The sequence below is a fragment of the Homo sapiens genome, chromosome X, assembly GCF_000001405.40.
Source record: "Homo sapiens chromosome X, GRCh38.p14 Primary Assembly".
Taxonomy (NCBI): domain Eukaryota; kingdom Metazoa; phylum Chordata; class Mammalia; order Primates; family Hominidae; genus Homo; species Homo sapiens.
Window position 1 is genome coordinate 129418720 of NC_000023.11, and position 288358 is coordinate 129707077.

The 288358-nt window shown below is 42.0% G+C and overlaps 3 protein-coding genes, 1 long non-coding RNA gene, 1 other non-coding gene and 1 pseudogene across 13 annotated transcripts, besides 19 other annotated features; 2 read left to right on the forward strand and 4 right to left on the reverse strand.

Moving 5' to 3' along the window:
• RNA5SP513 (RNA, 5S ribosomal pseudogene 513) lies at window positions 17811-17928 on the reverse strand (annotated as a pseudogene).
• SMARCA1 (SNF2 related chromatin remodeling ATPase 1) lies at window positions 27787-104771 on the reverse strand. 7 transcript variants are annotated; one of them, NM_001282874.2, is made up of 25 exons: window positions 104478-104771; window positions 99642-99728; window positions 97612-97778; window positions 97175-97275; window positions 96968-97068; window positions 93085-93264; window positions 89222-89377; window positions 87361-87492; window positions 86015-86083; window positions 81013-81122; window positions 79126-79352; window positions 78031-78152; window positions 74321-74356; window positions 73222-73374; window positions 71341-71473; window positions 70218-70366; window positions 68299-68418; window positions 62356-62466; window positions 61982-62095; window positions 52485-52607; window positions 50054-50186; window positions 47125-47243; window positions 46801-47013; window positions 29614-29724; window positions 27787-28514 (listed from the first exon to the last, which is right to left on the reverse strand). In NM_001282874.2, exons 1-25 carry the CDS (start codon window positions 104649-104651, stop codon window positions 28443-28445), a joined length of 3213 nt encoding a protein of 1070 aa, NP_001269803.1. In that variant the 5' UTR covers window positions 104652-104771; the 3' UTR covers window positions 27787-28442. The 7 variants fall into 7 exon arrangements, with proteins under 7 accessions (NP_001269803.1, NP_001365190.1, NP_003060.2 ...); NM_001378261.1 differs by having other exon boundaries at window positions 27787-28582; NM_003069.5 differs by having other exon boundaries at window positions 27787-28582; window positions 29583-29724.
• LOC124900503 (small nucleolar RNA SNORD112) lies at window positions 99857-99928 on the forward strand. The gene has a single exon (XR_007068432.1). It is a non-coding gene; the product is annotated as a small nucleolar RNA SNORD112 (small nucleolar RNA).
• Window positions 121373-121667: an enhancer, noted in NCBI's record as "tiled region #13828; HepG2 Activating DNase unmatched - State 1:Tss, and K562 Activating DNase unmatched - State 1:Tss". NCBI's record gives its function as "activates a minimal TATA promoter and a strong SV40 promoter by Sharpr-MPRA in HepG2 and K562 cells {active_cell/tissue: HepG2 | K562}" and the evidence as "EXISTENCE:reporter gene assay evidence [ECO:0000049][PMID:27701403]".
• Window positions 121373-121753: a biological region, named in NCBI's record as "Sharpr-MPRA regulatory region 13828".
• Window positions 121384-121443: a silencer, noted in NCBI's record as "silent region_20973". NCBI's record gives its function as "represses an Ori minimal core promoter by ATAC-STARR-seq in GM12878 lymphoblastoid cells {active_cell/tissue: GM12878}" and the evidence as "EXISTENCE:reporter gene assay evidence [ECO:0000049][PMID:35858748]".
• OCRL (OCRL inositol polyphosphate-5-phosphatase) lies at window positions 121540-173837 on the forward strand. 3 transcript variants are annotated; one of them, NM_001318784.2, is made up of 24 exons: window positions 121540-121759; window positions 122022-122104; window positions 126239-126318; window positions 129844-129882; window positions 138606-138716; window positions 139142-139231; window positions 139914-140034; window positions 140121-140282; window positions 141831-141932; window positions 142460-142574; window positions 143665-143781; window positions 143880-144067; window positions 147053-147164; window positions 148535-148644; window positions 150545-150680; window positions 156421-156531; window positions 157178-157343; window positions 157598-157833; window positions 165625-165648; window positions 168283-168399; window positions 169460-169544; window positions 170167-170294; window positions 171126-171237; window positions 171427-173837. In NM_001318784.2, exons 1-24 carry the CDS (start codon window positions 121721-121723, stop codon window positions 171549-171551), a joined length of 2709 nt encoding a protein of 902 aa, NP_001305713.1. In that variant the 5' UTR covers window positions 121540-121720; the 3' UTR covers window positions 171552-173837. The 3 variants fall into 3 exon arrangements, with proteins under 3 accessions (NP_001305713.1, NP_000267.2, NP_001578.2); NM_000276.4 differs by having other exon boundaries at window positions 122025-122104; NM_001587.4 differs by lacking the exon at window positions 165625-165648 and having other exon boundaries at window positions 122025-122104.
• Window positions 121554-121753: a silencer, noted in NCBI's record as "silent region_20974". NCBI's record gives its function as "represses an Ori minimal core promoter by ATAC-STARR-seq in GM12878 lymphoblastoid cells {active_cell/tissue: GM12878}" and the evidence as "EXISTENCE:reporter gene assay evidence [ECO:0000049][PMID:35858748]".
• Window positions 146187-146688: an enhancer, noted in NCBI's record as "NANOG hESC enhancer chrX:128698883-128699384 (GRCh37/hg19 assembly coordinates)". NCBI's record gives its function as "activates a minimal SCP1, AML or CMV promoter by ChIP-STARR-seq in naive H9 embryonic stem cells {active_cell/tissue: H9 hESC(naive)}" and the evidence as "EXISTENCE:reporter gene assay evidence [ECO:0000049][PMID:30033119]".
• Window positions 181872-182372: an enhancer, noted in NCBI's record as "H3K4me1 hESC enhancer chrX:128734568-128735068 (GRCh37/hg19 assembly coordinates)". NCBI's record gives its function as "activates a minimal SCP1, AML or CMV promoter by ChIP-STARR-seq in primed H9 embryonic stem cells {active_cell/tissue: H9 hESC(primed)}" and the evidence as "EXISTENCE:reporter gene assay evidence [ECO:0000049][PMID:30033119]".
• Window positions 182373-182873: an enhancer, noted in NCBI's record as "H3K4me1 hESC enhancer chrX:128735069-128735569 (GRCh37/hg19 assembly coordinates)". NCBI's record gives its function as "activates a minimal SCP1, AML or CMV promoter by ChIP-STARR-seq in primed H9 embryonic stem cells {active_cell/tissue: H9 hESC(primed)}" and the evidence as "EXISTENCE:reporter gene assay evidence [ECO:0000049][PMID:30033119]".
• Window positions 218883-219052: a silencer, noted in NCBI's record as "silent region_20975". NCBI's record gives its function as "represses an Ori minimal core promoter by ATAC-STARR-seq in GM12878 lymphoblastoid cells {active_cell/tissue: GM12878}" and the evidence as "EXISTENCE:reporter gene assay evidence [ECO:0000049][PMID:35858748]".
• On the reverse strand, window positions 226540-236237 carry APLN (apelin). Its single transcript, NM_017413.5, has 3 exons — window positions 235845-236237; window positions 229902-230073; window positions 226540-229198 (listed from the first exon to the last, which is right to left on the reverse strand). The coding sequence occupies exons 1-2, from the start codon at window positions 235909-235911 to the stop codon at window positions 229907-229909; spliced, it is 234 nt and encodes a 77-aa protein (NP_059109.3). The 5' UTR covers window positions 235912-236237; the 3' UTR covers window positions 226540-229198; window positions 229902-229906.
• Window positions 230733-231234: an enhancer, noted in NCBI's record as "H3K4me1 hESC enhancer chrX:128783429-128783930 (GRCh37/hg19 assembly coordinates)". NCBI's record gives its function as "activates a minimal SCP1, AML or CMV promoter by ChIP-STARR-seq in primed H9 embryonic stem cells {active_cell/tissue: H9 hESC(primed)}" and the evidence as "EXISTENCE:reporter gene assay evidence [ECO:0000049][PMID:30033119]".
• Window positions 231235-231734: an enhancer, noted in NCBI's record as "H3K4me1 hESC enhancer chrX:128783931-128784430 (GRCh37/hg19 assembly coordinates)". NCBI's record gives its function as "activates a minimal SCP1, AML or CMV promoter by ChIP-STARR-seq in primed H9 embryonic stem cells {active_cell/tissue: H9 hESC(primed)}" and the evidence as "EXISTENCE:reporter gene assay evidence [ECO:0000049][PMID:30033119]".
• Window positions 235509-235568: an enhancer, noted in NCBI's record as "active region_29915". NCBI's record gives its function as "activates an Ori minimal core promoter by ATAC-STARR-seq in GM12878 lymphoblastoid cells {active_cell/tissue: GM12878}" and the evidence as "EXISTENCE:reporter gene assay evidence [ECO:0000049][PMID:35858748]".
• Window positions 235859-235908: a silencer, noted in NCBI's record as "silent region_20976". NCBI's record gives its function as "represses an Ori minimal core promoter by ATAC-STARR-seq in GM12878 lymphoblastoid cells {active_cell/tissue: GM12878}" and the evidence as "EXISTENCE:reporter gene assay evidence [ECO:0000049][PMID:35858748]".
• Window positions 235999-236078: a silencer, noted in NCBI's record as "silent region_20977". NCBI's record gives its function as "represses an Ori minimal core promoter by ATAC-STARR-seq in GM12878 lymphoblastoid cells {active_cell/tissue: GM12878}" and the evidence as "EXISTENCE:reporter gene assay evidence [ECO:0000049][PMID:35858748]".
• Window positions 237261-237350: an enhancer, noted in NCBI's record as "active region_29916". NCBI's record gives its function as "activates an Ori minimal core promoter by ATAC-STARR-seq in GM12878 lymphoblastoid cells {active_cell/tissue: GM12878}" and the evidence as "EXISTENCE:reporter gene assay evidence [ECO:0000049][PMID:35858748]".
• Window positions 237361-237420: an enhancer, noted in NCBI's record as "active region_29917". NCBI's record gives its function as "activates an Ori minimal core promoter by ATAC-STARR-seq in GM12878 lymphoblastoid cells {active_cell/tissue: GM12878}" and the evidence as "EXISTENCE:reporter gene assay evidence [ECO:0000049][PMID:35858748]".
• Window positions 247613-247907: an enhancer, noted in NCBI's record as "tiled region #14523; HepG2 Activating non-DNase unmatched - State 24:Quies". NCBI's record gives its function as "activates a minimal TATA promoter and a strong SV40 promoter by Sharpr-MPRA in HepG2 cells {active_cell/tissue: HepG2}" and the evidence as "EXISTENCE:reporter gene assay evidence [ECO:0000049][PMID:27701403]".
• Window positions 247613-247907: a silencer, noted in NCBI's record as "tiled region #14523; K562 Repressive non-DNase unmatched - State 24:Quies". NCBI's record gives its function as "represses a minimal TATA promoter and a strong SV40 promoter by Sharpr-MPRA in K562 cells {active_cell/tissue: K562}" and the evidence as "EXISTENCE:reporter gene assay evidence [ECO:0000049][PMID:27701403]".
• On the reverse strand, window positions 257169-259751 carry LOC105373334 (uncharacterized). The gene is made up of 2 exons (XR_938580.4): window positions 259410-259751; window positions 257169-257299 (listed from the first exon to the last, which is right to left on the reverse strand). It is a non-coding gene; the product is annotated as an uncharacterized LOC105373334 (long non-coding RNA).
• Window positions 259256-259425: an enhancer, noted in NCBI's record as "active region_29918". NCBI's record gives its function as "activates an Ori minimal core promoter by ATAC-STARR-seq in GM12878 lymphoblastoid cells {active_cell/tissue: GM12878}" and the evidence as "EXISTENCE:reporter gene assay evidence [ECO:0000049][PMID:35858748]".
• Window positions 259656-259835: a silencer, noted in NCBI's record as "silent region_20978". NCBI's record gives its function as "represses an Ori minimal core promoter by ATAC-STARR-seq in GM12878 lymphoblastoid cells {active_cell/tissue: GM12878}" and the evidence as "EXISTENCE:reporter gene assay evidence [ECO:0000049][PMID:35858748]".

Below are 288358 nucleotides of genomic sequence, written 5' to 3' on the forward strand. Positions count from 1 at the left end.
ACATTTATTGAGGAATTTCTATGCACCAAGCCAATCAACTTTCAAAGTAACCCTCTGGGATAAATATTGTTATTTAGCCCATTTTTTAGATGGAAAAACAAGGCTCAGAGAACTTGAGTAACTAACAGCTAGTGAGAATCTGATAGCAAACCCTGAGTGCCTCTACTTTAGCTGTTCCTATCAAAAGTCTCTACCCAGGGATGTGTTATAACATTAACCACAAGGATCTAGTGGAAGGAGAGTGTTGTCCAGAGTCCTTGTCAATGTTGTCAGAGCAAAACTTTCTGCTTTGAGTTTATTCAGTGACTTCAGGTAATTTTAACACATGGAGTTGCAGAGAATTCAGATGTTTTTGCAAGAGTTTTTCAGATTGTCTTTTTTATTGATACACAATGTTTGTACATATTTATGAGATACATTTGATATTTTATTATACGCATAGCATGCATAATTATCAAGTCAGGGTATTTAAAGTATCCATCACCTAGAATATTTATCATTTCTATGAGTTGGAAACATTTCAAGTCCTCTTTTCTAGCTGTTTTGAAATATACGATGCATTGTTGTTAACTACAGTCACTCTACCCTGTTTTGAACATTAGAACTTATTCCTTCCATCTAACTGTATATTTGTACCCATTAACCAACCTCTCTTCATTGACTCCCCTACACAACCCACACATTCTTCTCAGATTTCTAGTATACATCATTCTTCTCTCTACCTCCATGAGATCAATTTTTTTTCTCCTATATGAAAACATGCGATATTTGTCTTCCTGTGCCTGGCTGTCTTGTAACAGAATGACATTCAGTTTCATCCATGTTGCTGAAATGACATTATTTCATTCTTTTATATGGCCAAATAGTATTTAATTCTATACATATATGCTATTATATATATATATATATATATCGCTTTTTTTATTATACCTTAAGTGCTGGGATACATGTGCAGAATGTGCAGGTTTGTTACATAGGTATACATGCGCCATGGTGGTTTGCTGTGCCCATTAACCTGTCATCTACATTAGGTATTTCTCATAATGCTATCACTCCCCTAGCCCCCCAACCCCGACAGGCACCAGTGTGTGATGTTCCCCTCTCTGTGTCCATGTGTTCTCATTATTCAACTCCCACTTATGAGTGAGAACATGCGGTGTTTGGTTTTCTGTCCTTGGGTTAGTTTGCTGAGAATGATGGTTTCCAGCTTCATCCACGTTCCTGCAAAGGACATGAACTCATCCTTTTTATGGCTGCATAGTATTCCATGGTGTATATGTGCCACATTTTCTTTATCCAGTCTATCACTGATGGGCATTTGGGTTGGTTCCAAGTCTTTGCTATTGTGAACAGTGTTGCAATAAACATACATGTGCATGTGTCTTTATAGTAGAATGATTTACAATCCTTTGGATATATATCCAGTAATGGGATTGCTGGGTCAAATGTTATTTCTGGTTCTAGATCCTTGAGGGATCGCCACACTGTCTTCCACAATGGTTTAACTAATTTACACTTCCACCAACAGTGTAAAAACGTTCCTATTTCTCCACATCTTCTCCAGCATCTGTTGTTTCCTGACTTTTTAATGATCACCAAACTAACTGGCATGAGATGGTATCTCATTGTGATTTGCATTTCTCTAATGACCAGTGATGTTGAGCTTTTTCTCATGTTTGTGGACCACATAAATGTCTTCTTTTGAGAAGTGTCTGTTCACACTCTTTGCCTACTTTTTGATGGGGTTGTTTGTTTTTTTTCTTGTAAATTTAAGTTCCTTGTAGATTCTGGATATTAGCCCTTTGTCAGATGGATAGATTGCAAAAATTTTCTCCCATTCTGTAGGTTGCCTGTTCACTCTGATTATAGTTTCTTTTGCTGTGCAGAAGCTCTTTAGTTTAATTAGATCCCATTTGTCAATTTTGGCTTTTGTTGCCATTGCTTTTGGTGTTTTACTCATGAAGTCTTTGCCCAGGCCTATATCCTGAATGGTATTGCCTAGGTTTTCTTCTACAGTTTTTATGGTTTTAGGTCTTTCGTTTAAGTCTTTCATCCATCTTGAGTTAATTTTTGTATAAGGTGTAAGGAAGGGGTCCAGTTTCAGTTTTCTGCATATGGCTAGCCAGTTTTCCCAACACCATTTATTAAATAGGGAATCTTTTTCCCATTGCTTGTTTTTGTCAGGTTTGTCAAAGATCAGATGGTTGTAGATGTGTGGCATTATTTCTGAGGGCTCTGTTCTGTTCCATTGGTCTATATCTCTGTTTTGGTACCAGTACCATGCTGTTTTGGTTACTGTAGACTTGTAGTATAGTTTGAAGTCAGGTGGTGTGAGGCCTCCAGCTTTGTTCTTTTTGCCTAGGATTGTCTTGGCTATATGGGCTCTTTTTTGGTTCCAAATGAAATTTAAAGTAGTTTTTTCTAATTCTGTGAAGAAAGCCAATGGTAGCTTGATAGGGATAGCATTGCATCTTTAAATTACTTTGGGCAGTATGGCCATTTTCACGATATTGATTCTTACTATCCATGAGCATGGAATTTTTTTCCATTTGTTTGTGTCCTCTCTTATTTCTTTGAGCAGTGGTTTGTTGTGCTCCTTGAAGAGGTCCTTGATATCCCTTGTAAGTTGGATTCCTAGGTATTTTATTCTCTTGGTAGCAATTGTGAATGGGAGTTCACTCATGATTTGGCTCTCTGTTTGGCTATTATTGGTGTATAGGAATGCTTGTGATTTTTGCAGTCATTGATTTTATATCCTGAGAATTTGCTGAAGTTGCTTATCAGCTTAAAGAGATTTTGGGCTGAGACGATGGGGTTTTCTAAATATACAATCATGTCATCTGCAAAGAGAGACAATTTGACTTCCTCTCTTCCTATTTGAGGTCCCTTTATTACCTTCTCTTGTTCAATTGCCCTGGCCAGAACTTCCAATACTATGTTGAATAGGAGTGGTGAGAGAGGGCATCCTTGTCTTGTGCCGGTTTTCAAAGGGAATGCTTCCAACTTTTGCCCACTCATTATGATCTTGGCTGTGGGTTTGTCATAAATAGCTCTTATTATTTTGAGATACGTTCCATCAATACCTAGTTTATTGAGGGTTTTTAGCATGAAGGAGTGTTGAATTTTATCCAAGGCCTTTTCTGCATCTATTGAAATAATCATGTGGTTTTTGTCATTGGTTCTGTTTATGTGATGGATTACGTTTATTGATTTGCGTATGTTGAACCAGCCTTGCATCCCAGGGATGAAGCCAACTTGCTCATGGTGGATAAGCTTTTTGATGTGCTCCTGGATTCGGTTTGCCAGTATTTTATTGAGGATTTTCGCACTGATGTTCATCAGGGATATTGGCCTGAAATTTTCTTTTTTTTTGTTGTGTCTCTGCCAGGTTTTGGTATCAGGATGATGCTGGCCTCATAAAATGAGTTAGGGAGGAGTCCCTCTTTTTCTATTGCTTGGAATAGTTTCAGAAGGAATGGTAGAAGTTCCTCTCTGTATCTCTGGTAGAATTTGGCTGTGAATCCGTCTGGTCCTGGGCTTTTTTTGGTTGGTAGGCTATTAATTGCTGCCTCAATTTCAGAACTTGTTATTGGTCTATTCAAGGATTCGACTTCTTCCTGGTTTAGCCTTGGGAGGGTGTATGTGTCCAGGAATTTATCCTTTTCTTCTAGATTTTCTAGTTTATTTGCATAGAGGTGTTTATAGTATTCTCCGATGGTAGTTTGTATTTCTGTGGGATCAGTGGTGATATCCCCTTTATCATTTTTTATTGTGTCTACTTGATTCTTCTCTCTTTTCTTCTTTATTAGTCGGGCTAGCGGTCTATTTTGTTAATCTTTTCAAAAAACCAGCTCCTGGATTCCTTGATTTTTGAAGGGTTTTTCGTATCTCTTATCTCCTTCAGTCCTGTTCTGATCTTAGTTATTTCTTGCCTTCTGCTAGCTTTTGAATTTGTTTGCTCTTGCTTCTCTAGTTCTTTTAATTGTGATGTTAGGGTGTTCATTTTAGATGGTTCCCGCTTTCTCCCATGGGAATTTAGTGCTAGAAATTTCCCTCTAAACACTGCTTTAGCTGTGTCCCAGAGATTCTGGTACGTTGTGTCTTTCTTCTCATTGGTTTCAAAGAACTTATTTATTTCTGCCTTAATTTCGTTATTTACTCAGTAGTCATTCAGGAGCAGGTTGTTCAGTTTCCATGTAGTTATGCAGTTTTGAGTGAGTTTCTTAATCCTGAGTTCTAATTTGATTTCACTGTGGTCTGAGTGACTTTGTTATGATTTCCATTCTTTTGCATTTGCTTAGGAGTGTTTTACCTCCAATTTTGTGGTCAATTTTAGAATAAGTGCAATGTGGTGCTGAGAAGAATATATATTCTGTTGATTTGGAGTGGAGAGTTCTGTAGATGTCTATTAGGTCTGCTTGGTACAGAGCTGAGTTCAAGTCCTGAATATCCCTGTTAATTTTCTGTCTCATTGATCTAATATTGACAGCGAATACCACAGTTTTTAATCATTCATCCATTGATGGACACTTAGGTTGCTTCCATATCTTGACTGTCGTGAATAGTGCTGCAATAAAAATGGCAGTGCAAATATCTTTTTGATATACTGATTTATTTTCTTTTGGATAAATACCCAGTAGTGGGATTGCTGGATCATAAGGCAGTTCTATTTTTAGTTTTCTGAGAAATCTCCATACTATTTTCCATAGTGGTTGTCTTAATTTACATTCCCACCAATAGTGTATAAGACTTCCCTTTTTTCTACATCCTCGCCACCATCTGCTATTTACTATATTTTTAGTAATAGCGATTCTAACTGAGGATGATATCTCATTGTGGTTTTGATTTGCATTTTCCTAATGATTAGTGATGTTGAGCATTTTTAATATGCCTATTTACCATTTGAATGTCTTCTTTTGAGAAATGTCTATTCATGTCATATGCCCACTGCTTAATGAGACTATTAGGTGTTTTACTGTTGAGTTCCTTGTATATTCTAAATATTAGTCCCTTGTCACATAAGTAGTTGATAAATATTTTCTTCCAGTCAACAGGTGGTCTCTTCACTCTGTTGATTGTTTCCTTTGCTGTTCAAAACCTTTTTTGTTTATTACAGTCTAGTTTGTCTAGTTTTGTTTTTGTTGCTGCCTGTGCTTTTGAGCTCTTGGCCATAAAATCTTTGCCTAGATCAATGTCCTAAGATGTTTTCCCTATGTTTTCTTTTAGTAGTTTTATACTTTGGAGTCTTGTGTTTAAATCTTTAATCCATCTTGAGGTGATATTTGAGATAAGGGTCCAGGTTAATTCTTCTGCATATGGATATCCAATTTCCTCAGCACCATTTATTGAAAAGTGTTCTTTCCCCAGTGTATGTTCTTGGTACCTTTGTAAAAATCAGTTGGCTACAAATAAGTCCATTTATTTCTGGGTTCTCTGTTCTGTTCCATTGGTCTATGTGTCTATTTTTATACCAATACCATGCTGTCTTGGTAACCATAGTTTTGTAATATATTTTGAAATCAGGTAGTGTGATGCCTCCAGTTTTGTTATTTTTGTTCAGGATTGCTGGCTATTTGGGTCCTTTTTTGTTTCCATATAAATTTTAGGACTGTTTTCTCTATTTATGTAAAAAATGAAATTGGTATTTTGATAGGGATTGCATTAAATCTGTAGCTTTCTTTAGGTACTATGGTCATTTTAATAATGGTAATTCTTCTAATCCATGAGCATGTAATGCCTTTGCATTTGTCTGTGTCCCCTTTAATTTCTTTCATCAGAGTTTTGTAGATTTCCTCGTAGAGGTCTTTCATCTCCTTTATTAAACCTATTCCTAGGTATTTTAATTTTTATACCTATTATAAATGGGATTGCCTTCTTGATTTTTTCTTTAGCTAGCTCATTATCGATGTAAAGAAACACTACTGATTTCTGTGTTTTGATTTTGTATCCTGCAACTTTACTGAATTTATTTATCAGGTCTCAAAAATTTTTTTGGTGGAGTCTTTAAGTTTTCTATTTATAAGATCATGTCATCTCCAAAGAGGGACAATTTGTCCTCCTCTTCTTCAGTTTGGATGCCTTTTTTTTTTCTCTTGCCTGATTGCTCTGGCTAGAATTTCCAGTACTATGTTGAATAGGAGTGGTGAAAGTGGGCATCCTTGTCTTATTCCAGTTCTTAGAGGAAAGGCTTTCAGCTTTTTGCCATTTAGTATAATGTTGGCTGTGGATTTAACATATATGGCCTTTATTATATTGAGGTATGTTTCTTCTATGCCTAGTATGTTGGGAGTTTTTATCATGAAGGGATGTTGAATTTTGTCAAGTGCTTTTTCTGCATCTATTGAGATGATCATATGGTTTTTGTTCTTTCTGTTGATCTGATGTATCACACCTATTGATTTGCATATGTTGAACCATCCTTGCATCTCTGGGATAAATCCCACTTAATCATGGTGTGCTATATTTTTCTTGTGCTGTTAGATTCAGTTTACTAGTATTTTGTTTAGGCTTTTTGCATCTGTGTTCATCAGGGATATTGGCCTGTAGTTTTCTTTTTTATTGTTGTGTCCTTATCTGGTTTTGGTATCAGGATGTAATGCTGGCCTCATATAATGAGCTAGAGAGAATTCTCTTGTCTTCAAGTTTTTCAAAATATTTTGAGGAAAACTGGTGTTAGTTCTTCTTTGTGAGTTTTGTAGAATTCAGCAGTGAAGCCATTCAGTCCTGGGCTTTTATCTGTTGGGAGACATTTTATTACTGCTTCAATCTCATTACTCATTAATGGTCTGTTCAGGTTTTCTGTTTCTTCTTGGTTCAATCTTGGTAGGTTGTATGTGTCCAGGAATTTATCCATTTCCTCTTAAGTTTTCCAGTTTGTTGATGTATAGTTGTTAATAACAGTGTCTGATGATCTTCTATGTTTCTGTGGTATTAGTTATAATGTCTCCTTTTTCATTTCTTTCACTTATTTATTTATTTATTGAGATGGAGTTTTGCTTGTATCGCCGAGGCTGGAGTGCAATGGCACAATCTCGGCTCACTGCAAACTCTGCCTCCCGGGTTCAAGTGATTCTCCTGCCTCAGCCTCCTGAGTAGCTGGGATTACAGGTGTCCACCACCACACTCAGCTAATTTTCGTATTTTTAGTTGAGACAGGGTTTCACCATGTTGGCCAGGCTGGTCTTGAACTCCTGACCTCAGGTGATCCACAAGCCCACCCCAGCCTCTCAAAGTGCTGGGATTACAGGAGGTGCCCGCCCTCCTTTTTCATTTCCGATTTTGTTTATTTGGACTGTCTCTCTTTTATTCTTGGTTAGTCTAGCTAGTGGTTTATCAATTTTGTTTATCTTTTCACAAAACCAATTTTTTATTTTGTTGATCTTTTGTATTTTTTTAAGTCTATTTTATTTAGTTCTGCTCAGATCCTTGTTATTTCTTTCCTTCTACTAATTTTAGGTTTTGGTTCTTCTTGCTTTTCTAATTCCTTGAGATGCATTGTTATATTGTTCCTTTGAAGTTTTTCTACTTTTTGATATAGGCATTCATTGCTATCAACATCCCTTGTTAGCACTGCTTTTGCTGTATCTCATACATTTTGGTAGGTTGTGTTTCAATTCTTGTTTCAAGACTCTTTTTTAATTTCCTCCTTAATTTCTTCCTTGACCCAATGGTCATTCAGGCTCATATTGTTTAATTTCTACATATTTTTAAAGTTCCTAAAGTTATTCTTATTATTAATTTCTAGTTTTATTCCATTGTGGTCTGAGAAGATACTTGATATGATTTCAATTTTTAAAAATGTGTTGACACTTGTTTTCTGTCCTAGCAAATGATCTACCCTGTAGAATGTTCCATGTGCTGATGAAAAGAATGTGTTTTCTATAACTGTTGGAGAAAATGTTCTGTAAATGTCTGTTAGGTCCATTTGGTCTAAAGTGCAGTTTAAATCCAATGTTTCTTTGTTAATTTCCTTTCCAGATAATTTGTCTAATGCTGAGAGCAGGGTGTCACTTCTTCCACTTTTTTGAATTTGCTTTCATAGGGGAGGACTTATTCCTGAAGATGCATTTATGGTGTTGGTTGGTAGGGCACTTTGGCTTTGATTCTGAGCATGTGCAGTAGTGTAATCTCGGCATAATTTCTTCAGATGTAAAGAGTGTCAGTAGTGTCTGTGGTTTCCTCAGTGGCTTAGGGTGTGGTTTTTAGTGGTGGCTTTGGTGAAGTTTCACTGGGGATAGGTTTGTCAGGTGGGCCAGTCCTTGGACCCCTGTGGTGGCAGTGGTGGACTGCGCATACCTTTCCTTGGGCCCCAGTGTGACATATGCTGGCACTAGTATTAGTAGGTCGATGCAGGCCAATCATTTGGCCTCCAGGCAGCTTGCTTAAGTGTCAGCAGTGGCAGTGATAGACCAGGTGGGAGGGTGGGTCCTTGGGCCCTTGGGCAGTGGGTGTGTTGTGACCGACAGCGGTAGCAATGGTATGAAAATTTACTGGCTCCCAAGTATCTGCACAGGTGGTGGTGGTGGCTACAACAGACTGAGTGGGCCAGTTCCCAGGCCCACAGGTGATGCATGCTGATGGGTTCCAGCTGTGGTTATAGCATCATGTTGGGTGGGCCTGTCCTCAGGCCCCTAGGAGGAGTGCTCAGATGCCAATGATGGTGGATCAGGTAGGGCGATCCTCAAGCCTATAGATGGCATGCTTGTGCACCAGGGGAAGTGAAGCCAGGCTGAGTGGACATGTCCTCAGGCCCCCTACTGGTGCATACAGGTGCTGGCTGTGATAGGCAGGAGCAGGGAGATCCCCATGCTCCCAGCAGAATGCTCAGGTTGGGGTGGCAGCTGCTGGGGAGGGTGGTGTTATTTTCAGTGGCAGCAGCCATGAACAAGTGGTTGAGGAGCACACACTTCAGCCCCAGGTGGTGGCTGCAAGCAGGATAGCCTTTCCTCAGGGCACGTGTAAATGCAGTGGCCCTGCTACTGGTGCCAGCAGGTTTGCTGCCAATGGTTTGCACTTCAGCCCTGGAAGTGGCATCTGGCTGTGGGTGGAGATGTCAATGGGGCTCTAGGAATGTGAAGATGCAGGGGCTGTTGGGCCTGAGGGCAGGATGCACTCTGGTGGGAGCTGGGCTCTCAAAATGACACTATGCTGCAGTTTCTTGGGACTGGAAGGGGGTGGGGCACAGCAAGGTTGAACTCAGTGTGAGCTCCCTCTCTGTAACAATGCTGTTGCACAATCTCCAGACAGTTCCCTGGGTTAGTCTCAGGGCCCACATGGATCCAGGGCTCTCCTGTGGCTAGGACTGTGGGAGTCTACAGTAGGAACGTGAACCACAGGAATCACTCACTTACCCTTTCCCACATTGGGGAGCCTCTTCAGGCTCCCTGCCAATCCTGATGAGCAGAGCAGGCTGCCTCTTTCCCTCTTTTTCCTTGCCTTAGGTGTTTCCTGTCACTTATCTGTTGAATTCCAGCATTCTCTCTTAGGTGATCTATTTGAAGTATGATTATCTACTCACTATTTTGGTTCTTCTTTGTGGAGGAGGCAAGTACCCAATCCCTAGTCAGCCACCTTGAAGCCCCCTCCAGACTGTCTTTTTAGGAAGGTTCCAAATTTACTAAATCATGAATAATTTCCTGGGTGCTTCAGCTCCATAGGTGACCTGGGAGTGTTGGCTGACTCAATGACCAGGAAGCAGGATGGCTGATGCTGTGGCAGCAATGGAATTTTTTTTAAAAAAAGGTATAAACTCCCAAATGAGGACAACAGTAAAGAGACCATCAGTATACCAGAGAAATCGGTGAATTTCTGACGATAGAAAGCAGATGCAGGCATGGTAACTGATGAAGAAGCAATAACCTAAAGAATGCATAGAGAAGTACAGCCAAGAAAAGAGTCAGCATTTCCTTTAGGATCCCAGAAAAGCTCAGAGTTCAGAAGCACCAGGTATAGCAAAAAGTAGAAGTGAAGCGTGGAACTGACAACACTGAGATTAATTAAAAGTCTGTATATGGAACAGTTGTCTCTCCTCACCCTCCAATTCCCCACACAAAAGAATATAATTACCAGGCTTCTATTCCAGGCAAGAGAAAGGAGGATTACTCTCTGGAGGAATTAAATAGTCCTAGAGCAAACGCCTCTGCCTTATGTTCCTTGAGGGATCCCTACCAGATCAGCCTAAAGTGACCCACTAGTTGACAAGCTTTACCCAAGCACAGAGCTCTCAAGCAGTTGTTTATATTTTATTGCATTATTGTTATATATGAAGACACATAGGGATCACCAGGCATTTGAAAAAAAATTTGTAATGAAAAAGAGATCAATAATAAACAGAAAAATGACCCCAAGAGCAACTGCAATAGTTCAGGGAATAAAGAGAACTTAAACAGCAGTAAAACAAAACAATTTTAAGTAGTGTTATCAGAGAGATTCAACATATTGCATCCCCAAAACATGGACGAAATGCTATGATAAAGGACCAATCAGAGAACAAGAAAGAGGTTGTGTAAATTTAAAATGTGATTTTCAAAATAAAATTTAGTAACAAGTTTGAGCATAAGGGTGGGGACATTTCCCAGAAAATAGAAGGAAAAGACAAAGAGATGGGAAATCTGAGCAAAAAGATAAAAGACATGGAGGGTCAATCCAAAAATTCCAAATCTAATTAACAGCAGTTTCAGAAAAGAGACAGAGAAAGCAGAGAGGGAGAAATTATTGGAACAAATTATACAAGATAATTTTATAGAATTGCATGAAGAATAGAGTTTCTACATCAAAGGGATCCCCCTCAGTGCTCAATGCCACAAATCAAAAACACCCAACAAGCCACATCACTATGAATTCCAGGACACCAAAAAATAAAGCAGTGTTAAAAGCTTCCAAAAAGAAAAAACAATGGTGATCTATAAAGGTACAATAATCAGATTGGCATCATATTTCTCATTTGCAACATTGGATGCTAGATGACAATTGAGCCATTCCTTCAAGTTCTGAAAGAAAAGTATTTTCAAATGAAAATTTTGCGCCCACAAACTTATCAATCAAGCGTGAGAACAGAATCAAAACATTTTCAGAAACTTAAAACTCAGGAAGTTTATCTCACATATTCTTTCTTATGAAATTACTTGAGGCTCTATTCCAGCCAGAAAAAGTAGTAAACCAAAAAAGAAAACAATAAGATCCAAGAAACAGTGGTTCCAACCAAGTACTGCAGTTAAGAGAAGTCCTAGGATGACTAGCATCCATTAGGACTAGAGTGCAATCAGGCCAGATTGCAGCAAGATGATGGAGGGTTCCAGGAGTAAGGTACCCATAGAAAACAATAGGAATCAAGAGCGTTTACACTATCCTTTAAAAACTGGAACAACCTAAGGAGATGATAAAGGCAGACAATTCCTGTGAATTAGGAAAGCAACCAAGCAAGCAATAATTTGGGTAATATAGTTCCCATGGAACCCTCTGGAAAGAACTGCCTAAGGATAAAATCCATCCAGGAAAGAGATAAGCAAAATAAAAAATTTATAAACAAAGATTCTTGGGTAAAATGGATTGCTTTTCCAGGCATTAAATCTATGCAAATATAAAATGAGAACTAAGCAACTTCGGAATTTGAGGTCACAGGAGCTGCTCACCTTCGGCAATGTGCTCAGTGGAAAAACCATATTCTTCAATCTACCCTACAGATGAGGGATGTAATGAAATACAAATAGCAGTTGGGGCTGCTGGAAGTCTTTCTGACCTTCTCCCCCTTCCTTCTGTTTCTTGCCTAGAATGTAGACATGATGAGTAGAACTCCAGCAGCCACCTCATAACCTTTAAAATCAAAGTCACACACTTAGCCTGGGAAATAAGGAAACCAGAGGAAGCTGGATCCCTATTGAGTTCATGGAACCTTCACCATGACTGACTCCCACCTCCAGTCTTCCTTCAGGTGAGAGACTAGATCCTTAAGTGTTTGTCATTATTGTCAGGTCTCTATTAACTGCCAGTCAAACACAATTTCTAACTGATTCCTGAACAGAAAGTACATGTTATTGACCTTGACAATGTAAGATAGGGAAAACATGTATGATTTCCTCATCTTTCATAGCAAAGTCAATCAATATTACTTAAAATTGGAAAAAGAAGAAAAAATACAATAACACCACCTCAATGTTTTTTTCATCAATTTTTTCCCCTCAACCTTAGAAGGATCTGTTAGAAACTGATATTTTTATGAGGAATAAATATTTTTCCAAAGTTTACCATTCCTTCCACTTTACCTCATTTTCTCCTTATTTTGTGAAATTCTACTAAACATAAATTGAATAATTTTGATTAAAAATAAAGAAAAAAATTAGCCGGGCATGGTGGCGGGCGCCTGTAGTCCCAGCTACTCAGGAGGCTGAGGCAGGAGAATGGCATGAACCCGGGAGGCAGAGCTTGCAGTGAGCCGAGATAGCAGAACTGCACTCCAGCCTAAGCGAAAGAGGGAGACTCTGTCTCAAAAAATATATATATGTATATGTATATATATGTATATATGTATATGTATATATGTATATGTATATATGTATATATGTATATGTATATATGTATATATGTATATGTATATATGTATATATGTATATGTATGTATATGTATGTGTATGTATATGTGTATATGTATATATGTATATGTATATGTATATGTATATATGTATATATGTATATGTATATATGTATATGTATATATGTATATATGTATATGTATATATGTATATGTGTATATGTATATATGTATATGTGTATATGTATATGTGTATATATGTATGTGTATATGTATATATGTATATGTGTATATGTATGTGTATATATGTATGTGTATATGTATATATGTATATGTGTATATGTATATGTGTATATGTGTATGTATATAAGTATATATGTATATATGTATATGTATATATGTATATATGTATATGTATGTATGTATATATGTATATGAATGTATATGTATACATGTATATATGTATATGTATACATGTATATATGTATACATGTATATATGTATATGTATATATGTATACATGTATATATGTATACATGTATATATGTATATGTATATATGTATACATGTATATGTATATATGTATATGTATATATGTATACATGTATATATGTATATGTATACATGTATATATGTATACATGTGTATATGTATATATGTGTATGTATATATGTATATACGTATATACGCATGTATATGTATATACACATGTATATGTATATATAATATTGCCAGGTGCAGTGGCTCATGCCTGTAATCCCAGCACTTTGGGAGGCTGAGGCAGGTGGATCACTTGAGGTCAGGAGTTCGAGACCAGCCTGGCCAGCATGGTGAAACCCCATCTCTACTAAAAATACAAAAATTCACCAGGTATGGTGGTGGGCACATCTAATCCCAGCTACTCAGGAGGCTGAGGCAGGAGAATCACTTGAAGCTGGGAAGCAGAGGTTACAGTGAGCTGAGATCACACCATTGCACTCCAGCCTGGGCGTCAGAGTGAGACTCCATCTCAAAAATATATATATATATATATATATATATATATATATATATTCATCTATCACGTGTGTGTACATATATATACACATATGCATGCAATGAGATATCTGGAACACTACGAATCTCATGCTAATGGACATTTATCAGGGTGGTGAGATTTGAGACGGTTTTAGCTCCCAACTTCTTACTTTGAATCACTAGAATTTTTGGTAATGAGCTTGTATCATTTTTAGAAGAACAATTAAAGTCCTTTTGAAATAAGATGTATAGAGTCAAACATCTCCAAAGATCTTCAAGCTCTAATACTTTATGATTTAATATTCTACGAAGCAAATGCATATCCATAATTCAGTAACAAAAGGCTCCACATTCTTTTTTTAAAAACAATAATATCTCACTAAGTCATCTGAGTCTCCTTTGATCACTGACCTTTGTTGAGGCTCAAGGCCTGGTGGAAAAATACTAGATGACTTCAAATAACCTTAGAGGACAGTGTGTTCTCATTAACCAGAAGCAATTTTTTTAACACAAATGAAAATTTTAAAATGGGAAGCATGCTAGCTAATCTAAGAAAAATGAAAAAACATTAACTTACACATAAAGTAGTTTTTTGTTTGTTTGGGATTTTTTTGAGACAGGGTCTCGCACTGTCGCCCCCCTGGGCTGGAGTGCAACGGCGCAATTTTGGCTCACCGCAACCTCTGCCTCCTGGGTTCAAGCGATTCTCCTGCCTCAGCCTCCCGAGTAGCTGGGATTACAGGCTCCCGCGACCACAACTGGCTATTTTTTGTATTTTTAGTAGAGACGAGGTTTCACTAACTTGACTAGGCTCATCTGGAACTCCTGACCTTGTGACCCACCGCCTCGCTAATATTTTTTGTATTTTTAGTAGAGACGAGGTTTCACTATGTTGGCCAGGCTGGTCTCGAACTCCTAACCTTGTGATCCACTGCGCCCGGCCCACATAAAGTGGTTTTAATATTTAGATGTAATTATGGTAAACTGTATACTTAAAGAGTCTATAAATATAACTTACATTGTCATCACTTTCTTCAATACCAAGAGTCCAAATATATTGTCTGGTTGGAAAACCCACTATTCCTCTAATCTCTCCCAGTTCTTTCATACCTCTCTGTCTTTGCACACATGCTAAGGCTTTCTCCTTCATCTCTATTTGGCCAAATGCCATTTATCCTTCAAAACTCAGTACCTCCTACCACTACAGGCCTATAGCACCTGGGGTATACATCAGTTATAACGTTCTCAGGGCCTTGTGTAATTGTGTAGGTTGTGCACTGCACAGGGCACACAGATGAGGGAGTAAGGGGGAGTTAAAATCCACCCTGAGCTCAGCTGCTAAGCAAGCTGTACCTGCCTAGAGGAGAACTCTACTAAATCTGCACAAATGTTGACCTTACAGGTTCATGTTGACTCTCAGGGTTGTTTGGATTGAAATCAGAAGTTTACTGCTCCTCCTAGACTGTGAATGCATACAAGGTAGGGACAGTGCCATCTTCACCCTTTTACGCCCAGCATCCTCAATGCCTAGCATAAAGTAGTAACTTCATATTTGTTTAATAGATCCTGAATAAATATAAGATATAAACAGTTCCTTAACCTCTTAACATCACAGTGATAACAAGTGCCAGAAATTTTTCTCTCACCTTTAGGTTGAAAAACAATTTTTTAAAGTCATACAGGAAAATAAATAAAACTAATATTAAGTCAGTCGCATTTGTATGCCAGGAATTCCACATATATCATTTCATTTTATGCTTCCAATAACCCTACCCATTAAGTCCTATTAATAGTGATAATCAACATACTTAACAACCAGTACAACATAGGCACCCACCAATCAGAGTGGACTCTGATAGAGCTCAGCTATAAACAACTGTTCCACCCACGCTGGTATCAACTCAGTGTCAGCCCTGAGTATGTCATCCTCACGTCAGAGTTAGGCAAATGCATGCTCAGGAAAGTTAGATAATGTGTCAAGCTCACCTAGCTAGTTAAGTGGAGAAACCAGGCCTACAACCTGGTTGATTCCCAAAACCTATGCTCTTTCCCCCATACCATGATACCACTACATCATCTGTATATAGCCTAGCAGGAGTGTGGCAACTTCACCTGTTTCCTGACATCTGGTGCAATGTCTATTCACCAGACTACTTCACCTCCCCAAAGAGGTATAATCATAGTTTATAACGCTAAAGTAATTACCTTGATTCCACAAGTCACACACAACTACTCATGTGGCTTTATAGTCATGCTTCATATCTTAATAAATCTGAGTGGTACATTTTTATTGCTTCATACATTGAAGGGGTTAGGAACAGGAGACAATTCTTGATTAAGGCTCCTGGCTCCCTCTGAATTTTCTAAAGTTAATTTTCTTTAAACTTGGACTACATAATGTAGTTCCTTTCCACAATTATACCTCAACTGCTTAAGATTATACCCAATGTAATTTTGTTCTGTGAAAGTTCGGGGCAATACTTTGCATCCTACACATTTTATTATTGGTTAATGAATTTTAGCTTGTTTCAAGACATCATAGGTTCTATGAACATACGTTCATTTGGGGACCCTGTTATTTACTCAATTCTTGGATCATCCACCGTATAGCCCTATGGCCAGACATGATACATAATGCCAAATCCCTACTAGGAATTAAAACATTGAACAGTGCTTGGTTTGTTTTGAGTTTGTTTTCCATTACAGCCCTGCAGGGGATTCTAATACATTAGTGTATACTATTAAATCAGTTCTTCTCTGTAAAGTAAAGGGGATTTTTTTTTCCTTAGCTTAGTTTTACTGGAATGTAGTACTAACCTACAGGCAATCTAATCATTCTGATTTGTGACCAAAATTTATTTTACTTGCAGGAAGACAGTGAACCTAAGGAAAGATTATCAGTTTTAAAATGCTTTTTAAAAGACATGCTTTCCTTTTCTTTTTTAAGCAAGACATGTTGAAATTGCTTTAGAACAAATCAACCAAACTATGAAATGTTTTATTTACAACTACATTGATGCAAGTACACATAGAAAATATTGTACACATGCCTTCTGTAATATAAGTTTTGGATCCTCTTTCCATCCAAGTCATGGGGTGGCATTCAAAATAATTAGCAACCAGAATGGCACAGACATAAGCCAATCAAAATGGAGGAGGCCAACCCTAGCCCTGAAGCAGAAGCCTGGAGTTCTCTGCTATGCCACAAAATAACCCTTTAGTTGTTGGGTAGTAAGAAGGTGTTGGGGGTCTCAGGAAGGGATCAAGTCAGTTGGGGTAAGAGAAGGCATTCGAAAGGTTCAGGGAAGGAACTATTTACCAATAACTAAGAAGTATTCGGTATTCTAATAAAATCAACTTTACCTGGTTATTAAATAATTGCCAGTATTGTTATATTCTAATTTATATTATATTTTAATATTATAGTAATAGCAGTATAATTTAAAATAAACAGTATGGTGAGTACCATCTAAAAATCAATCTGCTAGTCAATACACTGTACTCAAAATGTCCATCAACGCCTGCCAGACCCCAGGCCCTTTGTCTACCTACTCTACTCTTAGCCCCTACTGTCTAGCAGCCATGTTATGTATTATATTAGTCTGCCCTTCATTGGACACAGCCAGTGAGACTTAGGATGAATTCACAACTCAAGGGCTGAAAATCCACAAGCCAGCCAACCTTTGACATGGCTGGCACAAAAATAAACTGGCCAGCCAATCAGATTCCCAGTCTTGGGAATTTGAGTTGGGAAGCATGGAAAGATTCACGCATGGGGCATTAGTCCTTCCTGGCAGGAAATGAGAATGCAAGAGGTGATCATAGAAGTATCACTATATAAAAAGAAGATGGGAGGAGCTAGCATTGGACACAAATGGCAACAGTTAATCCCAGGTGAGTATGGACATCACAATCAGCATATGAGGAACAGTGGCAATCCAGGTGCCAGGAGGGACAACACAGGGAGACCTCTGTTTTGAGTTTACAAATCAAGGGCTGCTAAGGATCACAACTGTCAGATGACCTAGTGAAATTCTCCTGGACTGAAACTACCATACAGCGATACAACAAAGCCCACTTCAGCTCAACCACCAAACGCCTGGATTCAAATTGGCACCCTAGAAACAGCAGTTTTCAAAGTGTGATTCCTGGACCAAAAGCATCAGCGTCACCTGGGAACTTGTTAGAAATGCAAGTACCTACTGAATCAGAAGCTCTGGAGATGGAGCTCAGCATTCTGGATTTTTTTTAAATTAAATTTAAATAATGCCTACAGCACCCGTATTCCCAGGGGGTCTTCCATCCAAGTACTAACCAGGCCCAACCCTGCTTAGCTTCCAAGATCAGGCAAGATTGGGCACGTTCAGGGTGGTATGGCCATAGACCAGTTTGAGTTTTAACAAGTCTTCCAAGTGATTCCAATCCAAGTTCGAGTTTGAGAACCAACCCCTCAAGTTGGCTTTTCCCAGAGTACCAACATTACCTAGAAGTGGACTGTTGCTGCCCTTAGATCATCTCAGGGATAATCCTCCCAGAGGCAGATTCCCCAGTTGGTCAGATTTGCTGATGAAAGAACTCCTCTGCAATAGTTTATGCTTACTGGTTTCAGTATATAATTCATCATTCCCAAGCAGCTGCAAGGATGCAATATATACTCTGAACCAAAGACCATAAGCAGGCCCAGGAACTGAAAAATTTAAGGATGTCCCCTAAAGGTTGCAGACAGAGACTGACAGGCAGCTTTTAATATGATCCTTTCATATGGCTTCTAGATGAAACTGAGTTGTGTCTCTCCTGGAAGCACGTGTTTGTGGTTGAGGTGTAATAGGTAGGTGGTTTTAGGCAGAGACATCTTTAGTATTGTATATAGGAGAAAGGTTAGTGTACTAATGGGCAAGAAACAGACTATATGAAGATGTCAATTACTGCCTGTTAGTCCACTGCCTGCTTGCAACCTCTGCTGCTCTTGCTGCCAAGTTTTATATCACATGACCTCACCCTTTAGCCACAGGGTGTACCCGACCCAGTTGTAGCCAAGTCAGTCGAGTCACTTACCTACAATGTGACCCGATGCAGAAGATGATCTATGCCCATATGATTCTCCCATTCAAAAACGTGAAGGCGGCAGCAGTTAGAAATGAGAGTTAGAGTTTACCAAAAATGTCCTGAGGAAGAGAGGGATCTACGAAGGATCATGGCAAGAAAAAGTAACAATAAAAGCAGAACTCGTGCACAAAATCAGTAGGCCATTGATTAGGGCTATGGACACATACAGAGAGAAGCAGGGATGCTGAGAGAGAGAATGACAATGACAGAGACGTTGAGAGAGACATCATGTAGCCCCAGAGAGAGATGAAGAGCATTAACTGCCTCGATTCCTGCTTGCTGATGTCCTTATAATACCCACCTGTTCTTATTTAAGGTTCTTATTTAAGTAGTCAGCGAGTTACCAGAGTGCCTGAGGAGCTATTTATATTGTTTGAGTGTAAGAGCAAGTGAAAGCAAGTAACAAGATGATAGAGACACAGAGCCAATGAGAGAAGCAAGGGCAATAAAAGAAAGAAAAAGAGACAGACTGTCCCTATGGATACAAAGCTTGAAGGGTATTCTGTAAGAGAAGGGGTCACGGCCACAACCCCTTCTCCCTGGGGTTTAACCTGAGGTGCAATTAAAAATAAAGAATGTTAATAAACAAATGAATGCATGAATATACAAATGAGTAAATAATAAACAGACAAGTACAATTTAAATGAATACAGAAAGTTAATGACATTTGTCAGGATGGACAGAGATGACTATGGCCAAGGTCCAGTGGCAGAAAGAGCAACAAAGCTTCTGAGATCAAACCACTATGAGACCAGAAAGATGACTCAAGCATTTGAATTTCAAACCATTTTTGCTGGAACATCTTTGCCCAACGGTGGACTGAGTGGGGATCTCACTTAGGGACCAGTGAGATGGGAGTTGAGACATTTTGCCCCAGATACATTAATTTAGTCATAACAAGTAACAGGGCACAGTCCAGCCCCATCCACGGAAATAACGGCAATTATGGGATTACAAATCTTGACAACTTTGGTGGCAGCAAAAGTGACAGGAAAGCCTGTTCTGAAGCAAACAGCTTAGGTAGCAAAGGTAAAGGTCTCCTGCCTCAAAAAAGCTTGTCTGAGTTCTGGCCCAGTGACAGAAAAGGGATGGTAGGACCATCCCTGGACCTCAATAAATATGTTGAACCTCAGGGTATTCTCAAACAACACAGGGCATTTTGATCTCACTGCCCAGTTTTGGCCCTACTATTTTGACCTCAAGGCCATTTTTTTTTCTGCATATTGCTTTCTTCTTCTCAGACTATGAACCATTCTGGTTATAAGAATTCAACTTTACTAGGAGTTTAATACCCCTATGTCAACTTATAAGGATTTCTTTGAATGTATAAATAGGAATTTGACACCTTGAAAGAAGCTGAGCCCATGAGGTGCTGAGCCCAACCCAAATTGCTAACCCACAGAATTGTGAGTTGCAACTGGTTGTTTTAAGCCACTGAGTTTTAGGGTAGATTTTTATGCAGCAAAAGGTAACTGACATGGAGCCTAAAAATAAAGCCAAAACAAGTGTAGTTGTCTTCAAAGCCTAAAGCTGAAAATTCTGAATATGACTGAATGTTTTCCTTCAGCAGAGTAAATCCATATCCCTGCATCCTGAGAGATGCAATCACTAGTTCCAGTTCTATGAGGCTTAAGCAGTGCAGCTTGGCATACCACAGCACCTACCTAGCATTGCAGAAGATCTCCACGTGAGGAAAATTATGGCATGCGAACTATTCACATATAGTCTACATTGCTTTTTTAAAAACTACAAAATAAAAACAAATCATTTAAAAACACAGTCCATCCATATTCAAATTTCAGTATATGTGCATTTATAACAGCATATGAAAGTGTCACATTTTCTCCCAGTATCGTAAACAACAGCAAGTTGCCATTTCCCAGAAGACTCAAAATACTGTGACACCATGGTATAGTAAACCATTGTCTCAAGGATTCAAGTTCGCTCATAAAGAATCTCACCAATAATCAAAAAATGTGTTAGAAAATAAGAAATCCCACATAGATGATGTGATTCTCACAGGTTATTGAGTTTGCATTCTATCATGGTACCTCTTTTGATACCTTCTGTATTAGTCAATGCTCCAGCCACATATAAACACAGAATCAAGCACACACTAAAGAATGTACCTGGTTGCCATAGCTAAGCATCTAAGCAAGATAAGCACAGTGTCCATATTGACTTCCAGGCAAAGGAGTTAAAAGTTCCTCTCTAGTCTGCTCCCTAGCCTCCTACCCAAGTAGTGGAGGAGTACTGAATTGATGGGCAAGATTCCTGGGCACTGTAGAACCACAGTTTCTAGTGGGTGGAGCCCTGAGAATATAAACAATCCCATACAGGTAGAAAGCCCCTTTCTGGGTTCATTCTCTCTGAAGCTGGTGGCTGTAACATTTTTTTCTCATTTGAATGGTAAATTTGGAAATTTGACTTTGGCTTAAGAGAAATGTTAAGCTATTCATCCTGTTTTGGTTCTGAGTTCCACACTGTCTCTACTCTAAGCTTCCTTGTGGTCAGCTTAGTACAGTGCTGAAATAGAGTCTGGGGGCTAATGCCCCCAATGTTATTTTGCTTCCTTTGCCACTCTTTAGTCACATGCGTCTCTTGTGGAACATACCAGGGTGACAGGGCCAAGGCAGAATTTAAATATTCCCAAGTCACCTGGCCAATCACTACCATAACTCATCCCTTAATGGTGCCTGGATCTCACCTCTGTCCCTGACACTGACATGATCTCAGAAAACAGGGCAACTGTCTTCCCCAGGGACATTTGGGGAATAAAGTCCCACAAAAGAGATTGAGGTTTAGTCCTCAAACTTGAAGCACTGCTGCTGTAGGGCCAGTATATACTCTCCCATGTGTAACAGGCAGGTGCTGGTATTGGTGTAAACATTCATTTTAGGAGCTGGGATAACCTTGTCCATGACTTCAAACTGCAGGAGCCACAAGGTTCTGCAGCTAGGTCTCCCTGAAATAAACAGAATTCTAGTGTGTAACATTTTTGGCCTAATGGATCATTAGATCCAAATACTCATACACCCAACTTAGATGACAGACCTAGATTCTGTTCCTCTGGACTTTGTTTTAACTTGTATCCGGAGATAGAGAATGATGGTCACATAAAATTCTGAGGTGTCATGGCCTCCTGTAAAGTTTTCTGAGTCCCTTCCCTACCATATGTTCTCATGTTGACTCTGATTTGGACACTGCATAAACGCTAATATAAGAATTTGTGGAGAAAAGATAGAGTTAAAAAAAAATAACCCTTAGTGATTTGCAAGTCCTAATCAAAAGACAAGACACACCTTGCAGTTGCTTTCCTGATCAGGAATCTTCAATAAATATCAGCCAAGAGTCTAATTATGGCTGTGGACTTCAGAGACCTCAGAGTGTGGGTGCAATCACTGAAGGAAGGTAGAGTTCACTCATAAAAAGAGATTAAGACCTTCACTACATGGACACAGTAGCTTATTCTTGGACTGAGGTGAAGAGTAAAAGTTAATGAAAGAAAAAAGATCAAAGGTCAAAAAGGCATTAAATAATAACCATATCCAGAATGCTGTAGGGCATTAAATAATAACTATATCCAGAATGTCGTGGCTTTGAGAATTGGGTCGGCCTGGAAATAAAGGCCCTTGGTTAGGTTAGGTTACATTATAGGATAGGTTAGACTACAGGATAGGATAGGTTAGATTACAGGGTACTTTAAATGAACTAAAAACTCTTGCCCGGGAGATAGTTATTGCTTTGGAAGTGGTGGCAAGCAAGCTAGGAAAGAATTAGGAAAAGAGGCCGGGTGCGGCGCCTCACACCCGTAATCCCATCACTTTTGGAGGACCAAGGCGGGAGGATCGTTTGAACCCAGGAGTTCGAGACCCACCTGGGCAGCATGGCGAAACCCTGCCTCTACAAAAAATACAAAAAATTAGCCCGTCGTGGCAGTGCACACCTGTAGTCCCAGCTACTCGGGAGGCTGAGGTGGGAGAATCCCCTAAGCCAGGGAAGTCAAGGCTGCAGTGAGCCATAATTGCAAAACTGCACTCCAGTCTCAGGGACAGAATGAGACCGTGTCTCAATAAACAAAACTAGGAAAGGGAGAAAGCTTGAGATCTTAGAAACCAGGATAGACATATATGAAAGGAGAAAAGGATATACCTACATAGATACAGCACCCAGATCTCAGACCCAATTGCAATCATTTCTCATGAAGGCAAGGGAAACCATCTACCTAACTGTAAACAGTGTAGCTAACATACATTAGGAAACAGTAGATGAAATACCACGACAATCTTAGTAGAAAGGGGTAAGTTATCATATTTCAGCAGTGATCTTATTGCCAGTACAAAACTAAATGCCAGTACAAAAACAAATGGCATTTGGAAACTTACAGTTGATTTCAGGAGAGGGCTGAATAAGGTATCAATCCTAAATGATGATGATGATGGTCACATAATAAATATTCTAGCAAAGGTGAGACCTTATGCAAAGATCTTTTTTATCTTGGATTAGCAAATAGGCTTTGAGCTCCACCACTGAAGGAGATATGTTAATTCAAAACTATTCATGATGAGAGGTAGACAGTTGGGAGATGAATAGTGCTCACCATCAACCTCCCATAGATATATGGAGACTCTTGAAGACAGCCCACATAATTTGGTAATCCAATATATTGATGAATTCTAGTATCTATATCACAGAAAGATCAGAAATTAACCAAGCATATCTTGGGGGCAATACAGACAGGGAAGAAAGTCAACGGAAAGATACAGCTTGGATCTGACTACAGTGGCCTAGATGAAAGTTTCCTTAGCAGGAGAGCAATGTATCAGGAAAGGGACAAACGATAAAGTCACTAGGCCAACAAATGAAAAGAGCCTGGTATCAACAAGCTTTTGTAATGGTTGCATTACAGTAAGAAAGGCCGATGCTTGGTCCAATTATCTAAATGAAACACTGGTACAGGGAAGGGATACCAGCTAGCATGGAGAACACTTAAAAAGACAATAGCTTGGGCACCAGCTTTGGCCTTACCAAACACTTGAGAACCTTGGAACCTCTGCCTAATAATACTACCCAATACTGGCCGGGCGTGGTGGCTCACGCCTGTAATCCCAGAACTTTGGGAGGCCGAGGAGGGCAGATCACGAGGTCAGGAGATCGAGACCAATCCTGGCTAACACGGTGAAACCCCGTCTCTACTAAAAATACAAAAAATTAGCCGGGCGTGGTGGCGGGCGCCTGTAGTCCCAGTTACTCGGGAGGCTGAGGCAGGAGAATGGCGTGAACCCGGGAGGCGGAGCTTGCAGTTAGCCGAGATGGCGCCACTGCACTCCAGCCTGGGCGACGGAGAGAGACTCTGTCTCAAATAATAATAATAATAATAATAACACCCAATACCATAGCTATTGGTGATACAAGAAAATTTATTTTGTTATTTAGCTTCCAGAGGTCTGGAAGGCTTCTCTAGCCTCTGTAAGGTAGCCTAGAAGAGCTAGGGGTTCCCAGTGCAAAATACCCTGATTCAGTCACACCACCCCCTAACTGTTCACGGAGGGAATAGAATTTATAAGAACAGATTAATAATATGCTATCCAGTCATTACTCTTATTAAACACCCTACGCTTTCTAAATGAATTACTAAGGGGTAAGAAGAGCTATGCACACAAGGTGAGTATCTTAATTTGAGTTCCCTCAGAAGCAAATGCTGATACGAAGATTCTAATGCAAGTAGTTTATTCAGGAGCTGACCTAAGGAAATACCTACAGGGGAGTAGGGAAGTGATACAGGGGAAAAAAAGCAGTTAATAGAGTGTGTTATCAAGACAGCCACTACTGTGGGTGGCTGGAGCTTAATCCGGTGGGTAAACTCTGGGGAACCATAAATCACATACCTTAGTTACCTTGCTCAAGAGGTAAGAGAGTTGGGGCATTCATACACCAACTCCCATCAGTTTTTTTATTCAGAGCCACTTCCAGATGCGTTAATCCCTAGCTCTTCCAGCCTACCATGTGGAGGGTAGAGAAGCCTTCTAAGTCTCTGAAAAAGCCTTCAGAAAGAGATAGTGGCAGGCAAAAATCAGTTGGAGCACACAGAAATAATAAGGCTGAGGGATAGGTGACAGGATAGTATAAGCTATGTGTATTTCAACCACAGAAAAATATTACTCCTTGTCTATTAGGCAGGATGGCTTAGGAAGATGAAGGAAACATGAGATGGAATACTCAGAGAAGTCTGAAATTTGGTAACAACTTGAGGATTTCAGGAATTGGTAAGAACACCTGGAGAGAAAGACGTGGTGGCCTTGAAGCTGACCTGGGACTCTTAGCTGCACTGGCTACTGCACCATAGAGGGGGAACAATAGACCACAGAGGGGACCTTTGCCAATAATTAGGAAATAACAGCATTTTATTTTGATGACAGTAGATAGATTCACCAGTTAGGTAGAGGCTTTTCAAACCAAACAGCCAGCAACTAAGATAGCTGCAAATATTTTAGTTCAAAAACTTCTCTTAACTGGGAGTCTTAGACGAAGAACCAAATTTGGAAACATATTTCACGAGAAAACTGTGTAATCTGAAAAGTATCCAAGTATAGCATAACACCTGTAGGCCAGGTAGCCAGAGAAAAAGATAGAACTATACAATAAAGCCATACCAACGGCTACGATGAAAACAAGAGATTACTGAGCTCACCACCTGCCTTCTTTTGATTCTAAGGAAATTAGAGCCTGATTAGCCAATGAATCAAGACAGAGCTTTACAAGGACCTCTGTGGAAGATCTAGGGTTGTTGGGAAATCCCATTCACCCCTTATCTTTTACAGATAGAGGCCTTGAGTGAAGGAAGCCACTCAGGGTCTCTGTTTCTCTGCTCACTTTCCTCCTTGTACATTTTCCAAACAAGGAATCAGGTTGGGTCAGATTCCAATGTAATCCACTGGACCATTTTTGCTGGTGGGCAGAGTCATTATGCTTTATAAGACTGCATTCACATATATAGCACTCTCTTCTGCTTCCTCTGGCCTCCACGGAGCTGATACAGTAAACTGACAATCCAGGTTTCTCTCCCCAACATAGCAGCCATGTCTAGACCACTTGTTTGAAATGGTATTTCCTTCTTGGGATTTTTACATTTTCAATGGGAGTTTAATTTCTCTGTAGAAATTTAACAATAAGAGGGGTTTCATATTCAGACTTGAGGCATTTTTGTACTTCCAAGATGCTATTATTTGGACTAAGCTATCATCTGGTATTCACTGTATGGGTCTGTTTGGTAGGCTAGGTTCAACAGTGTAGCTATACATACTTTAAGATGAGAAGTAGAATAGGTGAATTTTTCACTAAATATATAGTGTGGTCTTTAAGTTAAGTCCTGAATAAAACTATTTCACAAGTTTCTAAGGATGACATCAGAAGCATCCATTGAAGGCCTTGGGGAGCTGAATTTCACATCACTTTGGTCCAAGAAAGACTCATAACAGCCATGATATGGAACAGGGAAATGACTCCATGAAAAGGCTACAAGAACTTACCTGCAGATTTTCTCCCCTAAGGTAGAGAATCACATATTAGCTCAGCTACTGAACCCTTTGGATTACCAGAGAAAGAATGAGAAGTAGAGATTGTTAAATGTCCATGCTGGGGTTCAAAGACCGTAACTGTGCCCACTCCCACCTGCCATCTTCTCTGCTCCCTAGGAAAAGAAAGGCTGAATTGACTGATCAGAGTCCAGACCCTCATTAGGCTGTTTTCTACTGCACAGAACTTGGGGTTATCAGTAAAACTCCCTGGTATCATTTTCTCCAGCGCAGATGACTAACTATAGCTATTCATATCATTGGAGTGGAAAATTCCAAGGTTAGATTTTGGGCTGAAGAGCTCTGGAGTTTGCAGCCAAAGCACCAGCTAGTGAAGTATTACTTTGCTCACCTTAGCCTCCCTTTCTTACAGAAAAGGCAGCTAAGCCAAGGACAGATTTGGGTATCCCTGGGTCCCCTGATATAATATCGTCCCAACCTTGTCTCTTAATAGAACCCCAATTTTACCCCAACCCCCAACAGGGTACAAGAGTCTAAGTGCTAATAGTGGAAACAGAAAAAATAATCCAACCAGAAACATGGCAGTAAGAGATATAAAATCTGGACAATGAATGGAGACTTAGAAGAGTCCAACAGACAGTGGGTTGTTGTTCTAGAAGATCTATTCCTCTGTTGGAGAACTTCTATGAAAAGATTGAGGATGTGAAGAATGCTGACTAACACTCAGGGGCTACCCAGAATTTGCTAGTAGTGCACTAAAAAGAGTCTGATAGGAAATGCAAAAGATCTTGGAAGGGGGAAGAGACAACTCTTTAGTGGTCCAGACCTTGTTTTGGTAACTAACATCATTATCCTGCATTCTCAGCTTTACTTATTGGTTGTGTATTTCACACTAGATTTTGATCCATTTTCCCTGCTGTCTTACAACCTGACCCAGATTCTGATTAATTCCACACTAAAAGTTTCATGTAATAGACCCAGTTTCGTTCCTGAACTGACAGTCTCTGTGACAGAGGCAGTAATGTAAGACGTTCCATTTATTCCCCTACATCTGCCAGCCCTCTTTCAGGTATATAGGACCACATGACTACTTTGGTGGCAATGAAATATAAGTGGATGTGACATGTGTCACTTCTAGGCCGAGGCAGTAAAGAGCCTAAGTGCCACATGTTCCAGATGTTGCAGCCACAAAATAGCAGAGCCTTAGTCATCCTGGAACCTTGAGTTACCGTGTGGAGCAGATCCCTTCCCATTCCCACATCCCTCTGACCTGCATGAGATATGTAGTGTGAGCAAGAAAAAAAAACTCTTGGTGTGTAAAACCTCTGACACTTTGAGATTGTTACCTGAGCATAACTGTATTCCTGACAAACACAGCCCCCCTTCTTCTGCATACATAGTGCTTATTTCATACTCTAAACTTAATTGTTAATAATTCTACATGTTACACCCAGGCCCTTCTGAACTGGCTCTATGGGACAGAAGATCACACACAAGTCAGCAAGCAAAGCTTTAACTTTGAACCAAATACACAGTAGTAAGCAATACAATTCAGTAAACACAACTACTTTCTACTGCACAAAAAAACAGGAAATAATTAAATTTCTTATAGACATTTCTTTATTATATTTTCCCACTTGAATAGAGAATAATTTAAATGTAATGCATACTGACAGCAAGCACAGTATCAAATATTAGCTTTTTTAATATTTTTCTTTCCTCACCCTTTATTCCTTTAGGAAAAAAATATTTAGATGACCTCAAAGAAACAATTATTATGCTAATCACAGTATGCAGTAACACAAACAAGCCCAGACTCAATAGAAAAGAAAGCAACAAAGAAGTGAAAAAGTCTTTCTCCTCAAAACATTTTAATTCGTTTTTCCACAGCCATATAAATTTAAAGTATGAAACAACAATAATACAACTATAGAATCTAGGTTCTCTTTCAAAGCAGCGGCATATAAAACATAGAAAAGCTAAAACCTCAGCACAAGCTTCAAAAGAACAAGGACTGAGAGGATTTTGATGAAGACATGAAATGCACAAAATACAGTACACAAAAATACTAGAATGCCATAAAATATAAAGCTACACATTTCAGGTAGAAAGCATTGTAAAATATATAAAATATGCAAGAAATCAAAACCAAAGAGATTTTTCTTAGAGTACCATGAATACACTGGAACTGGCAATTAGCATTTGAAGATGGGAACAAGAAAATAGCAGTTTCCCATTTAAAACTTTATTTCTAGGCTTTAGGATTTCACCTTCTTGACATCCTTCTTTCCAGAGCTCTCAGTAGCTGACTCTGCTTTTCTTTTCTGTGACTAAAATGGAAACAGATTTAATGTTCTGCTCCAATATGCACATTTTAAATGGCCCAACAATGTTAAATCTAGGATGTAAATGCATTAAAAAAAAATTTTAACATGAATATTCACTTAAATGTTATATTCACAGTTAATGTTCTATATAGCCCAACAAACTATATAACCCAATGTAAAATAACCTTCAAAGATGTTTCTTTTTATGAAAAGACATAAAATACCCATCAAAAATAGTCATCAAGTATCTACTTACACATGGTATTATAAATGTACTCTTATCTTAAAGAACTACTTAATGTTTTCTGGGCAAAATTTTGTTTATGAGTATATATTTTTTAAAAAACTTATGATAGGTTTTAACATACCATATTTCATATCTTCTATGATACACATTTCTTTCACATTTTAGCATCTCTGAAATCAGGATGCAACTTACAACTGATGACAAATTACACCTGGCAGCATTTTCCCTCAGTGGTACATAAAATAATGCTGTGTCTTACAATGGAAGGCATCTTAGATTCGATGAAATATGGCAGTTTACTTAACCACACTCAAATAATACGATCTATTAAAGAATATTTTAAATTACAGCTGTACAAAGCAACCTGACTGGATTAAAATCAAGTTATCCTATCAATTCAACAGTTCACTTATTACCAAGCAAAGCTTTGTTGTCTGCTCAGAGTTCCCATTTGTACTCATAATTCCACAAACATCAGAAAACTTACTTGATCAAATCAGAACTCCTAGTTTCAACTTCAGCCCCATCCCATCCCACCCCTACCCCTCTGCTACCCCCATGATAGCTCTAGTCTCAATTCAAAAGATTTCACTTGCATTATACTTCTGTTTAGATTCATGAGGAATTTTTTAAAATACTGAGCCTAGTTACTAGGGAGTTCCTAACCATATGTTCTACAAACAAATAAGAAACATGGTTGTGAAGCAATTCTTCTTCTGTCCAAAACAAATTAGCATTTCATAAAACCAGCTTTTATTAATAGCTATCACTATGGCATTAAACATAATATAGGCATTTTAATTATGTAAAAAAATGGGATCTACCTAAAAGTTAGGAAAATGCTGAAAATTTTACCATTGGAGTTTTAGTTGCCCGTTTCTTCTTTTCTGCTCTCTCTCTTTCCTCAATTTCCATATTTTCTTTCTCAATCAATGAAATCAGAGTGTTACAGCGTCTCTGGAATTCCTAAATGAAGTAATAAAGATTTTTAATTTCTGCAACCCAATCATTATCTTTAAAACGCTGACAACTATTTAACTGTATGATTTCTGTGGTATAGAATTTCCAAAACTGCTATTTTTCAGGACAATATTCACACAGGGTATTAATAGATTCCACCAGAATTAGGAGTGGGGGTAAATGTCATTTATGGATGACTGGTTAAACAAACCATGATACATCCATATCATATAATATTACTCAGCAATAAAAAGGAAAGAACTATTAATACAGTTAACAATCTGAATGAACCTCAAGGGAATTATGCTAAGTAAAAAAAAAAAGCTAATTTCGAAAGGTTACATACCATATTATTCCATTTATATAACATCCTTAAATGACAAAATTATAGAAAGAGAGAACAGATCAATGGTTGCCGGGAGCTAGGGAGAGGAGAGAGGGTAGGTGTGACTGTAAAGAGATAGCACAATGGAGTCTTATGGTGGTGGAGGTTACACAACTCTACACATGACAAAACTGCATTGAACTGCACACACACACACACACACACACACGAGCGCATGTATAACTGATGAAATCTGAACAAGCTCTATAGATTACACGAATGTCAATTTCCTGGTTGTGATATTTTACTATAGTTTTGCAAAATGTTACTATTGGGGAAAACTGGGTGAAGGGTGCATGAGACCTCCCTGTACATTTTCTTTACAACTTTTTGTGAATTTTCTTATTTCAAAATAAAAAGTTAACATAAATCACATAAACAAAAAAAAATAAGGGGATGTTCTATGGTCAAAATAAGTTTTGGAAGTACCCAGTTTACAAAAGTTAAACAGATTTACTTATTACATGGCTTCTCAGAGCCTTTCAGTTCCCTATGTGCACTGTGAACCACTAGGTGGGGCGTACAGGATGCAGCAGTTGTCAAAAATATTTAACCAACAGACTTTCTTCTCACCGGACATCTTGTGGGATCAGAGTTCTGGGGACCACATCACAGGAAACACTGCTGTATTTGTTAATTCAGAGCAAATAATATCTGAAAAGATTTCTACATTAACCTTGCCACTACCTATATTTCACTGTCAGCAAATCAATGCATGCAAACTATAAATACTTTTTACGAATGTATGGTGAACATTAAACATGATTCATTAATACGGAATATCATATATTATTAACCCTGTATACTTTGCTATATTTTAAAGGTAAATAATGGTTTAATATCAAAGGATAAATAATATTTTAAAATATGATTCCTTTTCTGTATAAGCAAAAATGCCTGCCAGAATAGCTAAACACTCAAGTGAAAATGTAGGTTTACTGGCAATTAAGAACAACCCCAACACACACACACACAAATGGTCAAAGTACAGGAATAGAAAACTCACCAAAAAAAAAAAAGTCCAAACATTATAATCAAGTTTCACTGCAACTAATGACCAAAGAAATGCAAAGTAAAACAATGCCATCTTCATCAAATTAGCAATATGTACATGCTTGTGTGCATGTGCACATATATGGTATACATATCTGACATTGACAATAAGATGCTGAAACGGGAACTTTCATTCACTGATGATGAAATGTCAATGCTACTATCTGCTATGGACTGAGGTATGTCTCCGCAAAATTCATCTGAAGCCCTAACCTTCAATGTGACTGTATTTGAAGATGGGGACTTGTGACTGTATTTGAAGATGGGGACTTTAAGGAGGTAATTAAGGTTAAATGAGGTCCTATGGATGGAGCCCTAATCCAATAGGACTGGTGTCCTTGTAAGAAGTGGAAGAGACATCAAAGCTCTCCCTTTCTCTGCACGCACTCCAACAATGGGCCATATGAGAATGCCACGTGCAGAAGGTGGCCATCTGCAAGCCAGGAGGAGAAGCCACACCAGAAACCAGCCCTGCTGGCACCTTGATCTTGAACTTTCAGTCTCCATAATGGTGAGAAAATAAATTCCTGTTGCTTAAGCCACTCAGTCTGTGGCATTCTGTTATGGCAGCCCAAGCTGACTAATACACTACCTTTCTTGAAAGCAAATTTGACATTTCAACGACGGATCTTAAAATTTTCACACCCTTTGACCTAGCAATTCCATTTCCAGAAATGTATTGTAAGGAAATAAGATGTATACAAATATTTACAAAACAATGTTTAGAGCAGTGTTAAACTGGGAACTAACTAAAATTTTGGTAATCTGGAAACAGAATACACAGACACGTATTATTATTATTATATATATACACAGAAATAGCTAAAAGAATATTAACAATAATGTTACTAGTGGTTAACATCGGCTATCCCTAAGAGTAGGACTACTGATAACTTTTATTTTTCTCTTGATACTAGCCTGAATTCTCCAAATTTTCTGCAATGAACATTTAAGTGTTGGGCAATCTGTAACTTTTTAAGAATGGAAAATTGTTTAAAATTCAGTTTTATCTTTCCAAATAAAATCCAAAAAAAATGGCATACAACATAGGAAATGTAAGATACAAAATAAGATCAACTATCCAGGCAAATGAATTTTAGGCTCTAAATGAAACCCAAAAGGAGGCAGAAAACCAGAGTCTAGCCAGAAAAAAATTGCTCATTAATGAATTATTGTTTACCTATTAAAAATACTCTAATGTAACACTGGCATGTTCAAGTTTCTTGTGTATCTTCAATCACCCAGGGTTAAATAATTTAGAAACAATAACTCTGAAATTTTCCTTACTTACCAAAACAATAGTGATATCTTTAGTATGCAGACCAAATATTCTCCATAGCTTCATTCAATAACACACATACAAATTAAACAGCATGTTATTCAATTTACCTATTATAGAAAAGGCTAAGTTGACCCTGATGAGATTTGATCGTTGGTTTCTAGGGAGACTAAATAGAGTCTTTATGTAAAGCTGACTCGTGAATCATTAAGCTATATCCTCTGGCTATTATTATTCTCAATAAGTAATAGTTGCTTGTGACTGGAGATATCTTTAGATATATATTCATGGTTCATGTGGGTGATTCAGAAAAAAAAACTAATACTTTTGAGACAGCCTCCTAAGCAGGGAAGTAGAATACCTCAAAATGAGTATAAATGGACTGTGTAATTAGTTCATACCTTCATTCCTTTTAACCTGTCAATAACTACTCCAGACAGAAAAATAATCTAAGACGCTACAGAAAGACATCAAGGAATGGACAAGTATGGGTGTTACCTTCCTATCACACAGGTCATGTCATGTTCTCTATAGATACCAGCTCCATTTTTTTTTTTTTTTTTTTTTGAGACGGAGTCTCACTCTGTCACCCAGGCTGGAGTGCAGTGGCACGATCTCGGCTCACTGCAAGCTCCATCTCCCGGGTTCACACCATTCTCCTGCCTCAGCCTCCCGAGTAGCTGGGACTACAGGCGCCCGCCACCACACCCGGCTAATTTTTTGTATTTTTAGTAGAGACAGGGTTTCACCATGTTAGCCAGGATGGTCTCGATCTCCTGATCTTGTGATCCACCCACCTTGGCCTCCCAAAGTGCTGGGATTACAGGCGTGAGCCACCACGCCCAGCCTCCATTTTTTTATTCTCATGCTTCATGACTGCCTAACGCAACATAAGTTATCACAAACAGAACACTAGCTAAAACTAGAAGTTAAAAGGAGAAAGGCTAGATTACCAATAAAAAATGACTCATTTATTGAATAAGTGACTATGAAATGACTATGAGAAATTTCATGATGTCAAAAGCACATTCTTTTTCTATAATTTCTCCTTTCATATATTCTCCTAGATTCTTGTACATCTTTATCTTCCTATTTTGTGGGGGATTACAGGGAATTGTTCATAGGACCTCAAACTGTTTCCACAATTGTATAGTCTAGTTATCTCTTTCTCTCACCATTTCCCCACACTGGATTTAAAAATGAAGTTGGAGAAAAACAGCACACAAGAGGAAAAGAGGAGATGCAAAAACAATAAAGACAACAGAAGAGAATAGGAAAATAACAAACGGAAAACTGCTCTGTAGTGTTAATAGCTGTGGCAAAAAATTCCTATGTTCAAATGTGTATGGGAAATGTTGGTTTTTTAAAATGTTACACAAATTTCTTTATGATAGGACTTCTCAGAGCTTTTAGCATTCTAATGCAGAGTGGAAATGTGAATGGCAGGATTCAGTATAATCAGCACGTCCCAACTCTATCTGAACACAGAACTCTTGTTCTGCATATCATCGATTTGCACACCCTGGAACAACGTTTGGTAGAAATCAACTTGGGAAATGTTGCACAGCATGAGTGATGAATACAGCTAAGTTAGGATCAAAGTACAGGCGTATCTCGTTTTACTGCACTTCACTTTACTGAGCTTCATAGATATTGTGCTTTTACAAATTGCACGTCTGTAGCAATCCTACATTGAACAAGTCTATTGGTGCCATTTTTCCAAGAGGATATGTTTACTTCATGTCTCTGTGTCACATGTTGGTAATTCTCACAATATTTCAAAGATCATTATTATTATATCTGTTACGGTGACCTGTGGTCAGTGAGCTTTTATGTTACTATCATAATCATTGTGAGGTACCACGAATCACAACCATATTAGATGGCTAACTTTATTTATAAATGTTGTGTGTATTCTGACCACTCTACCAACCAGCCATTCCCCCAACTCTCTCCCTCCCTCACGCTTCTATTCCCTGAGACAAAATGATATAGAAATTGGGCTAATTATAACTCTAAAATGGCCCCTAGGTGTTCAAATAAAAGGAAACGACTTACTTTAAATCAAAAGCTAGAAATGATTAAGCTTAGTGAGGAAGTTGAGACAGGCCAAAAGCTAGGCCTCTTGAGCTAAACAACTAGCCAAGTTGTGAATGCAAAGGAAACACTCTTGGAGGAAGTTAAAACTGCTACTCCACTGGAAGCATTCCCTATGAAAACCAGCACAAGAGAGAGACAAGGATGCCCTCTCTCCCCACTCCTATTCAACACAGTATTGGAAGTTCTGGCCAGGGCAATCAGGCAAGAGAAAGAAATAAACGGTATTCAAATAGGAAGAAAGGAAGTCAAATTGTCTGTTTGCAGATGACATGATTGTACATTTATAAAACTCCATCGTCTCAGCCCAAAATCTCCTTAAGCTGATAAGCAACTTCAGCAAAGTCTCAGGATACAAAATCTATGTGCAAAAATCACAAGCATTCCTATAAACCAATAATAGACAGAGAGCCAAATCATGAGTGAACTCCAACTCACAATTGCTACCAGGAGAATAAAACACCTAGGAATGCAACTTACAAGGGATGTGAAGGACCTCTTCAAGAAGAACTACAAACCACTCCTCAAGAAAATAAGAGAGGACACAAACAAATAGAAAAACATTCCATGCTCATGGATAGGAAGAATCTATATCGTGAAAATGGCCATACTGCCCAAAGTAATTTATAGATTAAATGCTATCCCCATCAAGCTACCATTGACTTTCTTCACAGAATTAGAAAAAACTACTTTAAATTTCATATGGAACCAAAAAAGAGCCCGTATAGCCAAGACAATCCTAAACAAAAAGAACAAAGCTGGAGGCATCACGCTACCTGACTTCAAACTATACTACAAGGCTACAGTAACCAAAACAGCATGATATTGGTACCAAAACAGATATATAGACCAATGGAACAGAACAGAAGCCTCAGAAATAACACCACACATCTACAACCATCTGATCTTTGACAAACCTGACAAAAACAAGCAATGGGGAAAGGATTCCCTATTTAATAAATGGTGCTGGGAAAACTGGCTAGCCATATGCAGAAAACTGAAACTGGACCCCTTCCTTACACCTTATACAAAAATTAATTCAAGATGGATTAAAGACTTACACGTAAGACCTAAAACCATAAAAACCTTACAAGAAAACCTAGGCAATACCATTCAGGACACAGGCTTGGGCAAAGACTTCGTGAGTAAAACACCAAAAGCAATGGCAACAAAAGCCAAAATTGACAAATGAGATCTAATTAAACTAAAGAGCTTCTACACAGCAAAAGAAACTATCATCAGAGTAAACAGGCAACCTACAGAATGGGAGAAAATCTTTGCAATCTATCCATCTGACAAAGGGCTAATATCCAGAATCTACAACTTAAACAAATTTACAAGAAAAAAACCCAAACAACCCCATTAAAAAGTGGGCGAAGGATATGAACAGACACTTTTTATTATTATTATTATACTTTAAGTTCTAGGGTACATGTGCACAACATGCAGATTTGTTACATATGTATACATGTGCCATGTTGGTGTGCTGCACCCATTAACTCGTCATTTACATTAGGTATATCTCCTAATGCTATCCCTCCCCCCATGAACAGACACTTTTCAAAAGAAGACATTTATGCGGCTAACAAACATAATGAAAAAGAGCTCATCATCACTGGTCATTACAGAAATGCAAATCAAAACCACAATGAAACACCATCTCACACCAGTTAGGGTGGCGATCATTAAAAAGTCAGGAAACAACAGATGCTGGAGAGGATGTGGAGAAATAGGAACGCTTTTACACTGTTGGTGGGAGTGTAAATTAGTTCAACCATTGTGGAAGACAGTGTGGCAATTCCTCAAAGATCTAGAACCAGAAATACCATTGAACCCAGCAATCCCATTACTGAGTATGTACCCAAAGGATTATAAATCATTCTACTCTAAAGACACATGCACATGTATGTTTATTGCAGCACTTTTCACAATAGCAAAGACTTGGAACCAACCCAAATGCCCATCAATGATAGACTGGATAAAGAAAATGTGGCACATATACCCCCATGGAATACTACGCAGTCATAAAAAGGATGAGTTCATGGCCTTTGCAGGGACATAGATGAAGCTGGAAACCATCATTCTCAGCAAACTAACACAGGAACAGAAAACCAAACACTGCATGTTCTCACTCATAAGTGGGAGTTGAACAATGAGAACACATGGACACAAGGAAGGGAACATCACACACTGGGGCCTGTTGGGGGGGTGGGGGACTAGGGGAGGGATAGCATTAGGAGAAATACCTAATGTAGATGCTGGATTGATGGGTGCAGCAAACCACCATGGCACGTGTATACCTATGTAACAAACCTGCACATTCTGCACATGTATCCCAGAACTTAAAGTATAATTTAAAAAAAAAAAGTGCTACTCCACTGAACACACAAGTGATAAGAAAGCCAAACAGCCTTATTGCTGATATGGAGAAAGTTTTAGTGGTCTGGACAGATCAAACCAGCCACAACATTCCCTTAAGCCAAAGCCTCATCCAGAGCAAGATCCTAACTCTTCAATTCTATGAAGGCTGAGAGAGGTAAGGAAGGTGCAGAAGAAAAGTTTAAAGTTGGTGGAGGTTGGTTCATGAAGTTTATAGAAAGATGCTGTTTCCATAACATAAAAGTGCAAGGTGAAACAGCAAGTGCTGATGGAGAAGCTGCAGCAAGTTATCCAGAAAAATCTAGCTAAGATAATTGATGAGGGTGGCCACACTAACCAACGAATTTTCAATGGAGACAAAATACCCTAATATTAGAAGAAGATGCCATCTAGGACTTTCATAACTAGAGAGGAAAAGCGGATGCCCAGCTTCAAAGCTTCAAATGACAGGTTTATTCATTAGGGGCTAAAGCAGCTGGTGACTTTAAATTGAAACCAACGCTCATTTATTATTCTGAAAATCCTAGGGCTCTTAAAAATTATGCTAAATCCACTCTACCTTAGCTCTAGAACTGGAACAACAAAGGCTGGGGTGACAGCACTATTTATAGTATGAAGTATTTATACTTTAAGCCCATGTTGAGACCCTACTCCTCAAAAAAAGATTCCTTTTAAAATATTATTGCTCTTTGACAATGCACCTGGCCACCCAAGAGTTCTGATGGAGATAATGTATAAGGATATTGAGGTTTTTCATGCCTGTTAACACAACATTCATTTACAGCCCATGGATCAAAGAGTAATTCTGACTTTCAAGTCATATTATTTAAGAAATACATTTCATAAGACTATAGCTGCCATAAATAGTGATTACTCTGATGGATCTGGGCAAAGTCAATTGAAAACCTTCTGGAAAGGATTCATCGTTCTAGATGCCATTAAGAACATTCGTGATTTATGGAAGGAAGTCAAAATGCCAATATTAACAAGAGTTTAGAAGAAGGTGATTCCAGTCCTCATGGATGACTTTGAGGGATTCAAGACTTTAGTGGAGGAAGTCACTGCAGATGTGGTGGAAATAGCAAGAGAACTAGAATTAGAAGTGGAGCCTGAAGATGTGACTGAAATGCTGCAATTTCATGATAAAACTTGAGTGGATGAGGAGTTGCTTCTTATGGATGAACAAAGAAAGTGGTTACTTGGGAAGGCATCTACTCCTGGTGAAGATGCTGTGAACATTGTTGAGATGACAACAAAGGATTCAGAATTATACATAAAATTAGTTAATAAAGCTTTGGCAAGATTTGAGGGGACTGACTCCAATTTTGAAAGAAGCTCTACTGTAACATGCTATCAAACAGCATCACATGCCAAAGATAAATCTTTTGTGAAAGGAGGAGTCAATCAATGTGGCACACTTCATTGTTGTCTTCTCTGAAGAAATTGCCACAGCCACCCCAACCTTCAGCAACAACCACCCTGATCAGTCAGCAGCAATTCACACTGAGGCAAGACCATCCACCAGCAAAAAGATTACAACTTGCTAAAGGCTCAGATGACTGTTAACCTTTTTAAGCAATAAAGTATTTTTTAATTAAAGTAAGTACTTTTTCAGACATAATGCTATTGCTCGCCTTATAGACAAAACTTTTATATGCACTGAGAAACCAACAAATTCATGTGACTTGCTTTATTGTGATATTTGCTTTATTGTAGTGTTCTGGAACTGAACCTGAAATATGTCCAGTGTGTGACTGTGTAAAGAAACTGGGAACTAACAACAAAGAACTTAAAAATTTTACTTAATTCCATTGACAAAAGGATCTTATAAACAATTTTTGAGCAGGAGGAGTGATGTAATCAAAAGTGTACTTTGTACTCAGAAATCTTTTCTTGACACAGAGTTCATAAAATCATAAACTCGCAAGATGAGAAAGGAACTTTTAAGTCATTCAGGTTGATGCTTGAATCCCTACTACTAGGTCCTTGCTAATTAGTTGTACAGCCTGTCTGAATTCTTCCAATGATGGAGTACCCACTACCTCACAAGGCTGGCTATTCCAACTTCAGACAAGTTAAAAATGTTCCTCTATGCAAAGCTACAATTTGCTACCTCATGGTTTCCAAAAATTGGTTGTAGGTCTAACTTTTGTAGACATTAGAGAACAAGCTGATTTCCTATTCCATATGACAATCTTTCACATGTTTCAAGGAAGTTCCCATGCCTCAATCACAGTCACCCCTAGGTCCCCAAATACCCCTCTTTAAGGCTAAATATCCTCTCCCTTTATACACCCATCCTTCACTTAACCCTTTTCTTAAAGAATTGCATAACACTTATATCAACCCTTGGTTATAATTCTTTCCACCTTTCTTACACATACTTTTAAGCCAGGTGTTGGTATATTGTTTCAATAAAGAGCCTGATAGCAAATATTTTTGACTTTTGCAGACCACACAATCTCTGTCACAACTATTTAGCTCTGCCATTGTAGCACGAAAACAGCCAAAGACAATACATAAACAAATGTGTGTCCATTTTCCAAGAAAATGTTACTTATGAACCCTAGAATGTGAATTTTGTATCATTTTCACATGTTGCAAAATATCCTTCTTCTTTTGATGTTTTTAGCCACTAAAAAATATAAAAGTCATTCTTTGCTTTCAGGCCACACAAAAACAGGTGGGGGGCCACAGTTTCCAAGTCCTGTTTTAAGCTACAGACTTAGCTTCACTTTAAACAAAATTGTGTTGCCTTGGTTCTCCATACTTTTTTAATGGTTTATGATTCTATTCAATGCAAAGTCACTCAAGTTTCAATTTTTGAATACTAGGATATGTATCTCTACCTTTAATAAATGATGTAATGTTTGCAGTGAGCAGCACTGCCCCTTAGTGTGTGGTGAATATCAATCATCCTGGGCACTAAGTTCAAATATCCTTTGCTCCAATACTCAGCTTCAAAGCTTCAATTCAAAAGGCAGAGAAAGCATCAGTAGACTTGAAGTGACTTATTGAAAGAGATTAAAGAGACTCCACATTACATTTCCTATGTACTAAAATCCTAGACACTAAGCCTACCTAAGTCTGAATGACAGGTCTGCGCCTGTTATGGTTGAAAGTCAAAAGCAGCTGAATGAGCAAGGGCACACAAAAAACTCCACTCCGCATTTGTGCCTCTGAATTTGTAGGTAAAGTTCTATGAGGTCAGAATTTTCTTCTACAGCTCTTAGTAAAACAAAATGGACATTGCTTCACCTTTGCTCTTTTTTAATCGATGTCTTCACCTATACATTCTGCAGTATATTTCCCAGGTTCCTAGTCACTTTTGAATCTCTATCATACTAACGAAAAGCAATGGCAGTCTATACTAGAATGCACACAGGCAGTTATATGAGAGTTAATATTCAAATAAACATATCCTACATTTCACAAACAAGTATTAAATGTTATGATGCTTTTACGTAACTGCTGCTGCTTAAGCATTGCTATTTAGAAAATACTGTATCACTGGGCACAGTGGCTCACACCTGTAATCCCAGCACTTTAGGAGGCTGAGGCGGGCAGATCATGAGGTCAAGAAATCGAGATCATCCGGGCCAACATGGTGAAACCTCATCTCTACTAATAATACAAAAATCAGCTGGGCGTGGTGACACATGCCTGTAGTCCCACCTACTGGGGAGGCTGAGGCAGGAGAATCACTTGATCCCAGGAGGCAGAGGTTGCAGTGAACCGAGATTATGCCACTGCACTCCAGCCTGGCAACAGAGCAAGACTCCGTCTCAAAAAAAGAAAAAAAGAAAATGTTGTTATCACTTCCTCACAAGATAACGCATAAGAATAAATACCTTAAATGAACTCCTGTTAGTGCATTAATTGTATTTCATGTCAGATTGTTACAACAGTTCAAGGTACCAAATCGAACACTATTGCTGCATAATAAAACATATGACATTTATAACTGGCTATTCAAGCTTATGAATAAATAAAAGCTGCAGGGATGATAGCCAAATAAAGTCTAACCTTAGAAAAAGGTAGATTAAAGGAAAAGTAAAATGAACTCCAACCCACTGGCATAATTTGCTCGCATTCTATCCAAATCTGGTCCAACTGTAGGAGTCTATGGGATAGAAGCAAACTTAAATACAACAGTTCTATGCCCATTTATTCACTGAACGCCTACTCTGGGTCACGTGCTATGCTGGTCTCTTTAAATACAACTATTAATAATTGTGGCCGGGCACAGTGGCTCATGCCTGTGATCCTGATACTTTGGGAGGCCGAGGCAGGAGGATTGCTTGAGCCCAGGTGTTCAAGACCAGCCTGGGCAACACAGTGAGACCCCGTCTTCACAAAAACTAAAAAAGCCAGCTGCGTGCAGTGGCACGCACCTGTAGTCCTAGCTACTCAGGAGGCTGAGGTGGGAGGTTCGCTTGAGTCCAGGAATTTGAGGCTTCAGTGACCCATGATCATGCCACTGCACTCCAGCTGGGCAAGAAAAAGACCCTGTTTCAAAAAAAAAATTTAATAAGAAAAGAACATTTTAGTCTTTTAAGTGCATGAGGAGGTAATAAACTCCTAAGTGCATAAATACGTGGTTTTAAATATTTTAATTCTATAGTCAAGAAGAACCCATCAGTACATTTTACAGTTTATTAATTTTACCAATGATGTATTAATTCATATTTTTCATATTCTACTAAGAATGTAATGCTCTAAAATATCAATATTAGGCCGGGCACGGTGTCTCATGCCTGTTATCCCAGCACTTTGGGAGACCGCGAGGTGGGAGGATCACTTGAGGTCAGGAGTTCAAGACCAGCCTGGCCAATATGGTGAAATCCCATCTCTACCAAAAATATTAAAAATTAGCCGGTCGTAGTGATGCGCAACTGTAATCCCTGCTACTCGGGAGGTTGAGGCACGAGAATCACTTGAACCTGGGAGGCGGAGGTTGCAGTGAGCCAAGAAAAAAAAAATTAGCTGTTATCACACAATTAAGTACTAACATGGAAATTAAAAATCATGAGTAGCTGTCTTTCCTTATGAAATTTCCTAGACTACACTCCATAAGCAGCAAATAGAAGTGTTACTGTGACTATAGAACAAGTTGGCAATTTTTTAATTTGACTGTCATTTTTCTAAAGTATCTGTAAAGAAAATCCATTTCTGACTGGACTGATAATTTATAAAATATCCTGTGCTGAACCAATACTAATTAACATTTAATACCTCCTGATAAGCCAAAAACAGGGAAGTTAATAAAGAGCTAAAGCAATATTTTCTAAAAAGTATTTTTTTCCTACAATTCTAATGGAGAATGTCATTTTCTTACCTTTTAAATAGAAAACACTTTCATTTATAATAAAGCTGTGATTTGAAAACAAGCAGTAATAACACAATTTTCATTACATTGTATACCACAGTATGTGATTCTCTTTCTGAGATGCTATCAGAAAAATGCATTGAAACTACTACAAAAGATATGGTAATTGTAATGACTAATTACTAATACTCGGATTCAACTCTAATATATACAAGGCCACAAGCAATGCACACACAGGCTCTTGAGCTGGCTGGAAAAGGAAAAATCTCCCCAGAGGTTAAAAGGTAAGAATTTTTTTTTTAACTAAAATTAAGAGTCAAAGCAGCCCTGCAAATAATGCAATAAATGGTTCTATCAAGAAATGTTCCTTATTTCAGAGAGTTAAATTCTGCTTTTTCTACTTTAAGTACTTAGAAGGACCTAAGAAGGTACAAGGAATTACTGATTGAATTTTGGGTACTCTTTCCACATGTCCTTTGCAGTAAACTGACTAATGTGCTAGATCTTTTGGACTTCTTAGATTCTTCCAGAATCTCCCAGTCACATTTAGTCGTCACTCAATGAACAGAGATACTCTCCTGACATTCATTTCCTAAAAGGAGTGGCAAGAAAATTAAGCTAATGTTGGTAAAGGGATTGGCAAGCATTATATAAAAGGTACTACATAAATACAAAGTATTACTTCCTCTTATGGTTATTTGATAAGGGTCCTTTTAACTCTGATAAGTTTTTGACTATCCTAAGACTATGACCTCATTCTAAGATGGTTTTCTTAGAAAGAAAATGGTAGGGCAATTCATATGCTCTGAGCTTAAAAAGCTAAGTTGATCATATCCTTCCTACTTGTTTATGTAGTTCAATAGAGACTGATTACTTACTTAAAGACCACACAAATTCTCAGAGAAAGAAATCACAATCCTTTTAGCACAGAGAAATTGAACTGAAACTCATTTTCTCTTTTGTATAGCTAGCATTTTTTAATGAAAAAGAGCCTCAAAGAAATCTGCAACCTTTAGCTGAAGGCTTTCAAAGTGAGGCATATTTAGAAGCGGAAGTTCGTGCCTTTATGACTGTTAGTTAAGTCAGGAGCCATGAATTCAGTACTTTGAGATCTCTGAATCAAATATAACTATTAAGGTTTCTACTTTTTATAAGATGCATTTCACACTATTCATGTCTCTGAGAAAGAAAAGAGTCATCTTTAAGCCAGATCGTTTTTAAAGGTATCTTTAGTAAGCTAAGTTCAATCATTAGTAAGATTTTCATTTGAACACAGTGACACACTCACATAATGAATCAAATTACATTCTCTGTAGTTCTAAGATGGGATTTTTCAATGAAACAACTTCTTTGTATTTCAGAAATCACAAGTGCCTCTTTCAAATGGGGCAGTTTCTCTTCCTAGATTGTGAATGTGATTCACTATACAGAAGAGTTACTAAAAATGAAAGGGGGAAAGAAGATCATCAAGAACCATCAATCCATTTCTATAATTTCCTAATTGTTGAAATTATCATGAAATATTCTAAAAAGTTCCAAATGTATGTGTGTTTTAAAATACATTATTTATACTCTAAATCCAGAATTATAAGCAAAAATTATTATAAGCAAAAATTATCCATTAACTAGAAGGGAAATAAAAATTTAATACGATAGAAAAAGTAATAAATAAAACTTTTCAATTAAAATATTTAAATATAAAATAAACTACTGCATGTTTCTGAAGATTGTTCAGAAATAATAAATTCCACTTTCTAGAAGGTAATTGAAGACAGAAATGTCTTCATTTTTAACAGAAAAAGATTTCATTTTATGATCATTTAAATAGTTAATATGTGCTTTTTGGAAAACATAATTGAGATTTACATTTCTCGGTAAAGAAAGAGTACAGAGGTAAATGTTTTGTAAAAAGAAGATGGAAGAAAAACAGATTTTTTACAAGGGAGTTCAGAGACATCTAGTGGTTGATAATATTATACTGGATTTTTTTCTTAGAAAATAAAATAAGGTTATGTAGTTCCACAGTCGTGTTCATATTATAAATAGTGTTAAGATTTTCCTTGCACTTTGAATGTGTTTCGTCCTACTGGTTTAATGATTCCAGAAACTGAAAACAGCATTAAGCTCTCAACCTTTTAAAAAATTAGCAAAATATCACTGAAATAAAAACTCAAAATTCAATAACTGTTCTATCACAGAAAAGGGTATGTATATTCTAAAACATGATTAACTGACAAATGCAGGTAGGCATTTGTCTTCTACAAGCTGTTAGTGGTGCTCTAAATTAAATCATTACATGTATAAAACCCCAAATGGCTAAAAGATTTATCCTGCATGGCTTTTAAAAGGAGTTCTCTGCTAAACATAGTCATAGATTCACTGTGCTAAAGGGGACCTTAAAAGGCCAAGTAACTTACTGCCAATGTCTTCAGAGAGTCAAAATAGAATTCCACTTTCAAAGGCTAATGAAAAGCTATTCTACATTGTTCTTCAATAATCTATTTCAATGATCCAAAGAACTCTATAAAACAACTCTTCCCTATATCCAACCTCAGTCCTTCAAGCTACAGATTACCTCTTTATCTTTTTTATTCTTTTCTTAATTCTTCCTACTGTACCTTGCTAACATATATATCTTTTCATATTCTTTTGTACAAGTATAGCACTTTACATTTATCCCTATTAAATGTCATGTTTGCTGGGCGCGGTGGTTCACGCCTATAATCCCAGCACTTTGGGAGGCTGAGGCAGGTGGATCACATGAGATCAGGAGTTCGAGACCAGCCTGGCCAACATGGTGAAACCCCATCTCTACTAAAAATACAAAAGTTAGCCGGGCGTGGTGCAGGTGCCTGTAATACCAGCTACTCGGGAGGCTGAGACATGAGAATTGCTTGAACCCGGGAGGTGGAGGTTGCAGTGAGCCAAGACTGCACCACTGCACTCCAGCCTGGGTGACAAAGAGTGAAACTCCATCTCAAAATAAATAAATACCTACATACATACAAAAATAAATAAAATAAATAAATGTTGTGTTGCTGGATTCAACTGATCCATCATTCCAACTACTCTAGCTCCTTCTGGATCATGGCTTGGTCTAAAATATTTGCTAGCTCTCCAAGCATACGCCATTCATAAATTTGATGGACATACTCCACACACTCTAAATTTGTGTTAAAGTTTTAACAAATATGTGATCTTCTAAAGCATCTGCCAAAATTAATGTCTTCACTACAGTAACCCAGATTTTTCCTTTCCTTTTATTCAACTTGAACTGAAAATATAAAGTGAGTCAAGCAAAATATTAAGCATTGTTTCACACTCAGTCAACTTTTGGACAAAAAGATATTTATGATAGGTAGCAGCTAAGAAAAATGTATCCTATTTTATGACTAGTCACAAAAACATTGTTTGCATTGTTAGTTTCTGGTTGCTTTTAATTTTTAGGCTGCATAAATCTATTTTGTCTTAATTACCTTGGCTGACAAAAGATTAACAATGCCAACATTAAAAATGTGTTGCATGTATTTCAAAATCATCATGAACACCACTGCTAAGTAGGACTAGAATAGGAACACAATTCACATTAGAAAGTAATGGAGGAAATCACATAAGCTAAAATAAAATATCTCTTCAACTTAAATATTCTGTTTCCTAATAAAAAACTCAACTTAGGCAACAACTCCTTTTCATTAAAAGTCCATCTTTAAGTCATTCGCATAGTCTCAAGCATAACCTGCTTAATTACAAAGGGGAAAACATAACTCTAAAGCGGAGAGCTCTGAAGATCATCACATTAACAAGTGACCAAACTTAGCATCACCAACAGTGTGACAACATGACATAATGTGCCTTCTGATGGGATGCAATAAAAAATACATAACATCACTTCCACAGCACTCTTGCCAAATACGTTGAACCTGAATCTTACAATGAGTAATGAGGTAAATCCACAATGTGGGACATTCTACAAGACAACTAGCCTGGACACCTTTAAAAAGTCATGATCACGAAAACCAAAAGGTTGTGGATTAAAAGAGATTAAAGAGACCCAACAACGAAATGTAATGTGTGAAACTTGCAGGATCATCAATTTTAAAAAAAACAGCTATAAAGGGGGCATTTTGGGGGCAACTGGAAAAGCTTATACATAGACTGTATACTAAATGACATTACTGAATCAATGTTTTCAGGTGGGATTGTGGTTATGTAAGAAAATGTCATTATTCTTAGGAGATACATGCTTAAGTATTTAGAGATGAACACTCACATTGTCTGTAATTTTCAAATGGTTCATAAATATAGTTAAGTATACTTATAAAATATAGATACGCATTTCAGAATATAGAATATAGATGTCCCCGTATTTTTTAATACAAAATATAGATTCTGCACGTATATATAGGTGCTACGTATGTATACACATACACACAGAGAGAGAGAAAGAGAGAGCGCCAATGTGTCAAAATGTTAATTGGAGAATCTAGGTGAAGGATATATGGCATCTGAAATTTTTCAAAATAAAAAGTTGGAGGAAATCGGTAAGAAAGGAATACATACCATGGCAGTCCTAGACTTGATAAACCAGTCAAATCTAAACTGGGGAGCATTTCGTACACACTGTCTTAATTCTTCATATACATTTTCTCTATCAAAGCCCATTTTGTGTAACATACAAATCAAGAATCTATCTTCTTCCTCAGTATAGTTCTTTCCTTTGCTGGTTCCATACTGAATGCGCAACTGATGAAATGGAGCCTTGTATCTTGCAATCTGTGTATTTAAACAAAATAGTGCTTTTAATTGAATGTGCAGTAAGAAGTCAAAGCTGACCACTATTTCAATTAAAACGATCTAATAATAATTTGACATAAAACATAGTACTTTGGCATCCAGGGCTTTCTTGATACTGATCCTTCGTTGAATTCTTGCTTCTCCACGTTCAATTTGAGCCATAATTTTCTCAATGTCCTGTAATTCATTGCAACGTTCCCAAAATACAGCTGAAAAACAGAGTTATTTCTTTAAAATCCTATCATTTAAGCAAATAAATCCAAGGAATTGTAGAATAAGGAATTAATAGGAAAGAATACAATGAGCTTGTACTTCTTAAAATTAAGATTCAGATTAATCTTATATATATAATATGTTAAATTATTAAATACTACTAACTTTTCACTTAAAAATAAGACCTCAAAACAAGGTTTTAGGTTAGCAATTTTCCTTCATGAAATAGTACGGAGTCTTACGATCCATCCCAAATGACTAGGATTTCAAAAGATGATGCAGATACTGATTTAAGCTAGGCTTTTTACTCAAACATGATAGAAAAGGGACCAAACACATAAAGTGACACAGGAGAGAGTAATATATAAACAGTGAATATAGCTTCCTAGCATGCGAAAACAATTATGGGCCAGGCACAGTGGCTCACACTGTAATCCCAGCACTTTGGGAGGCTGAGGTGGGCAGATTGCCTGAGGTTGGGAGTTTGAGACCAGCCTGGCCAACATGGTGAAACCTCATCTCTACTAAAAATACAAAAATTAGCTGCACATGGTGGTGCGTGCCTGTAATCGCAGCTACTCGGGAAGCTGAGGCGGGAGAATTGCTTGAACCCGGAAAGTGGAGGTTGCAGTGAGCCGAGATCGCGCCACTGCACTCCAGCCTGGGCGATTAAGTGAGACTCCATCTCAAAAACAAACAAATAAACAAAAAACCCAAGCTATTATGAACAGGTTGTTCAAATTTTTTTCTATGGAGCAGCCATTTCTCTTGAAATTGTCATTTGCTTTTGGAATCACTCACTAATCATCTTACGGTATTTCCAATGACCAGTAGTGTGTTTTTAAACTTACTTGGAATACCCTTTTCTCATAAAAAAAAAAAAAAAAACCTCATTGGGATTTTAATTGCATACACACTGAAAAACATTCCAAGTCACTCAACCAAATTTTATAGATGAGCCAAATAATCTGGCTGTATTAATATGTCACATGACTTCAATGAAAGGCCTTTTAATGACATACTCCACATCCTCAAGCTTTTCATTTTTAGAGCCTATCAAGAAAGGTATGTGAGCACTCTGATTTTTATAAGCACCTGTGTTCATTTACTCATTCACTCACATATTCATTCAACAAATATTTAAACACTTGCTATGTACAGGATACTGTATATTCATGGGTGGTCAATTGTACACATTTCTTCTCTTACTGTAACCAACTACAACAAACTCATTGCAATCTCCTCACCCTGTGACATGGCCCCCAACCTGGCAGGCAGCAATTAAATAGTCCTGAGCTAGTCATGCCACCTGGCTTGGTGTCAAATTTGAAAGAAAGTCTGACAGGATCATCTTTTTAAATCACATTTTTTTCTTGCAACTTCACATACACCGATGTTATCTCCCTGCCTATCTTCTGAAAAAAATTCTTCTTAAAAATCTCTCTGCACATACCCTTTTACATTCTTTTCATTCAACTCTTGATGCTAAAATTTCTCTCTTCAATCTATTTTTTCCCCTAAGCCTCCAAATGCCCTAAATTTATGTGCTAAATGTTCAGAGTAATAGTAATATCATGCTGGTATGAAGGAAAAGGAAGTTCATATACTTAATGTTATATTATATGTAATAAAAACTCAATACAACTGACCTCTGAAGTCCCCCAGAAGACTCTTTTAGATTTCCAGAAGAAAAAAAAATCTCTCTAATTAAATCTGGATTTCTTCAAGCACTAGCATGCTAGATAAATTAAAAGCTGTTCCTAGCTATTATTAATCTTTAGTATATTTATTGGTACTGTAATGTTTCTTTCCTACTATTGCAAAAACAGAATTTCAGTGGTAGGGTTAAATAGATTTGGGGCAGGGGCTATCATAGAAACTTAAACCTACTTTGTAAACTTAAACCTACTTTGCCATTGTTTCAATGACAAAAAATGCTCTAGATTCTAAACATCTTGTTTCAAATGATAAGTTTAAGAGCTGAACCTATTTGGAAGTTAGAAAAGTCCCATGTACTACATATAGAAAACTTGCTAGACATATTTACCTATTTTTAATAAGATTTCTGGATAGCTAAACACGAAGAGGTTTCGCCCAGGGAGGGCACCAAAGCGCTGCGCCCTCTTGGCCCATACTTTGCCCTACACGCTTCATCTGTATCCTTTACAATACCCTTTATAATAAACCAGTAAGTGTAAAAAAAATCCATATGCTTCAGCAGCTAAACTGATTCTGGTCGAGCTCAACAACACAGGTGAGTAAGAGAGGGAGAGGATTTGAGGACCAGTTAACAGATTGATTAAAGCAATCTTTTCAGCTCTACGCCCGCTAGCCCCAAGTTAATGGGACCCACAGGAACTCTCTGGAATAGGGTGGAACTCTGAGGGTGTTTGAGCATCTAAATGGGCCTGACAGGAACTCTCTACTTTAAGGACGACCTAGAAAGAAAGGCACGAATTCAATCCACTGAATGTGAATCTCAGAACTGAACCAGAAGACCAAATTCCAGAGGTGGGAAGGTGGGAAACTAATTTTGTCAATGCTTATCCAAGAGCCACCCTTGTTTTATCAGAGCTTTATTTGCCTCTTTTAGCTAGGTGATAGAGACAATAGCAGTCAGTTTGTTAGGATAAATCTTATAACCTTTCTTATAACCTTTTCATAGAAATACAATTATAGTTTATACTCTCATCTATGTCTTATTCATAAAAGTTTAAAACATCTCTGAACAAAGGTACAATTAAATTGATGCTAAATAAATGAATAACGTTAAAATACAACACCATGTTTCAAATTATATACAAACCTGAATACTCCATGACCTCCTCAGGGGATTTGCCCTCTACCTCTCGAGCTATGTTATCAATGTCATCTCTTCCATATTTCTCATTAGCTTTAATAAACTGGTTAAAATCTCGTTTAGTCCAGTTTGTGAAACCCTGTGAACAAAAAGTTAAGCATTATCAATAGAGGTTAAATTAATAAATCCATTTATTGCCCTATTTACTTCTATACAATGATACATTAAAAAACACTTTAAAAGACTTAAAATGTTTCTCCTTATAAAATTGCACATATTTTATGTTGGAATCAAAAGTTGAGTGAGAGTTGTTATAGAAATAACTGCTTTTCTATTACAAAGAGAATGTTGATACATAGTTCGAAGATCTGTAGTTTTTAATTTCATATTTTATAGATGCCTACATTAAAATACAAATGCATGAAAATAAAAATGCTAATATAAATGCTGAAGTCGTGATATTCTAGTACTTCAATGATTTTTTTCACAGATCTGTTCCTACATAAATTAAAAGAGAGAAATGTGGATGCACTAAATCAAAAGAACACTGAGGAATAACCAAAAGATAATGCAAAAAAAAATTGTAGCTCTTTACATCATTCTGAACTAGTGTGAATAAATAATTTCTGTTCTAAATTATGTTCATAAATAGAACTTCTACAAGCAGAACGTTATTGGAGCCACTCAATTTCTTTACTAAAACATAAAACACTTTAGCCAGTGTTTTAAATTCCCTTGGCATTATTAGCATGTCTGTGAAGTCACAAGACCAAGAATTTGTCTTCCACTCCTCGAGCCCCAACTCACATAAATGTGATACTCCAGACACTGCAAAACTCTATCCCTGGCTTTTAGTTGATAAAGATTTCAGATGACCCCACATTTTGTTCCTACGTACTGCCATGGTTTTTTGAAAAAGATTAATTATTTAAGGCAGCAGAGAAGGACAAAAATGAATTCATATACTAGGAGAAGCAGAAAACTGATTATATTTCTAATTACAAACTAAAATATTATCTCAGTTGAGACTGTATATTCATGTTATACCGTACATTCACAATATACTCCAAGTCATGTAGCATTCTAAAGCCATAACTTTACTTTTACATTCAGGAAATACATTTTGAAAATAGAACATGAATATTTAAATGTTTTATTTTATTCTGTGGTAAGTTCTAATATTCAGCCATCTGCCATTATATTTTCAAACTAAACTTTATTACTTCCAGGCATTTGGCTCAAAAACTTATGAATGTAATTTGTGAAAATCCATACAATAAAATTACGTTATAGCAAAAAAAACCTATATAATAAATAATATACAAATATAAAAACTATCTTTCAATAATTAACGTGGAGAATTACCTACTACTATGCATCGCACATTGTTCAAAATTTGTTGAATAAATAAATCTTGCTGGCAACCCTCTATACTAAAGTAATGTCCTACGGTACACATTTTGTTTATTTTGCAAGCCTTCTATGCTGAAATTTTTATCTTCTATAGTTTATTTTAGAAGTAGAACACTCGTAAAACTCATGATAGCAATAATGACTTAAAAGCATTAATATTTTGTTCAAATGGAAACCTTCCTAATTTAATAATTGTTATACAATGATCACCTTAAATAATAATAATAATAATAAAAGCTTCAGAAATCTCTCATCATTGTATGAAAATTATAAAAAAAGATAAAAAGAATTTTGAAAATTATGAAATTATTCCATTAATAAAAAATTAGTAGAATATAACTTCAGGAGACAATTCACATCTATAAACAAAAGAAATTTAAATTTTCAAGAATATGTTAATAACAGGCTTGGCACGGTGACTCACACCTGTAGTATCAGTTGCACTTTGGGAGGCCGAGGTGGGTGGATCACTTGAGGTCAGGAGTTTGAGACCAGCCTGGCCAACATGGCAAAACCCCATCTCTACTAAAAACACAAAAATTAGCCAGGCACGGTGGTGGGTGCCTGTAATCCCAGCTACTCGGGAGGCTTGGGCAGGAGAATCACTTGAACCTGGGAGGTGGAGGATACAGTGAGCTCAGATCGCACCACTGCACTCCGGCCTGGGTGACAGAGCGAGACTGTCTCAAAAAACAAAAAAGAATATGTTAATAACTACTGTCTATCAGAATTCAAATGTGGATTCACTGACCTTATTATAATTGGCAAAATGTATGTCAAATTGCTAATACTTGACACTTATATTTTGCATATACATACTATCCACTATTTCCAAAAGGGCATATTCTATAAGATCAATTTTTAAAAATAAGGAGATTTGGTCTAAACATGTTTACAAAATAGCCCTGAGTTTTGTTGGTGTGTCACACTAGGATACTAGGCCCATACAATAAAAAGTGTGATCTATATTTTCTTTTTTTCTATTGATTGACTGTAAGTATTACAGCCATTGAAAATATTTTACTTGTGTGAGAAGTTTTTCCTTTTCTTCAGTCTCTTCTGGTGTAAGAGGTTCAGCTCCATCAATCTTTTTTTGCTCTTCTCTTTGAGCCAGAGCTGGATTTGGGATATCAGGATTCCTTGGAACCTATAAATCAAGAGATAAACTAAGAGTAAACTGATGAGAAAAATTAATTACTAAGGCTGTATATACACATATCAATCTTTAGAGTTATTTCAAGAGTAAACAATATAAAATCATAGCCAGAATGACACACGGTCCTCTCCACATTTCTGCTACCATGATCCTATTGAAGTAAAAACCATTCTTGTGCCACATGATATTCCATAGTTAAAACTCACTGGCAAATGCCACATTAGATTTCAGATATGATTATACCCTGGAACAAAGTCTACCCTTATACTATTGTAATATACAGAACAAACAAAAAGTTTAGTGGTAAAAAACAAAAAAGAATCCATATTCCCCTGGCAACACAGAGCAGAATGGAGAAGTGGCAACGCACCTGAACATTACATCCAACAGTCTGATCAGTTCAACATGCAAAAAGAAAGGAGTGCTTTTATTGCCTGCCAAGGTATGTAAGGGGAGAGAGCATTTTTACATAAAATGGAAAGTTTGGAAAAAGTTAACAGGATAATGAAGAAAAAAGAGGAAACAGAGAATATAAGAGGGAAGGGTATAGTAGAGCACACAAATAGCTATGATAGGACCAGTGGTCAAGGAGGAAAAGACTACAACAGCAGTGACCAACAGAAATCATATATGGTGTTTTGGGTACAGAACTGCAAATACAGTGAAAACTGAGAAGAGAACTTGAGTTCAAAAGATAAGGACAGAAGCTCAGCTCTCCAAGAAAGCAAGTTGTCACCTGTATCTCAAAACTGTAGCCTGCAGAGCCTCAGTGTATCACAGTGAGCATATATAACCAATGTGGTTCAGCAGTATGGGGCTGAACTATACTGTGTGTATGGAGGAACAAATGAAGTCTCTCAGCCTAAAGCCTGATACCATCGCTATGTGCATCTGCAGCTACAAGGAAGCACATTGATTTAAGAGGGCAAGTACATAACATGTGTACTACACTTTATAGCATTCCATTAAACATGAAAATAAAAGGGCTGGCAGTAAGCCTTCCACTGCTTGAAATGCACACATGACTCATTCCCTAGGGGCATCAGGTAGTCATGGTTTTACTACCCTGTAATTATAATACACATTAGAGTGCATTTTTCTCATTGTTATATGTATTTCATAGAGTTTGGAACTATATCATTGTAACTTAAAAGTAACTTAAAAATTAACTATTAAGTACAATAGTTCTTCAGGTATAAAACCTAACTGAGCATTAAAAAGAAATACTGAGAAATTAGATTCACTTGTAATCATCAGTATCAGGCAATCAAATTAGCAGGTATTGACTAAATGTCTATTATGTTTGTAGAACTATGATAAGTATTGATTGGAATATAAGCATAGGTTTTATCCCTTATCCCAAATGTTTCAGACCAGAAGTGTTTCAGATTTCAGATTTTTGGGGGTTTTGGAATATTTGCATTATACTTATCTGTTGAGCATTTCTAACTTGAGAATCCGAAATCCAAAAAATGCTCCAATGAGCAGCATTTCCTTTGGACGCAATGTCAGAGCTCAAAAAGTTTTGGATTTTGGAACATGTCAGATTTCAGATTTTTGAATGAGGGAAACTCTACCTATATTAGATATGGTCCTTGCCCACAAGGAGCTCACAAACTAGTTGTGGAATTATGAGCTGTACCTTAAGAACTCTAAGGATCTAGGGAGATGGAGAAGGAAGAAAGAATATTCTAGGCTAGGGGTATGAGCAAAAGCATGAAGGCAGAAATGTGCAGGAAGGCGCATATGGGGTTTATGTTGAAAAGAGATAAGAAACAAGGAAGGGTAGAGACAGATTTACAGGGTCTTGACACTACACAGAAGGTGCTGCAGACTTTTGAACAAGGGAGTAAAGTGTCAAAATGTAGTGTTTTCACCCGGAAGCCTTTTGCTGAATGGACTGAAGTGGGGCAGCGACTAACAGGTAAGAGAACCTGCTCTACTATCATAATCTAGAAATGACGCATGATCATCTGGACTAGGATGGTGGCAAATGGAAATGGAAAAGGTGTACATTTAAAATGAAATGTAGCCCAGTCATAGCATGATTAAAAACAACTTCTCTTCAGTAGCTAAACCCAATGTTAAAATTACAGGCATACCAGCAATTCCATTCCTAAGTATTTACCCAAAGAAAGGAAAATGTATCTATACAAAGACTTTGACAAGATTGTTCACAGCAGCTTTACTCATCATAGCCAAAAGCCAGAAAACAGCCCAGATGACCATCAAGAGAATGAATAAGCAAACTGTGGCCTATCCATACAATGGAATAGGTGTTCCACAATCAAAAGGAAGGAGCCACATAGATACATGGGACAACATGGCTGAATCTCTAAAACATTATGCTAAGTGAAACAAGCCTTATACATATTGTATGATTCCATTTATGTGAAATTCTAGAACAAAAATTTAAAAACCTAATCTATGGAGGGAAAGATCAGAACAGTGGTTGCCTCTGAGGAGTGCATATGGTCACTGGGAAAAGGCACTTTCTGGGGTGACAGAAATGGTCTATATCTTTATAGGAGGAGTTCGAGTTACATAAGTGTATGCACTTGTGAAAAAACATTGAATGGTACACTTAAGGTTTATATATTTCACTCTATGTAAATGTTACTTTAAAAAATCATAAACAAAATATGACTCTGGATAATGACATGCATGTTGAAGTGTTTCTGGGTAAAATGTACTTATGTCTGCAACTTTGAGATGCATAATAATAAGATAAATATCCGTATGATAGAGGGCCAGAGAAATGGAAAAATCGGTGAAAAAGCAAATACCATAAGATGTAAATTGTCAAACATATGTGGGGTATATATGGGTGTTCACTGTACAATTATTTCAACATTTTTGTATTTTTAAAAATCCTTCATAATGTTTTTTTAAAAGTACAGATACAGTTTTAAAAGTTAATAGACCCCTTAAATTGCTGGTATGTGAAATTACTTTGGTTTCAAATTTTAATTTTAATTGAAAGAAACCTCTTTGATCTTAAGATATCCTTCTCTTAAACATTTTCAAAATTTCCATGTCCAACAAACCATATTTTTAACAAAATGAAAATATTTTATAAACATCCAATTCATGACAGAAAATAAATATACCCACATAAAATAAAATAAAACTGTTTATTCCCATGCAGACATCCCCATACTAAAAACTTCCCCTTTCAACTTCTAATAAAAGCAAAATCAGAATATTTTATAAAACCATTAGATTTTAGAATCCACTGCAATTTATTCTATATCCAGTGGTCATATTAATTAACATAGCAAAACAAGAATGACTTCATGAAAGCTATGTTTGCTATTTTAATTCTAGAAATTACTCAAATAGCTGCTAAAATGTTTAGAATTAGAAAAGGCTCAAAGTTTCTAAATTCCTGTATCTCCCTCCTGATATGGTTTGGCTGTGTCCCCACCCAAATTTCATCTTAAATTGTAGCTCCCACAATTCCCATGTGTCATGGGAAGGACCCAGTGAGAGGTAATTGAATCATGGGGGCAGGTCTTTCCCATGCTGTTCTCGTGATAGTGAATAATTCTCATGAGATCTGATGGTGTTACAAAGAGGAATTCCCCTGCACAAGTTCTCTCTTCCCTTCTAACATGGAGGACCTGACTTGCTCCTCCTTGCCTTCCACCATGATTGTGAGGCCCCCGAGTCATGTGGAACTGTGAGTCAATTAAATCTCTTTTCTTTATAAATTACCCAGTCCCGGGTATGTCCTCATCAGCAGTGTGAAAACAGACTAATACACCTCCTATAAAAAAAAACCTTAATAGTCATCATTTTAATAAGACATACATTTTTTTTTTTTTACCTCATGAGGTTCGTATCAGCATTAAGCTTCCTGGAATGATTTCAAAGTACTACATTATGAATTAAGCAGATAGGCCAGGCACGGTGGCTCACACTTGTAATCCCAGCACTTTGGGAGGTCAAGGCGGGTGGATCACCTGAGGTCAGGAGTTCAAGACCAGCCTGGCCAACATGATGAAACCCCGTCTCTCCTAAAAATATAAAAACTAGCCGGGCGTGGTAATGGGTACCTGTAATCCCAGCTACTCGGGAGGCTAAGGAAGGAGAATTGCTTGAACCCAGGAGATGGAGGTTGCAGTGAGCTGACACAGTGCCACTGCACTCCAGCCTCAGCAAGAGAGTGAGACTCCGTCTCAAAAGAAAAAAAAAGAATTAAGCAGACAAATTACAGACCAATAGTACTGAACAGATACCCAGGAGGTATTTAAAGTCCTCATACTCTATGTCTCATTATGATCTCCAGCAACACAATATATAAAATGTTATCTTTCTAAAGTAAAAATCTCAATTATTATTTGGATTTCTACTCAGATGCTAAGGAATTTGTGATTAAGAAATGTATTCCATGAAGTAGTGAAAAACTTTTTTTGGCCTTGTTTCTTAGGAGGAGTTTAGCAAGCATTGCATAGGAAATATGGAGTACTGAATTAAATGTGACACCACACAAAATAAAAGCAGTAACCTGAAATCAGCTCACCATTATTTTAGTTCTACCACTGAAAAAGTAGGTGGCCCACAATGACACATTACCAAAACTCACAAAGATTATGGAACTTCCTCCATTTGTCAAATGTTTATATTTGTCCCTAAAGAATTTTTTATTGGGGATAAATGTTAGAATGTTCTATAGCTTTCTTTAGCTTCGAATGTGGCAAAACTCTTGCATTCCAGGTTTTAGACTCAATGGAACGTCCAGATATTCTGGATTTTTTATGCTGTAATTGAAATTTCAATTAAGTCGTCCTCTTCCAATATAAAGGTTTTAGTGACCAAGTGATTGCATGCATTAAATAACAACTCCTTTAAGTCGAAAGAGCAATGCAGCTTTTGAATATGCCTAAGGTCAAAGCTTAGATAGCAGCAAGAATGGGCACATTATGTACTGCTGTCCACCACGTGGTTAGGGCGAAACAAATACTTCTCTCACCTTCAAATAAAACAAAACTCTTTAACTCCAGATCTTATTATCAGCAATATTGCTGTGACCTTGTGCTGAATATGAGGGAGGGAAAGGGGGAGAAAAACAGAAAATAAAAATGCAAATAACCAGGAAGTACAAGGAAACCACTCTCTACCAACTGCTTCAAAACTTGTGGGCCCTTCACTAGCCCCACTCCAAATCACAACAGAATAAGCCTTTGGAGACTCAACATAGATAAAACGTAACCATGAACCACAGTGCCCCCAGCTATGGGCATCACCTATCTCCCCTTGGCTAACAATCCTTTAGGCAGAAAAGGGGGAAAGAGTCCCTTTTTGAGAATCTGTGTACACAGAATACCAGGTAACTCCACTAAAGCAATTTTGTTTTGTTCATTTGAGGATAAACTAGTGCTCTATTTACTTTGTGGCCCTGATGAGTTTTCTGAAGGTGCAAGGGGGAAATAAAGCAATGCTAGCTATGCCTTGAGAAGATATGTCTAACGGTTATATATCACATCATCCTTAAAAGGGAGCTTTTTAAGATGATTAACATGCCTGCTGATCTGTCTATTCTCTGAACTCAAACAAAAAACCACCCAATTAAAGAACCCACCTTAGCTCAGGTCCATAGTTCCTAGTAAAGAATGGAAGAGACAAGGTCCAGAAAGAACAAATATCCAGAATGTATTCTTATTTGTCACCTAAATCCTCAGCTAAGCATGCATAAGGAGGATCAAGGCAAGTCTTAAGACAATACAGAAGCAATCTAGGATACGGCTGAAGAGAGTCCAAGGCTAGGAGTAGAGTAGTAGGGGATTGGTTCTCCTTCCACCACCACCACTGCAGTCCAAGTGGCCACCATCTTCTCTCATTTTGATACTTCAACAGCCTCCTGGCTGGTTTCCCTAGATAAACCTGCCATTCTCTGCATCGCAGCCAAAGTGATCTTTTAAAAATGTAAATCTGGGCTGGGCGTGGCGGCTCACACCTGTAATCCCAGCACTTTGGGAGGCCAAGGCAGGTAGGTCAAGAGATCAAGAAATCCAGACCATCCTGGCCAACATGGTAAAACCCCATCTCTACTAAAAATACAAAAATTAGCTGGGCGTAGTGGCATGCACCTGTAGTCCCAGCTACTTGGGAGGCTGAGGCAGGAGAATCAATCCCTTGAACCCGGGAGGCAGAGGTTACAGTGAGCCAAGATCACGCCACTGCACTCCAGCCTGGTGACAAAGTGAGACTCTGTCTCAAAAAAAAATTGTAAATCTGATCATAATTTACCATTTATAAGTTGTATGACCCTGAGCAAATTATTCAGGGCAAATGACTCAACCTCTCTATGCTTCAGTTTCCTCATCTGTAAAATAAGGATGTAGTTCAAAGGCTGTTAGGAGGATAATGAGCTAACATTTACAAATAACTTGAACAATAAGTAACACATGTAAGGACTAAGTATCTGCTATTAGTATTACTTTACCACCCACCCACCCACCTCCCTGCCTTAAAAACATCTCAGTGGGTTTCCTTTACTCTAAAGCTAAAGTTCAACCTCATTAATATGACCTACAAAGCCCTCCATATGATTTGACTCTACCCACTCACCAGCCTCATCTCAAGTCACCCTGTGTCTCACCAGTCCCTAACAACACTGGCTTTCTTAAAGCTCCCAAAAGGAGTCATCCTCCTTCCCACCTCAAGACCTTTGCATATGAGGTGCCACCTGCCTCAGCTTTTCTCTCCCACACTTCACTTAGCTCATTCACATCTCTGGAAACTCAGCTTAAATGACATTTCCTTAGGGAACACTTCCCTGATCTCCCAGTCCACATGAGATACCCATGTTATACTCCCTCATTAGCACCCCTTGTAAGCACAGAACCACACAAATGCCACCACCATTACATTGTAGTATCTAATGCCTATCTCCTCTATTAGAATGTAAGCTCCATGAGATGAAAGACTTTGTCTTATTCACTGCTTTATCCCAAGTACTTGGCCCAGTACCTGGCACAAAGGATTGCTCAATAAATAGGTATTACACTTTAAAAAAAGGTCCTCCTTTTACTCTTTTTCCCTCTCCTCTTGCTTCTTTCAGGGAAGTGAGGAAGAGCAAACAATAAGGTGCAATAGCACGAATTCCATGCCATCTCCCCTCTCCCTATTCATCCCTTTCCTCTATTCTTATACCTCTCCTCCTCCCCTTCCTTTCTACCACCCTTAACAGCTGTCCCTTCATTCCTCCATCTTCTGAGGTTTCCTCTCTTCTCCATCTCCTTCCAGCTGGCCACCACCCAAAGAGTCACTGTAAGACTTCACCCCTAACCACAAACTGCCTGTAATGAAAGGCACTGTTTATATTCAAACCAGACCGGTGGCCAGAATGTGGTGGTCACTGTAAATTATCATGGGGAACAAAATTTCAGTATCTCCAAAGAAGGAGCATAAAGTTATATCAGAGATGATTTTTTTAATTGTTGCTACTTGACTACCACTTGGCCCAACTCCCAAATGTCATGCCACACCATTGTAAACACAGTCCTTATTTAGGACTGCAGAAAGAAGCAGGGTTACATCGCATGCAGAAAGAGCCCAGAACGTCTGAGCGGAACGAATAGAACATCTGAATACTGAGAAACTGGTTGTGAGACCAGGACCCATGGCAACCCTGTTAGTTCCATGATCTTGAACAAGGTCATTTAACCTCTCTGAACTTCAGTTTCCTCACCTATTAAATGGAGATGATAATAACACCTACTTCATGAGGTTGTTAGGAATCAACGACCTCAGTATGTGTTAAAGCACTTTGTAAATTATAAAATGTTCTATGCAAATATTTGATTTATTACTGAGGTCTAACATTTCAATTAATTCTCCTTTCAAGTCTCACTAACAACAGTTAATGAACGTAACAGAAAATAATATTCTAAACCTCAAATTATTATAAACCTTAATGAGATGATATGTATTTGTTTACCTCACAAGATAACTACTTCATTATTAAACAATTAATAATTATTGTTAATAATTATCATTAATTTTCCTATTTTTATTTTATATTTGAACCTATAACTTACCTGTTTCTTCTGGTGTATCACTGTTTTCACTTTCTTTGAAACTAGTTTTATGTCTTATATGAATGTTCACCCTAGAGATCTACTCTAGTTCCAAAATATAATGAGTTAAGATATAAGTATCTTATATACATGGAGCTTTTCTAGGCACATTCCAGCTACTAATTAAAATAATGGGTCACAGTTCCAGTTGTGACAAAGGTTTACAAAATAAAATTTAAAACACAGCTGTTAATTCATAAAACAGAACACTTCATAAAATTAAAATAGTGTTAATATTTTATTTTATTTTATTTTATTTTATTTTATTTTATTTTATTTTATTTTATTTTATTTTTGGGACAGAGTCTCCCTCTGTCGCCCAGGCTGGAGTGCAGTGGCGCGATCTCAGCTCACTGCAACCTTCACCTCCCAGGATCAAGCGATTCTCCTGCCTCAGCCTCCCGAGTAGCTGGGATTATAGGCGCTTGCCACCGCACCCAGCTAATTTTTGCATTTTTAGTAGAGACGGGGTTTTGCCATGTTGGCAAGGCTGGTCTCATACTCCTGACCTCAACTGATCCTTCTGCCTCGGCCTCCCAAAGTGCTGGGATTACAGGCATGAGCCACTGCACCCGGCCAGTATTTTATAATTTTTTAATGTTAGTGATTATTATACCTTTGGTCATCTCTCTCCATTCACTAGGAAGTCAATTTCAACATACAGAAATTACCTGGTATGCTTACTCTCCCAATATGACAGATTTAGTGTGACAAATATTAAATTTCACTCATGAAAACTAGGATTCTATCTACCTATATAAATAAGAATTCCAAATACCAAAAGATCATTTTAAAATTGTATAATTCACTATCATGTTTATCATTATCTTTAACACCTAAGTGACTACAATCTACTAACCACCAGCAAGGCTTTCAGCAACGTATAGGCAATAAAGACAGAAATACTATTTCTTGGACCTATTAAGGAAATGATCAAAAATTTCCTATCATATATTAACATTCGCTTTTAACCGCATACCTATTGTTCTCTCTACATATTCTTTAACTATTCAAACACTGGCATTATAAAAATAATGTTATTACTATTTCAAAATATTGCATAATTCTTCATTAATCTCATTTAGTGATGACTGTACTGGTGATTCAGTGGTTAGATGTTTTACATCTAGTTAAACTTCCTCTTTGGTTTTAAAAACATCACTGTTGTGATTTGCTGTCACATTCTCTCAAATTAAAATGCAACACCTTCTAGTCTAGATTAACAGATTAAATTATTTTTAAAGATTATATTATATTAATCTTAAAAAATGGAAAAAATACCTTATAGCCTATTGTCTTCCGATAATAAAGAATTTCCTTTTCCAGGAGCTCAAATAAGCGTGGTGGGAAAAATTGAAAATCCTGAACATTTGGCTGTTTTGGAGGCCGTGGAGCCTATGAGGGAGGAAAATGTATTATATATACTTCTTTTCAGTACATGAAGTAAACTTACTTATCTTTTACTATTTCTGTGATATATGGAACAATAAATACAATAAAATCCATTTATATGGCTGGGCCAAATCAGATACTTTTTTGTACTGTTATATTTTAGAGACTATGATTTGGCAATGATACAAGTAAATCTGACCCATAGATCATGTTGCAACAGAAATCTACTTTAGGACATAAAAACTGGCCTTGTACAGTTTTACCTTTGGAATCTTTGGCTCGCTGACACGCAAAGCCTCTCTAAAGTAGGCATCCACTGCGTAGTTTGCTTTGCGTTCTCGTTTAGGAGGTTCAATCCATTCCACCATGCCAAGCTATACACAACAAACAACAACAAGGGGTTTAATGACTCCAAACAACAGTTTTATCAAAATCAAGTACATCGAGGCTGCAGAAACATAAGGAAGCAAAAGCCATCAGGAAGAATCAAAACTTGCCTTATAAATCACAATTTACCTCCAAAGTTCCAAAACATAGTGGTACACCAAGTTTAGATGCAAAGACAGTTTTCTTTATTTTTATTTGAAAGTAGCTTTTAAAGTTAGTTCTTCCTTGGTGATTGAGAAGAATCTGTACAATCTGGTTTTTTTTGGTCAAATTAAATAAATAAAAGGTAGCTAATATAGACGGAAGAGTAACATTGACTGTGGTAACTGTAATACGTGCATGAATTAGAAGACATTTATGCAGCCAAAAAACACATGAAAAAATGCTCATCATCACTGGCCATCAGAGAAATGCAAATCAAAACCACAATGAGATACCATCTCACACCAGTTAGAATGGCAATCATTGAAAAGTCAGGAAACAACAGGTGCTGGAGAGGATGTGGGGAAATAGGAACACTTTTACACTGTTGGTGGGACTGTAACTAGTTCAACCCTTGTGGAAGTCAGTGTGGCGATTCCTCAGGGATCTAGAACTAGAAATACCATTTGACCCAGCCATCCCATTACTAGGTATATACCCAAAGGAATATAAATCTTGCTGCTATGAAGACACATGCACACATATGTTTATTGTGGCATTATTCACAATAGCAAAGACTTGGAACCAACCCAAATGTCCAACAATGATAGACTGGATTAAGAAAATGTGGCACATATACACCATGGAATACTATGCAGCCATAAAAAATGATGAGTTCATGTCCTTTGTAGGGACATGGATGAAATTGGAAATCATCATTCTCAGTAAACTATCGCAAGAACAAAAAACCAAACACCGCATATTCTCACTCATAGGTGGGAATTGAACAATGAGATCACATGGACACAGGAAGGGGAATATCACACTCTGGGGACTGTTGTGGGGTGGGGGGAGGGGGGAGGGATAGCATTGGGAGATATACCTAATGCTAAATGACGAGTTAGTGGGTGCAGCGCACCAGCATGGCACATGTATACATATGTAACTAACCTGCACAATGTGCACATGTACCCTAAAACTTAAAGTATAATTTAAAAAAATTTAAAAAAGAAGAAAAAAAAGAAAGAAACAGATGAAAGGGGTAAATAATAAATGTCAACATGATAAGCATATATCCCTTCAAATCAAGAGAAATATTCAAATGAGACCTTCTGGAAACACAGGTATGGCAGAGTTGGAAAAGTGGTGGAAACAGAAAGACCAGGATTCTGCTACTTCACTAGTTATATAACTTTGGGGAAATTATTTTTTTCCACCTGCAAAATGAGAATAATAATACTTACCTTGAGGATTACATATGATCATATATGTGAAAGCATTAAGTAAACTGCCAAGAGTTAAATGCAAGATATTATTAAACATCCAAAGTAGCATCAACCATGATTTGGCAGCATTACCAATTTTACCCTATTATCAGCTAGAAAATATAATTTAACAGTCAACAGACAAAACTGACACTACAATGTTCTGGAGTCTGAGAAATGGCTTCCTAATTCATATTTTTCTTTATTTCTGTCCTTAGCCTAGTATCTTTACATAAAAGGGGGCATTAATCCACCATTAGTTGTCTCACTCTACTTGATCTAATCTAAGGGCTGAATTCCAACCTTGGCATCGTATTTTAAGAGTGGATAATAAACCAAGATGACCAGTATGGTTAGAGATCTACAAATTCTCACAGTGTCTAGAGAAGTAATGACTAAAGACAGACACAACGGTGACATTCGCATATGAAAGTCTATCAAATAGAAAAGAACACAGTCCTTCATTGATCCATAAGATTAAAATCAATGTGGAAAGTTAGAGAAAGTAGATGGCTACTCAATATAATTTAACTATTCATTAATTACCTACTGTATTATGTGCAAGTCAGTGTCAGTGATATACACATGAATAAAATAATCTCTTTCATCAAGGAACTTGTAACTCAAATAAAAAGTTTTCTGAGAACCAGAGAATATAAAACAGTGAAACAAACTACCCTGAGAGGGATAAGATTCCCAACACTACAGTGTTCAGAGGCTGCATATCTGTCTTGGATGCTAAAGATGAGATTTCTTAATTACAAGAAACTTAACATAAATGACCTTCTAACTCTAAGAGCCTGAGATACCGATATTATAATGAGATTATTAAGTAAAATGAGAAATTCCCACAGCAATGAAACAAATTTCGCTTTTCCTTCAGATGGATTAATGTGAAGCGACAGTAATGAAAGAGATATTTTATAAATAACCAATATTTTATCTTTCTCAATTGGAGTAAAAATAAATTAATAATAATTTAAACCAACATTCTACAAGTGATGTATTTAGCTATTTAACCTATACTTGTTTGATGGTCTAGGCATTCAAATTTGAAACAAACATTGAAGGCCAATTCCTCAACTTTCAAAAAAAAGAATAAATCATACCGAATTAGTTTACTTTACATAAGAGTACATTAATGCTAACTTATCTGGGTTAATTTATTCAGGATCACAGCCATCATGATTTAATTTACCAGGTATGGTTGTAAAAGTAATGCAACTGATTCAACAAACCATATATGAAAATCTACCTCAATGTATAGTTTCCATGATTTAAAAATGATATTCTTTCAAGTTTTCACTTCTCCTCAAAAGATAATTTAAACCTATTTTAAGAACCTATCTAGAAAACACAAAGAGGCAGAAATAAAATATAATCTCAGCTCAGAATATTCAGAAAAAAATGTGATTCTGGACACCACTGTTACTGTCAGACATTTAATTATAAAAATACAAGTCATCATGGTTATTAAAATTCTCTTTACGCATCATTACTTTGCTAAAATTAGAAGCACAAGGAAACCAGTTACAGATAGCCAAGTATTTTACTAATTTTTCTCTAAAAATGTGGATAAGAAGCTCCACTGGTATTTAGACTTCATTGTTTAAAATTTTTCCACTTCATAAAACACTCCTATTATCCATAAGTCTGCAGGAATAATTGTAAAATTAATAAAACTTATATCACATAATGAGATCTCAAAAGCATATTAGAAAGGCAATTTCCACCCTGTGCAGATAGGCCATCACCTCCATCTCAGCAGGATAAAATATAAGCCGTCTAAGTGAAGATTAGAGATAGGACAACCTGACAAATACAAATCAAGAAACTAAAAGCTATCAGAAGCAGTAACAGAAACAAAGCATTATCAGCATACTAGCTACAGTGCAAAACCAAAATGTCTCACCTCTCATTTTTCAGTAAAATAAGTACCTAAGAATGAGCTTTTTTATTTTAAGAAAATTCATTTCTGTCAGTTCAAAAATATAACAGCTTTATAGAGCAATTTGAGCAACAAAATATATAAAGATAGAACTGGATTATAACTCAAAACATCCATGAGTCCATACTGATATAAATAAATAACTGAAGACACAAATAAATTGGGGAGAAGGGGTAGATCTTCCACACAGAAAAATATCAATTAATAAATACATATAGATGGAATGAAGAAAATACAAAATTACCATTAGGCAAACACCACAATAATAACTACTGCAGGCAAGCTCCACCAGTACATGCTAAAATCAGTGAGTAAAAGTCTGAGAAAGATCTCCCCACAAGGTATTTATCAATTACAGAGGGAAAAATGGCAGACAATGTATTGGAAAGCCTGGATTACCAGGCAGAAGCCTGCCACAGGGGCGCTGCCCTGTGGAGCGACTCTACTAAGGCAATGCTGAGTGGAAATGTGAGGTTGGAACTCCTACACAAAGTCCCCAACAAGGGCACTGCCTAGTGGAATTGGGGGTGTTGCAGGGACCCTAGAATTACAGAGCCACCAGCATCAAGCAACTCCTATCTGGAAAAGCTGCAGGCACCATACTCTAATTCATGAGAACAGCCACGTGGGCTGTACCCAGCAAAGCCCTGGAGGCAGGGCTGCCCAAGGGCTCGGGACCCCATTTCTCACACTAGTGTGCCCAGGATGGGGGAAACAGAGTCAAGGGAGATCATTTTGGAGCTTTAATGCTGGGTTTTGGACTTGCATGGGGCTTGGTACCCCTCTCATTAGGCTGATTTATCCCTTTCAGAATGGAAATGTTTACCCAATGCCTATATAACCATTGTATCTTAGAAATAAATATCTTGTTTTTGGTTTTATAGGCTCACAGCTGTAAGGAACTTGCATTGAGACTGAGATGAGACTTTGGACTTTTTAGCTGATGCTGGAACAAATTAAGACTTTTGAGGACCATTGGGATGGAATGATTATAATCTGCAATGTGAGAAGGGCATGAGATTTGGGAGGCCAGGGGCAGAATGCTATAGTTTGGATATGTTTGTCCTCCAAATCTCACATGGAAATTTGATCCCCAGTGTTGGAGGTGGGGCCCAATAGGAAGTGTTTGGGTCATAGGGGCAGATCTCTCATGAAGGGCTTGGTGTAGTCCTCGAGGTAATGAGTGAGTTCTCTCATTCTATTAGTTCCTGACAAAGAGCCTAGCATTTCCCTCCTCTCTCTGGTACTGTCTCTCTCTCTCTGTCTCTGCCATGTGGTCTCTGCACACACCAGCTCTCCTTTGCCTTCTGCCATAAGTGAAAGCAGGCTGAGGCCCTCACCAGAAGCAGATGTTGATACCATGCTTCTCTTACAGCCTGTAGAACCATGAGCCAAATAAACCTCTTTTCTTTATAAACTACCAAGCCTCAGGTATCCCTTTACAGCAACACAAATGTGCTAAGACAGTAGATATACCAGTTACCCTGATTTGATCATTACACATTGTATATATGTAACAAAATATCACTCTGTATCCCATAAATATGTACAATTAGTATGTGTCAACTAAAAATAGAAGGAAAAAATAATAAAGTCTATTTTTTTAAAAATGCACTGTGGGATACTAGATTAGATCCCCTGGAATCTAACACCAGTTAATTAGATAATTAACCAATGTCCTTTTCCTGGCACAGGAAAGGACATTAGGAGAAAAACTGGTGTTAATTTCCTGGTTGTGATCATTATACTAACATGTAAATTGTTAATATTAGGGGAAGCTGAGTGAAGGCTATAGGTTAGCTCTGTACTATTTTTACAACTATTTTGTAAGTCTAAAGTAATTTAAAAATAAAAAGTTTTAAAATCTCAGCCTTAATTTCAGTTTAAAAAACAAGATAAATAAAACCCCCATTTCTTCAACAGACCACATGTAACAAAGTCCTTCTGCATTTAAGTAACTAAATGTTACTAATATTATTATTCATACAGTTAACATTAAGTGTCAGGCATTATTCTAATAACTTTATGAGTATTAACTCATTTCATCATCAGAATCCCTCTATGATGTAACTATTATAACCTCCATTTGATAAATGAGAAAATTGAGAATACCCAGAGTCACTTAATTAGTGACAAGAGTTGAGATTTCAGCTCCAGAATTCAGGAATTCAACCTCAATCCTACACTGCTTCTCAATAACAAAAGTAGTACTAAGCAGTAGTAGTAGTAGTAGCAGCAGCAGCAGCAACAGCAAAAATTGATGATGATGATGATGATGATGATGACGACGACGACGATAAACCAATAAAATAAACGAAAGATATACCTTGCATGAGATATTTAGACCTATATCAAATTTCACTCTAGAGCAGGGTATTATAATAGGTAAGTGCCAGTGTTATTTTATAATTGTTATGGGGAGAAATGCTCATTTGAGGGTCTAATGGTTGAGAGTAAAAAGTTACCTTCTGTTTTTCTCTATAATCTTCTCCCTCAAATTTGTATAAACTTTGTTCAATGTCCATTCTAAAATTTCTTAGAGAAGACTCTCCCATTTTTTGCAGGCGTTCATTCATCTCTGCAGTCTAAAGGTGAAAACATTGAAATGAGAAAATTATCACTGAATTACTTGTAAAAGTCTGTGGATTCTCTACCTTTTTAATAGTCAGGTTTTGACATGAAATATCCAGTCTGCTAATTTACAAGGTATGAATGCAATGCTAACATCAAACCTGAAGTGCAAATTTTACTTGCCCAAGTATTTCAAATATTTAAATGGTGCTTCCCAAGTACTCTCACTTAGGCTTTCTTTAAAATCTTTTGTCAGTGAAGTTGTACCCACATTATAATTGCTCTTGCATAATTTAAATGGGACAAATAGCTAAAGCTAAGAGAAAGGCAAAGATGGACTAAAAATACACATTTTGCATACTGGTATGAAACATATTAACACAAGATCATTTAAAATGCAGGTTATTACCTGAACTACAAAATTCTTCTGAAAAGCAAATTCAACCAGTTTACAAGATATGCAACAAACATAGTAAAATACACCATGGAGATGAAATCAGCAAAATCCACACTGTGATTAACTCAAAAGGCAAACAACCTAGTCTTTTCATCAAATAAATTACAAGGAATACAATACATGGCAGGAGAGGGGGCCTATAGATTTTAAAAGATAGAGATGAAATCTCAACCATGGCAATTTGTATTTTGATTTGCATTCTGATTTAAAAATGAAAAGAAAACTTTTTAAGTATAAATATTTACGACACAATTGTAAATTTGAATACTAACTGGATATTTGGTGTTATTAAAGAATTATTGGGGTTTTTCAGGTGAGACAATGTTATAATGATTATCTTTAAAGAGTCCTTCTATTTTAGAAATACACAGTGAACTATTTACAGCTGAAGTATGTCTGAGATTTGCTTCAAAATAATCCAAGGAGGGGAAAGATAACTGGGGATATAGACAGAACAGGACTGGTTGATGGTTGTTAGAAACAGGTGATAAGTACTTCGGGGCTCATTATACTACTCTGTCTACTTTTACTTATGTTTAAAATTATCCATAATTTGTGGAGAGGGGAAGGTGAACTAAACACAAAATTACAATATTCTGAAACAACTTATTATGCTTTAACAAATAGTGATTTAGCATTTCATGAAATGTTTTATAAAAGATTTTCAATTAACCAATGTATCAGTAGATGATTTCTAGTCCAGTGCAAAAAAAAAAAAAAAAAAAAGATTATAAAAATACAGTCCTGGTCAGGCATGGTGGCTCATGCCTATAATCTCAGTGCTTTGGGAGGCAGAGGTGGGAGGCTCACTTGGGGCCAGAGGTTCAAGATCAGTCTGGGCAACACAGCAAGGCCCTGTCTCTAAAAAAGAAAATTAATTAGATGTGCATGTTGGTACATGCCTGTGGTCCCAGCTACTCAGGAGGCTGAGGTGGGAGGATCACTTCAGCCCAGGAGGTGGAGACTACAGTGAGTTATCATTGCACCACTGCACTCCAGCCTGGGTGACAGAGCAAAACCCTGTCTCTTTAAAAAAAAAAAAAAAAAAAAAAAGCATTCCTTATACATGTGATTAAACACAAAATTTACTTGGCTTTTAGATATAGTATTTTCAATAAAGCATTAGATATAAGGTCACTCAATTTTAAACTCTGGTTCTTAGTCTTTCTCACCAAAAAAAAGTTTTAAAGCCTTAATCTACCCCTGGAAATAGATCTACAAGTTGTTGGAGAGAATATGAGCTACCTGAAACATGTAGATAATGCAGATAAACATGTACAATGAAAATATAAGTATGCTGAAGTATGTTGATATTAAAACAATCCAGCATGAAAATAAAATGCTATTTTAACTAACCTTCTTTTCCCCTCTTTCCAGAATAGTTGTAATGTCTTCATCTGTCAACTCACTCTCTTTAGAAGCAAAAACATGGGTGGCTCCATGCCGTATCATTTGTAACATTTCCTCTTTTGCCAGCTTGTTAGACTGTTGGTCAATGAGTCTTCCTAATGATAAAAATTGAAATTGTACATATTCAATCAATCATATTCCAAAGAAGGCATAATCATTCTAATCAGACATTATCACATTTAACCACACATAAAGCTTTAAAGAACAAAAAATTAGTGAGCATTAAGGTTATTTGTTTAATAAACCCTACAAGTTTTTCTTCTAGCATACTTTCTATTTCTATATAAATTCCCTTCTGTAAAACTCAGTTAAAACCCAGAAGGACAGAAACTTTTTTTCATGTTCAAACTCTGTTTTCAGATCAAACTTCTCTATATGAAAAGGTACCCTCTAATATGTTTTCAAAAATTTAAAAGTAGCCATTTTATCTGCTAAATAATCTCAGGTACTTCAAAAAGCATGCTACTGACATTCAAGAATAAGCTAGTGATGTTCAACTACTCCATATATCAAATGCCAGGGTTTCAATTCAGAAGATTTCAATTAGCATTTTTTGTTCGTTTGTTTGTTTGTTTGTTTGTTTTTGAGACAGTGTCTTGCTCTGTCGCCCAAGGCGGAGTGCAGTGGCGCGATCTCGGCTCACTGCAACCTCCACCTCCCAGGTTCAAGCAATTCTCCTGCCTCAGCCTCCTGAGTAGCTGGGACTACTGGTGCACGCCACCACACCCGGCTAATTTTTTGTATTTTTAGTAGAGACAGGGATTCACCATGTTGGCCAGGCTGGTCTCAAACTCCTGATCTCAGGTGATCCACCCGCCTCGGCCTCCCAAAGTGCTGGGATTACAGGCATGACCTACCTCACCCAGCCTCAATTAGCATTTTTAAATTTTTTCCTTTTATTTTTAGGTGATACATAACAATTGTACAGACTCATGGGATACACAGTGATGTTTCAATTTTTCCTCTAAGTTTTCAAATTTTGGTCAACTTTTATTAAAAGTAATCTCCTTTGAAGAAAACTACATGTGTTTTACAAAAAACACCTAATTAAGTTTCTATGTATAAATACCTTGTTGTATAACAATTGAATCGAGTCTCAGTTTTATCTCAGCTCTTTCTACAATCCTCTCTTCAACAGTGTTGTCAGTGATGAGACGGAATACACGTACTGGTTTCTTCTGACCAATACGATGTGCTCGATCCTAGTAGAAAGAGTTCTAATGTAAGATATTGGATATTCTGGATAAAATTTAGAGCCATCATATGCTATAAAATTCTAAAAATAAAATTAGTTATTTTTCTCTAGATCTGACACTTTGGAAAAGAGCATGATGAATATTGAGAATATCTAAAGACCACTGGGAACAAAGAAATCTGCAAATATTATATTGTACCATTAATGGGAAACTTCCAGGACAAAGGGCAAAGCACCTGTAAGATGAATAAAAGAGGGAGCTGAAAGTTTCTGGATTGAGTTACTAAGTAACTTTAAGCCACTAAATATAAACATCTTCGAAACTAGCAAGGAATTTTATTAAGTAGTTAGGGTTGCTATGGTGGCAAAAGTCTGCTTTATTTCATCATCAGGCACTTCTTTCTGCTTACTGAGGGATATGCAGTAAAGAGTTATAAAAATTAATGGGATATTACTATCCTTACTATTCAGTAGCCTAGGACTGGTCCTATGGTTTATAGTTGGTACAGGTGACAGGTGGCGAACTTCTAGTGGTATAAAACCATCTAGGGAGAGTATTTTTAAAACACAGAAGCTGCTAGAGCAAATAGGTAAAGGGAGGAGGGTGGTAGAGAAAAAAAAAATGTAAGTTCAAAACAGGCCTTGTACTAAATATAAAAACACTAGAGCCTAGTAACAAAGTTTCAACACAGCACATTTTTCAAACAGAATGCAATCCCCTGCACATATTTACATTAAACCTGAACCAGCAAATCCTGAAAGATGGGATGCACACTAAGACTTCTACGGAAATGAAGTGCTATCACTATTAGATTTTCCAGTTCAGTAACACTGTAACTTACTGGGGCTTACTCCTAGTTAGTCATATCAAACAGGTAGTTCAATACCATCGTAATGCAATAATAATTACGCCAAAGCATATTGATTTTGGAATGTCCCAGTGGTCAATCCCTTTCAATTCTCTATTATAAAAGGAAAGCCTTCTAAGTTATACCTCATTGGCATATGACTTTTCATTGCTCCCAAAAAGACACTTATCCATAGCTATATATTCAAAACCTAAGAAGTTATTTTGCATCTTTTTACTTCTAAATTATATTTCTTTATCTGAAAATGTGAGTCACATTGAGAGAAGTTGTAGCTCTAGTTCAATAAATGACACCAAAATATCAAAGGGGTTACCTGTAGTGTCATGATGAAAGGTCAGAGAAACTTTGCTCCCTAAAAAAAAATGTTTTTAAGTGTAGAATAGCTTTTGCATGGTATCATTATTAAGTAGCAAGTGTTTTTCTGGAATATATTCCTTTCTTACCTTTTTGCCTTCTCTCCCAAATTGTTTTTTATGAAAGTTAAAATCCTACCTCTCTTAATTTCAGTACTAAGGATTTTAATATATTTAGTTGTTGAACAGAATAATAACAAGAGATTGTTTTTTAATCCTTTTCATTAAAACAAATTTATGTGTCCTCTTCAATCTGTAGGAATGGGAAAAAACTGACATTTCTATTTCATGAAAAAAACCAAAATCAACACATAAATGCTATAAGTTGGATCTGGGGTGTGTTTGTTGTTCGCTTTCATTTCTTTTGTTTTTGCAATTAGCATAGCAACTGTGTTTTCCAGGATAATCTACTGTAACTTCTATAAAATCTCTCAAAAATTGTTACCTTTTTATCATAAATGACCTTTATGTGTGTAAATAGCAATAGTATTCAGAGCTATGATAAATTTCTGACACCATTAAAGATTACTAACCATAGCTTGTAGATCAACCTGTGGGTTCCAGTCTGAATCATATAGTATAACCACATCAGCACTTGCCAGGTTAATTCCGAGACCTCCAGCCCTGGTACTTAGCATAAAGATGAATTTGCTACTATTAGGAGCATTAAAAGCCTCTATTGCTTCCTTTATTTTTTATTGATAAAGGGATAGAAGAAAAAGAGAAAAATAAAATTAGACCATCAGGGTCCTTAAGAAACAAATAAAAACATTTAAAATACATATAGAAAATCTTCACACACTTTATAATATTCCTTATAAATATACTTTATAATATTCTTCCATCTTCAAAAATATGTAAGCATCTATACATATACTGTACTGTGTGAATTTCTGTAGAAAGTATATTATATAAATGAAGTTCCTAATCTTTAAAAGCTTACATCGATAGATACAAATTTAGAACAATTACATACACAAATTTAACTAAGCAAGTAATAATTCATTTACATTATTTAAAAACAATAATAATGAAAACGTTTTGAGTGAGAGCTGAAATATATCTAGGAGGTAAAATATCAGAAATCTCAACTTCATTTCCATTAGCTTATGAATGATTAGTTTAGAAGATCAACCAACAGAGAAAATGGTTTACAAATGGGAATGAGGGCAACGGATAAAGGGGAAAGTAAGAAGATTTCTATCAGTATGGTAACAAGGAACAAGCAGGTAAGTAATGAAGAAAATCAGGATGACAATCCAGGGATATTTAGTAAAGAATGTTAAAATTAATATGAATATTCTTACTATATAAAGATCTCATACAAATTAATTAGAAAAACAAAGTCCAGTAGAAAAATGAGCAGAAAAAAAGAACAGACAACTCACAGAACAAATACAAATGGTTAGAAAACACAATAATAATGTTCATTCTCGCTAGTAATCAAATAAATGCAAACTAAAACAACATAATAACATTTTTGAAGATTTAAAAAAAATGATAATACTCAATGTTGATGAGGGGGCGGTGAGACGGGCACTCTCATACATTGCTGCTGGGAGTATAAATTGGTACAACCTTTCTGGAAAGCAATTTGGCAATATGCATCAAGAGCCTTAAAAATGTTCATACCCTTTGACCCAGAAATTCCACTTCTAGGAATTTATCCTAAGGAAATAATCAGAGATGTGCACAAAGATTTATGTATAAGGACTTTCACTATAGCATTATTTATAATAGTGAAAATTTTGAAACAACCTAAACGATCAAGAATAGGGGGATGAATTACTTATAGTACATCCATAGGGTGAAATATTATCCTAAAATTACTTTTACAATTATTTTTTATGGACATTAAAAAGTACAATATAATATTAAGTAAATAGTATCAGGATACTGTACTTTACATATAGTATATGAAGTCTGATACCAATTACTTATACATATTACATATACCTAAAAAGATAGGCCAGAAATACTTGTATTTAATTTCAAAACTTCCTTCAGCAGTCATATATTACTTGCATAATCACAAAGTATGGGCAATCTTTTTTAAAATAAATGGATGGCATGGTCAAAGTTTCAGGCAGAGAAGGTAACTACCACCGTCACAGTCAGCAGAGCAGGTAAAGGGGGCAGTATAGAAAGCAGCGTGGTGTAGTGAGAGGCACCTTGGCGTAGAGGAAATAGCAAAAACTTGGGCATGAATCACAACTTCACCACTGATTACATCTGTGATTCTGGGCAAGTATTTAATCTCTCTGAGACACAGTTTCAAATGGAGAAAATTATACCAATACTTTACCGCGCTGCTGGGAGAATTCAATTGGAACTTTAAGTTGCCTAGCTTATAGTAGTTGCTTGACAAATGTTAGTTCCTTTCCCTATAAAAGTGAGGAGGCCAATTAAGCAGAGGTTACAGGAACTGAGTCAGACGATGACCAGTGGCTTTGTTAGCTGAATTTAGCTGTAGTAATGGAGAAAGGGAAAATCTGAGAGCTGTTGAGAAAGAATTACTTATTCACAGCTGGCACACAATCAAAGTAAGGAATCAAACGTGGTCTTCTTCTTATTGGGAAAATAGATGAAATGATGGTGTGGACAACATAAAGGGAAAGCAGGGCATTTCCAAGAAGAAAGGAACAGCTCTGACTTTGCTATATTTAAAGTCAATACATGAAATTCAGAGTCTCTGAGGGGATAACATTGTTTGGAATTTTTAAAAACCAGAACAATTTGGACATAAATAGGTAAACAGTAGACAGCTCAGTCAGAAATGCAAATTGGCTATTTGAGGTCAGAAAGCACGTACTGCTCTGCCATGATATTCTCTTTGTCCTAGGAAGAAGGATCATCCTGAATGGTACCATAGGGCCTTATTTAGTATGGATTCAGGGAAACCAATCCTCAGGAATAAGTCAGCAAAAGCTCAGTAACGCTTCAAGTTGCCATCTCAGAGAGAGTGAAAAAACTATAGCACACGGAATAGTGTAAGCCTTGAAATATCCTCATACGTATAAATGTTATTGCAACTGTTTCCCCATAGAGGTAGCAGTAAGACCTTTAATATGAAAAGGGTCTGTGTGCTTGCTGTGAACACTATGCTATGCTAGAAACAGGCTTCAATAAGGAGGCACACAAGGAACGGAGTGCCCATTGCAGCTACAGAAGGAGAGGGATGCGGGCTAAGAGAGAGTCCTTGTAGCCTGAGATGGGGCCCTAAAGGTGTAAGGGAGAAAGGCCTGGGTGCAATTTCATGACCTGCAGTACGTACTGCAATATGCCGTTTAAAACTGTGCTCATACCTATTATATCCTCACAACATTGTCAGAGAAAGAAGCCTAGTTGTTACTATCCTTAGAATTACAGCTACTGAGGCTCAGAGAATTAAATGGCTTGCACACGCTGCAAAGTGGTGAAGTTGGTGCTAAAATTCAGGTCTTCTGAAACCAAGTTCAGTGCATTTTCCACTATACCATAAAACCATGATCTTTACCCAAAGCATGAGTACAGCAGGTCCTCAAGTAACATCATTTCATTATAAAACTGATGACAAAAAAACAATCAATTCCTGGCCAGGGCCACTGTCCATATGGGTTTTGCATGTGCTCCCCATGTCTGTATGAGTTTTCTCTGTGCCCTCCCACAGCCCAAAGCTGTGCACAAAAAGCAAATTGGCATGTCTACATGGTCCCAGTGTGAGTGGTGTGTGTGCGAGCATGCCCTGTGATGGAATGGCATTCTGTCCAGGGCTAGTTCCTGCCTGGGGTCCTGAGCTGCCAGAAGAGGCTCCAACCACTGTAATCCTGAACTGGAATAAGCAGGTAAATAATTATCTTACTTGTTTTTATTAATCTTTCTTAAACGTATGTATGGCTCACATTTATTTCCATGTTTAATATTATAAGTGTTTTGGTCTTTATTTAGAAGCTTGGTGATGTCTTTGTGACCAGAAATATGCCACAGGAACTGGGGTCTTGTCCTGTCACACAGTTTGAAGTGCAGTGGCACAATCACATCTCACTGCAGCCTCAAACTCCTGGGCTCAAGCCATCCTCCTGCCTCGGCCTCCAGAGGAGCAAGGACTACAGGTGCATGCCACCATGCCTGACTAATGCTTTTTTAAATTTTATTTTATTTTATTTTTGTAGAGACCGGGTCTCGCTATGTTGCTCAGGCTAGTCTTTACTGACTAGCCTCAAGCAATCCTCCTGCCTCAGCCTCCCAATCCCAAACGTTGGTATTACAGGCATGAGCCAACACACCTGGCCAGAACTTAAATCTTGTTTATATCAATTAGCCTAAGATAGAATTGATTTCATCATACATTGTTTTGATTGACGTCGCAGTTTCTATAAGAACCTATCTTTTTTTTTTTTTTAGACAGAGTCTCATTATGTCACCCAGGCTGGAGCGGTGCAATGCCATGATCTTGGCTCAATGCAACCTCCGCCTCCCAGGTTCAAGCAATTCTGCTGCCTCAGCCTCCTGAGTAGCTGGGATTATAGACGCGCGCCACCACACCCAGCTAATTTTTTTTTTTGCAACGACATTAAGTGAGGACTTGCTGTACAGACTTAAAACAGAAGCCAAAGACAGAGCTCTGAAGGATCACAGAAAACAGAAGATAAATTAGCAAAGCCTTCCAAGCAAAAGTGCTTTAAAGGGTATTAAACGCATTAGACCCATGACATTTGTGAGGAATAATCTAAAGATCTGTAAGAATTTCCATGTTTGAGAAAAATACTGCATACTAGATAAGCTTACTCACTAAGTGACTCATTCCTGCAGGCCAACCTTTTAGTGTCCCAATGTTTAAATTCATGATAAATACCTATACCTATTTTGTCACATTTAGTTTTTACAAGAGCTCTATAAGAACCAAGATCATTCCCTTTATGGATTACTATGCTTCATGAGTCTTTAGGGTTGCTTATAAACTGGCAAAATCTCAACCATTAAACTCCACAAATGGCAAAGGTCTGCTATAGCTGGCAAATTAGGAAAAGAAAATGACATGAAATTGGAGGTTAGAGAGTAAGGTGAGAAACTGTTAGTAATTTAAAAGGTCAGAGATAGGCATGATTAGAGAAAATAAGGATGGGATGGTGTAGTGCCCTTTAGATAAGTGGTGATGTCTTTGAAGACCTTGAAAAAGATGATTTGTAAAGAATCAATGGAATGGAAGCCACACTGAAGATTGAAGAGAGAAAGAGATGCTAATGAGAAATTCAATGCACCCACCTAAAGAAAAGGCAAAAGTTCAAAACTACCTAATGTTGATATACATTGCTTAATTGAACTCTGATTTCTGAAATCTTATTTTATTTTCTCTTCCTCACCTCTCTTTCTTCATGCGGGGTTTGTCCATCCAGTCGACAATACTCATAACCACGCCACATGCAATAATCTTCCAAAATATCCAGCAAGCGAGTCATCTGGCTGAAAATGAGAACCCTTGAACCTAAAACATTTCACCAAGAAAAAGTGAGTTGTACAACTTGTGTGAAACTAACTTAAAAGCTACAAAATAAACATATGCAACATAAATGTAGAGCACATGAACACTCCACTAACGCACACACACACGTGCACACACACACACACACACACACCCCCACACACCTTCAAGAGATGCTATATATAGAATTATGCATTTGTTGAGTTTGGCATTTTTTAAGGTCTTCAAAATCCTCCACACATATTGCAACGACTTAAAAGATTGCCTTTACTTTTTCTTAAGGATGAATGATGGGTCCACAGGCTCTCTCACTGGACTACAGCAATAGTCTCCCAACTAGTCTCCTGTTCCTAGTCTCTCATCCTCAATAGACCCCCATACTGCTTTCAAGGTTCTCTTCCTAACATGTAAGAGTGACATACTCCGATTGTCACTCTTCACAGCCAAGTCTTCTCTGACACTCCCTCTGCCTTCAAAATAAAAGTCCTAACTCCTTAAGGCATGGTTTAAAATACCGTTCATAATTTGGCTCCATCCATCTTTCCAGATTCATCAACTGCCACTCTACCCCAAGTACCATATGCTCTCTGTGTTCCCTTGTTTCACGCCTCTGTTTCATTACCCTGGAAAACCCTTCCCCTCCTTTTCCCCATGGTTCACTCCTACACATTGTCCAGTGCTCACCTCAAAGGTCATCTCTGTGAAGACTTTCCCAACTCCCAGTTTCTCAACATATCATAGCACTTATCACAATGAATTGCAACTATTCCTCCTCACTACACTGTGAGCTTATCCAAGGCAAAGATTGTTGTCTTATTCATCTTTGTACACCCAGCCTGTAGGACAATTCCTGGCAAATGGTAAGTACTCAACAATGTCTGCTGAATAAGTGAATGAATGAATATGGAAAATTTTATTTATATACAAGTCATTAATATAAATTTATTCCATGCTAATTTAAAAATTTATTACTCACCCTGTTCTTTGAGTTTGGCCAATAGTTTATCCAGAACTACCATTTTACCACTGTTGCTGACAATATGCTCATCAGTGGTATAAGGTGGACCAGGTTCAGCACCATCAAACAGATATGGATGATTACAACACTTTCGAAGCTGCATCAGAATGTTTAAGAGTCGCATCTTGTCCATCTTGCCAGAAGAGTTTAAAACATCAATATCTTTCATCAGGATTTTTGTATACCTAAAAATTTAAACTATAATTAATCATCAATTACTAGAAAGTTAATGTCATAAACAAATGTTCCTTTGGCCATCAGATTAGATTCCTGTTTAAAGATAAACAAGATTTGATTTGAGATTAAATCTAATGGGCAAAACCTACAAAGTAATGAATATTTGAACATGTGAACTTGTGTGTTGCTTATAAACCTGTTTCCTCCTGCTTTATCCATGACAAGAAACTGCCATCAGTTGACAATTATTTAGAGAATTCTATCTGCTAATTATCAGTAACTACAACATTTGCCTGAATTTGACATCCAACATTTACTTGTTTGAACTAAAAACAATTTCAATTTCTTATACCTGTCTTCACAGGTCATTTTTTTCTGATCCTATAAATATTTTTCATTCTCTTTTCTACAATTCCACCCCCACAGAGACTTACATATATATATACACCCGATCAATGATAATATGTAATTATAATAATTATCAACTTTTGCTGAGTGCAAGTGCCAAGTATCATGTCAAGGGCTTTATACGAATTATGCCACTAAATCTTCATAACAATTCTGAGTATTTACTAGTATCATCCCCATTTTACAGATGGAAATTAAGGCAGCTAAGAGAAGTTAAACAACTTACTCAGGGTCACAGAAGGGACAAAACCAAGCTGTGATCTTAGTCTGAGTCCAAAGAATATACTCTTAATCTCTACCCTATACTGGCTTATGTAGTAAAGAAATCATATATTTTATACATGATCTAATTGTATTTATATACGTAACATTTTGCTCCTATTAGCAGCACTATTACATTATTAACACTTCCCACTTATGATTCCTTGTGACTTCCCTTGTCAATTTCCTGCTTTAAGTGCATTTATCTAACCATTCCAGATTCTATTTTTGTAATATCCACAATCACCAACATTTTCATCAACACTAGTAATATGGTTATAATTATTTTCACTGAAGGAAAAAGCAAGAATGCTTTTTTTTTTGAGACACGGTCTCACTCTGTTGCCTACCCTGGAGTGCAGTGGCACAAACATGGCTCACTGCAGCCTTGACTTCCTGGGCTCCAGTAATCCTCCTGCCTCAGCCTCTCATGTAGCTGGAAACACAGGTGTGTGCCACAATGCCCAGCTAATTTTATTTTTTATTTTTTGTAGAGATGGGGTCTCACTTTGTTGCCCAGGCTAGTCTTGAACTCCTAGGCTCAAACAATCCTCCTGCCTTGGCCTCCCAAAGTGCTGGGATTACAGATGTAAGCCACTGCACCTGGCCAAAGAATGCTTTTAAAGAATGCTTTTTAACTAACAAGCATGCCACTGACATTACCCCCTTTAATCCTAACACCATCCTCATAAATTAAATATTATTATCCCCATTTTACAGAATGGAAATTTAGGCTATGTAACTTGCCCAAGATAACTAGCTGTTAAGTGGTAATGCATGGAATTCAAACACAGATCTATAGACTCCAAAACCTATACTCTTTTCAAAGGGTTAAATAAAATACTTACAAATTTTCTCTGAAAATATCTGAACTACTTAACTTGCCATTTAAATATAAAATGTAATTTTTGAACTAATGGCATAACTGAACAACTACAAAGCTAATTTTTAGTAAATTCTTACACACAAATAAGTTTTAAAGGAAATGAAATAGCTCACCATTCTCGTTGCATCTTACTCAGCCCCAAGTAAATCTTTATTTCCTTTTTAGGTGGCAGACTCTTCTCTACATCAGTTTTTATACGGCGTAACAAAAATGGTTTTAAAACCTAAAAGGTGATCATTTTTATAAAAGTTTATGAAACATTTAATATGATTAATAATGTATTTCATTAACAACATTAATGTGAAATTTACTTCCCACTGCATAGTCTGACAAATACTACCAATACCAGTTGCGAACTTTCTTGGTAAAGAACCACCAAGTAAGAGTCCATTAGAAAATCAGAATAGGGGACCTAAAGTAGGCATTCATGACTTCATGGCACAAAATACATGAAAAATTAAGACAACAAGACTATTGGTTGCTGAATAAGCACCAAAGAACCCTTAAAAAAAAAAAAAAAAGAAGCTGCTGTAACACAAGATTTTTTTGTTTGTTTGTTTGTTTTTGGAGACAGAGTCTCACCCTGTCACCCAGGCTGGAGTGCAATGGCACAATCTCGGCTCACTGCAACCTCCGCCTCCTGGCTTCAAGCAATTCTCCTGCCTCAGCCTCCTGAGTAGCTGGAATTACAGGCATGCACCACCACGCCTGGCTCATTTTTGTATCTTTAGTAGAGACAGGGTTTCACCATGTTGGCCAGGCTGGTCTCGAACTCCTGACCCCGTGATCCACCCACCTTGGCCTCCCAAAGTGCTGGGATTACAGGCGTGAGCCACTGTGCCCAGCCCACAACAAGATTTTTAAACCTGAGAGGAAATCTGAAGTCAGAATATCGATCAGGGAGTCTTCAAAAATGAAATAAAAATGCAGGTCATTTCAAAGTACCATCATGTGCCACTTAATGATGGGGATATGTTCTAAGAAATGTGTTGTTAAGTGATCTCATCATTGTGCTAAGATCATAGAGTGTTCTTACACAAACCTACATGGTATATGTATTTATTTGTTTTTTCATATAGAAAACCACGTGTCCCAGCACTATTACTCACTATCAATCATTTCCCCTACTTGATCTGCAATGCCAGTATCAAGTGCCATATATCAGGTCTCTATATATGCTCCATTATAATCTGATGGGACCACCATCATCTATGCGGTCCATCGTTGACCATAACGCTGTTATGCCAGTGCATGACTGTAGTTAAATATATAAATGAGGAGAAAATATTCAATATGAAGGAAAATATAGATGAATAGAGAAAAAAAGATAAAATAGTCAGTGTATACCTGGAAGACAGGTTATATCACAAGACAATAGTGCTACAATCTATAGAGTACCTACCTACAATGTGCCAGATACTATACTATGAACTTTACATGTATTATTTAATCCTTACGATAAATCTGAAAGAAATGTTATCATTTCTATTTTAGTAAGGCCATCAAAGGAACTTTGCTAGCAAGTGGTAGATGTGGAATTCAAACCCAGATCAGGCTAATTCTAAAATCAGCTCAGTCCTGACTAGCTGTTGTGAGCCTAGGAAAGTTCTCTAATTTTTCCAAGCCTATTTCCTCATCGGTTCATCCAAAAACAAATATATGATATGTGTATATACCAAACTTTTTTTTTTTTTTGAGACAGAGTCTCGCTCTGTCACCCAGGCTGGAATGCAGTGGGGCAATCTCAGCTCACTGCAACCTCCGCCTCCCAGGTTCAAGCAATTCTCCTGCCTTAGCCTCCCAAGTAGCTGGGACTACAGGCGCACGCCACCACGCTCGGCTAATTTTTCCTATTTTAGTAGAGATGAGGTTTCACCATGTTGCCCAGGCTGGTCTCGAACTCCTGAGCTCAGGCAATCTGCCCGCCTCGACCTCCCAAAGTGCTAGGATTACAGGCGTGAGCCACTGCGCCCGGCCCGCCAAACTTTTTTTGGGGGGGGAGGTGGGGTGGAAGGGGACAGAGTCTCACTCTGTCACCAGGCTGAAATGCAGTGGTGAGATCTCGGCTCACTGCAACCTCCGTCTCCCAGGTTCAAGCCATTCTCCTACCTCAGCCTCCCGAGTAGCTGGGACTATAGGCGCGAGCCACCACGCCCAGCTAATTTTTTGTATTTTTAGTAGAGATGTGGTTTCACCATGTTGGCCAGGATGGTCTCAATCTCTTGACCTCATGATCCACCCGCCTCGGCCTCCCAAAGTGCTGGGATTACAGGTGTGAGCCACCCTGCCCGGCCAAACATTTTTAAATGGGGATAATGATACCTATTTCCAAGTCTGCTGTGGAAATTTGTGGTGGTACATGTGTAGAACTTAAGTATATAGCAGACAATAAACTGTAGCTATTATTATTAGAGATCTATGGGAGGTAAGGACAGGGGAAGAGTAAAAGAAGACTTCTGGCTTCTGGTGTGAGCCTCAAAGTTTTCTAAAAGATATCCTTAAGAGTTTAAACTGCCTGTGAGATACTTAAGCAAAAAGACTCCGAAGGCAATGGGATATGAAAGTATAGTGCTTAGGAGAAGGATACAGAGAGGTCAATTTAGGAGGCGTCAGTATATAGGTGGTAGGTAAAACCATGGGAGTGGATCCCCAGGGAGAGCATGTACGAAAGTCAAAGACAAAGCCTTATAAAATGTTAAACTTTATAAGAGACAGTCAAAGAAAGAAAAGCCCACGAAAGGGACTGATAGGGGTGGACAAAGGGTAAAAGAAAATCCAAAAGAGAACAGTATCCTAGAAACCAAGCAGCAAAGTTTCCAGCAGGAGGAGATAGTTAGCAGCTTCAAAGCAATAGCCAAGATACTGACCAAAAAGCGTACCCTGAATTCAGCAACTGGAAAGTCATTGAAGACACTGTGAGACAAATTTCAGTTGTATGGAATGGATAGAAGCCAGTGGCCAATGGATTCAAGAGTAAACAGGAGACTAGGGAGTAGATATGGAGAGGATAAACTACTCTTTCAAGGAGCTTAGCTATCAAGGGAAGAAAACGGAATCACAGCCAGAGGGACACAGTGTTGAGGGAGCACTGTTTTGCATATGTGTGAGGGTGGATGGGTACGTGTTTGGATTTGGAATTAATAAGGGAGACACCTGAGCATGTTTACACTTAGGGAAAAGACCCAATATGGATGGAGAGGTAGAAAATACAGTCAGTTAAAAAGATAGAAAATATAGTCAATTAAAAAGAGGTAGAAAATATAGTCAACTAAAAAGATAAATCATGGGGGAAAGTCCATAAAGAATAGGAAGAGATGAGATCAAGGATTCACATGGAAGAATTAGCCACTGACCAGAGAAAAGACACCTCTTCCACTCAAACAGAAGGTAACACAGATGCAGACCTCCTTAGAAGGTGGACATCCTTGAAGGACTTCCTACCTAATGTCTTCTTTTTTCTTTTTGAGAAAGGAATGATGTTACCTGATGAGGGAGAAGGAGGGCAGGAGATACCTGGGATAGAAATCTTGGGGAGACTGGGGAAGGTCTGAAATAGTTGTTATAGGAAACAGGAAAGAAGACTGTAGAAGGCCATGCTGAAGGATCACCAGTATCATGACATCTCAGCTTATGTTAGAGAACATGGAATCACAGTGGTTCCAACCTGGACAGTTGTGAAATCTTCTTTACCAGTGTTGGGCTGCCCCAATACAGAGATGTCCACTCTGCTAGTAAGCAGCAGAAGCAAAATTGAAGCCCAGAAGACAGAGAGACAGTTACATTACATTATTCCAGGTTACGGTTTTTAGGCAGGTATGGCAGACGGAGAAGGGAGCAAGGGAGTTTAGGAGTACTAGCCAAAGATGGTTCAAGTGATAGAAAATGAGTTCATTGCTGGATACAGAAAAAAGTCACAACAGAAATAAGCTGATAGATGGGGAGAAAATGCAGAGGTCTGGGGATTAGAGGTCTCTGTGAGGTAACAGGACAAGTACAGAAGGATTAACATGAACGAAAGCACTAGAAAGAGATGAGAAATTGCGATCAAAGAATAGAAAGTTGGGGCCAGGCACAGTGGTTCTCGCCTGTAATCTCAGCACTTTGGGAGGCCAAGATGGGTGGATCATGAGGTCAGGAGTTCGAGACCAGCCTGGCCAACATGGTGAAAACCCGTCTCTACTAAAAATACAAAAATTAGCCGGGCGTGGTGGCACGTGCCTTTAGTCCCAGCTACTTGGGAGGCTGAGGCAAGAGAATCGCTTGAACCCGGGAGGCAGAAGTTGCAGTGAGCCAAGATCATGCCACTGAACTCCAGCAGCCTGGGCTATAGAGCGAGACTCTCTCTCAAAAAAAAAAAAAAAAAGAAAAGAAAAGAAAGGTCGGATGCAGTGGCTCACGCCTGTAATCCCAGCACTTTGGGAGGCCCAGGCGGGCAGATTACCTGAGGTCAGGAGTTCGAGATCAGCCTGGCCAACATGGTGAAACCCCATCTCTACTAAAAATACAAAAATTAGCCGGGCGTGGTGGCACACGCCTGTAATCCCAGCTACTCGGGAGGCTGAGGCAGGAGGATTGCTTGAGCTCGGGAGGCGGACTTTGCAGTGTGCCAAGATCATGCCACTGCACTCCAGCCTGGCATACAATGTGTTAAGGAGCCACCCAATGATGAACAGATTAACAGGAAACAGAATGGGTGGAGGATAAAACTGCAAGACAGCTTAGGCTTCAAAGGAAGAGCTTTATACATGACAGTGGAGAAGCAGTAGCTTAGAAGTGGCAGTGGGTGAACTAGGAGAATACCGATACCATCCTGAGGAACTGTGGGGTGTGGGAGCAGGAACAGCCTCTCTATTGGAGAGGACCACATTATTCACAGGGGAGAGCCAAAGGAAAAAAGCTGTTCTAGAGAGAGGCTGAGGACATAGAGGAATAAAAAAAAAAAAAAAAAAAAAAAAAAAAAAAACAAAGAGGCTGTCAGAAAGGTTAGGAGGGAGAAACAGTGACATTGAGCCAAGAGGCAAACACAAGTTCAAACAGATTCCATAGCATTTTGTTTTCTGGGTCAGTTTGTGTATACTATTTAATTACTGAATGTTCTTGTCTGCTATTACTTACTGCATGAAGTCTTTCCACGAGTTTTTGATCACCAAGACAATTTTTAGTGTCAAACCAAGAATCAAAGTCCTGTAGAGGGGTGGAAATTCTCCAATGAGTGCACAGTTTTTTTAAATATACCCGATATTCTGTAGATTCTTATACAACCAATACGGAAATAATGCATTTAAAAAGTACTTTCAAAAATATTATCAGCTGTGATAGCTACTATTATTTACTTCTGAAAATAGGTAAAATACTGGAGCAGTTAACAAAATTTGAGCCCCACTGTGTAAGAATTCCATCAACTTTTTCCTTAAAAGACATTTATTAGGCTTCCCCATACTGTAGCAATATTATATCTAGTTTGAAAAGTAGAATATAAAATCAAAGACATAATGCTAATAAGAATGTTAATTTTACCAAACAATAAAACAAACAAAAGCAAGATAAAGTGTGCAAAGCAACTTATGGCCAAACTTGCTACTTTTTATTATCAATTAACAGTCATAATGGGGCCAGGTACGGTGGCTCACACCTGTAATCCCAGCACTTTGGGAGGCTGAGGTGGGCAGACCACTTGAGGTCAGGAGTTCGAGACCAGCCTGACCAACATGGCAAAACCCTGTCTCTACTAAAAATACAAAAAATTAGCCAGGTGTGGTGACGGGCACCTGTAATCCCAGCTACTGGGGAGGCTGAGGAAGGAGAATCACTTTAACCCGGGAGGCGGAGGTTGCAGAGAGCTGAGATTGTGCCACTGTACTCCAGCCTGGGGGACAGAGTGAGACTCCCTCTCAAAATAGTAATAATAATAATAATGGGAAAAATCAAGCACCAAAGTTCTTAAATCTTTCCATTTAGTTTGGTGTCCTAGCATAAATTTGTGTTAATGATAAAAATATATATATATAAATAACACATTTACACAATATGCTGTCTTTCAAATCACATACTCTGAGCTCTTTAGCACTCACCAAATGTCAATGCCTACAATAATCAAAGATCATTTTATAGCTTCCACCTGCCAAACTAGTATATAAAAATATGTTTCAAACCCCTTCAACTTAATGAAAATAAAATGGTGAATGCACTACTATGGACTCAGCCTCACATCATAAGTTTTAGGAGTAATGTGATAGAGACAAAATTGAACAGGCAAGTTGATCTCAAAGACAAGAAGCATACTATTTCTCCAAAGATCCTCATTTTAAAACTCTATTAAAGAACTCTTTCCTAAGAAAACCAAAACATGCAGATAAAAAATTACAAATTAAAAAGTACCATAAATTTCAATCTATAATGTTTTAAAACACATGTCAGTGAAAATAAGAAAGTTATACTTAAAACGTATGGCTTAAACTTACATCTGCAGAATTAAAGACATCAGGCAATAAAAAGTTGAGTAAGGCCCACAGTTCATGCAGGTTATTCTGCAAAGGTGTTCCAGTTAGGAGCAAGCGGTTAGTCGACTTGAACTCACGAACAATCTCTGAAAGCTAGAAAATAATACTCATATGAGGATTATTTTACTTATTAGAATGCTCAACATTCAGTTATACTGTAATTTATCCAACCAATATATTTTTGACTACAATATAACTTGAAAATTTTCTATGGAAAAATACCCTAGTTCAGGTGACAATGCTGCAGTGAGGCAAAACTAAACATTTCTATACTTAAAAGAATGCAAGCCAGGCGCAGTGGCTCATGCCTGTAATCCCAGCACTTTGGGTGGCCAAGGCAGGTGGATCACCTCAGGTCTGGGGTTTGAGACAGACTTGCCAACATGGTGAAACCCCATCTCTACTAAAAATACAAAAAAAAATTAGCTGGGCGTGGTGGTGCACGCCTTTAATTCCAGCTACTCAGGAGGCTGAGGCAGGAGAATCATTTCAATCCAGGAGGCGGAAGTTGCAGTGAGCTGAGATCACACCACTGCACTCCACCCTGGGCAACGGAGTGAAACTCCGTCTCAAAAAAAAAAAAAAAAAAAAAAAAAGGAAGAAGAATGCAGATCATATTTATACCTGAGACCCTCCCCCCAACTTCAAAATTTTCATTTCTCCATTTTGGGCTCACAGAAAAAGGTCAGAACTTCTCCATGGAATCCAGGTTAGCCATTTTACACAATAAAATCTCCATCTCCCCACCAACCACATTCATCTACATGCCCAGACACGTTCTAACTTGGCCTGGTCACAATTTTTAAGCCCCAGAATTGAGCCGATTTTCCCAGTAACTTATATTAACTTTCTAAACATAAGACCAGAAAAATTAAGACACAAAAAGCACAAAAGAATGGTAATCATATGAACAAAAATGCACATTTTTATAATGCTCTTAAATAAAAAATTATTCTCTAGCATGTGTCCTCTTATCAGATATTAGTTCCAATTTGAAATTAGTATAATCCACCTGGTGGTTTTGCTCCAGTTCTGTCCCTGTTTCTCCCAAATTAGCCCAGTGATCCAAAGAGAGGTTCATCATAATTGAAGCTTTTCCTACTGTTGATGGAGTTGAATGGCAAGAAATATTGATATTTTTCAGTGTTAACACCACACTCTAATTCACACAAGTCAGATAATTCCAGGAAATTATTTTCTCTCATCCATATAAATATATATAAGGTAGCCCCTCAATAAAAAATAAATCAATACAAACGATATTTGCACACTAAATATTCTCAACAATATTAAAATACTACAGCATAACAGTTAGGCACAGGAGGTATACCAAAGGAACACTTAATTTTCTTTACATTAAAAACTGTGCTCAATTTTAATGTGTCTTGTATTCAATAATTTAGATTTGCATTCACATTCCATGAATAAAATCACAATGTTCCATCTTTTTTCTTGAGACGGAGTCTCACTCTTTTGCCAGGCTGAAGTGCAGGGGTGCGATCTCGGCTCACTGCAACCTCCGCCTCCCGGGTTCAAGCTATTCTCCTGCCTCAGCCTCCCAAGTAGCTGGGACTACAGGCATGCACCACCACACCCTGATAATTTTTGTATTTTTAGTAGAGACGGGGTTTCACCATGTTGGTCAGAATGGTCTCAATCTCTTGATCTTGTGATCCGCCCTCCTCGGCCTCCCAAAGTGCTGGGATTACAGGCGTGAGCCACCACACCGGCTGTTCCATCATTTTTTATTCTGAATACAGAAAAGTGAACAAACCAACCTGGTAATTAAATGTAAACTTTAATAAAGATATTGATAACTTACCTTAGATTTTTCATTCTTTATTCTGTGAGCTTCATCAATGACCAGGTATCGCCAGTGAAACTTTTTGAATACAGATTTTTCTTTAATTACCATCTCATAAGAAGTAACGCAAACATCCCACTCTCCTGGCATCATTTCATCACGAATAAAAGCAGCCTAATGCAAAATAAAATACTTCATATTAGAATATATTTATATTAGAATATGTTATAAGATGATCACAGAATTAAAATATCAAGAAAATATTAAGAATTCTAAGAGACCCTGAGGATCATTTAGTTTCATCCATTTTAGAGATGGGAAAACTGAGGCCCAAAGATAGTTGTGTGGTCAATTATCTGGATGACCTGCTAATATATTCATTAACAGAAGAGAAACAAAGGCTTCCCTTACAGAAATATGGCATATTCAATGACCTAGAAAAGTTCGTATGACCAGAAATCACAAAGTTACTGGGCTTGTCTTCATATCATGGGGCATCCAAAAGAACATAGACAAAGTAACTCTTTCTGAACAACATATTCTTGCCAAGATCCAAGAGTTACCAACATGATACAGTTTCAACAAATAGAACTCAATGTGCATGAATGATTCCAACCTTTGGAGAACTCTTGTATGTCCCTTCTTCATTTTCTAGCTGGGCTGACTCATATACTTTGTTAAAAGGTCATGGAAGCCCACTAATGTTTTTGTGAAGTTCCAGATCTTGCCATGAGGTTACAAATATGATTTCATAAAGGGGACTTGCTCTGTCTAGTACAGGAGGCTATGGAAAACAATGAGACTATTTAAAACTATTTTTAAGTCTTCACAGGCAGTGGCCAACATGGTAGGTAAGTTGACTGAGAGCATTTTTAACTTGTATGAGCTGAATTCCAGATGTTATCAGTCAAAATAAAACCACAAAAGTTAATGGGAAGCAGCAAAATCTATATTAAGAAGAGGCTGATTAGTATTATAAATCTAGCTGGGCATGGTGGCTCACGCCTGTAATGTCAGCACTTTGGGAGGCCAAGGCAGATGGATCACGAGGTCAGGAGTTCAAGAACAGCCTGGCCAACATGGTGAAACCCCATCTCTACTAAAAAATACAAAAATTAGCTGGGCATGGTGGCTCACACCTGTAATCCCAGCTACTTGGGAGGCTGAGGCAGGAGAATCGCTTGAACCCAGGAGGCGGGGAGGCTGCAGTGAGCTAAGATGTCACCACTGCACTCAAGCCTTTGCGACAGAGTGAGAGTCCGTCTCAAAAAAAAAAAAAAAAGTTTTATAAATCTGGAGTTACAGTGCATAAACAAAATTAACTGTTCCCTGCAAAGTCTTTATTTCATAATTCACAACTATGCACTAAACACACTGCAGACTCATTCAACAGATATTTACTGATTGTCTACTATGTATAAGAGAATCACCTGGACTGAAGAGGAGGACAGAAAAAAAAAGGCCTTTTCAGAGATCTCAGTTGCACCCTGGGAAGTGATCACATTTATAAATTTAATTAAGACATTAGGGAATAGGAGACAAAATAAAGAGAAGTAGAGTGCCAGACCCCATTCAGTCGTGCTAACACCTTATCCTTATTTGATTTTGTGAAGCTCTCAGTTTCATGGTTTCGCCTACAAGTTTCATGCAACAAATGCATATTTTTAATTTAAATTAGCTCTGCTTTGAATTTTTTGTAACTATTGGATACATTTAGAGTTAAACATCTCGATAAAACATTAAAGGTGTCACATAATCCAAAAGCTCTCATTTTAGAGGTGAAAAAATTAAGGCCCTTGAAGACTCACTCAACCCTACACAATCAGTAGCAAAGCCACAACTGAAATCAAACCCATTTCTATGTCTACTATCTTTGATACCTCTGGCGTGGAAAAGGAAGGGGCCACAAAGCACATTGGTATCAATCAGACAGGATCAAGAGTATCTCTAATAATCTCCCAACTCAATTAAATGCCTATTATAACCTACATCAAATTTTTATTACTAAAATATTACCTTCATAAAATGTTTACAGAAGACCAGGAAAATACAAAGACCCAACATATCTATCCTATGTTCTACCAAGATTCAAATCTGTCTATATGTAATGATCTGGACTTCCTCTATACATATCCACATCAATCTCTAAGTGCTGAACATGGTACACTTATTATTTATGTAACTGGCAATTATTGGTTTTCAAACTCTTTTGACCATAGCCCACAGTAAAATTACCTTTTGAATTGCAATCCAGTATATACATATATGTTTGAGTGTGTGTACACAGAAAGAGGCAACTTAAAAGTTTCTCAAAGCAATATTTATCCTTATTATAGTATGAAACACTCTGCAATTTGCTATTCCATTCTCTCTCAATGTTGCAGAAAATTGTTTTACCAAGTACTAAGCTAAAGTCACAACCCACTAATGGGTAGCAACTCACAATTTGAAAAACACTAACTTTGAAGACCGGTTTTCAAGATTAAGAAATTTTTCAAAGCCAGGCACAGTGGTGCACACTTGTAGTCCCAGCAACTCAGGAACCCGAGGTGAGAGGATCGCTTGAGCCCAGGAGTTCAAGGCTGCAGTGAGCTATGATCACATCACTGCATTCCAGCCTGGGCGACAGAGCGAGACCCCGCCTCTGGAAAAAGAAACAAAGAAATTTTTCAAGCCACCAGAATCCCAGCCTCCCCAGGAAGTAGAGATAGGGCAGTCATAAATTAAATATACCGAGACATTATGAAAACACAAACCTAGATATTTATCTTTTGCTTTTAATCTTTAAGAAATAATTTTAGCAAAAGCTCAATACTTTAGAAATGCAAAGTTTATATGGAGTGGTATTACATTAGATAACAATGGTGACCAGAAAGAGTTCTAAGTGACTAATTTGCTTTAGGGAAATATTAGGCATAGGGAAGAATCTGGCCTGTAATTGTAAACTTATGAGCTCAGTATTTCAATATTTAAATTATTTGTAAGTTAAATTTAAATAAATTTAAGTAATTTTTCTTCAAGCAAAATGATAAGGATAAAATTATGTAATTCATTGCACTACCATTCTTTTGAGGATATCTTTAGATAACCTATCTAAATATGGAAAACTGAATACATCTCTAAACTGTGTTCTCTGGAGGCAAATAAAGACAAAGTTTAATAATAAGCTTTCTAAGCAGATTATCTGTTTTAGTATTTTTACATAATATATTATTTTTAGATTAATTCTACAGTCCTAAAATGATTGTAGCCTACTAGACTGACAAATGGCTGATTTAAACACCCCCCTAAAATGCCCAGTTTCTAATATTACCTGAGAATATATACAGACATGTATTTTTCTATTCAAACACCAAAACTGAAAGCTGCGTCTATGCATAAACACAAAACACGAGGCTCTCTGTACATATAGAAGAGGTTCCAGTTGTGTACATGCATATGCGTGTGTGTACACCAAGTCAAAAGTCAAAAACTTAAATATAAAATTTTAAGTAATGCAAATTTATATATTGTTGGCTTCAAAATAGCACAAATGAGAGTCACTGGTAAGATATACTGTCAATAAAATAAGATGTTTTTAATGAAAAGTCACTCAAAGTACAATTCAAAAATGCTTAGGTTAATGAACTAAAGCAAATGTAGATGAAGCATAATAATGGATTGTCTATTATTAATAGGTGATATATCTACCTCATGGGAGTGTTGTGAGAATTAAATTAATAGATGCAAAGCACTTAAAACAGAGTCTAGCTTAGAGTACATACACCTTAAGTCTTATTTAGTAGTAGTCAACTCAGATGTTTTTAACAGCAATAATATGTAACTAAACTCCAGAAATGATATTATTCTTAACTGCCTTTTTACACTTGTTTCTCACTTACTCTGGCATCCTTGTCTCCGACAAAACAAATGACACGGAGAGATGGGACCCATCGTTTAAATTCATTCATCCAGTTGTGTAAAGTAGACTTTGGAACTAAAACCATGTGAGGTCCAGGAATATTTCGGTAGTGTTTCAGGTAACCAAGCAAAGCAATTGTTTGTAAAGTTTTCCCAAGGCCCTGCATTATCATCACAAGGAAAAAAATCCATGAACATTTTTTCTGTAAGGAAACATTTTGTTAGGAACAACATAACAAAAGATCTTTGTCCACTATCTCGCAAAGGCAATTATGTTTCTACCAATGAAAAGTAAAAATACCAAATACCTTTTTTTAAAGAAGATAACCAAATCATTCCAATTCAGTATTGTACTTACCGTGAGCACAAACAGAAACCAATAACTTGCAGTCAGAATGTTGCTCAACAAAGCAACTTTCTATTTAGAACATTTTCCTCCTAAAGGAGCAAGCAATCTACTATATAATTTTTCTTCTTGTTCTGAAGTTAGGAATTTTCTGTGTGTTTGTTTTATAAAGACCCGCTTCCTTTGCCAGCCTGCTTAGATACTGGTCTTTCTTTCCTATTGTTCCTAACATTATTACAGCCCAGATATTAAATATTCAGACTATGTGTCTCAAGGGGCTTGTGGCTCTGTACTTGCATCTCACACTCTTAAGAACCTTAGGAACCACAAAACAGAACTTTGCAGCCAGAAAGAACCTGAGAGAGATCACCAACTCCAGAGGACTTTTTAAAAAATAATATATTCAATATCTATGAACCCATACCTAACCCATAAGAAAGGGAACTAAGTCCTTTTTCGGCCTCTTAAAACTGCTTTCGGTTTTATCTCTGAGCAAGATATATACTTCTTTTTATAAATGTCTGCTTAAAGCTATTTTTTTATTGTATCCTATCTGATATGTCACTTAATGAGACAACTTTTATGAATACTATACATCAAAACCTTAAAATGTTTATACTCCTTAACCCAGTAATTCTACTTCTAGGAATCCTACGGAAATAATCTGAGAGGTGCACAAAAACTAAATTACAAGAGTCTTATAGTGGCATTATTTACACTACACATCGGGCAATCCAAATGAACAGCAATAAGAGAGAAGTTGAATAAAATTATGGTACCGCCCAAGGATTATTATGCAATAATTAATTATGTTCGGAAAATGTCTTAATTACATGGAACATATGTATGAATGTAAATAAATCAGAATGCCAAATTATATATACAATATGATTTCAACTATACAAAATAAGTACATCCAGAAGAAAAAGACTAAAATGAAATATGCCAAAATGTTAGCTGTGGTTACTTCTAAGTAGCAGAATTATAACTTAATTTTAATTATTCATTTTTTTCCAAATTTTCTATACTCCTTAAAAGTGTCTATTTTTTAGTAATTAAAACATATCTGGTATCGGCTGGGTGCAGTGGCTCACACCTGTAATCCCAGCACTTTGGGAGACCGAGGCAGATGGATCACCTGAAGTCAGGAGTTTGAGAACAGCCTGACCAACATGGTGAAACCCCATCTCTACTAAAAATACAAAATTAGCCAGGCGTGGTGGTGGGCGCCTGTAATCCCAGCTACCTGGGAGGCTGGGGGAGGAGAACCGCTTGAACCCGGGAGGTGGAGGTTGCAGTAAGCAATGATCACGCCATTGCACTCCAGCCTGGACAACAAGAGCAAAACTCCATCTCAAAAAAAAATTATATATATATATTAAAAAAAGTAAGTATATATTATATATATTTATATATTATATATTATATATATAATACATATATCTGATATCAGCACAAATTCATCACTAAAGATCAGATCCTTCATGTTTAGACAGGCTGAAGCCAAGAGCTGCTTGGGGCAAATAATCCTGGTCCTTCCATTGTCCAATTAACCAAGCTCCTCCCCCTCTGAGCTGACAACAGTCTTCAAACTAGAATACCTAAATATAAGGAGCTACAGACCCTTGCTTTAAGGGATCCTCTGCCACACACCTAACAGTTGCTCAACCAGGGATGAGTACTTATGCGACTGACTACCAACTATACTAGACGCCATAGGGCACGTATCATCATGTGGCTCTTCTGGATAATAGTGATTACAAGTATGGTTTCAGAGTCACATAAATATGAGTATCATTGAGTTATATGGATTTAGAACTTTCCCTGCCCTCTCTTAAATCGCATTTTATTAATTTGGTCTTAAAATACAAATATGGGGCCAGGCACAGTGGCTCACGCCTGTAATCCCAGCACTTTGGGAGGCCAAGGCGGGAGGATCACGAGGTCAGGAGATCGAGACCATCGTGAAACCCCGTCTCTACTAAAAAAATACAAAAAATTAGCTGGGCGCGGTGGCGGGCGCCTGTAGTCCCAGCTACTCGGGAGGCTGAGGCAGGAGAATGGCATGAACCCAGAAGGAGGAGATTGCAGTGAGCCGAGATCATGCCACTGCACTCCAGCCTGGGCGACAGAGCGAGACTCCGTCTCAAAAAAAAAAAAGCCTTCATGTATTCCCCCTTTAGCTGATGAATTAGCATCTTATATGCCTTACTTTTTCCTGTTCAGTTATTTTATTTACACATTTATAACTCCTTCACTGATTTCCAAAGCCCCACCATGCACTGTACTGTATCAAGATTCAACATTACTCTTTATTCGTTCCTTATTCCACCTATGCACTTTTTGATTGTTCACAAGTCAAAATATTGATAATCATTCACACATGCATATATTCAGGCAGTCATTTACATATTGTTTGGTTTGTATACCCCACCTTATTCCCAAAAGGATTTCAGGTAGCCTACAATGAAAACATGGAACATAAATTAATGGCAAAATAGAAATAAAGAGACGACAAGGAAAGTAAGAAAGACAAGTAGATAAAGAATAGGAAAAGACAGAAGGACACACAGGGCAGACCATTAAAGGTTACATAAGGCCAGGGTGGGGGTGGCTCACACCTGTAATCCCAGCACTCTGGGAGGCCGAAGCAGGTGGATCACAAGGTCAGGAGTTCAAGACCAGCCTGGCCAAAACGGTGAAACCCCATCTCTACTAAAAATACAAAAAAATTAGCCGGACGTGGTGGCAGGCGCCTGTAACCCCAGCTATTCAGGAGACTGAGACAGAGAATTGCTTGAACCTGGGAGGTGGAGGTGGCAGTGAGCTGAGATCGTGCCACTGCACTCCAGTCTGGGTGACAGAGCGAGACTCCATCTCAAAAAATTTTAAAAAAAAAGTTACATAAAGGCATCATTTGGGCATCCATCTTGACTCTGTGCTTCCTGGAAGCCAAAATGCAAACAAAAACAAAAGTACAGAGAAGGTTTTTGGACCATTTGAGGAAAGCTCAGTAAGAGTTTTATGGCCTGTGAAAGTCTGTGTTCTAGCGGTGACTTAACGAAACAATTCTAGCTGGGTGCTGTGGCTCACACCTGTAATCCCAACACTTCGGGAGGTCGAGGTGGGAGGACTGCTTGAGCCCAGGAGTTCAAAATCAGTGTGGGTGACGTGGCGAGACCTGTCTCTACTAAAAATAAAAATAAAAATTAGCCCAGTGTGGTGGGCACGTGCCTGGAGTCGCAGCTACTCAGGAGGCTGAGGCAGGAGGATCGCTTGAACCCAGGAAGTCGAGGGTACAGTGAGCCGAGATTGCACCACTGCACTCAAGCCTGGAAACACAAAGAGATCCTCTCTCAAAAAAATAATAATAATTCTAAGACTACAAAATACCTTTTACATGATAACAACTTTTAAAAAGCCTCCAGGCATCAGGGGGGCAGGTAAGCTCAGGTTTTTCAAATTTACATAAAAATCATTGATAACTGAGAATGTGTTTTTAGCTACCAATTCCTTACCATTTCATCAGCCAAAATGCCATTGACTCCATTTTCATATAAAGAGATCAACCAATTCAGTCCTCGAATCTGATAATCTCTCAGTGGCCCCCCTTTCACATCTGGTGAAAAAATGCAAGGACATTTCATACTTTCATTAACATACTCAAGTAAAATTTTTCTAAAACTAAATTGAAAAAGAACTCACCAATGTGATGAAGTACTTACATGAAGGTGACACCTCAAATCTAATACACACATTAGATGTTTTCCGACTCTCAGACAGTAGCTCTTCATCTTCTTCTTGCTCTGTGCGCCTATGGCGGTAGCTGAAATTAAAAAAGGAAATCCCTTCATATTCGACCTAAATGATAAGGTATCAATTAAATCAGTGTACATGGCTATTATCTTTTATAGAAAAAGAATGAGTTGTCCAAGGTCTTGCTTAGAAATCAGTAGAACCAGCCTACATTTTTACTGATCAGCCTCTAGTGAGAAAAAAATATAGTTGTCTTCAAAACATAATTATAATGGCAATATTTTTTGTCACATGAAGGTATACTGAACAATGAAGAGCGAAGGGGTGCATGAAGGGATCAAGGGAGGACAGGAGGAAGAAAAGGTAGGAGAAAGGAAAGAAAGTAGAGAGAGAGGTGCCAACATACTCTCCAGCAGAAATTAAGCTCTGCTTTTCATCTTTCTTTATTCGGGGACGTCCCAATTTCATGTTCAGTGGAGATGTTGGAGATTTCTGTGCTGAAGGCTGAATGAAATGTGCAAAAAGTTCTGTCTGCTTCAGTAAAAATTCAAATCTCTTTGCTCGGTCGGCTTTCTAATTTGCAAAACAAAAGAAAAGTAAGGACTTTCCTTTTCATTCCTTCAAAGTTATTTAACAAATACTTACTTTGAACAACATTCTTAGCACTTGAAACATTAATCCATTCAATTCTCTTAAGAAACCTATGACGTAATTACAAGTATCATCTCCATTGTAACTACATGATACTGAAGCACAGAGAGGGTAAGTAATTTGCCCAACCTTGCACAGCTAATAAGCAGCAGAATTTGAAAATGTATTTTCAAATAGTTTGAAGGGAAGAAAAATTATCTGACAGACAGTAAATTCCCCAATAAGAAATACCCTTCTTAAAGAGTCATAATCATAAAGCAAATCCTCTTTCCAAAACATCATTTTATTAAATAAAATAGTAACAAAATTAAGCATCAAATATATAACATATCCCAAATATTGAAATATAAATTAACTATGATATATATACCATAAACTGAACTCTTAAGAATTTCCAAGTTGTATCCAGAAATAACTTAAATCTTAAAATACAGTATCATCTTGTCTCAAAATATTTTCAGTGTCATGGTATAGTAATGTAATAAACACTCCTCTCTTCACTCACAGGGATCTAGAAAACTGTATTTTGTGCTAGTAGCGTATAAACTTTCTCCCCAAAGTAAGCAGAATTTGGGAAAAATATATAAACATATGCACATATATGTGAAATAGTTTATTAACTATTAAAAGTTGATATGTATTCTAATTTCTCAATAAATTGTAAAAGGTCAGGGAACGTGTACCATATACAGGCAATAAAACTTTGTTTCACTAAAAAAATCTTAAAAGATCAAAAGATATATACATCATTCTAGATAAAGGAAAAAATAAAGACTATTTATTTATTCAAAGTCACTTTCCAACCACAGAGTAGAGAATACTTGATTGCTAATGAAGGATGCATAATTAATAACCCAGAAAACTTACAGAAGAGTTCATTAACATAAACATAAGAGTTAGATAAATTCAGACTACAAGCTGGAAGGAGGCCAAAAACTTTCCATTTTATATTATCCTCACTGGAATGTTATTTTTAGAGTTGTTAAAACATTGCCTACCTACATTAGATGTGGCCTTAAACATTAAGTCTTATAAAATAGCTATCAACAACCAAAAAATATATTTCATCTATACTTATTTTTATAATATTACTGCAAAAACAACCCCTCAGAGGAAAAAAAAATCCATTTCAACCACCTGTTAAATTCTTGAAAGATCCAAGGTTATAAGAGTTTAGTTAAAATTAAAGCTAAAATATGTATTTTAGTAACTAAAAATTAAATAATTAAATGTATTATAGCAAGCAATATGTAAGTATAACTAAGATTATGCTGCTTAAATATGTGATATCTTCATGCATTGGACAAATATTCTTCCCTTTAAAGTGTATTGACATATTACACATTTCATTAATGTGTAGCATTTATTCATATGTCCAAAGAAGGAGAAAGAAACAAAAATACGTCAATCTGGCTTTGTGACTGGATTTCTCTCAGGTCACAAAGCCACAGTGGTATTACCACTGATATTTTCACCTCATAAATAAATATTTCTAGCTTAAAGCACTTTATTATGGGACAGAGAGCACCGAACCAAAATGAGATGTGACTTCTAGTCCTAACTATGACATATAGCTTCCCTGATCCTTTATTTCCTCATCTGAAAATGAGGAGGTTAATTTATTCAACAGAAAATATTGTGATAGATTGTATATTAAATTATTTTCCAATTCTAAAATCAATGATTCTCTATGCATTATATATATACATGTATTTTTTCATCTTTAACATCTCAACTATAAAAATTAATTACAGCATTCACTATCCTATCCAAGACTACATTTACCATTTTCTCTTCATATTCTGGGTCCATTTCCTTTTCAGATTTAGGCGCTTTAGCAGCAAGTTTGAGTTGAAATGAAGAAACGTTTTTCTAGAATTTCAAAGAAAATAAATGTCACCAAATTGCAAAGCAAGGTTCTTAAACTGGTCAATGCTCTCATTAGAAGAAGGCGGAAAGTAATTACATAACTAAATATATAAATCAATGTGGGACATGTATGGACCAATGATGAGAGCATGTCACAAAACAAGGCTTATGATTAATCCAGTTCTGTACACCTGAGGTCCAATAAAAAAAATCTGAAAAATTGTGAATGCCAAAGAAATATTAATTGGAATAAAACCCAAAAGGCAAGACACTGAGCTTTCTCATCCATTCTTTAATTTATAGTGTAAGAAAATGTGTAAACATTAAATAAGAGATTTTAAAATCTAGAAAAGGCTAATATCAACCACAAACCAAATAATTCAAAGAAAGTAAATATTAATTCTAAGAAACACTCCTTTATGTCATGGAAATACGCCACACTTTCAGAAAAAAAAACTGTGGTTTCTGTTCCTAAAACGATATTTTTAAAATTGTTTTCATAGTATTATAAGAATATTTAATTTTTTATGTAATGCAATGTGATCACATATACTTAATATAATAGTACAGTTTTAAACTTTTGGCTTATGTTAATTTTCTCTAACTGGGAAGAAAACTACTTTAAACTATTTATATTGCATAAACATCTTGTAGAAGCAATTTGTCAAGGCTACTTAACTATTAATGTTTGATATTTTTAAATTGTAATTTAGCGAAAACTAACATCAATCAATAACTTAATATAGAGATTATCTGGGGAAGGGGGTTATCTCATGCACCCTATCCTTTGTAAAGACAAGCCTGTACTGGCAAATATAAATACATATATAGAATAAGCCTCCTTCCCTATAAGAAACCAAGAAATAAAATAATAAAAACACAAATCTACCCACCAGAACCAAAGATGAGAGCATTTCAGTTTTAACACATACTTTGCATAAGAGAAAACACAAATTTGTTCGTGAAAACTATCATGGCTTTTGTCAACCTATTTATGAAAACTTAGGTCAAAAATCAACAGAATGTGACCTTAAACATAAGAAAAATATGGCCCCCATTATGTCTTCCAATATTTACTAAAATTTCTATTTTGAGGAAATCCAAACTGAGATTATGGAATTTGACCTTGTCCAGACTCTTACTTTGTAGCACTGATCAGATATCATTCAGTTACACTAACCCAAATAATAACCATCTTGATTTACAGCATCTGATACGTACACATCTATATGGAATGTTTTGAATGTAATCCTGGATGGATGAGAATAGAAAACTGCTAAAGAGCCCCTCAAACTCACACTTTCAGACTGCCATATATAATATAAATCATATTTATTTTCAAAGCAACAAGAAAAATTGGGTATCAAATCCATACGTTTATCATTCATTCCTTGAAAGGTTATATGAAGTGCAGTTTTCCAGTATCAAAACAATGAAAATTACTTTGCCTCATACGCACAAATATATATAATAATGTGGGAAGTACACTTACAGAAAATTAAAGCTTTAATCCTAGAAAAACATTTTACCCATTACTTTTTTGCTTACCTTGCGGTAGACTACCATCAAAATCTAATTATATGCTAATTAAAATCCTAATCTTGAGCAGGGCTATTAAAAGCTGTGGGTAATTACTTAATTGGCACTATCTTCCACAACAAATTTTAAAATACCTACCTTCTAAACCTTCTCTCGTGTGTGTGTGTGTGTGTGTGTGTGTGTGTGTGTATTCTCAAAACTACATTTTTTTCATACAAGAAAAGATGAAAAGTGACTAAGAGACTCTAATGAATTCCTTTGGATTTTGTTATCTGAGTCTAGGTGCCATGAGAATGCAGCACAAGGTCAACAAAATGGCTTGTTTTAAAGACCATGACCTTTTTCTTGACGTTTTCATGTCTACAGTGTTGGGTAATCCAACCGTCACTTAAACCAACTAAATTCAACAACCAGAAAGTAAGCAAAAACACCTTTGAGTAGGTAAATGTCACAGGTCAATTCACTAATTCTCATCTACTGTATTCATCATGAAAGCGCTCTCATTCAGAAACCTATTTTCTTTTTATTTGGTAGACAATTCCACCAAGTTTGAAAATCTGGCTTCCCATGTCACCGAGAATACAAGCAACAGTAAATGACATGGAAAGATCACTAGATGAAGGCACTCTACAAGAAGACACGGCAGAAACCAAGGACGAAAATGTCTTCCACTGCAGTAGCATCACTGATTCTTGGTGTGCACGTGTCATTATTTCCCTCTCCCTGTTTTATCACTGACACTTTTGTATTTTACAGTGGTTTTCAAATGAGTTTATGGTTTTGTTACACCTATAATCTTTATCATAAACTAACATATTATTTCTGGTGAAACTAGAGGTGTTTAAAAAGTGATCGCTAACAGCCTGGCAATTAAGGAAGAAGACAGAAAATTTTTATTTATTTATTTATTTTGAGACGGAGTCTCACTCTGTTGCTCAGGTTGGAGTGCAGTGGTGGGATCTCGGCTCACTGCAACCTGAGCCTTCCGGGTTCAAGCGATTCTCCTGCCTCAGCCTCCCAAGTAGCTGGGATTACAGGTGCCTGCCACCACACTTGGCTAATTTTTTTTTTTTGGTATTTTTAGTAGAGACGGGGTTTCACCATATTGGCCAGGCTGGTTTCGAACTCCTGACCTCAAGTGATCTACCCGCCTCGGCCTCCCAAAGTGCTAGGATTACAGGCGCGAGCCACCGCGCCCGGCTGGAAAAATTATTTTTAAAAATCAACACAACACTGCAAGAGTCTGGTAGGTGGTTACTTAATTGAGAGGGAACAACCTGCGGGATTTCAGGTGCCTTTGTGTCACTGTCAAAGTACACTAACTGATGGCCATGAAGAAGAGGTTAATCTGCACTTTTAGTATGCAATTTAAAGTGTCAAGGTAGTATGTAATGTATTTCATTTTTTAAGGAAAAATTAAAAATAAAAATGGATATCCAGGAAGTTCCTGACATACAGCACCTCATTTCCCTGTCCTGGGTGGACAAATGAAGTACTGGTAGGGCAATTTCTAATGAGGCAAGAGTTGACAAATATGTAGGCATCAACTCAGTGTTTATATTATATAGCTTTTTTATTGGTCTCCCGTTTTTTCACAATACAAAATTTTATACAAAATTCAAAAATTTATACAATCTGGAAATTCGACAACCTCTCCTGCCATACAAAAGGCAGTTTGGCACTCACATTTGCCCAGTCCAGGGAATAAAAGGCACACAGACATTTCCGAATTTCACAACATTTGATTTATATTGATGCTTGGTATTACACCCACTTTTAACCAACAATATTGTCTTACTAATCCAAGTACCGCGTAGATCTTACAATGTGTATGTTTTCTACGGTTTTCATTTAGCACTACAATTGTCCTTCTGTTTAGTCAACCTTGTAATAGTAAAATATGTCACAGAAGCAACTGCTAAATTTAAAATTACTCTTCTCATTTAAGGCGAAAGGTGTTCATTTTCCTCAAAAGCTTTTCATTTGGTCGTATAGTATCATATAATGATTCAGACAAAGCCACTTGAGATCTCTAAAGCATAATTACCCACCTTTTTAAAATTGCGATATGACTACTCGTAAATAGGAAAAAATCCACACATAAACCATTAGTTATGCAATTTTATCATACATCAAAAATGCTTATGCCCCATCCTATTTTTATGTCAATTTTTCAACGTTTTATAGTTTTATTTGCATGTCTCGGGCCACACGAAATGTGCCTTATGGAGATAATACATATTTTCTGGATTGGCTTTAATATGTGTCAGAGCAGTTCCCTTACGTTAGAAGCAGCTCATCTTGGCGACGCTGAGTTTTTTAAAAATTAAAGGAGAAAAAAAAAAAAAACCTGTGTGTGTCCAGGAGCCAGCAGCGCCCACTAGGAGAGGGAGGCGGAAGCCTGGAAAGCTTGGGGCCGGATTGAGGGACCATTGGGGTGGCCCTGGAGTGAAACCCTATACCGTCGGGGGCGGGGCAGAAGAGGGTGAGGGTGCAGATGTTGGAAATTTTCCTAAGCCAGCGTCCACGGTTCCTCAGTTTGGGGGGGCGGGGGGGTACGACGCAGAGAGCTCCTTTCCTCGGGGTGACACCCCCACCTCGGCAGGCGGGGTTCAAACGAACAAGGGATGGTTTTTTTCCTGCCATCCAAAAGACCGACATTGCCAATGAAAGAAAGAAATGTCTTCCCTGTCACCCTCCACCCAGCAACCACCAGCACCTTGAAATTCAAATTACAAAAAAAGCCCCAGCAAAACCCCTTTAGCGCGAGTGTGGGATTGAAGGGCCCAGATTTCCCAGGCAGAGGCCGACGGGAAGGCGGGGGGAGAGGGAGCGAGCGAGAGGAGAGGGAGAGGCGGAGGCTTTTTCCTGCACAGCCCCATCCCCCACCCCGTTACCCGAGTTCCGGGAAGGTGGAGGGGGTCGGGGGCTGTCGAGGGGCTCCCGAGCCCCCAGGCCCCGGGAGAGCGGGCACCCCTCCACCCCGCGCCGCTCCCGCCCGCGCCCAGCCCCGCCCCCGTCCTCCAGGCGGCGAGAAGGAAAGGGGGAGGGGAGCGAACGCCAGGCGGTTCCGCCGCCGACCCCCGCACCCGCCGCCCCTAGCCCCGCAAAGCTCCGCGGGTACCTGTCGGCGCCGAAAGGTCAGGGTTTGGGCCCCTCAGAGGGGCCAGGCACAGGATTTGTCCACCACACACACACCCCCTTCCTATTTACCTCCTTCTTCTTCTCGCCCTTCTCCGTGGCCGCGGTGGCTTCGGTGGCCGCGGCGGCCGCTCCCTCCTCCTGAGAGGTGGACGGCCCGGGCTGCTCGTCCTCTATGACCACGATAGTGGCGGTCGCATCCGCGGCTGCCACGGTGGCTGCCACTGCGGCAGTGTCCTGCTCCATGCCGTGGGAGCGGGAACGAGTAGGGGGACAAGGCAGGGGACGAGGGCTCCTGGGCGGCGGCAGTGGCTGCACTGGAAAGAGCTAGATGGAGCAGGGGTGGGGAATCACTCCGCTTCCAACCCCTTCGCTCAGGCCCCCCCTTCTTTAAATAACCCTCAACCCTGCCCCACTTCCGTCCACCCACCCTACGTCATGGCCTCCCCCCGTCACTCTCCCCCCTTCCTCCACCCCCCCCCCCTCAACGATCGCGAGACTCCCCTTCCCCACCCAGAGCCCGGGCCGGCCCCGCACGACCAACTGTTGCCTGAGTGTGGGGCGCGGACAGGGGTGGAGGCGGGAACCCACAACTCGCGGCCCCCTGAAAATCTCCTTTCCCACACGCCCCCAACAGTGAGCCTGAGCTCCCCTCGCAGATGCGTGCAGAACGAATCCTCTTTCCCTTAAATCTGCTCTTTGTACCTCGGGGCGCTCTCCCCTTCTTGCACAAAGAACTTTTCCTCTGCTCCTAACTGTACTGTAGAAGGTCTTTTTCACCATTTGCAAAGCGCGGAACCCCTCTGGGACTGCCCTTTCCCGGATCCCTAAAGAGGTAGGATTAGCGGTGCTGTTTCCACCTTCCTAAATTCTGCACAAAGAGAAGCACTCCTTGAATCTCTTGATTGCAGCTGCAAACACATTCACTTACAAGGCAAAGTCTGACTCTCAAGTTTTACGTATATTTGCTCTATTTTCACCTCTGGTACCTCTCAGGTAGCCAATGTGCAGGAACACTTCTCTTACCTTCACCACTGCATTTTTAAATTCCTAGGGGACAAGGTTACCCACCGAACCTGGGGCAACATGTGGTAGGCACTCAATATTAGCAATTGAAATGAATTACTGTGATTTTTTGGCACAGGTTCTATTTGCACCTCCATTATTATTTGGTAATAATACAACACATAATATGAATGATCATGGATATAAAATCATTTCGTGATACAGAATCAATCAGTGTCCATCAGCAGGTGAATGGTTAAGGAAAATGTGGTCTGTATACACAATGGAATACTATGTAGCCATAAAAAAGAATGAAATGTCATTTGCAGCAACATAAATGAAACTGATGTTTATTATGTTGCACAAAATAAGCCAGGCACAGAAAGACAAATAACACATGTTCTCACTCATATGTGGGAGCTAAAAAGTTGATCTCATGGAGGTAGAGAGTAGAATGATAGGTACCAGAAGTCTGGGAAGGGTGTGTGGGGTTGAGGCGGATCAATGAAGAGAGGTCAGTTAATGAGTACAAATATACAGTTAGATGGAAGGAATAAGTTATAATGTTCAAAGTAGAGTAGGGTGACTCTACTGAACAAACAATGCAATGTATATTTCGAAATAGCTAGAAGAGAGGACATGAAATGTTCCCAACACATAGAAATGATAAATACTTGAGGCAATGGACACCCTAAATACCCTGTCTTGAGAAGGACCCTTAAGGACAGCAACAGTGGAGGATTTATTTTTCACCATGTTGCAGCTATTGAAAGATAGAATTCCTCTTTCCTTGCATGGGGCTGCAAAGGAGAAAAGCTCAAGAAATATTTGTTGTGTATTGGTGTGTCCCTGCTTTCAAGTCAGTTTTGTTCCACTGTATTTCTCATTGTCAGTGTACATTATTTCAGTTACATCGTGGGTTAAATGCACTTTTGTGAGGAAATCTGGGAAACACATCCCTTTATAACACCTTTTTTTTGTGGGGACATGTGTTCCATGTTCCAAAAAAAGAATTTAAAAATTTATTTGGGGGCAGAACATATTTGTACGTTGGCAATTTTCCATGCATGTATAATGCAATCCTTCCTTTTCAAGATGACGCGGCTGAAAGTGCTACCAAGTATATGAATTTGGCTGGAAAGGTCGATGCTTGGTCAACAGACCTTGCCACAGGATTCATGTAAATATTGCCCTTTGGCTTGTGGCAACAGCTGCTATTTACAGAGCATGTGCTATCCTTATTTGTAAATCTGCCTAAAATTCATGATCTGTAGACTTTGTTCAACAAGAGTCATCTCATTTCTGAGCCTACTCAACACCTTGCTCTATCTGCTACTACTTTCCCCAATTATGTCTTTTCATTTGAAATGGTCTTGGATTGCTCTATTCCATTGGGGTTGGAGAACAGAGCAAACTTTTATAAAGAACTGGCTCTCACGCCTGTAATCCCAGCACTTTGGGAGGCCGAGGCAGGCTGATCACAAGGAGATCCAGACCATCCTGGCCAACATGGTGAAACCCCTTCTCTACTAAAAATACAAAAATTAGCTGGGTATGGTGGTGCGTGCCTGTAATCCCAGCTACTCGGGAGGCTGAGGCAGGAGAATCGCTTGAACCCAGGAGGTAGAGATTGCAGTGAGCGAAGATCAAGCCACTGCACTCCAGCCTGGCAACAGAGCGAGACTCCGTATCAAAAAATAAAATAAAATAAAAATAAAAATAAACTGGGAACCTCAGAACTAATCTTGGTCTACCAGTCAATACGTCCATTTTGGTAGATTATAGAGGTTATTCAACAATCATTCTCGAATAGCCAAACTTGTTTAGTAGCTACTAGAACATGTGTCCACTGGTGATATTAAATGTTTTACAAAATTCATAAAGGAAAAGCCAAAGGCTTCGTGTTCCTTCTCTTATTTTGCATCTGAAATTTGTCATTGAAACCACAGTATGACTTAAAACCACATTGTGATCCGACTGATTAATGTTCTTCAGAAACTGGCAGAAAAGATTCTGGACACACTGTCTTGCTTACAGCTACAGTAACCATTCTGTTCATATCAGTAAGCTTTCTCACTATTTTTTTAAAGACATTTATGATAGTGGCATTTTTGAAAATGTGATATTTCCTTGGTGATCTGTATTTTAAGGAAAAGGTCATGGTAATAACTAGTATATGTCTACCATTTCTTGAGCACCCACTATTGTATTAGGCACTGTGCTAGATTCTTTACATATGATATTGCTAATCCTCCAAATAATTCTATGAAATAAATATTATTATCCCTATTTTACAGATAAGAAAATGGAGATTTAGGCTAAACAACTCATCTAAGGTTCCACAGCTAGTAAGTGACATTCAAACCCCAGACTGTCTAGTCCAAACCTCGTTTTTCATCTTTATTAAGTTCACTGGTCTTCACAGGGCTTCCTCCTTGACAGTAGAAATTATACTGAGAAAATAACTGAAAAATATTTCTGCCATCTATCTCCATGGTGTTCCCTCTAAAGCAGCCGTGTCCGACCCTTTGAATGCAAGAACTTTTTTGCCTATCTGTGGTGGTGGATATCATGAAAATTCGGCATGGACCTTTTTTTTTTTTTTTTTTTTTTTTTTGAGTATCAGCTATCATTGGCATTAGTATTTTATGTGTGGCCCAGGACAATTATTCTTCCAGTATGACCCAGGGAAGCCAAAAGGTTGGACACCCATGCTCTAAAGTAAACTCTCAAAACAGTAATGGGACTCAGGACAGTTTGTGCAAAGAAGGGGAGAGCGTAACAGAAAGAACTGAGATGTCCAAGAAGAAAGGATTGGCAAAACATTGTATAGTACATTAATAAATGGAATGTTATGCAAGCATTAAGAATGATTATGTGTTGACTAGACGCGGTGGCTCATGCCTGTAATCCCAGAACTTTGGGAGGCCGAGGCAGGTGAATCACAAGGTCAGAAGTTCGAGACCAGCCTGGCCAACATGATGAAACCCCATCTCTACTAAAAATACAAAAAATTACCTGTGCGTAGTGGCGGGCGCCTGTAATCCCAGCTACTAGGGAGGCTGAGGCAGGAGAATTGCTTGAATTCTGGAGGGGGAGGTTGCAGTGAGGCGAGGTGGCACCACTGCACCCCAGCCTGGGCGACAGAGTGAGACTCCGTTTCAAAAAAAAAAAAAAAAAATGAATGATTATGTAATCAGGTATCTGTTGACATGAAAATATATTCCTGTATATTGTTAAGTGAAAACATACAGGCAAAAAGTTAGAATGATCCCATTTTCACCACACACACACACTGAAAAACACTATTTACATAAATGTATTTCCACAAAGGACAAACCCTGGAAGGTTCTACTCCAAATGTTAAACCAGTAGTTACATACAGCAAGGTGGTGGGATTGTGTGTAATATTTTTTTCTTATTTTGCTTTTCTATTCTAGTTTTCCTCAATGAAGGTGTTTCTTTATGTAATAGATAAATACCATTTTATAGATGAATCAAAACGTATTACTCAAAACTGAACAAGTTGAAATTAATCCTTAACAGAAGGAGTATGACCTTGTAGATAGGGTGAGTCAAAAACAAAAACAAAAACAAAAAAACAAAAAAAAACAGGCCAGGTGCAGTGGCTCACGCCTGTAATACCAGCACATTGAGAGGCCGAGGTGGGTAGATCATGAAGTCAGGAGTTCGAGACCAGCCTGGCCAAGAGGGTGAAACCCCGTCTCTTCTAAAAATAAAAAAAATTAACTGGGTGTGGTGGCAGGCACCTGTAATCCCAGCTACTTGGGAGGCTGAGGCAGGAGAATCGCTTGAACCCGGGAGGCGGAAGTTGCAGTGAGCCAAGGTCACACCACTGCACTCTAGCCTGGGTGACAGAGCAAGACTTCGTCCCGAAAAAAAAAATGAACAGAACAATTTCACACAGAAGAGACAATGCAGTAGTAATGTATAATGTAGCAGAAGCAATGTGAGTATTATACGGTTCACAATAATGTTACTTGATTGAGGAATGATTTTTGACATTGTTTTAGGCGGTATATAAAATGATTTTTCTACTTTTAAGCAATTTTGCAAAACTAGCTCAGGAAAAAAAATGAGATTTTCTTTCTTTCTTTTTTTTTTTTTTTTTTTTGAGACAGAGTCTCGTTCTGTCGCCCAGGCTGGAGTGCAGTGGCACAATCCCAGCTCACTGCAACCACCACCTCCTGGATTCAAGCGATTCTTCTGTCTCAGCCTCCCGAGTAGCTGGGACTACAGGCGTGTGCCACCACGCCTGGCTAATTTTTGTATTTTTAGTAGATATGGGGTTTCACCATGTCGGTCAGGCTGGTCTGAAACTCCTGACCTCTTGATCCGCCCGCCTTGGCCTCCCAAAGTCCTGGGATTACAGGCGTGAGCCACTGCGCCCAGCAAGATTTTCTTAAATGCTCCCAACCCTGACATTCTACCCACCCATACATGCCCTAAAACACGAAACACATGCTAAATAATCTGAATTGGGTTTGCTAAAGGCCCAATATTTTTTCACTATTTAATACTTTTTATTTCCACTTAAATAAGTCAGAGTTAGTTTCTATTACATGCAAGTAGAAATTCTCATGGATGCACATGTTACCATTGATTTCCATGTATTTACTATGTATGTAAAGGCACAATATTATCCATGGCGGTATTATTAGAGGCAAAATAGTACAATTATTACCAGCTTTGGCTGTAGAGTCAGAAAGACTTGGAGTTCAGATTCTACTAAATTGTTTAACCTCTCTCTCCTCTGATTTGCATCTGTAAAATGGGTATAATAATACCTAATTCAACGTGATCTCATGAGGATTTAATGTAAAATATGTGTATAAAACATTTAACATGATCCCGGCATATAACAGATACTCAGTGGATGGTAGTTAACAAAAAGAAAAAAGCAGGGTGCTGCTTTGAGTTTTGGCTAAGCCAAGGAAAAAGCCAGAATATGATAAAGTAAGTCTGAAAGTCAGTGCTAAACTAAAATAGGAATAAGGCGGAAGTGCTGTTTGCCAAGTTCATTTTCTCTGTTCATTATCATTTATCAGGGTCAGCAATTTGGTGCAGTTACACTTCCCCAAAGGTAAGTTCTGAAGAAAGGCAGTAATGAGGGAGAAGAGGGTTAGGCTACTTCTCTACTTAGACTGTGACTTTTTTGAGGACAGGAGTCATACTCGATTTGTCTTTGTTTAAAAAGAGGCCGGAGGGGCCAGGCACGGTGGCTCATGCCTATAATCCCAGCACTTTGGGAGGCCGAGATGGGAGAATCACCTGAGGTCGGGAGTTTGAGGGCAGCCTGACCAACGTGGAGAAATCCCGTCTCTAATAAAAATACAAAATTAGCTGGGTGTGGTGGCGCATGCCCATAATCCCAGCTACTTGGGAGGCTGAAGCAGGAGAATCACTTGAACCTTGGAGGCAGAGGTTGCAGTGAGCTGAAATCATGCCATTACACTCCAGCCTGGGCAACAAGAGTGAAACTCCATCTCAAAAAATACATAATAATAGTAAGAGGTAGGAGGGAAGGCAGTTCAGGGACTGGCTCCCTAGCTACATCATGCCCTCCCCACTCCACACATATTCTTCAGCTTCTATGTTGCCTTCTGGTTTCTCCCATTTCTCTTCCTTCAATCTTGTCCTGAGTGTCCATTCTTGCCAGATTTCACATGCATAATAATACACTTACATAACATTTTTCAGGGCTCTCCCCCAGCTTACCCACTGCGTGTGGAACAAGATACCAAAAGACAAAAGACAATAATGTCTACATACACACACACACACCACACACTCTCTCTCTCTCTCAAAAAAAAAAAAAAAAAAGGATTGGGTCCTTGTCCTGGGCCTAGATCAGTGGTTTTCAAACTTGAGCACATCAGCATCATCTGGAGGGCTTGTTAAAACACAGATAGTTGGCCCCACTCCCAGAGTTTCTGAATTGGTAAGTTTGGAGTGGGGCCAAGAATTTGTCTAACAATTTCTCCACTGATGCTGATGCTGTTGGTCCGGGGACCACACTTGGAGAACTAGTGACCTAGAACGAGGACCAGCAAACTTTTTCTGTAAAGGGCCAGGTAGTAAGTATTTGAGGCTTTACAGATTATAAAGTCTGTCACAACCGCTAAACTCTGCTGTTGTAACATGAAAGCAGCCATAGACTATAGGTAACCACATGAACATGGCTGGATTCCAATAAAATTGTTTTTATGGAAACTGGAATTTGAATTTCATATAACTAAATATTATTATTCTTTTGATTTTTTTAAACAATTTTAAATGTAAAAACATTCTTAGTTCAAGGGCCATACAAAAATGGGCTTCAGGCTGTGTTTGCTGACCTTTGCCTGAAAGAGACTCATTCTCTGTGGAAGACAAACACAGGTGGATGAAAGAAGACTTAACAAAGCAATTAATATATGAGAATGTCTTTAACCTCAATAGTCATCAGGGAAATGCAAGTTAAAACCACAATGAGGCCCGGCACAGTGGCCCATGCTTGTATCCCCAGCACTTTGGGAGGCCAAGGCGGGTGTATTGCTTGAGCCCAGGAGTTCGAGACCAGCATAGGCAACATGGCGAAATCCTGTCTCTACAAAAATAAAAAATAAATTAGTCTGGCGTGGTGGCATGCACCTGTAGTCCCAGCTACTCAGGAGGCTAAAGCAGGAGGATCACATATCTTTGGGAGGTCGAGGCTACAGTGAGTCATGGTCATGCCACTACACTCCAGCCTGGGGTGACATAACGAGACTCTGTCTCAAAACAAAACAAAACAAAAACAATGCGATACTGCTGCACATCCATTAGAATGGCTAAAATGTTTAAAGACTGACAACACCCAGAGCTTGTGAGGATGGGGACTCTCATAGAGTGCATGTGAAAATGTAAATTGTACAACCACTTTGGAAACCAGTTTGGCAGTATTTATTAGAGTTGAACACATATACACCATTTTGTAGTAACGACACAGAGATGTGCCACCTAGATTCTGCTTTGAGGAAGAACATGCTACTCAGGTATGCAGGGGAGGTACAGTCAGCAGATAGCCTCCAGCTGTCAGCTCCTTGAGACTCTGCCTTAGCTGCAAAGAGCTGCTTCACCCGAAGTCACACTCTTCCTAAGGTGACCATTTCAACCTGACACAGAACACACCAATGGGCTCTACTTGTTCCAAAACTCAGTGCCAAGTTAGCTCAAGCTTTGTCAGCCTTGTATCATAGTTCATCTCTCCTGCCCAATACTACTCCCTCTGCCTTCCTTCCACTGGTATTGATCCCTAACAAACATCTTGCACCCAATATTTAATCTCAGCTTTTGCTTCTAGAGAGCCCAACCTGTGACATCTTTCACCCCACTAGGATAATACACCCCAGAGGTAATCATTCATATATGCACCAAAAACCATGTACAATAATGTTCTAGGCTGGGTGCAGTGGCTCATGCCTGTAATCCTAGCACTCTGGGAAGCCGAGATGGGTGGATCACCCAAGGTCATGAGTTCGAGACCAGCCTGACCAACATGATGAAACCCCATCTCTACTAAAAAAAAAAAAATTAGCTGAGTGTGATGGCACATGCCTGTAGTCCCAGCTACTCAGGAGGCTGAGGCAGGAGAATCGCTTGAACCCGGGAGGCGGAGGTTGCAGTGAGCCAAGATCGCACCACTGCACTCCAGCCTGAGTGACAGAGTGAGACTCTGTCTCGGAGGGGAAAAAAAAAAGAATGCTCTTGTCAGCTTTTGCTTGTAATAGCCAAATGCTGGAAACCACCTAATGTCCATCAACAAGAGAATGAATGAAATCCGAATATAGTCACACAATAGAATATTGTACATCAATGAAACTGAAGGGCATCTATATACGACCACATGCATGACATACTATTGGCTGAAATAAGCAAGATATAAAGAATACATACCATACAATGCCATTCATATAAAGTTCAAAAGCAGGCAAAAGTTTTAATGACTGCATTCATAAGCAATAAAACTATAAAGAAAAGCAAAGAAATGATTATCACAGAACTCAAGATAATGGTTATGTCCAGGGATGACCTTCAAAAATTTTAATGACCACTATGGCATGGACTTTGACCACTCCAAACAGACAGAACCTTTTATACCTCACCAGGGAATGCTGGCTCAATGCGACCCTTGGTTTAATTCCGGGTGGGAGAAGAAGGAATGATCAGAGAAAGGCACCTGTTTTGGGTGCCTGGCCCAGAAGCGAAATTGGAAGCTGAAGTCTTGTATTGTTTGCACTTTCAAAGTGCTAACAATGTTCAATTTTTTAACCTGGGTAGAGGTTACATAGACATTCACTTTATAATTATTTCTCAAACTGTACATACACATTTTATGCACACTAAAAGAAGAAAAATTAGGCACACCATAGAAAAATATAAAGAAGTACTTTATAAATGTTTTTTTCAAAACGTGACTATAAAGCACTGAGGAGATGGTGCTGAGAGTAGCGATAAGAATGATCAGAGCTCATCATGTGCTTGTTCATTCTGTAACAATATTGTACAAAACAGACCTTGAAAAGTTCCAAGAACTTCCCTAAGAGGTACACAGAGACACTGTTATTCAGGAGGGAGCATTCCTTTCCAGCTGAGAGGAGACAGGAGAAAAGCTTCAAAGAAGGAAAAGCTTCATTTGAGGTGAGCATTGAAGAATAGAGGATTCCAGCAGGTACAGTTGCAGAGGAGGTTGGAGAAAAGATATAGCATTAGCACTGAGATGGAGTGAAGAATAAGTGGCATGTGATCAAGAAATTAAATAGTTACATTGGTTAGAGCAAAACTTCCCAATTTGTATTGATGCTTAACACACTTAGGATAATTCTAAATCACTCATTATTTTCTGTAAGGGACAGTTATACACTCCACAGATACCTATCGAAATGCTACTGTGCCAGGTACTAGGTGCTAGGTATACAGCCATAAGCAAGACAGACAAGGTTCTGGAGCTTATGCTGCTTATGTCTGGATTTAATGCCTTTCTAGAAGCAGCATTCTTTCTGATGGCAGAAAACAATCCTCCACTTAAACTCAGTCAATTCATGTTTAAACCCAATCAGATATAGGATTCACCCCCTCCCTCCTTCATGCCCCACATGTTGATTTTGAACTCCAGAGTTTATGCAAGACTGAAATAACAGTGGTGGGGAGGAGGAACCCACTTCTCAGGTTCTTGGTATATTCTGCACTGGGCTTCCTTGGGATGTGCAGTTATCCTGTCTTCCATCCCTGCTGCCATCCATTAGGGTGGCCAACTGCCCATCAGGCCTCTAATGACATGGTCTTTACTTCTCCCAAATGTGGCTTCTTCTCATCATGACCACAAGATTCCAGCTCTCAAATTCTCTTCTGGGCTGGGCGTGATGGCTAATACCTGTAATCCCAGCACTTTAGGAGGCCAAGGGAGGGTGAATCACTTGAGCCCAGAAGTTCAAGACCAACCTGGGCAACATGGCAAGACACTGTCTCTTATTTTTTTTTTTAATTACCTAGACATGGTGGTGCACATCTGTAGTCCCAGCTATTCGGGAGCCTGAGACAGGAGGATCACTTGAGCTCAGGAGTTCAAGGCTGCAGTGAGCTATGATTATGCCACTGCATTCCAGCCTGGGCAACAAAGTGAGACTCTGTCTCTAAATAAACCAAAGCATTCTCTTACTTTCCTGCTCTACTCCTTCTTCTCAGTTCTGAGGCTCTTGTCTACTGAGGGTAGAGGTACTGAGGGTAGAGGTATGGGTTGAGGAACATAACACATCCTTCTCAACAGAGACTCTTTCCAAATCTTCCTGTCTTACACCCTGGACTGAGACTTAAAATGATAACCTAAAAACCAAGAATATATTTTCCCCTTCCTTTGTGACACCTGCATTAGAGATAAGACCAGCCTCATGTCTCCCTAACTGCATCCAGAAGGGTCACATGATTGAGAGTAGCAGGGAGCTCAGGCAGCCTTCATAGGTCATCCCACTATATCCATCACAGTATGGTTGAATGTTACTAGGCCTTGCAGCATTCACAAATAGACAAAAACCCTTTTCAAGACCTGAAATTGGAATTATTGAATTTTGTGCTTTAAAAAATATCAACCTGCTTATTTTAATAATTTTTGCATTTTGTTTCTAAATAATGATATTAGAGATCTCATCATTTGACTTTGTAGATGTGGATAATTTTTTATTCCCAATGAGTGAGAAAACAAATTGTATTTAGCCATAACTCAATTTTCTTTTTAAGGATTTCTGAAGTGCTTGAGAAATTTTTATGAGCTATATAAGAATTTTGATCAGATAAATGCAGCTTCTGGGTCTGATGAGTGTTATGTTGGGAATTTTTAGAATTGTAATCATTTTATGCTCTGATTTCAATCATCAGCATGTCTTTGATTCTTTATGGATATATATTAAACAGCTTATGTATCATTTTTTATAAATTAACACTCCATAAAGGTCAAGACCAAGATGGCAAGCTAGCAGTGTTCAGCTAAATGATCGACTAAGTATTTGAGTCATGGACACATCCATTTGATTGCCACTAACTGCTGCACATGTTCAAATCTGAAGGGAAATGATGGGCAGAGCATAAAGTTTATAAAGAGTTTCCTTGGGAGATAACTCTGGAATGATGCATTCAGGACAGATCCTTGGAGCTTTAATGCCAGGCTGATGCCATATTCTTTCAGTTCAGCATCTCCAATTTCTGAGAGGAAGAGGCAAGCAGGCCTGGGCAATGCTGACCTGCCTATGGGATTCACTAAGCAGAAAGGAGAGCCTAGCCTTGGTGAATGTGATAGGGGTAGAGAATGAAGGAAATTAAGAAACTAGCCCGCATAGAAATAAAGTAGCAAAGGGAAAGAAGGGCCTGGAGGGCATTGTGTGCCGAAGGAGGCCAGTTTTTCCTGCTTGCTGTGCCTGTCGCCATTTCACCAAGAGTATAGGTGATAGGCTGTGGCCCCAAGTAATGAGCTTTTCTCACCCCAAACTCTATAAGGAATGAAAATAGACATAAATAACATAGAAATGTGTAAGTGGAAATATAGAAATGCAAAACAGAAATATGTAAATAAAAATGAACTCTTTATGTTGCTCTGTATGGAAAGCCATACCCATGCTGGATTTGTGTATATGAAAAGGGAGGCTTTTCAACTAGTGGGGATTTAAAAATAAATGAATCATTTATGCCTCCACTTGGCCTGCCTTCCAGCCTCTGGCTGCTGACTCACCTATACAAAATCTTCCTTCCCAGCCTCATCTATGTTAGGCAGGCCTGTTTTTGCCTTCGCAGGCCCTAAACACTGTCACTTGTGGAGACTTCAGCCAACATCATAATAAACATATTAAAATGCATCCACATCCTGCATTAAACATTTATATTTTTGCTATAAATTTTTGAAAATGCTTTGGTAATTTTGCTTTTGAAATTATTTGTCTGTGCATAACTAATTTAATTTACATGGCTGTGATTTCTCCATAAGAATTACATGTACGTGGGAATTCTTGGGAAGTGAGAAGATCCAACCTAAAAATCGTCTTCAAATATAATGGGTTTTTAAATGCATAATAAATTTAACTGTTAATGAACTTGATATACTGTTCTATTTTGTATGCCATTTAATTATTATTTTTGAATTTGTCATTTTAGTATTTTGTAGCCTTTACTTAAAAACAAATTTTTTTAGAGACAGAGTCTCCTTCTGTCGCCCAGGCTGGAGTGCTGTGGCACAATCATAGCTCACTGCAGCCTTGAACTCCTGGGCTCAAGTGATCCTCCTGCCTCAGCCTCCCGAGTAACTGGGACTGTAGGCACATACCACCATGCCCAGCTAATTTTATTTTATTTTATTTTTGTAGAGATGGGGGTCTCGTTAGATTGCCCAGGCTGATCTCAAACTTCAAATGGTCCTTCTGCTTTGGCCTCCCAAAGTGCTGGGATTGTAGTTGTGAACCACTGTGCTCGGCTCTAGTCTTTTTTAAAGATCCTGTTTTTTTTAATTTTGTTTCTGAAAAGCCTGTAAGTTCTAGACACTTAGTGATAGTTGCCTAATAGATAAAAGACAGGCACTGAGCACCCACTGAATTTGTGTGTGTTTGTGTATGTGTGTACACGCACGCATGTGCAGATGGTGGTGGTAAAGGTGGTGAGATTCATGTTTTCTTGAAGCCAGAGTTTCATTTATTTGAATTTTATTCAATTGTCTTTTAACTCTTTGCATTGGAAGCCACTTATATGCAACCATCATTTCCCCTGTGAGAGACCTCAGTTTTTAGTGTCCTTACCTCAATATATTTTAATTTCCACACAACCTCTTATTCTTCACTTAACAAATATTTATTGAGTGCCCACTATGTGCAATGCACTGTTTAGGTGCTGAGGATACTGTAAAGTTGGAGGAAGAAGTATCTCGCCTTTTCCCTAAGGCCGATTCCGCCATCTACATCTTGGATCTTTGTCCCTCTCAATTACTGAGGGATTTTGCTTGCAACCTTACTGCCTCTCTCTTCTAGCATCTTAAAAGGCCCCCTCTGGCCGGGCGCGGTGGCTCACGCCTGTAATCCCAGCACTTTGGGAGGCCGAGGCGGGTGGATCATGAGGTCAGGAGATCGAGACCATCCTGGCTAACAAGGTGAAACCCCGTCTCTACTAAAAATACAAAAAATTAGCCGGGCGCGGTGGCGGGCGCCTGTAGTCCCAGCTACTCGGGAGGCTGAGGCAGGAGAATGGCGTGAACCCAGGAAGTGGAGCTTGCAGTGAGCCGAGATTGCGCTACTGCAGTCCGCAGTCCGACCTGGGCGACAGAGCGAGACTCCGTCTCAAAAAAAAAAAAAAAAAAAAGGCCCCCTCTTTGTTGGTTCCTTCCTCTTTGCTTTAAAGTGGCTTCAGGCTTTGTCAACAACCTCTGTTTGACCCTTCTAACTAATTTAATTAAAATTGTACTTCGTTCCTTTTTATTTCCAAACCTCTTCAATCTGTGGTCTCTTGTCTCCGTTTTCTCACAATACAGTTCCTCCTCAATTCCCCATAATCTTGTTTCTATCCTCACCACTTATTGAAACCAAACAATTATTGGTCTCCAGTGAACTCCTTGACACGTCCAAAGAAAGTCTCTTTGGCCCTCATTTTCTTGTCCTATTTTCAGCATTTGATACTGCTAACCTCCCCTGCATATTCCTTCTTTATCTTTCGTTTTCATTGACTGCAAATGATTTTCAGTGCAGGAAAGTACATGGAATAACAGAACCAATATATGTACCCACCACCCAGTTCTATCAAATCTTGCAACATCACTTTTCAGATTCTGTTTTGAGAAATAAATATTAGATATATTTGATATTCTCTGTATGCCTCCCCCGAGTGTCAATCCTCTCCCTCTCTTAAATTTGGTGATCATGCCCTTTCATGTTTTATATACTATTACAGTACTACTCATCTATGTAGCCATAAGCAATAGATGATATTTTCAGACTTTATATACACAGTATACTGTACATGTTTTGCAATTTGCTTTTCACTCAACATTATATTTTTGAAATTTAGCTGTTACTACCCATAGCTCAAATTCATTCATCGAGAACACCATTATTTATTCATTCACCTGCTGACATTTACTTGGCTTCCATTTTTGAGATTACAAATAATACTGCAATGAACATTCTTTTATATGTCTCTTTGTGCATATAAAAGGTAGAGTTTTGCCAGTGTCTATATCTAGAAATAGAATTTCTAGATTGAGGGGTATTGCCTTTATTAGACATCGTCAAATTGTTCTTCATAGCAGTTCTACCAACTTAAACTCCTTCTAGCCGTAAATCAGAGTTCCACTGCTAGAACTTCAACAACACTTGGGGTTGTCTGACTTTTTAAATTTTCACAAAACCGATGGTTGTGAAATGGTATCTCGTGGTTTTACTTTTCAATTTCCCTGAATAGTAATAAAGTTAGGCATCTTTTCATGTCTTTATTGGCCATCTGGGTTTCCTTGACTATGAATTACTTACTCAGATATTTTGTCAATTTTTCTATTAGGTTTCTTTCTTATTTATAGGAGTTCTTATATATCCTGGATACCAAGTCATTCATTCATTTAATCAATATTTTTCTAGCACCTACTTGGCTCCAAGAATGGTTCTAGGCACTGAGAATGCAGCTATGATCAAAACAGACAAAATCCTTGCACTCATGGAACTCAACATTCTAGCGGGTGAAGGTAAATGACCAATAATATTGATAAATAAAACAGAAGTGGTAGATAGTGATACATAAGCAGGGAAGAGGGATAGGGAACATGTATGTGTGGTGATGGAGAAGGGGATTGTTGAATTACAATTTTCAATAAAGTGGTCTAGGAAGGCTTCAGTGAGAAAGTGACATTTGAGCAAAGACCTGAAGGAGGTGAGAGTGCATGCAGAGTGAACAGCAAGTGTAAAGGCCCTGAGGTAAGAGTGTGCCTGGCAAGTCCTAGCAACAACAAGGAGTCAGTGTGACTAAGCAAAGCTAGTTAGGGAGAGTGGTGGGAAATGGTGGGAGATGTCCGAAAGGTGATGACAGCTTGTCTTTTTTTTTTTTTTTTTTTTTTGAGACAAGGTCTTGCTCTGTCACCCAGGCTGGAGTGCAGTGGCGCCATCACAGCTCACTGTAGATGTGACCTCGCTGGCTCAAGGGGATGCTCCCACCTCAGCCTCCTGAGTAGCTGGGACTGCAAGCACTTGCCACCACATCCAGCTAATTTTTATAGTTTTTGTAGAGACAGGGTTTTGCCACGTTTCCCAGGCTGGTCTTGAACTCCTGGGCTCAAGTGATCCTACCACCTCGGCCTCCCAAAGTGCTGGGATTACAGGCATGAGCCACTGTGCAGGCCAGTTTGTCTTTTAACTTGTTTATATTGTCTTAAAGTACATACATTTTGAAATTTCATGTAGCTAAATGTCTTATTCTCATTCCATATTCCAAGCTCATACTCAATTTTTTTTTCTGAAAGTTATAAAGTTTTGCTTTTCACATTTAGATCTTTAATCCACCTGGAACTGATTTTTCTTCCATGGTTTGAGGTAGGGGTCTAATTTTTATAATTTTCCATATGGATAAGCAGTAGTCCTAGTACCACTTAGTGGATAATCCATTCTTTCCCCACTGATTTGAAATGTCCCACACGCTGCATATCAACCTTCCGTATATGTGTGGTCTGTTTGAGGGGTTTATATTGTGTTTCATTGATTGTCTATCTCCACAGCATACTTTTAATTACTACAGATTTACAGTCACTCTTGATATCTAGTGTATTATAGATTCTGGAGCAAATGAATAACACGATCGAAAAATTACTTTGGGAAAAATATTTTTATGGCTGTCAACAGAGTAAACATGTCAAAGGAAAGAGTAAACCCAACAGGATTTATTTAAAGAAAAGTGCAATAACCCAGATAGGCTATCACAAGGGCTTACAATAAAGTTATGGCAGTGTGAATGGAGAGAAAATAAGGAATCTAAAAGTAATTCCACGTAAAATATTAACAGGGTGTGTTGACTGATTGGATATAGAGATGAGGAGGGGGAAGACGATATATGGCTTTCCAGTGAAATGATAATGAGTTAGTTTTGTGACGCAGTGATGTGTTAACAATGGACTCTATTAGGTAAGAGGTCTGGGCCAGGGATATATATTTGGACATTGTCTAGTTAGAGGTGAACTGGAGGGGACGCAGAGGAGGAGCAAAGGTCTGGGCTTTGGGGAATTCTCCGATTTAGGGCGTGGAAGAAAGAAGAGGAAAGGAAATGGTAGGATAACCAACACGGGACATTATAACCTTAAGAAATATATATATATATATATATGTATTTTTTTACTGAATGATGTGGGTCGTATTGACACAACAGGTTTGAGATCTCCCATAGGTATGACTGTGTTTTGTTTCTGTGGCCTTCAAAGTCCTCAGAACAATTTTGATGTCACAGGTGGCATTTAAAACCCATTCCTTGCTGGACCTGGTAGAGACGCCCCCAGTCCGTCAGGTCTCTCGCTGCAGTTCCGCAGTTTGACCGCAGGGGACGGAATCTGCGGCGGCCTGGAAAACTGGCGGGGGCGCGAGGCGCCGCTCTCTCTTGGGTCAGATTCTCAGCTCCCAGCTCCCCGCTCCCGGCTCCCGGCGCCCGGCGCCCGGCGCGGAGCTGTTCCTCAAACGACACGCAGCCGAGGTGGGTGGGTGTGGGGACGCGGGAGCCAGTGTCGTCGGATCGGCCCGCAGTCCGCTGTCCTGCTGAGCCCGGAGGCCGCCTGGATGGAGCCGCCGCTCCCGGTCGGAGCCCAGCCGCTTGCCGTATCCGCCGGAGAGAAGGGAGAGGGGAGGCCGCGCAGGGCCGGGGGTGGGGGTCGGGGGCCCTGCGGAACACGGTGGGGCGGGGCAACCGGGTGGCCCAGAGGCCGAGCAGAGAGGGGGAGGGGGCCGGCGCGGGAGACGAAGCAGGGCGGGGCGGGGCGGGGGAGGGCGGCGGTGGGGGGGGGGTGGAAGACCCCCTTCGCCCCGCAGTGCACCACTCCTCCCCACCGCGCTTCCGAAGGAGACCCTTGACTAGCGCCCGCATACTGTCGAGGGTATGGAGATGAAGGGTCCTCTCCGGGAGCCCTGCGCCCTGACCCTAGCCCAGAGGAACGGGCAATATGAGTAAGTAACCACCTGATTCCCACAGAGGAGGGGAGCCTGCCATTACCTCCCAACCCCAAACCGCGACGGGTCACCCACTGTCCTCCTACTGAAGCCACGCGGGCAACAGGTTCAGGTCCAGGTGTGAAGTGCCAGTGCTCTCTAACCTCGGGGCTTTGTCCCCAACTTCCAAGCCTCTGGATTGTGCTTGGCAGTGTGGCTCAGTGGAAGGACTGAATGGGCGGGGAAGCAGGAAGCCTGGGTTCTTAGTTCCTGCCCCTGCAACTGACATGTGTTGTGTAACGTTGGGCAAGTCAATAAAGCTTTCTGGGCCAAAGTTAACTCTTCAGTTTAATAAAACCATTAACTGCCTTACCTTACAGCCTTTGGAATTATAACTGGGGGAAAAATAAATGCGAGAGTGGCTTCCAAAAAGTAAAAGTGCTATGGAAATGCTTCATTGTTAACGTTACAGACTTGTCTTAACCCTATTCAGCTGGTTTCTCCAGTCTCCCCGTCCCCTTATCCCACTGGGTTGAAGGCATATTCATTAATTCAGTAATGGTTTAGTGTAGGCCAGAAACTGCCTCACTTACTGACTTTACTGTTAGAAAGAAAAGGTAATGAAATGTGTAGAGATAGAAATGACAGTATTTTATCAGTGTGTCACCTTCCTCTCTGCCATAGGAGCTCCGTAAATACTGTTGACTGATTGATCAAAAGATTATTTTGATAAGCTATCACCATAGCTGCTAACCTCACTCTATTGTCACTAATATCTTATCTCAAAAATATCCATGGTGACCATTACGTATCATAGGCCCCTATCCCTGTGTGCCCAAGACACCTCACTTGGATATTCATTGGCTTCTTGACATCATATTCCTTCCCAGTTTAAAAATTGTTCACTTAAATCTTGCCATCTCCCAACATTGGCTTCTGCCTAAAACCAATTTTCTCAGTCCCCACTTTTAGATCCTCTGTATCTATGCTGTCAGATTTACACGGAAGAAATTCCCACTGGCCCAACCTGCTCTTCTCTGAGACTATTGGTGCCACTCTAACTGGATGTCAGCTAATTCTGTGAAGTAGCTCTTTCATAGGTCCTGCTTAGTCAGCTCTACTGGGAAGTTCATCAAACCCGGATTTCATCAAACCCTGGAAGACTAGTTTAATGAAACTAAACTAAATTCAGAATTTAATAAAACAAAATTCAGCAGAAAAGTGGAACACCACTAACATTTCCAAAGGCTAGAGTGGGTTACAGAGAGGTGACCCTTGGGCAAACCAGTAAAACTTGTGTGCCTTGGTTTCCTCTAATGTAAAAACAAAATCATGAAGATTGAATAGAGTAGCTACATTGTTGAGATGACCACAGCCCAGAATCTAGTCCCTCGGATTAGTAGATTTGGAACTCTGTTGAGCTAATAAGGAAGTCGTGTGTTCCAATTCTGTGTAAGTTATGGGGGTATAGTTGGGGGTATATGTGGGGGTATGGGGCTGCTATATAACTAACATTAATATATAGGTAACACTATATAACAACTATATAACTAACAACTAATATAGTTGTTGCTATATTAGCAGTTTATATATAAACTATGTAAATAGTTTTAAATATATATAAACTATAGTTTTAAATACATATAAACTATAGTTTATATATAAACTAACATATAACTAACAACTAATATAGTTGTTGCTATATAACTAACATTCAATGGCTGCTTATGTGCCAGGTACTGTTCTAAGCCCTTTTCATTAGTTAGTTCATTTAATCCACATGTGAGGGTTACTATAAGATAGTAATATCATCATCCCCCTTTTATAGATACAGAAATTGAAGCACAGACAGGTTAAGTCACTTGTTTGCAATTAGGGAGTAGAATACCTGAGATCTGATCCTATGTAACATGTCTCAGAATTACACTGAGAAGTTTCTCTTGAAAGCATTTGCTGGAGACACCTAATACCATAATACCATCTGTAATCCTCATATTCTTGTCTCTCTGGTGTCTTTTCTGACTCGAGTGTCCAGAACTTTTTACTTTTGGCTTTTTTATCCTAGAACTTGAAGCCTGACTTAAATCTTTAGGTCTGTGGTTCCTACTGTCAACCATAGGAAATTTGCTTGACCAAAATTACAATTAAAAATCAGGGTTTTTTTGGAAACAGGGAATCAAACACTTAAGATTCATATTTTTCAAGGATAATAGATTATGACAAAACCTGTTTGACCTTTAACCTTCCTTGAACAAATCAAAGTGTTTCCTAGGGATAAGGCAGAGTTGGCATTCAGGATTTGTCACTCTTTTCTGTTTGACAACTACCAAATTCTGAATTCCATTGTTTTGCTGTATACCAATTATTTCTAATCTTTATATTCTGAAATGAATAATTACACTCAGAATTTTTATGCTTATTCTTAGCCCTACTCTTTTATTGTAATTTAGTGGGTAACACGTAGTAAATACTCAATAAATGTTGGTGAAATTCACTTAAATTCTCAGTTTATTTGTTTTGTAATAGTTTTTAACAGTACTGTCCAGATGAAGCTTTAATGCTAATGTTCAACACCATTTCTTGTTTATGTATTTTGAGATTTTAGTGGTTTGTGTTTATCTTCCTCAAAGTAAGCTCTTCCTCCTTAACCCTTGATTTCTCAGCCTTTTATCTGGTTTCTGGTTTCCATCTGGGTTTATAGGACTCTCCACTCAACTCATGAACTTTCCAGATGGAAAGGGGCCTGCCCCATATTCCTGTAATCACCTTAGAGTACAAACCCCTGCAAATTAGGCAAGAAGGATCACAGCAGAAAAACAGCATTAATACTTTTATTTCCCTTAGTTCTATCTAAGTAATTACTTATCCTATCCCAGGTTATCCTCTTCAAAGTTAACACATTTGAAAATGCAAAAAGCAAAAGCAACAAGCACCCCCAAAAGACAACAAAATAGAAATCAAACCCTTCAAAACAATGACATTTTAATGTCAGAAGTTGGACAGTTTCATTGAAAAATTCACCGCTGCTTATAGCTTAATTAAGCTAGTTAATTTATTCAGCCAGTATTTGTTGAGCATCTATTAGGCTGCAGACAAAACTGAATATGATCTGGTCTTTGCTTTCAAGGAGCTGAAATCAGTGAGGGGAAATAAATATAACCATAATGGAGTGTGTAAGTGTTCTATTAGAGGGGCAAACAAAGGCGATAAGGCTGCTGGTTCTGCTTGGGGGTACTGAGGACAGTTTCATGGAGGAGGTGATATTTGAGATGAAACTCGGAAAGAAACAGAGTGTTCCTGACAAAAAACTAAAAACAATACTTGAAGAGTGCTTGACTTTGAGAATGCTAGTTGACGTTCAGAATGGCTGTTTACCAGTAGGTCGTACCTTGATTCTGGACCACTAAGGATAAATAATAAATGAAAAATTAATATTTCAGGAGTACGTATGGATTTAGAAGTATGGATTTCATCTGGGGAGTCAGGTTTACTCATGTTTATGTAGAAATACCAGCGTAAACTTGGAAACCAGAGAAGAAACAAGGGATTTGAAGGCAATCCAGTTGTGATATCTGCCACCTTGTTGGTCACTGATATTTTGACCAATCCAGCTGGCTGAGCACCCCCTCTTACTCCTCCATGAACCTGAATGCTTGTTTGAAGAGACAGATCCATTCTTTGGTAAAAAGCCATGGGAATATAATTGGAAGGTTAATTTATGAATTTTCTAATTCATTGATTCCACACACACGAGCAACTCCTGTGTGCCAGGCTTTGTGCTAGGTACTAGAAATTCCGTGGTGTAAAGATAGCTGTGGTCCCTGCACTCATGGACTTCACATCTAGCTGTCAGTTCTTCACTCTGGTATGCATACTCTGAAGCTATATACTCTGTAATTCATGCTCTTAAGCTTGTACACTGTTTTTAGGATATATGGCCTAGAGAACAGTGTGGGTAATCAGATGTTCATCACCACTAGCATCCTTTTAGGCCTAGAGCAATATCTAGCTGTCATGATGCTCAGATCCAGGGAACTAGATGCAGCAAGTCTAGTAAATACAGACTAGATTTGTATAACAGGACAGTGAAGTATTTTTTTGCTAAATGAGTTTTTCAGTGGCTGTTCTTTGATGCGTTCTTCTGTTTCCTAGGTTAATAATCCAGTTGCATGAGAAGGAACAGCATGTTCAAGATATCATTCCTATAAATAGCCACTTCAGATGTGTTCAAGGTACTAGCTTTAATTCCTTAGCTAGTTTTATAATGTTTTTTCTCGGTCATTACTGCATTATGTAATACCATACATATTTAAATTTGTCAGTGCATGTAAAATGAAATGTATTACTCTTTGCATAAAAAGATAACATTGAGGAGATGATACTTTCTCTAAGAATGCTGAAGGGTTATATCGAAATATATTTGTATATGTGTGTCTATAGTCTCACCTGTTTCCTTGGCTTGGGTTAGAGATGTATGTAGATTGTTACCTGTGTAGGTAGTTTTTTATGCTGACTGACCTATATGTGGATTTAAATAACATTCTTGGGCTTAACGGACACAGTGCTCATAAGGTACCAAGGTCACTTGGATTCACACACATTCAGCACTTTCTCCACATGCTATTTGAAATTAAGACATTTGGCAACATGCCTTGCCAGACTGTAATATCTTACACTCAATTGTGCTGATTCTCAAACCTTGACATTGGTGAATCATAAGAAAATTGACTCTGGGGAGGAAATATTTGGCCTCCTGCCCTCAAATTTGGGGACGGAGCATAGAAAATCTGTTGTTTCATCTGCTACAATGAAACTTAAAAATTGGGAGGTTTGTGTAGGAGGTGTTGCTTCTGTCATCTCACATTGCTCTAGAAAGGAAATTGATACTAGAGAACAAATGCATTCTGTTTTCACTAGGACCAGTGGCTTTATCTAGCAGAAGCATTCTGTATCAATTGTAGCTTCTTGGAAAACTTGTTTTTTCAAGACAAGGTCATTTCCCAGGCTCAAGTGATCCTCCCACTTCAGCCTCCCAAGTAGCTGGGACTGCAGGTGCACCACCCCCCAGCTAATTTTTTTTGTAATTTTTGTAGTGACGGGGTTTCGCCATGTTGCCCAGGCTGGTCTCAAACTCCTGAGTTCAAGCAATCTGCCTGTCTCGGCCTCCAAAAGTGCTGGGATTACAGGTGTGAGCCAGCATGCCTGGCCTTTCTTGGAAAACTTAAATCTTACCTTGCATGGATTATTTCTTAAACTACATTGAACTTTTTTTTTAATCACTAAGTGACATGTACATAATGTAATACATTTGGAAAGAACAGAAAAGTGTAAAGAAAATAGGTCACTTAAATTCCCATCCTTTCAGAGATAAACACCTAGCATTTTCCTTTTTTCTACACATACATTGCAGGGTGAGTGATACTCATCTTATACAATTTTTTGTCTCTTCTACATGCTATTGTATTATGAGCACTTTTCCATGCCATTAATGGCTATATACCATACCAGTTTATGAATGGTCCATAATGTAATTATTCCCCTATGTTGACATTTGGGTTATTTTTCACTAGTATCAATAGTAATATGATGAACATCTCTGCACCTAAATATACCTGCACATCTCTTATTTCCTCAGGATGTATTCCTATAAGTGAAAATACTAAGCTAGTGGATATGACTTTTTAAGAATGCATGTGTTAAGAATTAAAAATAACTTCAATGAATAGTGTCCATATTTGTATGGAAGAATGAAGTGATAGCTATTTAGCCTGCCCTATGTGAGAGAGACATACTAAACAAGGTAGCCACGTTCCATAGTAAGTTGCTGTGGCCACCTCACTTTTCAAGGTGTAGGCCTTCACAGAGGGGAAGAGCCAAAGAACATGACTTTAAATTAATATCCTATTAGCTTTGTACCTTTTTACTCTACCTCTAGGATCTCTTTTACCCTGTTTCTCTTAGTATTTTTAATAAGAAATCAATTGCTGATTGTTAGATCGTAGTGCTGCTTCTTAGAACCTGGGAAAATATGTGCACACATGTAACGTAGTTCCCCATGACTAAAGGAAGACTTACTTTTGATTTTCATCTCCTTTCTATTTCCTGACCCCTGCATCTATTTTGTAAACTGTGGCCAGGCGCGATGGCTTGCACCTGTAATCCCAACATTTTGGGAAGCTGAGGCAGGAGGATTGCTTGAGCCCAGGGGTTCAAGACCAGCCTGGGCAACATTGCGAGACCCCATCTGTACAAAAATAAAATTAAAAAAACAACATTTGCCAGACGTGGTGGCAGATACATGTAGTCCCAGCTACTTGGGAGGCTGAAGCAGGAGGGTTGCTTGAGCCCAGCAGTTCGAGGCTGCAGTGAGCTGTGATTGTGCCACTGCATGCTAACCTGGGTGAGAGAGTGAGGCCATCTCTAAAGAAAAAGAAAACCGGCTGGGCGCGGTGGCTCAGGCCTGTAATCCCAGCACTTTGGGAGGCCAAGGTGGGCAGATCACAAGGTCAGGAGATTGAGACCATCCTGGCTAACACGATGAAACCCCGTCTCTACTAAAAATACAAAAAATTAGCCGGGCATGGTGGCGGGTGCCTGTAGTCCCAACTACTCGGGAGGCTGAGGCAGGAGAATGGTGTGAACCTGGGAGGCGGAGCTTGCAGTGAGCCGAGATCGTGCCACTGCACTCCAGCCTGGGTGACAGAGCAAGACTCCGTCTCAAAAAAAAAAAAAAAAAAAGAAAAAGAAAACCATCTGTAAACACTCAGGTTTTACAGAACTAAAAGTTAATGAAGAACAGTAGTAAGCATACAATATCTATGTCTTGATGCCCTAATTCCCCTTGTTTAATCATCCTAATAATAATATCGAGACTACTTTTTAGTGTTAAAGGAGTTAGTTCCTTGCCAGTTGCTTCTGTTGTACCTGAGTAATGGAGCCAAATAAACAATTCAGTCTTGGGAGGGAGGTGAAAAAGGTGAGACTACTCCATTTGACCAAGGTAGATCCAGGCTAATCCCAAGGAGTCAGTACCCAGAGTTCAATTAGCCAGGAGGGTCTGGCAGGTGCACTTGGTCAAATCCAGAGAAATCAGAGGGGAAGAGATAGGTTGGGTCTAGACACTTGTTGTAAAGGAAGAAGTCCAGGAGAACCATTGAGAGATAAGAGAAATCCAAACTTGCAGACTGCTTTGCACCCTGTTTGGTACGGAGGGCCTTGGGCCCACAGGTAGTAGTTGTAACCTGAAGGTATACTCTGCCCCCATGTGTGGGGCAGGGGCAGAGGTGATGAGATCACTGGGAAATTTTCAGAGAATAGATCTGAGTTAAGAAAGTAATTCACCTCTGGGCTTTCAGGGTCACTTCCTTTGCCTTCTGTTATCTAAAGAAGTATCTAAAGGACCCAGAGTTAAATCATTATGTTACAGTTAAGGGGAATTAAACTTGCTTTCGCTGAATTAACATGTTGTTATGTTCTGTACTATTAATTTCTCATTCGTTGATTTGCTTTGAGGAGTTCCATTTGGTTACTTCTTCAGTTCATTTTTATTTTAGTTGATTTGCTCATAGTCTTTAGAACCCAGTGCTATAAAAAATCCCTTTAAAAAATATTAAACGAAAAGGGATTTAAAAAAATATGTTCTAAGACCTAGGAGTAGTGACTGAGAGAAGCAGTTATTTAGTTAGGCATGTATTCTTTTGGTTGTAGTGAGTGGTTTTCTCTTCCCTAATCCTACTCTCTTTTTTTTCCCCTCTCAGAAGCAGAAGAAACTCTTTTGATTGACATAGCTTCTAACAGTGAGTATCTTTCTGAATGTGCTTGATTTTTACTCAACAAATATTTACTTGAACACTCACTACATTTAAGACACCTTTTGGGGCACATTTTTTATTTTACCATCTTTTCCTGTAGTCTCCTGTAGCAGCCATACAAATTAGCACTGTTTCCCAAAAACATGTAGGCTAAGCCTAAGAAAAAGCAGGTGGCTGGTAAGAATCTTTATAAAAATAAAAAATAATGATCTACCTTTCTAATGCTGAACTTCCGTGAGCTACCAGTATTGTTGCTGTCAGTTGAATCATTGCTGTAGAATTGATAATTGTAGGAAGGGCTGATGTTTAAAGCACATAAGGTTTATTGGTGGAGTTTTTTTGGTCATTTTTTAACTGCTATTACATTTTAAGTTTTTTCCCTACCCTCTTTTTAAATTTTGTGTGTTAAGTCATAATATTTTCCTTTATTTGTTGTATTTTTTTGGAAGGCTGAAGAGTCCCTTAAATTGCTTGTCCAGGCATTCCTTTAAAAAAAAAAGTTTAGTCTTTTATTTAAGCCCCATCCCCTCAAGGCATCTCTTTATTAGAGGGAACATGATCTTCTTTTCAATGTTTCCATTCTCTCATTTTTATCTGTTTGAAGCAAATCATCTTTGACTTTCTGTGCAAACTGTTCTTTGTTTATCATCTAATTGTACTATTTTATGGAGTGGAGAAAATGGGCACTCGATGCTACTGTGAGGTTGCTATGGAAAAGAGTATCTGACCACATGAATCTAAATCAAATGGGTTGCCTTATCTCTTGGTTGAGTCCTTGGATGAGTGGGAACTGGCACTGAGCTTGGGACTAGGGGTTTACATAACTTTGTTTAGACAGTCCCTGCCCTTGGCACTATTAATTTGTATTGAACACTTTAAGTAGGCTTTTTTTCTGGCTTGAGTTTTTTTTTTTTTCCCTTTGGTCGTGAATTTTAGAAGTCTTAAAGGCTGTGCCTGAAAGGCCAGGTAAACCCCAGCTGCAAGTATCCAAGAGAGAAAATAACTTAATGTCTATTTCTTATTGTGCTTAGAAAGGAGAAGGCAAAAACAACACTTAAAAAAGCAAAACTAGAACAAAAGCAATTCCATAACAACTGACACTGCTGCTGAAATAAGAGATGGAAATGTCCTGTATTTGATGTGGAGAAGTATTTGATTCAAAGCTGAAAAGTTAAACTGAGCTGTGCCTTTTCTCTTATAAGCACCTAATTTTCGGCATTAGTTTTGTTGTGGCCGCTTCTACATTAGCCATGTGTTGCTATGTCCAGAGTTCTAGTTACTGGCTCATAGGGGGAAAATAGGTAAGTGACCACTTGAATAAAATCCTTTGTTATTTCTACCCATTTAGTAGTATTTGCACTGAAACCATATTTTATCTTGATCCTTGGGCTTCATACATAAACCTTTATGGTACACGGTGTGTTGCAGGAAGGAGATCTTGGGTTTGTTAGGCAGGCCTGATTTTAATGTAAATATGCATTTTCCCATTGTCTGGATATTGGTGTTAAATGCTTTGTAAATAATTTTTTCTCACAGAAGTAATACATCTTCATTATATACAATTTACTAATTCAGAAAAGCTTAAAGTATCAAATTAAGATTATTTTCCTGCAATCTAGAGATCACCACTGTGGTTAACATTTTTATGTATTTCCTTCCAGTCTTTATATTTTTACATAATTGGAATCCTCATATGCAGTTTTTATCCTGCGTCTTCATTTAACATTATATTGTCCCATTTTCTTATGTCATTTACAATTACTTTATAATATGCTTTTTAAAAACCAAATATTTCACCATAGGTCTGTGCCAAATTTTATTAAATTAACTTCTTTATAAAATTAAGTCATTGTCAAGGAACATGATATATCTGTTTTTTTCAGGTCCTCTTTTATATCTTTCAATAAAATTTTATAGTTTCTTAATATATATAGTTTTTAGGTTAAGTATTTCGTGGTGGATTTTATTTGCTGCTATTGCGAGTGGAGGTTTTTTCTATGTCCTTCTAATTGTTTATTACTAGTATACAGAATAGCTGTTGAGTTGTGGATATTTATCTTTTATCCAGTTGCTTCATTGAAATTTATTTTTAATCTTTTTTGCTTTTCATTTTGTTTTTTCATTTTGGTAGCTAACCTTAATATCTATAAATAATAATTTTGTCTCTTTTCTAGTAGCTACTATCGTTGTACACTATACCAGTGAGAATTTTGGGACCAGTGGTAAATGATGATGTTTCTTGTTTGGCTCCTGATTTCAGTGAGAATGCCTCAAGTGGTATTTCACTGTTAATGACATTATTGCTTGTTGATTTGACAGGGTTTTTTTTTTTTTTAATTAAGAAACTGCATTTATTTCAAGTTTGTGTTTTTTAAAATTATGAATGTATACTGAATTTTAGCAAATGTCTTTTTGGTATTTATGGAGATGATTTTATTCTTCCTTATTTGACCAATTGGTACACTGTATTGTACTAATTTCCTAAAATTAAACTGTCCCTTGTTTATCCATTATTCAACAAATATTTGTTGAGTGCCTTCTATTTCTCAGGCACTTTTGTAAGTGCAGAATCAGTACAGAACGACAAAGATAAAGTTGCTGCTCCTACTTTGGTTCTTGCTTCTGTGCAATTCAGTACTAGTGTCACACAGATACCTATAATTCAATCATTCATTCTATAAAAATATGACTATTTTTTATGTGCCAGGAACTACACTAGGCTCTAGGGATATAGCAGAAAGCAGTACAGTCATGATACTTTAAGGATTTTAATATAGGAAACAGACTTTAAACTGATAAGATATAGATAATTGTAGTTTTTTTTGTTTGTTTTTTTGAGATGGAGTCTTGCTCTGTCATCCAGGCTGGAGTGCAGCGGTGCCATCTTGGCTCACTGCAAGCTCCGCCTTCCAGGTTCACACCATTCTCCTGTCTCAGCCTCCCGAGTAGCTGGGACTACAGGCACCTGCCACCATGCCTGGCTAATTTTTTGTGTTTTTAGTGAAGACAGGATTTCACCATGTTAGCCAGGATGGTCTCAATCTCTTGACCTCGTGATCTGCCCGCCTTGGCCTCCCAAAGTGCTGGGATTACAGGCGTGAGCCACCGTGCCTGGCCCAGATAATTGTAGTTTTAATAAATGCTCTTGAGGAAAAGTACTAAGAGTTTATGAGAAGAGTAAGTATATTAGGAGGGTGGTCAGGGAAGACCTCTTTGAAGAATTGACATTTAAATTGAGACCAGAGGGGCTAAGTAAGAGGCAGGTTAAGATGGGAGAGAGAAGAATTTACCAGGTAAAGGGAATCACAAGGCTCCAGGCTGGGAAGTAGCTTGACACTTTTCTTTGAAGTGATAGAAGACCAGGGTGCCTAAAACAGGTCTTGGGCACCAAGGTAAGAAAAACAGGCTAGGGGGCAGATCTGGCAGGATCTTGTAAGCCTTGTCTTAAATCTGAATTTTGAGATTTCAAAAATGAGAATCGTATGAAGGATTTTATGCTGGGGTGTCATCATTTGCATGGAAGCAGAGAGACCAGTTAGGAGGCTGTTTCCATAGTGTAAGCTAGAGAGTGTGGTGGCATTAGTAATGAAGAGAAGCAGTCAGACTTGATAGATGTTTTTGGAGGTAAAATCCATAGGAATTGTTTTGGGTGTAAGGGGTGAGAGGAAGTGTCAAGGATGAATCTCGGGTTTCTGACATGACTGTGGATGATGGTACCATTTGCAGAAATAAGAACACTGCACAAAGAATGAGTTTTCCTCAAGGGGGAAGGGTCATTAATTTAGTTTTAGTCATGTTTAGTTTGAGATTTTTTTTTTGTTTTTTGAGATGGAGCCTCGGTCTTATCGCCCAGGCTGGAGGGCAGTGGCGCGATCTCAGCTCACTGCAACCTCTGCCTCCCGGGTTGAAGCTATTCCCCTGCCTCAGCCTCCTGAGTAGCTGGGATTACAGGCACCCGCCACCACGCCCAGCTGATTTTTGTACTTTCAGTAGAGATGGGGTTTTGCCTTATTGGCCAGGCTGGTCTGGAACTCCTGACCTCAGGTGATCTGCCCACCTCGGCCTTCCAAAGTGCTGGGATTAACAGGCATGAGCCACCTCACCCGGCTGAGATTTTTTTTGAGACACCTGAGTGTAGATGATAAATTGGCAAGTGAATGTATGCATCTGAATCTCAGAAGAAAGTCATCTGGGTCACTAGCACGTAGATGATATTCAAAATCATAAGAGATGATGTGATTGTGTGTGGACTGTGCTATCCAATACAGTAGCCACTGGCTACATGTGCCTATTTAAAATAATTAGAAATAAAATGAGAAATTCAGTCCCTCAGTTGCAGTAGTCACATATCAAATTGTTAGCTACCATATTGGACAGCACGGTTTAGAGCATGCCCATAGTCACAGAAAGTCCCATTGGACAATACTGGTATAGAATGAGAAAAAAGATTTATGTTTGAACTTGAGGAACTCCATTTTTTAAATGTTAGATAGAGGAAGAGATACTTCAAAGGGCACTCAAAATTAGTGATGAGAGAGAAACTAGATGAGTATGGTATCATAGAAGCTTTTGGAAGGGATTATATCAAGCCCTGATTAACTGTTGATTTCTGCTAATAGGTCTAATAAGATGACTGAAGAATATCCATGGGATGGAGGTTATTGGTGAACTTAAAGCAATTTCAGATAAGTAGTGGGTGTGGAAGTCATATTGGAATGGATTCAAGTGAGAAATGGGAAGTCTGTGACTGTGTGTCTTTTAAAGAAACGTGACTGGAGGGGAATATAGAGATGGACTGGAATTGGAGGGAAATCTGAGATCCAGGAAGATTTTTGTTTTTCAGATGAGAAGGACTTAGAACACGATTATATGCTAATGTGGAGGAGCTAGTGAAAGGGAAAGCGTTAAGGATATGGGGGTGTGTCTAGGGATTAGTTGTAAGATTACTGAGAGAATCAGAGGGGTTGTAATTCAAAGTGAAGGAGGTTTGATAGGAGTGATCTTCTTCCTTGTATCAGTAGGGAAAGGATGAGATGAGTACAAATACAGATAAGTTTCCATGTGATAGCTTTATTTTTTCTCTGAAGTATGAGCTGAAGCATTCTGCTTAGAATAAGAGGGCTCAAGAAGATGGGGGATCCAAATTTTGAGGATAAATGAGTAGGTGTGAAACAGTTGTTTCAGATAGTAGTAGGAGACTGATTGACTGTAGGACCTTAGGTTGCTTCCTATGATAGAGGACCCGGTTGAGATTGGCAATCAGGAATGTATAATGATAGCCATCTGGTTGTGGGTGTGCATATTTACCCCCTCTGCTTGTTCAGGTATAAGTACAGAAAGGCAATTAGTTGGATTTCTGAGGGTTGGTATTTAGCCAGGTAGGTGCCACGGAAGAACAGAGAGGCAAGGCAGTTCTGGGTTTTTGCAAGAGTGTAATGATGGCATCTGTTTGATAAAAGGGGAAGTGAGAGCAGGAAGGGGCTGACGGATAGTAAGAAAACAGAGAAATCAATGGGCTGGAGGTTCCCATCAGATTAAAAAAAAAAAACAGTTACAATGGGGATAATGAGCAAGTAAGTTGGAAGGAATAACATGTCAGGGTGGGATATTTGAATTAGAGGTTTATGAAGTGGTGGTGTTTCTATGATGACAAAATCCAGGGTATAACTGAGAGGGTCCCAGTAGCAACTGAGGAAGTGGTGGCTGAGGTGGAGGGGGAATGTCATTGGATGAGGAAGCTGAAGGTGTTGACTGGGTTTTCTGTGCTAATTTTAAAGGGACCCAAAATTAATGGCAGGAGATCGAGTGGAGAGAAAGTCTTATGAGCCAGGTATTGTATCTTGGATTCTGAAGTTTCTGGGAGGATGGTGCATGATCTTGTAGAGGAAAGGGAGGAAACGGTAGATCCCAATGGATGAGCCTCAAAGGAGAAAGGATTTTGCCTGAGGGAGAAGGAGAAAGAGTAGTCTGGTGGTGTTATTAGGACAAATACAGACACCAACTCAAAATTACTTCAGGTGTGAGAGAATATAAACAGACTCCATTAAGAGGGTTAGGCCAGGCCCGGTGGCTTACGCCTGTAATCCCAGCACTTTGGGAGGCCGAGGCGGGCGGATCACGAGGCCAGTAGTTTGAGACTAGCCTGGCCAACATGGTGAAACCGCGTCTCTACTAAAAATACAAAAATTAGCTGGGTGTGGTCGTGCGTGCCTGTAATCCCAGCTACTCAGGAAGCTGAGGCAGGAGAATCACTTGAACCCGGGAGGTGGAGGTTGCAGTGAGCCGAGATCGCGGCATTGCATTCCAGCCTGGGCAGTAGAGACTCCTTCTCAAAATAAATAAATAAATAAATAAATAAATAAATAAATAAATAAATAAATAAATAAAAATAAGAGGGTTGTAGGAGAAGTGCTCCTCCTAGGGACCAGCCAGTTTTGCAGTTGACTCTGAATTTTAATGTGCACATATGGTCAGATCACTCGGAAACTACGAGTGCCTGGGCTTCACCTCCAGAGGTTCTGTTTTAATTGTCCTGGAGTGGGGCCTGGGTTCAATATTGTTTTTAAAGTGCCTCTGGTGGCCAAGCACAGTGGCTCATGCCTGTAATCCCAGCACTTTGGGAGGCCAAGGTGGGCAGATCACGAGGTCAGGAGTTCGAGACCAGCCTGACCAACATGGTGAAACCCGATCTCTACTAAATATACAAAAAGTAGCCGGACATGGTGGCGGGCACCTGTAATCCCAGCTACTCAGGAGGTTGATGCAGGAGAATTGCTTGAACCCAGGGGACGAGGTTGCAGTGAGCCGAGATCACGCCACTGTGTTCCAGCCTGGGCAACAGAGCAAGACTCCGTCTCAAAAAATAAATAAAAACAAAAATAAAGTGCCTCTGGTAATTTTAATGCATGCATAGTTGAGAACTACTGAGAGATGCAGAGAATATTCAGATGAAGTTGAGGATGTAGGAGTGTTTGCAGATCACAGAGGTCCAGAAGGTTTTAGGATGGACAAGAAGAGTAGAAGGTTGAGTCTTGAGGTAATTTGTTTTCTTTCTCAAGCAACATGGTGAGGGAGCATCCAGTGTTATTTTGTGAGCAATTTCTGGAATCTTCTGGCCCATTAAATAGGTCAGTTATATATTTGCTAAAATATGTCTTTCAAGAATTGTGTGTTTGTGTGTGTGTGAGAGATAATAAGGGTTTTTGTTCTAAATTTATGTCAGATAGAAACTACTCTTTTAAAACCACATTTAGTATAAATAATCTGAGAAAGAAAGGACTTGTTAGGCCCTGAAGGAGTTTTCCCTATATCTTCATGGCTGCTATAATTGACACTTTTTTCCTTCCCTCTCTTTTTTCCCCTCTACAGTGGCACCCTCATTAATTTTCTTATCCGTAGTCTATTTGGGTGCCTTCTTTCACATTTTTCTCCATTTTTATCTATTTTCTTCTAATTAATTATTTTATTTTCCTTTTTGTAACTCATTTTACAAAGACAGAAAGAAGAAGAAATGCAGAGGACAAAAAGCTAAAGGTTCAGAAGTGGATTTCCACCATAAAAACTAGGATTTTCATTTCATTTTCTCATGTATTTGTTATTTACACGTGGTAAAGAGTCCAGTTCATCAGTCATTAAATACCTTCTGTCTGTGAAGTCTGATGTTACTGTCACCAGTAGAGTGACCAGCAAGCCTTATTTGCCTGGGACTTTCCCAGTCTTAGCATTGGAAGTCCTGAGTCCTAGGAAGCCTCTGAGTACCATACAGTGCTGGGACAGTTGGTCACCCTAGACTCCTGAAAGTGCTGGGTTCGCTGTATGTGCACCCTGCATGCGTACCCTGCCTCTTGCCCTTAAGGAGCTTGTAGTTTCCAGAGGCATGAGAAAACAACGTATGTAATAAATCAGTTACAATAAGAATAGAAACAAGTACATAGGTTTCCTGGATCACCACATCCAAACAGTTGATATAGATGATAACTATAGGGCATCAAAAAAGGGGAGACAATATGTTATACACATAATAAATTAAAGCCCTAGCTAACTTTGCTTCTAATTCTCCTAGTTTCCAATTGGCTGTACTTGAACCAAACCACTTCTGAGCATAGGTCATTATATTGTTTTTGTATGTTTATTCAAGACATACATTTTAAACTTGAGGTAATGAGTTGTAGATGCTTCTTTTCAGAATACTTCAAACCAGTATCACTATTTTTAAGTTATTTTGTAAATTTAATCTGTGCTTACGGACAAACCATCCTACTTATTTTATTCCCTTCATGCTTCAGATACTCTGACAATGTGATCTGGACTTGAAATGGTAGGAATTTCCAGCTAAGGAATGGGAGGGAGGGTGATTGAGGAATTTACCTTTTGCTGGAATTTGAAGGTCCCTGCTTTGATGTCTGAGAGATAGATCAGAACGCAGGAAAGTATAATTTTAGTATGTGTCATATCCTTAGATCGGGCTGCTCATGGACACGGTTCATCAGCCTTAGGAGTTCTCACTTCCCTTAGGGTTCCCTCTCTGCATCACCCCTTCCACCACCGTCATACTGACTCTCTTGATCTTGTATGTGTGCTTCCTATATTAGAGATCTGGAATATTTGTGATCTGGACCTTCTTCTGTTAACCTGATAAGTTGAGAATATGATCCCAGTAAAACATTTTATCCCATAGCAGTATATGTATGGATTTCAATTCTTTTTAGGTGGCTGCAAAATTCGGGTTCAGGGGGACTGGATCAGAGAGCGCCGCTTTGAAATCCCTGATGAGGAACACTGTTTGAAGTTCCTCTCAGCTGTCCTTGCTGCTCAGAAAGGTAACTAAAGACTCAGCGATTTTCTTTCTTCTATTTCAACGGGAGTGGAATTCTGACATGCTGATACAGAGGAAAGTGGCCATTGGCAAAATACCTCACCCTTTAAGCCCTGATAGCTGATTTTTTTTTCTTCAGGAGTGAACACAGGGATAGGTTAGGGAAAAAATCTGCCCAGCTTTAAGGACACTAGGCAAGTTTTCAGAATATTCAGTGTCATGGCAAGCACAGCTTACCATAGACTATAATTCTCCTTCTGCCCCTAGATGACCCCAGAGCTGCCCTCATTTCCTTAGTTTCTTCCACTGTATCCAAAAATGGTGCTGGCCCCTGCATATAAGGAATGTTGAAAGAATGGCTTTTGGCTATAGTAAATTCTACTCAGTGAAAGACTTCCCAGTTTCTGACCATGAACCTTATCTCTCTAGCTCAGTCACAGCTTCTTGTTCCAGAGCAAAAGGACTCATCTAGCTGGTACCAGAAATTAGACACTAAGGACAAACCTTCTGTTTTTTCAGGTACTAAAAAGTTCCTGGTTTCCTTGTTGCTATGGTCATTGCAGAGTCAGTAGATTTTGTCAGGCCAAATATGGTGATGTAGATTAAAGCTGATGTCAGACACATTCTCCTGCAGAGTAGTTTTATCAAGTCCAGGCCCACTGACCAGTGTTCACTCCTTATCCTTCCTGTAGCATGGTAGCTGTTCAGGAGCCAGCTTAGCAGGGTGGTAGAAAGTACAAGCTCGAGAGCCAGACAGCCTGGATTTGAATCCCAAGTCAAGAACTTACTAGTTGTACAACCTTCATCAAGTTACTCAACAACTCTGAACTTCCCTTTTCCTTTCTGTAATATGGGAAGATTTTTAATAGTACTTACTTCTTGGAGTTTTTGTGATGATTAAGTGAGATCATGATATAGTCCCTTACTCTCAACCAGGCATTGTGCTCAGTCTTCAATAAATGTTAGCTATTACTAGTCTGTTCCAAGTTCTTATAAACTTCTATTGTTCTAGTTAGTATATCAGTGCTTCAGGGATAGGTATGCTTCTTCGAACTCCAATCCAAGTAATTTCTACCCTTATGATAGTTTTCTGTTTAGTAATACCACTGATCAAATTGTGATCAAATCAAAGCCCTGTTACCCTGGATATGTTGGATGTTAGATTTTTTCCCCGTTTGACTTTGGGGTCTGTGTCTTTCAGGGCTTCTTGGATTTGAAGACAATTTTTCTTCTATGAATTTGGACAAGAAAATAAATTCACAAAATCAGCCTACTGGGATTCATCGGGAACCCCCACCTCCACCCTTTTCAGTGAATAAAATGTAAGTCCCATGTGAAAACATATTTGCCTTGTAGGAGAATTATAGTTTAAACAATTTTACTTTTGAATCTCTCATTTATTTGCTAGGCTTCCACGTGAAAAAGAAGCTTCTAACAAGGAGCAGCCCAAAGTGACCAACACCATGCGGAAGCTCTTTGTACCAAATACCCAATCTGGGCAGCGGGAGGGTCTCATCAAACATATCCTGGCAAAGCGAGAGAAAGAATATGTCAACATTCAGACTTTCAGGTTAGTGTCTCTTTTGCTTCCTGAGTCTAAAAAGTTAGTATATATAACAGACAGTGGCCTGTTGATATTTAAGACATTAGCCTAATTAAGAATCAAAATATGATAAAAAGGAATGGTTGCCTGTTTCAAGCTCCTGTCTCTATGCTGGCCAATAACATGCATATCAGAAATAATGCAGATGCTACAGTTTCCCTTGGATTTTCTTTTTTTGTGTGTGTGGGTCAGGGTCTCTCTTTGTCACCCAGGCTGGAGAGCAGATAGATCATGGCTTACTGTAGCCTCAACCTCTCAGTCGTAAGCAATCCTCCCACGCCAGCCCTGCAAGTAGGTGGAACTACAGGTGCACACCACCACATCCAGCTAATATTTGTGTTTTTTATAGAGACTGGGTTTCACCAGGTTGCCCAGGCTGGTCTCAAATTCCTGAGCTCAGGCAATCCACCCGCCTTGGCCTCACAAAGTGTTAGGATTACAGGCTTGAGCCACCGTGCTTGGCCTTCCCTTGGATTTTCTAACTACTAATAATGCCATGTCTACTAATGTCTCTACTGAGTCCTAGAGAACCAAATCAAGGTCACATGTACTAGAGAATTTTCCCCTAGCACATTCCATAAGCAAGCGTGTTTATATATCTGGCCTGTTAAGTTTTTTTTTTTCAGCCAATATTAGAAAATTAAAGTCCATCATTACCACTAGCTCTTAACTTACTTACTTTGGTAAATAAAGAAAGTTTCACCCAGTCCTCTTGATTGGGAGGTCTATCTTGGGTTCTTTTATCTGTATTATTTTTTATTTCATCTTTTTTCTGGACTTGTGTGTGTATGCTGCATGTGAGGTACCATGTGGCATGTATCGCCAATGCATGAAGCAACACCACATTTCTTTGTTATTCATGAGCAGAATGTACCCTTCTAGTCCAAGATTCTAGTCCCATCTGCTATCCTGTCATACCTCATTTATTCTAATTCAGTCATAACTATATCCCTATGCTAAAACTTGCAGTTCCTCATATCCCCCACTATGCTTATATTTGTGTGTAAACAGTTAAGACAGTCATGAGTTTTCCCTTCTGCTTTCCCCCTTAATACTATGTCTGCCTCATCAGAATTTCCTACACAGATGTCCTTGTAATCCTTCAGGAAGTGAGTTCCTGGAGTCAACTATAGCCCCTTATAGAACATTTATCCATATTTGACTAGCTTACAGCATGAAGATACCTCTTTCCCATCCATAAGCTCTCCTATCAAGTATGAGTTTGGATGGAGCTTAATTGAAAGGAAATGTGGTATAGCAATTACCTTTGCATTTTTTAAAAATAAAGACTTGGTTTCCTTCTGTAGTTTTACTTAATGTAAAATTTAGAGAAAATAAGCCCACTGCCTTTGTGTTCTAGATGCAAAAGATCTTTCTTACATATGTGGCAAAACATTTTGAGGAATTATGTTAGCATATTGTGAACATACCTTTGTATGGAAGCGAAAAGAAAGAACTTCTGTTGGTTTATACTTGATCTTTGTTTTCAAATTATCTTTTCGTATTATGTATTAGATTTTTTGTTGGAACTTGGAATGTGAATGGCCAGTCTCCAGATAGCGGGTTAGAACCTTGGCTGAACTGTGATCCCAATCCTCCTGATATCTACTGCATTGGGTAAAGAACACTTCTGGAATTTCCTTTTGGCTATATGTTTGGTGTTCATTTACATGATGTTTTGCCTTTTTTAAAAAAGACTGTTGGTAAAACCTACTGTAGACTATACACGAGAGTTAACTTGCGGGTCAAATTTGTGAGAACAGAAATGAACAGATACCTAAAATGGTGTAAGGAAGCATCTAATTTTCTTGAAACCCGTAGGAATCTATATATTCTGCATAGAAACTAAGACTTGGGGTCAGTTCTAACAGTGACAGTTCCTAGGATATAAGAGCAAAGCTCTGCTGTTATCCTCTGTGGGAGGTATTTTGATTTATTTTTTGCATAGCTTATGAATGTACTTGTGGGAATTCTTTAGAAAAGAAAGCTACTTGTTCTTACTGATAACCTGGGTGAACAGAGCAGTTCTATAAAATTTATCTCTCTCCCATCTTTTTTTCATCTAATGTTTCAACATATGGGACAGGAGGTAGCCAGAGATAATTATGGGATATGTATAGATCTCATATCCCTTTTTTCCTCAGATTCCAAGAACTGGACTTGAGCACAGAAGCCTTCTTCTACTTTGAATCTGTGAAGGAACAAGAATGGTCCATGGCTGTAGAGAGAGGTTTGCATTCCAAAGCCAAGTATAAGAAAGTAAGCCGCATTTAATTATCTTTTTAAGTGTATGACTAAATAGGGCTCACCGGGAGTTATTCCATTATCTACAACTTGTTCCAAAAGAATAGTTTAATTGAATTCTTCTCTGTGTGTAATACTGGGATAGGGCAGATTGATCATTCATCCTTATTTCCTAGAAAAAAAAATCCCTAAGCTTTCTGATACTATATTTTCATTGCTTAGATAGCTTTTAGGGGAAAAAAGAATTTTATTATGCTTATATCAATACTTAGTTTGAAATAATTACATATAAGATTTAGATTACTCACTGACATGGTCAGAATTGAATGCTTTACAGAAAAGCAATATGAAACGTGGGCGCATGGTGCATGTGTTGCAATCAGAGCAAGAATAGAAGTGGTGTGGAATTTGAACGAGTTCTAAACTTGGTTTTAAGTTAAGAGGAGAGTTGACTTTAGCAAGATGGGCCAATTTGTTTGTCTTTAGAAGGTATGTGGTAAAGGCATTTAGCTACCAGAAGAGTTAATTACAGGGCTATCATACTAAGGTCTCTAAAAGAAGTAATGTGAGTAATTTTTCTCTACATCTTCTAACAGTTTATATAGGTAATAAAACTCCTGGGGATGTTATTCCTCTCATATAGGTCCCTGACTAATGTATATCTCAGACATATTTCTAGCTGTAGTTCACAAGTTAAAAATAAGTAAAAAAGATTGCTGTTTGGTTGATTTCAATTTCTTAGAAAATTAGACATCAGAAACTAGGAAGGAAAGGTGGAAGGAACAAGCTGGGATAGTGGCTTTATTATTTGAACTTTTAATGCTGCTTACTCCTGGTAGGCTAAGAAGTGATTAAAAGAATAGATCTAGAGCTGAAAGTACTCATTGTCCCTCCCAGCTTTTAACTCTTATTGGTCAGTGCCAGATTAGAGCCTCCCCAGAGAATATTAGTTTCCACTTGACGGGGTCCACTGAGAAATTAGAGGATATGAAGTCAGATTTGGGCACTAGTATATCATCTTGATGGAAAATTAGTCGTGGGACATTAGAAATGTGGCAAAGATTGGTATTAACATTAACCTTTTGTAACTCCCCGGAACTCATAGGTTCAACTGGTGCGCCTTGTTGGGATGATGCTTCTTATATTTGCCAGAAAGGATCAGTGTCGATACATTCGTGATATTGCTACAGAAACAGTTGGAACTGGAATCATGGGGAAAATGGTGAGTTACTTTGGAAATGAGCTTGATTATTATTCATGTTCATGTAAAGTTCAGTTGCTTGTTCTGTGTACTAATTGAATAATTACTCTTGCTAACAGGGAAACAAAGGTGGGGTAGCTGTGAGATTTGTATTTCACAACACCACCTTTTGCATTGTCAATTCCCATCTGGCTGCACACGTGGAGGACTTTGAGAGAAGGAATCAAGATTATAAGGACATTTGTGCGAGAATGAGTTTTGTGGTCCCAAATCAGACCCTCCCGCAGTTGAACATCATGAAACATGAGTAAGTGGTTAACTCACCTGTAGCCTTTGAGTAGTGGCTACAGGAGTTTGGATAGTGTAGAGATTAAATGTGAGATACTGTAGAGCTGTGAAGAGTGAAAGATTACCAGTGAGGGATTGGGGTCACAAAGGAGAGGGTTTTTGAGTAATAACAGAATCATTGAGGCAGAGAAATTAGACTTGATATCAGAGGAAAAGATAGTTCTATTAGTGGGGCACCTAGAATAATGCTGGAGGGTCTGTAGTTGGAGTCAGTTTTTATTGTTTTTATGATAAAATAGAAATATTCATTGCAAATGTAATAAAAGATAAAATTAGAAGTTAAATTTCCTCATTTCTTATTCTCTACCTAGCCAGTCCCTCTCTCCAAAGGAAACCATTCTTAACAGTTGGGTGTGTAGCCTTTTAGATCTGTACTGTCCAATATGACAACCAGTAGCCATATATGGCTGTTAGGTACCTGAAAGTGACTGGTCCAAATTAAGATATGCTGTATGCATAAGCTATATATTGGATTTTAAAGACTTAGGAAGAAGATGTACGATATCTTGATTTCTAAAATATTGATCACATGTTGAAATAATTTGGATATATTGAGTAAAATGAAATTTATTGATACTCACTTGTTTTTTTTCTTTTTAAATGCAGCTACTAGAAAACTTAAAATTATATTGTGAGGTGCATTATAATTCTATTAAATAGCACTATTCTAGCCTTTTGTCTATTCATATACAAACACACACATAGGTACTTGGTGTATAAGACTGTATTATTCTATTTATTGTGGATTCCTTTCCAAGCCAGTATATATAGATCTACATTATTCTTTTTAATGGCTGTGCTTATTAAAAACAGGGGCAGCAGAGAGAGGTCAGTGAAGAATGGGATTTAATAAGCATAGAAGCAGAGATGTGTTGAGGAGTAGATGTGGTGGTAGAAAATGATTAGTTTTAAAGAAATTAATATACCTAAAACCATGAAAACCCTAGAAGAAAACCTAGGCATTACCATTCAGGACATAGGCATGGGCAAGGACTTCATGTCTAAAACACCAAAAGCAATGGCAACAAAAGCCAAAATTGACAAATGGGATCTAATTCAACTAAAGAGCTTCTGCACAGCAAAAGAAACTACCATCAGAGTGAACAGGCAACCTACAAAATGGGAGAAAATTTTCGCAACCTACTCATCTGACAAAGGGCTAATATCCAGAATCTACAATGAACTCAAACAAATTTACAAGAAAAAAACAACCCCATCAAAAAGTGGGCAAAGGACATGAACAGACACTTCTCAAAAGAAGACATTTATGCAGCCAAAAAACACATGAAAAAATGCTCACCATCACTGGCCATCAGAGAAACGCAAATCAAAACCACAATGAGATACCATCTCACACCAGTTAGAATGGCAATCATTAAAAAGTCAGGAGACAACAGGTGCTGGAGAGGATGTGGAGAAATAGGAACACTTTTACACTGTTGGTGGGACTGTAAACTAGTTCAACCCTTGTGGAAGTCAGTGTGGCGATTCCTCAGGGATCTAGAACTAGAAATACCATTTGACCCAGCCATCCCATTACTGGGTATATACCCAAAGGACTATAAATCATGCTGCTATAAAGACATATGCACACGTATGTTTATCGCGGCACTATTCACAATAGCAAAGACTTGGAACCAAGCCAAATGTCCAACAATGATAGACTGGATTAAGAAAATGTGGCACATATACACCATGGAATACTATGCAGCCATAAAAAATGATGAGCTCATGTCCTTTGTAGGGACATGGATGAAATTGGAAATCATCATTCACAGTAAACTATCGCAAGAACAAAAAACCAAACACTGCATGTTCTCACTCATAGGTGGGAATTGAACAATGAGAACACATGGACACAGGAAGGGGAACATCACACTCTGGGGACTGTTGTGGGGTGGGGGGAGCGGGGAGGGATAGCTTTAGGAGATATACCTAATGCTAAATGACGAGTTAATGGGTGCAGCACACCAGCATGGCACATGTATACATATGTAACTAACCTGCACATTGTGCACATGTACCCTAAAACTTATAATAATAAAATAAAATTTAAAAAATTAATATAGAGAGTAGAGTCATTGGGGAAAGAGGAGGAAAGAGTAGGGATATTCAACTATTTTCCATAATGTCTCAATAATTAGGATCATGTAGAATTCTATTTCACAGTGGTAAAGTGAAGGCCTTAAAATGTATGGTCATGAAGTTGCCATGAAATTCCAAAAATTTATTTTCCCAGATTCCATAAATTTCATGTTGCATTTGAGATTGTCAGAATGACCCATTGGGAACTTGAGCTCACTCAACAGGAGAGTCCATTTTGATGTGTTAATTGCATTGTCTCCCTTTGTGGGGCTCTCAGCACATCTAAGGGCCTGTTGCTGTTATTGGGAGCTGAGGATCCCATGGAATGCCAGTCTCCTTCCTGCCTGTAACTTGGGCAATGGTAGACCAATCAGGCTTCACTAGAGAGCCCTGGACCTACTTTTCTTAGTGGGTCCTGCCTCGGAGAGCTGTCACTCAGACCATGCAGACTTCAGTGGAGAACCTGCAGGACTTCAGGACTCTGAGAGGCAGAAAACGTTCAGATTCTCTTCCCCTAAAGACCTGGCTAGCAGCCAGGCAAAATTTTGAAGCTTGTCCAGCAAATAAACTGCATGCTTCTCAGTCCATTAACTCCTTGGCTTCTAAATCCCATACGTAATATTTCCCAGTTTCATTCTTCATGTACAGAGTCCTCTTCTCCTACCTATTTTGTAATCCATTGTCTCTCTCAGGTGTTGATAGTAGTTGCCCTCAAAGGATTAGTTACAACTTTAAACCCCTTGTGAGATAGTGGTGAGTGAGCCCTTATCAATAATCTACCCATTTTTCTTCTCTCCATCCTTCTCTGTTTTTTTTATGCTAATCGCTACTTCTGTTCATACATTTTTTTGATCCTTAGGGTTGTCATTTGGTTGGGAGATTTGAATTATAGACTTTGCATGCCTGATGCCAATGAGGTGAAAAGTCTTATTAATAAGAAAGACCTTCAGAGACTCTTGAAATTCGACCAGGTAAGTAAAGTTTCATTTTATAGGAACTTTCCTAGATGGGAGATGAGATTGTTAGAGTTATGGGAGGTATATCTTACTCTAGGGAGTGATGGAAACGTCTTACTGTCTTGTGAAAACAGTGTGACTAGTGATGCATTGACTACATACAAGATTTGTAGTACTTTTATTAAGTGCTTGGATGGGAGGAGGGAAGATAACATTAGTGATAAAAAGTAAATACAACATTTATTCAAAACGTCTTTATCATTAAGAGATTTCAGAGATTTGTCTAAATGAGTTGGTGAATGGGTGGGGTTAATTGGGGAACACTTCCTGGAGGAAGTGGGCCTTCAGCTATGTTGATGTGGTTTGGCAGATGGAACAGTGAAAACTGTTCTATGATTACTTGGCAAGCTGAGGAACAGCTTGGAGGTAAAAGAGGGAGGCCCTGTGAGGGGAACTGGGAAGTACAGAAAAGAAGTTTGTCTGGGATCAACAGCATAGGCTATGGGCTCATGGGAACTAGATGATAAGTTGAAGCTAGCTGGTATTTAAAACCTGCAGGAAAAGCATTGAGTTGGTAACATTTACATAAAACCTGATATTCAAGAACCTGGTTTCCATATATTTGAAGCAGTAAATTTGCCTCAGAACCTGGCATGTGACTTGAATTTTTACTTCAACATATGGATACTGGCTGCTAAAAGTGAATGCTTCTTATTGAGGGAGGAAAATGTTTTGACTTCATTCGAATAATCTTTAAATCGTTATGAGAGCCTTTTCAACCTTCAGACGTAGCCAACATTCAGGTGATTTGCAGCAGAATGGTTTTTGTAGTGAGCCATTCTTGTCTATGTCTACCTTCACGTTGTGGTTGGCTGACAAATTTCTTTGCTTTTTCTTTATTCTGCCTCCAAAAGGGGTACATTTAGGATAAATTCTGAGTCTTATATAACTCTGGTAAAATATTTCAGTGAGGATCTTTCAAAACAATTTGAAACTATTCGCTGAATTTGGTTTGCAGAATTATTCATTCAACATTTGTGTGCTTTTTCTTTAAATTAAAATTGTGCTGGGTGGTTTCTGCCCAGCTCCAAGGAACTTACAATTATTCAGATTTCATTTTTCCATTTTACCCTCTGCCACTATTAGCAATAAAAGAATAGTGATGTGCTAATAACAAGCATCCTATCTGAGGGTGAGTTTAGATGCTGTGGGAATGCTGAGATTTAATTCATAAGGTATAGAAATTTCATTTATGTACTCTCACTACAGTTGTAAAGGTTGTGGAACTAGATACTTTGAAATAGGAACAGTGGCTTATCAACCTGATTATCTCTTATATTAAGATAGTGTTATCCTGCTTATTTGATGCTTCTTTCTATCTGTAGCTAAATATTCAGCGCACACAGAAAAAAGCTTTTGTTGACTTCAATGAAGGGGAAATCAAGTTCATCCCCACTTATAAGTATGACTCTAAAACAGACCGGTGGGATTCCAGGTAAAGTAATAAGAACCTTCTCACAGAGAAGGTTAAGGCTTGATCTTATTTCTGACCCTCCATATTGGTAAGGGGCTAGGAATTTTTTAGGCCATGCCATAAGCAGATATATAAACCTAATGGCTCAGTGCCTCAGTGCTATTATAGAACAATAAGAGTGTTTCATTTATCTATACTCAAAGGTGAGCCTATCTTAGGGAAGTTATTACTTATATGTCAAGATTGTTGAAGTTTTATGGGCTACCTACAGTGCCTTATTTCTCTCACCTCAGCAAACTTGCTTAAATTTTTGCCTTCCTGATTTTGCCTTTGTTTCTTACCTATTACCTGTTCTGGCTATTTTTTTTCCCAAACTACCCAGCTATTTAATTCAGGATACCAGAAGGCAAAAACGAAGCCATGAAGGGTTCTTCTAGCACCAGTAGCTCTCAATCCTTAAAAGACTTTAGAATCCCTTAGAGAACTTCAAAAAATACTGATGCTTGGACCTAATATCTGCCACAGCTGGAGAACACTGAGAACCACTGTTTAGTAGACCCTTTTTTTTTTTTTTTTTTTTTTGAGACGGAGTCTCGCTCTGTCGCCCAGGCCGGACTGCGGACTGCAGTGGCGCAATCTCGGCGCACTGCAAGCTCCGCTTCCCGGGTTCACGCCATTCTCCTGCCTCAGCCTCCCGAGTAGCTGGGACTACAGGCGCCCGCCACCACGCCCGGCTAATTTTTTGTATTTTTTTTAGTAGAGACGGGGTTTCACCTTGTTAGCCAGGATGGTCTCGATCTCCTGACCTCATGATCCACCCGCCTCGGCCTCCCAAAGTGCTGGGATTACAGGCGTGAGCCACCGCGCCCGGCCAGTAGACCCTTTTGATTTCCTAATCATCCTAGTAAAGTGCCCCCAGTAAGTTCTTAGTGAGTATTTGTCCTCTACCTACTATCTCTTTCTTTTCTTTTCCTTTCCTTTTTTCTTTTTCTTTTCTTCTTTTTCTTTCTGTTTCTCCTAGCTGGCTGAGCACAGAAACTTGAAAGAGAAAGAATCCCCACGCATGTTCAGCTGTTTTGAACTCTGAGAGTACTGGCATGGGTGGGGAGTCGATATTCCTATGCTCCTAGGTAACTGGCCAGCAAATGAAGTGACACTGTTAGATCTTGTACACTTTGCCATGTTTGTTTCACTCACCTGACTTTAGAGTCAGCTGCAGAGCTACTGATGAGAAATATCTGTGTCACCTTCTGGATCAGGGTACAAGGTGTTGCTTCTTTTAATAGAATGATGAATAGGTTCTTTTTCCCTACCCTTGGTATTCTGTGGACTGACATTTGCTCAGACTTGCATGGTTTGATTTTATTTCGTCTCTATTAGAAGAAGCTAGACTTGTCCATAAATGTCTGGTTTAAAGGAGAAATCAATACTGTTATTCCTCTCCAAAAATTAAGCCCAGTCTAGGAAGAGAAGATTGGAGTTTTAGACTTGATTAGTTATCTATCTGTTGTGAAGTGTTGTTGATGCTCATAGAGTAAAGGAAAAGGAAGTGTTCAAAATATAATCCAAATCTTCTGAGGATATTTTAAGAACGTGCTATTTTCTCCTGTGGTGACATTGTTGAAGATGTACTCCCAATCTTAACAGAACCATTCATTCATTAGATAACTATTCGTTGAGCACCTACTTTGCACCAGATACCATGCTAGGTTCTAGGAGTTCAGTGGCAAACAAGCAAATACAGTCCCTTCACAGAGCTTGCAAAATAGTAGGGAGGATGACAGGGGTTGTTAGGGAAGGAGAAGTACACGGTTCTTTGGGAGCATGTAACAAGAGAGCCTAACCCTGATCTAAACCAGTGTGGTAGGTATTATGTTCTTGTGTGATATGTTCTCTTTATAACTCGTTTCTTTACTTACAGTGGGAAATGCCGGGTTCCAGCCTGGTGTGACCGAATTCTTTGGAGAGGAACAAATGTTAATCAGCTTAATTATCGGAGTCACATGGAACTGAAAACCAGCGACCACAAGCCTGTTAGCGCCCTCTTCCATATTGGGGTAAACACTTGTTTGTACATTCATTTATTTGTGTGTTAAGTATCAATTACTAGAGGATTATTTAGACTCAGAACAGATCAGTAATTCAGCAAGCCATAAATGTTCCATAACCAAATAACCATTTGCAGCATTGAGAGGTTAGTGCCCCCAACCCTCCCAAATGCTGTCCGTATAGCTCTTAATGCTCCAGGCCTTTTAGTGACACAGATGTTTCTCATGCTACATAGTGGTTAGGTGGTAACTTGAGCTTCCTAAAGTAGGTATGCATAATGAAGAGTTAAAAGCTAAGTTTTATCAGATAGTAAAGAAGGGAAACACCAGGAGGGAGATTCTGGGTGGAAGGGTAGAGACAGCAGGAGCAAAGGCACAGACTGATCAGAATACAGCCAACTCTGTATATTGTCTTAAGGGATATAGTGTCATCCCTACACTTATTTTTTCTTTTTTTTTTTTTTTTTTTTTGAGACGGAGTCTTGCCCTATCCTCCGGGCTGGAGTGCAGTGGTGTGATCTTGGCTCACTGCAACCTCCTCTTCCCGGGTTCAAGCGATGCCCCTGCCTCAGCCTCCCAGAGTGCTGGGATTACAGGCGTGAGCCACCGTGCCCAGCGAATTTTTTTTTAACTCTGTTCTATCCTGGGCTGCATTAATGGCCAGTTATTTAATTTTCTGTCTGTATTGTGAGTAAAGTTTTTTTCCCATTGTATTTTTAAACTGTGTGTTATTGGTATGTAGGTCATATCTTGTAATCATGCTGATTTAATTTGTTACAGCCAGTACATTTAGGTTATTTCTTGTGGATTTTTCAGATCTACAGCCCTATAATCTGTCAGAATGTATATAGTGCAGTGCTTAGTAGAATGGACTTTGTAGTAGACTTCTGGGATTTGCATCCGAGTTCAACCACTTTCTAACTGTGTAACCATGGACAATTTATGTAACATATTTATGCCTCAGTTTCCTCCTCTATTAAGCGTGGGTAATATTGGTACATACTCATGAAGATTAATGAGTTCGGACATGTGAAGAGCATAATGGGATAGGTTTCTTTCCTCTGTGTGTGTGTTGATTTAGGGGGCTTCTGAGATAGATATCACCAACCTGTTTTATCCTGCTCCTGTTTTAAGGAAGAAAGACTTTGGGGCTTTTCATTTAAGATCAGAATTATTTATTGGTCTTAGAATAGATTTTAAATTTTATCAAGACAATCATGACTTTACTTTTGTCCATTTTGAAATTTTAAAATAATAATCATTAATAATAGTAACTGTTCCTCAGATAGCAGCTAGTGGCTGTGTGGCAGGGACTATGTGAGGCAATTTGCACACATCTCATTTACTCCTCACAACAACGCTTTGAGTTAAATACAGTTGATCCTTCAACAACATGGGTTTGAACTACACAGATCCACTTATATCCAGATATTTTCAACCAAATGCAGATGGAAAATACAGTATTCACAGGATGTGAAACCCACGTATAAGGAGGGCCAACTGTGGGACTTGAGTATGCGTGAATTTGATTATACACAGGCCATGCCAGAATCAATCCCCCACAGATCTCAAGGGACAACTGTATTTCCCATTTAACAGATGAGCAGATGGAGAACAGCAAGTTGAAATAACTTATTTAAGAGCATTCAACTAGGAGGAGAGCTGAGATTCCAATCTTAAGTTGGCTTAACTCCCAACTCTGTGCTCTTTCTACTACCCCACAATACCTCTATAATTCTATAGAACTTGATGAAATATACCTTTAGATAACTTCTTTTAGCCCATCTAATTTCTAGTTTGTACTTGCAGGCTGCCCCTTTTTCTTCATTTGAATTCTCTTAATCCATTTTGAGAGGGTATCTTTCCTCAAACACTAACCTCTTTGGTTAGATCAGGTATGCCTGGCTTTTTTGTTTACATTTCTTTTCAAAACCTTCAGATTTTTTTGTTTGTTTTTGTTTTTTGTTTTTTGGTTTTTTTTTTTTTTTTTTTGAGACAGAGTCTCGCTCTGTCACCCAGGTTGGAGTGCAGTGGCACGATCTTGGCTCACTGCAAGCTCCGCCTCCTGGGTTCACGCCATTCTCTTGCCTCAGCCTCCCGCCCAGCTAATTTTTTGTATTTTTAGTAGAGACGGGGTTTCACCATGTTAGCCAGGATGATCTCGATCTCCTGACCTTGTGGTCCACCCGCCTCAGCCTCCCAAAGTGCTGAGATTACAGGCATGAGCCACCGCTCGCAGCCAACCTTGGGATGTTTTTAATACTCCATACACATTAATGCAGAGCTTCTAGTGGGATATTTACATTTTTTTTCAGGCTTCCTGTGTATTTATGTATATCTTTAATAAAGATATGCCTTTTGAGTTTTTAATGATTTTTAAATTATACAGCAATGACAAGTGCTTTTAAAAAAATTAAAAGGAAATTTAAGCAGAATTGACAGATAAGGCAGAAGTTCTTCAATCCCTGTTCTGTCTCCTACTCCCAACTTTGCCTAAACCCCCATTCCCCAGCCAGGCCACTACCCTTAGGAGTTTATATCTTTCTAGACCAGTGCTGTCCAATAGAGCTTTCTGTGATGATGGAAATGTCCTGTATCTGTGCTGTCCAGTCCAGTGGCTTCTAGCAGCAGGGGGCTATTGAGTACTTGAAGTGTGGCTAGTGCAACTGAGAACTGAACTTCTAATTTAATTTAATTTAAAGTAATTTAAATTCAAATTCCCTATGTGGCTAGTCACTATTGTACTGGACAGTGCAGTTCTAGACCTTTGTATATGCTTTTTTGTTCACTCATAGACAAAATACTGATTTGTGTGTGTCTCTATATCATAAACGGTCTTATATGTATGTGTTGGTCTGCAACTTGATTTTTTTTTTTAACTCAGCAGTGTGTCTTGGAGAACCTCCCATCTTATTACATAAAGACCTAGCTCATTGTACTTTTTTTCAAATTCCTAATTTTGTCAGTAATTTCCTTTACTAAAATGGATGTGTCAGGTTGTGAAATTCTTTGGGGTTCCCCCCCTCCTCATTATCTTTGATTTGCCATTAAGTGCTGTGATCATGATAACCCGCTGAGAAAAAGTTTGATTTTATTGAGTAATCACCCCATGTTTTGGATTCTTGGGCATGCTATGATTAGAGGCTTTAAAAACCACACTATATTTTCACCACCATTGGCACCAATGACTGTTAACAAAGGAGCCAAGTGCACCGTGGCCAATTAATTTCAGAAGACTTTCTGTGGGCTGGCTGAGATAGAGCTAGGATAGGGTTCCAACCCTGCACTTGGTACTGTGATCTGTTGCATTGGTTCTCAGACTTCAGTGGATGTAAGAATTGCTTAGAGAGCTTTAAAAAAAGTGTGGATGCATGTGTCCTCACCCCTAGAGGCTGTGATTAGTAGACCCAGGCAGCTGTGCTTTTAAGACATACTCAAGTTGATTCTGTCACATATCTAGTATATTGGAAAGAGTCTTAAACTAGTCCAGATGTCACCTTTGGTATTCACTGTAGCAGTGAGCAAGTTTGTTGATTGTTTTGTATCTTAATGTTCTCAACTATCGGAACAAAAATATTCCTTGCTTTGGTAGCCTTCCAGGTTGTGAAAATAAAAAGACATGTGCAAAATACTTTTGGAAATTAAAAGTTGCAAAGTTTTGTAAAAGTATAAAATTCATCTTAAACTAATGCTATACTATGGACCCTGGTGATGGTAAAGTGATTGTTTGATCCTCGGTTCTCTAAGAGTTACAGTTCAAATATGTGAAAAACTTCCCCAGTCTGAGATACTTGACTCAGCTTTGATGTTCTTATTTTCAACATTTTAAAAAATTTTTATTTCACTTCAAGTTGTGGGATACAAGTGCAGAACGTATAGGCTTGTTACATAGGTATGTGTGCCATGTTGGTTTGCTGCACCTATCAACCCATCATCTAGGTTTTAAGCCCCACGTGCATTAGCTATTTAACCTTAATGCTCTCCTTCCCCTCGCCCCACTACCCCGAGTGGCCTGGTGTGTGTTGTTCCCCTCCCTGTGTCCATGTGTTCTCATTCTTCAACTCCCACCTATAAGTGAGAATATGCGGTGCTTGGTTTTCTGTTCCTGTGTTAGTTTGCTAAGGATGATGGCTTCCAGCTTCATCCATGTCCCTGCAAAGGACATGACTTTTTTTATTTTTTGAGGTGGAGTCTTGCTCTGTTGCCCAGGCTGGAGTGCAGTGGTGCAATCTTGGCTCACTTCAACCTCCGCCTCCCGGGCTCAAGGGATTCTCCTGCCTCAGCCTCCCAAGTGACTGGGATTACAGGCACCCACCACCATGCCTGGCTAATTTTTTTTTTGTACTTTTAGTAGAGACAGAGTTTCACCGTGTTGGCTGGGGTGGTTTCGAACTCCTGACCTCTAGTGATCCTCCTGCCTCGGCCTCCCGCAGTGCTAGGATTACAGGTGTGAGCCACTGTGCCCAGCCTGATCTCATTCCTTTTTATGGCTGTATAGTATTCCATGGTGTATATTTACCACATTTTCTTTATCAAGTCTTATTATTAATGGGCATTTGGGTTGGTTCCATGTCTTTGCTATTGTAAGTAGTGCTGCAGTAAACATATGTGTGCATGTGTCTTTATAGTAGAATGATTTATATTCTTTTGGGTATATACCCAGTAATGGGATTGCTGGGTCAAATGGTATTTCTGGTTCTAGATCCTTGAGGAATCGCCACACTGTCTTGCACAATGGTTGAACTAATTTACACTCCTACCAACAGTGTAAAAGCGTTCCTACTTCTCCACAGCCTCACCAGCATCTGTTTCCACATCTTTTTAGAACCTTTGCTGCATGTATCAATTTTTTTTGACATGAATTTTTGTGAAATTTCCTAGTCTAAAAAAGAAACCGATATCTCAAGTTAAAATCTGTTAGTTATGTTAATTTTGGCATTGGTTTGTATGAAGTTTTAATATTTAAAAAAACACAGCTATATCAGGAAGCTGAAAGTGCTGTGTCAGGTGGAAAATTTTTTTATCAGTGGAGATGTGTTTATACGTTGTCATGGTTTTACTCTAGTCTAGGACATTTTGTTTCAGCCATTTTCTAAAATGGCTGTAGGTTCCATTTATTAATATATCTCTGCTATTATGTAATCTGAGCAGTGATATTATACTTCTTGGTATTGTACATAGAATCTAATAGAGTTAAAAGCTTTTTAATAATATTTGCTGCCACCTCACCAAGTTATGATTGTTAGAAACAGTAATTGCTGTGTTTTGACACTGTCATTTTGTACAGTGCAAGCAATCATTTTTACCACAATTATCACATTTTTTCCACTACCAAATAACTTAACAATGAAGCAAGAAAATATTCTTCCCAAATATTTATTATTACCAAGCTTCTTAACGTAGGGGTTTAACTTTTACAGGACGTTAGCCAATTAATCTTACCTTTACCTTAAAGCGTGTGCTTCTATAATGCTTTGTTCAATTTATGTTTGCTTTAGTGACCTTAAAAATTGTTAGAGACTCTTGGAGGTATAAAAGTTGAGAACACATAAAACTAAAGCAAGGATCTGTTTTCTTTCAGGTGCAAGCTGTGGATGAAGCAAGATATAGAGAGTGTTTGAGGATGTTGTTTGCACCACAGTTTATTTTAAATAGTTACTGTAATGACCAGTTTTAAATTGTTAGATAATCTCCAAGGGAGATGAGCTAGAAGGATATAAGACTGAAAAGAGGATACATTTTCTTTCAGGTGAAGGTTGTGGATGAACGAAGGTACCGGAAAGTCTTTGAAGATAGTGTACGCATCATGGACAGAATGGAAAATGACTTCCTTCCTTCCTTAGAACTCAGCAGGAGGGAGGTGAGCAAAAATACATGATCTCCCTGTCTACTGCTCACTGTGGTTAGCACAGAAGAAACTGCTACTTAGAAAAGGCTACATAGCAACGTGGTTAAGCCCATGTCGCTGGAGTCAGACTGCCTCCATTCCAGTTGTAGCACGGCTGTTTAGTAGATGTATGACCTCAGGCAAGTATCTTACCCGCTCAGAGCCGCAGTTTCCTTTCCTGGATTAAGGGGTAGTTGTAAGGATTACATGAGTTAATACATGCAAAGCTCTCAGAACAGCACCCGGCACATAGTAAGCCCTCCGCTGTTAGATGCTCTTATTTAATATTTCAGAGTTGCTAGTTAATTTATATCTCAGAAACCAGGACTTGGTCACAGGATGAATACTCTGAACCAAGGTTGGGTTACCCTCTTAGGATCCTAGGAATGATCAGAGTAGCCTGGAGAAGTAGCAAGAGCCACCTAACTCCTTCTCTGCTGGTGTGAGTATAATAATACATGCAAGTGGATGTTGTGAAGTTGGTTCAGTTGGTGAATGTCTATGGCATTTGCACACCTGCTTAACAATTACCTTACTCCTCATATCCTCTATGGAATAATCCAACTGACTTACTTCCCCTACTAGTGATGCATGTTTGTGTCTGTCTGTTATTCCCCAGTTTGTGTTTGAAAATGTGAAGTTTCGGCAACTACAAAAGGAGAAGTTCCAGATCAGCAACAATGGACAGGTTCCCTGCCATTTTTCTTTCATCCCTAAACTTAATGACAGCCAGTACTGCAAGCCATGGCTTCGGGCTGAACCTTTTGAGGGCTACTTGGAGCCAAGTGAGTTTTCCCTTTACCATTGTCTCTGCTGGTGATGTCATGACTCCCATCCCCTTGGTTTAACTTTCTGTTTTCTAACCACATGTCTCTTACCTTTACTGTCATATTGGTGATACCTCTGGTGTGTGTCCTGTCTCTTCCCCCTCATTGCTTAATGATTTTTTTAGAGGACACTTTTCTGTTGGTTCTTATACTCTTTTTTGCTTTCCCACTGGAGGTTTTCCTATTACCATGTATCATCTCTTACATTTCAGATGAGACAGTGGACATTTCTCTTGATGTGTATGTCAGCAAAGACTCTGTAACCATCCTGAACTCGGGAGAAGATAAGATTGAAGATATTCTCGTCCTTCACCTGGATCGAGGCAAAGATTACTTCTTGACTATCAGTGGAAATTACCTCCCAAGTTGTTTTGGCACATCCTTAGAGGCTCTGTGCCGTATGAAAAGACCAATCCGAGAAGTTCCTGTTACCAAACTCATAGACTTGGTAAGAACTGTCCCAAGACATAAACCTCTTTTACATTTAATTTTCACAATACTTAAGTGACGTCCTCATTATCTTTGTGCTTTCTGTCTTCTTTTGGCCACGGGGGATGTCAAATGATAAAGAAGAATGTTACTTTAGCACTGTTTTGATTAGATTAAGCCTAAGGGGAAAGAGGGGGGACTAATCTGCAGTTGGCTCTTGTTGTGAGTACAATACATAATACTAAGCTCACCAAATAAGATTAAAGACTCCCCTCTCAAAGATATAATGCTTGTTTGTTAAGCTCTTCATACTCTCAAGTCACTTTTGTATAAATTAGCATGTACGTGAGGTATGCTAAGTGGGGCAGGCAGAATTATCCTCATTTGAGCATATGAGAAAACTGAGGCACAGAGACATTGACGTGCCCAGAGTCAAATACCATCAGTTAGTAACAAATCTAGCACCCAGATTTCCTGGCTCCCAGTTTAGTATTCCTCACTAATACCACATTATATCTAATCAGAGTAAAACTTTGCTATTTATGGAAGCATAGAACTATCCTGGAACCCTGGAGTACCTGAATCAGAATCCCTGGGGGTGCTTATTACAGGTACCCTCACTTCTGGCAATGGAATCAGAATCTCAGGATATGGAGCCTACAGATCTGCATTTTATCCGCATTCCAGATGCTTATAATGTACATTGAAATTTGATACTTACTTAATGTGATGTGCTTAAGAAAGAAAAGGAGGTTGATTTTCCCACCTCTCCCTCAAGCCAAGCTATAATATTAATGTTTTTATGAAGGAAGTACTTACTATCTTCAGTAACATAAGTTGATTTAGTAATAAAGTTCATTGTATTAAGAAATTTCCTTCTAAATGAAAATATTGTTGGATTGTATGCAGAATCTCTTTGGGCTACAAAAGTATATTCTTGGTTTTTTTACCAAAGAAAATTAGGTGAGGTGACAGCATACGTTATCCTTACCATTAGTATTCACATGGATCCTTTAGGCCTAGCCAGAGCGAGTGATTGTATCTAGCAGGGAGGTCTAGACCAGCAGGCAGGCTGCTGGCTTGTCTGAGTCCGATCTGTTCTGTTGCCATGGAATTGTTTTAGCTGTGACTCAGATAGCAGATTAAAACACTGAGTCCAGCCCCGGCATTCTTTCTTGGAATTATACTTATTTCCCCAGAGCCCTCATGACTGAGTATATTACCTCTGTTTGAGAGAGAACCATTTTCTTCAGAAATTCATATCCTACCGTTCTGCTGTTTTTCATGATAATTGTTTTTCTCCTAACATTATATTTCTGTCTTTTAGATTTTAGTATTTCACCTTTTAGAATACATTTTGGATGATGAAGTTGTTTTTCTTATTTCTCCTACCCCCTTTCCTTCATCTCAGACATTATTTCCCAGCTTTCTTTGTTTCAGCTTTTTATTATGAAAAATGTCAAATGTGCAGAAAAATGGAAAGAACAGTACAACACACCCCCACATGCCTTCTGTACATATATACACACAGATGTTTTTTGCTGTGTCATGTAAAATTTAGTGGTAATATGTCACTTCACCACTGAACACTTCAGCCTGCATCTCTTAACAAAAAGGGCACACTTAAGCACAATACCATTATTATGTATAAGAAAACTAACAGTAATCCATAGTATCATTTAACATTCGGTCCATATTCAGATTTCTTCAGTTGTCCCAAGAATTTCTGTTATACCTTTTTTTAAACCAAAATCCAATCTGGGTTCATATAGTATTTGGTGAGGTCTCTGAAGTCTCTATTGGAGTAGTACAGTTCCTACTTTCTTTAGTGACATTGACTTTTTTAAGAGTCCAGTACAAATGTCCAGTCAAGGGTCAACCATTTCCTAAATTTTTCTGGTTGTTTCCTTCTTGTTTTTTTTTTTTTTAAACTTATCCCATTTATACTCTCTCCTTCCACCTTCATGTAAACAGGAACCTACCCTTATTTTTAGTCAGAGTCAGTGAAGATATTAGAATATCTTTGCCATTAATATGAAAAACTGCAAAGCCATTAATATGAAAAACTTTGCAGTTTTTCATATTCTGGGATTGGCCAGAAGAGGCTCAACCCTCATAAAGTTTTTATTTTATGTAAAGTATACTATCAGGTAATTTTACCATGTTTGCCCATGAACAGAAAGGAACCAAAATCATTAGAGGAATGAATGGCTCTTTGGGAAGCCTTTTTCCTTCTTTTTGTGCACAAGTGATTGAGGGTTAAAATAATAGAACCCTGATCATTTTTAATTACAGAATTTCTGAGTTTTTATTAAATTGTATGTGTGTGGACATCATTTTTCTTTTAAAGCTTTTATTTTGTAGGATTTAGGGTTCTTTTCACAGTCTGTTGCATTTCAGTGTTATTAAATTCCTGTATCTCATTGATGAGGAAATTATCTATACAGGTTGATTATCCATTATCCAAAATGCTTGGGACCAAAAGTGTTTCAGATTTCAATCTTTTTCAGATTTTCAAATATATGCATTATATACTTACCAGTTCAGCTTCCCTAATCTGGAAATCGGAAATCTGAAATGCTTCAATGAGCATTTCCTTTGATCATCATGACAGTACTCAAAAAGTTTCGAGTTTTGGAGCATTTTGGATTTCTGGATTGGGAATACTCAACCTGCATTACTGTGGAGCAGTAAACAAGAAATCTAAAAACAATTAGTATCCCATCTTTAATACCTTCTCACTCTGTTGTGACTTGATTTTGACCTTCTGAAATGATTCCTCAGGTATAGTATTCATGTTTTTTTTCCCCAAGACCCAATATCGTATTTCAAATCTCATGAGATGATGCTGTTAATAATGGTACCTGCCCTCTGTTGTATTATTTGCTCTAAAATTTTGGTAAAGCCAGAAACGAGTTCAATGTATGTGTTGTCTCTCTATGTACTGTTTTAGAAAGATCCTTATGCACTGTTTTAGAAAGATCCTTATGCCACACCATCTTCCCACCAAATGCAGAATGAAATAACTGACATAATTATTTTTCATCCTTCCAGCCCTTTTCATAATAGTGACTTTGCCACTCCTAGAATAGTTGAGATTAGCACAAGTGGGAAACGGATGAAAATCTACCATTTGTAATCATCTTTATTGTTTTTCAGAATTAAGATAGATTTTTCTGTTATATTAACTAGAATATTAAGTAGCAAATAATCCTCAATATTGATTCATTACACACTGGATACAAAGTATTATGGAGTTTATGTGAGTTCCCATAATTTAGTGGTGATGAAAGTATATTTGCACATAAAATATGGCTAAACTTTAAGTCATGGTTAATAGGGAGTTTGGTTAAAGATAATCTGAACATTAACCACCTTTACTGGCTAATGTCTGGTGTGCTTGGTAAGTCAGTATTTTGGAAAGTCGTTTAAAGTGACTGCTATGAAGGTTGTAGTTTGTATTAACAATAGGTTCCTTTCCTATGTTGTTTATTCAAGCCCTTATATGCTATAAAAGCTTATTGACTGACCAGCTAATCCCTATAGAAATCAGAATCAGCCTGTTTTCATTTTAATGAATATTTGATACATGTAACATTAACATGACTGAGAAATAAGTTTAGCACATAAGAATAAAGTGAACTAGGAAGGTGATTTGGAGTTAGTTATAGAAGTATTTTCAGTCAAGTCCAAGTACTTAAGAAACACTTATTAATATAGTGGGTGAGCAGGCTCTTCCAGGCTTAGAGGACATCTTGAATAAAGGGTAGAAGGTGAAAGTGAAAAGACCATGTATGAAAAACTGTAAGATTTCCCTGGGACAAGTGAAGATCAAGGATAAGAATGTATGAAGCTGGTTAGGGAGAATGGGGCAGGTGGTAGAGAGTCTTGAAGTCAATAGATAAGTTTATGCATGAGCCAGAGGGTATCTAGAACCATCAGAAGGGTTTGCTGATTAGTATGAGGTTGCAAATTGATATAGTTGGAAGAACATTCTGGTGTTACTTGTAGAATGGACTAATTGAAAGGAGACAAGACTTGAACTTGCCAGATGTGGCTAAGTTGTAAATACGGAGATGAAAAAAGTTGAGGGATGGGTAGAGAAACTATATTTGCTTGGGGACATATCTGTTGGGAGAACAATATCAAAAGTTTGAAATAACAGGAATAACTTGTTAATTTGTCCGTAGTGTTTTTTTCACTATGTTTTTACTTTGTCTTACTAATCTAACCATCCATTTCTTACTCTGTTAAGTATATGGCTTGTATTTCTTCTCTATTTCATATGAACTAATCCTTTTTAGAACTTCATTTTCCATTCAGTTTTCGGCTATTTATTTATTTATTTTTGAGATGGAGTCTTACCCTGTCGGCCAGGCTGTAGTGCAGTGGCACAATCTTGGCTCACTGCAACCTCCATCTCCCAGTTCAAGTGACTCTCCTGCCTCAGCCTCCCGAGTAACTGGGACTACAGGCGCGCGCCACCACGCCTGGCTAATTTTTGCCTTTTTAGTAGAGATGGGGTTTTACTGTGTTGGCCAGGCTGGTCTTGAACACCTGACCTCAGGTGATCCACCCGCCTCAGCTTCCCAAGGTGCTGGGATTACAGGCGTGAGCCACCGTGCCCGGCTATGCTTTTTATTTTTAAATTTGCATCTTCCACCTCTAATTGACTCTTTTATTTTAGCTGCATTTACCACGGGGAACAGTCTTCTGAGGGTGAATGTTGGGGTAAAGAATGATTTGCATTGCATTTGCTATGTGCCAGTGTTGTCCCACTGGGGAAATCCTGAACTAAGTTCTCTTTTTAAATGTAATCCATATATAGCCTTTTGCAGAGAATGGGCATCTCTGCTCTTTAAAATTGGTTGAACTAAGTGATTCATAGTAGAAACCTTAGGATTATTATAGGAGTAAGCTGTTTACTAATAAAGGTTAAGTGATGCTTCTGTTTTCAAAATTGAGACCAAGGTTGAATTCAATGTAATTTCTATGTTGTTTCTTTGTGCCTGTACCTAGAGAAGTAAATCTCTTGTCCCTCCATCAGTATTTAATCAAAGTCCTTTTGATTCTTCTTTCAGAATTTTCTCTTGTATTCATTCATTTGTAAGTGTATGTATATACCTTTTATTATATATATATATCCTTTAATATATATACTTAGAAATTATATATATATATATACACACACCTGTGTGTGTGTGTGTGTGTGTGTGTGTATAAAATTTTCCATTATTAAGATGTTTACCTTCTTCTGCTTGACCTACCTCGGTAGCCTTTGAATGATCCCTTTGTCTTTCTCTCTCTCTCTCTCTCTCTCTCTCTCTCTCTCTGTCTCTGTCTCTGCCCTTCATTTTTTCCTATTCAGGGCTGTCAGATTGATCTTTCTGTACTACTGCTTTGGGGCCTATCACTTCCTTGCTTAAAGGTAGTCAGTGGCTTCCCCATGCCTGCTGAATACAATCCAAATGCCTTAATCTGTCATGCAAGGTCCTCCTAAGTCTGACTTCAACATACCTTTTCAGATTTATTTCACACTATTTTTCTTGGCATTCTCCATGCCCCCCACAAACAGATGACTAACTTCTTCCTAATATCAATTTGTGATTTACTGTCTCTGTGCCTTTTGTTTATTTCTGCCTCTTCCACTTGTAATATTCTCTCCCCATCTCTACCCTTTAAAATTCTGTGAGTCTTTTAAAGGGCTAGCAATGATTTATTGAGAACTCGTATTCATGAATTATAACAATACCAGTCTGTAAACTCTGGAACTCCTCACCCCAACTCAGTTGCAAATCAGAGTCAGGGACAAACCAGGTCTTTCTCCTTTATCCTCATTTCTCATTGCCTTCCCCTGCAAAGGCATTTTAGCACAATGCCTTGTACTGGAGGATGGCTGCTGCTTAAAGAAAACTTTTTTGAGAGCCTGGTTCGACAGGTTAGTATACAAAATCTCTGTCTAGTTTTATTCATATCATGTATTAGATATTCATGGGAGGAAAAATATAAAATGTGTCAGATAGATTCTTCATTTGATAACAAGTCCTAAATTTTACAAGAGGTTCTAGTCTAAAATTGTATCAGATGTTGGGCACTCAAAATCAACTTGACATTAAAAGGTATCGTAATTATAGTACTATAAATATGTACCTTATAAAGACTATTCTAATTGCTTTATTTCATGTGATATTTAAGAGTCTAGATAAACCCACAAAAGCATGTTTAATTCGTGAAGTATCTACCAATATTAAAACGCCTAATCCCCATGGATAACAGTAGTGTGGGAGGAATGCATTCAGTATTACCACTAGGAATGCCAGGGAGCACATACTTTTCCTCCTCCCTCTCCACTCCCAGCTCCTGTGCATCTCAGACAGTAAGATTGGGATTTCTCCTTTTACCTAGCAGAACTAAGACATGTAATTTAGACTTGAGTGCTTAGTGGTCCATAGTCAGATTCGAAACAATCCAGGTTGGGAGTCACTGGGGAGGTATGAGGAACTTTGAGGAACCCAGACCTTCTGCTGGCATACTGCCCCATCACCCATTGGTTTTAGGCTGCTTCAAGGTAAATATTACTATCCCTATTTTAGAGATGAAGAAACTGAGGCTCTATGAAGTTTGGTAACTTGTGTGAGGGCTATACAAAATTGCCAAGAGGTGGAACGAAGATTTGTACCCAAGCCTGTCCAACACCAGTGCCTATACTCTTTCCATTAACCACGCTGTCTTTTAAGTGGGGTTTCTCACTGTCCTTAGCCTGTTATGGAGAATACATTCTCACAGTTTTCCTCTACCTCTCTGTCCAGGAAGCAGTCACATTGTCCTTTTTGAATTGTCTAACGGAACATAGTGATAATGACTGTGGAGTTGGTCAGACCTGGGATCCAATCCTGATTCAGCCACTTACTACCTAATAGTGAGTGTGGCCTTGGGCAAATAATTTAAGCTTTCAGAGCCTCAGTTTCTTCATCTGTAAAATGGGAATAATATCTACTTTGCACATGTGTACAGATTAAATGACTGTATATAAGCACTTTGCACAGTTCCTGATACATGACAGATGCTCCCTAAGTGGTGGTGGTAGTTATCATGGCTGCTATTATTATTGGATTGTAATAACAGCATAAAAGATAGGAAGATTAAAAAGATACCTTCTTACCTATCCCCTGCCTCTCTTTTTTTCTCTTATGCCCAATAGGAAAATAAAAATGGGATAATGATGGATCTTCTGATCCGCAAAGGTCTGAAATGAAATTCATTTATAGTTCAGAAGGACCTTCAAATCTGGGCACTCTGGGGGCCTTTGAGGAGGGGATTGGGTACGAGGAGATAGAAAGGAATCTGGGATGCTGCTTAGGAGACTGGCTGGGGTGAGAAGAATGAAAATGGAAAGTAGAGTGGTTTACCATCTCCTTCCAGATGGCCACTGTTGGGCCCACAGCCATATTCTTTCATTGAGGTATATACCTCAATGCACCTGCCTCCAAGCAGCAGACAGGAAGAGACATCAGGGGCATTTGGCTGGGTCAGTTGGCAGATGCCAAAGGGCACTGAAGTCTAGAACTGCACATATTTCTTGAGTGATATTCTCAAACTGCACAAAAATTTAAAATGTATAGTAAACTTTGTGTATGAAAAATGTATTTCATTTTCAACAATCATAATTTATTTGAAGAATTCAAAGCTGTTTAAAGCATGTATATCTGGTAAGATAGTGAGTTCTAATACTGATCTGTTTCTAATTCTGTAAATTAATTCTAATCATATTCTGTCTGTCAATGACTTTCTTTTCCTGCTCCGCTCTCAGGAAGAAGACAGCTTCCTAGAAAAGGTAATGCAATCCATTGGTGGTTATGAGAGTTTCCCTGTGCTTGATTAACACTTAACTGTGGTCCCTGGAATTTGTCCCTAGGCTTTCCCATATCAGAGACCTCTGACTTGGTGAGACTCCCCTAAAGTCCTGCCGGCTGTCCTTAAGTGTGTTTGAAGTACAGGAAAGATATTTACTGTAGCAGTCAAGTCATTGAGACTCAGTACATAAAAACAGTAGGACTCAAGGTTCTAGATTTGTATTTTTGAAATGAGAAGTAACTACAGAGCCGTCTTGATGTATCTGAATGCTCATGAATTGGAGGGGGGTACCAGTTAGCTGTCCTCCATTTCCAATGACAATAAAACCTGAAGAAGTAGCTTTCTGTTGCATTAAAAATGATTTGAGGTTAATGATCATAGCAATTAATTTCAGAAAAAAATACACAGATATGATCAAGAAATAGAGCATAGAATAGAACCGTGGACCTGAACAAGATCATAAAAGATCATCTGGTTCAGGCCTCTACCTTCAGACAGGGTATTTTCTCCATTCTAATAGATGAGACAACCAAGGCCCAGAAAGGTTGAAAAACTTGCTGAAGTCATGCACTGTACCCACTTGGTGGAATTTAATGCCTTTTGATGATGGGGATGGTATACTGTTTTCATGCTTTAGTTATTAACACTAAGTAAGGTTACAGAGTGTGGGCTTATCAGGCGCTGAATGTGTCTTGTTGAAAGAAGACAAAGTACCTTGGTTTTCCTTTGAAAATTAGAGTTCAGGATAATTTGTGAAATTATTCAAGTATTTTCTGTGTATGATCTTTCTCTAGACTTTGGAGACACAACTGTGGCATTCCATATTATCATACAGGAATTTGAAAATGAATAGTGGATGGTGTATATAATCTACTGACACTTTATTAACCTTTTTAAACCACCAAGGTTTGAGACAGCTGTGCTTCCTAGCTCTTCCCTGTTAAGAGCAGTCCATGTTCTGTCTTTTTATCTTAGGCAGTGCCTTGTGTTGCCTTAATGCCTTAGTACAGGAAAAGCTCCAGTTGGATGTCAGACTTTTTAAAAAGTACATGAATCAGTGCTGCATAATTTCTATATGGCAAGTTTGGAGGCATCTGCTAAAGAATCAGTACACGTGCTGCATTTGGTCCAGAGAGTTAGCAGAGTGCATGATGGACAGTGTTTTGTCTCAAATACCATGTGGATGCTTGGATTTGATATTTGTAACTGGAAAGAAGTAAATGGATGAGCCATTGATAGACATTCTGGCAACTATTAGGAACATGAATATCAAGTGATAGAATCCCAGGGAAAGAAAGGAAGCAAACTGAATGTGGGGAAAAAAAAGAAAGATTTTAAATGGTAACCAACTGTCACACTCCCTTCTCTTTCTTATTCCCTTGGAAAGGCACAGCAGCTTTTAAAGGTCATCAGTGCTTGTTAAAGAACACAATGTTAAGAAGAGACCTCAGCTCGGCTGTAGTGTATGTGGTCTCTGTCAAAGTAGTGACATGCTCCTTTTTTTTTCTTTTAAAGCTACGTGACTGGGGGTTGTGGATGGAATTCACAAGTTGCACAATGTTAGGCAAGAATTTCTTAGTTAAACATACAGAATATATATGACCTCAAGCTAGAGGCGGGGGAGGGAGGAGGATGCAAAAAAATTGGTCATGGTTCTCTCCACTGGGATTTTTATGAAGGGTGCCTTCAGGTGCCTTTACTATTTCAAACATTTTTTCATGTAATTTATATTTGATTACATGAACCTAAGATAACTGAGTTTATTTCCTAGCCATTTCCAATTCACATATAGTGATTGATTTGATTTATGTCACTTCTGGGTTTTTCTCTTACAAAATTCTTTCAGAAGAATATAACAGATAGTAGAAAGATAGATGAAAGGAGTAAAAGCCCCTAGAAATCTTGGCTGAGCTATTCCTAGAAACTGTAACTTCTGGACTCAGACCTTAAACTTTTCGTGGTATTTCTGCCTCTTGGTTAGCTGTATTCAGTTTACTATTTTTGGACCTTAAGGCTTACGAGTTTTAGCACCTTAAGATTAGAACTTCCATCAAGCCTGAAGTATTTACATATGTGGGTCTAATGTTGTGGAGAGTTGTCTTTAATTCCTGAAAACTAAAGAAGCTAATTTAAATCAACATTGAAAACAAACAACAGTATCTGTGGTAAGACCTGAAGGAAGAGTAAGTTAGAAATAAACAAAAACCTAAGTGTAGACCTTGATCTCTCAAACTACTGTATTGACAATTGTAATTTAATAGTCCCCAAGTCACCAGTGCTGTATGGACTCCACTGTGACTGTATCACCGGAGCACTGGTTCTCAGTGTCACCTTTGAAAGGATTTAAACACAAGGCATCCACGTAATAAACATCATAAACGCAAATGAAATGCAGAACAATTAAGTGAAGCATTTAGGAAAGGACATCCTTTAACTATGGGACTCGCTATCAAGTGCCTTCTGACCAGGAGTGTCCCCAGTGAGAAGAAATGGAAAATCTTAAGAGATGAAGATCACATTTTACCTGCATGACCAGAATTTGAAGGACTTTAAGTTATACACCAAAGTCTTTATTCTGAGACCCCTTTGATTCTCATACTTTTCCATCTATTAGGAGAAATCCCTTCTGCAAATGGTTCCTTTGGATGAAGGTGCCAGTGAGAGACCCCTTCAGGTTCCCAAGGAGATCTGGCTTCTAGTAGATCACCTATTCAAATACGCCTGTCACCAGGTAAGTGAGAGTAGACCTTCCCTACAACTTTGGAAGGTGTGTAACTACTATAGGAAATCACAACACCTCACGTCAGCATAGCGCTTTTAACTTTCCCAAGCTACCTGCACACAGTGGCACTGTCAGATCGACTGGGTGGGTGGAAGTGTCCTAGTCACAGATGTCACAGCTGAAGCATGTAAAGGTAAGTTATTTACTAAGACAAAGGCCTAAGTGTAGTTGTGGCAGAGCCAGGACCAAATTAAGAGCACCTGTCTCCTGGCTACCCTCTCATTTTCCCTGGACAGCTGCACACCTGAGTCTATAATGCCTACTTTGGCTATGAGTCATGTAGGCATTAGAGATTGTAAAATCCAAAGCAGATTTTAAACCCATTTTTTAACTTGGTCCTAATTTTTCTTTTAAATCCTAACTAAAATGCCACCCCACCTCATTCGCCCCCAAAAGAGATATTTCTTGGGACTAAATTGAAAGGTAATGTTCTCTTACCTACTGACGAATAATGTAACTTGAAAGCAAGGTTTAGTATGAGCATGCGATTTCCTCCTTCCCCAGCGTTCAGTAGTACTAGCATTTGAATGTGGTTATTCTGTTTGGACTCTGCCTTCTGCTGCTTGTCAAGAGGCTACAAGTAGGCCAGGCATGGTGGCTCATGCCTGTAATCCCAGCATTTTGGGAGGCAGAGACGGGCGCATTGCTTGAGCTCAGGAGTTTGAGACCAGCCTGGGCAACACGGTGAAACCCCATCTCTATAAAAAAAAATTTTAAAGGAGGCTAGAATTAGAACACCTGGTTTCCTGCTCTAGCCATCTAGTCCCCTGCCTTATTAGGTACAGGCTAAAACCTTTGAAAAGATCATTTTCCTATTTGAAATAACATTTCACATGGATTAGAGAAATGCTAAAGGAAAAATGTGTTATTTTCACACCTCCATTTGTAATTATTAACACACATACCACCCTTCCCTTTTGCTTCCTGCTGCTCTTCTGATCCTTGGGTAATCATCATAACCTCAGGAGTGATTATCTTGCCTGTCCCTTCATTCTGACTTCTTTGGTAGGAGGACCTGTTCCAGACCCCTGGAATGCAGGAAGAGCTCCAGCAGATCATTGATTGTCTGGATACCAGCATTCCTGAGACAATCCGTATCCTTTGCGACCAAAGCTTAAGAAGCTGGATGAGTACTTGATCAAACTCTTCTTCGCACCTATATTTGATTTTTGTGGTTCTATATTTATTTTCTTTGTAATATCTTTTATTATAAGATAACCACTGACTATCCACTTGTTTCTCATTTCCTTTCAGGAACTTTTGACCTCTTTCCATATCCAGCTCTTACTAAAAGGAAGCAAGGGGTAGATAACAATGACTTAAAAGCATGGGACATAGAAGCCACAGCACTGGTACTATTCTCCTTCAGGTGATCAGTCACTCCTGCCACCACACGTACTGTTGACAGGGCAGGGAGAAGGATGGGAAACATGGGCACCTGGTTTATAGGACTGCTCCAGTGTCAACTGTCACTCTGCAGGCTATATTCCCCTGACCCTGAAGCTGGGCCAAAGCTGCCAAGAGTCTTTGACCAATTCTGTAACAACTCACCTGCAGGGCACTTGAATCAATAAAATATCAAACCCCCATTAGGATCAATGTGCCCTGAATAAGAGGAGGGAAACAGTCCCTGTAGGAGCTTGAGGAAAGGAGCTCGTCGGGGCTCTGTGTGGCCTTTCTCCTGGAGCTCCTTTCCCTTGACTTAAGTTGATTCAGCTGGCAGCAACCACTCTGTGGCTGAAGCACTGCTCATTTTCTTGGAAGCCCTGCCAGAGCCAGTCATCTGTTACGAGCTGTATCAGCGATGTCTTGACTCTGCTTATGATCCCCGGATCTGCCGACAGGTGGGTTCTACTGACCTGGGGATGTGTTTGACGCAGATTGCCCCATAGAGAAGTCGTCAGTTTTACAGAGCCAGATAGGCAGCCAGCTGTCTGGTAGGATGGGTCTGCATCTGTTATTAATGGCAGGACACCAACATTGAGAGTTGCTACCCTTAAATTTTAGGTTGTGTTGTTTCCTACGATATTTGCCACCTTTTTCCCATTGGCCTATTTCTGTTTACAGAAAACATAGTGGGGTGGATCCCTCTACTCTGGGGTAAATTGGTGAAGCTGATTGTACGTGGAATTCTGGCTGACATTACCAGGAAGGATGGGTGACACTTGGGAGCCTTTCTTCTTTTTCTCTTCTTGGTGTGTGTTTTTAATCCTGAAATGATTTTAATGCACAGTAGCTGACAGTACCTGTGAATTGGACTAGTGAGTATTGAGAGGAGTCCCCATCCATGCTAAGTGACATTGTAAAGAAAACCATTCAAACAAAAAAGAACAGAAAACCATTCAGCTTGGTAGGTGCCGTGGCTACATGCCTACGGAAATGGGAAAAGAACAGATGAACACTGACCTATTGTGAGGCAGGGTGTGCGTATGAATGTGTGATGACCACGTGGCCTGGTCATTGAGTGGACAGGGACCAAACAGCACGGCCACTCTTACTTTGAAGTTATAATTTGGAAGGTATTGTGTTGGCCATGAGGAGATAATAGAAGTTAGACAGATGAAATGGGTCCTGCAAGGGTTGGATTATAGACTACTATTACAGCAGCTGTAAGTTCCTCTTACTTTCATCTTCCACCTGTTTTTCTCACTGCCTGCCCCTATTTTTAAAAACAGGTGATCTCCCAGCTTCCGAGATGCCATAGAAATGTTTTCCGTTACTTGATGGCATTCCTTCGAGAACTCTTAAAATTCTCTGAATACAATAGCGTCAATGCCAACATGATCGGTAAGAGTGCTTCATGCAACACGGGGCGTTTGTTGAGAATACTCTTAGTGCATTGTATCCAGTATATACCTTACTGCATATGCAGGCACATGGCAGTCAATAGTCCTTGTCCCCAGGCCCTCCAGCCCTGAGGTTTTGCTTAGGTTATGTCTGACAGAAGTTTCCGCTTGTCTTTCTCTCGTCTTGTAGCTACTCTCTTCACTAGTCTTCTCCTGAGGCCTCCACCCAACCTTATGGCAAGACAGACTCCAAGTGACCGCCAGCGTGCTATTCAGTTCCTTCTGGGCTTTCTGCTTGGGAGCGAAGAAGACTAAGGCTTTTACTGTTCTCTGATATTCTAGAAGCAGACGATCTCGGGCTCCAAGTATTTCAGAATGATTTAAAAAGTCATGCCACAGGAAGGGTCTATTGCAGAATTTCAAGTTCTGTTTATAGTAAAAAGGAAGAGCGTTTCCTAATCCCTCCTTTACCATATCCTACACAGAAAAATACTTTTAGACTTATATTGCCAAGCCAAAGTTACCATATTTTGGTGTTTTTGTGTTTTCTCTTTATAAGGCAAAAAGATCTGTATTTACACTCCTTCACCTAGGGATGTGTTTGTTGCCCTCCTACCCAATTGTCATGATTGTCCTTAGTACCCTAGGCCTAGATTCTGAGATCTTCCCATTCTAGGCCTACAAGCACTACTTGCTGTAGCTGAGACTTGTCTAGAGTCCTTTGTTTTGCACTTTTGACCCACCCCTTCCTGGATCACTCCTTTGCACTCCACTCCCCTCGTTCTGTCACTTTGAACGAAGTCTGAGTGAGGCTAGTGACTCCTTGGGTGTCCTCAACAGTGAATTCACTGTCTGCGTGCAGTTATTACATGCATTTGTGCATTTCTACTACAATGGCATCTTTATGTCTCTGTAACATTGGCCTTTTCATGGCTCCACACTGGGTGGAACCATATTCTCTTAGATCACATTTAGTAGCATAACTGTAGGGACTATTAGAGATGGCATCTCATCGATGAGAGAGAATCACAATCAGAATGGAAGCACTTTGAGTATCTGAAGAGTGAGAGCATTCATGTTTGACAGGTCCTGCTTCCCACTATCCTTTTCCTGTTATTATTCAAATTTTACACAAGGACTAATCCTGGGTGTCTCTGAGACCCATCTCCTGCCTAGACATCCACCTCCAGAGCAACACTGGCCCCACAGTAAAAGAGGAAGTCTTGTACCTCAGGCAGGCCCATCTAGAGCTATTGCTCCTTCCCACAGCAAAGGTATTGTGGATGACCCTTAGAATCCATTCTCTGGTCTTCTGAAATACCAAGGGCAGATGTCACCTCCTTCCTCAGCAGGACTGACTCTGGGCTCTACAACCAGCTCCTTCACATAAAGGGTTTAGAGACTCCCCTTGGCTCCCAGTCACCATATCCAGTGTTGTGTAAAGAGACTGGCCAACAGGACCAACCAAGCACCTTACCTCTCCCATACAAGATGACCCTCTGAGCTTTTCATTTATTCAAGCTCTGTGGTACAGCCTTTTTTTAAAATAAATTAATCTATATTGGTTGACAAACAAGCCACCAACCACTGACTGCAAAACTGCCTGATGCAGTTGGGTTCCTCCTGGTTTTCTTTTGTTACAACCACCCTTGCCTGTTTACATTAATTGCAAGGAGCATAACGTACAGGCTGTATGTACAATCCTGGGCATTGACTCTGTGACATTTCTAGCATATCCAAGGCACCACCAGTGATTTCTCCTGTTTCTTGGTGGGGGTGGGGGGGAAGGTACGTATTCTGCAATATGGCTAAACCCTTTCCTGATTGAGAGTTAAAGCAATAGGAGTCAAGTTACTGGTGCCACAGATCTGGAGGTATGATAGGTCAGGGGCTAGGTGTTGAACTTAGTTAATGGAAGACTGAGAGCAGAACAGGTTTGTCATCTCCGCAAGGCCAGAAAGTGATCACAAAAAGAGGCAGATGATAGACACTGGGGTAGGGTCATACCACAGGGAAATACCTTTCCTGGGCTTGTTTTCTAGCATATCACTGACCTGGGATCTTTGGGTGATCAAGGGTGTGGTTAGTGGAGGCTCTGTGCTGCACGTATGCAGTATCCTATCTCTTTCTACATCAGATCAAAACACTAAGTTGGTGTACTGCCTCGACCTTTTTTCAGCTCATCCTGGAACATATACAGAGTTGAGAGTTTTAGACAATCTCTAGGTAGAGGAGACAAGATGTAGACCCAGACAGAAGAAATCTGCTTCCCTACCATGGCTATTCCAGCACCCCAACCTGTAATTGCCAAGTCCTCTAAGGTACTAATTTGTAGCTGCTCTGAAGTAAGGATTTCGGATTCAGCTGGTAGGGAAAGACTCTGCACCTGCTGTCTTAGGGAAGAAATGGTTCAAATCCATGTGGTGACATTGCATTAGTCTCCCTTTCACTGTTTTCTTATTCTGTAATTGTTTGTTATATTTCCCAAAAACGTCTTGATCACTAAGCAAAGCTGCTAGTGGGATTCTATATTTCGTGTCATCTTTTTTATTATAATTTATTGCAAATTTTTTTCTGAATAAATATATGTTGTGTGAAAAAGCAAAGTGTGATTTTGGTGAGGAAGCACTCAGAAGGGAGGGCTTATGTGTCACTGGGTTCCATTCGACTTGACTGCAGTCCCCATCAGCTGTGCCTGCACTGTCATCACCTGTCTTACAGGGAAATACCATTTATAAGAATTCTTAGTATATTCACCCTCAGAGATGAGAAGAAACCATGCGTTTTCAGAGGCTAATAAAGGTGTCCTGTACTTTCAGAGGCCAGCCAAGTACCCTTATTTTAACCCTAAGGATTCAGGCAACAAAACAACTCAATTAGAGGAAAGGATGTTGATTCTTAATGCATGTAAATGTCACACTAGGTCAGATCTGTGATCCCTCCGGCCCCAGAAACAAACCCTAAGATACACATCTGGGGAGAACCCAGCTACCCCTGCTCAGTAGTCTCAGTAGTTTAGACGCGCTTCCCCAAAGAGCTTGTTTTCACATAATCCTATTTTGCAGCTTTTGAAAACCAGTTTTGAACTTTTATGACTTCTTGGGGTGATCAAGTCCATAAATTTAGTACTTTTTTGTTGTTCTAATCTGAACTGCCTAACACGTTGGGAGGAAACCGCTGATTTGAGCATGGTGCCAATGCTTCCCTGCCAATCTCCATTATGAATTTGTGGATTCTGATTCCATTCCCTTTGAGACTGAAGAAGCCTCAGCTGGAGGTTTCTTCTCTACTAAGGCCCTCTTCCAATTCCCTCCAACTGTGAGCTTGACCCTGATGAATGTGCTGACTCAGTGTTGTCATAAACAACTTTCAAAGCCCCACCCAAAGCCTTGGCAGGAGAAGGTGTTTCTTTCTGAGAGTGATTTTCCCCCCAGCAGATGGAGACTGACACCAGAAGTTTTTACATAGTAGCAGGCAATGAGAATAGCAGGCAGGTGGTCAGTCTTTCCAGAGGTTAGAGAGGAAATGGCATCCCCAGCTGTGAGGCTTCTGTTATAGGAGACCCATTAGGACCTTTCTGATTGCAGGGCAAGTTGAAGAACTGGCTCTTGGTGTAGCCTCATAATGTAAAAGCCACACATTGCAACAGTGGCATCACTAAATGTTAGGGAGAGAACCTTAGTGGTGACCTAATCCAATCTCATTGTTTGGATAGGGAAAGTCTCAGAGGGGACAATGACTGACCTAAGGTTACTTAGGTTAGTGACACTGCATGGCATAGTGGCATTTGTTTTTTCAAGCAGTTCTACTCTGCTTGCCCATTAATTCCTTTGGTGGCATCTTATCAATTTCCGTGGCTGTAAATGTCTGTAATACCCCTGATTCCAAATGTTACGTCTCCACCTCATAGCTCTCTTCCGAGTTCCTGCCCAGTATATCCAATTAGTTAGCTGGCATCTCCCCTCAGATGTCTCACAGGCATGTCAAGCTTCACACGTCCAAAGTGGAATTCTTTTACTTCTGGTTCTTTTACTACCACCCAACCTAGATCCTCTACCTGTCTTCCCTCAGCTCAGAGAATGTCAACACCATCTGCCCAGTTGCTGGGGCTAAGCATCTAGGAGTTAGCCTTGATTTCTCTCTTTCCTACCGACCGACCACCTCAGCAACGTGCCCCACGCGTCTGCTTTTCATCACCCCCACTGCCAATTTTATTGGTCAAGGCCACCACCATCATCCCTTCTTAGGGTGTCGTCATGGCCTCCTGCCTAGTCTTCTTTCTCTCTCTCTCTCTTTTTTTTCTTTTTTGAGACAGGGTCTTACTCTGTTGCCTCAGCTGGAGTGCAGTGGCATGATCGGCTCACTGCTGCAGCCTGACTTCCCAGGTTCAAGCGATGCTCCCACCTCAGCCTCCGAGTAGCTGGGACTGTAGGCGCACATTACCAAGCCTGGCTAATTAAAAAAAAAATAATTGTAGAGGTAGGGTCCCCCTGTGTTGCCCAGGCTGGTCTCAAACTCCTGGGCTCAAGCAGTCCTCCCACCTTGGCTTCACAAAGTGCTGGGATTAGAGGCATGAGCCCACCATGCCCTGCCTGGTCTTTTTAACTTTGCTGCCCTCCAATCCATTTTCCACGCAGCAGGCAGCATGACTTAATTACATCAGTCTCATCCCTCCCCTGTTGATAACCCTTCAGCGACATTTACAATGAAACCTAAGCTTCGCCATGGCCCACCAGGCCCTGCATCAATGGGTCTCAAATCTTCATGTGCAGAAGAATCACCTGGATACATTGTTAAAAAGCAGATTCCTAGGCTCCAGAAATTCTGAGTCAGTTGGTCTGAGAGGAGGCACAGGAGTCTGCATTCTAAATCAGGACCCAAGAGCATTTTGATGCAGGACCACACTTTGAGAATACCACCCTAAAGGATCTGACCTCTGCCTACCATAACCCTTCCTCACCCCTGCCAATATACTCTGATACTGTCCTTTTACTCCTCCCAGTGAGCTGAACTCTTTCCAGCCTCAGGGCCTTTGCATGTGCTGTTTACCCAGAAAACTCCTTCCTCTCTCTTTCTTGCCTCAGTCCCCATCTTTGCTGTGCCTAACCCTAAGTCACCCGCCCTGTCCCATTGACTCTCTGCCCTCATTCCTGGGCTTCCTGGTATAGCATGCTGGCTGACTGCCCCTGGGCTTGCCATGTACTCTTCCACAATCTTCCTCTTCCTCTCTTGATGACCTCACGTACCTGCTCCACGGGGCCTGGGGAGGCAGGAAGCTATAGTGGTTCTTCACATAGGCTCTAATGACCAGACTGCCTGAGTTCAAATCCCAGCTCTGCCACTTCTAGATGTGTGACCCTGATCAAAAGTTAATTGACGTCTCTGTGCCTTGGTTTCCATGTCTTTTCTCTCCAGCTTTATTGGGTATAATTGAGAAGACAAATTGTACGTATTGAAGGTGTTTCCACATCTTAAAAGTAATGATAGCACCTTTCCTCATAGTATCATCATGAGGATGAGATCAGATACTACATTTCCAGGCCTTGGAACAGTGCCTGGTGCCTAAGTGCTAAATAAATGGCAGCTAGTGCAATTATTCCCAAGCCCTCCATGGGCCTCCAGGCCCAGAACCCGCTTCTGCTGCCCTTCAGCTCCCAGCAAGTGACTGTACCCTTTACTTTGTGAAAATGTCAAAACAGCCTTGCCCCCTGCACATCAAAATGTCTTCAGCTTAACCTCATCCCTCCCCCTTTCCATCTGTCTGAGAATAAGCGGTCCTCCTCGCCAAGACCAGCTCTTCCACCTGCACTTTTGAGCCCTTCTCCTCCACCCTCTCTGGACTTTTCCCCATCAACCATCACTCCTCCTCCTACATCTCAGTATGGGTTATTCACTTGACAAGTATTTGTTGAGTGGCTCCTGTGCGCCCTGTGCTGTTCAAGGTGCTGGGGATCTAGAATTAAACCAGACAAGGTTGCCGCTCTCATGGTGCCTTCATCAAGAGGGCAGGGCAGGGATGAGGGTGGACAGACATGCAAATTAACAGTACCCAAGGTCACTACAGATCCTGACAAGTACTGTGGAGAGTATCAAACGGGGATGCACTCGAGGGTACAGCGGGGGGCCTTGGTCAGGAAAAGTTTATTTGAGGAGGTGATGTTTTAGCTGAGACTTAAACCTCAGGAAGCCAAGACACCGTATCTTGATTTGAATACCCCCAAAAAGAGCCACACGTGCAAGATCTGGCAAAAGACATTCTGAGCAAAGGAAAAGAGAAATGCAAAGGCCCTAAGGCAGCAAAACAGCTGGCTGTGCTCAGGGGACAGCCAGGCAGAACTCTGTGAGGGACAGGACTTGCTGGACAACTGATGAGCAGGAACGTGATCACAGAGGGCCTGAGGAACCCCAGGCAGGAGCTTGCATTTCATTCGACACCACAGGGAGCCATGGCTGGCTTTACTCAGGGAAGTGACGTGATGTGACTTCTGTATGCTCCTTCTCCTAACCTTAGGAAGAGTAATAACTAATAACTCTAGCTGTCATTTATCCCAGATACTAATACATTTAACATCACTTTTGCCTTTACGATAGCCTGATAAAGTACTACATTATCCCACTTTTTTTTTTTTTTTTTAAGACGGAGTCTAGCTCTGTCACCCAGGCTGGAGTGCGGTAGCATAATCTCGGCTCACTGCAACCTCCACCTCCCGTGTTCAAGCTATTCTCCTGCCTCAGCCTCCCGAGTAGCTGGGATTACAGGCACGTGCCACCACGCCTGGCTAAGTTTTGTATTTTTAGTAGTGACAGGGTTTCACCATCTTGGCCAGGCTGGTCTGAAACTCCTGACCTCGTGATCCACCCGCCTTGGCCTCCCAAAGTGCTGGGATTACAGGTGTGAGCCACCATGCCCGGCCATTAGCCCACTTTTATAGGTGAGAAAACTGAGGCTCAGAGAGACAGCATAACTTGGTACTCGGCTAGTGGCTGACCAGAAAATGACTTCTGAGCCCAAAATTTGTGCTCTTAAACACAGCCATTGTCTCCCCAGCTGGAGTGGGCATGAAGGTGAGGGTGCTTCTTAAAACCCCTATCCCTTCTAGCTACATCCCAAGATTTCATGTCAGCTAGATTGCCTGCTGGCAGGTCAAATTCAACTTCTCTTTGACCTTGACCAGCTTCTCCTGGCATCCTCCTCTCTCCCATCACCCAGGCCTAAGCTTTTGGTTATTTTTGGCCCCTGCCCCACTTTCTAATCAGTTACCAATTGCAATTCAACAAATATTTATCCAGCACCTGCCAAGTGCAGGCTACCATGCAGGGTTCTGAAGGAAACCAAAATGGGTGAGACTGGTCGTTACAAGACAAGACAGACATAATATTTTTGTTTGTTTTGTTTTATTTGACACGGAGTCTCACTCTGTTGCCCAGGCTGGAGTGCAGTGGCGCGATCTTGGCTCACTGCAACCTGCACCTCCTGTGTTCAAGCGATTCTCCTGTCTCAGCCTCCCTAGTAGCTGGGACTACAGGCGCGTGCCACCACACCCAGCTAATTTATTTGTATTTTTATTTTTAGTAGAGACGGGCTTTCACCATGTTGGCCAGGCTGGTCTTGAACTCCTGATCTCAGGTGATCAGCCTGCCTTGGCCTCCCAAAGTGTTGGGATTACAGGTGTGAGCCACTGCACCTGGCCAATATTTTTTTAAAAGAAGGAAAAAAAGGAAAGATGGATGAAAGAAGGGCAGGAAGGAAGAAAAGAGGGAGGAAGATGAGAAAAAGGGAAGAAAGCAAGAAAGAAGAAGGAGGGAGGAAGGAAGGACCTCCACGGAAAAGGGGCCGAGATCAGCTCAACCGCAGTCTCTAGCTGGCCCCTCCTTTCCACTGCGCATTTCCCAGCCCCTCCAACTCCTGCCCCACCCCCCCACCAATAAAATTCAAACACTCATTGCCTCATGTAAGGAGTTAAATCGCCTGATGTATTTAACTCCTTTCTAACTAATTTCTCAGTTGCCAGTTTCTCTCCCTGTACACATCACTGCACTGTTTTGATGTCTCTCCCCTATTCCAGACCCCTGCTGGCCCCCCAGCCCACTTGCCACAGAAGTTCCAATCCTTCTGCCTGGCATGCAAAGCTCTCCTTAGTCTCTTCCACCCACCTCTCAGGCTGAGTCTCCCACTCGACCTTCTCATGCCGTTCCCTTCCCTAAACTCATGCGCACTCTCTGCTTTGGCTCGGTGGTCTGTACCAGCCACCTGGAACCCTCCAGCCCCCACCTCTCCACCTGCCCAAACCCCATCAAACCCAAATGTCACCTCTTCCAGGAAGCCTTTTCCCACAACCCCTGCCCACCACCCCCCTCCCCCGAACTCCTAGAACCTGCCCTCTGTACCACTATTTTAACACACTACATACCAAAGGATGTTGTTGCCCCTTTGGGACTGGAAGCTTCAGGAGAGTGGGAACCAAGCTGGGCGTATTTTAGTTTCCCCACAATGCCTTGCAGAGAGTAAGTGTTCAATGATGTTTGGCTAATAAATAAAGATTGTCTGTTAAAGCATAAGTGTATCCAATAAGTGTTCCTGAAATGTATATACATTTAATTATTCATTCTGAGCTCTATTAACTTTAGAGGAGTTCATGTGGTAGGGGGGGACTTACTGAATTATATTAATGTAATCCAAGAAGATAATAGTTTTTAGCAACCACACAGTACTGTTATTTTCTATTGTTTTGTAGGCAACAAAATCAGCCTTGTTAAATTTGCTTTTTAAAATTGATTCTCAAAGTTTATTAAAAAATTAGAACTAGAACTACCATATGGTTCAGCAATCCCACTTCTAGAGATATATCCAAAAGAATTGAAAGCAGGGTCTCAAAGCTATATTTGCACACCCATGTTCCTAGCAGCATTATTCACAATAGCCAAAAGATGGAAGCACCCCAAATGTCCATGGATAGAAAAACAAAATGTGTTAGTTCTCTACATACAATGGAATATGATTCAGCCTTAAAAAGGAAGGAATTCTGACACATGCTGCTACATGGATCAACCTTGAGGACATTATGCTAAACGAAATAAGCCAGTCCCAAAAAGCACTGTATGATTCTACTTCTATGAGGTCCCTAGAATAGTCAAATCCATAGAGAAAAGAAGCATGGTGTTACCAGGGGCTGGGGATTGGGGAAATGGGCAGTTGTTTGATGGGTATACAGTTTCAGCTTTGCAAGATGAAAATGTTCTGGAGATTCATTGCATAGCAATGTGAATACTCCTAACACTATTGAACTCTACACTTAAATATGGCTAAGATGATCAATTTTATGTTTTGTGCTTTTTTTTTTTTTTTGAGTCTAGCTCTGCCACCCAGGCTGGAGTGCAGTGGCGCGATCTTGGCTCACTACAACCTCCGCCTCCCAGGTTCAAGCGATTCTCCTGCCTCAGCCTCCCGAGTAGCTGGGATTACAGGCACCCGCCACCATGCCCAGCTAATTTTTGTATTTTTAGTAGAGACAGGATTTCACTGTGTTGGCCAGGCTGGTCTCAAACTCCTGACCTCGTGATCTGCCCTCAGCCTCCCAAAGTGCTGGGATTACAAGCATGAGCCACCGTGCCTGGCCCCTGTTTTGTGCTTTTTACCATGATTAACATTTTTTTTTTATCTTAAGTGATTTTCCAAAGGCAAGTCTGATCACATCACCCCTCTCTGGGTCCCAGAATTCTTACCTGGACCCACAAGCCTTGGCTTGTCTGCTTGTCATGGACTCAAGCCTCCTCCCACATCCTGCCATCCCCCATTCTTTCAGATGAGATGAGGCACATTCACGGTGGTATGGCCGTAGACCCATCCCCCATTTTTTCAGACTGGACTTCTGTCCTTGTCTGCTCCTTGCTCCCTCTCACCACAGAGCCAACTCCTCCCAAGGCCTCAGTCTCTGCGAAAACAACACTTTCTCTGAGGAGCTTTCCCTGGCCACCTCCTAGCCTAGGCTGTAACATGTCCTTGTGACACGCTCTCCTTGCACCCTTTCCTCTCCTTCACTTTGTAATTACACATTTATTATTTGATCAAGGTCACTCTCTCCCACCAGCTCAGGAACGCTGCTGAGGCAGAGACCACATCTTTTCCTCCCCTTACTATCATATCTCCAGCAGCTAGCCTGATGCCTGGCATCCAGTAATCTTCATCATTGATTATTCCAGTGTTGGCAAAGGCAAGGAAAAACAAGCCCGCCTGCTGCTTGGACAAGAGTAAATAAGTGTCACCTTTCTAAAAGCAATGTGGCAACATGCATTAAGAGCCTGGAAGCATTCACACTCGTAATTTCACTTCTAGGAAATCACCCTAGAGGAGCGCAATGGCGTAAGTCCACCCCTGTTCATCTCAACATACTCATTAGCACAAAAAACAAAGCAATTTACATAACCTTCATCACCAGAAGAAGGGTAAACACATTGTAGATGTTTATGGATATATTATGGCGCCTTTTCAAATAATGTTTTTGAGGAATTGTGATGTGGAAAAATGTTAGGATATAACATGAGGTGGAAAAGGCAGCATATAAGTAGGTATGTACCTAATGTTCCTAAATTTAAAATATCAGATATAAAGATAATACATAGGCACAAAAATAGTGGAAGTCCATTCTCCAAACTGTTAATAGCAGTCACCCCTAGAGGGTGGCATCATGGGCAGTCGTGGCTTCAGAATGTCTACATAGGAGGGTTTAGAAACCATCGAAAGGTAGGCTAGGGGATTCGTCTTGAAGCTGCAAGATGGCCTTTGCTTAGCAAGCAGGGTTTTGCCTTACACTGCATCTATATTCAGAGTCACTATGGGGGTGCTGATGGAGATTAGGATAAAGCCCCCAAGCCACTCTCTGGAGCCAATCTCAATTTTTTTTTTTTTTTACTCTTATTTATATGTCTGGTTTTCTAAATGCTCTACAATGAAGATGTATGACTTTTATAATCAGAAAAAGATTAAGGAAAACATTATTTCATGAAAGAAAGGCACTTCTGTGTGTTGGGATGAATGAACACAGTGTCCTGCTCAAGCACATAGGCGGCTGGACAGGGCCTTGCCAGCACAGTCGCTCACCGCAGCTCCCTCACATCACAAGCCTGCCCTCTCCCTCGCACCCGCAGGCATCTGTCCTCCAGCTGCTGACACAGCTGGGCAGCAAAGGTCCCATCTTGACTGTGCACCTCGGAGGCAGCACCGTGGAGCATGGAGTTCTAAGGCATGTCCACGGGCCAAGCACACTTGTAAAGGCCATTTGACAACAATGGGCTATACCCCTCTACCTCTAACGGTGGCCCTGGCTTTGAAGAGCAAGGATCGTTTTCTGATTGTAGCTGTGGCCACTAGATGGCAGAGGAGAATGACGGTTTCCAGTTGTATAATAAAATTGGTATTTAAAGCTGCAGTTACTTTTCTTATTTCATGATCATTTCTATTTTGGGAAATTCGGTTGACTTTTCTCCTTACAGTCTCTTACTTATGGCCTTAAAAGTCCACAAAAACAAAAACTTTTTTTTTTCAGAACTAGGTTAAAAGTATCTAAAGTTCATGGAAGTTTCAGCACTCTTCATTGAACACAGGTAGAATTAAATCACATTTTCCTCTCTTGCCTCTTTCACTGTCCATCAATGTTTCAAGTTATTTTGAAAGTGTCAACAATGGTTGGGAGGTGATCTCACTGCTGAAAGGTAATGACTTCGATCTTCTCTGGAGAGGGGTCAGCTGGGAAGGAACGATGGAATCAATCGAGGCAGTTGGAGAGGCGGGGAGAAACACAGTTGTGACCTGGGAAGAAACAGACTAATCCCTGGCCAGAAGATGGCACAGCAAAGTGGAGAGGAAGGAGACCAAAAGGGAATGGGGCTTGTTACAGGTTCAGTTGTATCCCCCCAAAATCGATATGTTGAAGTCCTAATCCCCAGTACCTGTGAATGTGACCTTATTTGGAAATAGACTCGTCACAGATATAATTAGTTAAGTAAGATGAGGTTATACTGGGAGTAGGGTGGGCCCTAATCTAATATAACTGGTTTCCTTATAAAAAAGGGAAATTTGGACAGAGACACACACACAGGGAGAACACTGTGTAAAGGCAAAGGCAGGGATCAGGGTGATGCATCTCTAAGCCAAAGAATGCCAAAAATTGCCAGCAAACCATCAGAAGCTCAGGATGGGCATGAGACAGATTCTCTTTCACAGCCCTCAGAAGGAACCAACCCTGCTGACCTCGATTTCACACTCTGGCCTCCAGATCTGTGAGACAACATGTTTCTAAGCCTCCCACTGTGGTACTTTGTTACTGCAGCCCTGGGAAACTAATACAAGGATTTTGGAGCCATGGAATAGTGGTAAAATCGTAATAGAATTTCTTCACTCACTTCTAGGACTGTTGGACCTGATACGTGGGGGTGATGGCTGAAGGATAGAAGTTTCCTCCTCTACCATTCTATCATCCCCTCCACAATCACATTTCTCATTTCTTTTCTTTTTTTTTTTTTTCTCTCTTTTTTTTTTTTTGAGACAGAATTTCGCTCCTGTTGCCCAGGCTGGAGTGCAGTGGCGCGATCTCGGCTCACTGCAACCTCTGCCTCCCAGGTTCAAGTGATTCTCCTGCCTCAGCCTCCTTAGTAGCTGGGATTACAGGCACATGCCACCACGCCCGACTAATTTTTCATATTTTTAGTAGAGACAGGGTTTCACCATGTTGGTCAGCTGGTCTCGAACTCCTGACGTCAGGTGATCCACCCACCTCGGCTTCCCAAAGTGCTGAGATTACAGGTATGAGCCACATTTCTTGAACGAGTTGTCTCCACTTGTTGTCCCCACTTTCTTACCTCCACTCACCCCTCAACCCTTTCTAGCCCATTCCTCTGACATGATTCTCACCAAGGTCACCAGCAACCTCCATGCTGCCAAAACCAAAGGTCGTTTCTCAGTCCTCACCTAACCCAACCTCTCAGCAGCATTCCACCCCTTCTTCAGGAACACTCCCTTCACCGGGGTGCAGGAACTCCACACTCTTCCCAGAGTTCCTGCTGCCTCACCAACCACTCCATCTCCATCTCCATTGCAGGCTCCTCTACTTTCTTGGCCCCGCCACTAGATGATGGCATGTGCTGAGGTTTAGGCTTGGGTCACTTCTCTTCTTACTCTATACTCTCTCTCTCGCTCCATAAACCCCACTCACTCCTCTGTCTGCAGCTGTCTCCAAACTCTATCTGAAGCAGTCTGTTGCTGCCACCATACACTTCAGACTTGTTTACAGTGGCATTACATCCTATTCAGGTTTACATCCTTTTTTTTTTTTTTTTTTTTTTGAGACAGAGTCTCGATCTGTCACCCAGGCTGGAGTGCAGCTGCATGATCTCAGCTCACTGCAACCTCCACCTCCCGGGTTCAAGCGATTCCCCTGCCTCAGCCTCCCGAGTAGCTGGGATTACAGGCGTGCGCCACCACGCTTGGCTAATTTTTGTATTTTTAATAGAGATGGGGTTTCACCATGTTGGTCAGGCTGGTCTCGAACTCCTGACCTTGTGATCTGCCCGTCTTGGCCTCCCAAAGTGCTGGGATTACAGGCGTGAGCCACTGCGCCTGGCCAACCATGCTCATTTGTTTATATATTGTCTATACTTGCTTTGGGGCTGCAACAGCAGAGTTGAGTGGTTGCTACAGAGACTGTATGGTCTGCAGAGTCTAAAATACTTACTATCTGACCCTTTACAGAAAGTTTGCCAAACTTTGATCTAGACCAAGCTTGTCCAACCAGTGGCCCGTGGGCTGCATGCGACCCAGGACAGCTTTGCAGGCAGCCCAACACAAATTCATAAAATTTCTTAAAACATTATGAGATGTTTTTGTGATTTGATTTTTTCTTTCTTTTTTTTTCTTTAGCTTTTCAGCTATCGTTAGTGTATTTTATGTGTGGCCCAGGGAAGCCAAAAGATTGGACAGCCCTGATCTACACTGTGGTCTCAGCCTTCACCACTGAAGGCTTGGGGTCCCTTAACATAGTCAGACAGCCAGATGGGAAGGGCTCCCTGGCAGAACCTCCCACGGCCTGCGCACTGGGAAGAATGCGAAGTGGGGTGGAGCCACATAAGTTCCTGTCATTTGCAGCCGGGAGGCGCCAGGCCCCTCCTCTTCCTGGGTGGAACCTGAGATTCAGCAAGCGGAGACAACTCTTTCAAGAAATGTGGCTCACGGCCGTGATCCCAGCACTTTGGGAGGCTGAGGCGGGTGGATCACCTGAGGTCAGGAGTTCGAGACCAGACTGGCCAACATGGTGAAACCCCGTCTCTACTAAAAATACAAAAAATTAGCCGGGCGTGGTGGCGTGCACCTGTAATCCAGCTACTCCTCAGGGGATATAGTAAAGACTAATGACCAAAACTCGAGAGAAAGGAGGGGGCTTGCCATTCCTAGGGCATGGCTCACCATCTGCTGCCAGAGGACATTGGAAGTCAAAGGGAGGCACCAGCAGTGGGTCAGTGACAGCTTCAGCCTCTGCACTACATCCTGAGGTGTCCCCAGTCCTCATAGCACATGCCTGCAGTCTGAAGACAAGAGAGGGAGCTGAGTTTCCTGAGCCAGGCTCCTGTTCAGTCACCCCAGACCAGCTTCAAGCTCTGGCCCACAAAGTCATCTGGGGTCTGGTTGTCTCTCAGCTCCCCTCCTTGGGACATGGATCCTCACCTCTTGCCATACACAGGCTCCAGTGTGGAAGGGATACAGGATGGGGCATTTGGGGGTTCTTTCTGACTGGCTGTGACCCCAGAGAGGGAGGTGTCATGCTGGAGAGTTGGACAGCCACCCTCTATGGCGACCAGCCCTACCACCCGGCCTGGAAACATGCCCACTGTGGGGAACCCAATTGTGAGATTCCCCTCTGCCTCACCCCAGTTTTCTGGGCGGAGATGTCCACAGGCAAGTGTGGGCGGGTCCTCTGGCACATTAAGCTTTATCTGTAGGCTGGTACCTATGAAATCTGGAAGGCTGGGGATTTCGGAATCTCTGACCCATTCAACCTGGAGCATCTTGCTGAGTCCCACCAAGAATGGAGACCTCAGGGCCTAGTTGTTTGATTTGCGAAATGTCATTTTAGGCCACCTCCTTACCAGCGGGTCCACTGCACAAATGTCTTGCTCAGATCCTTAAGAGCTGAGGAGTGCCAACAGCACTCCTGACGGATGGGTGGCCAGCAGCAGAGGCAGGAGCCCTGTGCCCTGCCAGGGGAGAATCAGGAATGAAAAGCTTTCCCAGTGCTGGCTGGGCGCGGTGGTTTACGCCTGTAATCCCAGCACTTTGGGAGGCCGAGCTGGGTGGATTATGAGGTCAGGAGATCAAGACCATCCTGGCTAACATGGTGAAACGCTGTCTCTACTAAAAATACAAAAAATTACCTGGGCGTGGTGGCACGCGCCTATAGTCCCAGCTAGTTGGGAGGCTGAGGCAGAAGAATCGCTTGAACCCAGGAGGCAAAGGTTGCAGTGAGCCCAGATCGTGCCACTGCACTCCAGCCTGGGTGACAGAGCGAGACTCTGTCTAAAACAAACAAACAAACAAAAAACAACTTTCCCAGTGCTTACAAATCCATCTTCCATCTCACCTCGGCCTGCAGTGTGCTGTGTGACCACTAAGAGGCACTGTGAGGTCACAAGAAGCTTGGAGAAGCGCGGCCACCATTTCAGTCCCAGCCTCCGGGAAGTGAGAAAACCCCTAGGGAAAGGTGCAGGATTCTGGGACTCTTTGGGACATCCCTCCCTGGCAGAAAGGATCTATTCTAGTCAGCAGTGGGGACCTGGGCTGGGCACCTCATGCTGGCCGTTGCGAAGGGTGGTGCAAAGAGGAAAAGAACAGAGACCTAAAGGGGCCCTAATTCATCCCAGGCACCGGCCACTGGCAGATGACTGGCCCAAACAAGCCCGGAGGGCCACACTGCAGAACCAAGCAGGAGGCGGAGCCGAGCAGGGAAGGCGGGACCCTGGAGGACGTCTTGGCTCCTGGCTTCGCGGGTTCTTTGGGATGTTTTAGGAAGGACTCTTGACCTCCAGATGTGTGGTGGTTGGAGGTATGGGATGCAGTGGAGGACCCAACACGGAACAAACGGGAGACTGGGTGTTGTTTTGACACCTCCCTTTCATGTTCTCACGTCCATGTCATCGCCAAGTTCTTTCATTTCTACCTCCTGAATATCCCTGGAATTTTTCCCCTTTGACCCAAATCTGCTCCCTCCACCCTTGTCTAAGCCACCATCATCTCTCCTTGATGTCTCCAAGATACGGTTGCCGCATAAAATACAGGACACCCAGTTAAATTTGAATTTCACATAAACACAGAATAATTTTTAGTACATCTTGTACAATACTTGGGATGTACTTATACTAAAAAACCATTGTCTATTATCTGAAATTCCCATTTAACTGGGTATCCGGGGTTTGGTTTTGTTTCACTCTTTTGTTTTGTTTCTAAATCTGGCAACTCGACCAAGAGTTTTCCCAGCCCTGTGCCTCTTCAAGGCTTTCTCTACAGAGCAGCCAGAATGAACATACAGAAATTCAAATCTACCCAGGTCACTGCCTTGCTTAAAACCCTGACCACCTCCCAGCTCTCAACTCCATCTTCCACTGTTTCCCTAAGCCCACAGCATGCCCCCAGCAAACCAAATACACTGTTGCCTCTTAAATGTGCCCCACATCCTTCTACACACTCCCATCCCTGTCCAGCCACCTAAAGAATTCAAACATGGTTATCAAACTCAACTACCACCCCTTTTTGTCAGGCTCTTCCAGACATGTCGCCTGCCTCCCCCAAGCCAAGCACGCCCTCTTTGCACTGTATAGTAGCCTTTTGTAGAGCACTTGTTTAGCTGTATCTAAATGATTTGTTTAGGTGTCTGACTTCCCCCACTAGACTGTGTCCTCCTTCAAGGAAGGGGCCCAGTGTTATTCATCTTTGCAACCACAGTGCACAGCACAGTGCGTGGCCCAGAGTGGGGCATTCAATGAAGGAAGGAAAGAAGGAAGGAAGTAAGGAAGGAAGGAAGGAAGGAAGGAAGGAAGGAAGGAAGGAAGGAAGGAAGGAAGGAAAATTCGTGATTCCAAATCTGAAGCCTAGATGGGCCACTGGAAGTGACTGCAATGACAGTACAGGACACCAGGGGGCAGAATAACCTCAGTTTTCTTTAAGGGAGAGGGGCGTGGTACAGAAAGCCGACTTCTTGGCTCTGGGCTTCCTTCTCCAGTTCCAAAGAGAAGAGTTTTATTGTTTTGTTTTGTTTTTAAATCACGGAAACATAAAACAAGAATGGACCTTAAGAGACCATGGGAACCAGTCCTCTGCTTTTTCGTAGTTAAAAAATTCTTTGCATTTCCACTTAACTATCTGTTTTCAGGTGGTGAAAAACATCCTTTGGTTTGTTACAGACAAATCACAGAGAGGTTAGAGGACTTGCTCCAAATTACCCAGCAAGTGAGCAGTACAAGGAGGCCTGGAGCCCAGTGTTCTGCAGACATGATCCCATTTCATCCTCACTGCAGCCCCATGAGCGAGGCACTATTGTTGTCTTACAGGTGGGGAACATAGAGAGGTTGTCATCTGACTGGATCACACCGTGGTAGAGCAGGGAGTTGGATGAATGCAGGCAGGTCTCCAATCTTCCTTTCTAGTGTCCCTACCTCTCTTACACTCTCAAATCTTTGCTTGGCTCTTTTTTTTTTTTTTTTTTTTGACAGAGTCTCACTCTGTCGCCCAGGCTGGAGTGCAGTGGCGCCATCTCGGCTCACTGCAAACTCTGCCTCCCGGGTTCAAGTGATTCTCCTGCCTCAGCCTCCCTAATAGCTGGGACTACAGGCGCGTGCCACCACACCCAGCTAATTGCTTGGCTTTTTTGGGGGGGTTGGGGGGTGGGTGCTAACCCCAGATCCCTACATCCTCAGCACTCAAGCCCAGAACGTCTTCATGGGACTGACAGCTTCTGTGAATCCCGTGGGGAACCACTGGGCATCGACCCAGGCCCTGTGACAGCTACAAATAGGTAAGACAAATGAGGGTATCTGGGATGCAGACTCTAGGGAGGCATTCCTTCAAGGGCAGGGGTATGCCTGAGAGTGAGCCCCTCCTGACACTGTGTGCCCCAGGGTCCTCACTTGCCTCCCTCTAACCTTGGCCCTGGGTGCAGTATTTGAACAGAAACCCTGTTCTCCTTTCCTCCAACTGCTAGGCCAGTCTAACTATGGAGAGGTCTCAAGGAGGCAGGAGCCACTTGAGCTCTTTAAGGAAGGTGAGATGGATGGCAAGTGACCACCAGAGACTGTGTTCCGCCCTGTATAACTGCTTCATTGTAGAGCCTCAACTCAATAGGGTACAAACACACAATGCTTTTCTCTTTCCACAGTCATGAACCATCTTGGCAGGGTTCTGGAGGCTTCCCCACTTCAGAGTTCCCTGACATGGGAGAAGCTATTTGGCCACTACTTCTTCCAACCAACCCAATCCCTACCCACACCTATGCACACACCTGTCCCCAGCAGTATCTACAAAGACCTTTGTTGTTGAGGTCCCCTTGCCCTGAAGCCAGTCCTCTTGAACAGGACAAGGTAAGACAACTCAAATGTGTGACCTTTGGAGGTGTCCCTCTGACCTGAGGAAAGCGCACATGGCTGGCTACACCACTGCCGCCTCTGCTCTTTGCCCTCTCTCCACTCCCCTTTAGTTGTTCTCATAGGCTCAGGGCAGAGTCACAAGGCTGCCACCCAAGCAGATGTCCAACCAGGAATGAGATAACATGTCCCACTTCACAGCCTGACCCCCTATGCCGTCCCAATCTTGATGGCATTCTCTTGGAACCCCTCACTTGGCCACAACACTGGGCCAAAGTCTCCTGATCATCCCAGTGGTGCCCCACCACTACTTTCTGCTTATCTAGACGGGGTGGGAGCAGTAGAACCTGTTTGCTAAGCTCTTAATAAGCCCTGAAGGAAGCATTGGTCCCCTATCATTGGAAGTTCCTTGGCACTTCTTTCTTGGAACTAGTCCTCAGCTTTGGGCCCTTGTTGCCAGTTCTCAGGTCTATAGAAGTCCCACTCACATCCTGTTGAATGTCAATTGCATAATTTTGTATCCCTGTGTTCCAACTCCTGAGGACTGGAGGGAAAATGAGTGTCCCCTCTTCACCTCAGCTATTTTACATTGGATGGAAATGGGGCATAGAGTACCAAGGTGCCAAGAATGGAGGAAAGGATAAGCTGGGAGCCATTCTCAAGTAAAAGGGACCTTGGAGTAGTGGAAAGAGTAACTCATTGTCACTCACTGGATGCATGCCTTGTGCAAGTCACGGAACTCCCTGAGATTCAGTTTCTTCATCTGTAAACTGCAGATAACACAAATGTCCCAGGAATGTAGTAAAGATTAGATGAGATCATGTATGTAGAAGCCTTATATAAACTGTAAAGCACTGATCAAAGGAGTGAAGCTAATTATTAATTAGTTTTAAAGAAGCCATCCCTACCATCAAAGATCTTGCAGGGATTGGGTAGCAATTCATAAGAGATTATGACAGAGGGCTGAGCTGTGGGAGGCAGTAGAGAGCAGTTGTTAAGAGCAGGGACCTTGGTTTCTAGCTCTGGCACATCCTAGCTGTGTGACTTTGAATAAGTCACTGCCCCTCTCTGAACCTCAGTTTCCTCAGATGTAAAGTAAGGATGATAACACCTCCCTCAGGACCTGGGAGGATCGGATGAAATGGTACACAAGAAGAATGAGCTAGCACAGGGCTTAATACATAGTGGTGCCCAATAAATGTTGGCTGTAGCTAGGGTTATTAAGAGATCAGCAGCCATTACAAAGGGAAGGAGGGGTCAGGGAAAATCTCCTATGGGAGATTAGGCTTGAATTTGGCCTTGAAAACAGGAGACAAATTTGGAATGTCAGAAAAAGTTGCATATAAGTAAGTCTTGCCAAGCACTGGGGGAACAAAAAAGTAAGGCCCCAAAGTTTACTTCCATCCTCTCTCCTAGATGGTCTGAAAAGATGGTCATGCAGGTGGCCTGGCCCAAGAGGGGCATGCCAGTGAGAAGCCATAGGGAAACTGACATAGTGACATGGCCCTCCTACTCCTGCTGAAATTCAAACCTCTTCACAGGCAGTCGAGGGAGAACTCTGGGCCAAGCTGTGCGGTCTACCTCCTACTTTGTGACCCAGGGTGGCCCTGAGGCCCTGGGCCTGTCCCTCTAGCCCTCCCCTGATAAATCAGTCCCTAACATGTGCCTCTTGGTTGTCAGTGGATAAATGCATGACTCCTTCCAGGGAACTGGTGTGCATTTCAGTGGGGGCTTTCTAGAAACAATACCTTACCTCCCAGAGTTTCCCAAGAGCAGCTGGAGCTCTTGTTTTCTTACTTGAAACCTCAGTGGATTCCTCCAGCAGTTTAAATCTTCATCGTTTGCTGAATCCCAGGACCCAGGAAGCACAGTTTGCACCTGTCTTAATACCCAGGACTCACTGGGGCCACCTTCAGCCTTGGAGACAAGATGGGCCAGAGGGAGAACAGCTGGTGGCCCACATCTGCTTTTGCTTTTGTTTGGACAAAGATGATGTGCCATGTCCTTTTCTCTGTCACTGTGCATTGGTCAGAATATGTGGAGTTATGCTGCAATAACACAGAAACCCTGAAATCTCAGGGGTTTAACACAAGAAAGGCTTATTTCTGGTTCTCACAAAAGTCTAGTGCAGGTTGGATGACACGTAGTAAGGCCAACCTGAAACATGTGGCCTCCTAGAACTCCACAGCAGGGGGAAAGACAGATGGAGAAGTAAATAGTCTTAGTCAGCATGGGCTGTCATAACAAACTAGCATAGACTGGGTAGCTTAAAGAAGAGGAATTCATTTCTCACAGTTCCACAGCTGGAAAGCCCACAGTCAAGACACTGGCAGATTCAGTGTCAGGTAAGGGCACTCTTTCTGGCTTGCAGATGGCTGACTTCTCGCTGTGTCTTCCCATGGCTGAGAGAGAGCTAGCTCTCTGGTATCTCCTCTTACGAAGGCACTAATCCTATTGGATCAGGGCCCCATACTCATTTAACCTTAATTACTTCCTAACACCAAATACAGCCACACTGGCGGTCTAGTGTTTCAATATATGGATAAGGGGGACACAATTCAGCCCATAACAGCACACCAACTCTTAACTGTCTTGGCCCAGAAATGATGCACATTAAGTTCACTGACTCTCTTGGTCAGAATTAGTCACGTGGCCCAAGCTTAATTGCAAGAAAGGCTGAGAAATGTAGGGGAGCAAATATTTGCTGAGCGCAATCTGTGCCACACACTGTCTTCTAGGCTGAGCCTTGAGGAAGAAGGAAAGTCTCGAAAGTCAGAACAGTGGCTCGGATGTAAAGTGTAAGGAAACACACACCTGGGACTGTCTGCCAGGCAGGTTCAAGGAACCAAGACCAGGAACCTGGTTCTGAATAGAATTCTTGGGGGAAGAGGGGGGAGGAGGGAACTTGTCCCTGTGTTTGGTATATTTCGAGGTTTACTATGTCTTCTGCCCAGGATGTGAACACAAATCCTTCATCACAGATATATCAATAGACACTCAGGAAATTCAGATGAATTAGGCAGAGATCAGAGTTTTTATTCTGTTTTTAAAAATCAACATATTGAATGTTTCCCCCAAAACTACGTGTTTTATTTTATTTATTTATTTATTTTGAGACAGAGTCTCACTCTGTCACCCAGGCTGGAGCACAGTGGCGCAATCTCGGCTCACTGCAAGCTCCGCCTCCCGGGTTCACGCCATTCTCCTGCCTCAGCCTCTCAAGTAGCTGGGACTACAGGCGCCCGCCACCATGCCCTGCTAATTTTATGTATTTTTAGTAGAGACGGGGTTTCACCGTGTTAGCCAGGATGGTCTCAATCTCCTGACCTTGTGATCCGCCCGCCTCAGCATCCCAAAATGCTGGGATTACAGGCGTGAGCCACTGTGCCCGGCCAACGTGTTTTTTTTTTTTTTTAACAATCATTTTCCACTACATAGCAATAGGAAGAGGGTTAACACAATTATGTCAAATAGGAATCTTCAGGAGCGAGCTTTAGTGAATAGATAAGCCTGATATGCAAGCAGCACAGCCATGGTTGATTTCTAACTTGCTGGTGGGTCTGTTTTTTTAAACAGAAGATCCTGGGTTCCTTTGGTGGGTACTGGGAGGCAGTGTATCAAACCCACTGTCTCATAGCCCAACCGCTATATGAACTAGTTCAAAGCTTGAATTGGTGAAGTCCAAAAAAGAGAAGCTTTGCTTTTCCAACATGTTCAGAACTGTGATGGGAAAATGGTTGACTAAGTGCCACATCTTTCCTCTGCTCGAATAGAATGTAGATCATTGAGCCATGTGTAGTGACAAGGTGTTTTTGGGAAAGGTCTCAATGCTATGAATTGTTATTGTGCTCATGACCCTCCCTTAAGATGGCGTAAACGCCCTGGCATGATCAGCCCACACCTGCCTCTTTAACCTTATCTCTCTGCCTAATCCCATAGGGACACCAGCCTCCATTCTGGTCCAAGAGGCCCCAAGTCCTTTGCTGCCCTGGGGCTTTTGTGCTGGCTGTTCTCTCTGCCTGGAATGTTCTTCCTCCAGATTTTTGTGGGCTGCTTCCTTTTCATCTTTCAGGCTCAGCTCAAAAGCCACTAGCTCATAGAGGTCTGACAACCCATATAAAGTCAAAGTATCTCCCCTGGTACCCCAGAAACACATATACTGTTTGTCATCACCCAGTTTATTTCTTTGTTAATAAATATCACAGTCATCCCCTATCTTGTTCATCAATTACTTACTTCTGAATGTCTTCGGAGAAATTTCTTAGGGCTGAGCCTACTAGACTGTGAGTTTCCCAAGGGAAAATAGGGACTGAGGTCTCTATAGCCTTTGTCTCCTGCAAGGTAGGGAAGAGGCAGTGATGACTCATGTTTAAGAATACTTGAGTTCTGGCTGGGCATGGTGGCTCATGCCTGTAATCCCAGCACTTTGGGAGGCCGAGGCAGGTGGATTGCTTGAGGTCAGGAGTTCAAGACCAGCCTGGCCAACACGGTGAAATCTTGTCTCTACTAAAAATACAAAAATTAGCCAGGCATGGTGGCGGGCGCCTGTAATCCCAGCTACATGGGAGGCTGAGGCAGGAGAATTGCTTGAACCTGGAAGGCAGAGGTTGCAGTGAGCCAAGATCATACCACTGCAATCCAGCCTGGGTGGCAGAGCAAGACTCCATCTCAAAAAAAAGAAATACTTGAGTCCTAAAGTAGTAGTAGAGTTATCAAATTCCCAGGTGAAAGACACTCCTGAGGTTTCATTGAGCACCTACTGTGTATAAGTTTAGCATCCACTATGTTCTAGGGCTCTAGGCTGGCATGGTCCTTGCCTGCCTCCATGGAACTTGCAGTTCCAATGGAAAAAGCATAAATCAAGCAATTACTACTTTTAATTATCATCATTTAATAATAATGTACTGATAGTAGTAGCAATGGCTAACTCATATTATGCTTATGTGTTTTGTGCTGGGCACAGGGAGGGGGGTTATAGATCCTCTCTGAAGACACACAGTGTCCAGCACAAAACAAGACAAATAATAAGAGACATTTATATAGTGCTTATTATGTACCATGCATTGTTCCAAACACTTTGCATCTATTAACTCATTTAATTCTCACAGTGGCCCTATGAGGTAGGTACCATTATTATTCCTAGTTTTACAGATGAGGACATTGAGGCTCAGAGAGGTCAAACAGGTTGCTCAAGGCCACACAGCCAGTGAGGGTGAAATGAGCTATTATTAGTCACTACCTGGGAATTCCCCTGTTTTTGTTGTGGTTGTTGTTGATCTGGGTTGCTTAGGAAGTGCTACATCAATTCCTACAGCATTTTAGATCCTGTCTGCTGATAGTTGTGGTAAACAAACAATACCCTATTAGATGCTGCTGATTTTTCTCATTGATTTTGTATATGATTTAATAGTTTTGAATCTCAGTCAGAAGTGAAGATTACCTGTCAGACACTATGCTCACTACCTGGGTGACAGGATCATTTGTACACCAAACCTGAGTGGCATGTGATTTACCCATGTAACAAACCTGCACATGTACTCCCGAACCTAAAATAAAAGTTGAGAGGAAAAACAAGAAAAAAAAAGAGAGTGAAGATTTCAAAAAGTCATCTTGGCAGGGAAGTCATGTTGACAAGAATTTTCTTTGTTCTATGTTAGGATCTCGCGCTACCCAGTTTAATGAATTCTATGTAGAAATGTTCCCAAACACCGTGTGCTTCCCTCAAGGAATGGCTGAAAATGCAGTAGAATGTAAATATCATCATGTTTTGTAGACTGCTCACAAATCATCGAAATCAGTGAATTCATTCCAGCAAATTCTTCTTGAGCTCCAACTATGTGGAAGCTACAATTCTTGGTACTGGGATTACAGCAGTGATCAAAACAGCCTAAAGCCCCCTGCTTTCATGGTACATATGATATAATAGAGCGAGACAGAAAATAAAGAAAATGAATAAGTAAAAATTGTCATTTGATGATAAATGCTATTAGAGAAACATAAAGCATAGAAGGGGAATAGGGAGAGTGGGGGTTGGGTGCAACTTTAAATAGGGTGACCAGGGCAGGACTCACTGAGGAAGTAACTCATGAGCAAAGCTCTGAAGGGAGTGAGGGCATTTCCAGTAGTCCAGCTTGAGGCCCTAGTATATGTGAGACCTGAGGCATTGGCCTGGCTTGCCCTAGATGTTCCTCTTCTTTTTGAGCCTGCTTGTGTTTGTCGGCTATTGGGTGAGGCTTGGCACAAGCAGTTGGGCCCAAGGGCACCCACTCATCCCTCCTGGGCTTGGAAAGCTGCTGTGCTGAAATGACCCCACCCCCATGCCCCTCCTGGGGACAGGGGACAGTCAAAGAGCCACTAGAGGCTCCCAAAACTCTCAAAGGGGCAAACCCTCTCCCCAGAACCTTATCAGTTTCCTGGTGCAGGCACTGCTGAGGACCTCAGCTGTTGTCTGTCCTTCTGGGTTTCTATGTTTAGTGTGAAGGCAGCCCTGGCACAGGCCTTCCTTCCCCTTCCAATCCGCAACAGCCTGTGCTCTGCATTGCAGCGTCACTTCCCTGCTGGAGGTTGCAATGTTTGCACCAAAAAGATGGCTTTCAAAGCCCAAGGTGTGTGTGCGGGGGGAGGGGTATGTGCACACACACAATGGAAGGGGGGCTGTATCTCAGACCCTCACATTTCATGGATTCATATGTCTTTTGCTCTGAGCATAAGGCTATTGAAGTCACAGTCATGGATTCCTGTTCTTTCGTTTATTCAACATTACAGCATGGGGTTACCAGCCTGACTACTAGCATCACATTGACTTGACCTTGAATATTAGCCCAACCATCTGCTTGCCATACGACCTTAGACAAGCTACCTGTAACCTCTCTGAGTGTTATTCTCATCTGTAAAATGGGACTCAAATGCAGTACCTTCCTTGTAAGGTTGTCAAGATTAAATGAGATCATCTTTGAAAGGCATTCAGCACCATGCCTGGCACACAGTAGGTGTCTCATAAATGACAGCTGCTATTACTATTAATTAGCCAGGGCTTACTGCACACCCATTGTGTGCCAGGCACAGTGCTAGGTGCTGGCAGAGTTAGCAAGAGGAACTCAAAGATGAGTGAGACAAGGCCCAGCTTGGCTCCATTCCTCACCCACATGTGGCTGCCCCAAGGCAGTCACCTCATCCAAGGGACCTTGCAGCTGAGTGTGCAAGCACCTGGGCCCTGGCGTGGGACCCAGTGGGGTTCAGGCCAGGGAGTGTCACCAGATGGGTGCAACACCCATACCCTTACCCTCACAAATGCCCCCCGCCCCACGCTGCCAGAATGTCACCTGAGTGCTGAGTGCCGGGCCTGCCCCACAGGGCATTGGGACGGAGGGCTCAGCACCAAGGCAAGGAGCTGCTCTGTGGGCTGGTCTGGACACAGTGGAGATCTGGGTCAGCGTTTTTCTGAGTGAATTCTTTTTTTTTTTTTTTTGAGTCGGAGTCTCCCCCTGTTACCCAGGCTGGAGTGCAGTGGTGCCATCTTGGCTCACTGAAGCCTCTGCCTCCTGGGTTCAAGCTATTCTCCTGCCTCAGCCTTCCGTGTTCAAGCGATTCTCCTGCCTCAGCCTCCCGAGTAGCTGGGATTACAGGCATGTGCCACCACGCCCGGTTAATTTTTGTATTTTTAGTAGAGACAGGGTTTCGCCATGTTGGCCAGGCTGGTCTTGAACTCCTGACCTCAGGTGATCTGCTGGCCTCGGCCTCCCAAAGTGCTGGGATTACAGGCATGAGCCACGGTGCCCAGCCTTGGGTCAGTGTTCTTCTGTTTACCCTCTTCAGTGTCTCAGCGGTTGGCAAGGCATCATCACTCTCTACCTTTTCTTGGGAAGTGGATTCCCCTCCCTGTCAGAGACTCTTCCTATTATTTTGGGGCCCCTTTCTCTTTCACACTCATTCACACACTCCCCAATCTATGTCCTCAGTCACTACTAGCCTTAGTGGTCAGTGGATCCCCATGGCGAAGGGGAAGCTCATTGGATCATAGCAATATAGCTCACTCGCCCACAGGGCGTGGCCCACTGGAAGAAGAGGAGAGGACAGGACAGGACTTGGCCTCTGCCTTGCCTGATGGATTGTGTTATCTCATGCAGGAGGGAGTGGGGAAACCCATGTGGCATTCGATACACAGCCCAGTGCTAAACTATGCAGTCTGAGCTCTATGCTGTCTAAGAAGAGGGCAAGGGCAGTGAGGGCCATAGCAAGGAAGGGAGACTTGAGCTGAATCTCAAAGGAGAAGAAGGATTGGGATGGGGTGGCAGACTCCAACCTGGGTCCAGGGGGATGTGCTCAGCTGTCTGATGGCTGGAAGCAGAGACCCATGTGCCATGAGGAGTGAAGATGTCCATTAGGCCCAGGTGAGAGGTGGAGCATGCGAAGTGGGGGTCAGGGCTGGGGGCAGAAGAAAGGCATAGAGGAACCATTGGCCAGAAGGTTGCAGAGGCCATAGGGGTAGCCTTTTTCCTCCAACTCCCATTCTATTCTCTTTTTAGCCTTTATTTTCCGCACCATTCCCCTCCTCTACTCTCTTTCCCTTTTTTGGGGTCTCTTTGTCACCCTCCTCCCTTTTTTCTGAGTCTCAGTTATTTTATCTGCAAGATAAATGTGCTCATCCTGGAAGCTGGTGATGTTGCCTCTCCTGCTTTTCATTCCAATTCTGAGATCTCATTCAGCAAGAACTGCTGTCTTAGGGCTGCTCTCCCAGGACTGGGCCCTGTTGGCTCCTGTGGATATACATCCACCAGCAGAAAAGCCTGAGGGTCCAGGCCTTGGGATCTGTGCCACTGCTTGCTGGGGGTTGCGGGACAAGCCTGTTTTGCTTCTCACTCAGGCTGAAGACAGGTGAGGATGCCAAGTCCAGAAATTGCTTTGCTTCCAGCATCAAATGGCTTCCTCTCAGCAGCACAGTCCCTTTAAGATGGCGGGGGGCGGGGAAGCTAGAAGAAGACCTTTGATGTTGTTCAACTGAGAAATCCATCAGGTGGGAACAAGCCCGGAAATGCCAGAGTGAAGGGCTCCGTGGTTGGCTGCATTGGTGGGTCTACTGCCTGGACTTTGTTTTCTGATGGTAAACGTTCCCTGACATAAACACAGGCAGAGCAGGGAATAACAACATTCAGTCCCCAAACAAACAAAACAGGAATGGGACCTGTCTTGCACGGGGAATGGCTCTTGTTGCAATGATATAGCTCAAGAGGCCTTCACTGTGGAATTTCCTGCCTTGAGCATGATGAATTTTCCATTCTTGTCCTCGAATGAACAGTCGCCATAGAGCTTAGTGGCTGGCCTGTGAAGCTCAGCAAGGCCCTCTGGGAAATGGGCAGCTTCGCCTTGGCTGAGCCTGGTCAGAGGGGCATGCCTACCTTTCCTTGAATCAGTTGCTACTGTACGCCTTAAAGTGCCATGAGAACCATCATCCTCAAATGCTTAAAGACTGAGCTTAAAGCCATCTTCCTTTTCTACCTCATCTTTATTATTATTATTATTATTATTGTTATTATTATTATTTTGAGACAGAGTTTCATTCCATCACCCAGGCTGGAGTGCAGTGGTGTGATCTTGGCTCACTGCAACCTCTGCTTCCCAAGTTCAAGTGATTCTCCTGCCTCTGCCTCCCGAGTAGCTGGGATTACAGGCATGCTCCACCACGCCTGGCTAATTTTTGTAATTTGAGTAGAGATGGGGTTTCATCATGTTTCCAGGCTGGTCTCAAACTCCTGATCTCAAGGGATCCACTCACCTCAACCTCCCAAAATGCTGGGATTACAGGTGTCAGCCACCGCACCACCTATTTCCTACCCCATCTTATTTGACTCCCTTTCATGCACCAGACACTCCAGCCATATCAGATGCATACCCGCTTTCCACGAGTAGGCCATTTTCTTGCATTCCTGACTTTGCTTATTCTATTCCTATTGCTTGGACCACTCTGCCCACATCCCCATTTCTGCCCATCCAAGAGGCAGTATGCACAGTGGTGATGAGCATGGAATCTGTCTAGGTTTGATTCTGGGCTCCATTGCTTACCATCCATGTGGCCTTGGGCAAGTCATTTAACCTCTCTGTGTTTCTATTTCCATGTCTGTTAAAAGGGTGTGATAATGGCACTTACTTTATAGGATTGTGGTAAGACCTAAGTGAGTTACTATTTGCAAGGCACTTAGAAGAGTATGTGGTACATAGTAAGCATTCTGCCAAGCATTAGGAATTAATATTGAAATCCTACCCTCTTTCAAGGTTCAGCTCAAATGCCACCTCCCCAGTGAATCTCTCCTGATCCACCCCAGTGGAAATGTTCTCTCCCTCCTCTAACTTTCCATAGCCTTTTAACCAGATCTCTCCTGGGGAGCTACATGCCTGGTATCATAACAATGTATGCACATGTATCTGCTACCCGAGGGTTGGGACTCTTCCATAACTTCCAAAGGGCCTTACACCCAGTAGTTGCTCAACAGATCCTGGGAGAAGGATTGAATGGAGTTGAAAGGGTGATAACACGACCCAGGAGGAGAGCACAGCTGCTTGTTAAGCCTGGCTGGCCTCCCCACCAGAAAGTGAGGGACTTGACTCTTCGCCAGCGAGTTATGTGTGTCACAGTTGGTACTGGCTCATATAGATCTGTCACTCCTCCCTTATCAGGCCTTCCTGGTGAGCACTGGCAAGGCTTGGGGCAAAGTCAACAGGGAACACAGTGAAGGGATATGCCAAGCAGCAATGTTGTCCCCTGATGGTAACCATGAGGCATCCTGGACCAGATCTGGGCTGCTTTATGCCCACCTGAATCCCAGGATTCTGGCTCTACAGTAGAGCCAGATCAATCTTGAACTAAGAGCCAAAGCCTACACATTCCCTTCCCTCAAAATGCAACCCGCTGGTCCCCTTCTCATATGACTTACCCAGTTGCTGCTGAACTTGGGCCTCCAGATGCTGCCCGCTTGCTTTCCCTTCTTTCCTTCCTGGCCAAAGATTCTAGACATAGCCAGCACTGCCTTGAGTCAGATCCATCATCCATTGAGGCAGGACTCAGCACCCCCACATACCTTTAACTACTCTATTATCTGATTTCTGTTCTTTGCTGGTGCTACTTCTTGCTGAAATGACTTCTCTGTGTGCTGCAAGTGACCATGACTTTTTTGTATACATCATAGCACATAGCATGGAGGTAGATGTTGGCTTTGCCTGTAGTAGAAGCTTCCTTAATTCTTTTTGGTTGAATCAAGGGTTGGGAGATGGGAAATAAAGCTATAGTCATTCTGGTTATATTTTTCTTAACTTTTACGATTTTGATCATGCGAGTGGATCTCTGAGTCATCAGGGCCCTCTATGCCCCTTGAGATCTAAATGACATTGCTTTGAGCCCCCTTCTACCCCTGTGCCATGAACAGTGCAAGTCAAGACCCCAGCCCAAGATATTTTTGAATTTCTAAGTGAGTTACTATTTGCAAGGCACTTAGAAGAGTATCTGGTACATAGTAAGCACTCTGCCAAGCATTAGGAATTAATATTGAAATCCTTGAATGAACAGTTGCCTTAGAGCTTAGTGTTTGGCCAGTGAAGCTCAGCAAGGCCCTCTGGGAAATGGGCAGCATTGTCTGGGCTGGGTCTGGTCAGAGGGGCATGGCTACTTTTTCTTGATCCAGGCCTGGGGTGAGTGTTGCTACTGCACCCCTTAAAGTGCTGTGAGACCCATTGTCCTCCAGTGCTTAAAGACTGAGCTTGAAGTCACCTTCCTTTTCCCACTCTAAGCCACCTTCCCTTAGAGTGGAAGAAGAGGGAAGAGTTATATCCTCATGGCCTTCTTACCACCCACGTTCTGCAGCTCTGAGCTTGGTCTCTGCTTTCACACTGTTGACCAAAGCACCAGACCTAGACCCTTTCTCAGTTCCCACCAAGAAAATGTGAGTAGTGGAATCTACTAAAGATCTTTGGTGGGATGAAATCCTGGGAGGTGGATGTGGTCACCTCACACAGTGGACAGCCTTCCCACACCTCTCTGGCTCCTCTGTCCCCTTTTCTCCCTGCTCCTCTCTTTCCCTCCAGGGTTTCCGAAGTTGCTCCAAATTCTTCCCCTGCCCCCTGAGGCCTTGGCACCTATAAAGGGTATTAAATCAGGGATGGGTATCACTTTCTACTCTTCAGAGCTTATCTAAGTATTTTTTACCAACATAGGTAGTCTTGCCCTGTGCATTCTGGTGCCAGCCCTTAAGCAATATATGAGCAAGGCCCTTCCTGTCTCTGGACCTTAGTTTCATGATCTGTAAAATGGACTGGAATCACTAGACCAGCCCTGTCCAATAGATAATAATGCAATATGTAATTTTAAATTTTCTAGTAGCCACATTGAAAAAAATAAACTGAAGAACTTAGTTATTTTTATCCTTTAGAGTAGCCACGGGGAAGCCACTGAGGAATTTTTAAACAGTGTTATTGAGATACAATTTACATATAATAAGGTGTTCATATCTAAAGTGTACAATTTGACACGTTTCGATATATGTAGACCTCCCTGAAACCATCACCACAATCAAGAGGGTGAACCACATGCAACATTCCCGGAAGATTCCTCGTGTCCCTTTGTAATTATGTATATTTAATAGTATATTTTTAATTTAATTTGGTATATCCAAAATATTATCATTTTAACATGTAATCAATATAAAATATTAGTGAGATCTTTTACATTCTTTTTTTTTTTTCATAGAAAGTCTTCAGATTCCATTGTGTGTTTTACCCTTGGAGAACATTCTGTTTTGTGGTAGCCACGTTTCAAGTGCTCCATAGCCACATGTGGCTCATGGTGACGGTTCTGGACAGCAAGGTCCATGTGATCTGTAAGCACCTTTCCCTCTCTCATGTTGAAGGCCTCCATGTGTCTATATTTCCTGACGTGTGTTCTTATCATTGATTACTACTGCTGTTGCTGCTGTGTGCACAGCCCAGGAGGTGGCCTTGCTGCCTGCCATCTGGTGGGGACCCATAGTCCCCACCACCCCACCTCGGCTGGGGCAATTGCAGGAAAACCACTTGTTGGAAACCCTCTTATACCATCGAATTCCAGAGTAGGCTCTGGATGGGGCCATCTCTGTTAACAACAGAGTTGAGGTAGATCAATTGTAAGGTGTGTTACTAATAAAAAGTATCAAAGTTTGCAAAGAAGTGACTTTGCATCATAAAAGAGGTTAGATTCAAGATTATTCTTATTACAAATAAGGGAGGCGTTATCCCTAGAATAAAGTCACTTTCCCTCTGACCCATATTCTTAAATGGGAGAACAAAGGGGGCAGAGGATGCTATTGCTTCTATGCTGGGAACCTTAGCCTGTCTTCCCTGTGCTAAAATCTTGAGCGACGTGAAGGTTCACTAAGGGAGTGGCCATGATTACTACAAATTTGGAGGACAGGTTATTATCACAACCTATGTCAATGGGAGCATGCTTAGAGGGCGCTGCACTGCAAAAAATATGGAGGAAACATGTAACAGGGGACTAAGGTGAGACAGATTCTCCAGACAGAGAGGCCTCAATTTGCCTGGGGCCTGGTGCTATTCGCTGAAGCACCTATAGAAGACTTGGAGGCTAAGCAATGCCCAGTTAGCCCGCCCTGGTGTGGGCCCAGTGAAACAGCAAGAGGGTAAGTACACCTTCCAGGCCCAGATGCCCTCAGGACCAGCCCTACTTTTGGCAAAGGAAGCATAAGCCTGGGTTCAGGCAGGGAAAGAGCTACAGACAGTTGTCTTTGGCTGGCACAGTAGTTCACATCTATAATCTCACCAATTTGGAAGGTTGAGTCAGGAAGATTACTTGAGACCAGGAGTTCAAGACCAGCCTGGGCAACATAGAAAGACCCCCATCTCTACAAAAAATAAATCAGCCGGGTGTGGTGACACCGGCCTGTAGTCCCAGCTACTCAGGAGGCTGAGGCAGGAGGATTGCTTGAACCAGGAGGTCGAGGCTGCAGTGAGCCATGATCGCACTACTGCATTCCATTCTGGGTGACAGAGAGAGACCCTGTCTGTAAAAACAAAAACAGAAAAAAAGACAATGGCCTTAATCTCCCCCTGCTTTCCCTAGGCCTAAAAGGTACCCTGCCTTTTAGGCAGGGTGAATCGGGTGGGGGCTGCCTGCCTTCCTCAGAGAGAGGGAAGGAAGCAAGGAGTAGGGGGTCTGACTGGGGCCCTACAGCTCCCAACCTCAAGACCTGCCTTTTGAGGCCATAGAGAAGCTGCAGCTTTGCTTTTGCAGCTGCAGCGGCAGTGAAGAAAGCAGGAGGGCATCCTGAGGCGGGAAATGCCTGTCAGTGTCATCCCCAGCTGCTTCCGGCTTCCTCCTTCAAGGATTCCAGGGGCTCCTCTGTAACCTTGCCAACCCCTCTCCCCTGCCCCAGGTTCTGGCAGGCAGCTGTGCGCCCCCCCTCAGGGCCCACGTCACAAGTCCTCAGAGGGGCTGTCAACTCCCCATTGTTCTCGGGGCTTCTGGGGCTTCTCCGGCATTCCTTTGGCTCATGAGGGGAAATGCCTGAAGCTTCGTCTTCACCTCTTCAGATGCTTGACCTAATAGTCACCCGGCCCTCCTGGCCCCTCAAGGGATGCTGTGGTGCGTGGGAGAATCTGGCTAGGCTAGCACTACAAGTACACTTACCTCAGGTCAAAGATGAAATCTGAGGGGGTACCTAGGCCTCTGTGTCTTGAACTCACCTTGAAGGCCCCAGCCAAGTATTTCCCCCTCTCCCTCCTGAGTATTGCACACAGCTACCCGCAGAGTTACATAAACACAGCCATACTCCTCCATTCCAAATTCTACCCATTCCACACAGTTCTGTACATGCTCTCACATGCACACTCCCACCCAACCCATCTTTCCAGGGGAGCCATCAGGTGTGTCAGGGCCAGAAGCTACTTTTGCTGTGGGTACAGGACTGACATTCTTCCAGGAAGCCTCCCCTGACTGACAGGCAAAACTTCCTGGGTAGAAGCTGACCCCAGTCCCCATCTACTATTTAAAATATGGTGGGTAGGGAAGGTTTTACTGGAGAAGGTGATGTTTAAAGCAAATACTAAAGGATGTGAAGGAGTAAACAATGCTGATATTCAAAAGAAGGACATTCAGGGCCAAGGGAGAAACAAATGCAAAGGCCCTGAGGTAGGAATGTGCCTAGTGTGAATAAAGAATAACAAGGAGGCCAGTGTGGGGTGGAGGGCTCGAAGGAGGAGGAGTAGGAGGTGAGGCTGGGGAAGTGATGGAGACCAGATCCTGTGGGGCCTCATTTGCCTTTGTAATAAGAGAGATGGGAGGGAGTTACCAGAGGGTTCTGAGCACAGGTCTGATATGATCTGACTTAGATTGTAAGTGATTATTCCAGATGTTGTGTTGAGAATAGACTGTAGGGGGACAAGGGTGGAAACAGGGAGATTGGTTGCAATAATTTCTTGATCTCTGGCAATAATCCATGTGAAAGGTGATGGTGTCTTAGGCCGTGGTGGTAATGGTGGATGTGGTGATACGTGAGCAGAATATAGATATATTCTGAAGGTAGATGGATTTGTCAATGGATTAGATGGAGGCGGGATGTAAAGAGAACAATCAAAGATGACTCAAAATGTTTCTGCCTGACAAGAGAAAGGCATAAAAGTCATCCAAATAAAAAAGAGGACATCGGGCCAGGCGCAATGGCTCACGCTTGTAATCCCAGCACTTTGGGAGGCCAAGGTGGGTGGATCACGAGGTCAGGAGATAGAGACCATCCTGGCTAACACGATGAAACCCCGTCTCCACTAAAAAATACAAAAAAATTAGCCAGTCGTGGTGGTGGGCACCTGTAGTCCCAGCTACTCTGGAGGCTGAGGCAGGAGAATGGCGGGAACCCAGGAGGCGGAGCTTGCAGTGAGCTGAGATCACGCCACTGCACTCCAGCCTGGCTGACAGAGTGAGACTCTGTCTCAAAACAAAAAAAGAACATCGAATTATCTCTATTCATTGACAATATGACTCTACACCTAGAAAATTCTAAAGATTTCACCTAAAGACTGCTAGATCTGATAAACAACCTCAGTAAAGTTTTAGGATACAAACCAATGTACAAAAATCAGTAACATTTCTATATGTCAATAACATTCAAGCTGAGAACCAAATGGAGAACACAACCCCATTTATAATAGCCAAAAAAAGAATAAAATACCTAGGAACACAGCTAACCAAAGAGGTGAAAGGTGTCTACAAGGAGAACTACAAAACACTGCTCAATGAAATCAGAGAAGACACAAACAAATGAAAAAAACATTCCATGCTGATGGATTGAAAGAACCAATATTGTGAAAACGACCATACTGCCCAAAGCAATCTACAAATTCAATGCAATTCCTATCAAAATGCCAACATCATTTTTCAAATAATTAGAAAAAATAATCTTAAAATTCATATGTGTATTAGCCTGTTCTCACTCTGCTAATGAAGACATACCCAAAACTGGGTAATTTATAAAGAAAAAGAGGTTTAATGGACTTACAGTTCCACATGACTGGGGAGGCCTCACAGTCATGGTCGAAGGTGAAGGAGGAGCAAAGGAATGTTTCACATGGTGGCAGGCAAGAGAGAGCGTGTGTAGGGAAACTCACCGTTATAAAACCATCAGATATTATAAAACTTACTATCATGAGAACAGCATGGGAAAAACCCGCCCCCATGATTAAATTACCTCCCACCAGGTCCCTCCCATGACATGTGGGGATTATGGGAACTAAAATTGAAGATGAGATTTGGGTGGGAACACAGCCAAACCGTATCAATATGGAATCAAAAAACGGCCAGAATAACCAAAGCAATCCTGGGCAAAAAGAACAAAGCCAGAGGCGTCACATTACCTGACATCAAATTATACTACAAGGGCACAGTAACCAAAAGAGCATGGTGCTGGTACAAAAATAAATACAGACACATAGACCAATGGAACAGAATAGAGACCCCTGAAATAAAACTGTACACCTACAACCAACTGATCTTCAGCAAAGTGGACAAAAATAAACAATGGGGAATACCCAATAGGACACCCTACTCAATAAATGCTGCTGGGAAAACTGGCTAACCATATGCAGAAGAATGAAATTCAACCTCTACCTGTTACCGCATACAAAAATTAACACAAGGTGGAATAAAGACTTAAATGTAAGACCATAAACTATAAAAATCCTAGAATCAAACTTAAGAAATACTCTTCTGGCCATTGGCCAAGGTAAATAATTTATAACTAAGTCCTCAAAAGCAAATGCAACAAAACCAAAAATTGACAAGTAGGACCTGATTAAACTAAACAGCTTCTACACATCAAAAGAAGCCATCAACAGAGTAAACAGACAACCCACAGAATGGGAGAAAATAGAGGCAAACTATGCAAACAACAAAGGACTAATTAATATCTGGAATCTATTAGGAACTTAAACTCATCAACAAGGAAAAAAACAAACAACCCCATTAAAAACTAGACAAAGGACATAAACAGACACTTCTCAAAAGAAGACATATGAGTGGCCAACAAACATATGAAAAAATGCTCAACATCGCTAATCAGAGAAATGCAAATCAAAACCACAATGAGATACCATCTCACACCAGTCAGACTGGTTCCTATTAAAAAGTCAAAAATAACAGATGTTGGCGAGGTTGCAGAGAGAAAAAAAACACTCATACACTGTTGGTGGGATTGTAAATTAGCTCAGCTCCTGTAGAAAGAAGTTTGGAGATTTCTCAAATAACTGAAAATAGAATTACAACTTGACCCAGCAATCCCATTACTGGGTATGTATCCAAAAGAAAATAAATCGTTCTACCAAAAAGACACATGCACTCGCATGTTCATCGCAGCACTGTTCACAACAGCAAAGACATGGAATCACATCAGCCTTGGTGCCCATCAGTGTGACTGGACAAAGAAAATGTGGTATATGTACACCATAGAGTACTATGTAGCCATAAAATAAATGAAATTGTGTCCTTTGCAGCAACATGGATGCAGCTAGAGGCCATTATCCTGAGTGAATTAACACAAACAGAAAACCGAATACCACATGTTCTCACTTATAAACAGCAGCTAAATATTGGGTAAACACAGATATAAGGATGGGAGCAATAGACACTGGGGACTCCAAAAGGTGGGAGGGAAGGAGGAGGGCAAGGGTTGAAAAACTACCTACCAGGTGCTATGTTCACCGTTTGGGTGATGGAATCAATAGAAGCCCAAACTTCAGCATCACACAATATATCCATGTAACAAATCTGCACATATATCCCCTGAATCTAATGTTTTCTAAAAAAAGGTTTCTGCCTCAGCCACATGGGAATTGTCATGTACTGCCATTTACTTCAAAGGGACCAGGTATGCAGGAGGAGAGGATCAGGCAATCAGTGCTGGTCACATTATGTTTGAGAAGCCTATTGGACATCCAAAGGGAGATGATGGATAGGCAGTTTAGTACATGAGTCTGGAGCTCAAGGGAGATGCCTATAACTTTCCTATTTTGTTGTTGTTATTGTTTGTTTGTTTGTTTTGTTTTGAGACAGAGTCTCGCTCTGTTGCCAGACTGGAGTGCAGTACCACAATCTCAGCTCACTGCAATCTCCGCCTCCTGGGTAAGTGATTCTCCAGCCTCAGCCTCCCGAGTAGCTGGGACTACAGGGGTGCGCCACCACACCCAGCTAATTTTTGTAATTTTCTTAGAGGTGGGGTTTCACCATGTTGGCCAGGATGGTCTCGATCTCTTGACCTCGTGATCTGCCCACCTCGGCCTCCCAAAGTGCTGGGATTACAGGCGTGAGCCACCACGCCCAGCTCCTGTGTGTTTTTTATACTTGTCCAGTGCATTGTATCTATAAACAATTTACAGGATTGCTTTATGAGTGTTCGAACTTTCCATCAATGACTTCCTGTACGTATCATTTTGCAACTTGCTGTTTTTGCTCAACATCAAGTTTTTGAGATTTTTCACATTGAAACATCTAGCTCTTTCCATTTAACTCCATAGTATTCCATTATATAAATATGTCCCAATTTACGTACTTACTGCCCTATTATCAGGATAATTGGGGTTGTTTGGATTTCCGAATGCTTCTTTATACTCCACAGAGTGTGATATAACGCTTTGTGGTGCTGGGCACACAGATAGTAAATGATTGAGTATTTCTGTTCACCTGCATCTGTGTGCCTGGGATCATTAATTCCCAGGCAACAGGGAACACATCATATCTGTTGATTTCACAAGGACTTATTTACTAAGCTAGGACCAGCTAGATTTCTCCCCGGTGATATTTGGTTAGCTGTGTTGTCCAAGGTGCTGGAAAGTAACAGCAATAGGGCAGGTGCCATGGCTCACACCTGTAATTCCAGTACTTTGGGAAGCTGAGGTGGGCGGATCACATGAGGTCAGGAGTTCAAGACCAGCCCGGCCATGGCAAAACCCCATCTCTGCTAAAAATACAAAAATTAGCCAGGTGTGGTGGCGCACACCTGTAGTCCCAGCTACTCGGGAGGCTGAGGTGGAAGAATCGTTTGATCCCAGGAGGCGGAGGTTACAGTGAGCTGAGATTACATCACTGCACTCCAGCCTGGGCTACACAGCGAGACTCTGTCAAAAAAAAAAAAAGAAAGAAAGAAAGAAAGAAACAGCAATGGTTTTTACTTTGCTAATTATCGCAGACCTTAGTGGCTTAAAACAGTGAGTTTATTATTTCACAGTTTCTGTGGGTCAGGGATCTGAGTACAGCTTAGCTGGACCCTCCGCCTCGGGCCCCCTCACAACCTGCAGTCAAGGTGTTGGCCAGGGCTGCAGTCACCTCAATGCTCAACAGGGGAAGAATCCATTTCCAAGCTCACTCACATGGCTGTCAACAGGAGCCTTCAGGTGCTCACTGGCTATCAGACCAGAGCCACAGTTTCTTGCTGGCTATTGGCTGGCTCAGTTCCTTGCAACACAGAACTCTCCAGAGGACAGTTCACAACATGGCAGCTGGCTTCCTCAGAGCAAGCGAGTGAGAGATGGTGAGTGTGTGAGAAAGGCAGGAGTCAGTCTCACAATTTAATCTTGGAAATGGCAGCCCATCATCTTTGCCATATTCTATTTGTTAGAAGCGAGTCACTTAGTCCAGCCCATATGCAAGGGGACGGGGTTAGACAAAGGCAGGAATACCAGGATGGGGGATTACTGGGGACTATCAGAGAAGCTTCCAAGCATGGAAACCAAAGGACTGAGGTGGGGGCAGGATTGATTGGCTGAAATGCCTGCAGAGACCTTGAGGAGGATGAAGAGTGAGGAGGGGCATAGAGTGAAAGCCAGAGAGCAGGAGTAGGAGGATGGAAAACGTCTGGTGTAGACCATTTGTCTCAGAACTTTGGTGGGGAAGGTAAAGTGTAAGAAATGTCAGTGGAGGGACAGGGGATCTCTGAGCACATTTGAGGGCCAAGGGGAAGAAGCCAATGCAAATGGTGGAGGGGAAGGGGAAATGTGGACGCCAGGCTCCTAGGAGAAGAGGAAGGGCATCTTGTCACCTACCCCTGAACATTTCTACAGTGCTCTGTAGGTAAAAAAGTACTTTTCCATAAACAGTTTACCCTTGAACAATGTGGGTTTGAGGTGCACTGGTCCACTTATTTGTGGATTTCTTTTTTCAACCAAACACACACTGAAAATAGAGTATTCGCATATTGTGAAACCTGTGTACATGGAGGGGTGACTTTTTGTGTATGTGTCTCAAAGGGCTGACTGTGGGACTTGAGTATACATGGATCTTGGTATATGCGGGGTCCTGGAGCTAAACCCCCGTGGATACCAAAGGATGACTATACAGGCTTGCTTGAGCCTCCTATCAATCCAGTGAGGTTAGCAGAACAGGGATCGCTTTGTCCCTATTTTAGATGAAGAAACAGATGCAGAGAGGTGACATGGTTTTTCCTAGGTCATATAGGCAATAAACGGCCAAGCCAGGACTAGAATTCAGGTATCCAATCTCTAAGTGTTTCTAGTCTAGTGCTGGCTTCTCATTAGGCCTCAGCACTTTCAGCATGCTGCTCCTCTGCTCAAGTCCTCTCCCTTGTGTCTGTAAGGTCGAGAACTCTCTTCCCCCACAGGGAACTGAATGAGTTTCCAGTTCAAGCAGGCCAGGCAATGGCTGGAAATGAGTGAGAATTCCTTGACTATCAATCAAGGGGCTGTAACCCAAATTAAGGTTGAAGTTGTGAGAGTGGTGTGGGGAAGCCCCTGCATAGTGGGCTGGTAAGATGCACGCCACGGGTCAGTGGGACTCTAGGCCCAGTGAGGGAGTGTTGTGGGGAGCATCCACGTGGGCCAAGTAAGGGCCGGCATGGAAGACAGGCGGGCTGGGAGCCTGGCTCTCACTGCGAATGAGCTGTCCCCATTATTTCCTCTTCCAGCCACTCAGTCCCGCTGGCTCTCCAAGCAGCTGACAAGCCCAGTAAAAGAGTTTCCATCCAGGCCTGGAAGGCCCCAGTGAGAGCTGGGGAGCTGCTTTTATCCAGCCTTGGCAAGGCCTTTCAGCTGGAGTCCAGCCCACTTTGGGCAACATTTGGAAACTTACTGAGGAAATGGAGGTCTCCTTTTTAGGAATCCTGCCCCACCCCTGCTCCCACCATGGGCCTTAGTTTTTCCCCAGGAAACCTGGAGCACCTTGAGACTGGAGACTGTGTCTACCCCAGCAGGCAGGAAACCAGGGGCTCAAACTTCCAAGCCCTGCCCTTTGTGAGCTCCTAGGATACACACAATTCATTCTGACCCTGGGACAAGGAGCCAGTGAACCAGTCATCTATAACAACCTGAGCTACACAGGGCCCCAGAGAAACCTTCCAGACCCTCATTTACCAGCTAAAGAAATTGAGGTACAGAATGGGGAGGGATTTGGTCCAGGATCACAGAGCCACTGAGTGGCAGAATGGGAGGGCCATAGTTTGGAGGAGACTCGATGCTCAAGAAAAAGGGACTGTCAAACAGTTAAGGTAGGAGTTCCTCTAAGCAGAGTTTAGAGAATCGATCCAAGAAACACTTGAAGCGTGCGAGTGGCATAGACTAGGTGCTCAACAAACGCAGCATAAATAAATAAATGAAACTGATTGTTGCTGCAGGGGAGCTGGGACGGACTAGGCCACGAGAATAAAAAACTCTGCCCTGGTCTGGGTCCTGCTGGGTCCAGATCAGTGACACTAGAATAGCCAGCCTGGGCTTTTTTCCCATGGGAAAGTAGGACAACTCTGACCAGAAACTGGGGTAATGGCAATGAGCGGAGGGAGTAGATTAAAGGGAGAGATGCCCCACCCTTACTTGGGATAAAGAGCTCCCCTCTTGCTTCCCCCTTCATTTTTACTGATTGCTTACTTGGTGCCAAGCATTATCAGAAACACACACACACACACACACACACACACACACACACACACACACACACATAGCATTAACACACATGGTCCCTATGAGGCAGGCACTATCATTGCCTCCATCTTATAGATAAGGAAACTGGCCCCGAGAAGTTCAGTGCCTTGCCCTTAGTCTCCCAGCTGATAAGAAGTAAAGCTGGGATCTGAACTCAGGCCATCTGACTTCAATACCTATGCTTCTAACCACTAGGTTATACTGCCATTTCGCTGAGCAAGGCAGCTTGTAGTGGAGCTGATGCCCCTGCGGATTGAAGGCCCACTCATTCACACACTCACAGCCACCCCTGCTTGGAGGTGGCATAGCAGGGAACAAGTTGGAGTTGCCAGAGGCCCCAAGGTCTCCACCCTACCTCTATCTTGGAGCTTAAAGTATCTCGCTCCTGGCCTCTTTTAGGAATGGTAGGGCCATTAGCCCAATGAAGGCTTTGCCATGAGTTTCTCAGACCTTTGCAGGGATAGCAGGGCCCTAAGGAGACTGAACCAGGGTGGAAAAATCTGAATAGGAGTGGAAGAGGAGGGTACAGGGCAGCCCATTATTATCTCTGGTCATTTAACACTTCTTAAACACCTACTATGTGCCTGTACAGGGGGCTGGAACTACAGCAATGGACCAGAGACCTGTCCCTGCAATTAGAGAGCTCACAGTCTAGAGGGGGAGAGCAACTAGCAAACAGACTACAGAGAGGGAAACTGAGGCCCAGAGAGGTCAAAGGCCTTGCCCAGGAATACTCAGTGGGTGAGTCACAGAGCTGGGCCCAGAGTCAGTGCTCAGACTCCCAATCCAGCATGATCCCTGCTACAGCAAAAGCAAGCAAATGCAAACAAGCTCAGATGAAAGAGGGGTGTTATGAACTAAGGAGAGGCATGAGGCAGGCAGGGTTAGGCAGAAGGGCTATCTTACTGGAGGTGGAGTTCAAAGGAGGGTGCTACAGTCTGAATGTGTCCCCCAAAATTCATGTGTCGAAACGTAAAGCGAATATGACAGTATTAAGAGGCAGGGACTTTCGGAGGTGAGTCATGAGGGTGGAGCATTCATGGATGGGATTAGGGCCCTTATAAAAGGGCTTGAAGGAGTTGGTTTGTTGGCTTCTCCTCTTCTGCCATGCGAGGACACAGCATTCCTTCCCTTTTGCTCTTCTGTCCTTTCCACCACCTGAGGACACAAGTGTTCCTCCCTTCCAGAGGATGCAGCAACAAGGTGCCATCTTGGATGCAGAGAGCTGCCCTCAACAGACAACTGAACCTGCCAGCAGCTTGATCTTGGACTTCCCGGCCTGCAGAACTGTGAGAAAGAGATTTCCAGTTATAAGTGACTTAGTCTCAGGTATGTTGTTATAGCAGCACAAACAGACTAAGACAGGGGAAGGATGCCCTGGTGGAGGGGTGCGACTGGAGAAAGCTCAGTGCTCAGTGAGCCCCAGTGAAGTCCCAGGAAAGCCACTGGCAGCAGCCCACACGCTTGGGCGGTTCCTGGACAGCCAAAGGAGGAACCACACCCACCAGGCCCACCAGCCTTGGACGTGGCCCAGCAAGGCCAAGCGTTTAGTAATTGGCGAAGTGACTGTCTGCTGCCGCCCCAGTCCAAATGAATAATTATGGAATGTTTACATGATGTGGTGTTCCTGACACCTTCTCAAGTTTCCATGGCAACTAGGAACCACCGCCCCACCCACCCCCAACCCAACCCACAAGATGTTCTGTCTGTTGTGGCCAGCAGCTGTGTCATGTTGTGAATAAATAACACATGCCTGGCCTTGGAGACTGGAGTTACCCTACAGTCATCCCTGACAGGGCAGACTTAGTGAGGGGATGGGGCTGCAGCAGGCAGTAAGGCGTCTCTAATGCTTTGAATGCATTCACCTGCCTCAGCCCAATGTCACCAGAGATAGGCCATGGGTCAGCGTTCATCCCAGTGGTCCCTCCTGGAGCTAGTAAGGAGACGTCCCTGCTAAAGAGATGTTCAATGTTTAATACACCCAAGCTTCAGTTTACTCCCCTTGAGCTTTTGTTTTCTCATCTGTTGAAGATACCCATGCCTGTCTCAATAACTTTTTATAAAGAAGAGATAAGATGACAACCAGGGCCAGGCACTGTGGCTCATGCCTACAATCCCAGCACATTGGGAGGCTGAGGCGGGCAGATCACCTGAGGTCAGGAGTTCGAGACCAGCCTGGGCAACATGGTGAAACCCCGTCTCTACTAAAAATAAAAAAATTAGCCAGGCGTGATGGCACACAAGAGAATCTCTTGAATCCAGGAGGTGGAGGTTGCAGTGAGATCGCGCCATTGTACCCCAGCCTGGGCAACAGAGTGAAACCCTGTCTCAAAAAAAAAAAAAAAAAGAAAAGAAAAAAGAAAAAGATGACAACCAACCAGCATAGAAAGCATATCCTACCATAATGGCTAGCACTTAGTAGGTGCTTAAAAATGTCACATCTGGAAGGTTCGTTCTAAACATTTGTGCCTGCCCCCACAACGGAAACTTCTCTCCTCCCCAGATCCCCAGATCCATGAATAAGTGGAAGGGCAGAAGCTCCAGTGGTCTTCTGGAAGTCAGAGAACCCAAGTTAGAGGTCAATAACGTCCTGGTGGATTGGGAGTAACCCTACAAACGTGAGACTCTTGTTTTAGCTCTGACTGTCCTAATGGCTGGCGATGGGGCCTTGGGCAAGTCACTTGCCCTTTCTGGTTCTCAGCCTCTCTGTCTGGACTATGAGATGGAGTGGCCTAGACCAGAGGTTTTTCAAATTGTGTTCCACAGAAGCTTGGGTGCCTCAGGGAACTCTGTGGTAGGGAGAGGGATGAGACTGAATGGGTGGGGCTCTGGGCCCCTGAGCCTGCTTTGATGGAATTTATATGTGCCAAGGCTTTAAAAAAACAGTTTGAGGCCAGGCACAGTGGCTCACGCCTGTAATCCCAACACTTTGGGAGGCCGAGTCAGGTGGATCACCTGAGGTCAGGAGTTTGAGACGGGCCTGGCCAACATGGCAAAACTCCGTCTCTACTAAAAATACAAAAATAAAAATAAAAATAAAAATAACTGGGCGTGGTGGCAGGCACTTGTAATCCCAGCTACTACTCAGGAGGCTGAGGCAGGAGAATCACCTGAACCTGGGAGGCGGAGGTTGCAGTGAGCCGAGGTCGTGCCATTGCACTCCAGCCTGGGCAAGAGAGCGAGACTCCATCTCAAAAAAAAAAAAAAAAAAAGTTTGAAAACTCTGACCGCATGCTTTTGGCTTTGATAGGGAAAGAGAGCTCCTTGGCCACTTCCTCAATCCCAGAGTGCATGAGTTCCCTGGCCTGGGAGCAGATACACCAAGAGAGGCACTGGATCCCAAAGGTACCCCAAAGCTCCATTTTCTCCCACACCACCCATCCTGAGCTGTCTTTCTGTCCCAGAACTCCTCTCTGACAGTTCCAACTGCCCAAAACCAGGCTACTTCCACCAGATGCCCTGAGGAACAGTATGGCAAGGGGCCCTGGGCAGGGAAGAGGCTGAGGAGGAGGAACAGGCCCTGGCCACCTCTTTCCTTTAGGAGGGTACGACAGTTCCCAGTGGCCCAACCTCCCAGGGCGTTCTCCCAGAGTGTGGAGGGCGGGGGCCTAATCTGCATTTGGGACAAAGCCTACCCGGTGCTCGAGTGTTGTTGTCATGGAAACTCAAAAGGTGTTATTAGCATCTTTTCAACTCAGTGGCCCTGTGTGGTCCAGTCCATGCAATCTTAGCAGTAGCACACCATCACCCTGGCAACCCATTAGCCTAGTGTTGTTACCATGGAAACTCCAGTAAGGTCGATCAGTCCGGGAAGTTCCCAGAGGAGATAGGCACTGGGAGATCTGCCCAGCAGTGCCTACTCTGAGGGTCTCCCAGCTGACAGTGACCTGCTCTGCATACACTGACAGTAGTTTAGGATCTTTTCCGGAGCGAGCTAACAGTCCATGTGACAGGAAAGAATTTGGCCCTGCAGACTGGCAGGTCTATGCCTCGTTACCATGGAAATGCTGCTTGTCAGGATCTCAAAGCACAGTGCAAAACTAACTCTTCCAGGAGACTGAGGCTGGCAGGAAAGGAGGCTGTGAGCCTGTTCTTCATTCACATGCCCATTCATTCATTCATTCGTTCATTCAGTATTTAGTGCACGCTCATTAATACAGTGGGCACTGCGTATGTCCGAGGCTCTAACTGGAGCAAACAGGTGGGCTCACCAACTCTCTTCAATTGAAAAGTATATTGAGGTGGAGGGGACCATCTTACTTCCTGTGTCAACCTCCACTGGAGGAAAAGGAGTTGACATGCCCAAAGGAATGGAATCGGGGGGTCTCTGTGTGTCGAGGGGTACAGGGAGAATACTTGCTTTCTGTAGCCTCCTGTTTTTCACCTATCCCCTGCTTAAGCCTTCAGGAAACAGATCTTTGTGTGGTCTGGATCACCAAAGGCTTGGCCAGACATGCTAGAAGTTTCCAGCAGCCACAGCTAAGTGAAGTTAGAACAGGCTACGTTGGGAAGCAATGAGCTCCCCATCACTGGAGATGTACAAGCAGAGGCAAAAAATCCTGCTCAGTGAGGGCCATGTAGAGCCCGCAGAGCACAATGATTCAGAGCTCAGATTCTGGAGCCAGATAGCCAGTCTTCAAATCTTGGCTCAGTTTACCAGCTGTGTGACTTTGGGCAATTCACTTAATCATACTGAGCCTTGATTTCCTCATTTGTAAATGGGAATGATAAGAGTTTCTTCCTCATGGGCTTGTTGTGGGGATGAAATGCGTATAATATATAAAGCACTTAGAACAGTACCTAACATATAATTGCTCAAGAAATGGTAGCTTGTATTATCCCTTGATGGCCCAACTAAAGTCCCTGACAAGCTTGGGATTCTATATGACTATGGGTCACTAATCTTCCTGCACACGGAAAATCAGAAAGGGACTCTGGCAAGGGTAAGATTCTGTGCTGACCAGAGAGCTGGCTGAGGGTAGCACCTCTGAGCTTTGAGCTCATCACCACTTGCGTGCTTCCAGCAATAGTTTTCCTTTCCAAGTACTTTTGGATCCATGTCTCAATTGGGCCTAAAGACAACAGCAAAGGGCACAGTTACCATCCCCTGTGATAGATAATGGGAAGTAAAGCTAAGAGCGGGAGAGTGGCTCACCTACCAAGTGGCACAACTGGGATGGAAGCTTTCTCTCTGTCACACCACCTCACAGTCCCCAGGGCCGCCATAAGGGGAGGACAGCAGTTGGGAAGGAGCAAGTCATGGGCTGGGCGGAGGAGGAGCCCAGCATGACAATAACCTATGAAAATCAGCTTTCCACTGTCTGCACTTCTGCAAGGAGGAGTTGAGGCCAAAGCCAGGGAGCAGAAGGGGGTATTTCCTAGAAATGCGGCGGGAGTGGCTGGTGTGCTCCACCCATGGGCAAAGGACAAGGCTCGGCCTGCGTGTGAGCACTCACTTGGAGCTGAACTTGGAGCCTCCAGAGCTCCCATCCCTCTGAGCTCACTCAGAAAGCTTTCCCTTTGGGCAAAGTCCAAGGGGGTCATTCAACTGTGATCTGACACTTCTGCTTTCAACTTAATAGCTCAAGTATTTAACGGATGGCTCATGGCCTCACCAAGGGATTTTGCTTGCCGAGACTAGCAAGGTGGGCTAGTGTTTTCATGCCATTTGGAGGAGCAATGAGAAAGGATTGTTTAAAAAAAAAAAAAACTTTGCCTGAGAACAAGAGTAACGCCCTAACTCATGGCCTCATGAAGCTCCAGGTTAAAATGCACACGTTACCTGGGAGTATGGGAATTGGACAGGGGCAATAGTGAAAAATCTTTAATAGCCAGCAAGGTCTGGACACCAACTGATTAGAATGTTTGCTGGCCAGAAACACGCTATAGGGATGCACCAGCCCAGATAGAGGAAAACAGCAGCCCTGGATGTGGGCCTTGGCAGGGGCCGGGTGAAGGGAGGGTTTGCTCCCTGAGAGGTCCCATGAGCACACGCAGGAATCAGATCTGCCTATGGCCACCAGAAGGTATGAGATTTCCCACAGCAGCTGGTGGTGGGGGGGTGGGCAGGGTTGGTGTATCTGGTAGGGGGAAAACTGGTGGGAACATGGGGTTCACTGAGGGAAGAGCTCCTTGGGACAGCTCGAGGGCCAGACAGCCTAGGACAGTCCTGTAAGGATGCAAATGGGGCCTGGCCTGGCCTTGGAGACCCAGATGCTGCCCTCTGCCCTCACAGACTTCACCCCTGGTGCCTCTGGGTGGCAACTTCTCTCCCTCTCTCAGTGAACATGCATACGGACTATAATATGCTACACAGCGTGGAGCAAATATGCATACCCATTCGGTGTTCACACAAGCACATGCATGGAGCCCACGTATGCCCATGACCTGTAGAGGCATCCTCTCAAGTCAGTGGGGCACACCCACAAAATTGTTCAGACTCAGAATCTTGGAGCAGAAGCAATTTTAGAGCTGCCCCCATTAAAAAAGTCGTCTTTGATGAACGCCAGTCAGCCACTCCTCTACACACACTTTGGCGTTTGCTCGTTCTCACACCTCCTGCAGAACAGGAAAGAGGAGATGACCTCGGGAACTTTCTTAAAATGGCCTGTGCCTAGACTTGACGCAAGCCTGAAGAAGTCCCTGCAGTTCCAGGACTCAGCCAGCAGGGGGCAGCCTCTCATGACACACTGGGTTTCCCCCAAAGAATAAGCAGGCTTGGAGAAGAAAGAGAGGCCGACTGCAAAGAAAGGGAAACATATAAGAAGTTTCCAGAGTGTCCGGCCATCAAGCTGACCCAGATGCATGTAGCCAGCCACTCCTGTGGGTGAGGAATTCTCAGCCCCTCATATTCAGCTGGTGAATTGATAGAGTCTGGGGCAAGTTATCAGAAGAGGATGTCTTAGTGACCATAGTACATCCTGCTTGCCCAGCCTAGAGCCACAGAGGGAATCAGCCAGCACACAGGAGTTCAGTGGAATCTCTCATTCTGCAAGTCACAGCCTCTCTCAGGGCCTGCTTCGTTGTCTGTGAAATGGGTTTAACAATAAATCACATCTGCTTCCTCCCACCTTGGTGCTTTGGACACAAGCCCTGTGCTCCCTCTGCTGAGACCTCCTTTCTCCAGCTTAACCCCTACTCACTCCTGAGGTGTCAGCTCCCACTTCACCTCCAGGAAGCTTTCTCTGACCCCAGATCGTGCACTCAGTGATAAACTTCCTAGAGGCCTGTTTTTCGCCTCCAGGGCCCTTGCCACAGTTCCTGGTTAGACATTCGGTTGTGATTTTTGAATAACATCTGTTTCCCTCTCCAGGTATTAAGGAATGTGGTACAAAGTAGGCCCTCAATAAACATTCAGCGAATGCTGAGAAATGAATTCCCATAGCTCTTTTACAGATCAAAAAGCACTTTCACATGCAAACAGGGTGGTCTTCATGGTACCCGCTGAGAACGATGGGGTTTTTTCCCCGTTACACACACAGCACTCTCTACTGTACCAAACATTTTAACTTCAGAAACTTCAGTCACTAGAAGCCCGAGAGGGAGCCAGGGATTCTTACTTCCATTTTAGAAAAGGTAAAGCTGAGGCCTAGAAAGGTGAAGTGACTGACCCAGGCTTGGAACTTGGAGGAGTCAGGATGTTTAAGTCTCCGCATCCCATGCTGGAAGGTATGATCATTACATTCCCTCATTATCACTGTCAGCATCGTCACCTCCATTGTGGCTATGGCCATGCCTAGTCTGGTGAGGAGGTGTACAGTTGGCGAGCACAAAGGCTTTTGAAGGTGGCGGGCAGAAGTCTGGGTTCCAATTCTGGCCTCACCTGCAGGTGACCATCGGGGCTAGGAGAGCATCCAGGGAGGATTCATGGGGGAGGGGAGCCTTGGCTGGCAGTTGGAGGACCCGGAGAATTGGAGGAAGGTGGAGAACCTGGGAAGGGAAGTCTGGGGAAACTAGAAGAGCACTGGAAATGGGTTTTGGGTGACTTAGGCTGAGGCTTTCCCTGCTTCTGCTTCCTAAAAGATGGGTATGAAGCTCCCTCCCTCGCAGGTCCTGCTGAGGCCGGTGCGCAGGCTCAGGGCCAGGAGAACATCCCTGGGGTTGCGGGGGAGTGGTACAGAGGGCGCTGTGGCTACAACAGCTAATGAGGGATGTCACACCCTCACCACACACCTTTCGCTGGTGCCTCCCAGAGGAAAGGTGAGGACCAAGTCTTTCTCCACTGTTCCTCCTCCACTGTCCCTTGCATGGTGTCCTGCACAGAGTAGGCGTTTTTTTTTTTTCTTTTGCTGTTGTTTGTTTTGCTTGTTTGTTTGAGATGGAGTCTTGCTCTGTCGTCCAGGCTGGAGTGTAGTGGTGCAACCTCCGCCTCCCAGGTTCAACGGATTCTCCCGCCTCAGCCTCCTGAGTAGCTGGGACTACAGGTGCCCACCACCACACGCAGCTAATTTTTGTATTTTGTAGAGACGGGTTTTTGCCATGTTGGCCAGGATAGTCTCGAACTCCTGACCTCAGATGATCCACCCACTTCGGCCTCCCAAACTGCTGGGATTACAGGCATGAGCCACCACGCCTGGCCAAGGGTAGGCATTTTTTAGCTGATTGTTTTGGGGTAGGGGTAGGCCAAAGAGCTCTTTATAGGCTTGGGTTCTAAAAGTTTGGGCATAGATTGAGAGAAGGGGAGCTCCTTTTGAAACTTACACAAGGCATGGGACCTAAAACTTGACAGGCAATTTGGGAGTGGGAATGGGGGTGGGGCAGGCTGTGGAGCTGAGCTAGAGGGTAGCCCAGAGTAGAGGGAAGGATGAAAGAGGATAATCAGATCAGAAGGTCTCTGCAGTGCTGGAGGTGGAAGGGGCTGTGTGGTGAGATTCCCTCCTCCATCCCCCTGCACTCCTCACTGGGACCTTTTTCCTCCCTGCTTTGTTTATCCTCTCTTATCTTTCCATATCCCTCACATCTGAGGAGTTGGGAATTTCCAAAGGAGAGAGGAACTCCAGGCTTCCAGAAAGCTCAGGAGCCTAGAGACATGGGGGATGAAACCCCCCATAACGTATGCCAAAGTCACCAGCCTCTATCCCTACACCTGCTGGGGAGGGAGCCAGAGATGTCTCTGCCTAGATGGAAAAAGAGGCACCCTCTTTCCAACAGGCCTCTCACAGCCCCCAAATCACAAGCAGTTCTGTTGCCCTGGGACTGAGGGTGCCAAAGCGAAGCCCCTCCCCTACAGACGAGAGGTGACTGCAGCCCTGGAGGGAATGCTTGGCATTTCAGCAGTGCCTTTGCCTTCCTTTAAAGCAATGCCACCTTGTTTCTCTCAGTTCGTTTGCACATACCACAGAAGATCTTTAGACTAATGGCTTACCTTCTCAGTGACTCAGTTTCCTCAGCTATAAAATGGGATTGTGATGGGGACTGACTAAGTCAGGACAGGTGAAGTTCCTCAAACAGTGCTTGGCACATGAGAAGCGCTCTACATGAGTTTGCTAGGACTATCTAGCTATGTTCCTTAAGCGTTCACTTATCCTTTCTGAGTCCCACTTTCTTCATTTGTAAAAATAACAGGGCTTAGGGTACTGAATGATCTCTCAGGCTCATGTCAGCTCTGCCCTTCTATGATTCTGTGTGTTTAAGGTAGGGAAAGCAGAGATTGTCATCCTATGAAAATAGATGAGGGAGAACCAGGACCCCTGATAGATGAACAGACCTGCCTGGAGTCACACAGCCAGTTACTGACCAAGCTGGGGTTAGGATCCAGAGCTCAGAACCCCAAGTTTCACACCACCAGGCTAGCTCTGCAGCAGTGTGCCAATTTTTTAACATTCAGGGAAGATCAGAAAGCATTTAATTTGTGCAAAGGGAGAAGTATGGAATGGAGGTTCCAGCAGGCCCTGGGGTTATGGGAAGCTTGTGCAACCCACGTAACCCAGCAGTGGACTTCCTCACTGGCTTAGGTTCCCATTTTCCTGCCATATGCCTAATTCTTCTCCCAGAGCTCCTCCCTACAGGTCCCTGGGTCAGGTCCTGAATTGCCTCTGGAGGGCAGCCTGAATCACCCCCCACTGTTAGCTGGGACCCCAACAAATCCCTAGTCACAAGCAGGTGCTTCACATCTACCCACCCAGGTGTCCTGGGCAGGTGAGGAGGCTGAGACCCAGAAAGGGCCAAGGAAAGACTTTGCTAAGCTACCCAGCAAGCCCTGGGTAGAAGCAGATTCAGGACTGGAACCCACGTTTCTGAGCCCCTGGCCTTGTGCAGAAAGGAACCCCAATGGCCAAGCAGGTGTGCTGGAACAGGTGCCTGGCTCCACAATTCCAGACAGATCAGGTGCTAATGGTGAGCACTTAACACCTTTGGAGAGGCCTCCTGGGCTGCTGCCCAAGCTAAGCTTCTACAAGGAAAAATGCCGAGGACGTAATCTGTCCCTGGGGAGGCCCTAAAGGTTATCTGGGAGACCGGAAATTTCTAGTGACTGAGGCACACTCATGGTGGGAAAGAGGACCCTTAGCAGAAGCAGGGAAGCTATCATAGTTTGTTTTCTGTAGCCACAGACTGGGTAACTTATAAAAAAAATAGTTTATTTAGCTCACAGCTCTGGAGGCTGGGAAGTCCAAGGGCATGGCACTGGCGTCTGGTGAGGGACTTTTTGCTAAATCATGACGTGGTAGAATGGCATCACATGGCAAGAGGGCAAGAGTGTGCCAGCTCAGGTCTCTCTTCCTCTTCTTATAAAGCCACCAGTTCCATCATAGGGGCACAACCCTGATGACCTTATTTAATTTTAATTACCTACCAAAGGCACCACCTCCAAATACCATCAACATATGAATTTAGGGATTAAATTTCCAAAACATGAAGTTGAAGGATGCATTCAAACCATAGCAGCAGCTGACCTGAGCCGGGGACAGACCCAGGTTTGAAGCTCTACTCACCCATGAGTGGCTCTATGAATTTGAACAAGTGACCTCACCTCCATGAGCCTGATTTTTCATCTATAAATTGGGGTAATGATGGCTGCCCTGTCCAGTTCTCAGGGCTAGAATGAGGCTTAACAGAGATAATAATAGCTCCCACTTGGTAGGCTTGTAACATGGGCCGGGCACTGTGCCAAACACTTTCCCTGCATCATCGCGGTCAATCCTGACCACAGTGCTATAAATTGGGCAGCAGCATCCTGCCTAAAGCAGAAACATGGGCTCATCCAGATCAAGACCCTTGCTGCAAGGTCACACAGGTGAGTAAATGGTAGTGCCAGGATTTGAACCCTGATCTGACTCCAGACTTCCCCTTCCACTGGAATCACTTTGTTAGTATGATTATTATCAGAGGCCATCTCATAACCAGTGTATTAAATCACTTAATTCTACACCTTGCTGCAGAATGTAAGTCTTCCCCTTGGACTCCAGGCAAGGGTTCAGGGGCTGAGTTGAAGGGCTTGCTGATGCTTCATTTGAGACAGGGCTGGGAAGCCACCTGCTTTTATAAAGATTTTTTTGGAACACAGTCATGTCCACTGGTGTATGTATTGTGTATGGCTGCTTTTGCATGTGCCAAAAACTTTACCTGCATCATCACAGTCAATCCTGATCACAGTGCTAAAAAGTAGGCAGCAGCATCAAACTCAAAGAGGTTTGAGTTGAGATAGAGACCATATGGCTCAAAAAGTCAAGAAAACTATCTGGCTCTTTACAGAAAAAGTCTGTTGGCGGCTGATTTGAAACATTCAAGGAAGTGTCCTGGATGCGGCTTGGGCCTTTGGCTGAAGTCCAAGACAGCGGCAAGGGGAGTCCCTTGCTGGGCTCCTTCTCTGAGCACTGGCCACTGCATAGGAAAAGCTGGATTTTCAAAGGAGTCCTAGAGAAGAAGCCTTCCTTTCAAGAGTTACCAAGAAATGCTGGCTGAGTCAGCGGCCCTTCTCAAGCCAGGAGAGGAAGATACTGAGTAAATCTCTGCCATCTCCTTTGGCAGTTAGCTGGCACAGGCACACTCTGGTCAGAAAGAAACTTTGGATTGAGAAATTTCAGTTGAGTAACCTTTAGGCTTGGAGAATCGAATTCTATAAGGACTTCAGAATGGCTGCTCAGGCCAGGCCTCATGGTTCCCTCAATACGGAGGAGCCCAGCCCCTACAGGGGGTACCAAGCCAGCTAGGCCTACAGAAGAGTCTGAAATGTTAGATTTCTAAGCAGTTATGGCTCATTTTACACCACACCTGGGGTCCTGAAAAGCTGTGTGTGGTCTGAGTCTGTTTGCCTCCCTAATCTCTGTCATTTCAGAGGCTGCCTAATTCCGGATGGATTTGAAAGAGTGTTGGTTTTCAGATTCTCTGCCCCCACTCGTCAACCTCTCAGTTCAGGACCTCCGGTCCAGAAACAATCAGTTAAGTGAACTCCTATTTCTTTTCCTAAGCTCTGCATTTTGAAAAGCAATGCCCTACTCTGCTTCTGTTGTATTTATTTGGTCTAGATATCTCCAAAGGGTAGTAGCAACGCATATCATATGTTCAGCCTTCTTTTGGTTTGAGGTCTAATTATCTTTACAGAAGCCACCAACTTTCTTTTCCTTATCCCCTGCCCCAAGGAGGTCACACTTGGATCCACCCAATAGTATCCAGTTGACTACGTAGGTTCCATAGACCCTGGTGGCTGCTCCCCCTTCCTTGTCCCCGCCGTCTCTGCCCATCATCCTTTCACCAACTTAACCAAATGCTATTGTGCCTTCTAGGGCCTGTTTTTATCACTCAGCCTCTATTAGCTTTCCCTGATCCCACCAGTCCACACTGTGCCCTCTTGTACTATGAGTTTGTATTGTACTTACTAAGAATAACAAACATAGCTGGGCATGGTGGCTCATGCTTGTAATCCCAGCACTTTGGGAAGCCAAGGCAGGCGGATTACTTCGGGTCAGGAGCTCAAGACTAGCCTGGCTAACCTGGTGAAACCCTGTCTCTACTAAAAATAATAATAATAATAAAAATAAATAAATAAATAAAAATACAAAAAATTACCCAGGCATGGTGATGGGTGCATGTAATCCCAGCTTCTTGGGAGGGTGAGGCAGGAGAAACATTTGAACCCAGGAGGTGGAGGTTGCAGTGAGCCGAGATTGCGCCACTACCTTCCCTCCAGCCTGGGAGACAGAGCAAGACTGTGTCTCGGAAAAAAAAAAAAAAAAAGAATATCAAATTGTACCTAATTCTTCTTTCTAGTTAGGGGACCTTCTGTAGTACTGTAGAAAGAGTTTGCATTCTGGAATTTGAAGACCAGATTCTAGATTCACTTATCTAATTCACTGTACCCTTATGGGTCAGTATTAAGTTGTCCTGCCCCATGCCCCACTCCCTTCTCCTTGCTTTCACGTGAATTTAGAACTTTGGGGATGATTAGGCAGGTAACAGACTAATCAGCATAAAGCCAGTCCACCTGAAACCTCTGCTTAAAACCAGTTCCACCTGTTTGCCTAAAAGTCAAACTAGTAATTTTAAAATAAGGCATTTTGCACCAGTTTTCCTAAGAGGCACTTCCAATGTAACATCACTTTTTTTTTTTTTTTTTTTGAGATGGAGTCTGGCTCTGTCACCCAGGCTGGAGTACAGTGGTGTGATCTCGGCTCACTGCAACCTTCACATCCTGTGTTCAAGCAATTCTCCTGCCTCAACCTCCCGAGTAGCTGGGATTACAGGCACCTGCCACCATACCCAGCTAATTTTTGTATTTTCAGTAGAGACGGAGTTTCACCATGTTGGCCATGCTGGTCTCAAACTCCTGACCTCAAGTGATCTGCCTGCCTCGGCCTCCCAAAGTGCTGGGATTACAGGTGTGAGCCACCGCTCCCAGCCGTAACATTGCATTTTTAAATCACTATCACAACTTGCAGCATTTTGTCAATAATGAGATTGTTTTGTATGCTTGTGGGTGACTTTTTCTATTTTTCTCTCCTATTGATCATTTTTATGACTTTTTAGGGAGTTTGTTTGAAGACCCTTTCTTTAAAATTGTATATTTCTAGCACTAAATACTTGTCAAATCTATAGGATTTCCCACGAGATTTATCAAATGAACCCATTTTGATCCCTCCTCTCTGCTTCTCACTGAGTTTTGCTCTGTACTGTGTATTCCTGTGTGCACCTAATGGGTTTATTAACCAAATTAGCATGTACCCAATGTTCCCTTCTGTTCTGCAAGATATTGGCATTTTGACAACAAACGTGAAGTGATGAGACAGATGGGGCAGAATTATATTGAACTCTTTGCATTTTATTTTTCAGGCTATCTCATTCATCAAGCAACTCTACTTTGTGAAACATAAAATGATACAAACAAAGTCATTATCAAATGTATTTATTGCTGAAAACATAACATTTTTCAAGAAAGGCAAACTGGCTAAAAAGTCCTGAAAGTGTTCAAAAGTAGATAAAATAGCAGAAGACACCCACCAAGGATACAAAACAATTTTTAGTAGCGATCCTGCATTTAATCAGTATGTTCTTAAATAAACTGCTTTAAAAAAATTCTTCAAATGACACTGCCAAAAAAATTAGGACACCCAAACAGATGCCAGAAAACCTGTAAGTGGGCTGGATTTTATGTGACCTGGTCATTAAGCATAGGGATTCATTTTGTGAGCTCATGGCAAATCAGTTTGAGGCCAGTTGACCTAGAACCGATTTGGGATGCAGGCACTTACCTCCCTGCACGTGCAATATGTGGGCATGGGGACACCCATGACCCCCAGGGGAAAGGAATGCCCCTCCTGAACATGACCTCCAAGAGTAAGGGCGAACTGTCAGCTTTTAACTGTTTATTATAAAGACATATTTACACAGAACAATCTTTACAAACATTGAACACAGGGGAAGGGAACAATTTCTTAATGAACAGGGCCTTAATATCTTTGTATAAATTAGTATAAGAATCATAAACAACCACTTTAAATAAGGCAGCCCCCCTAGCCCACCCACTACCCTCTTCTGTTCCCTATCTCCCAGCTTTCTTAGCCATCCCCCACTTTCTCCCCTTCCCCACGGGGCTGGGCTTGGCTGCAGGTCATGGCAGGCCGATGAGGCAGGAGACACAGAAAGGAAGGGGGAAAGAAGGCCCAATCCCTGATGGGGGCGTCAGTGGCAGAAGAGACTTTCTGGGCACCGACCAGTCCCCACTCCAAGCATGAGCCTTTAAGCAGCAGCAGCAGCAGCAGCAGCGTTAGCAGCAGCATAGGTAAAGGGGCTTGGGGGAGGTGGATAGGCAAACATTGGGGCTATTGTGGGACTTGGGGGGCCCTGACTCCCCCGTCCCCACACACACAAAGTTGGGCATCAGGCTCTTGTCTTCTCTTTCTCCCTCCTGGGAACCCTGCTCAAGCAAAAGGGGAGAAAGCCCCCTCCAAGGAATGGCTGGTGATGGCCCCTCACGGAAGCTAGGGCCTCCCGGGGAGAGGGTGCTATTCCTGCTGCACTTCCTCCCATCTTTCTTTCCTTCCTTCTGTTCCTTTGCTTTCTTTTCTTCCCTCCTTCCTTCTGCCCTTCCCTTCCTTCTTCTCCCCTCTCCGCCTCCCCCAAAGGAAAAGCCCTGGAAGGAAGGTCCGGTCAACACGAAGGGAAGGCCATGGAGTCCAGTGATTGAAGGCTACCTCGGACTCCTGAAAACCACCCTGGGGTTGAGCGGTAGTCTCAGTGCCTGAGCCGCCCCTATTAGAGTACCCTGGGTCTGGGAATGCTGCCAGTTATGGGGGCAGCTGGCCAGTTATGGAACCTTCCAGCCCAGCTGGGGGAATGGTGCAGCAGGGGTAGGTCAGGGAGGTGGGAGCAGCTCCAGCCCCACAACAGGACAGTTCACAGCCAGCTTGCCTCTCCCTTCCCTTCCCCTCCCAGCCACCCCCAGCCCCAGCCTCGGGAAAAGGCACTTCATTTGCTTTGAAAAGACATCATCAAGAGGGAAGAGGGCGTCATAAAGTAGGAGATGGGAGACCTGGTCCCCATCCCGGCTCTGCAATGACTCTGAGCAGGTCACTCCCCTCTCCAGGCTTCTGTTTTGCAGGCGTTTGCCTAAGAAGGCTAAGTGACCTTCAAGGGTCCTGTCAGCTCTAACATTCTGTGATTCTTGGCAAAAACAACCTCTTGCTTGGCTTTTACTCCTGGGAGGGTATATAGCCATGTCAGGCCCAGCACCCTCCCCTCCTGACCTGGAGCTTGGGCTAGCTGGGGATGGGGTGTGGGGGCAGGAAGAAGGGAGTATTGGGAGGCACACTAAGGCAAGAGAAGTGACAAAGGACTTCACGGGCCCCTCTCTACCTCTCCCTTAACTGAGCAAACGCTGATGCTCCACCCACTTCACCAGAGCTCCTGAAAACCACCCTGGCACTTCCATGCCCCCAATGTGCCCTGTCTGGATCCCCGCAGCCAGCACCTCTTAACTAGAGTCTCTCCTTGCTTTTCTCTGCATTCTTCCCTGGAGGCCAGGTGAGGGGTCCAACTGACAGGAAAACAAGGGATCTGCTGGAGCCCACAGAAGGGAGCACTTCCACCCCGCGCTCAGGGCAGACATGAGGAAGGAAGGCCCAAATGAAGGTTTGGGGCGTTAGATGAGACAGGCAGGGACTAGGGCGGAGGGGACCTGGAGAAGAAGGGAGGCTTTCTGGGGCTAGGTCTCCAAAGTCAGTCCAGGGAGGGGCCAGGAAGATGGACTGGACGGATTCTTGTGAGAGAACGGGAATCATCCAAACTACAGCCAGGAGCACGCCACTGGGGGAAGCAGGCAGGTGAGAAGAGCTGGGCCCACTGGTGGCTACAGCAGGTGCGAGGTGAGAGCTGAATGGACGTGAGGCCTCCAGAGAAGCAGACCAATCTATGGAGGAGACATAACCGCCGGGGGTGGGCACTTGGGGGCCCCTTCAGTCCTAAGGAGACAAAAATGACAAGAGAGAAGTCATGGACATATCCTAGGCCAAAGGAACTCCCCAGGAAAGGAGAGGAGAGAGGAGACCGCCTTCTCTTTCCCCCAAACTCCACTCAGCCCAAACCTCAATCCCAAGGCCCCTGAGTTGGTGCCTGCCTGTCCCCACTGCAGTGGGACAGCCAGCAGACCAGGGAAGGGGCAGGCTTCAGCTCTCCTCTCTCTGCTGCCACCTTGGTTCTTCCCTCCTTCTCACAGCTCCGGGCAACCACAGCCACAACTGTCCTCTTGTTCTCTGCCTGAGAGCCCCTAGAGCTCTCTGCCTCCTTCCCCAACTCTGGCGACAATCTACACTGGACATCTGTAGGTTTGCCCTGGGCACCCCTCCCCAGCCATTAAGGTCCACCAGGATGTCTAGAAATCTCTAAGCAGGCCAGCCTCCCCAACCCCAGGCAGCAGGGTGGAAGGGAGACTGGCCCCAAGTATCAAGCCCCTCTCTAGGCCTCAGACGAGGAGATCGTCTGTAAAATAAAGGGGCTAGACAGCTGCCCCATAAGCTCTCTTGCCAGCTCTAAGCCTCTGTGAGTGTGGCGCCAGGACTGTTTGATGGATGTGTCTGGCCAGTGATGAGCGGCAGGATCACCCGGCTTCTAGGCTGTCCTTCTCCCTCCGCTTTAGCACTGTCCACTGAACAGAGGCTCAAGTACCTGCTTCAGAAAGGCATGGGTCCCTTATGGGAGAGGCGGGGCCGCTGGCGGCGGAATTTCCTCCGACCTCCCTGCCAGGGCCCTGGCCCATTCCTTGACCCTCTGGGCTGCACCAGGTGGCGGACATTGCCGTCTTCCAGCCCATTCCCATCGGGAAGCGGCATCAGGGACCCTGCAGGAAGGAGAAAGCCTGTTAGTGAGGAAGGTTGTTGGAAACGGGCAGGGGCTGCAGACCACAGGCCCGCGGGAGGGGTGGTCTGTCCATGTGGTGGCACTTCTCATAGATTTTCTTTGTTTCTTTTTTTCATATTGAGGGAAAATTTGCCATTTCTGCACTGTCCTGGGACAAACGGAACCTACTACTCACATCTTGCCATTGATGTAGCTGACTTTCTGTCCTTTTGACAGTTATATCATGTTTCTGACAGGCACAAGTGGGTTCTTTCTTTGGAACGTCATTGGGGGGTGTGCACTTTGGGTTGTCACGCCTGTACTTGGCTGGGGGGCAGGAGGCAGTAATCACCACGGCACCCCTGCAACTGGTACACTTCAAACATTTCAGACATATGACATTACAATGACCCTCCCACCGCCATGGACCCATCACCCAGATTCAACAGTTATCCAGATGGAGTCACATATGCTTTAGTTATCCCTTTTCTATTTTCCTTGACTGCAGTATTTTAAAGCAAATCCCGAACATCACGTCATTGTACTCCTACATCCTTTGATATGCAGGATGACCCACTTGTGAGTACTAGGGAGCTCATATCTCGCCCCTGGGTGTCTCATCGGTGGTTAGGCATCTCTAGGGCGCCAAGTCCTCCCAGTGGATGGGGCTGGGCCAGGCGGGTTAAGGGGGAGAGGTCTCTGACTCAGCCTGCCTCATGCTGTGACCAGATTTAGAGACCTGAGACCAGATTTAGAGACCAATAAATATTGCATGAATATTTGAGAATGAATAAATGAAACAATGGTCACCTTCAGCAGCATGTCTGTGCACCAGGAGGGGGGTGGGCTGTTGCAGTTGGTACCTCCCCACCAATGCCCTACCTCCTGAAATTCCCAGATCACACCCTGCATCCTGTGTCTCATGTAAATTCCTTCCATTTCAATCCCAGCTGGCTTCTATTCTGCACTCTGGGGCTCCTCTTTACATCTGTCCACATCTGTCAGGAGGCTTAGAGTAGAGGCCTCCTGACACCAGACTGAGCCCTGACAATGGAATCCAAGTGGTGCAGGGTATCCTTGGGTGCAGTGAGGGAAAAGGCATGCAGGCCGACTCTCGTGAAGCCTGCAGTCCATGCAGGGAAGCTGAGCTGCCACCCCCAAGACAAGCCTGGCTGGTGGTGGCAGGCAGTGTGTGGAGATGAGATGGTGCTGGGGAAGAGGCAGCCAGGCAGGGTACTTGTGCAATGTCCAGTACAGGCCTGTGCAGATACAGCATCTGAGGCCAGAGATAATGAATAACAGTCTCTCTCCCCCTGCACACCATCTGATTTGCCTGCATCTAGATCCCTGTCCCTCGAGCCCCATTGCCATCTACCCAGGAATTCCCACCACTTGCTCACAGTTTCCATAGAGCCTCCCATTGGCTGCTCACACCCCAATCATACCCCTGGCAGCTCCCCCTTCCCCTCTGCCTCTGCCTCCAACATCCCCACGCTCTGTTCCTTCCTTGGCTCCTTGGTTTTTGTGAGTCCTCCTCTGCTTGCACACAATTTCCAAGTGTTCAGCCTCCTCTTGGGCCAAAAGTGGGTGGGTTTGGCCTTAGGGCCCTCTTCCCCCAGGCTTCTGAGCCTGCAGTTCTCCCCACTCACACCCAGACATACCCACCCCCTCCACACACACACACATAAACACATATTCTCCAAGCCTGCACCCTCCTTCCCTCTTTCCCCAAGAAAAATTGCCAGGCCCATGAGGACCCCGCTGTTGACTTGGGTCATTTGGTTAACTAGCCACACTTCCGTGCCAACTTATCCCTTAAATTCATAACCTATGAGAATTAAAAGAAGAATTATCTTAGCACTTTGGAGCAGTAAGTATGGATGGAACAAGGGGGCTGCTTCTGTCTGACTGTCATAGAGCTACCCTCTTGGCGCCATCTGTGAGGGGGCTGGGGCTGGAGAGGGAAAGGAAGGAAAGACCTTCACTAAGCTCCCCACTGCAGCTGCTTCAGCCTCTGCCTTGAGTTCTGGGGTCCCCACAAGGCTCACCCTGATCACTGAGGGCGGATCTGAATGATGCTGATAAGGAGCAGGGGAAGGACCTAGGGGCCTTGTGAAGTGAACCAAGTCAACACTTGGCTCTCACCTCTGCACCTTCGACTGCTGGGGGTGCAGAAGGGATGGGGCAGTGGTGCAGGCCATTGTAGCTCAGGGTGGTGGCAGACATGGAGAAGAGAAGCATGGTGCCAGGAGGGGGAGGGCATCATCTCCAGGTGCTCAGATTGTGAGTGTCTGGCAGTCAGAAAGGGAGGGCTAGAGGCCATATGTCAGGATGGGGAGCAGGGTTGGTGGCTCTGGCCAGGAAGATGTCTAGACTCTAGGTCTGCAGAGAAGAACCACTCTGAGCTGACTGAACCCCCAGCCGGGCCCTGGAGAGCAGCCCCAGGCTTCTTGCATCCCTCCCATTGCGTTGGGGACTCATTGTCCTCAGCATCACCGAGATCTGCTGGCTCCTCCCGCACTCTGAGCCCGTCACCCACCTGTTTCCTACTTTTGATTCTGAGTCTGGCTCACCATCAGATAAGCTGACATCTGAAACCCTGGCTTTATGCTGTCCAAAGGAACAAATTAGAGGCTGTTGATTCTCATCACTGCAGAAGTCTTGACTGTAAAAAAGAATTCCCCTTTAGAAATGGAGGCCAGCCCTAATGCACTTAAATATTTTCTTCCAGCTCATTTGCTACGTAAAAGGAGGCTGGAGCAATCCTCCAAACAATCTCGAGCCTAGAGAGATTGGAGCCATTGCCTGCTGAAGTGCCATCAGCCACGAAGCTACAACATCTCCACGCTGAGAACCACAGTCAGGGGGAGGACAGGATTTGACTTTCATGCTATCTGAACTCCAACCCTGCCAATGCACAAAGAGGTACTTGCGACTTTTCAGGAACATGCCAGTCTCATCAGGAATGACGCACCTGTTTTTCCTCTCTCAGTCTGGCCTGTCTTGTGATGACTTTAAAAGCCCAAACGTATGCTCCGGTGGGGACCCTGCTGGCAATGCCCCTCCACTGCTCTGTGGTCCTGCATGTGTCTCTTTGTCTGCCCAGCCCCCCATCCCAGTCGCCTTCTCCAGGGCCCTGTGCTGTCTCCAGTGCCAGCTTTGCTGCCCTGGGATACATCATGCTCTGTCTGGTGGCCCTCTGCTTCCCTTGCCTTAGTTCTTTGCGAGGAGAGGCCTGGCTCAGGTTACACGGGTGCTTAGTGCTGAGGACTGGGGATGGAGTAGAGATGCCCTTCCCTGAGCAGGAGGGGTACAGTAGGCTCTCCTCACACTCCCACTGTGACTGCAGGCTTTGAGCTGGGCCTGCGGAGGGGGAGGAGAAGGGGAAAAAGAGGGGTGCTCAGAGACCGAGGGACACTTGGCCCTGGACCAGGAGTTCTCAGACTCACAAGAGCAAAGTGTATCCCAGGTCAGGAGGCAGTGGAGGAGTGTACGTGGTGGTAGCGGGGTGATGAGAGGCAGCGTGGAGAGGGGTCGGGGGTGGACATTTCAAGTCAGGACAGACTGTGGAGAGGAGGAAGTGTGGTTTTCAGGCTGGAACTTTGACTGGGGACTCTGGCTGGGGACAGCATGCCAGTCCGGGCCAAGGACAAAGTGGTTCTGGGATTCCTGCTTCTAACCCAGGACAGGAGCCAGCGGGAGCAGGACATGTGTACCTGGACCCTTGGCTGGTGGCCACTTCCAGGGACATGCCCTTCCTTGGCTCCAGGAGAAGTCAGGGAGTAGAGAAGTCAGTGAGAGCCCTGAAAGTTTCCAGCACGAGGCTTGAGCAAAATGTGAGGGCAACGAATTTATCCAAATCACAGTGGACAGATGACCTAATGAAGACGGGGGAATTAAAGCACGAAGTGGCAGGCTCTGGACCAGCCACATGGTGTTCGGGCATCCTGGCTGACTTCCCTTCCCTTGAAACCAGCTCTCTCCCCTTTGCTAGTACTGTCCCAATGGCTGGGACCCAGGAGGGTCTGAGTGGTTGTCTATTGGCCAGGGGTCTCCCCACAGCCTCTGGGGGGAGCACCAAGTGTGCAGATCCAGGAGCCCTACCTTCCTCTGGAACACTCTCTGCACCCAGTCTTCTTCTTCCCTGAAGGCACCACCCTGGACTATTTGCCTGTGGTGGTATTGTGCAAGTGTCATGCCTTGCCAATGACACCAGATGGTAGGCTCCCTGAGGATAGGCTGGTATGGTGTATCATTCGTATCTTACATTCGTATCTTTTGCTCCCTCTGTTACCTGCCTGACAGGAGTTTCTGTGGAAAAAGCCTACCCACTTCTTACTGTGGTGGTGGCTCACTTCGTGTTCAGGTCTTGAATAGAGAAATCACCGGCCAGCTACCTGGAGGCAGGAGGTGCCAGCCCCAACCACTGCACCTTTCTGAGAAGCCAGGCAGTGTTCCCAGAGCCACAGCAGGGCCAAAAAGCAAGAGCAGAGAAAGGAGGTGGCCTGCGATGAGAGGCAGGCAGAGCTGGCTGGGCCCCTCGGAGGCTCCTGGGCTGCATGCCATCCTCCTGTTCTGGAGGGTTTGGAACCACTTAGGGCCCTGTGCCCTTGCCCCAGGAAACTCACTGCCCTGCCTTCTCCTTCTTTCTGCTCCCACCTCCCTGTGACTCCAGCCATGGTCCTGGCGTTAGTCCACCTGGTCTTGGCCTTCCCCTTGTGTGGTGCCAGGCAGGCAGCAATGACAGCCAGATCATAGGACTGTGGCAGCTGGAGGTGGGAGCTGGCAGCCCCAGGAGACATTGACACAGAGGACAGGCAGCCTGGGATGGGGCTGCTGGGGCGTGGTTGGGGACCAGGCTAGGGGCGGACATGGGCACTAGTGCCAAGTATTGGCAGGTGAGGGCAAAAGGACTCCCCTTTCCTGAGCTGCAGGGAGGGGTCGGGTCAGGTGCTGTGCTTCCTCCTTTGGTGCCTAGCGGCAGGGAGACTAAAGTGAAGCATGTCCGTGCCTGGGACAGAAAGGAAGGCTGGAGCCAGGATGTAAGAGAACCAAGTCTCTGGGGGTGGGATGGAGGCTATGGGGAGGGCATCCTGTGCAGGGGAGGAGACCAGCCAGGACCTTGGGGTTAGGGAGGAGAAGACCAGCCCAGCCCGGCTGGGCCCGGCCCTGCCTGGGGGAGGCTGCCTCTGCTCACACATGCAGGCCGAAAGGAGCAACAGCTGGGCTCCATGCCGCCACCCCCTCCGCGCACTCCTGCCTATGCAACAAGTGTCACGTCTGCATGTTGGCACATCATCCCCGGTTTCCCGCGCCCCTGGACTGGCGGGAGGCTCCCAGCCTTCAGGGACCAGAAGACGTTCAACATGGGAGCCCAGCCCACTCGACTCTGGTCAGTTCCTTCCATCGATCCACGAGGGAGCGGGCATGTCCCCCGCCTCCACCTCTACCACGCGGGGTGCAGGGCGTGGGACACGCGGCGCACACCTGTGGTCCTGAGCTCCTGGGACTGCGAGCGACGGTTAGGAGGGACAAGGTGACGGGCAGGTGATGCCAAAGGCCGAGTTGAGCCCCGCAAAAGAAGCAGTCCTTGTGGCCAGCCGCCCCATGGCTCGGGGCGCTCTGTCAATCTGCTGCCTGGCGCTGGCCGGCGCGTGGCTGCTACTGCACGGCTCGCGCCGGGCTCCCCGGGAGGCGGGGAGAGTGCGAATAGGGCGGAGGGAAAGGAGCACGCCGGCTGCAGCCCGGGCGAGCGGGAGGGCGCGCACTCACCTCCACACACCGCGGTCAAGGAGAGCCAGAGCAGCAGGAGCGCCTGCACGCAGAGCCGCAGATTCATGCTGCTCCTTGGGCCGCCGCGGCCCCGGCGAGCCGGCGCGGGGGAGGAGAGGTCGGGCGCCCGGAGGCCAAGAAAGGCGCGAGCCGCGGCTGGCGCGTGCGGGCGCAGAGCTCGGGAGGCTCCCCGGCCGCTGAGTGTGCGCGCTGAGCCCCGCCGCTCCCGCTGGCCGCCTCCGCTCTTCTGCAGCCTCCTCTCCCGCCGCGGGGCAGCGCCGCGAAGCTGGCCTCGGCGGCTCCGGGAGCGGCAGCGGCGAGCTCTTTCTTAGCGGCTGGCTGCTCGGCCGCGGCTGCAACTGCCCGTGACCCCGGCTGCCAGAGAGAATGCTCCCCGCTCACTCCAGGGGCTGCATTTTGTAGCTTGTGGCTTGGCCGCGAGCCCACTTGGTCATGTGGTCATCGGGAGGGCTAGAGGGGGGGCAGGAAGAGGGAGAGGGAGCGAGCCTCCCGCACCGCCCCCCTCCAGGCACGCACTCTGCAGCCCCAGCCCGAGCGTGAGCGCGAGAGGGAACCCCGAGGTGGCCCCACAACAAAGGCTGCGCGGCCTCTCTGACAACCTACAACCGCTCCCCGGACAATGCCCGCCTGGCCGGGGGCCAGAGGGTTTGCAGAGACCTGAAGGATTTCAAACACAGGAAGCATTTGGGGCGGTGGAGGGGCACACTTAACCCTTTCTCACCTTGCTTCCTTAACAGCTGTCAGGAAACCTGGGCGCTTAGGGAAGGACTCAGTCTGGGTTGCCTTCACTCACGCCCTCTACCTCTGACCCTGGTCCTTGCCCTTGCCGCTGGCCAGCTTCAAGGGTTTGGTCAAGACAACCAAACACTGGCCCTCCTCTCTCCTCTGCATTTTCAACTGGCTTTGAATTGGGGGTGACTGCCTAGGCTTGTGCCCAAGGCTTGATTAATTGCCCAGGCCCCTCATGTTCCCTGCATCCCCCAGGAGGCACCCTCTACCTGGAATGCCCCCACCCCACCCTTCCGTGAGCAATTCATTCTTTGCAGCAGCACCTCAAATCCCATCGCATCCAGAAGCCTTCTCAGGATAACACTAATCCAGCAGGGGCCGCCCATCAGCTCCTCCCCACTGTTGGGACATGGGACAGCTCCTATGGTCTACCCTTTCTTGTTCCCTGGAGCTGTCCTCATTCTAGTTCCCCATCAACGTAAGAGGCAGGTGGTTTACCCAACTCCACACAGTCAAGGCTGGATTCATTTTGCGTGTACTTGCGATTCCGCTTTAGAAGCGGGTCCTGAAGTTGTTTGCCTTTCCAGACTCGATTGTTAGCTGCTTCTATAGCTTGGGAGCTCCCAAGGCATGGGGCTGCTTCCCTCATTGGACTGGGAACCCCCTAAGGTAGGATACTGTCTTCTCACTCTTCTGGATCTCTCCAAAGTCCCCAATATCTTGCTCTGCACATAGGTGGCACTCAACACATATTAAAAGACTGAATCGAAAGGTGTCTCCACCTTTCAGCAAGCCAGGCAGTTTGCTTGAAGTGTTAAGTCCAGATTTACACAAAAGATACATTGGACAGGGTGCGTGTGTGCCATAAAAGACATGAGAGACCATGGCATATTTAAAATATCTTTGAAATGTTGCAAAAATCCTATATATACACAATGTATTTATTATCAGTCTCTCTCCACCAGAAGGGTTACCTCCACAAGGGAGGGATCTTTGCTTTGTTCACAGCTGTGTCCCCAGACCTAGAACAGTACCTGCGACATGACTGGTACTCAATACATAATTTTGAATATATAAATGAAATTTTCAAAAACATCTTTACTGCCTAAATTCAGGTAGCAGGAAGGGAATAAGATAAGGTTCTCATTAATAGCCTATGGCCCATTAACCACACTCAAGTAAAAAAAAAAAGCATGTGAAGCATGGCACCCCTCTTCATCCTTGAGACCCAGGATATGAGTAGCAGACATGGGTAGCAGGAGACCATTCTCCCTTCACTGTTCCCCTGGAAAGAGTTTGCTTTCTTTCTCTTTTCTTTTTCTTTTTTTCTTTTTTCTTTCTTTCTTCTTTTTTTTTTTTTTTTTTTTGAGACCGAGTTTTGCTCTGTCGCTCAAGCTGGAGTGCAATACCCTATCTCAGCTCACTGCAACCTCCGCCTCCCAGGTTCAAGCGATTCTCCTGCCTCAGCCTCCTGAGTAGCTGGGATTACAGGCATGCGCCACCATGCCCGACTAATTTTGTATTTTTAGTAGAGACGGGGTTTCACCAGGTTGGTCAGGCTGGTCTCGAACTCCTGACCTCAGATGATCCACCCGCCTCGGCCTCCCAAAGTGTTGGGATTACAGGCGTTAGCCACCACGCCTGGATGGAAAGCATTTTCTAACCAGGAGGAGAAACACCTGGCTTCTAGTCTCCACCCTCATTTGCTGTAGGGCCTTGCCATCATCACCTAAACTTACTGGGGTTCATGGAGGTGATAATCTCTGCTCTACCCACTTCAAAGTTGTTATGGGATTAAGTGAGATAATGTGCCTGAAGGTACCGTGCAAATTAAGAATAAGCTCTTGCAGGGTTGTTTTTAGGAAACTTGGTGCTCCAATCCTTGATTGGGCAAGCCCATGCACACCCAAATAAGTGTCCCCCATAACTAGGTTAATAGAAGCCTTCATATTTAATTGCACCTTTACTAGGGTGTGTATGGCATATTGCTAAGTGGTTGGAACACATAGCGCTTTCTAATACAATAGCCACTAATCATATTTCCAATGAAGTTTAAAATTCAGTTCCTCAGTTCCACTGGCCACGCTTCAATTGCCTATATGTGGCTAGTGGCTACTGTATTGGACAGCACAGAATAGAATCTTCAATCACTGCAGAAAGTTCTATTGGTTAGAGCATTCATTCATTCTTCTTTTTTCTATAATCCATTTTCCCACCCTACCTAGCCTTCAAAATGTACAAGGTGAGGGGAAAAAAAGCATAAAAGCAAACCAATAGAAATTCAAGCCAAGCTGAAGGCATGCGTTTAGAGTAAGATTTAAAGATCTGACACTTGGGAGAATCATTTTTTAATTGAATCCTTCTCTTCATTTAACCAAATTACATCCATTTTTTTTTAGAGGCAGGGTCTTGCTCTGTTACCCTAGGCTGAAGTGCAGTAGTGCAATCACAGCCCAATGCAGGCTCAAACTTCTAGGCTCAAGTGATCCTCCCACCTCAGCCTCCCAAGTAGCTGGGACTACAGACATGCACCACCATACCAGGCTAATTTTTAAATTTATTTATATTTTTTGTAGAGACTGAGTCTTACTATGTTTCTCAGGCTGGTCTTAAACTCCTGGTCTCAAGCAATCCTCCCATCTCGGCCTCCCAAAGTGCTGGGATTACAAGTGTGAGTCACCATGCCTGGCCACATCTGTTTTCGTAGTCCCAGATCCAAGATTTCATCTTTCTTTCTCAGGACACCCTTGCCCACAGTGACTTTGCCCTCTCCATAACAGCTATGGCTGTACCTGTCATTGGTAGGTCCTCTCACAGTGCATCAGGAACACTTTTGCATCTGCACACTGTGCTCTACGGGCCTGCTGTAATTCTGCAGAGAGGACCCATCACCACCATATCCATTCAGGGGTCAAGGCCCATGAGGCAAGGAACGCAGCTCTGATTGCCCACTCTGAACCCCTTGTAGGCTCCCAGATATCTTAATATCAGATTGAAATGACCAGTTTTCGAATATCTGTATCTATTTGCCAGACTTTAAGGTCACTGCTGTGATAGCACCTAGCACAATGCCTGGCACATAATTGATACTTCATAACTGCCTGTCAGGTGAGCAACTGTCGGCCCAACACTGTGCTGTCTTTTGTTCAGGATACTATTGAATGAATATCAGCAGGATAAATGTTTTAAGGCATAAGTCTCCAATCCCTGGGCCATGGACCACTATGGCTCCCTGTTCTATTAGGAACCAGGCCTCACAGCAGGAGGTGAGCAGCAGATGGGCCAGCGAAGCATCATCTGTATTTACAGCCGCTCTCCATTGCTCCCATTACCACCTGAGCTCCACCTTCTGTCAGATCAGCAGTGGCGTTACATTGTCATAGGAGCACGAACCCTATTGTAAACTGCATGTGTGAGGGATCTAGGTTGCATGTTCTTTATGAGAATCTAATGCCTGATGATCTGTCACTGTCTCTCATCACCCCCAGATGGGACCATCTAGTTGTAGGAAAACAAACTCAGGGCTCCCACTGATTCTACATTGTGGTGAGTTGTAGCATTATTTCATTATATATTACAAAAAAAAAATAGAAATAAAGTGCACAATAAATATAATGCACTTGAGTCATCCTGAAACCATCCCTCCTAACCCTAGTCCATGGAAAAGTTGTCTTTCATGAAACCAATCCCTGATGCCAAAAATGTGGGGACCACTGTTTCAAGGTATTTCTCTGGAGATGGGAAGGAGGTACATGAAACTGTCCACACTCTCCTGCCCTGAGGCAGCAAGTAGCTGTAAAATTTCTGGAAATGTTGCTGCATTTGGGGCTCAGGACCTGTGGTCAGCAGCAAGACTCAGTTTCCAGTCAAGGTGAGGGACAATCCTGGGGGCAAGGGTAGGACTCAGTGCATTGTTGGGGACAGAAGTGAGATAGCTGACCTATGTGAGTTCAAAGTGTGACTTGCCCCCCTCATCAGAGCTATCCACATGCTATTCAGTTCTGCTTATTGTCCTATGTCACCACCAGCCACTGCTGTTCAGTTGACTCATCCACGTCTCTTGTGGGTTAAAGTGAACAGTGTGAGGCATTAAAAAGAACTCAGCTTTTGGAGTTTCACATAACTGAATTCAAATCCTGCCCCTCAACCCCATTCGTTAGCTGTGTGACCTTGGGCAAGTTATTCAGCTTCTCTGAGGCTCAGTTTTTTCCTCTGTTAAATGAGGATAATAATGGTACCTAATTTTTTAAGTGCTAAGGTTTGAATGTATGTGTCCCTCCAAAATTCATATGTTTAATTTTTTTGTTTTTGTTTTTGGAGATGGAGTTTCACTCTTGTTGCCCAGGCTATAGTGCAATGGTACGATCTTGGCTCACCGTAACCTCTGCCTCCCGGGTTCAAGTGATTCCCCTGCCTCAGCCTCCAGAGTAGCTGGGATTACACGCATGTGCCACCACATCCGGCTAATTTTTTATATTTTTAGTAGAGATGGGGTTTCTCCATGTTGGTCAGGCTGGTCTCAAACTCCTGACCTCAGGTGATCCCCCCGCCTTGGCCTCCCAAAGTGCTGTGATTACAGGCGTGAGCCACCACGCCTGGCCTCATATGTTGAAATTAAAAGCCCAAGGTGATGTGTTAAGAGGAAGGGCCTTTTGAGATTGATTAAGTCATGAGGGTTCCACCCTCATGAATTAATTAGTGCTCTTATAAAAGAAGTTGGAAGGGGCACCCTAGTTCCCTTTTTGCCCTTCTGTCCCTTATGTCATATGAGGACACAGTGTTTGAACGCTCCAGAGGAAGCAGCATTCAAGACACCATCTAGTAAGCACAGACTGGGCCCTCATCAGACACAGAAACTGCCAGCACCTTGATCTCAGACTTCCCAGCCTCCAGAACTGTAAGAAATAAATTTGGATTATTTATAATTATCCAGTCTCGAGTATTCTGTTATAGCAACAGGAATGGACAAAGACATTATGGTTGGGAGATTAAATGAGATAATGTGTGTAAAATACTTAGCACAGTCCCCTGCTCATTGGATGTTAGTTTTCTCCTCTTCCTGACCTGCTTCTCCCCCCACCTTTGGGTCTATCCTCTGGCCTTCTGAAACTGATCAGGAAGAAAGGGCTCTGATATGGTTTGGATCTGTGTCCCCACCAAATCTCCTGTAGAATTATAATCCCAAGTGTTGGAGGTGGTGTCTGGTGGGAGGTGACTGGATCATGGGGGCAGAGTTCTCATGAGACTGGGTAATTTATAAAGAAAAGAGTTTTAATTGACTCACGGTTCCACATGGCTGGGGAGGCCTCAGGAGACTTGCAATTATGGTGGAAGCCAAAGGGGAAGCCAGGCACATCTTACAAGGCAGCAGGAGAAAGAGAGAGGGAGGGGGAACTGCCAAACACTTTTAAACCATCAGATCTTATGAGAACTCACTCACTATCATGAGAACAGCATGGGGGAAACGACCCCATGATCAAATCACCTCCCACCAGGTCCCTCCCTCAACATGTGGGGATTACAATTCAAGATGAGATTTGGGTGGGGACACAGAACCAAACTATATCACTGCCTAACCTCAAAGCCCACACTCTTTCCTCACTGAACATCAAGAAGCAGTTTCTCGGGAGGCTGAGGCCGGGGAATGGCGTGAACCCAGGAGGCGGAGCTTGCAGTGAGCCGAGATCGCGCCACTGCACTCCAGACTGGGTGACAGAGTGAGACTCTGTCTCCAAAAAAAAAAAAGAAGCAGTTTCTCACTTTTTGGGTCCACCTATCACTTTATTTGAACTTCTAGCACCTAACTCATACTGTCTTGAATTAGGAAGCCATGAAGTACATAGTGGTTAAGCACATGGGTTCTAGAATAAGGCAGCTCTGTCTCTTACTACATAGGTAACTTTGAGCAAATTATTAACCTTTCTGAGCCTTAGGTGCCTCATCAGAAAAAAGGGCTAGCACCTAGCTCCCATTGTTACTGAAAGGATTAAAAGAATCAATACCTATAAAGTACTCGGCACTGAGTTTGGTTCTTATAGTAAGGGAAGCATTGTGTAAATGTTACATATTCCCATGGGTATTTGTATATATCTCTGACTTATATGAGATAGTAACACTATGTCTTATTCGTTTTTATATTCTCACCAGCAGTGCTGTTGCCCAAAGCAAATACTCAATAAATGTTTGTTGAATGAAAGAAGGAATTGTATATTCTTGTTAATAATTGCTCTAGGTTTATGATCCATATCAAGTGTCTCTATTTGGGCAAAATCATCACAACTTGTCCAACTGGTTCTTAGATGGGTCAACACTAACAGCTAACAGACATACACAAAGATGTGACCATCTTCCCTCTCCTCATTGTGTAGTAGTTGTTTTTACTGGATCAATGCAAAAAGTGGAGTGGGGAGAGGACATCTGAAGAAGGATGACCCTGGCCAGCAATCAGAGAGATTTCATAACAGCAAGAGCCCCAACCCCCTCATTATGCAGATGGAGAAACTGAGGTCCAGAAAGGAAAAGTGACTTACCCAAAGCTACACAGAAAGCTGGTGGCAAAGTCAGGACGGAGCCTAGGTTCAACTAAATCCCAACTCCTATTTTTCCTTCTGTGTCTTCCCAGCATAGAAGTAGCGCTCACTGGCCAAGCAGTCCCCTAGCTGGCTGCATAGGCACAACAAAATGACTGTGGTTAGGCACAGGATTCTCATTCCATAGGCCAGCGCTTTTGGAGCATCTCAGAATGAGTCTTCCCATTGTCACTCATCTAATTTGTTCCTTAAGACATAAGCTAAATTAATGAGCAAAAGAAGTTCAGTAGCAGCAACATCGGGAAAAAGTATTTAAGAAGAACTTCAAAGCTTACCCTGCCTCTGAAGCTACTTAACAGGAACTTGGGGGAAAAAAGCATGGGCCAGCTGCTAGTTGATGCCTCACTAACTAGCTTCATGACAAATTATCTTTGCTCAGTTAACCACCACAAGAGAACATGAATTTTTCACTCTCTCATTACTGAGTATTTGTCTTTCTGATACTAACGGCTAGAGTTGAGCTTTCTAACTCATCTATAACCACCAGAGCAGCCAGCACAATGCTTGCCATAGAGTAGTAGATGCTTAAGCCATATTCATGGGTTCACTTTCCCATTCTGGGTGTGAGACCATTTAAATCAGAGACATGATGTTCATTATGTGAAACTTAGCCTGGAACTTATTCTGTGAATCAAAAGATCCTAATAATCATTTTGAGGGAATAATCTCTTTGTTGGACTTTGCTGGGGTTTCTTCTTCAGCTAACTGTGTGATTCTTGTCTTGATGTCCAATACCTCTTAATTCTGATCACCAGCTAGGTCCTAAGCCTGGCCACAGACCGAGATCTTGTCTTTCACACTTGCCCTCTTCCCAAGCACACAGAGTCAAATACTAACCATCACACGGTATCAGGTTTGCAAAAATTAGAGAAGTAGCCATTTTGCAGCATAACCACATTATCTCTATTCACATCTCAAGTGTTTAATACTATATTCAAGTCACTACATGCTAATTCCTTCCATGGGACACCTTTCAGCCACTGCCACATGGGCTCCAACTGCCCTGGAAATGCTTATTCCATTTCTCTGTTTCTTCCAACTTCTTTGCAAACTACATACCTTCTCAGATCGTCTGATATATTCAAGGAACACCAGGGGTTCCCACAGATACGCCTTCCTTGACACAACACCCAAGTTCCTGAAAAATGTTGTCAGTGGAATTCAGATAATCAGCTATATTTCAAATGTCTTTGAAGGGTTCACAGTTTATTAGCTGAATAAGTCCTAAGAGAGATTCTCTGAGGTGAAGAACTGTTCCTCTGTTCCTGCCCCCAGCCCAGCCCAGCTCCACAGAATTACCCCCTTTTCCCTACATCCTGCTTCATTCCTTCTGATCCTCTCCCATAGCCACACAGGTCCCCATTCCTCCTGTTTGTCTTTCAGAGCAGTTTCATTTCCTCTGCATATCCTCTATGACGTCTCCCAGGAGCCTCCATCCTTCCTCTCCCCTACGGTCTATAAATACCCTGGTCTCCCAGGGGAGGCATGTGAATTCCTTCCTTACGCAGCAAGGCCCTGTGAGTTAGGATAGCCACTCCCAAAGGAGCAGGTTTATCTCCAAAGTCCATTGAACCTTTCTTCCTCTTGCTTTGCTGGTTAATATTATCTGGGCTTATATCATGTAAGATATTATATGTCTCAAATCTGGCACCTTTGTTTGCAGAGCCAGGGCAAAGACTGTTGAGGACACGGTATTGAGTCTATGACCAGTTCCGTTATGGGCTTAGAGTTCTGGGATAATAAGGTCAAAGTCAGAGAGATAATGAGGTCAGCTTTGTTCTATCCCAAACTCAAGTTTGGATTGACACCAGTCACTACCTGAATCCTAACCATGGCCACAGACTGAGATCTTTTGAGGTTCTTACTTTTTGACTTTCATACATTTCCCATACACATAAAGAGAGAGTCAAATATTGTACTAAAATTTAAAAGGTAACACTTCTGGAGAAAAAAGAAAGAAAACTAGCCATCTTACAGCAAAACTCCATGTGTTAATTTCTCAGGGCTGCTATGACAGATTACCACAAACTTCGTGGCTTAAAACAACAGTTTATTTCTTCTCACTTCTGGAAGCCAGAAATCTGAAATCAAGAAAGCTCTAGGGTGAGAAGTTTATGATAAATTAGTGAAGTGATAGATGTGTAAATTAGTTTGATTGAATCTTTCTACAATGTATGCATAGATCAAAACCTCACATTGTACCCTATAAACATGCACAATTATCATTTGTCAATTAAAAATAAATAAAGATAAAATGAAAGTGTAAGGGAGGATTCTTCCTTGCCTCTTTCATCCCCTGGTGGCTCCAGGCATTCTTTGACTTAGGGCTGCATCCCTCCAATCTCTGCCTCCATCTTCATCTTCACATGACCTGACCCTTTTGTCTATGTGATATCCTTCTGCCTCTCTAGGGTCTCACTCTGTTGCCCAGGCTGGAGTGCAGTGGTGTGATCATAGCTCACCATAACCTAGAACTCCTGGCCTCAAGCAATCCCCCTGGCTCAGCCTCTTCAGTAGCTGTAGCTACAAGCACCACCACAACCAGCTGATTTTTTATTTTTTATTTTTTTTGTAAAGACGGGTCTTGCCGTGTTACCCAGGCTGTTCTCAAACTCCTGGCCTCAAGTGATCCTCCCACTTTGACCTCCCAAAGTGCTTGGATTATAGGCGTGGCTGCCTCACTCTTATAAAGATTGTCAGCAATGGATTTAGGGCCCACTTGGATAATCCAGTATGTCTCTCTTGAGATCCTTAAACTTCTTACACCTGCAAAGACCATTTTTAAATGAGGTGTCAAATTTACAGGTTCCAGGGGTTAGGACATAGACATATCTTTTCGGGGGCTACTGTTCAACCCATTACACCCCACTACCTCCATTTACATTTCTGGCATGCTGGAATCAACACAGCATGAACTTTCTGCCAATTTAACCTCCAAATATCTGTCAAATCTACACGTCTCTATGTTTCTGCTGCCCTATTCTTGTTCCAGCCCTGTCATTCCTCACACATCATTCTCCATAGCAACCAGAATGGTTATGCCAGTTGGCTTGAAAACCTTCTGTGGCTCATGGCTCTTAGGACAAGACCAAACTCTTAACCATGGCATGCAAGGCCCTGCATAATCTAGCCCCTACCCACTTCGCCAGCCTCTTCTCTTGCCTCTTATCCTCTTTCTATCTGCAATGCCATGTCCCTCCTGTCACAGTGCCTTCCCAATACTTTTTCCTCCTACTGAATGATTCTCTGCTCTACCCTGTCTTCTCCTGGCTAATGCCTATCATCAATCAGCTCATCTCTAATGTCAAATCACTCCTCCTCAAGAGATGTTTTCCTTGGCCCTCAGACTGGCTGAAATTCCCCTGTAATCGCTTCTCATAGTTCACAATTCAGTTTGTGTTCAGTTAATGTCTGGCTCACCCCATCCACCCCTCACTGTCCAACTAGACTGAACTCCATAAGGGCAGGGGCCATGGCTGTCTGGTTTCATGACTGTGTCCTCAGCATCTAGCCAGTGTCTAACTCATAGTAGGTGTTCAATCATTTTCCCAATCAATGCATATATGAATGAATGAATGAATAGGTCTGAACATCTGTGCTTTGCTCCCTCAAGTTCTTCTAAAAAATGAGAAAACAATGTTTCACTCCCAGGGTTGAATAAGAATCAAAACAAGAGAATGAAAGGGAAGGAGCTTTATAAACCATGAAACGCCTTACTAATTTGAGGAATCATTACAATACTGGCCAATGTAACCATTCTTCTGGGGGAGTGGGAAGTGCACTGTGCACGACTTAGGGGTAGCAGGAGGAACAAGGGTGGAGGTGGGGAAGGATACTTGAGTTCTACATTCCTCTGGATAAGAAGAATTTCTGTGGCTCTGCTATGTAGGATAAAATTACAAGAACATTCAATTCCCCTGCTTCAGGCTTGAAGCTTATAACTGATCACCCTCTGGGATCAAGAAGAAAATGCCATTCTGCTCAGGTGTAAATATTGCCCGGAGTCACCTCGGGTATTTAGGATTTTGACTGTCTTCCTTTAAAGCATCTGACCCAGGTGCAGGCTGAGGATAGGGTGACAGCCTCCTGGGCTGGATCCCTCTTGGCTGGTGCTTCCCATGAGGTGATCCATCAGCCGTGGCACTTGCTTAAGGCACTGCCCAGCTGACAAACGGCTTTGAAGTGTGCCTTTTGGCTTTGCATTCTTCCACTTCCTGGCCTTCTTGGCTTTCACTGTTAGCAGGCAGGCGGAGGGGTTGGCGGGGCTGGGTGGGGGGGCGGGGGAGGTGGTATCACCTCCTTCCTCTTGCTCCTCTAGCACGTCCATCTAAAAAACATCCCAGGAGGCTTGACATTCCAGGTCTTTAGTTTCTTACATTTGATTTCCCTAGACCCCATCAAGTCATAATCTCCTTCCTGCAGGGAAGGGATACTTCCACCTCTTCCTCCATATCCTCTTAGCTCCTTGCATTTGGGTCAAGAGACCTAAAAAGGCCATTTCTTATTTCCATCTTGTCTTCCATTGTTTTATCCCCTGGGATATCTCTGCATTCATGGCCCTGAGATGCCTCACTGGTCTGGAATGCTCAGGGCAAGCCGATCCTCTGAATCATAGACAAAGAAACTGGAAAGAGGAGTGCTCATTAGGCTGTCATTTCCCCAGTTTCCTCCACTGACCTGGATGTCTTTCCACTGGTTTGGTGGTGTGCTTCCCCACTCTGTCCCACTGGATTTTGAGGTTCAGTCTACACAGCCCCAGAGAGGTGAATAACAAAAGCATGTCTACGCATAATCCAAGCAAAATCCTCAGTTTTGTCTCAATGATTTGGGCATCCCAGTACAAAGGACTACTTCAGTAGCAGGCTTTGGGATAATTTTCTCTAATAGTTACCACAGAATTGAAGCTGGAAAGGACCTTGAAGTTTATCTGTTCAAAGACACCCTCCTTTTTTGTTTATAGCGCTATAGAGGTATAATTGACATACAATACCTGCACAAGTTTCATGCAGTGTACAAAAGTGTACAATTTGCTAAGCTTTTACATATACATACTCTCATGAAACCATCACCACTATCAAGTTTTCATCAATCCCTACAGTTTCCTTCTGCCTCTTTGTAAACTCTCCATCCAGCCCCTCCCCTCTGCTCCATCTCCAAGCAATCACTTGGGGATAATGCTTTCAAGCAGTCACCTGGGGATGGAGGAGAGGGGAGGGGCTGGAGGGAGGGTTTACTTGTTAATATATAGTTTGCATTTTCTAGAATTTTTAATAAACAGAATAACACAATACGTACTCTGTTTTTGCTGGCTTCTTTCACACAGAAAAATTATTTTGGGATTTATTCCTGCTGTTGTATGTATTAACAGTGTTTTGTGTATCAGCAGGTCATTACTTTTGAATGGCTGAGTGGTTTCCACCATATTTTGTTTATTCATTCATGTGTTGATGCACATGGATGGTTTTTTTTTTCTAGATGTTGGCTATTGCCAATAAAACTGCTATGAATATTCATATACAAGTCTCTGTATGGACAAAGACTTTCATTTCCCTTGGGAAAATACCTAGGAGTGGAATGCTAAGCCATATGGTAGATGTCTGTTTAACTTTTATAACACTACCAAACCATTTTTCAAAATGGTCATACCATTTAACATTCTCACCAGTAGTGTATGAGAATTCCAGTTCCTCCATATCCTCACCAACACTTGGTGTGGTCAGTCTTTTGTTTGTTTTCTTTATTGTGGTGAAAGGTATATATAACAAAATTTACCATTTAGACCTTTTTAAGAAGACTTCATTTACATATTTTTTAATTGTAGGTAATTACACATAACAAATTTTAACTGTTGTTAAGTTTATATTTTGTCAGCATTAAGTATATTCACATTGCTCTGCAACCATTACCACCATCCATCTCCACACCTTTTTCACCTTTCCAAACTGAAACACTGTACCCATTAAACATTAACTTTCCATTTGCGCCTTCCCCAGCCCCTGGCAACCACCATTCTACTTTCTGTCTCTATGACTGTAACTACTCTACTACCTCACATAATTGGAATAGTACTTCAGTCAGTCTTTTTAACTTTAGCCATTCGAATAGATCTGTAGTGGTATCTCACTGTGGTTTTAATTTTTATCTCCTTAATGGCTAATGAGGAAAGCATCTTTATATGTGTTTATTTGCCATCCAGATATCTTATTTGGTGAATTGTCTGTTCAAATATTTAGTCCATTTTTTATTGGTTGGTTTTCTTAGTATTGAATTATTTTAACAACTTTATTGAGATATAATTCACATACCATACAATTCACCAGTTTAAAGTGTACAATTCAATGGTTTTTAGTATAGTTACAGAGTTGTGCAACCATCACCATAATCTAATATTAGAACATTTTTATTATCCCAGAAGGAAACTCCATATCCATTACCAGTCACTTCCCATTCCCCTACCCTTCCATCCCCTGGCAACCAATAACCTTCTTTCTGTCCCTATAGATTTGCCTTTTCTGAACATTCGTATGAATGGAGTCATACAATGTTGGCCTTTTGTGTCTGGCTTCTTTCACTAGCATAATGCTTTCAAGGTTCATCCATGTTGTGGCATGTATGAGAAATTTATCCCCTTTTACTGCCAAATCATATCCAATTGTTTGGATATGCCACATTTTATCTATCCATTTATCAGTTGATGGATATTTGGGTTGTTTTTATTTTTGACTATTATGAATAATGCTCTATGAACATTTGTGTACATATTTTTGTGTGGATGTATGTCTTCAATTCTCTCAGGAATATACCTACAAATATGTACTTGGGCCATATGACAACTCCATGTTTAACCATTTGAAGAACTGCTAAACTGTTTTCCATAGCAACAGTACCACTTTCCATTCCCACCAGCAATGTATGAGGGTTCCAATTTCTCTATATCCTACCCAAACACTTATTTCTGTTTTTGTTTTTATTATAGCCATTCTAGTGTGTGTGAAGAGGTATTTCATTGTGGTTTTGATTTTCATTTCCCTTATGACTAATGATGTTTTATGTGCTTGTTGGTCTTTTGTGTATCTTTGGAGAAATGAGCCTTTGCCCACTTTTTGATTGGGTTGTCTTTTTATTGTTGAGTTGTAAGAGTTCATTACATGTTTTGGATACTAGGCTCTTATCAGATATATGATTTGTAATTTTTTCTCTTATTCCATGGGTTGTCTTTTTTCTTTTTCACTTTCTTAATAGTGTTCTTTGATGCACAAAAGTTCTTCATTTTGATGAAGTGAAATTTATCTGTATTTTCCTTGGTGCTTTTGGTGTTATATCTAAGAAACAACTAATCTAAGAGCACACAGATTTATACCTATGTTCTAAGACTTTTATAGTTTGACCTCACGTTTAGGTCTATGCTCTATTTTGAGTACATTTTTATGTGTGATGTAGGAAAGGAGATCAACTTCATTGTTTTGCATGTGGATATCCACTTGTCCCAGCACCATTTGTTGAAAAGACTATTCTTTCTCTCATTGAATTGTAAACAGTATTGTTTCTAAATTTCAGTTTCCAATTGTTTGTTGCTAGCATATAGAAATAAAGTTGACTTATATATATTAATTTTGTACCCAGAAACCTTGCTAATGTCATGTATTAGTTCTAGTAGATTTCTTGTAGATCCTTCTAGATTTTCTATATACATGATCATGTTATCTACAAATAAAGACAGTTTTACTGTTTTACTTCTTCCTTTTTTATCTAGATGCCTCTTATTTCATTTTCTTGCCTCATTGCACTGGCTAGAACTTCCAGTAAAATATCGAATAAGGGCAGACATTTTTTGTCTATCTCCTGATCTTAGGGGGAAAGAATTCAGTAGTCAACCGTTACATGTTAACTGTGGGTTTTTCATAATACACTTCCTCAAGTTGAGATTGTTTCCTTCTATTCCTAGTTTGTTGAGAGTTTTTCTTAAAAAGGATGTTGGATTTTGTCAAGTGCTTTTTCTGCATCTACTGAGATAATCCTATGGTTTTTTTCTCTCCTTTTGTTTATTAATGTGGCAAATTACATTGCTTGATTTTCAAATGTTAAGCCGACTTTGCCTTGCTGGGATAAACCCCACTTGATCGTGGGTGTATCCTCCTATTTCTATATTGTTAGATTTGATTTGCTACAATTTTAGCATAGATGTTTATAAGGGATACTGCTCTGTAGTTTTCTCATAACATCTTTTTCCTTTTTTATTATCAGGGTAATGCTAGTAATAAACATAGCTAAAATGAAAAGGGAAATATTTCTTCCTTTTCAATTTTCTGGAACAGTTTGTATAAAATTGGTATTATTTCTGCTTAAAATATTTTGTAGAATTTACCAATAAAGTCATCTGACCCTGAAGTTATATTTGTAGAAAGGTTTTTAGCCACAAAGTCATTTTTTAAATAGAAGGCTATTCATAGTGCCTGTTCTTCCTGAGTGAGTTTAGGTGTTTTGTGTCTTTCAAAAAATTTTCCATTTCATCTAAGTTGTCAAATTTACTGGCAAAAAGTTGTTCATAATATTCCCTTAGTATTCTTTTAATATTTGGAGAATCTGTAGTTATGTCACCCCTGTCATTCTTCAAACTGGTAATTTGTGTCTTCTTTCTTCTTTTCCTGATTAGCCTGGCTAAAAATATATCAATTTTATTGATTATCTCTAAGAACTTCAGATGTTCTCTAAGAACTTTCAACTCTAAGCTTTTGGCTTAATTCGTTTTCTCTATTGTTTGTTTCTTTTCTATTTCTTTAATTTCTGCTTTGATTTTTATTATTTTCTTTCTTCTACTTTGGGTTTAATTTCTTTATCTCTTTCTAGTTTCTTTTTTTTATTATTATACTTTAAGTTCTAGGGTACATGTGTACACAACGTGCAGATTTGTTACATATGTATACATGTGCCATGTTGGTGTGCTGCACCCATTAACTCGTCATTTACATTAGGTAATCTCCTAATGCTATCCCTCCCCCCTCCCCCAACTCCACGACAGGCCCCAGTGTGTGATGTTCCCCACCCTGTGTCCAAGTGTTCTCATTGGTCAATTCCCACCTATGAGTGAGAACATGTGGTGTTTGGTTTTCCGTCCTTGCGATAGTTTGCTCATAAAGATGGTTTCCAGCTTCATCCATGTCCCTATAAAGGACATGAACTCATCATTTTTTATGGCTGCATAGTATTCCATGGTGTATATGTGCCACATTTTCTTAATCCAGTCTATCATTGATGGACATTTGGGTTGGTTCCAAGTCTTTGCTATTGTGAATAGTGCCGCAATAAACATACTTGTGCATGTGTCTTTATAGTAGCATGATTTATAATCCTTTGGGTATATACCCAGTAATGGGATCGCTGGGTCAAATGGTATTTCTAGTTCTAGATCCTTGAGGAATCACCACACTGTCTTCCACAATGGTTGAACTAGTTTACACTCCCACCAACAGTGTAAAAATATTCCTATTTCTCCACATCCTCTCCAGCACCTGTTGTTTCCTGACTTTTTAATGATCGCCATTCTAACTGGTGTGAGATGGTATCTCATTGTGGTTTTGATTTGCATTTCTCTGATGGCCAGTGATGATGAGCTTTTTTTCATGTGTCTGCTGGCTGCATAAATGTCTTCTTTTGAGAAGTGTCTGTTCATATCCTTTGCCCACTTTTTGATGGGGTTGTTTGATTTTTTCTTGTAAATTTGTTTAAGTTCTTTGTAGATTCTGGATATTAGCCCTTTGTCAGATGGGTAGATTGCAAAAATTTTCTCCCATTCTGTAGGTTGCCTGTTCACTCTGATGGTGGTTTCTTTTGCTGTGCAGAAGCTCTTTAGTTTAATTAGATCCCATTTGTCAATTTTGGCTTTTGTTGCCATTGCTTTTGGTGTTTTAGACGTGAAGTCCTTGCCCATGCCTATGTCCTGAATGGTATTGCCTAGGTTTTCTTCTAGGGTTTTTATGGTTTTAGGTCTAACATTTAAGTCTTTAATCCATCTTGAATTAATTTTTGTATAAGGTGTAAGGAAGGGATCCAGTTTCAGCTTTCTATGCATGGCTAGCCGTTTTTCCCAGCACCATTTATTAAATAGGGAATGCTTTCCCCATTTCTTGTTTTTGTCAGGTTTGTCAAAGATCAGATGGTTGTAGATGGGTGCTATTATTTCTGAGGGCTCTGTTCTGTTCCATTGATCTATATCTCTGTTTTGGTACCAGTACCATGCTGTTTTGGTTACTGTAGCCTTGTAGTATAGTTTGAAGTCAGGTAGCATGATGCCTCCAGCTTTGTTCTTTTTGCTTAGGATTGTCTTGGCAATGCGGGCTCTTTTTTGGTTCTGAAAACTAAGATAATTGATTTAGGAACTGTGATGGTTAATTTTATGTGTCAACTTGACTGGGTTAAGGGGTGCCCAGATAGCTGGTAAACATTATTTCTGGGTGTGTCTGTGAGGATGTTTCCAGAAGAGATTAACATTGGAATTGATAGATGGAATAAAGAAGATTGCCCTCACCAGCACGAGTGGGCATTATCCAATCTTTTAAGGGCCTGAATAGAACAAAAGGGTGGAGGAAGAGCAAATATGCTCTCTCTGCTTGAGCTGGAATATTCTTCTTCACTTGCTCTCAGACATCAGTGGTCCTGGTTCTTGGGCCCTCGAACTGGAACTTACACCATCGGCTCACTCATTCTCAGGCCTTTGGGTTTGGACTGGAACTACATGGCTGGCTTTCCTGGGCCTCCAGCTTACAGACAGCAGATCTTGGGACTTCTTAGCCTCCATAATCATGTGAGCCAATCCCTCATAATGAACCTCTTTTTATATATCTCTATATCTATCTATCTATCTATCTGTCTGTCTGTCTGTCTGTCTATTTATCTATCTATCTCTCTGTCTATCTATCTATCTATCTATCTATCTATCTATCTATCTATCTATCTATCTATCTATCCTATTGGTTCTGTTTCTCTGGAGAACCCTAACTAATTCAAGAGCATTATTGCTTTCTAATATAGGCATTTAGTGGCATCCTATGAATTCTATTATCTTGTATTTTCATTTTCATTCATTTAAAAATACATTCTAATTATCTTTTTGACTTCTTCTTTGACTTATGGATTATTTAGAAGTGTGTTATTTAGTTTCCAGATATCTAGGCATTTTCCAGAGATCTTTCTGTTATTGATTTCTAATTTAAATTCATTATAGTCATAGAATATACTTTGTATATACTTTACTAACTTGAATTCTTTTAAATTTGTTGAAACTTGTTTTATGGCCCAGAATATGGTCTATCTTGGTAAATGTGCTGTATGCTTTTGGAAAGAAAGTATATTCCTCTCTTGTTGGGTGGAGTGCTCTATAAATATCAATTAGGTCAAGTTGGTTGATAGTGTTATTCATATCTTCTATATTCTTGCTGATCTTCTCTTTGCTTATTCTATCAATTATTGAAAGATGGGTCTTGAAATCTGCAATTTCTATTTCTACTTGAAGTACTGTCAGTTTTTACTTCAGGTATTTTGAAGCTCTGTTATTGGGTACATAAGCGTTTAGAAATGTTATGTCCCCTTGATGAATTGACCCTTTCATCACTATGAAATTAACTTCTTTACCTCTGGAAATTATTTTTGCTTTGAAATCTACTTTATCTCATATTAATATGGACATTTCAGATTTCTTTTGATTAGTGTTAGCATGGTATAACTTTTTTCCATACTTTTAATCTATTTCTAACTTTGGAGTTAAAATGTTTTTCTTATAGGCAGTACATAGTTGGCTGTTGCTTTTATATCCAATCTGGAAATCTCAATCCTTTATTTGGGTATTTAAGCCATTTACATTTCATTTAATTATTGATACACTTAGGTTTAAATCTATTGTTTTGTTATTTGTTTTCTATTTGTCCCATCTATTCCTTGTTACATTTTTTTTTGTCTTGGGGATTAACTGAATGTTTTTTATGATACCATTTCATCTCATTTATTGGCTTATTAGCTATGACTTTTTGTGCTGTTTAGTGATTACTTTTAGGTTTATTATAAACATCTTTAACTTACACAGTCTACCTTCAAGTGATATGTACCACATCACATATACTATAAAAACTTTACAATAGCATATACCCATTTCTCCCCACAACCTCTGTGCTATTGTAGTCATATATTTTACATTTACATATGTTACAAACCTCACACTACATTGTTATTATTTTTGCCTAAACAATCCACTATCTATTAAAGATATTCAAATACTTTTTAAAAAATCTGACCTATTTACCTGTGTAGTTAATTATTTCCAGTGTTCTTCTTTCCTTTGTGTAGATTCATATTTTCATTTATTATTCTTCTTCCATTTCTTGTAGCATGGGTCTCCTAGTGATAAATTATTTGAGCTTTCATATAACTGAAATGTTTTTATTTGGCCTTCATTTTTGAAAGATATTTTTGCCTGATACACAATCCCTGGTTAACAGTTTTCTTTTTTCTTTCAGTGTTGTAAAGATTTTGCTTCATCATCTTCTCACTTATATTGTTCACAATGAGAAATCTTGTATTTGTCTCTCTGTATATAATGTGTCTTTTTTCTCTGGTTGCTTTTAAGATATTCTCCTTATCACTGGTTTTGAGCAATATGATTACAATATGTCTCGACATAATTTTCTTCATGTTTCTTGCACTTGGCATTTGTTGAGTCCCCTGAATCTGTGCGTTTATAATTCTCATCAAATTTGAAAAAATTTTGACCATTATTTCTTCAAACTTTTTTCTGGTCCCTTTTCTTTCTTTTTCTCCATCAGGGATTCCAATTACACATATAAGAGGCCATCTGAATTTTTCCTACAGTTTACTGATGCTCAATTCATTTTGTAATTCTCTTTTCTATGTGTGTTTCATTTCAAATCATTTCTATCTCTGTGTATTCAAGTTCACTAATGTTTTCTTCTGCAATGTCTAATCTTTTATTAATTCTATCCAATGTGTTTTTTACCTCACATATTGTGGTTGTCATTACCATAAGTTTGATTTGGCTATTTTCAAAAATATCTTCCAGCCAGGCACGGTGGCTCACGCCTGTAATCCCAGCACTTTGGGAGGCCGAGATGGGTGAATCACGAGGTCAGGAGATCGAGACCATCCGTACCGAAAATACAAAAAAATTAGCCAGGCATAGTGGCGGGCACCTGTAGTCCCAGCTATTTGGGAGGCTGAAGCAGGAGAATGGCGGGAACCTGGGAGGCAGAGCTTGCAGTGAGCCGAGATGGCGCCACTGCACTCCAGACTAGGCGACTGAGCGAGACTCTGTCTCAAAAAAAAAAAAAAAAACTTCCATGTCTCCACCTAACTTTTTGAACACACAGAATACAGTTAGTTGTAATTAACTTTTTTATCATTGTCTGCTAATTCTAACATCTGTGTCAGTTCTGGTTTGATTTCAATTAATTGATTTATCTCCTTCTTATTAGTCACAGTTTCCTGCTCTTTCCATGCTAGGGAATTTTTTACAGGATGCCAGACATTGTGTATTCTACCTTGTTGGTTGTTTATATGTCTAAGTTTCTATAATCAGTGGTTCCCATCTAAAGGCAGTTTTGTTTGTCTGAAGACATTCTTTGTTGTTACAACTGGAGGGTGCTATTGGTACCCAATGGGTACAGGCCAGGTATGATGGTAAACGTCCTGCAATACACAAGACAGCCCCCACAATAAAGAATTATGAAGCCCAAATATGTCAATCATTCTGAGGTTGGGAAACCTTGCTGTAATTATTCTTGAGTTTTGTTCCGGGACTCAGTTAAGTTTGTTGGAAATTGTTTGATCCTTTTGGGGCTTTCTGTTAAGCTTTGTTAAATGAGACCAGAAGAGTATTAAGTTTGGGGCTAATCATTTCACCATACTGAAGCAAGAACCTTCTGTGTACTCTACTTGTCTTAGTTCAATCAGGTTGCTATAACAAAATACCAAAACTGGGTAACTTATAAACAACAGAAATTTATTTCTCACAGTTCTGGAAGCTGGGAGTTTGAAGCCAGGACACCATCATCATCTAGTTCTTGTGAGGGCCCACTTTCTGGTTTGCAGATTGCTATCTTCTTGTTGTACCTTCAGATGACAGAGAGAGAGAGAATGACAGAGAGAGAGAGAAAGGAATGAAGCTCTCTCCTATGTCTCCTTCTAAGGGCATTAATCTCATAATTGGGGCTCCATCGTAGTGACCTAGTAACCTCCCAAAGGCCCCACTTCCTAACACTGTCACCTTGGGGGTTAGGATTTCAACATATGAATTTGGGGGGCGAGGGGTATATAAAGACTCAGACTGCAGCACTACCCAATACTCTAATTTTAGCTGGTTGAGAGCAGGCACTATTCCCAGCCCTGTGTGAATTCTGAGCACTGTTCTTTTAACTATTTGGGATAGTTCCTTTTCAAACATTAAATAGTTTCCTCACGTGAGCTAGTGAATCTACATTGTGTTTGTTCCATCCCCACTTCACTGCTAGTACCCAACCTCAGAACTTTCTAAAGATGCTTAACACTCATCATATCCACTCTCACCCCCACCCCAGACCCACTCCTCCTCCTGTATCTCCAGTAAATGTTGCCAGTCCCTTAAGTTAGAAACTCAGGAGTTGCCCTCCACTCCTCCCTCCTCATCACCCCAATATTCAATCAGTTATCAAATGCTGTCAATTTGAACTTGCCAATGTCCCCTGCACCCTGTCCTTACTTTCCAGCCTCACTATCCTTGCCTTCTTAGACCATCATCATGTCCTGCTTTGGCCCTTCATGTGGCAACCCCAACTTGCATCTCCAACATCCCCCTCCCCCTCCACTATACACCCTCACTTCCAGTGCTACAGAACCTTTCATTGCTTATGAAGCAGGCCGTGCCGTTTCACAACTCTATGTCTTTGCACATGCTATTCCCTTTGCCTGAAATATAGTTTTTCTGTTTTCTGCCTGGCAAATTACTTCTCATACCTTAGATGTCACCTTCTCTGTCAAGCCCTTTTTGATTTCTCGAGGCACCTATTCACCCCTGCCCCTTCGTGCTCCTGCTATGTTCTGTTCACACTGTGTTAACAACATTGGTCACATCTGTTTGCACTGCTGCTTTCCCCATTGCTATAGCTCCTAGGGATCTAACAATCCCTGTAGGTGCTTGCTATGGACTGACTTCTGACAACTTCCAAAAAACTCATATGCTGAAGCCCTAACCCCCAATATCACTATACCTGGAGATAGGCTCTTCAGCAGGTAATTAAGGTCAAATGAGGTCATAAGGGTGGAGCCCTAAGCAGACAGGACTGCAGCCTTATAAGAAGAAGAGATCTTTCTCTCTCTTCCTCCGCCACGTGAAGACATAGCAAGAAGGCAGCCATCTTACAAGCCAGGAAGAGAACCCTCACCAGAACTTCACCATGCTGGCACACTGATTTTGGACTTCCAGCCCCAAAAAGTGAGAAAATTAATTTCTATTGTTGAAGTCACACAGTCTCTGGTATTTTTATTATGGCAGCCAGGCTGACTACTACAGTGCTTAATGCATGGTGAGTGCATTTTTAAATGAATGGAAAAGGAAGAAAGAAACAGAAGAGGAAGAGGTGGAACAAATGGGGAGAAAGATGAAGAAAGCAGAAGTTAAGAATGAGAGAAACTAAGGAAACAGGAGGAAGAAGGTAGAGGATGGGAATGAGCTCATGAAGGAGCCAGTATCTCAGTGGAGACCATGCCAGTGTGAGGGAACTACTGCCAACTAGGAGGCAGGTGGGTGCAGGCTCCAGGGCCAGTGCTGAGCATCCAGGCACAAGACTTTTAAGAGAGAGTGTGTGTGTGTGTGTGTGTGTGTGTGTGTGTGTGTGTGTGTGTAATTTTTTCCCCTAGAGATAGCCTAGAGGGGCCACCTTTGTGCTTTTCTCAGAGGCTATGTGTCCTCATTGGCTGGGTAACAGCTGGGTGCCCTTGCCTCCCCGGCCAAAGGCAGCCGCCGTCCACACCCAGCTGCCTGAGGGACAAGGAGGGTGTTTACCCAATGGCCTGTGTCCTTAAAGGACTCTGCTCTCAGTTACACAGCAAACAGCTGGCCTCGAAGGGGCCTCGTCCTGGCCGCCGCGAGCGGGCGGCTTCTGCAGCGTTTAAGCTTCTATCTACCATGAAGATGCTTCCCCCACCCTCATGCCTCCTCCCGGGGGTGGGCATGAGGGGCACTTACGAGCTGAGACCTCACAGGCGACATTTTTTAAGCTGCTCATTCTGACGGAACAGTCCCCAAGACAAACACAAGGCTTTCTGTCTCCCAGGGCTTGTGCGACTTGGTTTCAGACTCTGCCACCCACTGCCGCAGACAGCGGCCGTCTTCCCAGGAAGAAGACATTTCCTGGCGGGGTACCGGGACTGACGGGCGGCGGCGCAGGGCAGTGCCAGCCGGGCCCAGGAAGTGAACGCGCTGGGCCCGCGAAGGAGCGCGTCGCCCGCCCTGAGGGGGGCAGTGCAGCGCCCACCGCGCGCCTTCGCCAGTCCCCTGGCACCGTTGCCCTGGCCAGGGGCCGGGAGAGGGCGTGGCAGCGCGGCAGTGCGCCTACGCACCGGGGGCACTGGGGATCCCGCCCCCACGCTGGTTCCCGCGCTTTCAAGAGCCTCAGAGCCCCGAGACAAGGGGGTGTCGGCTCTACCCACCTGGCCCAGCCCGAAAGAACAGGGCCAACATTTTGAAACCAAACCAATAATAGAATTGGAATACTTTTGATCACTTTTTATTTTCCTTTTCTGGAGGAGAGTTGTGGGGCGGGGGTGGGGAGCTGGTAGAGAGAATCTCAGGGCGCTGTGGCTTTGAGGGCGGGTTCCCTGCGCAAGCAGCAGTGCTCACAGTGCGAGCAATCATGGCTAGGCCCAGCCCGCGGTTAGTTGGGTGCAGGGACGTGACAGGACCGCGAGGGCTGATTCTTTAGTCTATTGTTCCCACTCCTCAGAAAGGACTCCTAGCAAATATATACTGCTAGTCCCAGCTTTCCCGATGGAATGGAACCCCTTGCTTTGCTTTGCTGTCGCTATTCAGGATGGGGATTTTGTCCATGCAGAAAGACATTTACATTATCTACACTGGAATGCCGGCCCACTAGCCTGGCAAAATGCTGAGCCAGCTATTAGATCTGGACTCGTGGAGGAGTGGAGATTTGCCTCCATTCAAGCAACCACATACTTCCCTGGAAGCTGGGAGGAGCACCACTAAGTCCACCCTCTCCTGCCTGGCTCCTTGGTAGTGCTTCTCAAACATTATCACTTGGACAAATCACCTGAGGTCCTTGTTAAAAGTCTGATTTAGAAAATCTGGGGAATCCGGTGGCACCCGAGACTGCATTTTTAACAAGCTCCCAGGTGATGCAGCTACTGCTGTGCACCACACCTTGAGAAGCAAGGGGTACAACATTGCTCTCAACTGCGGCTGCACATTAAAATTAACTTGGGGAGCTTTAAGAACTAATTAGGCCAGGACCCCCACCCCCAAGATATTCTGATTTAGTTGGTCTAGGTAGAGTCAGGCCTTTTTTTTTTTTTTTTGACGGGGTCTCTCTCTGTCGCCCCTGCTGGAGTGGCGGGATCATGGTTCACTGCAGTTTCAAACTCCTGGGCCCAAGCTATCTTCCCACCTCAGCCTCCCAAGTAGCTGGGACAACAGGCGCAAGCCACCATGCCCAGCTAATTTTTTTTATTTTTTGTAGAGACAGGGTCTCCCTATGTTGCCCAGGCTGGTCTCGAACTCCTGGGCTCAAGAGAGCCTCCTGCCTCAACCTCCCAAAGTTCCGGGATTACAAGCGTGAGGCAGCCACCATGCCTGATCTGGGCTTTTTTTTTTTTTTTTTTTTTTTTAATTAAGCTTTTTGGGTGATTATAATGGGCAGCAGGATTGAGAGCTAATGGTACAAGCAGCTATGAGGAAGGACTTTGGCTGTTGCCAGGCCTATTGATTTCATACTGGGCCCAACTGTAGGGTCCAGTTTATGACCAAGATTAGGAATTCAGTTTGTGATCAAAGAACATAATTTGTCCATCTGGCTTCAAACACTTCATCTTACCTCACATTCATTCAATCATCAAATATTTATTGAGTCACTGTATTGGGCACTGTGCTAGCTACTAAGGATTCAGCAGTGAGTCAGACAGACATGGGAAGGTGGTGACATGTTTAAGCAGGCAGGTGACATGATCAGATTTGCATTTTAAAATGATCAGTCTGGCTGCAGAGTGAACAGATTGGAGGGGGGCCAAGTGGCTGTGTACAGAAGCCCTTGCATTAAACCAGGGGAGAAATGGCAGTGTAGGCCAGGGTGGTGGCAGGGAGGAGCGGAGGAACTCAAGGGCTACTGAAGAGGTGAAATCAACAGGACTTGATAATAGATTTGACAGGGGGAAATGTGAGAGAGGGGGACTGTCAAGGATAACTGCTAAGTTTCAGATTTAGGCAACTGAATGAATGGGGGCACCGCAGAGAAAAAGAGGCCTGGAAGAGGACAGTATTTGGAAGGAAGGTCATATGTTTGGTCCAAGTGGAGCTGTCAAGTATGCAGTTGGATAAGCTGTCTGAAACTTAGAGGAGAGATCTGAGCTACAGATGTAAATTTGGGAGCCATGAGGATAGGGGGTGTGAATCAATCACCTGGATAAAGATTGTAGAATGGCAAAAACAAACAAACAAAAAAACAACTTAGGGTTTGAAGAACTCTATCATTTACTGGCTTGCTCTTCCAAGGTCCCTACTATTGGGCAATGCTAACCTTTCCGCTTCCTAATCACTGTCATTTTTTAAATCTCATTCATTAAAGACTTTTGGTAAAAGAGTTCATGGTTTTCTCCTCTTCCAGAAACCCTGACATTCTCATGGATGACTTCTACATTCATGCAGACATCCCTTCCAATGTCATGTTCTCTCTATTCTTTGACTTGCTCATCTTTACCTCCTGCACTCCTCCTCAAGTTACACTCTGGCACAGTCACACCTTGGGCCTTGACATTGCTTTCAGCTGTGCCACTTTAAAAATCACTCTTTCAAGCCTCCCCGCTCTGCTACCTTCTCATCTTCCAGTTTTCTTGTGTGATTATTCCTGTGAGAACTGTTCTTCAACTTTATTGGGATGGCCAGCCCACTGACCCTTCTACTTCTTCCCACTCTACCAGCTAGCTCTCTGCTTTCCTGACTTCATTATCTAGCCTAAAGCCTTCCGTTTGTCAATTCAATACCAAAGATTGGCAGAGGCTGCCATGCTCCCAACAGATCCTGGATAAGAGGTGGGGAGGCTGAGGTCTTCTGCGAGTGTGCAGAGGGTATTAAAGTTGTATGCTGTGGATTAAAATTTAGATGTGGGTGTTCTGGGTGACATAGGAAGAAGAACCTCTATTTTGTTTTGAAAGTGGGCGTACCTGCCTTTCATTCTTGCCTGGACAGGCCACAGCCCACCTCAAGCTACTAAAGTGCCTGGGGGCCAGAGGCAACATGTTCCTTAAAGAAGCAGCTGTGGGTCAGCTCAAGTGTTTGGGCAAGTGTTCAGATAAAGCTCCAGAATACAGGGTCTTGGAGCATAAGAACATGATATTAGCCTAGACTGTTGGAAGGGTAGGTGTCCCTGGTCATTTACCGTTAGTGACCTTAGATCTGATGTTTGAGTAGCACGGACTTGGGGCTAGGGCTGAAGCTGGGCCCACATTACAGCCAGAGGAAATAGCAGAGATAAAGCAAAGGAGGTGGGATGTGTACAGCACTCCCAGCCAACAGTGAACAATCTAATTGGCTGGTACAGGGTGTCTGGGAAGGAGTTTGAGATTCCATTGCCCATCCGCATCCTACACTTGGCCTTTTGCCATTTGAGAAACTAATTAATAGACACATATTGTGATAGAGAGTGAGATTGTTGGGGATTGGAGGGTCCCCACCCATTCCAGGAATGACTGGAAAGGGTCTGCACTGACCGACTTAGGCTCTTCTTGGAAGATGTCACGTATTCTAGGAGAATTGTGACCAATTGCAACCAGACACACTCTTGGTCCTCTTGGTCCTTTTTTGTGTCATGGACCCTTTAGCAATCTGTTGAAGCCTTTGGTCCCCTTTTCAGAATAATATTTTTAGATGCATAAAATACAAAGGATTTAAATGGAAACCAAGTATAGTGAAATATAGCTATCAACTTTTTTTTTTTTTTTGAGATGGGGTCTCACTCTGTCTCCCAGGCTGGAGTGCTGTGGCACAATCATAGCTCACTGTAACCTCAAACTCCTGGGCTCAAGTGATCCTCTCACCTAGGCCTCCCAAAGTGCTGGGATTGTAGGCATGAGCCACTGCACCCGGTCTCCAACATATTTTTTAAAATTTGTGATGTCTGTGCTTCATTATTAGCACATTATATAACTAAATCTAGCTGTGAGTCTTATAACTATCACAATTTCAAAGCAATGATGAACATATTGCTATTTCAAGAGATGTGCTTCATTCTAATGTGATATGAAAATATGTGTAATTTCTGCTGGTGGCCAAGTCACAGGTCCTCTAATACTATGGTGGTTTATCACCTGCATTCATGATTGAAGGAAATGCTAAAATATAGTTAAAAGATAGCAGAAACAAAGATGTAGTTTTCCCCATCTAAGTTCATGAATCCTCTGAATTCCAGCCACAGACTACTTAGAGGAACAGGGACCCCAAGTTAAAGATCCACATAGCTTCCTGGTGTTCCTTTGTGGAAATTCCCTTTATCTTAGTCCATTGGGGCTGCTATAACAAAGGCCTGCAGACTGGTTGGCTTATAAACAGTAGACATTTATTTCTTACAGTTCTGGAGGCTGGGAAGTCGAAGATCAAGGCACTAGCAGATTTGGTGTCCAACAAGGGCCCAGTTCCTTCGTAGATGGCACCTCCTAGCTGTATCCTCACAAGGTGGAAGGGCCAAGGGTACTCTCTTGGGCCTCTTTTATAAGGTTACTAATACCATTCATGAGGGCTCTGCCCCCATGACCTAATCACCTTCCGAAGGCCCAGCCTCCTAATATCATCATGTTAGGGGTTAGGATATCAACATATGAATTTGGGAGGACACAAAAACTCAGATCATAGCACCTTTTGTCTCAAGTCTCCTTGCTGGAGGGCTCTTTTCCAGGATCATGGTTGGCGATTTGGTTTTTAGAAACAGGCTGAGGCCTGGCCTTCCCTCCACTGCACTCTTAGAGCCTGGGTTGTTTGGGTTTCTCTTGTGGCAGGTAGTACTTTCCACCTCAAGTAGGGTTCCTCTTTCAGCTAATGTCAACTGAACATCTGCTAAGTACAGGGCTCTGTGCTAAGCCCTGGGCATAGGAAGTTACTCCATAAAGAGATAGTTATCAGTAATAATAACTCCCATTTACCAAACACTTTTTACATGTCAGACACCATGTTGACACTTCATTCATTCATTCAGCAGAGATTTACCAAGTGCCTACTATGTGCCACTGTTCTAGAAGCTGTAGGTAGAGCAGAGACTAAGACAAACTCCCAGCTCACATGAAGCTTACACTCTAGTGGGGGAAGACAGATGATATACAAAATAAGTAAGCAAGTGAGTGTGCAAAAATAGGATAAGTGCTATGGAGAAAAACAAAGCAGAGAAGGAGGAGAAGGAATGCCCAGAGAGATGAATGCAATGTCCGATTAGTTGACCAGGGAAGGTCTCCCGGAGGAGGTGGACATTTCAGACTAGGCCTGAATGATGCCACTGAAGCTTTGCAGATATTTGAAGGAAGAGCATTCTAGGCAGAGAAAATAGCTAGGCACGGACCCTGAGGCAGGAATGTGCTTAGCTGTTTGAGGCATGTGGAGGAGGCCCGTGGGGCTGGAGAAGAGTGAGTGAGAGAAGGAGTGGTAACTACGAGAGCAGAGAGGAAATGGGGGTGGGGGCGGTGACAGATTGAGCAGGACCTTGGAGGTCTTATGGTGACCTTGGCTCTTACCCAGAGGGAGATGGGAAGCCCATTGAAGGGATTGAACACAGTCCCCACAACAATGCTGTTGCGTGATAGTATTAGTATTCTCATTTTCAAATGAGGAAACGACAGCTCAGAAAAGTTGAGTGACTTGGCTGGTGAGTGGCAGAGCTGAAACTGGACCACAGACCTTTCTGGAGGTCACATGCCTCCTCCCTCCACCAGCCCGAGGCTCGGAGTGGGGTCAGCATGTTCTCTACTCCCTTCTATTTCCTCCAGACTGTTGTTCCTTTGTCATTTCCCCAAGGACCATACAGTGCTCTCTGTCCACCATTCTTGCTGTATCCACCAACCTCTGCTACTGGACTATGAGCCCTTTACTTACTGAGCACCTGCTATGTGCCAGGTACTATGTTAGATCCTGAGCATAAAATGATGAATAAGAGAAGTCAGCTCCTTGCTCTCCTGGAGCTTTTATTCTAGTGGATGGGAAACACAGGTAGGTCAGAAAATTTTAAAAAGCTTTCTTTTTCTTTTTTTTTTTTTAGAGACAGGGTCTCACTCTGTCACACATGCTGGAGTACAGCAGCGTGATCGTAACTCACTGGACTCAAGTTATTCTCCCGCTTCAGCCTCCCAGGCGTGTGCCACCACACCTAGCTTTGTGTGTGTGTGTGTGTGTGTGTGTGTGTGTGTGTGTGTGTGTGTGTGTAGAGAGAGACGGGGTCTTACTATGTTGCCCAGTCTGGTCTAAAACTGGGCTCAAATGATCCTCCTGCCTCAGCCTCCCAAAGCACTGGGATTATAGGCATGAGCCACCACAACCGCCAAAAATCTTTAGTAATAAGAGCCATGCAGAGAAAAGAGAGTAGCTATTTTGTAAAGAGGTAGGGAAGGCCTCTGTGAGGAGGTGACATTTAAATTGAGATCTGGATCATAAGAAGGAACCATCTCAGAGGGAGAGCATTCCAGGCAGGAGGTATGAGAGCAAAGGCTCAAAGGTGGTCATGAGTTTGGCCTGTTAGAGGAACAGGAAGAAGATGCATGGCAAGGGATGGGAACATGGCAGGAGATCAAGGTAGAAATGCAGGGGCCAGATCAGGCAGGGCCTTCTAGGTCATGAACATATGGGAATCCACTGGAGTGTTTCAAGCAGGAGAAGGAAATGATCTGATTGGTGTTTTAAGATCATGCTGACTTCCTTATGGAGAGTGGATTGGTGGGCAGAGGGATGGTGGAGAAAAGTGTAAAGATTAAGGATATGTTTGGTGATGAAGTCAACCAGATAGCCTGATAGATTAGATGTCATGGATGAGGTAAAGAGAGGAATCAAAGATGGCTTCTATGTGGGGGTTGAACAACTGCATGGATGGTGTCTGTTCAGGCTGCTACATCAAAATACCTTAGATTGGGTGGCTCATAAACAACAGAACTTTTTTCTTATAGTTCTTGAATGTGAGTCAAAGATCAAGGCACCAGCAGATTCAGTATCTGATGAGGGCTCACCCTCTACTTCATAGATGGCACCTTCTTGCTGTGTCTTCACATGGCAGAAGGGGCAAACAAGCTCCCTGAGGCCTCTTCTGTATGGGCACTAATCCCCTTCACCTGGGCTGTCTCCTAAAGTCCCCACCCCTTAATACCACTGCACTAGGGATTAGGTTTCAACATATGAATTTTGGGAGGAGAAGGGGGGCCAACATTCAGACCATAACAGATGGGGATGCCATTTACAGAACTGAGGAAGGCATTGGGGGAGTGAATTTGGAGGAAACGTTGAGTTGTTTTGAACATGTCAGTTTGAGATACCTACTAAACATCCACATAGTAGTGTCAAATAGACAGTTGGATTTATGAGTCTGCAGTTCTTAAGAGTAGTCTAATCTAAAGATATAGAGTCAGAAATATTGTCATTGTGCATACCCACCTAGGCCGAGCACAGTGCCTGGCATATAGCAGCCAGCCTAAAATTTGGGTGGGTTGGTTGAATGAATGAATGAAATTCTTAGAGCTTCAGAATGAGATAGATCTTGGTTCAAATTTAAATCCTGGCTCTGCTACTTACTAATTTAACCTTGAATAAGGTATTAAACCTTTCAGAGCCTCAATTTCCTCACCTGCAAAATGGAGATAGTGATAATACTTATCCCATAGGGTGGTTGTAAGGATTATACTAAATAAACCATGTAAATCACCCAAGGTGCTTAGTACAGTCCCTGGTGCATAGTAAGCACTCAGTAAATTGGTGGCTGTTACAATATTCAAAATATGAGATAGGCCCCAAGAAAGCAAGCCTTGGAGAGACACTCCAGAGGGCAGCCCCACAGGGTGGGACAATGTAGCTCAGCTATATGTGTGAAGCAGTAATGCCTAGTGGGTAGGTGTTGCTCCCTTGAGCCAAACTGTCTGGGTTTATAATCCTGACTCAGCCACTTAGTAGCTTACTTAACCTCTATGTGCCTCAGGGGGGTTTAGAAATTATTATTATTTAATCTCTAAAATAGGGATAATAATAGACCTACCTCATAGGGCTGTTGTGAAGGATTAAGTGAGATAATCCATGAAAAAGGCTGAGAACAGTGCCTGGTTCATATTAAGGGCTCAATCAATGTTAGGAGCTATTATCACAGGGATGTAGGAGGGAGGGGGATGCAAACAGGCTTCAGCTGTGCCCTTGACCTCCCTCCAGAGAAGACAGTATTCAGCCCTGCCAGGCAGCAGAGCCCGTTTCATGCAGCTCTTCTCTCCCAGCACTCTCCTTCCTACTCCTCCCCGGCTGTGGCCTCCCAGTTTTTGCAACTCCCTGAATAGCTTATGAACCTTTGCCAGGGTTGGTGTGGAAAAGGCCAACTCCTCCAGTAGAGAGGGCTGCAGAAGCTCAGCCTCCCTTCACACTGGGGGAAGTGTTAGCCACAGGCTACAGGCAAAGGGAATCCAGATCCCCAAGCTGCCTGAAGTTATCTAGAAGCAGAGAGAAATAACCAACTGAGACAGTCCCAGAGGGCCCCCCAAGCTTCTTTTCCATTTAAATGCTCTCTTTGTTACTAAGAAGCAAACCTAGCCCATCCCCACTGGCACCAGCCTGCCCATTGTTTCCCTAAGAGACCATCCCAAGCCAAGTGCTGGGGCTACCTCTCCCTTAAAGGAATGGCAGCCTGGAGGTTGCACTGCAGTAAGAGCATCATATAACCAAAATTCTCCACAACTAATGGTTCTAGAACAGGACCCAGGTCAGGTGTCATGGGCAGACCCATAAAGGGCCCAATCACTAGAGCATTTGACCTGCCTCTTCCCCCCAGGCTTGGCTACCTGTGGTGATTAATGCTCTGAGGCCTCTGACATCTGAGCAATGGACACAAGGCTAGAGCCTAATCCCACCTACATTTGATCAAAATGGTAGGCCTTGTGGGTTTGTTCCGGAGGTGAGAAAGCATTAAATATTCCACTGGAAAGACACAATGGAGAGATTGCGTAAGTAGACGGTTCTTTGGGCAGAAGAAGATGGATGGATCTGAAGTGGGAAGTGCCAGAAGAACCCTTTCTCTAACCAGGAGGGGCCTCTGGTATCCTTGCAGCTTTTAGCTCTCAGTGTGATCAGTAGACTGTCTGCTTGACTTACCCAAACTCCCACTTCCCCTCCTGTCAGGTATTTGCTTGGGGGCTATTCATCTCCTCTGTGTTCACCTTCCATTCAGCTGAAAAAGAGGAAGAGGATTTCCCAGCTCTGTCTTCATCCATGCATTTTTTTTTTTTGAGACAGAGTCTTGCTTTGTTGCCCCGGCTGGAGTGCAGTAGCACGATCTCGGCTCACTGCAACCTCCACCTCCCAGGTTCAAGAGATTCTCCTCCATTTCACCATGTTGGCCTCAGGTGGTCCTCCCGCCTTGGCCTGCCAAAGTGGTGGGATTACAGGTGTGAGCCACCGTGCCCAGCCCTTATTGGAGTTTTTTTTGTTTGGTTTTTGTTTTTGTTTTTTGTTTTTTGTTTTGTTTTGTTTGAGACGGAGTCTCGCTCTGTCACCCGGGCTGGAGTGCAGTGGTGCCATCTCAGCTCACTGCAAGCTCCGCCTCCCGGGTTCACGCCATTCTTCTGCCTCAGCCTCTCGAGTAGCTGGGACTACAGGTGCCCACCACTGCGCCCGGCTAGTTTTTTGTATTTTTAGTAGAGACGGGGTTTCACTGTGGTCTCGATCTCCTGACCTCGTGATCTGCCCGCCTCAGCCTCCCAAAGTGCTGGGATTACAGGCATGCCTTATTGGAGTTTTATGAGCATATTCTGTGATGTTGAATGTCTAGTCTATAAATGATTGCCTAGAGAAGACAGGGGGCTTAAGGAACCTTTGAACGCCCCCACTGGTTTTGGAGAGGTGGTGAGACTTTTGGACTCAAATAATGGCTACTGTGATGTTAACTGTGTTTATTGATTTACAGAAGCTACGAATGGTGCAGTGTACAAATCACCCCGAACCTTGGTGGCTTAAGACATCAGCAATCATGTTATTACCTCTCATGGTTTCTGTGGGTAAGGAACTCAGGAAGGGCTCAGGTGGTAGTCCTGGCTCCAGGTCCCTCATCAGGTTGTAATCAGGGAGTGACTGGAGCTAAAACAGTATGGGGTGAGGAGAATGGGGCTGGAGCAGCTGGGGACAGGCCAGACACCTCTCACTTCATGTGGTCTCGGAGATCTTCACATGATCTCTCCATGTGAGTCGGTTTGGGCTTCCTCACAGCATGGTAGCAGTCAAACCAATCACAGGGTGGCTCATGGCTTCAAGTGTGATTATTCCAGCAAGCAAAGTGGAAGCTGTATCCTCTTCTACGACCTCGCCTTGGAAGTCATCTAGCTTCACTTCTGCCATAGTCACAAAGCTGCCCAGCTTCAGGGAGAAGGAACATAGACCCTACATCTCAATGGGGGAGTGTCAAAGTCATACTGTAATACGCTCATGCGGAACAGACGATACTGTCACAGCAATTGTGGGAAAATACTCCCTACTACACCAATCCTACTTCCTGCTCTTCCCTCAGCTGAACCTCAGACAAGCCTTTTGCTTTCTTGCTTGCAGCTGTCAGCTGGTCCCTCACTCTGGGTGCCCTTCTCTCCTCTCCAGTGCCTTCAGGCCCCAATTGGAGTCCCACCTCTTAAAGTTTCCCTAACGGCTTCCATAAGCACAACAAGCAGCAGTTTTCCCTTATTCATAGCAAGCAGACACTTACATGTTTGATAGGCCAAAGAGTTGCTCCACATTTGGTCAGGGCCAATCTGACCAGTGGGTAGGTTTCCACATCTGGGCCCTAATACCTGGCCAGGTGGAACATCTAGATTCTGAAACATCCTCCTCATTCTTCCAGGGTCTCAGAACCTCAGGGTGACATAGCTTCTGGCCATAAATGCTAGGACAGAGCTATGTTCATTGTGCAATGTCTCTTCCAAGGTAGGCACATGGGCAGATGAGGCTCTGTGCAGAAGGCCTTGGCAGTCAGATGAGAGGTGGCAGTAAAATGTGTTGGCAAGAGCCTTTGGCTGGGAATCAGGAAGCCAGGGTCCCCGAACCAGCTTTCTGGCTAATTTGATGCATTCATGATCTGAGACAAACCTCCCAATCTCCAGTTGACCTCAGTTTCCCTACCTCTGCAGTATAAAACCTAGAGCTTGTCCTTCCTACCTGTGTGGTGAGCAGACAAGAAGAGAGACAGGGCTGGGCATGGTGACTCACGCCTGTAATCCCAGCACTTTGGGAGGCCAAGGTGGGTGGATTACCTGAGGTCAGGAGTTCAAGACCAGCCTAGCCAACATGGCGAAACCCTTCCCTACAAAAAAAATACAAAAATTAGCTGGGCGCGGTGGCAGATGCCTGTAATCCCAGCTACTTGGGAGGCTGAGGCAGGAGAATCACTGGAACCCGGGAAGCAGAGATTGCAGTGAGCCGAGATTGCACCATTGCACTCCAGTCTATGAGACAGAGCAGGACTCCGTCTAAAAAAAGAAAAAAGAAGAGAGACAGGAAGAACTTCTCAAGAGTAGAACATGCTAATAATTCTTGTACTGTATTTGTTTCTTCTCTCAGCCGCCACTTCCTCTCTAGCATGTAGGCTCCAAGGTAGTGGGTGAGTCCGTAGGCGCATGATTATGGAACAGGGATGGGCCAACAGCCTTTCCCTATACACATACAGTAGGATTCAGGCAGGGGGGTTTGGCAATGTGGCCATTCCCCAGTTGCTGAAGGGCTTACCCTGGGTGGATTTGGTGAGGCTGAGCAAATGGTTAGGCACAGAGCTAACAATTCCACCCTACTCTGCTCCAACACACACCCCCCGCCCCCATTAGAATGTTCTTTATTAGGCTACTAATTGGCTGTGTGGCCTCAGGGGGATTCCTTCCCTTCTCTGGGGCTTAGTTTCCATTGAAGAAAGTGAACATATCACCACCCCTGCTTCTGGAGAGAAGCTTGATTATTTCTTGACCCCCATCATTTCTATTGTGCAAGGGTGGCATGTGATCTCTCCAGGGCTGGGAAGCATTAAGTCAGAATAGCTGTCATCAAAACAATACATGCTTTCCTCAAAATAAAGGGGGCTCCCGTAGGCACCTTCACCTCTTGGGACTTAAAGGCTGGCTGAGGCAGAGTGTGGGCCCAGAAGTTAGCAAATCTGGACGTGTGAAGTGACCTTGGCTAAGTCAGAGAATCCCAAACGCGCAGAGCTCAAAGGCACTGCCAAAAACCTCAAGCCCATCAGCTGTCAGCCTCCAGAATAAATGTGTCCCAGATGACGTTCACATGGCCACGTCAGAGTTTGGGGCAATTCTCCGTCAGCTGAACCTTCATCCCTCTTCCTTCCACTCTGGAAAACATATCACTTCTCTCGACTTCTGAGAAGAACTTGCACATGTGCACAAAGGCTGGCCACCGCAGCACTATTTGTAATACAGAAAACTCAGAACAACCTAAACGTCTCCCACCAGGGGGCTGATTCAATCAATTATGGGACAGCCATATTACAGAATGCTGTGCAGATATCTTTTTATGTATGAGACATAAATGTGTGGATAAAGTTATCCAAGACATATTTTTATTTTATTTTAATTGGCAAATAATAATTGTATTTGTCTATGGAGTACAATGTGATGTTTTGATGTACAGCTGGCCCTACTTATTCGTGGGTTCTACATCCAAGGATTCAACCAAGCTTGGATGAAAAATATTTGGGAAAAAATAATGGATGTTGTGTCTGTACTGAACACGTACAGGCTTTTTTTCTTGTCAGGATTCCCTGAACAATATAACAACTATTTACATGCCACTTACATTGTATTAGGTGTTATACACAATCTAGAGATGATTTGAAATATAAGGCAGGATGTGCATAGGTTATATGCGAATACTATGCCATTTTATATCAGGGACTTGAGCATCCTCAGATTTTGGTACCCGCAAGCAGTCTTGGGCCCGCTATATGTATACATTGTACAAAGATTAAATAAAGTTAATTAGCATATCTATCACCTCCCATATTTATCAGTTTTTTGTGGTGAAAAGCATATTGTTAAGTGGCAAAAAAAAAAAAAAAAAAGCTGTGGGGCTGGGCCTGGTGGCTCACGTCTATAATCCCAGCACTTTGGGAGGCCGAGGCAGGCAGATCACCTGAGGTCAGGAGTTCGAGAGCAGCCTGACCAACATGGCAAAACCCTGTCTCTACTAAAAATACAAAAATTAGCCAGTGTGGTGGCTCGTGCGTGTAGTCCCAGCTACTCGGGGAGGCTGAGGCAGGAGAATCTCTTGAACCCAAGAGGCAGAGGTTGCAGTGAGCCGAGATCACGCCACTGCACTCCAGCCTGAGCGACAGAGTGAGACTCTGTCTCAAAAAACAAAAACAAAAACAAAAAACAAGCTGTGGGACAATATGTATGATACAATATATGTGATAAAATGTACACAACTATATATTTCTATAGGTACTGTACATATACATGTAATGTATGCACGGTATGCAACTGCAAGGACAGAAGTGTAGGATACCCCAAACCCTAACAGTGTTCACCCCCAGTAAAGGTACTAAAATGAGAAACGTGTCTTAAGGAGTTCTTTCCAAATAACTAAATACTTTGGATTTTTGCCAACGTGAGTTGATTCATCAATTTATTTTCTAATTAAAAATGCACTTTCACAGTAAAGCATATGAAAAGGGGCACAGAAACAGATTAGTGGCTGCCAAGGGTTAGGGATGGCTTGGAGGGAACAGGTGGGCATGGGTGGGTAGGAGTAACACGAGGGAGTTTATTGATGGTGGTAGTTATGCAAAACTATACACGCAATGAAACTGCATAAAACTGTGCACACAAACATGCACACACAAATGGGCGCATGAAAAAGCTTGAGAAATCTGAATCAGGTCTGGAGTTCACTTAGTGGCATTGTACTGATGTTATATCCCTGGCCTTGACATTGTACTATAGTTATGTAAGATGTTACCAGCGGGGAAAGCTGCCTGAAGAGGACATGGGACCTCTCTGTATTATTTTTGCAACTTCTCGTGAGTAGTTCTTTGAAAATAAAAAGTTTACTAAAAGGGGGGCACAAAAAGCTTTTTGAATATTTGGAGGTGATGGAAGTGTTTCATATCTTGAATGTGGTAGTGGTTACATGACTGTTTACCTTTGTTTACCTTTGTTAAATCTCATTGAACTTGTACACATCAAAGGGTGAAATTATGCCTTCATAAACCTGACTTTAAAAAGTCTCAGGCCAGAACTGCTCTCATTTGTTAAGATGAAGAAATCATTTACAAGCTTGTGTGCTTTGTTGTTTATTTCAAAATTACATGCAACACACTTCACAATGACCAGTGATGCCTGTGCCCAGTGGGAGGTCCCCGTTAGATGCTCAGCCACCTCCAGCGATGAGGAGCCCATCACTTAATATTGCAGCCCATATCATTGTCAGGAGAATTGTAATAGAAAGTTCTTGATTAGGCCTGTAATCCCAGCACTTTGGGAGGCCTAGGCGGACGGATCATTTGAGGTCAAGAGTTTGAAACCAGCCTGCCCAACATGGCAAAACCCCTTCTCTACTAAAAATACAAAAATTAGCAGGGCGTGTTGGTGCATGCCTGTAATTCCAGCTACTGGGGGTGCTGAGGCACCAGAATTGATTGAACCCAGGAGGCGGAGGTTGCAGTGAGCCAAGATCACACCACTGCACTCCAGCCTGGGCAACAGAGTGAGACCCTGTCTCAAAAAAAAAAAAAAAAAAAAAGAAAAGAAAGAAAGAAAGAAAAGAAAAAATAAAGTTATTTATTAGGCTACTAGTTAGCTGTGTGGCCTTGGGTAGATTACTTCCTGTCTCTGGGCCTTAATTTCCTTATAAGAAAAGATGACCTCTGAGATCCCTTCTCGCTCTAACATTCTAAGTCTCTAAAACTGGGAATTTAAGTTTTGACCTGGTTTTGCCTTCTGGAGTCACACAGAACTTAACCCTGTGTGTTGCCAACAGTCAGCCAGCCCATCGTACACTAGAAGTCAGCTAGCAGCTCAGCTCCCTAGGGCAAACATCATCCCCTGGCCTTTCCCATTGTCCTACCAAGAAATGGAATTGCAGGATCTGGTGATGGTTAGGATCACAGGATCAGGAGTCAAGCAGCCTGGAGTCTGACTGTGGACTTTGCCACTTCCCACCGTGTGACCTTAGGCAGGTCACTTGTGCAATCTTCAGTGTCCTATCTGTAGAAAGGGAATTAGTAGTACCAGCCTCCTGGGGAGAGGGCGTGGGCATTAAATGAGGTAATGTGTGTAAATCAGGATGTGTGGTAGGCAGGATAATGGACTCCCCAATATCTGCACATCCTAATCCCCACAACCTGTGAATATATTGTGTTACAGTGGCAAGAGGAAATTAAGGCTGCTAATCAGCTGACTTTAAAATACGGAGATCAGCGGGGCATGGTGGCTCATGCCTATAATCCCAGCACTTCGGGAGGCCAAGGCAGGTGGATCACTTGAGGCCAGGAGTTCCAGACCAGCTTGGACAACATGGCAAAACCTTGTCTCTACTAAAAATACAAAAAATTAGTCAGGTGTGGTGGTATGCACCTGTAATCCCAGCTACCCGGGAGGCTGAGGCAAGAGAATTGCTCGAACCCAGGAGGCAGAGGCTGAAGTGAGCCGAGATCACACCATTGCACTCCAGCCTGGGCAACAGAGCGAATCTCCATCTCAAAATAAAATAAAATAGAGAGATTGGGGAATAATGATCTTGGATTATCCAGAGAGGCCCAATATGATCACGAGGGTCCCTATAAGTGAAAGACAGAGGCAGGAAAGTCAGACTCAGAATGCTGCAATGTGAGAAAGTCTCCACCAGCCATTGCTGGCTTTGAAGATGGAAAGGCATCGTGAGGCAAAGCATGCAGGCAGCCTCTCGAAGCTGAACAAGGCAGGGAAACAGATCCTCCCCTTGAGCCTCTAGGAGGAACGCAGACTTGCTGACCCCTTGATTTTAGCCCAGTGGGACTCCTGTTGAACTTCTGGCCTACAGAACTGTAAAAGAGTACATTTGTGGTTTGGTTTGTTTGTGGCGTCTTTTAGGGGATTGTTTAGTTTTGTTCTTGTTTTTGTAGAGACAGGGTCTTGCTATGTTGCCCAGACTTGTCGCAAACTCCTGGCCTCAAGTCATCCTTCCACCTCAGCCTTCCAAGTAGCTAGGACTACAGGCACACACCACCACGCCTGGCTAATTGTTTTTAAATTGTTCTGTGGAGGTGGGGCACAGTGGCTCACAGCTGTAATCCCAGCACTTTGGGAGGCCAAAGCGGGCGGATCACTTGAGCCCAGGAGTTCAAGACCAGCCTGGCCAACATAGCAAAACCCTGTCTCTACTGAAAAATACAAAAATTAGCCGGGCCTGGTGGTGCATGCCTGTAGTCCCCACTGCTGAGGAGGCTGAGGCAGGAGAATCACTTGAACCCAGGAGTCAGAGGTTGCAGTAATCTGAGATCAGGCGACTGCACTCCAGCCTGGGTGACAGAGCACGACTCTGTCTCAAAAAAAAAATTCTTTTGTGGAGATGAGGTCCTTGCTATGTTGCCCAGACTGGTCATGAACTCCTGGGTTCGAGTGATCCTCCTGCCTCAGCGTCCCAAAGCTCTGGGATTACAGGCATGAGCCACCATGCCTGGCCCATTTGCGTTGTTTTAAGCCACTAAATGTGAGGCAATGTGTTGCAGTGGCAATAGGAAACTAGTACAGATGGCTGCTGCTCCCTCCTGACTGGTCTCCCTGCACCCACCCTTGCATCTCCCCAGTCCATCCCCCACAACACAGCCAAAGCAATGTTCCCAGGACCTTAGTCAAACTAAGTCACATCCCTTAATACAACTCGTCTCCCTGTACCTTAAATGTGCCTCAGGGCCTTTGAACCTGCTGTTCTCTTTGTTTAAAAGATGTCATGGTCGCCTAAGTAATACCTAATCTACTTTCATAAACTAGCTCAAAGATGAAAATGCTGCTTCCTCAAGGAAGGCTTGAGGAACCCATCTGGGTCAGGTTCTCTAGGTAATAGCACCCTGTCCTCCTCTGTAGCACTTGTAGGTTTTTAAATAAATCCATGTGTTGATCTGCTTCAGGGCTTATTGCCTGCCTTTGCTACCAGGCATGTAAGCTTCCCAAGGGCAGGGACAGTGTTTGTCTTATTCACCTCCCTTAGCCCAGTCGCTGGCACAAAGGAAGCACTTAATAAATGGTAGCTATTATCATTATTTTATTTCTGAATCCTCATCATTCTGATCACCTCCCCAAACACTCCCTAGTTTGAAGCGTCCTTTCTGTAAAGTGGTACTCCTACCTTGGCCCGGTGCTCCAGGGGTGGTATGAACAACAAAATGTAGAAGCTGACAGTGCTGTCCCCACCTACTGGGGACATACCACTTCTATTCATGCTGCTTAAGGCTACCTTCCTTTATCACCAACTTCATCATACTCTCAGCTGCAACAGAGCTGGAGGTCACTCACACCTACACACCCACCTGCTGCAATCAGGACGTCTGCCAAGCCAGCTTCCCGCCATCCCGTTTCTGTATGGTTGCTTTTTGTAACCTCAGTTTCAGCTTTACTCTCGTTCCTATGGGGTCCCATCATTTTCTTGGGCCATTGTTGTAACCTGTCCCAATCTTTCCATGTCCCTATTCAGCCAGCCATTCTATTAACCAACCCTCCTGGCCTCGTGTCATCTACAAAACTGAGCAGTGCGCGTCCCTGTGCCTGCTTCCGAATCCTGGCCAACAATATGGCGCAGGACAAAGGCCAGGAGCAAGGCTCTTGAAAGTGCTACTGGAGAGCTCCTGAGGCCCGGTATCCATCTCAGGGGGCAGCAGAGGGGGGTGTTTAATCAGCAATTCAAACTGTGCCTAGGCCAAGTTCTTACGAGGCTGTGAAATTGGGAATGATATTAGTTTCCTAGGGTTGCCATAAGAAAATACCACCAACTGGGTGGCTTAAAACAACAGAAATATATTTGCACGTATCCCTGTGTAACAAACCTACACATTCTGCACTTGTATCCCGGAACTTAAAGTAAAATAAAGAAAAACAAAATAAAAGAAAGAAAAAAAGAAAAGAAATGTATTTGCTCTGTTATTAGAGGCTACAAGTCCAAAATCAAGGTATCAGCAGGAAAATGCTCCCTCCAAAGGCTCTCAGAGAGAATCCTTCCTTGCCCCTTCCAGCTCCTGGTGACTCCTGGTGTTCTTTGGCTCGTGCAGCATCACTCCAATCTCTGTCACGTGGCCTTCCTTTCTGTGCCTGTCTCTCTCCGTCTTCTTATAACGACACGGATCATTGAATTGAGGGCCCACCCTACTCCAGGGTGACCTTATCTTACTTAACTAATTACATCTGCAAAGATCTTATGTCCCAATAAGATCACAATGTGAATTTTGGGGTGGACATGAATTTGGGGGAAAACGCTATTCAACCCACTACAAATAGCCATTCTTTCTCACAGGAGCTTCATGAGGGACCAGAGGATAAGGTAGCACAGGGCAGGGCTTCTCAAACTATAAGAGCCAAGAAGCACCTGGGGATCGCATTAAAATGCAGATTTGGAGCCAGCCAGCCTGGGGTGGGTCTGCATTTCTCACAAGCTCCCAGGTGACATCCTTGCTGCTTGTCCTGCTTTGAATAACGAGGATGTAAGTGAAAGAAAGTGCTTTGAAAACAGGTGTCAGGTAGGGGGATTACATTTCTTTTGTAATGAGTTTTTCTCACACTCTTATTTCCCCACACCTGAATCTTGTGTGAACTGTGGAAGAACAGAAAAAGTGTTTTCATTTCAGTCCCCTCCAAAAGCAGACCTGGAGACAAGGACTTGGGTTCAGGTAGTTTATTGGGGAGGCGGAAATAGGGAAAGGGAGAAAAGGGAGAGAAGCCAATGAAGTGCCACATTAAAGAGCAGGTTGCCCTTAAGGCAACTGGAGCTCCAACCTGCGGGGGACCACTGGGAAACTGTGGGGACACTCCTCAGAACTGTCCTGTCAAAGGGCTGGGGCATTTGCCCACCAATTCCCCTCCTCCATCAGTTGAAAGTTACCTGGGAGTGTCAACTCCTCCACACTCTCCCAAGTGCTGCAGAAAACCCTCCCTCCAGCAGAGAAGTTGCAGGTGTCCGAGGTGGGAAATAGTGGCATGCTGCAAACAGCCCTGTCCCACAGCTAGGTGACCTCAGCTAGGCTGAAGAGATGGGGGAGGGAGGGGGGTCGTCATCATCTGCTACAAAAAGCTTCCAGGATGTGCACGTCATCTGTGTCTCTACTATTCTATTTTGAGTGCATGAGTGGCTCAGGCGAGCTCTTGCTTACAGTTGTGATTATGACTGTCATCCAGCACCAGTGGACACCTTGCTCATAGGGGTGTCATGGAAGAATCCGTTGATGGCCTGCTGAAACCCACATGTGCCCCCTCTCCGCTAGGCCTGCCTTCCCGTTGGTAAAATAGTTTATACTATGGGTGCATGTGGAGGAGAACCCACCCCAGAGTAATGTAATCGGTGCTTCAGGGTCACCTTAGGAAGAAGATACTTCCCTGTCTCACAGTTCCTACCTTCACCTAGTTCAGTTGATCTGCTCTTGACATTCAGTGTTACCTTTCATCCACATAACGATCCTATGAGGTAGTGGCTATGATTGTCCCCATTATATAGCCAAGGACACTGAAGGCCAGAAAAACCAATGTCACTTATCGAAGGTCACTCTGTAAGTGGCAGAAGTGGGATTCAATCACAGTCTTTCTGATTCACTAGACTCTGTGGATTCCATAGGAAAAACTAGGTGGTAGGTCTCATGAGATTTAAATCACAAATCTAACTACACTTCTAGGGTGACCTGCTAGATGAGAACAGCAAGAACTGCTTTTATTTGTATGCAGCTTCTTGTCCTATTAGAACACAGTGTGTCCATTAGAAGCTGATTCTTTACATTAAAAAAGAATTTACAACAAGTAAAATGTGTGTATGAGTCAGTGTGTATTTACTTTTTATGAGTCAGTGTGTATTTACTCTGTGTTGGTATTTACTGGGAGGGATGGATTCATTGGGATGAATGGATTTTTCTTAGATAATTGGTAAATGAATAGATGCCAACTCTAATAAGCAAAAGATGCCATGGAGAAATGAAATAAATTAATTCAATGATTCAATATCATTAGTTTTCAAAACGTCACCAGAGGATTTCCTCAACTAGGGACTTTTCCCAGCACATCAAAGGTAAGATTCCACTCCCACAAGCATGTCAGGAACACACTTATCCACAAAATACGAAAAATCCATCTTCTTCTATATTTGGGGCCATTTTCTCTCCCTTACTAAGCAGTGAACTTCCCGAGGGAAGGAAGGGTGTAGGTTCTTTAGACTTCCCTACACATTGTGTGGGCAGGGCCACAAGGTGTGTACGCAAAGAAATTTCAACCCCTAAATTCAGGATGCCAGCACTTGAATCCACAAGGCTCTTGGAGGGGGAGGGAAAGAGAGTTTTTCTACATTTCTTTAATTCTTGATGCTTTGGGGGAGGACACATTTATTGCTCACCACGGAGAACCGAGAAAAGAAGAGCCCCCAGTCTCCGCCTTGAAGGAGCTGACAGTCCATTGGAGAAACAAGTGGAACACGCTGGAAACAACCCATGCATGATACAGGAGAGCTGGGGAAGAAGCGGCTCTGACTGTAAGTGCTGAAGGGGCCAAGGGGCTTGGGAAAGGGAGAGATCAGTGTGGCCTGAGAGGAGAGGAGGTGGAATGAAAAGAGCACTGGGCTGGGAGTCAGGAGACCTGGCCTCTAGACCAGTTCCTTGCCTAATTCTCTGTGTCATCTGATGTGTTCACTTCTCTCTCTCTCTCTCTCTCTCTCTCTCTCTCTCTCCCCCCCCTCTCTTTAGACGGGGTCTCTCTCTGTTGCCCAGGGCTGGAGTGCAGTGGCGGAATCTTGGCTCACTGCAATCTCTGCCGCCTGGGCTCAGGTGATCCTCCCACCTCAGCCTCCTGAGACACTGGGACTATAGGTGCGCACCGCCACACCCAGCTAATTTTTGTATTTTTAGTAGACCCTGGGTTTCACCATGTTGCCCAGGCTGGTATTGAACTCCTAAACTCAAACCATCCACCCGCCTCGGCCTCCCAAAGTGCTGGGATCACGGGTGTGAGCCACCGCGCCTGGCCATGTTCACTTCTCTCTTACAGATCACCCTCAACTATCTTGCAGTTTAGTAAGATGGTCAGAACTCCTCCAGATGCATGGCGATCCCCCAGGAGCAAGAAGGTCCATTTATTCGCCCAACATCTTCTGAGCACCATATGTGCCAGCCACCATGCCAGGCACTGAGAAGCAAAAGTCAAACAGATAAGCTGAAATAGTTGCAACTCCCCACCCAGCTACTGTCACTTTTGCATCTTTGCTTGTGTTGTTTCATTCCCCTGCACCACTCTCCTCATTTTGTCCTTCTAGGAAAACTATTGACCCTTCAAACCCCTGGCCAGGAATCACCTTGTTTGTGAAGACTTCTATCTTAGGACATTCAGGTTAAACAGAATACCATAGACTGGGTGGCTTAAACAAATATTTATTTCTCACAGTTCTGGAGGCTGGAAGTTCAAGGTCAGGGCGCCATCATGGCCTGGTTCTTGGTGAAGGCCTGCTTCCTGGTTCACAGGTGGCCATCTTCTTGTTGTACCGTCACGTGTCTCTTCTTCTAGGGGGCTCTAATCCCATAATGGGGGCTCCACTCTCACAACCTAATCACCTCCCAGAGGCCCCACCTTAATACCATCATCTTGGGAGTCAGGATTTCAACATATGAATTTTGGAGAGACACAAACATTCAGACCACGACAACTTCCCCGAGCTCCCGTTCTACCCTCATGCCCAGCAGAGTTACTTCATTCGTCCTCTGTGCTCCTGTCAGTGGACCTGCATCAGTGTCCTTACTGTGCTGGACTGAGATGGTCTCTGGAAACCCCTGGAGGACAGGGACCAAGACATATCTTTGTACCTAGTGCTGGCAAAAGGCCTGGTCCAGAGCAGTGGCTCCTTCAGTAAATGTTTGTCAAATCACACTGAACCAAATCAAACTGAATAGGATCTTCAGCTCCATCAGATTTCAATTTCATTTGCTTTATGGTCACCTTTGGGAAAAAGGGAGCTTAGAAGCATTTGCTGACTGTGACAGAGAGGATGCCGAGAGAGGGGCTCGGAGGTGTTTGATCAAATGGAACATTACAGAAGAGTCTATAAATGGAGATCAGGGCTCTGCTACCACCCCTACCTCACGCTCCAGTTGACAACCCAAACTCCAGAGGGGCCCATTTAATAAGCCAGGACCAGGCATCATTGGTGTGGCAACTGCAAAGTTTCACTGGGCTGGGGATGCCCATCATGCTGCACATAGCTGTCCTCCCTCCCCCCAGAGTTGTGCAAAGCAGCAGACTTGTACCACAGATGAGCAGAGGGGTGAGGCTGATCAGCCCATGGTGGGATGGCCCTTGGCCTCCACCGTGTATCTCTCTTGTACCCAGCCCCACTATGGGCAGAGGGAGAAGGCAGAGAAAAATAATAAAGAGTAAATGGCAGAGTCTACACACTTACATCCCTACTTCATCCTTAGTGACCTTGTAAATTGGCACACAGGGTCCAGGGGAGAGCATGTGTCACAGCTCAGTTCCAGCTCAGCTATTTCCACCCCTGGAGCACAGAAAGCTGGGGCAACATCCTGGGGCACAGAGGGCAACACAGTCTCCATGTTTTGGTCCTACTTTTCTGTGCTGCCTTGGAAATGAATCATATGTGACTCTTCCCAACCAGAGAAGTTGTGAACACCACAGGTCTGCCATCTGTATTCATCCAGGGGCTTGTTGGGGTCAGTGCAGCTGGGATAAGGAGAAGGAGCAGAGGAGAAAGCCCCAGTGGAGGCCTGGCGGCAAAGACCGCCCCTTACCATGAGACACCATAACACTGTGGCCAGAGCCGGAGGCCAGTGCAAGAGTGGGAAGAGGGGTCCAGACTAGACCCTGCTGCACACTGTTAATACTCCATCCTTCCATGCAGAAAGGCCCAGGGCTGATGAGTTAAAGCCCGCAATGAGGATGGCAAGCAGGTGAGTGACGGAGTGGACACCTGGACAAACTTCTAAGCAAGTGTCTTTGCAAGAACCTTAGCTTTTTTCTGGGTACAATGTTCCATGTCCACTGCCACCTCAGAGTTTAGGCCCCAGAGGAGGCCCATGCATAGGATTCAGGCTCAATCTGAAACAGGTCTGGGCTCAGCCTCAGTCTGTGGCTGGCAGCCCAGTCCAGCTCACTGGGCCCGACGTGGCCTGCGTCCATGTGCTTGGCTTCATTAACACCAAGCTCTGACCAACCCCAGTGACCAACCCCTGGCCCAGTCTCTAGGAACAGCTTCAGTTAAAACTTTGTAAGATGCCAGTAAATAGCACAGTAATGAAATCCACAGATGAGCTAAAACTGGACTGTTCAGAATCAGCCAAGGATGAGATGGAGTCTCCAGGGGGCCCGGCAGGCTAGAAATATGGTGAGGAAATAACCATGTGAAACTCAGCCTGGGAAGGGGCCAGCAAACGTCATGTGCATGCTGCCAAATTCTCCCCACAGTTAGCAGGAAGCGGGAGGGCTGCGGGGAGCAGCTGAGCTAAGGGAGCCAGAGAGGCGGGATGTGGTAGGGGCTCGGAGCGGGTGGCCCCAGTCCAGTCATTTGGGAGTGAGTCTGTAGAGACAGTACAGGGACCAAAGAGCAGGCCCCTGCCCATGTGGGCCCAGAGAAACTCCAAGGCAGGCCAGCAGGACCAAGGAGTTCCAGGGGGTGCAGAGCTTTAGGCGGGACGGGAAGGGTATTATGGATGAGTCATGCATGGGACAGCTTTGTGTCAAGGTACCAAGATCTCTGGTGCTCACCTGTCCGCTGTGGAGCCCCCAGCAAGCCCAGAAAATACTAGAGGCAGCAAAAACATCAGTGATCAAGTCAGACAGACCCAGGTCCGACTCCTGGCCCTGTTCTGAACCTTTAAACTAGTTATCTAACTCCCATCAGCCTCAGTTTCTTCCTTCCTTCCTTCCTTCTTTCTTTCTTTCCTTCCTTCCTTTCTCTATCTCTCTCTCTCTCTCTTCTTATTTCTTTCTCTCTTTCTTTCTTTCTTCTCACTCTGTCACCCAGGCTGGAGTGCAGTGGTGCCATCTCAACTCCCTGCAACCTCTGCCTCCCGGGTTCAAGCGATTCTCCTGTCTCAGCCTCCCAAGTAGTTGGGATTACAGATGCCCACTACCATGCCCAGCTAAATTTTGTATTTTTTTTTTTTAGTAGAGATAGGATTTCGCCATGTTGGCCAGGCTGGTGTGGACCTCCTAACCTCAGGCGATCCACCTCCCTCGGCCTCCCAAAGTGCTGGAATTACAGGCATGAGCCACTGCGCCCAGCCTAGCCTCAGTTTCTTCATCTGTAAGACAAAATGTTAGACTTTCTTCATATGGTGTCCTGAGGACAAAATAAGATAATGCTTATGAAGCAATAAGCATAATTGTTAGCACACAGCATCAGCCAAGAGAAGGAGGAGGAGGAAACCAATGACCCCTGGTGCTGCTGGAGCCTTGTGTCCTTCCTTGTCCCTTCCCCTCAGAGCCTGACCTCCTTGGGGCTACAAACCAACCTATCCTCTCTTCAGCTGGAAAATAACTGTCCCCTCGAAACACTACTCTCTGCCAATGCCTCATTAACGAGGCATTGCCACTTTAATAGCCAATCATGGTCGACTCTTTTACTCCATCCATAACTCTTGCATGAGTGGAGAGAGCCTTTACCTACAACAAAAATGTTGAACTTTGAGCTTTTCCTCAAAGATTTATAAAACAAGTCCTAATGTGTTATTTGTAATAGACTACATCTCAACATCGAGGCTGGTTAACTTTGGTTGTTGTAGCCCAGTGAGGGCCCACACTATGGATTCCATCTGTGTGGACTACTTTCCTTCATTCTAGCCCTACCCATGGCCTCAACCATAATTGAACCCAAACCTTGGCCTCAGCTTGAGCCCCCAAGCTCTAATCTGCCTGCCTCAGATGAAATGTGAAAGGCTCAGGCCAAACTCATCCCCACCGTAGGGAAAACAACCTAAAGACATCTCATGGCAATGACACTGGCTTATTGGTTCCTTCTCTCTCAATTATGAGCACTCGGTGAAACTGAAGTTGCATAGAATAGACTCCCCCAAGGAATGGGAGACCCTTGGAACCTGCCCTTTAGGAATTTGTCATCTCAAGTTGGTAATGACAACAGCTAGGAATCCAAGGGCAAGCCACAAATGATACGATGTTCTCTCTTGTTGGATCAATACTAAAGGACCTGAGGGGCCTGCTGCCATGGTGAGGAGGAGCCTTCAGGGGTACCCAGGCTGGACTGGATGCAGGGAGTAGGCTGCTGCTCTCTCATAGATCCAAGAAGTGTTTGAGCACCAAGTCTTTCTCCTCCTTCAATGCCCTTGAGTTACACCAACCTCCAGCAAGAGTTTGACCCACTGGTAAGATTCATTTCCTGGGAACTTGGCCCAGACCCCAGCAGAGAGCCTGGCCTTCATCTAGGCTGTTGTTTTCCATGAGCAGTTCTTGTCTGATACTAGGAAGCGTCCTGTTGGATTTTCCAGGCCAGCTCCACTTTCCCGCATCTTGTGCCTTAGTAAGACCTTGTGTCCAGAATTCTGGTTCAGAACATGTGTTCTGTATAAATAGGAAGCCTAGAAAGGAAATATGTAGCCAGCTCTTATCACCTCCATCATGTCAATGTCCCCTCAACACAAAGGCCTTCTCTGGCCAGCTCTAGCTGGCTATGTTCTTGCTATTAACTTTCTTTTAACTGGGTCCTTATGTCTAGCTACTTCACAGAGTAAATCCTAGCTCCCCATCTTCTGCCTAAGGGGCTGTGTCTCCCCATCAGGCTGAGAGTTCTCATGGGCAGGGCCTATCCTTTCCGCCTTTTTGTGTTCCTGTGAACAAGGCTCTTGCACCCAATGGACACTTTTATTTATTCATTCATCCAACACGTATTTGCTGGCCGCCTGCTATGTGCCAGTCTCTGAGTTAGGACATTGCAGTGAAAAATCAAAGTTCCAGCCCTCACGAACCTCTCATTTTAGTGGAAGGCAAAGGGGAAGGCCTAGAAGGGAAAGCCAAGAGGAGGCACTTGTTCAACCATCAAGTCTTGGGCACCCACTGTGTCCCAGGCTTTAGACTAGGTCCTAGAGGCACAATGCCACAGCAGAGCCACTTGGTCAGGAGGAGCCACCAGCCAGGCCAGAGTTCTGGCCACCCTCCCAGAGGAAATGTTTCCCCCCAGGATCCTGGCTGAAGGTGGTGCCACTGGCCCTGGCCAGCTGCCTACTACCATCCCCATCCCTTCACCCTTTTCTCCACCACAAGCAGCACAGTTGGCTGTGCTGTGGAGAGTCGTTCATCAGTACATCCACAAGGAGCCACATTGGTGTTTCCTTGAAAGCCAAGGAGAAGAGGTGGTTCCCAGCTCAGCCTTGGAGAGAGGCAGCAGCATCCTTCCTTTAAGGGTTATTGTTAACATCTCCATTGCCTGCACTGACCAACTGACCAGTGGGGGAGTCAAAGCCCTTGGTCCCTCCCCAGCTGCTCCCACAACCTTCTTGCTCCAAGTGGACAGTCCAGCAAGGCAGGTTTCTGGGAGCCAGGGCCCTACTGTGGAACTGGAGGAAGCCCAGGAAGATTGTCTGGCCTGGGGTTTGGCTGAAAGGAGAGAAACAATTGCCTTGAGAACAAAATACCAGAACTGAGGACTGATCCCAAGCAAGATGGCAAGATAGTGATCCCAGGAGGCTGAAGGGATCATGAGGTGAGCATGGAATTGTGCTGCTCAGATCTCCCTCCAACAGAAACTTCTGCAGGTAGCAGAATTAACTGACAGTCCCAGCTGCCACACTTTTGGATCTACGGTGGTGTTCACTATAGGCTGCTCCCAGCCAATGACTAAGTCCGGCAGGGATACCAGTTCCAGCCCATTCCTGCCTGACATGGGACTCCTCCAACAGGCAACCCTTGCTCCGGGATCTCCCATCAATCTGGCCAGACTTTCTCAGAGCTGCACTGCAGCCCAAGACTCTTCCTACTCCAGCCTCCTCCCTTGCACCTCTCCTTTCTCAAGTGTCAGTCCCACACTGTGGTCTGAAGGTGCTCCCTCCTTGCTCCTGCTTCCATCTTTTATCCTTTGCAGATCCCCACCCCTTCCCCACCACATAAAGGTTTAATCCCATCTGATGTCTACTTCTCAGAGGACCCAAGCTGACCTAGGAAGCAAAGATCCCGTGGATCAGGATGAGCAGGCTAACGGATATGTGTGCCCCCTGCAGCCCCAAAGGACCACTACCCACTGCCAGAGAACATTGTTTTCCCAGGTCTGTGGGAGGAGCTGAGTGTGGGCTCCTTTCCAGTGGCCTAGAAGGGGTCCCAGCCTCACATGGCTCATATCCTGCTGAGAACCTGCACCAACCCTCCCTTCAACTCAGGGGTCTCCATTTTCCTCAAGCAGAAAGCAGTCTTAGAAAATTCTCCCCCAACATTTCCAAATATTTATTCATTTTAATTAAAAAAAAAGAAATCCAAATGTACCTCAATTTACCCAAGAACTGTGTCCTTGAGATGTTAAGTGCAAATTAAATTGGGGGGAAGTAGATCTTCTTGTACATGCTCCATGGGCCTCGCAATTAAAGGGAGCTCTGCAGCACATCAAACGTCAGTTCCCATGCCATGTATCTGAGTTGACAATAAAACTGATGACTATGGGTAAATGACAGTAAAACTGGTTAACTGTACAGAAGTCAAGCAAACGGCAACCACAGCAGGTCCCTGGCCCTGGGGATCTCCCAGCCCACCAGAGAGACCGACAGGATCTACTTGGAGAACAAATTCAATCAGACCTTGATGGTGACAGCATTGCTCATTCACTAGCTCTGAGAAGCAGGAAAGAGTTTAGACAAGAATAACCAGGGATGCCACTGAAGGTGGGTGCCCAGGCCTGGGCTCCAGGCCTCCCTACCACTACTACACAGAGCTACCCTCTTCCTGCCTTTCCCTGTCTGTCCCAGTTGCTCTAGGGTCCTCCTAGTCTGTGCCCTGGGCCTGGCCACATGGTTGGCTGCCTGGGGAGGCCCTGGCTTTGTTCCCAGTACCAGAGGTTGGGGTGAAGACATGCGGGCTGACTGGAGTGTGGCCAGCCCTCAGGGCCCAGCTGCAGGGCGCAGGGCCAAGTTGACAATGCCAGCCACTGGAGACAGAGTGGCAACTACTGCTGTCGCCTCCAAAATACCAGTTGAGGTTTTCTCCTACTGTGGGGTTTAGAAACTATTTCCATTTCTATTATGCCTTTGTTTTGCCCTATTTTCTCTTTTCTTTTTAATAGTGTTGGTGGTTGTGCCTGGAGGTGAGACAGGGGAGGGCAGGACAAGAGCCAAGAGAACGCTGAAGTCAGCAGAGTGTGCTCTGGTGCCTCGCAGCTTCTCTTCCAGCACTGCCCACTCCCACTGCAGGGCCTGGGTCTCAATGGCAGTCCCTCTCAGGGCCTATTCTCCATGGACAAGAATCAGCAGGGCTCTTACTCCACCCTATTTTTCCCCGATCATGACTTCCTGTACCGTGGCCCACTCTTAGCATCCATCTGTCTGCTGG

Coding starts and splice junctions, on each gene's coding strand:
- APLN (NM_017413.5), bottom strand. CDS start 235,911: ATGAATCTGCGGCTCTGCGTGCAGGCGCTCCTGCTGCTCTGGCTCTCC. Junction 230,074..235,844: donor CTTGACCGCGGTGTGTGGAG/GTGAGTGCGCGC, acceptor TCCTTCCTGCAG/GGTCCCTGATGCCGCTTCCC.
- OCRL (NM_001318784.2), top strand. CDS start 121,721: ATGGAGCCGCCGCTCCCGGTCGGAGCCCAGCCGCTTGCC. Junction 122,105..126,238: donor CAGAGGAACGGGCAATATGA/GTAAGTAACCAC, acceptor TCTGTTTCCTAG/GTTAATAATCCAGTTGCATG. Junction 143,782..143,879: donor CTGGAATCATGGGGAAAATG/GTGAGTTACTTT, acceptor TCTTGCTAACAG/GGAAACAAAGGTGGGGTAGC.
- SMARCA1 (NM_001282874.2), bottom strand. CDS start 104,651: ATGGAGCAGGACACTGCCGCAGTGGCAGCCACCGTGGCAGCCGCGGAT. Junction 74,357..78,030: donor CCCCGCATGAAGAAAGAGAG/GTGAGGAAGAGA, acceptor TTATTTCCTTAG/GATAAATTCCTAGAAGTGGA. Junction 52,608..61,981: donor GGAAGACAATAGGCTATAAG/GTATTTTTTCCA, acceptor CTTGATTTATAG/GTTCCAAGGAATCCTGATAT.